At 39.0% G+C, this 275,492-nt stretch overlaps 46 protein-coding genes, 2 long non-coding RNA genes and 2 pseudogenes across 61 annotated transcripts in view; 29 read left to right on the top strand and 21 right to left on the bottom strand.

The window, feature by feature from the left end:
• Positions 1-5,058: 5,058 nt before the first annotated feature.
• LOC126783095 (protein BIG GRAIN 1-like B) lies at positions 5,059-6,411 on the bottom strand. Its single transcript, XM_050508494.1, has one exon. It carries the CDS (start codon positions 6,409-6,411, stop codon positions 5,095-5,097), a length of 1,317 nt encoding a protein of 438 aa, XP_050364451.1. The 3' UTR covers positions 5,059-5,094.
• Positions 6,412-11,786: 5,375 nt separating this feature from the next.
• LOC126783097 (omega-amidase, chloroplastic) lies at positions 11,787-15,418 on the bottom strand. 3 transcript variants are annotated; one of them, XM_050508496.1, is made up of 10 exons: positions 15,120-15,418; positions 14,938-15,054; positions 14,594-14,818; positions 14,043-14,136; positions 13,841-13,915; positions 13,399-13,477; positions 13,288-13,303; positions 12,504-12,584; positions 12,215-12,297; positions 11,787-12,090 (listed from the first exon to the last, which is right to left on the bottom strand). In XM_050508496.1, exons 1-10 carry the CDS (start codon positions 15,411-15,413, stop codon positions 12,012-12,014), a joined length of 1,143 nt encoding a protein of 380 aa, XP_050364453.1. In that variant the 5' UTR covers positions 15,414-15,418; the 3' UTR covers positions 11,787-12,011. The 3 variants fall into 3 exon arrangements, 2 of the variants coding, with proteins under 2 accessions (XP_050364453.1, XP_050364454.1); XR_007670836.1 differs by lacking the exon at positions 13,399-13,477; XM_050508497.1 differs by lacking the exons at positions 11,787-12,090; positions 12,215-12,297; positions 12,504-12,584 and adding an exon at positions 12,607-13,238 and having other exon boundaries at positions 13,273-13,303.
• A 749-nt stretch (positions 15,419-16,167) lies between these two features.
• On the top strand, positions 16,168-17,952 carry LOC126783088 (pentatricopeptide repeat-containing protein At1g05670, mitochondrial-like). The gene has a single exon (XM_050508485.1). It carries the CDS (start codon positions 16,168-16,170, stop codon positions 17,839-17,841), a length of 1,674 nt encoding a protein of 557 aa, XP_050364442.1. The 3' UTR covers positions 17,842-17,952.
• Positions 17,953-19,617: 1,665 nt separating this feature from the next.
• LOC126783106 (uncharacterized) lies at positions 19,618-21,800 on the bottom strand. Its single transcript, XR_007670837.1, has 3 exons — positions 21,198-21,800; positions 20,397-20,491; positions 19,618-19,808 (listed from the first exon to the last, which is right to left on the bottom strand). It is a non-coding gene; the product is annotated as an uncharacterized LOC126783106 (long non-coding RNA).
• Positions 21,801-23,073: 1,273 nt separating this feature from the next.
• On the top strand, positions 23,074-25,758 carry LOC126783101 (PHD finger protein ALFIN-LIKE 4). The gene is made up of 5 exons (XM_050508501.1): positions 23,074-23,266; positions 23,357-23,389; positions 24,314-24,542; positions 24,769-24,901; positions 25,197-25,758. Exons 1-5 carry the CDS (start codon positions 23,170-23,172, stop codon positions 25,464-25,466), a joined length of 762 nt encoding a protein of 253 aa, XP_050364458.1. The 5' UTR covers positions 23,074-23,169; the 3' UTR covers positions 25,467-25,758.
• Positions 25,759-26,705: 947 nt separating this feature from the next.
• Positions 26,706-28,592, bottom strand: LOC126783098 (uncharacterized). The gene has a single exon (XM_050508498.1). The coding sequence runs from the start codon at positions 28,075-28,077 to the stop codon at positions 27,037-27,039; it is 1,041 nt and encodes a 346-aa protein (XP_050364455.1). The 5' UTR covers positions 28,078-28,592; the 3' UTR covers positions 26,706-27,036.
• A 1,786-nt stretch (positions 28,593-30,378) lies between these two features.
• LOC126783105 (ankyrin repeat-containing protein BDA1-like) lies at positions 30,379-32,769 on the top strand (annotated as a pseudogene).
• Positions 32,770-41,087: 8,318 nt separating this feature from the next.
• Positions 41,088-43,419, top strand: LOC126783094 (ankyrin repeat-containing protein BDA1-like). The gene is made up of 2 exons (XM_050508493.1): positions 41,088-41,698; positions 42,310-43,419. The coding sequence occupies exons 1-2, from the start codon at positions 41,135-41,137 to the stop codon at positions 43,159-43,161; spliced, it is 1,416 nt and encodes a 471-aa protein (XP_050364450.1). The 5' UTR covers positions 41,088-41,134; the 3' UTR covers positions 43,162-43,419.
• Positions 43,420-43,614: 195 nt separating this feature from the next.
• On the top strand, positions 43,615-44,887 carry LOC126784246 (17.1 kDa class II heat shock protein-like). Its single transcript, XM_050509725.1, has one exon. The coding sequence runs from the start codon at positions 44,345-44,347 to the stop codon at positions 44,885-44,887; it is 543 nt and encodes a 180-aa protein (XP_050365682.1). The 5' UTR covers positions 43,615-44,344.
• A 776-nt stretch (positions 44,888-45,663) lies between these two features.
• LOC126783104 (17.1 kDa class II heat shock protein-like) lies at positions 45,664-46,433 on the top strand. The gene has a single exon (XM_050508505.1). The coding sequence runs from the start codon at positions 45,757-45,759 to the stop codon at positions 46,228-46,230; it is 474 nt and encodes a 157-aa protein (XP_050364462.1). The 5' UTR covers positions 45,664-45,756; the 3' UTR covers positions 46,231-46,433.
• A 79-nt stretch (positions 46,434-46,512) lies between these two features.
• Positions 46,513-49,764, bottom strand: LOC126783093 (25S rRNA (cytosine-C(5))-methyltransferase NSUN5). The gene is made up of 11 exons (XM_050508492.1): positions 49,498-49,764; positions 49,355-49,413; positions 49,209-49,259; positions 48,902-49,037; positions 48,635-48,720; positions 48,212-48,310; positions 48,015-48,068; positions 47,762-47,906; positions 47,506-47,567; positions 46,979-47,312; positions 46,513-46,885 (listed from the first exon to the last, which is right to left on the bottom strand). Exons 1-11 carry the CDS (start codon positions 49,724-49,726, stop codon positions 46,656-46,658), a joined length of 1,485 nt encoding a protein of 494 aa, XP_050364449.1. The 5' UTR covers positions 49,727-49,764; the 3' UTR covers positions 46,513-46,655.
• Positions 49,765-59,245: 9,481 nt separating this feature from the next.
• On the top strand, positions 59,246-60,186 carry LOC126783103 (probable WRKY transcription factor 50). Its single transcript, XM_050508504.1, has 3 exons — positions 59,246-59,522; positions 59,610-59,751; positions 59,833-60,186. Exons 1-3 carry the CDS (start codon positions 59,252-59,254, stop codon positions 59,951-59,953), a joined length of 534 nt encoding a protein of 177 aa, XP_050364461.1. The 5' UTR covers positions 59,246-59,251; the 3' UTR covers positions 59,954-60,186.
• Positions 60,187-60,399: 213 nt separating this feature from the next.
• On the bottom strand, positions 60,400-64,246 carry LOC126783087 (protein PLASTID MOVEMENT IMPAIRED 1-RELATED 1). Its single transcript, XM_050508484.1, has 2 exons — positions 61,709-64,246; positions 60,400-61,618 (listed from the first exon to the last, which is right to left on the bottom strand). The coding sequence occupies exons 1-2, from the start codon at positions 63,982-63,984 to the stop codon at positions 60,505-60,507; spliced, it is 3,390 nt and encodes a 1,129-aa protein (XP_050364441.1). The 5' UTR covers positions 63,985-64,246; the 3' UTR covers positions 60,400-60,504.
• Positions 64,247-66,578: 2,332 nt separating this feature from the next.
• LOC126784247 ((S)-coclaurine N-methyltransferase-like) lies at positions 66,579-67,335 on the top strand. Its single transcript, XM_050509726.1, has 3 exons — positions 66,579-66,852; positions 66,936-67,044; positions 67,140-67,335. Exons 1-3 carry the CDS (start codon positions 66,666-66,668, stop codon positions 67,333-67,335), a joined length of 492 nt encoding a protein of 163 aa, XP_050365683.1. The 5' UTR covers positions 66,579-66,665.
• Positions 67,330-69,659, top strand: LOC126783102 (aminopeptidase M1-like). The gene is made up of 7 exons (XM_050508502.1): positions 67,330-67,401; positions 68,056-68,233; positions 68,345-68,459; positions 68,540-68,607; positions 68,706-68,780; positions 69,069-69,146; positions 69,262-69,659. Exons 2-7 carry the CDS (start codon positions 68,102-68,104, stop codon positions 69,445-69,447), a joined length of 654 nt encoding a protein of 217 aa, XP_050364459.1. The 5' UTR covers positions 67,330-67,401; positions 68,056-68,101; the 3' UTR covers positions 69,448-69,659.
• Positions 69,660-71,436: 1,777 nt separating this feature from the next.
• On the bottom strand, positions 71,437-75,378 carry LOC126783089 (protein phosphatase 2C 53-like). 3 transcript variants are annotated; one of them, XM_050508487.1, is made up of 6 exons: positions 75,224-75,377; positions 74,765-75,156; positions 73,409-74,677; positions 72,978-73,292; positions 72,762-72,867; positions 71,437-72,121 (listed from the first exon to the last, which is right to left on the bottom strand). In XM_050508487.1, exons 3-6 carry the CDS (start codon positions 74,291-74,293, stop codon positions 71,787-71,789), a joined length of 1,641 nt encoding a protein of 546 aa, XP_050364444.1. In that variant the 5' UTR covers positions 74,294-74,677; positions 74,765-75,156; positions 75,224-75,377; the 3' UTR covers positions 71,437-71,786. The 3 variants fall into 3 exon arrangements, with proteins under 3 accessions (XP_050364444.1, XP_050364445.1, XP_050364443.1); XM_050508488.1 differs by having other exon boundaries at positions 75,076-75,378; XM_050508486.1 differs by having other exon boundaries at positions 74,765-75,378.
• A 1,749-nt stretch (positions 75,379-77,127) lies between these two features.
• On the bottom strand, positions 77,128-82,596 carry LOC126783092 (uncharacterized). Its single transcript, XM_050508490.1, has 12 exons — positions 82,376-82,596; positions 81,134-81,308; positions 80,915-80,998; positions 80,566-80,807; positions 80,234-80,477; positions 80,055-80,134; positions 79,887-79,971; positions 78,860-78,982; positions 78,661-78,774; positions 78,440-78,487; positions 77,818-77,902; positions 77,128-77,699 (listed from the first exon to the last, which is right to left on the bottom strand). Exons 1-12 carry the CDS (start codon positions 82,513-82,515, stop codon positions 77,608-77,610), a joined length of 1,512 nt encoding a protein of 503 aa, XP_050364447.1. The 5' UTR covers positions 82,516-82,596; the 3' UTR covers positions 77,128-77,607.
• Positions 82,597-85,115: 2,519 nt separating this feature from the next.
• Positions 85,116-87,406, top strand: LOC126783100 (RNA-binding protein 2-like). Of its 2 annotated transcripts, XM_050508500.1 has the most exons (8): positions 85,116-85,253; positions 85,440-85,561; positions 85,693-85,836; positions 85,929-86,226; positions 86,382-86,443; positions 86,704-86,785; positions 87,052-87,188; positions 87,292-87,406. In XM_050508500.1, the coding sequence occupies exons 1-7, from the start codon at positions 85,211-85,213 to the stop codon at positions 87,147-87,149; spliced, it is 849 nt and encodes a 282-aa protein (XP_050364457.1). In that variant the 5' UTR covers positions 85,116-85,210; the 3' UTR covers positions 87,150-87,188; positions 87,292-87,406. The 2 variants fall into 2 exon arrangements, with proteins under 2 accessions (XP_050364457.1, XP_050364456.1); XM_050508499.1 differs by having other exon boundaries at positions 87,052-87,395.
• Positions 87,407-88,443: 1,037 nt separating this feature from the next.
• Positions 88,444-90,259, bottom strand: LOC126783091 (protein ALP1-like). Its single transcript, XM_050508489.1, has one exon. The coding sequence runs from the start codon at positions 90,218-90,220 to the stop codon at positions 88,694-88,696; it is 1,527 nt and encodes a 508-aa protein (XP_050364446.1). The 5' UTR covers positions 90,221-90,259; the 3' UTR covers positions 88,444-88,693.
• Positions 90,260-91,380: 1,121 nt separating this feature from the next.
• Positions 91,381-95,482, bottom strand: LOC126782945 (peptidyl-prolyl cis-trans isomerase CYP57). The gene is made up of 10 exons (XM_050508303.1): positions 95,174-95,482; positions 94,903-95,081; positions 94,701-94,802; positions 94,512-94,618; positions 94,233-94,374; positions 93,657-93,882; positions 93,508-93,547; positions 93,127-93,319; positions 92,431-92,571; positions 91,381-92,215 (listed from the first exon to the last, which is right to left on the bottom strand). The coding sequence occupies exons 1-10, from the start codon at positions 95,391-95,393 to the stop codon at positions 92,081-92,083; spliced, it is 1,485 nt and encodes a 494-aa protein (XP_050364260.1). The 5' UTR covers positions 95,394-95,482; the 3' UTR covers positions 91,381-92,080.
• A 905-nt stretch (positions 95,483-96,387) lies between these two features.
• Positions 96,388-99,809, top strand: LOC126784248 (U-box domain-containing protein 51). The gene is made up of 8 exons (XM_050509728.1): positions 96,388-96,547; positions 96,636-96,712; positions 96,963-97,084; positions 97,181-97,658; positions 97,737-97,838; positions 98,191-98,619; positions 98,876-99,655; positions 99,765-99,809. The coding sequence occupies exons 1-8, from the start codon at positions 96,388-96,390 to the stop codon at positions 99,807-99,809; spliced, it is 2,193 nt and encodes a 730-aa protein (XP_050365685.1).
• Positions 99,810-103,585: 3,776 nt separating this feature from the next.
• LOC126782942 (conserved oligomeric Golgi complex subunit 8) lies at positions 103,586-107,413 on the top strand. The gene is made up of 12 exons (XM_050508298.1): positions 103,586-103,903; positions 104,018-104,170; positions 104,253-104,401; positions 104,748-104,825; positions 104,952-105,045; positions 105,137-105,211; positions 105,322-105,618; positions 105,940-106,007; positions 106,098-106,152; positions 106,281-106,419; positions 106,641-106,825; positions 106,906-107,413. The coding sequence occupies exons 1-12, from the start codon at positions 103,775-103,777 to the stop codon at positions 107,251-107,253; spliced, it is 1,770 nt and encodes a 589-aa protein (XP_050364255.1). The 5' UTR covers positions 103,586-103,774; the 3' UTR covers positions 107,254-107,413.
• Positions 107,414-107,558: 145 nt separating this feature from the next.
• LOC126782943 (uncharacterized) lies at positions 107,559-111,169 on the top strand. 2 transcript variants are annotated; one of them, XM_050508300.1, is made up of 13 exons: positions 107,559-107,745; positions 107,887-108,004; positions 108,088-108,149; positions 108,295-108,345; positions 108,445-108,471; positions 108,568-108,672; positions 108,835-108,942; positions 109,087-109,158; positions 109,362-109,412; positions 109,541-109,603; positions 109,686-109,810; positions 109,916-110,135; positions 110,226-111,169. In XM_050508300.1, the coding sequence occupies exons 2-13, from the start codon at positions 107,902-107,904 to the stop codon at positions 110,925-110,927; spliced, it is 1,689 nt and encodes a 562-aa protein (XP_050364257.1). In that variant the 5' UTR covers positions 107,559-107,745; positions 107,887-107,901; the 3' UTR covers positions 110,928-111,169. The 2 variants fall into 2 exon arrangements, with proteins under 2 accessions (XP_050364257.1, XP_050364256.1); XM_050508299.1 differs by having other exon boundaries at positions 107,890-108,004.
• Positions 111,170-128,887: 17,718 nt separating this feature from the next.
• Positions 128,888-131,865, top strand: LOC126782609 (eukaryotic initiation factor 4A-2). The gene is made up of 5 exons (XM_050507886.1): positions 128,888-129,062; positions 129,490-129,559; positions 129,693-129,799; positions 130,228-130,658; positions 130,924-131,865. The coding sequence occupies exons 2-5, from the start codon at positions 129,492-129,494 to the stop codon at positions 131,557-131,559; spliced, it is 1,242 nt and encodes a 413-aa protein (XP_050363843.1). The 5' UTR covers positions 128,888-129,062; positions 129,490-129,491; the 3' UTR covers positions 131,560-131,865.
• A 452-nt stretch (positions 131,866-132,317) lies between these two features.
• LOC126785481 (uncharacterized) lies at positions 132,318-132,991 on the top strand. Its single transcript, XM_050511184.1, has one exon. It carries the CDS (start codon positions 132,404-132,406, stop codon positions 132,764-132,766), a length of 363 nt encoding a protein of 120 aa, XP_050367141.1. The 5' UTR covers positions 132,318-132,403; the 3' UTR covers positions 132,767-132,991.
• A 134-nt stretch (positions 132,992-133,125) lies between these two features.
• LOC126785480 (uncharacterized) lies at positions 133,126-136,623 on the top strand. Of its 2 annotated transcripts, none has more exons than XM_050511183.1 (6): positions 133,126-134,160; positions 134,231-134,361; positions 135,050-135,263; positions 135,351-135,494; positions 135,603-135,862; positions 135,988-136,623. In XM_050511183.1, the coding sequence occupies exons 3-6, from the start codon at positions 135,126-135,128 to the stop codon at positions 136,004-136,006; spliced, it is 561 nt and encodes a 186-aa protein (XP_050367140.1). In that variant the 5' UTR covers positions 133,126-134,160; positions 134,231-134,361; positions 135,050-135,125; the 3' UTR covers positions 136,007-136,623. The 2 variants fall into 2 exon arrangements, with proteins under 2 accessions (XP_050367140.1, XP_050367139.1); XM_050511182.1 differs by having other exon boundaries at positions 134,241-134,361.
• Positions 136,624-136,872: 249 nt separating this feature from the next.
• LOC126785477 (uncharacterized) lies at positions 136,873-138,490 on the top strand. Of its 3 annotated transcripts, XM_050511178.1 has the most exons (6): positions 136,873-137,034; positions 137,118-137,300; positions 137,391-137,555; positions 137,673-138,010; positions 138,113-138,237; positions 138,411-138,490. In XM_050511178.1, exons 1-4 carry the CDS (start codon positions 136,930-136,932, stop codon positions 137,952-137,954), a joined length of 735 nt encoding a protein of 244 aa, XP_050367135.1. In that variant the 5' UTR covers positions 136,873-136,929; the 3' UTR covers positions 137,955-138,010; positions 138,113-138,237; positions 138,411-138,490. The 3 variants fall into 3 exon arrangements, with proteins under 3 accessions (XP_050367135.1, XP_050367134.1, XP_050367136.1); XM_050511177.1 differs by having other exon boundaries at positions 138,113-138,427; XM_050511179.1 differs by lacking the exon at positions 137,118-137,300 and having other exon boundaries at positions 138,113-138,427.
• Positions 138,491-139,212: 722 nt separating this feature from the next.
• Positions 139,213-142,665, top strand: LOC126785476 (probable magnesium transporter NIPA9). The gene is made up of 9 exons (XM_050511176.1): positions 139,213-139,466; positions 139,695-139,793; positions 140,111-140,240; positions 140,431-140,519; positions 140,662-140,718; positions 140,805-140,863; positions 141,325-141,445; positions 141,586-141,734; positions 142,218-142,665. Exons 1-9 carry the CDS (start codon positions 139,356-139,358, stop codon positions 142,420-142,422), a joined length of 1,020 nt encoding a protein of 339 aa, XP_050367133.1. The 5' UTR covers positions 139,213-139,355; the 3' UTR covers positions 142,423-142,665.
• A 1,482-nt stretch (positions 142,666-144,147) lies between these two features.
• LOC126785479 (cytokinin riboside 5'-monophosphate phosphoribohydrolase LOG8) lies at positions 144,148-146,429 on the bottom strand. The gene is made up of 7 exons (XM_050511180.1): positions 146,132-146,429; positions 145,511-145,608; positions 145,393-145,423; positions 144,980-145,079; positions 144,792-144,862; positions 144,567-144,710; positions 144,148-144,445 (listed from the first exon to the last, which is right to left on the bottom strand). Exons 1-7 carry the CDS (start codon positions 146,234-146,236, stop codon positions 144,368-144,370), a joined length of 627 nt encoding a protein of 208 aa, XP_050367137.1. The 5' UTR covers positions 146,237-146,429; the 3' UTR covers positions 144,148-144,367.
• A 9,413-nt stretch (positions 146,430-155,842) lies between these two features.
• On the top strand, positions 155,843-158,701 carry LOC126782718 (mitochondrial carrier protein CoAc1). The gene is made up of 7 exons (XM_050508013.1): positions 155,843-156,637; positions 156,781-156,863; positions 156,972-157,179; positions 157,373-157,502; positions 157,753-157,937; positions 158,145-158,267; positions 158,491-158,701. The coding sequence occupies exons 1-7, from the start codon at positions 156,440-156,442 to the stop codon at positions 158,590-158,592; spliced, it is 1,029 nt and encodes a 342-aa protein (XP_050363970.1). The 5' UTR covers positions 155,843-156,439; the 3' UTR covers positions 158,593-158,701.
• Positions 158,702-162,187: 3,486 nt separating this feature from the next.
• Positions 162,188-165,127, top strand: LOC126784249 (IQ domain-containing protein IQM1-like). The gene is made up of 9 exons (XM_050509729.1): positions 162,188-162,220; positions 162,395-162,840; positions 162,921-163,035; positions 163,133-163,198; positions 163,508-163,554; positions 163,655-163,742; positions 163,839-164,069; positions 164,174-164,275; positions 164,368-165,127. Exons 2-9 carry the CDS (start codon positions 162,440-162,442, stop codon positions 164,815-164,817), a joined length of 1,500 nt encoding a protein of 499 aa, XP_050365686.1. The 5' UTR covers positions 162,188-162,220; positions 162,395-162,439; the 3' UTR covers positions 164,818-165,127.
• A 1,756-nt stretch (positions 165,128-166,883) lies between these two features.
• LOC126782151 (protein IQ-DOMAIN 6) lies at positions 166,884-169,197 on the top strand. Its single transcript, XM_050507328.1, has 5 exons — positions 166,884-167,161; positions 167,250-167,495; positions 167,749-167,976; positions 168,101-168,214; positions 168,322-169,197. The coding sequence occupies exons 1-5, from the start codon at positions 167,096-167,098 to the stop codon at positions 169,015-169,017; spliced, it is 1,350 nt and encodes a 449-aa protein (XP_050363285.1). The 5' UTR covers positions 166,884-167,095; the 3' UTR covers positions 169,018-169,197.
• A 128-nt stretch (positions 169,198-169,325) lies between these two features.
• Positions 169,326-171,574, bottom strand: LOC126782150 (cytochrome P450 711A1). The gene is made up of 5 exons (XM_050507327.1): positions 171,272-171,574; positions 170,894-171,046; positions 170,007-170,781; positions 169,827-169,922; positions 169,326-169,737 (listed from the first exon to the last, which is right to left on the bottom strand). Exons 1-5 carry the CDS (start codon positions 171,493-171,495, stop codon positions 169,399-169,401), a joined length of 1,587 nt encoding a protein of 528 aa, XP_050363284.1. The 5' UTR covers positions 171,496-171,574; the 3' UTR covers positions 169,326-169,398.
• Positions 171,575-178,563: 6,989 nt separating this feature from the next.
• Positions 178,564-180,870, bottom strand: LOC126782873 (heat shock factor protein HSF30). Its single transcript, XM_050508211.1, has 3 exons — positions 180,374-180,870; positions 179,096-180,009; positions 178,564-179,015 (listed from the first exon to the last, which is right to left on the bottom strand). The coding sequence occupies exons 1-2, from the start codon at positions 180,671-180,673 to the stop codon at positions 179,197-179,199; spliced, it is 1,113 nt and encodes a 370-aa protein (XP_050364168.1). The 5' UTR covers positions 180,674-180,870; the 3' UTR covers positions 178,564-179,015; positions 179,096-179,196.
• A 6,877-nt stretch (positions 180,871-187,747) lies between these two features.
• Positions 187,748-188,754, top strand: LOC126784831 (uncharacterized). The gene is made up of 3 exons (XR_007670990.1): positions 187,748-187,813; positions 187,911-188,003; positions 188,103-188,754. It is a non-coding gene; the product is annotated as an uncharacterized LOC126784831 (long non-coding RNA).
• An 8,758-nt stretch (positions 188,755-197,512) lies between these two features.
• On the top strand, positions 197,513-198,171 carry LOC126784425 (glutaredoxin-C6-like). Its single transcript, XM_050509888.1, has one exon. It carries the CDS (start codon positions 197,604-197,606, stop codon positions 198,030-198,032), a length of 429 nt encoding a protein of 142 aa, XP_050365845.1. The 5' UTR covers positions 197,513-197,603; the 3' UTR covers positions 198,033-198,171.
• An 11,933-nt stretch (positions 198,172-210,104) lies between these two features.
• Positions 210,105-213,323, bottom strand: LOC126783485 (probable ADP,ATP carrier protein At5g56450). Its single transcript, XM_050508962.1, has 2 exons — positions 212,581-213,323; positions 210,105-210,987 (listed from the first exon to the last, which is right to left on the bottom strand). Exons 1-2 carry the CDS (start codon positions 212,911-212,913, stop codon positions 210,349-210,351), a joined length of 972 nt encoding a protein of 323 aa, XP_050364919.1. The 5' UTR covers positions 212,914-213,323; the 3' UTR covers positions 210,105-210,348.
• A 3,958-nt stretch (positions 213,324-217,281) lies between these two features.
• On the top strand, positions 217,282-220,359 carry LOC126785212 (protein indeterminate-domain 7-like). 2 transcript variants are annotated; one of them, XM_050510832.1, is made up of 4 exons: positions 217,282-217,486; positions 217,863-218,015; positions 218,113-218,509; positions 219,085-220,359. In XM_050510832.1, exons 1-4 carry the CDS (start codon positions 217,465-217,467, stop codon positions 220,100-220,102), a joined length of 1,590 nt encoding a protein of 529 aa, XP_050366789.1. In that variant the 5' UTR covers positions 217,282-217,464; the 3' UTR covers positions 220,103-220,359. The 2 variants fall into 2 exon arrangements, with proteins under 2 accessions (XP_050366789.1, XP_050366790.1); XM_050510833.1 differs by having other exon boundaries at positions 217,872-218,015.
• Positions 220,360-225,325: 4,966 nt separating this feature from the next.
• LOC126785214 (ATP-dependent zinc metalloprotease FTSH 4, mitochondrial-like) lies at positions 225,326-232,737 on the top strand. Of its 2 annotated transcripts, XM_050510836.1 has the most exons (13): positions 225,326-225,569; positions 226,224-226,314; positions 226,455-226,718; positions 227,030-227,266; positions 227,353-227,477; positions 227,842-228,318; positions 228,737-229,535; positions 230,705-230,823; positions 231,045-231,127; positions 231,371-231,492; positions 231,624-231,788; positions 231,997-232,090; positions 232,217-232,709. In XM_050510836.1, the coding sequence occupies exons 1-13, from the start codon at positions 225,543-225,545 to the stop codon at positions 232,467-232,469; spliced, it is 2,856 nt and encodes a 951-aa protein (XP_050366793.1). In that variant the 5' UTR covers positions 225,326-225,542; the 3' UTR covers positions 232,470-232,709. The 2 variants fall into 2 exon arrangements, with proteins under 2 accessions (XP_050366793.1, XP_050366792.1); XM_050510835.1 differs by lacking the exons at positions 225,326-225,569; positions 226,224-226,314; positions 226,455-226,718; ... (2 more) ...; positions 227,842-228,318; positions 228,737-229,535 and adding an exon at positions 230,283-230,428 and having other exon boundaries at positions 232,217-232,737.
• Positions 232,729-235,061, bottom strand: LOC126785213 (UDP-sulfoquinovose synthase, chloroplastic). The gene is made up of 3 exons (XM_050510834.1): positions 234,948-235,061; positions 233,491-234,573; positions 232,729-233,387 (listed from the first exon to the last, which is right to left on the bottom strand). Exons 2-3 carry the CDS (start codon positions 234,535-234,537, stop codon positions 232,986-232,988), a joined length of 1,449 nt encoding a protein of 482 aa, XP_050366791.1. The 5' UTR covers positions 234,538-234,573; positions 234,948-235,061; the 3' UTR covers positions 232,729-232,985.
• A 1,506-nt stretch (positions 235,062-236,567) lies between these two features.
• On the top strand, positions 236,568-238,445 carry LOC126783206 (acyl-lipid (9-3)-desaturase-like). Its single transcript, XM_050508624.1, has one exon. The coding sequence runs from the start codon at positions 236,764-236,766 to the stop codon at positions 238,114-238,116; it is 1,353 nt and encodes a 450-aa protein (XP_050364581.1). The 5' UTR covers positions 236,568-236,763; the 3' UTR covers positions 238,117-238,445.
• A 495-nt stretch (positions 238,446-238,940) lies between these two features.
• Positions 238,941-239,589, bottom strand: LOC126784908 (LOB domain-containing protein 22-like). Its single transcript, XM_050510455.1, has 2 exons — positions 239,167-239,589; positions 238,941-239,064 (listed from the first exon to the last, which is right to left on the bottom strand). Exons 1-2 carry the CDS (start codon positions 239,574-239,576, stop codon positions 239,019-239,021), a joined length of 456 nt encoding a protein of 151 aa, XP_050366412.1. The 5' UTR covers positions 239,577-239,589; the 3' UTR covers positions 238,941-239,018.
• Positions 239,590-240,926: 1,337 nt separating this feature from the next.
• On the bottom strand, positions 240,927-242,638 carry LOC126784461 (glutenin, high molecular weight subunit PW212-like). The gene is made up of 2 exons (XM_050509922.1): positions 241,582-242,638; positions 240,927-241,481 (listed from the first exon to the last, which is right to left on the bottom strand). The coding sequence occupies exons 1-2, from the start codon at positions 242,542-242,544 to the stop codon at positions 241,479-241,481; spliced, it is 966 nt and encodes a 321-aa protein (XP_050365879.1). The 5' UTR covers positions 242,545-242,638; the 3' UTR covers positions 240,927-241,478.
• A 1,827-nt stretch (positions 242,639-244,465) lies between these two features.
• On the bottom strand, positions 244,466-246,690 carry LOC126783598 (probable leucine-rich repeat receptor-like protein kinase At1g68400). Its single transcript, XM_050509097.1, has one exon. It carries the CDS (start codon positions 246,688-246,690, stop codon positions 244,675-244,677), a length of 2,016 nt encoding a protein of 671 aa, XP_050365054.1. The 3' UTR covers positions 244,466-244,674.
• Positions 246,691-249,173: 2,483 nt separating this feature from the next.
• On the bottom strand, positions 249,174-250,290 carry LOC126783559 (NDR1/HIN1-like protein 13). Its single transcript, XM_050509043.1, has one exon. The coding sequence runs from the start codon at positions 250,160-250,162 to the stop codon at positions 249,344-249,346; it is 819 nt and encodes a 272-aa protein (XP_050365000.1). The 5' UTR covers positions 250,163-250,290; the 3' UTR covers positions 249,174-249,343.
• Positions 250,291-252,857: 2,567 nt separating this feature from the next.
• Positions 252,858-255,404, bottom strand: LOC126783708 (uncharacterized). Of its 2 annotated transcripts, none has more exons than XM_050509224.1 (7): positions 255,161-255,404; positions 254,986-255,085; positions 254,792-254,912; positions 254,326-254,447; positions 254,096-254,217; positions 253,389-253,521; positions 252,858-253,217 (listed from the first exon to the last, which is right to left on the bottom strand). In XM_050509224.1, the coding sequence occupies exons 1-7, from the start codon at positions 255,321-255,323 to the stop codon at positions 253,190-253,192; spliced, it is 789 nt and encodes a 262-aa protein (XP_050365181.1). In that variant the 5' UTR covers positions 255,324-255,404; the 3' UTR covers positions 252,858-253,189. The 2 variants fall into 2 exon arrangements, with proteins under 2 accessions (XP_050365181.1, XP_050365180.1); XM_050509223.1 differs by having other exon boundaries at positions 253,389-253,548.
• Positions 255,405-258,219: 2,815 nt separating this feature from the next.
• On the bottom strand, positions 258,220-259,438 carry LOC126783404 (pathogen-associated molecular patterns-induced protein A70). Its single transcript, XM_050508867.1, has one exon. It carries the CDS (start codon positions 259,365-259,367, stop codon positions 258,441-258,443), a length of 927 nt encoding a protein of 308 aa, XP_050364824.1. The 5' UTR covers positions 259,368-259,438; the 3' UTR covers positions 258,220-258,440.
• Positions 259,439-261,159: 1,721 nt separating this feature from the next.
• On the top strand, positions 261,160-262,775 carry LOC126784250 (F-box protein SKIP19-like; annotated as a pseudogene).
• Positions 262,776-271,525: 8,750 nt separating this feature from the next.
• Positions 271,526-273,884, top strand: LOC126782428 (zinc transporter 4, chloroplastic-like). The gene is made up of 4 exons (XM_050507670.1): positions 271,526-271,688; positions 271,776-271,824; positions 271,954-272,669; positions 273,179-273,884. Exons 1-4 carry the CDS (start codon positions 271,674-271,676, stop codon positions 273,632-273,634), a joined length of 1,236 nt encoding a protein of 411 aa, XP_050363627.1. The 5' UTR covers positions 271,526-271,673; the 3' UTR covers positions 273,635-273,884.
• An 839-nt stretch (positions 273,885-274,723) lies between these two features.
• LOC126783465 (probable beta-1,3-galactosyltransferase 12) overlaps positions 274,724-275,492 on the top strand; it is a 3,004-nt gene continuing 2,235 nt past the window's right edge. For both annotated transcript variants that reach the window (XR_007670874.1, XM_050508939.1), the window contains exons 1-2: positions 274,724-275,171; positions 275,451-275,492. The exon at positions 275,451-275,492 is cut by the window's right edge and continues 111 nt beyond it. Coding sequence is in view for 1 of the 2 variants with exons in the window: in XM_050508939.1 (XP_050364896.1) it covers positions 274,759-275,171; positions 275,451-275,492 (455 nt within the window). In the remaining variant the exon portion in view is untranslated. The remainder of the gene's footprint in view (positions 275,172-275,450) is intronic.

Below are 275,492 nucleotides of genomic sequence, written 5' to 3' on the forward strand. Positions count from 1 at the left end.
TACGTTAGGTGTGGTCAAAATCACAATAACATGCGTATGAAACAAAAGAAAAGGTTAATTGAAGAACAGAAAAGAGAGATGGGATCAGGTCCATGCTCGTGAGAACTAAATCCCAAAGAAAGGTCTAACTAGCTTTTCGAAATTCCGATTCTAATTGTGAATTTTGAAGGAGATTTACATATGTTTGTGAAATTTGAACCCGTAACTTGAATGATACTAGTTAAATTTCAAAACATATCAACTTATGGCGATAACTGTGTTCAATTAATCTTTATTACGGTTAAACTGATCATCACAGCATTCATTTCTTATACGCCGGTTAGGAAAAAACAAACAAGGGAAAAGAAGAAGAAGAAGAAGATAGTCACAGAATGCATGGGTTAGAGTCTAACTACGTACTGGACGACATCACTTGATCAAGTTTAAAGTATTAGAAGACTTAACACAGAGAACTGAGAGAAGCTATATATATAGAAAACCAACGCGCTTGATATTCATATATCAGTATAACTCAGGTTAGAATGACTTCCCATGTTCAAAAGACTCATAAAACATCATAAATGTGGAGTACGTGCTGGATGCAACTAAAAATGGTCCTGAGATATTTAGACCTCTCACACTCACAGCTCACTTTTGTAGAAGAAAGGAAATGCTGCTAATCAATTCCCCTCGGGATCGGATCGACAATCAGACACTGAGCTGCTGCTTTGGGACTTCGTCTCTTTACTCTTCTCGATCACTTTCTTTTCATAGACCAACACTATCCGACTAAAAGTGGAAGCAAACCCTAGCCTAGCTCGATCCCTGTGGACTGTGAGACTCTCTGAGTGAGTGGACCATTCAACTCTTATTGAGCTCACCTTCAGGGAGCAACAGCAGCATCTGTGCTCAACCTGACCCTCCTCGATCGACTTTTGCTCGACCACTTTTCCACACGGTTTCTTAAGCAAATACTTATTCGCATATAATTTGAATAATGCATGCAAAATATAACTGGGTTGGTGTATAGATAATTACAACAATTATGGAAATATATAAAGATCTGTGAATGATGAATCTGGTATGAAGAACTTCTATTATTAAACCAGGTTCTCACATGCATTTTGGTGGGTGATCTTGCTGTTTTCCCTAGCTAACAACAAGCAGTATAAATTGTCTTTGTTAAGGAATTGGTTGGGGTTTTGTTTTTTATGATAGAAGCCCTTGGTTTGCATAGACTTGAATCGAAGAAGAACTAAGTCAAATGAGTTTTCTTGAGGCTAGGGGCACAGTAAATCTGTGATGAAGAACATGGAAGGTGTAGCTAAATCCGATCCCCTACTTTCATTATTCAATAATCACTACTTCAATGACCTCAACAGGTTATGTTACGTCCGTTGGAGTCTGGCATTTACAATGAAGAAAGCCGATACAGTAATTTAATTATAACAGGCAATATTTCAACATATGACAATGCACCCAGAAGAGTTAAATTCTTTCTCTGTAGCCTGTAGGAGAAGAAATATGAATGCATGTATTGGAACTTCCATGAATGCTTTTGCCTGGTTAGTGATTACTGACCTAGCTAGCTTTGTTAGGACATGGAAAGAATTAAAGCAGAAAAAATGGGCAACTGGGTTGAAGCTAGCCATGAAGGGAAAATAATTGATATGATTAGGAACTGGTACACACAACCCTACAAGCCTGGGACACATTAGGAGGGATGGTCCTGGAAACATTTTCAGGCTAATGAATTTCAGCTATATCTAACCTAGGTTGTGCCTTTTCTCAATTCAATTCTATCAATTTTCCTTCTACCATACACAAACATTATTCTTCTCATCACTGCAGGCAACTTAATTCCCTCACCCACTACTCTATAGAATCTAGCTATCTGCCTATCATAAATTGATTAAGCAAACTAAAATAAAAGGGAAATTATTCTAATGAACTCAGACTTAACTTTGATTAGCTTGGCGGATCCATGATTGAAATGTCACCTGGGCTAATTTTAAGGGTGGACATAGGATTTTATGAAGTGAACTACAACTTTGGCCAAAGGCCAAAAAAAAAAAATTTCAAGTTTACAACATAGAGTGTATGAAGTTCATATAATTAAAGGTCAATTAAACTTAAATATTCCTACAATTCCCTAATTCCCTATAATCTTAAGTTCTTAACTAACAAACAAACATAAATAGGCAGATACTCAATCTCTCATTCGACCATTCTCTAACATACCACCAAATTTCCAATAATTCTAAATCGATAGTTTAACTAACACACTCATATACCTACACTAATTCCTTACAATCTTAACAAACTCAAATAAGCAAATAAAATACTCAATCTCTAATCATAATCTTATTCATCCATTTGTAAGACAGTAACAAGACTAATATACTAACACCCAATTTCATATAATCATATTCTAAATTTCCAATAAGATCTGTTTAACCAACAAAGTAAAAAAAACCCATATACCCACTAAATTTCAGTATCTAATCATTTAATAATCAGTATATAATTATTTTAATCAGTATCCGATTCAATTTTAAAAAAAAACTTAGAGGAGAATTGGAAAATAACTAAACATGTCGTTCTACAGTAGAACGGTAGAAGTGTAGATGAGAGCAGAGAGAACTTCGGGCGGTCAGTCCTTCGGCAACGCGGCGTCAGGGAGTGGTGGTGACGGGCTTCAATGATTTAAAAGAAAAGTAGTCGAGTAGAGGGAATAGCTGAAGAACAGAAGAAAGACGTATAAGAGAGAGTGAGAGAGACTTCGTCCGATCGATTGGTTTATTTCTTTTTTTTAATAGAATCGTGGTGGTGACGGGTTTCAATGATTTAAAATAAAAGTAGTCGAGTAGAGGGAAGAGTTGAAGAACATAAGAAATACGTCTGTGAGAGACTTCGTACAATCGATTGGTTTAATTTTTTTTAATAGAGGGTTAGATTTTTTTTCTGGACTAAAATCTCACTTGGGCTGGATCCGCCCCTGCTTGTTAATCTTATTTTGGCCTTTTAATTTTGATAAATTGCAAGCCCTTGTTGGACTCATATATATCCACAGTTTAATTACACAAATATCTCAACTGCTGAAAAATATTAACGATTCGACTAATCCAATCGTCTAACCGCCAGACTCAAAATCTTCTTCCCTCGAAAATTAAGAAAGCTTATAGTAGTTGATAAACTGGTGTTGTTGAATAAATTACAGACAACAGCCGCGCGCCTAAATCAAATAATTGAGTTGAGTTTGGGGCTTGTTTTTTAGTTGTTAATTAACTATATATAAGTGATGCTTATTTTGACTAGAGATAGAAAGAGATTCTTCTTTGTAAGTGGACCTCAATCTCACCCATTTATTTGCATTTTCAGAATGAGAATTTGAGACCAATATGCAGCTTCTATCTGCATGCTCGTCACGTACTAATTGAAATCTTAATATTTATAATTGGCTAGGTCATGACTTATTAGGTCTACTAAGTAACAATGAATAGCCCACTATCTTGCATGCTCTTAGGGATTTGATTCCAATCTCGATGCTCTAATTTTGTTTAAGTTCGATCGTGTTCTTATTTCTTGATTTAGTTGCTTCTGCAATCATCATGCAAGATTCGTTTCTAGCTAGTAATCACAACTTCACCCATCTTTTCATTCTTAATGCATTATACAATTTAGTTTCGTTTAGTTACACATCAAGTTTCTACGGCTCCGCAACAAAAGTGGCGTTGAGCTTGGGAGAACTTTTGTTCGTGAATGTAGAATAACATGCACCCCTAGCTAGGAAGCATTTCAAATATACAATAAACATATACAGGCATATAAATTAGAATACTAGGCATAAACTTTCCTGTATGTTAAGCTGCACAAGTTCGATTTCAGATGATCTCCTCATATTCATCATATGTTAGAATACTACAAGAATTATTTCGTTACTGAACTAGCATGTTATACGTATATCGTATTATTTTTTATTAATATTTGATTTCTCTCTTTTATTTTCGGTCCCGAGACTCACATTTCTAGTTCATTCTTGAATGACTTCCGTTTTGGTAGATGGAGATTTTTTTTGACACCCTCTTAAGCCAATTTTTAGCACCTTCGTATTATCAACAAAGGTTTCCCCACAGACCTTTGGCTGTGGGACTACTCCTCTGCCGGGACCCCGTCTGGCTGAAGGGGCATTGCAATCCTCCCCCAGCCACCTTCGCGGATATAGTAGCATCAATGTTCCCCGGCATTCGAACTGTTTGTCATGCCAGAAGATACCCAAGATAGAGGCCCCACTAATTCCAATACACCACTTGCCGGTGGTTTTTTTGGTAGATGGAGAATAAAAGCTCAAAAAGAATGGATGCTTGATATGGAAAGAAGGAATCTCATGAAGCTAGACTAAAACCCAAGACCAAAGCATACCATACCACTATCTATACAAGTGTATTTGTATGTCTATATGTTTTCTTGGTTGTTGGGATGGGAACGGGGATATGCCCAGGAGGGCCAAAATGTCAATACGAAATTACAAAATCCCCAATTCCCATTCCAGAGAAAGAAAGAACACAACAGTAAAGAAAAGAAACGAAAGCCAAATGCTTTATCGGAACTTCACTTTCTCTATTCCCATGGGCGAAGATCTGCCTTTGCCTTTGCCATCACACACATCCCCTCCTCTCCATTTCATTGTTTCATTGCTTGCTTGCCATTACGATCTCGAATCTTTCCCTCTTTCATTTCCCTTCTCTCCTTTTCTTTCTCTTCATCTTCCTTTTTCCCGTTCCTATCAAACATCTCAGTCTTTGATCATGATCAACAATCAAAACGCATCCCCATTCAGAAAGAAAAGAAGATCAAACTCTCTGTTGAACACACTTTATACTTTCACCCCTTTTTTCACATCCCAAAATGACACTATCTTACTACGAGAAGAATAACAGCTCAATGATTTTCTGCACCATCCAAAGCTAGAATTCAAAATGGGGGACACAAGAACTTCTAAACTCCGTTAATCAAAGAGAAAACTCAAAGCTAAACAAACAGCATTGTTATGTACTTTTTATATGTTGCAACTTGTAAACGAAAAGAACTACAATATTATTGATCCTTAAGCAACTAAAAAATTGCACGATTCGTACGATTGAAAAGAGTTGTTTCGTACACCGGAAGCTCTTCCAGATACCTTTCTTTTCCGACCACCGCTAGGTGATCGAGCTCGAAAAGATCCGAACTTGAACAACTAGCAGCGTCATCGTCCATATCATCGTCATGATTGTCGTAATCTCTGTTGAACAAAGACTCATTCTTAACTTGGTTCCGGCGGTGGTCTTTTAAGAACTCCCTGGCTGCGTCTTCGGCTTGCCTGCTTTTCTCCAACACTCGAAGCTTGACGATCTCCTCCTCTGTTTTGATCGTCTGAGCTCGACCGATTTTCCATGCCGTCGGCACAGTTACAGGCATAGGATGTGCGTCTTGTTCTTCGTACCCGCATTTTTTGCCACAGGGTTGGCAATCTTTGCCGACTACAACGCTTACCGGGTAGAATTGGACCGATTTCTTAACCCCATTGCGCAATCTTTCTCTTGTGTTGGGTGAGTTTTTGCTCAGACATGACCTTGAAAATGAAGATGCTGAAGAACACGTCGAGCCCTGCAATGAATATATTCTCCTCTCTGTGTCTTCGTACCCGGAAAGTGATGATGTCGTCTTGCTCTTCTTGACTTGCCCTGTCGTGAAAAGAGAATTGAGGAAACTCGCAACGCGACCCCCCGGTGAGATTGGCTGCTTCACCTTCTTTAGATTGTCGTAAACCTTCAATGCTCTTGATTTAGACTTGATCGTAGTCCGATCTGAGTCACGACTGTGACGATAATCATCAACAATGTATATATCTCTCTGTTGGCGAGACCGAGCACTCTGCTTCTTATCTGTTTTCTTCTCCTCTGTTTTCGCCGGCCGAGTCTGGACGCTGGTCCGAATCGGCTTCGGCCACAGAGAAGGAACAAAACAAGAAGACCTCGGCGGGGGCCGAGAACCATACATGGACTCAGCGTCGGACGACGAAAATCCACCGGAACTCGACTCTGAAGAGCATGAATTGGAACTGAAAAACACACCATCATCATGATCCCTCTCCAATTTCCTGCTCCTCCTCCCCATTTCACATCGACTCTGCCTCCGCTTCTCCTCCTCCTTCTCAGCCGCCTTCTTCTCAATCCACTTCTCAATCAAACAAGCCCTCCGAAGCGCCGCCATCTCCTCCTCTAAAGCAGTATCTCTCCCGCTCTTGCTGTTTCTCTCTGGCAATGCCACCGTCTTCGTCTCGCCGTAAAACCTCACGTCTCCGCTTCTCCTCTCGCCCTCGTCGATTGAGCGGTAGATTTTATCCAGAAGACTAGAAGAGAAAGAAGACGGGTGCTCCCGACTAGCCATTGCTCTCTTTGCAAAATGAGTGACAGAACAAGCAACAAGAGAAGGGTTCGAAAGCTGCAGAGTGAGACAACAAGGAAACGAGTTCTGGGTGTGAAAGGGAGAAAGCAATCGATGGTTTTGTCTAGTGCAAGCAGAGATGGAGAAAGAAAGAGAGCAATTGAGAGCAGAATAGGCACGCCTTCTTCAAGTTGGAGAGATGAAGAAGAATGGGAACAGGGGGACTGTGGCTTTATAATATCACATTCTCACGCGCGCGTGCATGGCGTACTCTCTCCCTCCTCCCAAATCGGAGCCAATGCCAGTTTGGCAGTCACTGACGTGGCGTGGACTGCGCTTTCTCAATGCCGAGAATGTCCTTGAGTCGACGAGTAAATTACGCTCTATCCTTCCGTTATAAAATTTTGAAGCCTCGAGGGAACAAGCCAACAAGGGCAGCGTTACGGTACGGTCAAGAGTAATATTGGCGGGTCACAGCGTTTCGATTTTATTTTTATTTTGAAAATGGTTTAATTCAAAGAAACAATTAGGTCTTAGTGTTTAATTCAAAGGAAAATGGGGTGATTGAAATTTTTGATTGCTGTGATTAAGTTTGGTGGTTGAATGTGATTCAAAATTGAAGCTAATCATTAATGAGGTTTAATTTGGAAATTGGAATACTCCTAGGAGGTATCAATTAAGATTGGTTAGTTTGAAAGCAAAAATTTTAATTTTAATTTCTTTTATAGTGATGGGTATAGTAGGATCGGTGGCATAATAAAAAAAGACATTGTAGTCGGACGTGGAAGGTGAGTTACATTTAGGTTTAAAGTTTTTTTTTTTAAGGATAAATGGCTTGAGGTTTAAAGTTCATATATCGAGTTGGCACGGCGCGCCATGATTGATAATGGTTAATTAGCTAATAAGAGACTGAACATCTTAGCCTGTAAATGTAAATTCTTCTAGTTTTGTTTGTTTTTGTTTTTGGTAGTTTTGTTAATGGTTAATTAAGCTAATAAGTGTAAATGTATTGTACACTTCTGTTCAATTGGTAGGTGCATATTTTGACGATTTGAGGACGATCTTTTCTAAAACAAAAATCAAAAGATTATAGAATAGTTGTCAAAAACAATAAAAAGAAAACAATCAGAAGATTACCTTGGATACCCTGATGCCCGGTTTATGGACTGGCCCCTCCGCTTCGGTATGCAACAGTGTATCATCATGGAGTATTGTGAGGTTTTCATCCGCTGAGTTTGCCTTCGGACCCCACATAAGAATTGTCTTGAAACTGAAAAAAAAAATGCACTAATAAAAAACACTGGACGCAATAAAATTTTAATACGAAACCAAGAGAATATTAGAGAGTTATTCATTGAATCGTTGTAAGGAGAGTGAGACCTAATGAATCAATCACCTAAGTGCATGAAATCTGCTCCGTGTTTGTAATATTTTATTATGATTTTTCAATTATTTTTAAATTTTCTAAATCTGAAGTTCTAATACAAGAGAAGGAAATGGTATATAAAAACTAAAAAGCGAAATCATGTGAAATTGGGTTTTACCTTGGTTGGTTGTTTGGGTTTTTCCTATGGTAGATACTGGTTGAATTTATAATTAGGCATGGATTTAAACATCGCTAGTCGCTACCCTATTCTATCAAATATCATCAGTTAGGATGTTCGAAGGTTATACTATTGGACTATAGATCTCAAAGATATAACTCCATATGAATTTAAGGGCTATTCTAATGTCAAAAGAAAAGGAGAGCATCGATCAATGTTACGATGTTAGGATTATCATACATAGTTTCATATATACTATGAAAGTAGTTGACAAAACAAACAAAACCCCATTAAGTATACCGAAAGGGGTGGCTTAGAGTTGCATCAAGATCATCCAAACAAGAAACCCCACCAATGGCTTGAATTAGATATGGGAAGGCAAAGGATCTGCCCCCATAATCGTAGCCAATATCACATGTTGCTCCGATTTTGGTTGCCTCATGTTCATCCATTTCATGACATGAGTTATGATTCTTACAGCAAGAATGGCCCTTTATGCACACCAAAGCGTTCGATAAAAGGAGATGACAAAGAAAGTTCTTCGATTTGGTCCCTTATTAGGGTTTCAAACCAAATCCCAGCCATTTGGGTTCTTTGGGTTAAAATATGATATACATAGCAAGGTGGCTTGCACCAACAATTAGATAATGATATTGCGTACTTTCACAATCAAATGGTAATGTATGTTGAGGCCTCGAGGCCCTTAGTTGAGAGTGATTATATATTAAGTAGGGTATGAGTTAAGGACATTGGTCTAAGTTTTGGCCAGACCCTTGTATCTAGATTGGAAAATGCAACCTCAACTTGAACCTTTTAACCCTACAAAACGGCCCACAGCTTTGATTCTTTGTTCGATCTTATTGCCTCCTAATTTCCAAGCTTCTTCTTTGGTTAGAGAGTGTAAGACATGTATCACTTGCAATACTAATGTTGATCAGTGATTACACTAGCTCGACTGTATGAATGGTCATATGAAACATCATGGATCCCTAATGTTGATCATATATAGATTCTCACTTTCAAAGAAATTGAGAATGCATAATATCTTTTTTAGAGTAACCGGTTTTAATTTCACAAGATGAGGTTCTTACCAAACACCACTGATCACCATAAGTATCCATGTAATGTAACGTCCGCCTCAATTACAACTTAACATATTTTCGGTTGACCAATCCTAATAGCAGTTTTGTGCATCTTCGTAATGAATCTGAATCCTCTCCTTAACCAAAAATTTACCTTATCTTGCTGACCTCTCCGTGATGGGGACACGTGTTCAACCTTTCATCCAATGCTCACAATTTCTCCACTTCTGATTTCTTTCTTTCTTCTCATCAATGTTCTTAATCCATCTTCACTGTGATGCGAAATGGGTGACCCTCGCATTAGAGGTAGTGTGCTAACAGTAAGGTGTTTGATTTCAATTTAGTCTATAAGCTTGCATTTAACCGGAAAGTGATCTCGTCTACTAGCATAGCTTTCGTCCGGCCACCTGACTTTCTTTTTTCCTTTGTTCTTGGGACTCTTTATGTCTATTCCTTATGGGTTTAGTTGAGAGCTATCAGAGTCTCAGCATGTATTTCTGATTTCTTGTTGTATGTTTTGGGAAGAGCACCCATTAAAAATTTCCCATTTGATTTAGTTGATGAACTAGTGAGGTTTTGGGAGATTTCATGGGATGGGTCTGTTTGGAGTTGTGTCAAATGGGCTCTGGGGTTACAGGAATTTGGGATTTGGGTGAAGAGGTTGAATTCAATGGAGTGAAACTTAGATGAAAGGTTGAACACATGTCGCCATCTCGGAGAGGTCAGTGAGGTAAGATGAAATTTTGGATCAGGAGAGAATCCAGCTCCCTCGGTAATCTACTCTTTTTTGGACATTTCAGTCATGACTACCCAAGGGTTTGGACAACACTGATGAACTGTGATACTCTGGTGTTGTGTACCCTTTGTTACGTAAAATTACTGCAGTAGGCAATTATAGACGGTCAGATATGCGTAACTCGTGAGGACCTGACTACTAATCTGAGACGCGACCCCATAAATTCTCTCTCTCACTCACTCACGCTATCGTCTTCACACGTGCGAATACTGCTACACTCCTACATGTTTCACACTTTGAGTAGGCCATCGCGCGAGTCTGGAGTCCCTGTCCTCGCTGTCCCCGACTAGGGCTGTCCCTAAATCCCTTATGTACCTATCATTTTCACCGTGTATGTGAAAAATAATTCGGGTAGTTTTACACTTGGCTGCTTTAGGTGAAATGAGTGAAAATCCCAGATCGCCTCAGGCTTTAGATTTCACCTTTTGTCTGGTGCAGGGTGGAGCATTCTATGCTTGTTCTACAAGTTGCAGTTGCAGTGAAAACATTATTGAAATTGGGGACCCAGAAAACATACAGATTGAGGGCGTGTCCCACGTGAGAAAGCATGGGCACACTCACACTTGATCATGGTTTTATGATACCTCGTCTTTGTATGGTAGCCTGAAGCCATGAGCATGTGTTGTGTACCCCTTGATCTTGCCAATTGTACAAGACCATCATTGCGTCGTACGGTCTCATCTATGGAACCAACTGGTCGTTACCAAAATTCTATGATATTTTGGAGTACATTGTTTGCGATTTTCAATCATCATGTATAACAAACACTACATTGTTAATACGCTCAAGTTCTATTTCTATGGTTCGGTAAATCACATGTTTTGAAATATTATAAAAGATCATAAGTGTTCGTATTCGTGTTCGTGTTTATACTTTATACTACTATATGCGGAAACGTATCGTCTATACAATAATAGACCGTTAGTAAAGGATGAGAATATAAGGTAATAAAGGAAGGAATATATATATATATATAACCTATGATGATGTTGATTAATAAGCGGAAAGGATCCCAAAGAAGATTGAAGATTTGTGAGATGCAAGTAACGTTTAAAACCTGAAGAACTAAGATCAAACACAACTCTTTTTCTCTGAACTTTAGTAATGTGCTAGTAGTGCTTATGTAAAAGAATCCCTTTGATTTTTTTTTGTATTTTCAGCTAGCATGTAGTGGAATTAGCACACACTTTTGTGTGGTGAATGAGGAGTTTAATAAAATGCACAGTGGGTGTGGGTGTGAGATTTATGGTGGAAAGTGCTGCTGCATACCATACAACAGCGTATAGCAGAATTCTCCGAATTTATCAAGCTCACTATACATGCAGTAATTTTGGTGAAAGAGATGGGCCTTGGGGATCCCGAAGAAGAGAGGAAGGCCAACCGAGAAACTTTGCTCCGTTCCCAGCAAAGCAGCAGGAGCAGTGTACTTTGCTTTCTTGTCTTCGTTCATAGCCGCTACAGCTTCGTCATCTACACTTGATTAGCTCACATAGCAGCGGTTCAGAGTATTGACGTGCACTTATACTGTAATCGGCGAAACTCAAGAACTAAAATCGGCGAATCATTTTCAATTTGCGGTATTTTTCTTGAGATTTCAGTCTGCCTACTACTAATATTGAAGGTATTGATGATTTGGTGACTGGGGGCATTACTATCTGAAGGTCTACTAGATTAACTGGGGGTTTTGTACATGCTGTACCCACGTGCCCTTTGTATGACTCCTGGGGTCTCCAGCTTCAGGCGGACTTGATTTCATTTTGGGCCAGCTAATTATAGGTATGAATGATGAACTTTGAATTTCATTTTGTCCATCCCAATTTAATAGTAGGGCCCAATACTGCTGAAGAGGCCCTACTTCGTACTTAGCCTTCTGGATGTCTCGACCTGGACATTCCGTGAGCTCCCCAGTGGAGTTTGCCCCAAAAACCCCACCTTCCCAGGAAACAGGGAAGAACATCTGCTGAAGCCTTCGATATCAGAATAAATATAGACATCAATATAAGAAATATAGTGACATCTAAAACCTCCAATATCCGAAGTATTCCATGTCAAATGGTTCATTATTTCCATGTCAAATGGTTTATTATTTCCACTACTTGATAGTTGATACAATGATACATCCACAACCATTTCACACTAGCCTTCACTTTGTGTATAACAAAGTCTTCAACAAGACGACAATCATTGAGAATTCAACCTCTGGACATCTACCAACTGGTATAGATCACCTCGTCGCTGCTTCAGTAATGGGAGATTTGTCCTGAATAATGGAAATAACCTTATGTTAGGTTTGTATAAACATTGGATAAGAATACGTTCTCAACATATCTTGAAGCATTCTTGAATTACAAAGACAACATGCCCTAGGTTGGAAACCACATTACCTTCTAAGCTCAAGGAGTGAATAATCAATCTCAGCTATGATTATTGCTTCCTCATGTTCTGTAGTTGCTAGCACTTCTCCAAACTGCAAATTTAGAACTGTGGGTCAGACTCTATGGGCAAAATTGTTCTTGCAAAGGCTCAGCAAGTATTACAATGATGGCATTTCTTTATCATTAAGTCTACAAGTGCCATTAGCAAAGCCATTAACTTGCTAACCAATGGTTGTAGTAATAATAAAACTTGACAGTGAATTGCTCAAGGTAATAATAAGGGGATTGATAAACATACTGGTCCGACAAGGGTGGAGTGACCCCATGCCACATAACCAGCTCCGGCATCTCGAGCAGGTGAACAAGTTGCAACATATAGCTGTCAAACAACCATAAAAAATAACATCAATGGACAAAATGGTGAAGTTTTGATGTGGAGGAAAGCCCAACTCGTGATTGATCTAAATTCAACTTAAGGAGGTGCATACACATTTTCTATTTGGTTTACAGCTTACAGCATTCTTTGAACATTAGTTTACTATTTAGATAACGCTAACCCCCAGATCAATTGAAATGTAAAAGGACATTTCTGTTTCACTGTTACGAAACATGTATCACTCACTGCATGGAACTTTGCATTCTCCTTTTAGAATCACTATGACATAATTTAAATTAATAAATTATCTTAATCAGTTTTTAATAGAAATTTGTAGCAGCAACAAAGACAAAAGAATAAAATTTTAGGCGTTCTCCAAAAAGATAAGGACCCCACAAAAAATGCAACTAATAGTACTTGAAAAACTTCTTTGTACAAATCACATAAGCTTGAAATAATGTTTATTATTTTGATCAATTAACTTCACATCAAAAACAGCATTCACCAGCCTAGTAGGACATGTGATGGTGAAGGTGCATTTCTGTCTGTGGACAACCAAGGTAATACTGTAATAACACTGCATTGACATGCTACGGTCCTAGTCATGTAGTAGATTATAACATTTTCTTTTGTCATGGAATGAGCTTCAAGTTATATACAGATATAAATCAGGATACAAATCTCATAGAGGACATGGATAAAGTACCTGGTTATCTGTAGCCCTGCACAAGAGAGAGAAGGCTGATCAGAAATAATGACTATAATGAATTATAAACAGGTTAAAAGTAATCATTAAAATGACTCCAAAAATAGCAACCTAGCTCTCTGACACAATTCCCAATGCAATGTTCCAGTGGTCATGTTAAAAGCCCCAGGATAGCATATCAAGTGAGCACCTGATGTCAACTATTCAATAATATTAGCTTTCGGTATATTTATGCTATGTACATTCCTTCACTCATAAAAAGAAAACTCAAAACGTTTTCAAAGCCTCATCCTATGATAAACAAGTGCAAAGATAATCCATGAGTAAAACTGCCAACAACTGATCTGCAGAGTTTCATGGATTTTGGCGCTATAAGATGGTAAAGTCATAAAGTTATATATATAACCAGGAACTATTGATTCTGATTACAGGGGAAAAGTTTGTAATTTAGTTTTAGTACTCTCGCAAGTTGCAACTTAATACGGCTGAGGCCACGTGGAATGACCAGACAACATGGAAGCTTAACGGAAATAAAAATTGAGAGAAGGCTGACCTCTTGCTCCATAGATCATGGCTAGTTCCTGGAACCTAAGGTCATGACAAATGCCTATGCCGATACGTCCAACTTCTGCATTAAGCAATTCATGGTTACTATCCCCAATCAGGAATTCCAATAACTCAAATAAGAAAAGAGAGGTCGATCATCATAAACAACATAGCTGGGGCAGTGGATATGTGAAGAACGAACATCATACCTGTGTCCACAATGGTAGGAGTTTGCCCTGCTGTAAGAATCTTTGATTCAATAAAGGTAATCTCCCCAGGAATATCAATATTAAAGAGGTGTATCTGTGAACATCTAGATGCCCATGAGCTTGTTATGAATCAGTAAAAAAAAAAATTCTATGGCAAAAAATTTACTTTGAAAGGTCAGCATTATAAGTTCCAAACACTATGTCCTCTAAGTCTCTAACCCTGAGTCATTAGTAAGGCGAATGGAGAGACCTATTCGTCAATCAAATCACTGAAGGCTATTTGTAGGGGAGGCCTCATCCCAAGTTAACAGTGTCTAAATTATTACTTGTCCTCCTCACTGAGCTAAAAGCCTAAAACCAATCTCGAAGTGCCATGATTAAGAAGGTGAGAGAACTGAGAGGATTCAATTGCGGTTAGGAGAAGGTAAAGACTACTCGCGGTCTAGCACCCAGTTACAAAACTATATTCTAACAGTCCTTGGGTGTCTGACTTAGGCACATGACATCAATATATACCGGAGCACATACTGTCAATGAGCTTAGAGCCTTACCTTCCTATGTTTAGCTTTCAGCTTCCCATCAGTACCAAACACACAACAAGTATTGTACAGCTGATCACCAGACCTCTCCGTTATCGACCCACCAACAATGGTGATCTTCAAACGCCGAGCAACTTCAGAAAGCATTGCTGTGGAAGGCGATGCATCACCGCCAGCATCAATGTCCTCAGCAAACACCGGGAAGCTGTCATTCGAATACGGCCCGTTCCATATTTCCTTTGCATTACAAAGAACAGAAAAACCAAACACAAGGTCAACTCAATGTTACTACTACATATCTAAACTCTTAACACATTCTAACACATAGTGCTTATTATATACTCCAACAAGCTTACAGGAAGGAGAACGAGCTGAGCGCCCTTTGCGGCGGCCTGCTCGATGGCCTTGCGAGCATGAGCAATGTTCCTCCCCTTATCCGCCGTCACCGACAACTGGCACATCCCGATCTTGAACTACAATTCACACAATAAAGCACCCAAATTCATATCAATCTCAACTTCCAACCGGGCAATATTACCTTGTTGACGGGAGGAGCGGGTAAGGGGAGGGCAGGTGGGACCCTGGATTCTTCGGGCTTATAGGAGGAGGCCATTATTGACGAGAAATCGGCGGGCTGGGACTTGCGGTGATCACGGCGGAGAGGGGAGGAGTTGGTGGTGGTGGCGAGGGACTTGGAGGGTAATAGGGAAATGATGGGGGGTGAGATGGGGAGGGACTTTGGGAGAGGCCAAATGGAGCGAGAGAAAGGAGAAGGAGAAGAATGAGGGCTTAGATTCCTGGAGGTGATCAGGGTGGATAGTGCTGCTTTCATTTCTGTGTGGATTTGTTTCTACTTCAGTTATTTGAGTTTTTCTTCTTTCCTTTAATTCACCTTCTTTTAACTAAGCCGACCCTACCGAATTATGGACTAATTTCAGAGTTTCTTTTTACCCTTCTTTTTAACTTCTTAACAAAAGAATCTCATAATTCATATAATTAAAAGAAATGTATTAATCGAGTATGCATGACAATTTAAAATTACATGATCATGTAGCGAGTGGTTGAGTATGTAACATTACCAACTGTTCTAATGTGTTACAAGAGAGTGTGTCAATAATATTATTTCTATTTCACTTTTATATTTACTGGTGCAATATGTCATACGCCACTCTCTACATCATTTTATTTTGACGGAATTCTACATGTTTTATAGATGTAATTTTTGTGCAAACATATATTTATAGCTGTAAAATTTGGGCAGACGCAATTTCTTGTGAAGATCACATTCTTCCTAATGATCGACCATTTTCTTCTAAAAAATTATTGGCTGACTAATGATAGAGCTAATTTACATAAACTTGAGTGAGTTATCCAGAGATTTTTCTCTTTAAAACCTGTCACCAACTGTGTTATTTACTGATTTCACATTCACCTGTAAAATTTTACCGTACAATGCCAATCAAATACGCATGCGCAACTATGCAAATAGCTGAGTCCAGTCGGAACCTTAGAACTTATCACGCATATGCACCGTCTTTTTCTTCTTCTTCTTCTTCTTCTTCATGCAGAGGTGTATTCGACAATCCATGGCTGCGCCAGCTAGAGCCCTACACTCATTTCACTCCTCCACCAATCACTCTCCAGTGCCCTTCATAACCTCTCTCCTCCAAACCCTAAACCCACAAACACCCAACCCCTCAAACCTCATCACATCCTCCTCCCCTCTCAACCAATTCTCACCTCACCTAAACCCATCCCTTGTTCTCCAGGTCCTCCAAAACCAAACCAACCCCCACCACGCCCTCTTCTTCTTCAAATGGGCCTCCAACCCAAACCCCAATCCCAACAACTACTCCCACTCCTTCAACTGCTACTGCGCCATCACCGACCTCCTCCTCCGCCACTCCCTCTTCTCCTCCGCCGCGTCTCTCCTCCAAGACTCCAACAAGTTCATCACAGCTCACGGCCGCCGCGGCGGTCTGAGGGCCGCCATCGATTGGTTCCACAAGGCCAAAGTGGTTGAGAATGGGAGGTGCTTGTTTTCTTACAATGCCATTCTGGGTGTGTTGGTTAGGGCTAACAAGATTGGTTTAGCTGAGTCTATATATGATCAGATTGTCAAGGAAGGTCTGGTGAATCCGGATGCGTCGACTTATACCACAATGATTAGAGGGTTTTGCAAAGTGGGTGAAATTTGGAATGCACAGAACGTGTTCGACGAAATGACTTGCGAGCCGAATTTGATTACTTACAATACTATGATTTATGGGTATTGCAAGAAGGGGGAGGTTGATAGTGCGAGGAGAATTTTGAGTCAGATGAGGGAGGGGAAGGTTTGCTTGCCTGATACAGTAACTTACACGACTTTGATCGATGGGTATAGTAAGAAAGGTGAATTGTGCGAGGCGATGAAGTGTTTGGATGAGATGGTGAGACAGGGTTGTGAGCCTAATGTGCTCACTTACAATGCCGAGATTCATGGTTTTTGTTTGAGTGGGGATGTTAACGAGGCGAAGGGGATGATGACAAGGATGAGGTTGAACGGTGTGAAGGACGATATAGCAACGCATACGAGTATATTGAAGGGGCTTTGCATTGCAGGGAAGGGTGATGAAGCTGATGAGCATCTTAAGGAGATGGCCAGACTTGGGATGAAGCTGGATGTGAAAGCATATGGTATTGCTTTCAACGAGTATTGTAAGAGGAAAGAATCGGATAGAGCAATTTCACTATTAAAGGAAATGAGGATGAGAGGCTTGAAGCCAAGTGTTTCGAGCTTTAATGCAGTGCTGAGTGTTCTTGTTGAAATTGGGGAGCTTGAAAGAGCCATTAATCTTGTCAAGCAAATGCCACAAATGGGTTGCTCTCCCAATTTCTTTTCTTACAACTCAGTGATTTGTAGTCTTTGTAATGTGAGAGGTAGGCTGCCGGAAGTTGAAGAGCTTCTCCATGACATGCTTATAAACGGTCATGCTCTTGATGTCACTCTCTATAGTTGCTTGATCAAAGCTTATTGTGAGGATGGTGATTTGCGAAGCGCAATTCAGGTTTTTTGTGACGCACTTGATCAGAGGTACATTATTAGTTTGGAGAGCTTTTCAGCTTTCGTCAAAGAGTTATGCGCCAAGGGGAAGGCTGTCGAGGTTGAGAAGATGTTCAAGGATATGCGTAAAAGATGCAGAATTGTTCATATAGATAGTTACAGAAGGGTGTTGGATGATCATTTATGTCTATCTGGGAAAAGAATGGAGGGTACATGATATAACCAAAACTCGCACGAAGTGCTTAGGATCACTTGACAGAGTCACTCTTTTTAAGAGTTTAAGTTCAACTTACTTCAAGGTTCATAATTATATGTTTTGAGATCCTTGACTACAATGCACATATTTGTAAGAAAGAAGAAAACGGATGATTATAATATCCATCTGAACAACGAACCAAGGCGTTGGGGGCAATGAGATCTTTTTCTAAATCATCTAGCCCGCTTAGGCCAATATGTGGGGTTGTGGCATCTCTTGGTCTTTCGTCGGAAATATGTTTGGAAGGTGGAAACTGACATTTGACAACGGATATGCTCCGTGTCTCGACTGTCCCCCAGAATATATGTGAGCCACCCCGAGGGACCAGGACGATACTGCATTACTGCTTCAATGGTGGTTAAGTTTTTTAAAAATAATCAGTTTCAGTTTGCACTTCGATGGTTTACCTATATGTTGGAAATATTATCCAGAGCAGCTGGGTTTCAAAGTTTGTATGTCTTTCAATTCTTGACTAGATCGTTATTTGATTTTGCTTTGTCTGCGAATAACTAGTACATAAGTTAGATATATCAAACTAACTTTAGCGTGCTCATTGACTTATGACTAGTTTGATATTGATGCGGCTTAAAAAAAAACATGTTTTTATTGTACTGTAAACAAAAATTAACTTTGAATTAAAACATATTTATGTTTGATCAATATTACTTTTGTAGTGTTGTCGATAAATAAATTTTTTAGTAAATTCTAAACAAAATTGATGTAGATATGGTCAACGACAAAAATAACATGATTATGTTTTAACATATCAAGAGTAATTATAGATAATGGTGTTATTTGATAATTTACAGAAAAATATTAACATTTATTAAGTTTTGAGTAAAATGAGCTTCTAAAAGCTAATATGAGTGACCTATAAATTATATAAAAAAACTGATTTTTCTGAAGTTACCAAACACTATGAATTTTAATAATTGACCTAAAAACTAATTTTTTTTTAAAGTACAAATGTACCAAACTAGACCTTAGATTCGAGATTTATGTGTTGATTATCTTGTGATAATTATGTGCTTAGAACTTGCACAAATATAACTAGGGCTTGTTAACGGGCTGGGCCTTAGTATATTTAAATAAGTAACGGGCCGGGTATTTCACAAATATGAAGATCCAAGCTCGTCCACCTAAAGTGAGCTTTGCGGGCTTGTATTAGAAAAAAAAATATTATTATTTAAAGGTTTGGAATAATAAAAAATTATTATAAGTTTCATTTATATAGTCGCTTCATAATGCGATAGTTTTATTATAAACCTAATATAAAGGTTATGGTACATTAGTAGACACTTCGGCGATCGACAACTCCAGTTCGAAATATTGTCGATTAATACCAGTAAATGTGATCAATATATATATATATATATATATATATATATATATATATATATATTTAGGGATCCTGTAAAAATTTCGTCAGTTTTGAATATGATTTGACCGTCTCTACCTATGATCAACAAAAAAAGTCATTTTGACATATTAAAACTCCATTTACCGTGTCACATCTCGAAATTAGAACATGACAATATATTGAGATTTAAAAGGAGTTTAGCAAACAAACAGAGTGATTAGGTTTCGCTCAGACATTCACTAACGTGAACAAGTGAATAAATTTTTTTTGACAAGACAAACATGTTCACGAAAAATAAATGATAATACTTTACATTTCCACGAAAATAAATAACTTTATACAACAAGAATGGGAAAGTTGCATTAATGCCACCGGCCCAAATTAAACAAGTAGACAACCCAATTTTTGTACAAAATGAAGGTAGCTACAAACAAGAAATCAACCTCGGAAAACTTCACTCGAAAACATTGTTAATAAACATAGGAATGAAATGCATGAAAGAGAATACGCTTGTTAACTCTGAAATGAGACTCCTAGCTCCGGAATAACAATTGGACCTGCAAGACAACTATCGTAGGGGTGAGCGTCGTCCTCGCTTGCCCAGTAGGGGTCAGCCCGCCCATGAGGTTTGAAAACCAAAATCAGGTAAGGATAAGTTTTATAAAACATTGAGGATAGGTTTTTGGCCAGAGAAAACCATATTCGAAATATAATGCAAGTTTAGGAATATCATGCTAAAATAGTTTGTGGAGCTCCAAAGGTAGGGTAAGGCAAATTCAACTTCAAGCAATGCTCGACCGATCCTAGCGACTAAATAGTCGAGGCCAACTACACGTCTGTTATAATAACAGAGTAGCGAGAGTGTCCATTTAAACGGAATACCCTCAATAGTATAGAATAAAATAGATCCAATAATAAATAGGACATTGCCCCTCCGGAGGTTCACGGTCATCGACACCGTATGATTGCCTAGAATGCTAGGCTCCCGTCACTCTCAGGTCAACACACGCGAGGATTCACTACTTACCATATCTCCAAATGGTGCATAGTCTCGGGTTTTCGCAACATTTAATGCATTATAATTCATTTCTACCGAGAACTAGACTATGAAATTTATTTGGCCCAAAATACAACATAGGAGGGTTAGCTCCCCTACCTGGAATGACGTGCAGAATCCCAGCCGATATCCAAATCCAATATATAGCTCTTGATGCCGCTCCAAGTCTCCAAAAGATCCTCCTAACATCAATTCTAAGTTCATGCGGTATAAAAGAGTCAACATCAAAGTCGAATATCGAAAATAAGTTGACTCAATTATTTTCCTAGTTTGACTAGGAAAGTCAAACATTTGATTTTCCGTGGACCAAGTATTTCCTGGTTTGACCATGAATTGACTGATTCTCGAAAAATCCAAGAATAATCCAATTTTCAATAGTCGATCGATACTAAGCATATTTTATGGTTATATAAGATACTCAGCATCATATCGACGACTTATTTATTATACCGACTTATCTAAGTTAAATAGTTCTCAATTCTCGAACCGGGCGAGAATCGGAACTAACATTAGTCGTAACTAAAAATTAAGTTTATTCGTCGCCTTGTTGAAATTATAATTTCACTAAGTTACTTTGGTTAAAAAATAAAACCGTTAAAATCATTTAGTAAATAGTAAAAAAGTATCTTAGGATAAAACCGTGAAACAGTAAAAGTAAATAGTAAACAATAACTTTTTGCCAGGGCAATTTTGATCATTTCACATCACAGTAAAATAGTAAAAGTAAAACAGTAAAAACAGGGGAATTCACCCCATACTTCTCCGATCGTGTTTCCGGCTGCAAAAATCATATTCTATCACTCCTAATTCGGCATACATCGACATACTATACTACCAACTCCACAACAACAATATAAGCAGTCGTTTCCAAACAAAGAAGCTATGGATTGGATTTACTACCTCACGAATTGAAAAACATAAGCCGAGGCTGCTGCTCCTTTTCCGATCCCAAACCGAGCTGCTGCTCCTCCACTCTTTATAGCTACGGCTCCAGGGATCGTCCCAAGTAAACAAAGTAACCCAGAAAAGAAGAGAAAGAGGTAATAGACCTCGGCAGATGCAAGAGAGAGGTAAGAAAAATTGGGATTAGGCTCGAAAGAAAAGCCAAGAATTGAAAGAAAATACAAACTAGGAGTGGAAAGGAAGAACTGGTCTTATCGAATTAGAACTAAGTTGTCATCATAGAGTCTTGGTTTCGCCGAGAAGGAGGAAGCTCGATGGTGGAGCACGACGGCAGTGAAGAACCAGTAAAGGAGAAAGGGGATTAGCTTCAAATCGACGAAACCAATGATATAAATGGATTGGGTTTACAAAATAATGGCATGGCTTACCAAAATTAGGGCTGAGAGCTTCGCTGGAAAATCACCCAATGCATCTCACTGTCTTTGATTCGATTTCACGAAATACGAAGGTGAAGGGGCGATCGAGGTACATGGTTATGAAGGGGGAGAAGCGGCTGTCAAGATGGTGGTAGTGCATGCGCCAGTCTCGCCGGAATGACGGCAATCAATTAAGGGGAAGGTTTTTGCGGTGCAGTCTCGGTCTCGGTGAAGAAGGAAGAATAGAAGGAGAAAAGAAATGAGGGAAAAGGAGGACGCGAGGAGAAGAGAAAGAAAAAGAACTTGGGCCCGGGTCTTGGGCTCGAGTCAAGTTGGAGACTTGGGCTTTGTCAAAAGCCTAAAAATAAATACCCAAAACTGAACAAAAAAAATACTTTAAAACTAAATACAACTTTTAGAAAATCGTAAAAACAAAACCGAATGTTGGAAAAATATTCTGAAGACATTTCCGAGCTCGTGACGACGTGTAGCTTAATAATGACGTATTAAACCACGTTTTTGACATTTAACTTAAATGTCGATTAATTTGTCCTAATGTGTCGGTAATTCGAGATTAAAAATCTCGGGTCTTACAAACCGGAGTTTTGCCAAATGAGTTTCCTCGGTGCGACCGGATTCGATCGGTGACAAAAATTAGATTTATTTCATATATGCAAACGACTTTCAACGTTCGCATCCTGGTAATGCGTCATCCCTTAGGGCATATTTGTGGTGTTTTTGGTAAACTGGAAATTCTAACGGTCAAACAATGATCGAATTAGATGAAGTTTTAACAGGGCCCATAAATACTAGTACCGATAACATCAGCTGGTATCGATTAATCATGAGAAGTTTACTTCATATACTTCATATAATTGATTTATAATGCTATAATTTTATTTTTAATCTAGTATAAAGTTATAATATTAAATTTTAAATTTAGTATTATTAACGTATATAATATTTTATGTATAATTATTACCAAAAAGACATATAATTGATATATGTATAATATGTTATTTGTATGTATAATATTTTATTTCTTGGTGGCCTTTTATGGACCGGCCTTGCGGGCTTTTGGTGGGTCGGACCTAGTTTCACACCTCTAAACTAAGCCCGGCCCTCTACCCACGAAAACGGGGTTTGGCGGGATTTCTCACGGGTTTAGAGCATGCGGACTTGTGGACCTCCACATGCTTTTCGGATTCGCGGACTAAATGATTGAGGGCTATATAACATTGTTTGAGACGAGCCTAATCAGCCACGTCCAATTTGCGATTAACAGCGTGGCAAGATCTTAGGACTTTCCCTCGATTGGGCCGAATCACATCACACACGACACAGAGGTTACACTCGGACTCGTCTCCCTCTTATAAAATCCAGTTAATAAGTCCATTTCTTCCCGATTTAAATCCGCACCCATCTCTCTGTGTCTCCCACACACACACACACTCTCTCTCTCTCTCTCCCAAACTCTGAGAGGTCAAATATTTCTCACTTTTCCCTCCTCTTTTTCTCAGTCTCCGAACTCTTCGTTCAATCGGTCAATCGCCATGGACGCTGGCCCGCCGTACAATCCCCGGACGGTTGAGGAGGTCTTCAGAGACTTCAAAGGCCGCAGGGCCGGCTTGATTAAAGCTCTCACTACCGGTTAATTTCTCCCCAAATTTTACTGCTCTGTTTTTGTAAATTCTGGAAATTTCAGGTTGAATTAACCTTGCTTATTTACCGTGGTTGCAGAGGTGAACTTGTTTTTCCAGCAGTGCGATCCTGGTTAGCCTCTTTCTTTTTTCTGCGCTGTTTCGTTTTATTTCAGTCACTTCGGTTATGTAATTGATTCTGGTTATGTTTTTGTTAAATTCTGGTGTATATGAAACACGTGTAAGATTGATATAATTGTTAATAATCAATTTAATTTTACTAATGCGGTTTCTTTATAGTTGCAATTTTCGTAATCTGCATTACCAAAGAAAATAGAGTTCATGAATTGTTAGCATCAGATTTTTCATCTATGTTAAATGTTTGAAGCCGCAAGGTTTAAAGTTCTGCTCTTTTATACTTGTAGACAGTTGCATTCTACCAAATATGGATGTTTAGAGATAAAGGGGGTAGGTGGAATTATGACTAGTGGCATTTTAGTGCTTTTGCACTTTAATTTCGGGTTTCAGCAGAGTTTAGGTTTGTGTTTGGCTATAGCTTCTATATGTAAGACGAAGAGAGTTATGGTTTGCTACAAGCCATCTCCTTTTGGACTTCCTTGGATATCATGCACATTTTTGCCGCTTCATTTGAACAATACTTTTATATAGCTTAGCAGTTATGCACTTTAAATAAATAATTGTTGAATGTCTAGCGTAAATTTTCTACCGCGTTTACATTACCATAGTGATGGTGTTTTTCCAAAATCAAACTTTGTTGTATCGTGGTCTCTTGGAGATGTGGATGTGAAGTTGTATTCAATTCTATGTATTCCGTTTGAGTTTCAGTATATCTTTGTTAAAATCTAGCTTTCTAGAACAAATTGGTTACTGTTTTGGCGTTTGCTATTTATTTTTCTTAATTAGGAACTTGGAGATCATTTGCATATTTAGTGATGTCATAAAGGTTAATCCAAAATGTGTTTCTTTTTTATACGTCATGATTGTTTACCAATGTATTAAGAGCAATTAATGACAGCTTAAGCATCTTCTATAACAGAGAAGGAGAATCTTTGCCTCTATGGATTGCCAACCGAGCAGTGGAAAGTTACATTGCCTGCAGAGGAGGTTCCTCCGGAGATTCCAGAGCCGGCACTTGGTATCAACTTTGCCAGGGATGGGATGCAAGAAAAGGACTGGTTATCCTTGGTTGCTGTCCACAGTGATGCATGGTTACTTGGAGTGGCCTTTTACTTTGGTGCTAGGTTTCAATTTGAAAAGACTGATAGGTATGCATATTTGTACAGTATGATCAGTCTGTGAATATCATCAGGATAACCATTATACTTGGTTGTTAGTGAAGTTATTGTTTCACTCTTAGATAGGCAGTGTACCATCAGTATAGAATGTGACCTTTCCTTTGATTTCCTTACTGAATTTTCTTGTATGTTTTTCTAGTTTCTTCCTGCTTCTCTTTGATATTTGGTTTCTCAAGTGTTGGTTTCTGCTTTGCAGGAAACGCCTCTTTAATATGATAAATGAGCTTCCAACTATATTCGAGATTGTTACAGGGACAGCCAAGAAACAAGTAAAGGAGAAGTCAACAAATTCAAATCATGGCAGCAACAAACCTAAATCAAATTCTAAGGTCTGAAGAAGTTAGTTTTCTGGTTTTTTAATCTCATAATGAAAATCAAGTTACGAGTATTTTGGTGTTGGCATGGCTAAATTATGGAAGCTAATTCAAATTTATCAGTTCTGTTATGACGTGGGATTAGTACAATGCATCACTCGTACATGTGGAAACTGTGCATTACTGTTACATGTTATCAATGCAATAAGTAACCTTGACTGCGTAGAATTCTATGGTGGTTATAATATCTTTGGTTCTAAACTACCTGAACACGTCCTAACTAAATTACATATTGGGTTGGCAAATGCAGAGAGGTTCTGAGTCTCAGGGGAAGTATGCAAAGGTTATGCAAGCAAGGGAAGACTATGAGGATGGCTCAGAAGATGAAGATGAGGATGAGCATGGAGAGACACTATGCGGTGCCTGTGGAGAGAACTATGCATCCGATGAATTTTGGATTTGCTGCGATGTCTGTGAGAAGTGGTTCCACGGCAAATGTGTGAAGATCACCCCAGCAAGGGCCGAGCATATCAAGCAGTATAAATGTCCCTCTTGCAGCAACAAGAGATCCCGGCCTTGATGATTGTGAATGTGGCAAATTTCTGTGCTCCCATGGGCGAGCACTAATTGTCTAGTAGGTCAGGCTTCCATATCTCTTCATCTCATTCCTGCAGTTCAGGGAACTTATGTAGGATAATATCTAGGTTTCCAGTGTTCTTTTTAAATTTATCACGTTAGGATATTTATCTTCGAGTTGAAAATCATTTCCCCTCTGGACATTGTGGGACTTCTTGTCCTTCTGCTTGGAACTGATTGTAGGATTTGTAGCTGAGACTAAGTACTGTTTTTAAATGAATTGGTTCAATTTATCAATTTCATCACCATCTTCTTTCTCATGTGCAATGTTGGGTTTGATTTTGAGACGGTATATGAATCCTTATTAGAATGTTAGGTCAAATATAATGTAGACAACGAGCTCTTTTTTTCTATGCTGCTCATGCTGGGTTTTGATTTGGCTTTACTAAGTTTAGAATTCTCAAAAGGGTGAATCTATGTCTTCTATACTTGATATGGTACTTCTACCCTGGACCATATTTAGATTTGAGGAAACTTAGGTGAATTACAGATCCACAGCTGTGATGCTTCTGCCATTAAATCTATTCCAAGTTCTGATCCACTGGTGGTCCTTTAACTCTGCATTTTTCTGGTCAGACAGAAACTATGGATAAGGCTACTTGATTAGAGGGTCATGGCACACGTGAGACCAACTGTTTGGTATGCACGATAGACGGCTCTAAATGTCCATAGAACTTGATTACAAGGGCAACCTTCTGATGGTCCATAGATATTTGCACCGCCTATAGATTTTGTTGCTAAAATGGCCCCTGGTTTTGGTCTTTTGGACATGTTGCCATTTCTGTTTCGGGGTATGCAGAAGATGATGATGCCCTTTCGGTTACATTATATTAACAAAGGCCTTCCATGCCCATATGCCCTTTGTCTCTTTGTCATCACCAATTTCTAATTCCGAGTGAGAATCAAAAACTGGTGCATCCAATGAAATATATTAACCAGAATCGTGATTCCTAATGTTATTTATTATTATGAAACGTGAGGGAGGAGAGGAAGTTGTTGGATTGGAAATTATTTGTGTTAAACCATTGCTTTCCAACCCACCGGATTCCACTACTCAAAGTTGTGCAGAAAAAATCAAACTATTTTAATTTCTGGATAATGGGCATCCCACATTGGAAATGTAGTGATTGAAGTCTCACATCAATAAGATTCCTTAAAAACAAGAAGACAAGGAGACTTAATATCCTACGGAAAGTATGAAATCCATAGTATTTCTATCACTAAGCTTTAGCACTTTTCCAGCTGAGCTGACTACAAGAACCCAAATGCTTCAGACGATGAGCTATTTGGAAAATTTACCCAAAACCAGAAACTACTAGGACAACAGATACACGAGAGAGTAGGATGCAAGAGACATATAATTAGAGGCAAAAGGGGAAACTCTAAGGAGTGGTACACTACAAAATTTACATATCTTGAGAGGATAACTATAGCTAAGCAGGCCAATATTGCCAGGAAGAACGATTTGATCAGATAAGAAAAACCACTGCATTGTATGTATCCAAACTGACTTCTCAGCTCCCTTGGTTCTTAGTCGACATCCGTTTGAGAAATTCATAGGTAGTGACCATTGTTGTAGCAGACATAGCCATTGAAGCCCACCTTGGTCCTAGTCCTCTGTAACAAGCACCAAACCCTCCTTCCCTAACCAAATTTCTTACAGTCTGCGTTACTGTTAATGGTCTTCTCTGACCATTTTCTTCTCCATCCAAAACTTGTAGCCTTGTCTTGATGGTATCCAAAGGCATTGTAATCAAAGCTGAAACACCACTAGCCATGGCTGCACTTAACCCCTGAACTGCCAACATTGACTTGCAATCAGGCTTAAGATTAGGCGACCCATTCTCATCTTTCTTGCACATGTAGCAACCAAAACCACCCCATAGGAGTCTGTGTGCCACAGAGTAAGAAGCCCACCAAACCGCATTAGACGGTGCATAAGTTAATATCGAAATCCCAAATCCCCTATACAATCCTCTGAACCCATCTGCGCCTACAATTTTCCTAAACGCATCGAAACCATTCCTATACTGATATGAACACGAGCCCCCACCGGGGACACTGCTATTGTTGCTGTAGCTGCAACCCTGAACCATTAGTCTCTGGCTCACAACATCAATCGGGGTCCAAACCAACTGCGCCGCCATGGCGGAGCTCAACCCTGCAGCAGCATTAGCTATAGCCATTGCAGTAGTATCCGAAAACCCCAATTGCACAGTCACAGTCCCAACATTGCTCTTGGTAACCTCAAGAGCTGTCATGTAGAGAGCTCGTGCCGGAATTGTACCCATCAATGAGGTCCCAAAACCTCTGTAAAATCCTCTGGGCCCTTCGTGGCGCATGATGGAATACGACATCTTGAAGCTAGAGACTTGAGGAAAGGAGACCTGCTGCCGAGTCTTTAAGACCACAATTGGGTACAGAGCAGCTGAAACACCAGAAAACAAAGCAGCACCCAGAAAGAAAAACTTGGACTTATCAAGCATATGCCAATCTATATCTGCCGGGATATGAATCTCCGAAGGCGAATCATCCTCGGCTGTGCTTAAGCTCATCTTAGCCACTTTGAAAAATCAACTAAACAACCAAAAACCCCCAACTCAAAAATTTGTACAACTCCAAACTAATCTGAACTCAAACTTAAACTGAGGGGCATAGTTTGAACCCAACTATCTGATACAAAAGCTAAGCAAAGCTAGGAAATGAAGTAAAAATGTGATCTTGGAGCTTGTTTCTGAATCCAAAAAAGATGAAAAAGATTAGAGCTTTTTAGTGTGAAAAGCTTAGTAATTTGGAAGTGGGGTTTTCTGGGTATTGGGTTTTTTTCTCTTGCGCAACCAGATTGGGGAGGTACGGACGTGGATCAACATAAATGGGTCGAACATTTCTGGAAGTAAAAACACCAATGAATACTGTTCCTTCTTACCAGGAGAAGACCACCAGGGCTCATCGTGTTCCTTCTAGACCTTCATCAATCGACGGTGGAGATTTGATCCAATCCCAGCAAGGGAAAAAAAAACCTAGAGAGACCGAAGCTGAGAGGAAGAGAGAGGATCACAGAAAGCGAAGTGGATTAGTGAGAGAGAGAGAAGAGAGACAAGATTTATGGAATTTAGAGAGGGTTTTGCGGATCGATGAAGTGGACACGTGTCGGTTATTATCTCGACATTTCTAGATAATCGGTAATAACTTTCCCCTTCTCTGTTTTGAGCAATTTACCTGATTAGAGTTTCCATTTTTGTTTGACTGTTTGGTCTTCATTAAATCTACTATTTAATTGGGTATCTACTAGTGCTAATTCATTGAAAATGTTTACTTACTTGTAGTGGAAAAATAACTAAGTGACAAACACAACGATATGAGATCAGATTTGCCTAACAGTGACTATATAATCCTGATTTGATGAATTTGCATTAATTGTTATAATGATTTTTTATCTGAATTTGTTATAATGATATGTAAGTTTAGAGTTTTTTTTTTTGAGAAATAGTTCTTAAAAGGAGCTTGAACTGTTGTGATAGTGTGGTATATATGTCTTGGTACTGAAATGGTTTGTAATACTGCCTCTGCCTTAATGAATGTTTACAATCAAAATTGACCTATTATGTAATTGAAAGAGATCAACTTTGGCTTTTATTCTTTCACTATCATTTACTCATAAACTAGGACACCTACATTCCTAACATACTGAATTATTAATTTGACAAATACCTAACTTAGTTTTGAACATCATACAACTGATTTTGACCTTCTTTATTTTTGGTTCAGAGATTTTGACCTTTAACGTACAATGTGCGCGCTTGCCATTCATTTGTACAAATCAAATATCTCTTCTTTCTTTTTTTGGATACATCAAATATCTTTTTCTTTTTTTTATATACATCAATTCAATACAACAAACCTTCAACTATTCAGGCAGCTCGTTCCTTTATTGGGCCAAATCCCATCATAATGCAGCCCGAAGCTACAATGAAACCAACAGGGCTGTTGATTTTAACTGACAACCCAATAACTATTGAGCATCTAACAGTAGTATTTCTAGTTTGAAGTAATGAAATAGATCTTTTGATTGAAAAAAATATAGTAGTAACCTACGTATTAGAGTGTTGAATTAAGTATTGTAATGTAACCTACCTATCACTCTGTGTAATCGTGTCATTCTTATGTTCGTGTAAAAATGAGGTTGAATCTTGCCATCATTTTGTCAATAGTGGTACGAATTCAGATGATTACAATATCTATCTTAAATATGATAAACACGGTTATGGCGGATTGGAGTACAGTATTTCTGTAACTAAAATAAGCTGCTAATTACGAACCAATGTAATCTACTGATCTTCACGGCTGGACCATAAACTCCAACACGAAAACCAGATCTCCATGATCAAAGCATTTCCACGGCCAAAGGCAGACACTGTTTCGGTTATAACTACCAGTCTTGACTTGGACAAATCAGAAATAGAGCCGGATGACTGAAACTGATGGCGAGGTTCATGGCTTTTGTCACTGATCGATAGAAAAAACCAAAATGTCAAGTCTTTACCCTGGAATTTCATATTTTAGATGCGTATATCTATTCTTATTCTTAAGATGTGCACTAGATTGATTGCGTCATTAATTTGAGTGTTAGACTTTCGTTCATTACCGAGTGATATACTATAAATGCGACTTGAAATGGTCATCTCACCAGATAGTCCCCTCCTAAGTATTACACAGATTTAAGAATACTTAACACAATAAATTTTATCGCCCTCTTCAAAGAAATTGTCAGCAAGAAACAGTTGGCTCATCAGGAAGCTGCTTATAAACAAAGTACGTACGTAAATCCTAACAGACACATACGTACAGTAATCACTATGGAGGGCATGGGAGACTTGCTTTATGAGGCAGCACAAGAAGGCAATCTAGCAACCCTAACAGATTTGCTCAATCAAGATAGACTGGCCCTCGACAGGTTTGTCGTCAATAGTTTCTCCGAGACTCCTCTGCACCTAGTGCTGCTAGGGCAACTGCGGATGAGGGAGGGACTGTATTCCATTTATGTGTGAAACATAATCAGCTGGAGACTATTAAGACTATGCTGGAGATCATGGATGATTACGATCAATTTCTGAATGCTAAGGATGATTATGGAATCACCATCTTGCATTTGGCAGTTGCTGACAAACAGATTGAGGTATGTAACCATGGATTGGATTGTTGTAAAGTCAACCTATTGACAAGCAAGTTAATTGCTTCTATTAGTCCTACACACACACACACATATATATATATATATATATACTCACACAAAAAAAAAAACAGAAAAGTAGCTGTTTAATTAGGCTGCACCAGGCCACCAGCACGCGCACACACATATATATATATACTCAGACAAAAAAAAAACAGAAAAGTAGCTGTTTAATTAGGCTGCACCAGGCCACCAGCTGTCTCCAGTATATAGTAGTTGTTAAAGGTTTGGATCAAAGACACAATTATACACAGGTTTTTTACAATTCTTGTGAGTTTTTGATGTTAAAACTTAAAACATCCAATGTCTCATGTCTGGAACATCACTTTTCACTTTCATATGTTAACTAATTTGTTGGATAATTAATTACGTATTATACAATATATATATATATATTGGGATTATTTGTAAGCTAGTGAGACGTACTCTAAATAACTTGACTATATATGTCCTTCATCAGCTGCAATATCTACATACATGTGAAGTTTTATCTAATTGACTGTAAATTTATAGTATATATACCTCTTATTTCCCTATCTAGTAGTAAAGTAGTAAAACCACCTACGTACGTAAATATGGTCGATATGCATGTTGGAGAGGAGAGATCCCACATCTAAGAAGTGACAAAGAAAATAAAGCTTATAAGTGGGTGGATAATAACCAATTGTACCGAGGCCTTTTGTGATTAAAACCCAACACCTGTGAAGTGGCTAAGTTGGGACAATATCGGTACAGTTGGTCCACGGGCCACGCTTGTCGCTGTTTAACATGGTATCAGAGCGGGTCCCTCTCCAGTCGCGCCTCCAATCTGTCGTGGGCCCGAGTTGGGTGCCACTTTGTCATGGGCCCAAGATGGGTGTCATTATCATGTCATCGGAGAGTTTCCGATTGGATGGTCACCAAGTGTCGTTGGTTACTGGACCTTGGTTTATTTCGTCCCAGTACGTGGGATGTTAATATGTCACGTGCAAACTTAAAAATTAGTTGCACGTGAGGGGGCGTGTTGGAGAGGAGAGATCCCACATCTAAGAAGTGACAAAGAAAATAAAGCTTATAAGTGGGTGGATAATAACCAATTGTACCGAGGCCTTTTGTGATTAAAACCCAACACCTGTGAGGTGGCTAAGTTGGGACAATATCGGTACAGTTGGTCCACGGGCCACGCTTGTCGCTGTTTAACAATGCATGCTTGGTAGACTAAACATGCATGGATTTCCAACTTGCAGACTGTAAGGCTTTTGCTTATGAATTATAGTGCGGAGGTGAATGCCGTAAATGCAAACGGCTTCACAGCACTGGACGTTCTCGCACAGAGTGGTAGAGATGTGAGAGATTTTGATATTTCAGAGTGCCTACGAGGAGCTGGAGCATTAAGAACTGGTCTAGATAGAAGCACCAACAATAACCACATCATGATGAACTTGCTCTCATCACACAGAACTACTGAATATACAGGCGCTAATAATTATAAACACAACATCAGTAAGCCGGGGCCAGTGGACTGGATTCCAAAGAGGAGAGACACATTGATGGTTGTGGCATCACTGATCGCAACCATGGCGTTTCAATCTGGTCTCAACCCTCCCGGTGGGCTTTGGCAAGACGACTCGTCGAGCCACGATGCAGGACAAGCAATTATGGCTTTCAAGTACCCTAATGAATACCGGTGTTACCTCTCTGCCAACACTATTGGGTTCATTGCCTCCCTAAGCATCATCTTGCTTCTGATCACAGGGTTTCCTTTCCAGCGCAGGTTCTTCATGTGGCTTTTAACTGGCATTATGAATTTGGCGATCACATCCATGGCTTTTACTTACGCCGAATCGATATTCATTTTCACGCCAAAAGAACAGAAAAGCAGTGTAAACAAAGTGATCAAGTATGGTATATTTGCGTGGTCCTTCGTCATGTTCCTTCTGTTGTTGCTGCATACCCTACGTCTCTGGGAAATTTTGATTGACAAGTTAATGCCGAAAAGAAGAGAGTACGTCCTGCCATCACAGATAGTTTGCCCTAAATAATAACCACACCATCAGTGATATGATCAAAGCTATGTGCCTATGTATATATAATACTTACGTTTATGTGTAATATTTGGTCTCGATTTCTTATCTGTATTGTTCCAATTTTATCAGATGTCCCGATGAGACGAGTTTCACTTTGTTCTTCATAAGTCCGCACTTGCTTCATATACGTTCTTTGTGTGTCTATGCAAACCTGACTACCTCCTCGATCAGCTTCCATATAGCCTTGGCCATTTAGGAACCAAATGCATTCAAATATTTGCTTTTCTTGGTTCATTGGTTTATTGACTTTATTACATATTGTGCTTGACTCCTCAGGGAGCAACACGTACGTAGAGTTTCTAGATGAGTAAGGTCTGGTCCAATTTGAACGCGGAGGAGGGTGCCTATCAAAAACTTAAAAAAACTTGTTATCGCCAATTTTTTGGGAGAATTCTGCTATACGCTGCTGCATATTATGCATCAGTACTTTCATCCACAAATCATCATCCCACACCCACTGTGCATTTTATCAAACCCTTCCTTCATCACACACAAGTGTGTGTATAATATACCCTGCTGCACAGCAAACAAACCCAATCTTTGGCACCTTAACGTGTTAACAACTTAACGATAACCAAAATATAATTAAAGAGATGGTCCGGGAGAATTATTATTATACTCTTGTGAGTGTCTTAGTCTAATAGGTTTCCTGTTAGGAGATAGTTAGCATCTCCGTAGTAGATTAGGACTCTGAATCCTACGGGATTGTGGTTTTGTAATGCCTATATATAAGCCCCCATATCATTCAATAATATACAATTTTTCATCATGCATCATGTTATCACACACTTTACCCTAAAACCGTGAACTTTTAGAGCCCTAGAAATTTTTTTTCACCGCCGGCCGCCTTCGTCTCCGGCTTTCTTCGCTCAAGAGAAGCTACTCCCGTCTTCTACAAACCTTCAAAGGTAAATTTTTCATAAACGTTCATGCTTTTGAACGTATATATATATATATATATATTATATCGGGCGCTATTAGCCTTATTCTTGTCTTTATTCCGACATTTCTTATAACGCCGATGAGACTATAGAGGGATGGGTTTTCCCTCTTGGTTGATGTTGTCTGTGTGACGGTTCTGGGGGAGTCACAATTGTTTTGAAAGGAAAGCTAATCGATTTTCGTGTGGTCGCCTGAGTGCACCGCTATTTTGGGTGTGATCGTGAGTACCGCCGTTTGTATCGATTTTACTTGTGACCATATACGTCACCCCTTCTAATTCCTATTATACTTGAATCTAATCGATTCCGTATTCGTTTTTGTAGATGTCATCGCCATCTCGACCGGAATTTGACCTTCTTGATCTAGAAGGAAATGAATACCACCGCTGGGTTTCAGACATGGAGCTCGCTTTCGAGAGCCAAGGGATCAAAGGCATGTTTGCCGACCCTCCTGCTTATTTCCCACCCATGGCCAAGACTCAAACTCTCATCTTCATGAGACGTCACATCCATGTAACTCTCAAGAGGTAATACTAGAACGTAAAAGATCCTAAAGAATTATGAGACAAACTACGCTTGCGGTACAACAACGTTCATGATAAGCTTCTCCCTGAATTGACTATTAGATAGGATTATATCCGTCTATTGGACTATAAGAGAGTTGATGACTTTAATCAGGATATGCTATGTCTGCAATCCGATCTTGGCACCGTTGGTGTCATCAATACCAACCTAGATTTTCTCAATAAGACATTGGACACGTTTCCAATTAACTATGAGGTTCAAGCTCATACATACCGCACTCATGTAGAGGAATGGAAAATCCGGTCTTTCGCTAAGAAGGAGAGACATTATGAGATTCTTCTCAATAACAACAATAGACATGTTGACACTAAAAAGATTTCTACGCCACAGTCTAACTATGGGAAAGCTCATAAGCAAAAGAATCAATCAAAGAACGCTCCATATCAGCACCAAAACAACAACTCTCGTGGTGGGAGGCAATAAGGCCAGTCTCGGCCTAAGTCCAATACTTAGACTCGTGATGGTGGCGGTGGCGCACCCTCCGGGGGAGGCCGTCCCCGTCCCAAACCTCAAGGAGGTCGTGCGCCTCCTCATGCCTCCACCTCCGGTAATGGCAAGTCTACATGCTTCAAATGTGGCTCATTTAAGCACTTTAATCGCGATTGTCGCGCTAGCAAAGATATGATCAAGGCATACTCCGCCTACAAGAAGTTTCTACAACCCGAATCGAATCATGTGGATGAGGACCCTGAGATCGAGACTCATCACATCTCCATGAAGCCAGAGCCCCTTGCTCTAAGGCTAAGCCTCCGGCCGCTACTATGGATACTCCCGACTTTGATTAGTCGTTTTAGCTTCTTCAGCTTTATGAATTTAAGTATTGTTATGGTCGACCGCCATTGTTATTTTCAATGACTTTATAATAGTCTTTTGATTTTGGAATTAGAAGTTCATGTGTGATGTATTAAAGATTGGCATTCAATAAAATTTCTCATTTTCTTGCTTACAAGACATCTCTTTGAAAATTTTATTTACCTTACACTTAGCATGATGATCAACGTGTGCAACTCACGTGGTTTTTAAATTGGATGTTTTTTGGTAACATGGGACTCCAATAGCACTACATTGTGAATTTGGAACTTCAAAATTGGAAAACGGACCTCGGAACGTTGAAAACGACGTCGTTTGCCCTTGGCCGTACCCGGTTACTGTTCCGACGTATTGGCCGTCTTCCGGCCACTTTCTGGCGTTTCCGGCACCGCCATCCGGTTTTCTGTCAGCGTCCTATGTCAGACCTAAAGCTCCGGCCGTCGCCGGCCAGTTTTTTGGCAATCGGCGCCGCCGGTTTCCGGCCAGTTTTCCGATGATTTTTTCGTCGTTTCTCGTCATTTTTCCGGCATATTTCCAGCAGTTTTTGCTACCACGTTTTCCTTGTCCAAATTTCACCCGGTTTTGAGTCATTTTGACATGATTTTCCAGTTCGTTTTTCCGGTTTTCTCCAAGTCCATTATATGCACTCACCGACATTCTTTGTGTGCGTTTCCACACCATTTTTTGATGGTTTTTACCACCCTCGTTTACTGTTTTGTATTTCACTGCTTCAATACCATGTTTTCCAACTCTTTAGTTGAAGAATGTAGTACTATTGCCATGTGATACATTCGATGACATCGCACTTTGTTCTGATTCCCTTTCTTACAATATTCTATGGTATATTATATAGAATTGTTCCCGTGTCGCTGACTCTCTTAATTATCATTTTATAGATGTCCAACGCCGAAATCGAATGTCTAGCTGATTGCAGAACCACCCACACTATCCTACGACACATGCAGTTGTTCACGGATCTAGTGTTCTCGACTTCTTCGATGACTACAATGACTGGCTCGAAATCCATCATTCAAGGAAGAGGCACCGCTTCTTTCATGTTTCCTAATGGTACGACTCTCAACGTCGTAGACGCGCATAAAGAGCCGAAGTCTCCCCACACCTTGCTAAGTTTTAAGGACATACGTGCCAATGGTTTTCACCTCGATACTTATGTTGAGAATGAAGATGAATATCTTTGTGTTTCCTCTAAGAAAGCAGGCCAGCGTCGCATCTTAGAGAAGATGAAGAGTCTCGGGAATGGTTTGTATCTTACATCCATTCGAATCTTTGAATCATATGCGGTTGAACGCAACTTTTGTGATTCGGACTCTTATATGCTTTGGCATGCCCGTCTCGGGCATCCTGGACGTGATGTGATGATTAGAATTCTTAAAAATTCACATGGTCATCCATTTTTCAAGTCCCGGAAGCGATTGGAGGATCACCTCACATGTGCACCGCACGGTGTGGCCGAGCCTGCCTCTCTCGGCAGCTCCACAGCTTTTATGCCATTCGTGGCGGCATCCCCTCCTTCACAGGAGCCTGTGATGCCTCCTGTGATTTCTAATGCCTCCATGGCGATTTCTGATGCCCATCGCTCGTTTTGCAAAGCTTGTTCTCTTGTTAAATTTCAAGGAAGTCATTCTTTTGCTAAGGCTTCGACCGAGAACATTCCATTCTTACAACGTATCCAAGGTGACATTTGTGGACCTATTCAACCAGAATGCAGACCTTTTCTATATTTTATGGTATTAGTTGATGCATCGACACGTTGGTTACACGTCGCTTTGCTATCCACAAGGAATGCTGCATTTACTAAGTTATTAGCTGAGATCATCAAACTTCGGGCTCACCACCCCGACTATCCTATCAAATCCATTCGTTTGGATAATGCCGGAGAATTCACCTCCAAAACTTTTGATGATTACTGCATGTCTATTGGGATCAAAGTTGAACATCTTGTTCCTCATGTTCATTCACAGAACGGTCTAGCAGAGGCTACCATCAAGCGTATTCAGCTTGTTGCTCGGGAAATGGTTATGGGTACTAACCTGCCAGTCTCTGCGTGGGGATATGCAATGTTGCATGCAACGACACTTATTCGTTTCAGACCCGTGGCTAACCAAACGTTAGTGCGTACCAGATGGTAATTGGTTACGAACCCAATATTTCACACTTACGCATTTTTGGTTGTTCCGTCTATGTGCCCATTACGTCTCTACTGGGTAGTAAGATGGGTCCTCAAAGACCATTAGGTATCTATGTTGGCTATAATTCCTCAACGATTTTCCGCTACTTAGAACCAACCACCGGAGATCTCTTTACTGCAAGATTTGTAGATTGTCACTTTGATGATACATGCTTCCCGTCGTTAGGGGGAGATGTGAATGTTATCATTCCAAATGAACGTTAGGAATTGACGTGGTGTGTCCCCACTATGTCTCATTATGATCCCCGCATTGCTGAAAGTGAGTTAGAAGTGCAACGCATTATCGACCTCCAAAAAGTCGCGGATTTAATGCCCAACGGTTTGTAGATATTGCTAAAGTGACGAGATCGAACATACCCGCTGCAAATGTACCGGCACAGTTAGATGTCCCGAAATACGGACGTGGAAGACAAGCTCTTGGACCTAACAACGTTGGCACCGCCCCTGACAGTGGGACGGAAGCCGGCGGCGGCACCACCGTACGCCGTGGTGTTGCCGGCGCCCCTTGTGGCGACGATGTCGAGATGGCTCGGCAAGGAGCAGCTTCGGCCTTGGCTCCTCAAAGGAAAAGGGGGAGACCGATAAACTCTAGGGATTCAAAGCCTAGAAAAAACCGAATGACCAAGGCACAACGTGTCATCAACGATGAATCACTATCGTATAAAAGTTGTCTCTGATTACAGCTATGTCCATGAATCAACTCAAGTGTTACTGTGGGATGCTATGAAACCTTGTTTGATGCCAGAGAACAACAAAATCTCGGTGAACTACACAAGTGAGCAATCGGTCCGAAACCGAGCCACTACATGCATTGATGACATTTTTGCTTATTCCGTCGCACATGAGATCATATCTGAAGACGACGTTGAACCTCGCTCTGTAGCGGAATGCGAACGCAGATCAGATTAGCCGAAGTGGAAGGATGCAATCCAGGCAGAACTTGACTCATTAGCGAAGAGAGAAGTCTTCGGAAAGGTTGAATTGACTCCAAGAGATGTCAAACCAGTTGGATATAAATGGGTCTTCGTTCGTAAACGTAATGAGATGAACAAGATTGTGCGTTATAAGGCAAGACTCATGGTGCAAGGATTCTCACAACGACCTGGTATTGACTATGAAGAGACTTATTCTCCTGTTATGGACATCATTACCTTCCGCTACCTAATTAGTCTGGTAGTGTCCGAAAGACTAAACATGCAGCGTATGGATGTGGTCACAGCTTATCTCTATGTGGATCTTGACGCAGATATATACATGAAAGCTCCAGAGTGACTACCTTTACCTCCATCAAATACCTCCAAACCACAGAGTACGCATGCGGTCAGATTACATCGTTCGTTGTACGAGTTGAAGCAATCCGGAAGAATATGGTACAATCGGTTGCATCGATACTTGGTGAGAAGGGGATATAAGAATGATGAACTATGCCCGTGCGTGTTCATACGAAAGACAAAATCCAGATTCGTTATCGTTGCGGTCTACGTTGATGACATGAATATAATTGGTACTCTTGATGAGATTGAAGAGACCATGTCTTATTTGAAGTCGGAATTTGAGATGAAAGACCAAGGGAGGACGAAATTATGTCTCGGCCTTGAGCTTGTGCATAGGGCCAACGACATCTTAGTCCATCAGTCGAATTACACGCAGAAAATGCTTCGACGTTTCAATATGGATCTATGTAGTCCATTGTCTACTCTCATGGTCGTCCAAAGTCTAGATATCAAGAAGGATCCATTCCGTCAAGAATGATCAATTCCGTCCTAAAGAGGATGATGAAGAAGTTCTTGGTCCTGAAGTTCCATACCTTAGTGCGATTGGGGCACTATTGTATCTTGCTCAATATACTAGACCGAACATATCTTTCACAGTGAACTTATTAGCTAGATTTAGCAACGCGCCTACACTACGTCATTGGAATGGAATCAAGCATTTGTTTTGGTACTTGAAAGGTTCCCTTGACATGGGATTGTTCTACCCCTATTGCATAGAGAACACTGACACGTTATCTCCCCACACCACCGCCGTCGCCGACCCCGACCTTGCCGCATCAACGCTGTCGGCCGCCATGGCATGGAGACCGTGCACGGTGCCACGAGCAGCAACCGGTCCCGTGCAGCTCATTCCCCTGATACAAAGACTCCAAACAACTTGTTAGTTGGTTATGCCGACGCAGGGTACCTCTCTGACCCTCATAAGGCTTGTTCTCAAACCGGTTATGTGTTTACCATTGGGAATACGACGATATCTTGGAGATCCACGAAGTAAACTCTTGTTGCTACTTCCTCGAATCACCCGGAGATCATCGCTCTTCATGAAGCAGTTAAAGAATGTGTTTGGCTACGATCACTCGTTCGTCATATTCGTGATTCTTGTGGATTAGTCTCTACAACTGATCAACCTAAGTGCATTTATGAAGATAATGTTGCTTGCATAGAGCAGACAAAGTTAGGTTTCATCAAGGGAGACAACACTAAGTATATTTCGCCCAAGTTCTTCTACAACGTTCAACAATAGAAGTTCTTGAACGTACAGATCAATCAAGTGAGTTCAGAATCCAATGTTGCGGATTTGTTCACCAAGTCTTTGCCTAAATCTACTTTTGTGAAACATGTGAAGAGCATCGGCATGCGTCGTTTATCAGAACTTTAGAGTTTGGTAGACTTTAGGGGGAGTCTACATCACATGTTAATATCTTTTAAGTAGTTGGTGCATTGTGCTCCTTTTCCCTTCGATCAAGTTTTTGTTTTACTCAAGAGGTTTTTGTTTTACTTGACAAGGTTTTTACCGAGGTAACGTTGTGCGCCATGCAACCTAGGCATGCGACACAAGGGGGAGTGTTCTGAGAGAATTACTATTTTACCCTTGTGTGTGTCTTAGCCTAATAGGTTTCCTGTTAGGAGATAGATTAATATCTCCGTAGTAGATTATGACTTGGAATCCTACGAGATTGTAGTTTTGTAATGCCTATATATATATGCCTCCATATCATTCAATAATATATAATGTTTCATCGTGCATCAAGAGATTATTAGTTGGATTGTACAAAATTTTGTTTATTACCCATGTCTTCTGATTTTTTTTTGTTAAAATAATAGGATATTTTAGTCCAATCCATCTTTAAGAAAAATTATTATATGTATTCAGTACACAGTCTACATGGCGTACCCCTTTAATGTTATCGATATATTTTTTATTGTATTTATTTCTGATTATTTAGTTATATTTAAATAATATTTTTAAATTTTACCGCGTTAATGTTTATTACACCATGAAGTAATATAATTAATTGAGTACATCATATAACAGTATTACGTGGTGTTACGAGTACACAGAATAACTACTTAATCTTTAATTCCTGGTTTTGTCTTTGAACTTATGCAACTTGTAATATAAGGAGTCTAAAACGCAAAAAGTTCTACAATAATCAAGATGGTGTCCGGGAGAATCAATCTTGATCGCCGTAGCCAAAACATAAATCCTTTTCCAATTTAAAAACTGTGATTCGTTGTGTACATCTTAGTTGTATCGAAGGATTGAATCATCTAGTAATCTGAATTTCTTAGTAGTAGAGTAATTAGTAACTACCATCAAGAATATCTACCTTCTAACACTGACGACGTCAGTTCCTTCTTCACTGTACAAGCGACAACATCCAGAATATCTCTCTTTCCACGCATCCGGCCCCCAAACAAAAATGAAGCCAATGAACTTATTAGACGACCAAAACGAAAAAAAGAAGAAGAACAGAGACAGAAGTCTCAGAACTCCATGGAAGAAGAGCTTCACCAAGCAGCCCTCAAAGGCTCCGTACCAGCTCTCCTCCATCTCCTCAAACAACACCCTCACATCCTCCAAGACACCTCATCTCTCTCCGACACCCCCTTACACATCGCCGCCATTCTCGGCCACTCCGCCTTCGCCGCCGAGTTACTCGCTCGCTGCCCCGAACTCGCCTCCCGGCTCAACCCCCGTGGCTCCTCCCCGCTCCACCTGGCCTCAGCAAAAGGGTGTTTGGAGATAGTCAAAAGTATTGTCCGGGTCAACGCTGATCTGAGCTTGGTGTGGGATCGTGATGGGTCGAGTCCTCTGCATCTTGGGGTGATCAAGGGCCGGGTCGGGGTGGTGGCTGAGCTGGCCCGGGTTAGACCGGAGGCGGCTCGGGTGTTGACTCAGGGAGGGGAGAGTGGGTACCACTTGTGTGTGAAGCATCATAGGTTTGAGGTGTTGAAGGTTTTGGTGGGGTGTGTTGGGAAAGATGATGACTTTGTGAATTATAGGGATGGGGATGGTAACACTGTTCTGCATGTGGCTGTGGCCAAGAAACAATTGGAGGTATGTGTGTTCTTAATTTATGTTTGCAAAGTTTTATGTCGTGTAAGAGAATGGGAGTTGATGTAAAATTGTTAAGAGTTTTGGATGTTTCAGCTTAAACTGGTTTAGGCTAGGAATGAAACAAAGGTTTGGCCTTTCAGGTGTTGATTGCTAACTGCTAAGAAAGTTGAAGCCTTACATTTGTGGATTGATTGGTTGTTAGCTAAAGCTTTAGTTCAGTTCAGTTCAGTTCATGAATCCATTTCACCATTTGATGTAAATTTGGGTGTTGAAGATAAAAGTTGAAAACCTTTTTATACTGACAAAATGACAAGGCAGTAGAAACAAGACATAGCCTCTGCCCTGCTCTTATACACATTGTATAAACCAGACATTGTTATTAGCTATCAAAATAACTGGTTTTGCGTCACTCATTTTGAATATACTAATGTTATATTCTTGAATGCGCTACCATTTTTCATAGAGTTTTCTCGTCTTTGTGCTTCTCTGGTTATGATTGTTGGCATGAACATTATGTTCCTTTTTCGACTGGTAAGAAAGGGATATGATATTCGAGAGCTATACTATTTTAGTATGTTTGTCTAATGAACAATGTGTGAAACTAATTGCAGGTGGTAAATTACGTGCTGGATAATACAAAGATTGAAGTAAATGCCCAAAATTCAAATGGTTTCACTGCATTGGATGTCTTATCGCATAGTACTAGAGATTTACGAGACTTGGAAATCAAAGAATCCCTTCAATTCGCTGGAGCCCCAAAAATCATGAAGAAGACACCGACTGCTATGTTTGATCAAGATCAAGATACAGTGCAAGTTTCCTCCACATCGCAGCCACTGATGTCAAAGAGGAAGAGTTTAAGGCAACTAGTATTTAAGCCAAAGCAGAAAGAAGTTGATTGGTTGGGTAGGAAACGAAGTTCATTAATGGTTGTGGCATCACTGATTGCTACAGTGGCTTTTCAGTCTGCAATAAACCCACCAGGCGGTGTTTGGCAGTCAGACTATCTTGAAGACAGCAATGGCAACCCTGTGGATAATCCACACCATGCAGGCCAGTCAGTGATGGCTGATACACAACCAAAGCTGTATGGACTTTTCATGATTTCCAATACACTTGCTTTCCTTTCATCACTGAGCATAATTCTACTACTTGTGAGTGGACTGCCTATGAAACGGCGTAGATGGTTGTGGGTTCAGATGGTGATCATGTGGCTTGCAATCACAGCGCTAACTGCTACATATTTTATCGGACTGATATTTATGACACCAGGACAGCAGAGGGGGGGCTATCTGTATCATGTGACCCAAGTCTCTGTGCTTGTATGGCTGGCACTGATGGGGCTCGTGTTTATCGGTAATGTTCTCCGAGCAATAGTATGGCTACTAAGAAAGTTTGGATGCATGAAGCAGAAACCTGAAGATGATACGCTTTATGAAGAATATGACATTGATGACCTTTAACCACAGAGATAAAGCTACGATGCCTGAGTCTAGAAATGCTGGTTGTTGTGTTTCAATGCAGGTATCATCTCCAAATTCGGGCATCCTATTCTCATTTTCCCCGAGAAAAATCAGTTTTGGAAGATGTTGAAGGCATTTGAAAGGCGTCTATTGCAATTGTTTTTCTTGAACATAGTTGCTTTTAGTGTGTTTATATACATCCCTCTTGGAAATCATGTGTGAGAATCTTATAGCAGCTGGGTCGCTGCGAACTCTGAAGTTTTGAGTGTGTAAAGTTTGTTCATAGCGCATTTGGCAGGGAAGATCGAGTGGAAATTGGTATTGAACGTATACTTGCTCTACAAATAAGTTTTTTGTCCCCATTCACATTGAAATGATTGAATGTTATCGGGTGCTGTTCACAGTTTTGGTATCTTAATATCTCAGAGGCAATGGCTGAATGTGGCCACAGTTTCGTTACATGCAGCAGTCATATCATCTGCGTTTGATCGGATATTCACATTCGCCGGTACAACTGTGAAAGAGACTTCATTGGTCAAGTTGAAGTTCAGTGTTTAACCTTCCATCAGTATTGTCTTCGTCACCATTCTGATGAGGATAGCCTGATAGGACCCAAAATCGAAGGAAGAGAGCCGCAGCCATGTGTGGTGTCCAATCTCCCAGTGCACAACCACGTAGCAATCAACAAGTACAAAATTCACCGAACACTTAAACGTTTCGGCTGAGCTTAAATATTAATTAACCTCAGTACCTCACAGCTTCTGCCACAGTAACCGACCGACCGATCTCTCTTTCTCTCAAGTTTAATCTTCTTCAAGCTTGTCACGATTTTATTACGTATACTTAGAATTTGGAATGCTCCTGCGACTTATAGTTGCTTGTGTGTCGTTCTAAGAATAGCGACAGCAGTCGAAATACGAGCTAAGCTGCTAGCATGCGTCACCCGAGTTCCTCTGTTACAAATGTTGAGCATGCAGATAACACAAAGTAAAGCTTGTCGATGCAAGCACCAACATCTCTTCAAATTTATCCACTCACATCCACTGAAACCCTATATAAACCATCTCATCACAACTCACGTCCAAAACGTCAGGGTTAGAAACCAAATAGCAAAATCAGAGCTCATCCATAATCCTTCACACATTTCAGCCACGTTTTAGCTTTGTTAGCTAGTTTGTAAAACATGGACCTGATGACCCCCCTGAGGAATATGGGCGTCGACACCAACCTGATGGACGCCCTCCACGACCTTTTGGACATCTCCGACGAGAACAACCAGTCTAGCCACCAGGCGCCGTCTCGCCAATACTTCCGGGAAGCCAAGGCCATGTCAACTACTCCAGCGGACGCGAAGGAGACTCCGAATGCCTTCATCTTTGTGATCGACGTTCCGGGGCTGAAGCCGGACCAGATCAAAGTTCAGCTGGAAGATGAAAACGTCTTGGTGGTGAGTGGCGAGAGGAAGAGGGAGAAGGAGAGGGACCAGGGAGTGAAGTACCTGAGGATGGAGAGGAGGCTCGGCAAGTATCTCAAGAAGTTTGTGCTGCCGGAAAATGCTGAAACAGACAAGATCAGTGCCGAGTGTCAGGATGGGGTCTTGACTGTGGTGGTGGATAAAAAACCGCCACCGGAGCCGAAGAAGCGCAAGACAATTGAGGTGAGGGTTGTCAGCACCCAAGAAGGTCAAGGTGGCCAGTTGGGCCAAGAAGGTCAAAGTGCAGATTAAGGAGGTCTAGGTGGTTTCCAAGGCGGCGAGGGCGGCGGACAGAAACCGTAAGGCCAGCAGGGCAATAGCCCCTAGATTACATTTTGCAAGGAAGGTCTGCGGGTTTTGCACTGTTCGTAACATCGTATGCCTTGGTTGTATCTCGGTCATTTTGCGTTCATTTTTGGCTTTTTGGTTTCAAGTCTATCCTTTCCTATCCATATAAGGAATAAGAAAGAAACATGTAAAAAAGCTAGGTCGATCTCTAGTCTTAGTCCTGTGTTTCGCTGTATAAACATCCTTCATATACTTTAGTATGAATCTAGCCTTATATGCAAGTGTGTAATCTTATTTGTAAGTAACTTGTGAAAAGAAGCCATGTATCCTTATTAGTTATTTGTAACCTTCGTGTGTACATTGAAGTGTCACCAAGAAATGATCCGATAGTGTTTGCTTAATATGAATCCCTGAAAACAATATATTGGCGGTGGTTGGTGGCTGGTGGCGGAGGTAGGGCTTTTAGCTTCCACCTACAGGCCAAGTTGGTGATTTCTTGTCATGAGCCCAAATCAAATGTATTGGGCCGTTCATCTTCTAACCCGGTCCAGTTACTCTATTCTCCAACTTCCCGTAGCTTCTCGACGGTAATGGAAGATTGGAACTTTGGAAGAAGTAAAGACGAAACTACTAGAACATCCTCTTTCCTCCTTCCACGTGTATCCAGAACTTTCCATAAGCCCCTATACCGCCATGAACACCACCGCACTCCACCCTATAAAACCCCACAGCCACTGCTCCCACTCATCAACACAGAAAATTCAAAATCCCAAAGCACCCAAATCTAGAAGAAGCTTTCGAAATCAAACATTCCCGCATCCACCAAGAGAAGAATGGACTTCAGAATCATGGGTCTGGACGCTCCGATCATCACTGCCCTGCAGCACCTGGCGGAACTCCCGGAGGAGACCGAGAAGTCGACATTCAATGCTCCGACCAGGACATACGTCCGTGACGCCAAGGCCATGGCTTCCACTCCGGCAGACGTGAAGGAGTACCCGAATTCCTATGTGTTCGTGATCGACATGCCGGGGCTCAAGTCGGGGGACATCAAGGTGCAGGTGGAGGATGACAATGTGCTTCTGATCAGCGGCGAGAGGAAGAGGGAGGATGAGAAGGAGGGGGCCAAGTATGTGAGGATGGAGAGGAGGGTTGGTAAGTTTATGAGGAAGTTTGTGCTGCCTGAGAATGCTAATGTCGAGGCCATTTCTGCTGTTTGCCAAGATGGGGTTCTGACTGTCACTGTGGAGAAGCTGCCCCCGCCTCAGCCGAAGAAGCCCAAGACCATCGAGGTCAAGATTGCCTAGGATTGTGCGCGCCATGTCAATGTGGGTTGCTTTCTGAATAATTACAGTGATGTTGGTATGAAGTGTTTGGTGCTGGTCTGTTTCTCGATATCGATTTTAGTTCTGGTGTTTTAGGTTTGTGGCTTTGTTGCTACCGTTTTCCAATCGGATATGTGTTTATGTATGGTTTTATCTATGAAGCAATGAATTAGCAGTTTCATCATCTTTTCTCCTTCTCTTAGTGTAATCCTATGAACAATTTACCACAATGAGTAACACAGAATAAGACGAGCATAGCATAAACTGGCTATGATTTGCAATCTACTTAAACAACAATTTCACATTTCCTTGTTAAATTGAAGTGGACAGTACAAGTGTTTAGAATGGAAGAGAAAACTGGTGCTGAATGAAATTAAACAAGAAATTAGAGAACAAGGTTTCTGTTTTCATCCGCAACAACTACAAGTTGGCCTATTCAACATTGCATGCGACCAAATTTTAAACAAATTGGTAGTGGGTGGTACAACAATTCTCTTCCTCGCGTGCTGTTTTCTGTGAGTGTTCTTTGCATATGTCAAATCAGGTTCCTCTGATTGATAAGATCCTTTTCTCACAAACAAAGCAATGAAGAAGCCTTCTTTGTCCTGCACGGGATCAGTTCGAAGCAAGCGTTCAGCTGCAAGGCAACAAATGCAGAAAGATTGAGAATTTGGACATCTGATTGATTTCATGGGAATTGAGAATGTGAAGCTTAAGAAGCAGTGCTTACCACCCTTGAAAACTGGAAGACCACGGCGGTGCCATTTGGGAAAGGCTGTTTCAAGTTCAAAACCATAAGACTCGGCAAGAGGTAGAACTGAATTGACTACATCTTCATTTTCAATTTGGTTGACAGAGCATGTGCTGTAAACAATTCTTTCTACTTCTGGAAAAGATAAGGCATGAACCAGAGCCTTTTTCTGAAAAGCCGCAAGCTTGTTCAGTCTTTCAGTCTCTGTGAAGTCAGCAGAGTGATCGGGAGCAGAGGAAGGAAGCAAATGATCTAATCTTGCTGAAGCTGTCCCGGAACCAGAGCAGGAAGGATCCAAAAGAATAGCGCGAACCTGCAACAATGAATGTATAGGTGAGTATCCCAATATCACAAGATCTCGCATCAAAAGCCTGTAAGTGAACAAGATTTCATGGTAGTTGCAACAAGCAATAATATTATCCCACAGATTGATCAAAACCATATGTACTAGAAGCCATGCAGATCTGAACTAAAACTCGTGTAAAAACAGACAACATATGTCTCACCTTGGAATATGCAGGATCCTCAGGGTTCAACTGTAAGAAATCTCCATGCAGAACCTTTATATCTATATTCCAGGTTAAGTCAAGTGTCTACTCAATTTTTCGTACGAAGGTGATAATAGAAGAGTATAAAAAGGACCATAAGATAGTCTGACATATGAATTCGGAATAATCTGAAAGCCTACCCTCAATGACTACTATTTCAAAAAGCAATACGAGAATGAGCAGGTAATAAATGACAAGAAGGTTTGACGGATACTAGAAGCACCCGAGAGTCTGACGGTCTCTTTTAATCTTTTAACCCTCTCTTCATTGAGCTCACATGCTATTATTTTTCCTTCACTTCCCATAAGAGCTGCTAGGTGGACAGTTTTGTTTCCTGGAGCTGAGCATGCATCAAGAACCTGCAAGAAGATACTAGTGTCAAATTCTGCAACCAAAACATAGAACAGAAACAACAATGTCAGGCAACAGGTAAGCCACAAACATAGTGAGGTAGATAGTCAACCCACCTCCCACCCTGGTTTTGGAGCAAGCGCTGCTGCAACCATAGAGCTTGCCTTTCCCTGTGACAAAATGATCAAAATAAGCTCAACTATATCAAAGATATTCGTAGACTTTTGTAGCAGTAAAGACAAAAATATTCAACATCAAAACCACAGAGATGAACAACAGCCATGATGAAATGAAGAACACTAAATATTCTTACTTGCATGAAGACACTGCCGTTGACAATTAGAGGATGGTCATGCAAGTCACTACCAGGTGGAAGAATCAACAAGTTTGAAACCAGATCATCCTTTTGAACCTATGTAACAAAGAAAATGAGAAAGAACATGATGCAAGAAAGGTTAAAAGTTTAACACATGAGATTGAATACAACACATTAATTTATCATCAGTTGGCAATGATTGACAGGATACTTCACTAGTTAAGGTCAAGCATGTCTACTTCAGCAGAATAACAAAGAAAAGTTAAAGTAGGCAACATATTAGAATTTGGGAGATAAGTCTGAAGTTGAAAGAGATGCTTGAAAGCTCATTGTTTTTTGCCTCTCCACCACAACATTTCTTTATGTACTCTAGAAAATTACATTCAAGCAAAAGGTTCAAACAAAAAAGTTAAGAAATACCTTGTATTGTTTCTGTAACTCAAGCAAGGCCGTATCGACATCGATTTTCAGAGTATTAACACGAACATACCGAGGTTTTGAAATCTCTGCAACAATAATTAGCAACAGGATCAAAATCACCAATCAACTCATATCCTAAAAGTTAAAACTTCAAACATGGTAAACCAATAAGTCTTGACAACTGGAAATTCCTAAATTTAACTAATTCATTCCACTCTAGCAGATTTATAAGTGAAAAGCACGATAAACAAGAACATGAACACCAACCAGGTGTCTGATCAAGAGCTATCAACTCTTCAACGCTCTTCACTTTTTTCTTCACTAAAAGGCGATCTAGAGCTGCCTGCAGAGCCCCTTTCCGTAGCAAGAGAAATCTCTCCGCATCACCAGTTGATGAAGTCACCTATAAAATTCATAGTTCATTTACTAACATAAGAGAAAAAAAAAAGAAAAAAAAAAGAAAGCTGCAGTGGCAAGCAAATATGAAGAAAATTAAACATTATCAACTTCTATGAACTCTCATGAATTGAACTTTAAAAGCAAATCAAGCTCAAGCTTAGCAGCATTCAATTACCTGACCAAAAAGAATATCATAGGTGACAATGTACACCAACTCATCTTGCTTCTGCAGAACCACAACTAAAATGCTGAGTAAATTTACCACTTTTAGCTAAAATAAACATCAACGGGATTGTGAATATGAATGAAACAGAACAGTACCCTCCACTTGCTATTGAGAACATCTGCAGCCTTCAACACCTGTTTGATTATCTTAAGATCTGAAAACAAATTACAATCACTTTTCTTCGCAGCAAAAACTAAATACAAAATTTCATATGAACTTGTTTCCTCTTTTAACTTACGCTTTAGGGTTTCGCAGACCACAGCAAAAGTTCCCTTCTTGTTTCTCACCGAGGGACTGTAAACTAGCGACTTGATAGAGCCCACGGAGCGGCGCCGCGAGTCGCCTTGCAGAACTTGCTTCAAAACCTTCGCCGCCTCTCTCCTGGCGAACAGCGCCGACCTCTCCATGTTTATACGGCGCCGTGTTTCCGTCGACGGCGGCGTCGCGGCTACTCTCGTGCGCGCCATCCAAGTCGCAGGAGGTGCCGAGGTTGTTTAAGGCTGCTTTTTAAACTACGTCGTTTTAGGTTTTAAATAAAACGCTGCGTTTTAATGCGCCTAAACCCTAGAGAGAGAGAGAGAGAGAGAGAGAGAGAGAGAGAGAGAAGAATAGGGCCAACTGTGAAGGAGGGCCGAGAAGAAGAGGCTGAGATGAAACGGGGGAGGAGGTCCGGCGGCGGAGGACGGCGGAGCTCGTCGGTCTTCGATTGGAGGAAGTTCCGCGCTCGTCTCGAGGCCTCGATCGAGTTGGACCACCGCTCCTTCGTCGACGAAATCGTGGACCATCTCCGCGGCGGTTACGACGACTACGCGCGGTTCAAGCGTACAGATTTCTGATAGAGTTTTTAATTTCTCTTCTTGGTATCTGCTTATCTAGAACTATCTGTCTAGAAATATCTATGACATATTTCCCTATGTTATTAATTAGGTTGTGGTAATCTATGAGTCATAATCTAGAATGTGTATCTAGTCCATATAAGAATGACCATTTACTGTAATCTATTCTCAGGTAATGAACTATTCAGCTTATTAAGCTTTGGAGGCCAGATACCCTCAAAGTGATCCCTACCTTTCTTCCCTCATATTACCCTTCTGCCCTATTAATCTTCCAACTGATAGAACTTGGTTCCATCAAGTTGGTATCAGAGCACCGACCTGGTGTATGCCCCTGACGCGAAAACAGAAAGAGCAGTTAGGCATATTTGATTTGAAGAGCTATTCAATGGCTCCAAATCAGTCCTCTGTCAATGAGAGCCAATTGGAATCAAGGATCGAGGCAAGGCTTGCTGCCCAATTTGATCAGAAGTTCGACCAGCTCAAGGCGTTCCTCCAAGAATCTATTACCCAAGCTTTTGATAGAAACCGACATGATTGAAGCTCGGGTTCCATGGCAAACAACACCAACTCAAATCAGGGAGAGCAGCGGTTTCATGGTGGAAATATGGGTCATCCACATATGAAGGTGGATTTCCCTCGGTGGGAAGGAGGAGACCCTACAGGTTGGATTTCTAGAGTTGAGAAGTATTTTCGATTCCATCGAACTCCAGATGCCATAAAGGTTGAGATAGCTTCAATTAATCTTGATGGTGAGGCCATTCAATGGTACGACTGGTTTGAATCAAGTCATGGAGTCCCTACTTGGAACGAGTTCGTCGAAGGGTTGCTTGCAAGGTTTGGACCGTCAGAGTATGAGAATGTGGACGGTGAGCTCACAAAGCTTCAACAAACAACAACCGTGGTGGAATTTCAGAGTCGATTTGAACGGTTGTCTAATAGAGCTCGTGACTGGACTGAACGCCAATTGGTGGGGACTTTCATTGAAGGACTTCGACCAGACATTCGGCGAGAGGTAAAGGCACATAAACCCTGAACTATGTCTGCTGCAATTTCTTTTGCTCAAATGCAGGAAGAGAGGCTCAATGAAGAGAATCGTCGACAGTACAAGAGTTTCCATAAGTCTAACCCTGAATATGGGGATACTTGAGTCCGAAATCCGCCAAAAAAGTTTATTGAACAAGAGTTAAAGGAGAGGACAGCCAAGGGCATATGTTGGTACTGTGATGAAAAGTGGAAGCGAGGCCATCAGTGCAAACAAAAGCGTATCCTGATGATTGAACCAGCAAGAACGGTTGAAGAAGATGAAGACTCAGAGGAGGAATGTGATGCTCAAGCAGTAAGAGACGCCAATACAGATGACGATGATCAAAGTCCCATTGATGTTCATGCCTTGGCTGGTTATGCAAATCCGCAGACCTTGCGTATTGAAGGATATATAAAGAAGCAGCTGGTGACTATACTCATTGACACAGGTAGCACTGACAATTTCCTTGACGCAAAGTTGGCTAAGCGTTTAGCATGTTCAGTAAATGAGTGCAAACCGTTCAAAGTCAAGGTTGCTGATGGACGACCGGTGGTTGGAACTGGAAAATGCCCAAATCTGGAGATCACTATGCAAGGTCAGAAAATTGCTGCTCCTTTCCTATTGTTACCATTAGATGGATATGATGTGGTCCTTGGTGTACGGTGGTTGCGGACACTTGATGATATAGTCATGAATTTTGCTAAACTTTACATGAAATTCACCCTCAATGGGAAAAAGTATTTTATTCAAGGAAAAGATGCATGTGAGGTGTCAATGGTTAGCTCTCCCCAAATGGAACGCCTTCTCGAGAAAGAGCCTGAAGTATTTTTAGCTCAGTTACGGAGCATGAGTACGCAGTCTGCAGAAACTCAATCATGGAGCATGAGTCCTCAGAACGCAGAAACTCATTCCCCCGAGTTGGAGGACCTTTTGTCAGAATTCTCAATTGTATTTGAAGCACCTAAAGGACTCCCTCCCAAGCGCACACATGATCATCGAATACCTCTGTTACCAGGGAGCAAACCTACTAATGTCGGACCATACCGCTATCCGTACATCCAGAAAACTGAAATTGAGAAGATAGTGCAGGAAATGTTGGAGGCAGGAATCGTTCGCCCGAGTGTTAGCCCGTACTCTAGTCCAGTGTTATTGGTTCGCAAAAAGGATCAGTCTTGGAGATTATGTGTGGACTACCGTGCGCTAAATAAAATTACAGTGAAAGATAAATATCTCATTCCGGTGGTGGAAGAGTTGCTGGACGAACTTGGGGGAGCTCAATACTTCTCCAAACTAGATCTTCGAGCCAGATACCATCAGATTCGGGTACATGAAGATGACATAGCAAAAACTGCATTTATGACTCATGACGGCCACTATGAGTTCCTAGTAATGCCGTTTGGTCTCACGAATGCCCCGTCCACTTTTCAGAGCCTGATGAATGATATTTTCAGGCAACATCTTCGTAAGTTCATTTTAGTATTCTTTGATGATATCCTAGTCTATAGTTCTTCATGGAATGATCATTTAAATCATCTTCGTACTGTTTTTACCCTTCTCCGTAAGCATTCCTTGTTTGTAAAGAAATCCAAATGCAGCTTTGGGTCATCGGAGGTGGAGTATCTTGGTCATATAGTATCCAAAGAAGGTGTAGCAGCGGACCCGTCAAAAATAAAAGTCATGGTGGATTGGCCGACTCCGAAGACAGTCCGTGCACTAAGGGGATTCCTTGGATTGACTGGTTATTATTGAAAATTTGTCAAAGACTACGGAAAGATCTGTGCTCCTTTAACTGTGTTGTTAAAGAAGGATTCATTCAAATGGAATTTGGAAGCTGAGAATGCCTTTGTTAAATTGAAGGCAGCAATGACTACAGTTCCAATACTTGCCTTACCAGACTTTCGTAAAGTCTTTGTGTTGGAATGTGACGCCTCCGGTGTTGGAATCGATGCTGTCCTAATGTAAGAAGGTCGTCCATTGGCTTTTACTAGCAAAGCTCTTTCTCCATTACACCAGCAAATGTCCGTTTACGACAAGGAAATGATGGCAATAGTGTATGCTGTTACCAAGTGGCGGACTTACCTTATGGGAAGACATTTTAAGATCAAAACTGACCATAAAAGCATCAAGTACATTTTGGAGCAAAGAGTTTCTTCAATGGAACAACAACGTTGGGTATCAAAGATGATGGGATATGATTATGAAATCATTTACAAGAAAGGAGTGGAGAATGTGGTAGCAGATGCTTTATCACGATTACCGGAGCAAGCTGAACTTTTGGCAATCTCATCTCCTATTTTTACTGGAATTGATGACATTCGAAGGGAATGGAGGGAAGACAATGAAGTCCAAAAGTTGATTCATAAGATACAAGAGGATCCAACTGCTGTTCGTCACTATACATGGGATGAGACTGACCTTAGACGCAAGGGTCGCATTGTTCTAGTGGCTCACTCAGTTCAAATACCATCAATACTCCATGAATTTCACGCTTCACCAGCTGCAGGACATTCTGGTTACCTTCGAACATACAAACGACTCTCCCGCGCCTTTTACTGGAAAGGGATGCGCAAAGAAATAAAAAAGTTTGTCGAAGAATGCGACTTATGCCAGAGAAACAAGGGCGAAACGATGGTTAGTCCGGGTCTTTTACAACCACTACCAATTCCAGAGCATGTGTGGACAAACATTTCAATGGATTTTGTGGAAGGATTACCCTATCTCAAGGAAAGGATGTCATCTATGTGGTAGTTGATCGCCTCACCAAGTATGCACACTTCTGTCCTTTATCTCATCCATATACAGCTGTTGTTGTTGCCCAATTATTTGTTGATAATGTTTTCAAGCTACATGGAATGCCTCAGTCCATAGTCAGTGATCGAGATCCGGTGTTCACTAGTACATTTTGGAAAGAGCTTTTTCGTTTGCAGGGTACACAACTGAAAATGAGTACTTCTTACCACCCTCAAACGGATGGACAAACCGAAGTGGTTAATAGGTGCTTAGAGAATTATTTGAGGTGCTTTACTGGTGAGCGGCCGAAGGATTGGGTCAAGTGGCTTCCTTGGGCTGAATGGTGGTACAATACAACATTTCACTCATCCATCAAGAAAACACCATTTGAAGCTTTGTACGGTCGTCCTCCTCCACTAATTACTTCATATGTTCAGGGAAGTTCAAGTGTTCATCAAGTGGATTGTGACCTAAGGGATAGAGACAGAATGTTGGAGCTCTTAAAGCATAATTTGGTTGATGCACAGGCTAGAATGAAACAGCAGGCTGGCAAACATCGCAGTGAACGTCAATTTGATGTCGGTGATTGGGTGTTTCTACGACTCCAGCCCTATAAGCAAACCTCAGTTTCAGTTCGTGCCTCCAAGAAGCTATCTCCTCGCTTTTATGGCCCTTACGAAGTCCTTGCACGCATTGGTCTAGTAGCTTACAAGCTTGACTTGCCTGAGGGGACTAAAATACACCCTGTCTTTCATGTTTCTTGTCTTAAAAAGAAGCTGGGTGCTCAAGTTTTTGCCCAAAGTCAGCTCCCGGATGTTTCTCTTTCTGGAGAGTTCAAGTTTGAACCAGAAACAATCCTAGAACGAAGGCTTGTTAAGCGTAATAATTGAGCTGATGTGGATCTTCTCATCAAGTGGGCAAATTTACCGATTGAGGATGCTACATGAGAGCCTTATGATTCAATCAAGGAGAAGTTTCCAGACTTCATTCCAACTCAACCTTGAGGACAAGGTTTATTTCCAGAGGAGATGAATGATAGAGTTTTTAATTTCTCTTTTTGGTATCTGCTTATCTAGAATTATGTGTCTAGAAATATCTATGGCATATTTCCCTATGTTATTAATTAGGTTGGGATAATATATGAGTCATAATCTGGAATGTGTATCTACTCCATATAAGAATATAAGAATGACCATTTACTGTAATCTATTCTCAAGTAATGAACTATTCAACTTATTAAGGTTTGGAGGCCAGATCCCTCGAAGTGATCCTTTCCTTTCTTCCCTCATATTACCCTTCTGCCCTATTAATCTTCCAACTGATAGAACTTGGTTCCATCAATTTCAGACGATCCGTGGTGGAAGCCCTACCCGGACTACGAGCGCCGCTACCGTCGCAAGAAGACGAGGACGAGGAGAATGAGCTCGCCGGTAGTAAGCGGCGGAAGCGCGCGAGGAATGAAGAGGAGGAAGGGAGGTTGCAGCAGATAGAGGGTGCGCACATTCGGAAAATCCAGCAGCGTAACGGTCACGCTCCGTCATCCTCATCGTCGTCGTCGTCGGCGGCGGCGTCTGAAGAAGAAGATGATGAGGAGTCTACGTCGGAGGACGCAGTATACGGCGAGGAGTTGGAGGCTAAGTTTGATTTAATGAAATCGATGCTGCGGGAATCGTATGCCGATCCGAAAAGCGGCGGAAAATCCAAACCGGCGGCGGAGCAGCCGAAGGAGAAGAATGTGGAAATGGATCGGGAGAAGGTTGAACTAATGGCGCCGAGGACGGAGAAGACTGCATCGAATAAGTCGGAGAGTGAGGCCAAGAGCTCTGTTGTTTCTAGAGGTGTTGAGGTGAAGAGGAATGCGGGCCCCAAGTTTAGTGACTTGGTGGAATGCAGGGAGTGCTGGAGGAGGTGGTCGATGAGGTTATTAGGCCGCTTCGCCAGTCGTGGCTCGGTGTTGGGCCAATGTCTGGGATTCTGTTGTGTGGACCTCCCGGATGTGGGAAGACCACATTGGCTCGTGCCATTGCCAATGAGACTGGTATTCCCTTCTATCAGATTTCGGCCACTGAAGTCATCTCAGGTGTTTCAGGTAGTGCTTAGTTATACTTAGTAGTGAATGGTGTTATCAAGCTGGTTATAATGTCTTACATTTTCGATTATTGGGAACTTTAGTTAGAGATTGTATTTACTGTTTTATTGTGGGGAAAAACAAGTTAGTACTAGTGCAAAATAAATGGTGTCAATGCTTGGAGATTTGAATTGGGAAAATCATGAAGGTTTTTCATTTAACTGATCCCCCTGCTAGGAAACTGAAACTGTATTATATCTCATACCTAAAAGTATTTAAATACCAGAGCTAGCTTGGATTAGGCACTGCCTTCTGTTTAGTTCACATCACCTTGAAGAAGGAAGGAAAGAGAAAAGGTTGTGTACTTAATGCTGTTTGACACTCTCAGGTTGTATGTGAAAACAACACTTGGCTAATTTCTTCATTAGGTTCAGTGACAAGTGTTGAAACTTATAAAATAAACAGGGAATTATTACCCTGACTTTGTATTCTTAATATTGAAATCAATGCACATAGTCTGCTGGAAATATTAAACTTCTTGTTGTTATATGACATTCTTCAGGAAGCAGTTAAAGTGGTTCAACCTTCGTCAAAAAGAGAAGGATTCTCGACAATTCCTAATGTAAAATGGGAAAACGTTGGTGGGCTAGATCTTTTGAGGAAAGAATTCGGCCTTTGTATAGTTAGGCGTATCAAACATCCTGAAAACTATGAGGTAGTTATTGTCTATAATTTTCATTTTATTTTTATCTTTGTGGTATGTTTGTTTAATGTATTTTCATAGAGACTGGCTGTTTTCATATTTTTTATCATTAAAAGAGAAGGTTTGGGTCTTGGAATGCTGACCTGAAGCAATTAATATAATCATAAGACTACAAGATACATATGGTCATGCCTATGTTCTTTTTATTGTTGCTTATTTGTTATGATCTGACACTGACTTGTTTTTTTTTTCCAGAAACTTGGAATAAATTCAGAAACAGGTTTCTTGCTCTATGGGCCTCCCGGATGTGGAAAAACACTAATAGCAAAGGCTGTTGCTAATGAAGCAGGAGCCAATTTCATTTATATAAAGGTCAGTCCTTTGGTGTATCATATTGTTTTATTCTTTAATTTTGGTGACGAGAAATTCGAGTTCTGTTGCATATTTTGTGATATTCAAATTTAACTTCTGTGGTGTTTCCAAAACATCAGGGCCCTGAACTTCTGAATAAATATGTTGGAGAAAGTGCATTGGCAGTGCGGACATTATTTACTCGTGCAAGGACATGCTCACCATGCATACTTTTCTTTGATGAGGTTTGTTATCCTCGCTTCCTGAGTTTTGAATAGTTTATTATATCCATATATGACTGCTTATAGGGATTACTGTGGTAAAGTTGAATTGATCTTATGTGTAGTAGATTGGTTATGTTGCCGTCCCATATTTATATTCTTATTATTTGTATCTGAGCACAAGTTTTCCAATGGACTACTGTGAGTTTCTAGTTTTTTAATATCCCCCTCCAATTTTGACAAGGTGGATGCTTTGACAACAAGGCGGGGTAAAGAAGGGGTTGGGTTGTTGAGCGGTTAGTAAACCAGGTAAAACAATCTGCAAAGACAATCTTGAACCAATTCTATCGCATCCATACATGCACATACTTGTATATCATACATTTTTGGATGATGAACTGACTGCTACATTTGCAGTTACTTATAGAGTTAAGTGGTGAAGACCAGCGGCGGGGTGTATTTGTAGTTGGTGCCACTAATAGGTTAAATTCATTGCTTCTTCTTTACGTCTTATGATGTTAATGATTTCTATGCAATTTCTAAGAGTTGTTTTATGTGGCAGACCTGATGTTATGGACCGTGCCTTTTTTAAGGGTATATGAATTGATTTTGTCTCTGTGCATTGCAGTTATTTCTTTTCTTTCTCCTGCCATAAGATTATTTACAGTCCATTTTCCATTGCTTGTTTGCTGCAGCAATTGCTATACTATGAGAGATTTGGAGAGAGCTTAAGGCTCCAAGAAGTGGAACATGACACGCCTGTATCCCTCATAGAAGAGCGTGCTCTGGATGTCAATAGGGTAAAACCAAAAGGCAGAAGTGCTGCCAGAGGAAAGTAAATTTTGATCTGGATCCCGAAGAATTTTTGTTTACAATCTTATAGTTATATTGGTTTAGCCCCTCAAAAAGTACGGTTTACTTCAAGTTGATGGTTGAAGTTTTGGTCGTAGGAATAGTTTTACTGTCAATTCTATACAAACCGTGGTAGGTTTTCTTCATGGAAGTGATTTTTGTTATGTACATGAATCATGCAGCCATCTGCTTTCTGGAAGTAAAAGGGAGTGATTTTTGACAGTTGCCTAATCGTCCTGAAAATTAGAATGCTGCTAATATTTTGTTGTCTATAATAGGATAATTTTATGTTAAATACAGTTGATGTTGCCAAAGTATTGGTCCGCTACCAAACTTTGATATTGACTCGGTGGAGATTCCGAAACTGAAAACGGCCGGTCTGGTAGTAACTTCTTATTCAATTTCCTTGTGGACCCTTTAGCATTGGCACTGGAAGTTACTTGCAAATTTCCTTGTTGATTATTTTGCATTGTGGAAGGATGGCTCTGTTTCAAATCCCAGTTTCGTGTACTTTGAACACAGTTGGCACAGTGGCTATATCTTGGACCATTGAGAAGTGAAACATCAACACTATGATTTATGTATGTAAAAAAAAGAAGATTTATATATGTCCTCCAAATTCCTTTGACAAGAATCTTGAGGAGGTGAAATAAATTAAACCTTTACAAGTTTACAATATACAACATTTTCTAATCCAGTTTGTCGGTTAAACAACTTCTTCCACTCGTAACTTGTGTGCACTCGAGTCCGTATGGATTGTGAACACGCTTATTCAACGTGAGACTAGAGGTCCAATTCTTGTTAAAGCATCGAGAAACATGAATGAATGAAAGAAATGAAGTGTTCTAGGGGACATTATTCAATCAGATTAATTGGAACCAAATTTTGTGAGATAGAAGTCATAGAAGTCATATAACCAAAGGGAGCTCATTGGTTCTCTGCATATATGAAGCTTTGGCATTGCTCAGTCACCATCACAATTGACTACAATTCTTGCTATTCTATTCCAAATGTGAAGGGGTTGGTCTAAGCACGAGACATGGAGACCTCAAGTTATAAAGTCGTTCTCAAGTTTTAAACTTTATGAAGTCTTTCTACCAAGTCATCCTCTACTTACTATATATCTATCAATACTATGTGTCATTGCTACTCAGAACTAACATTGAAGCTTCCTTTTATTGCTTAGGAAGGTGATGAAGAAGCCAACATGGAGGTGATAGATTATATATCCGTACCCATCAACGTTTTGATTAAAGATTTCAGTGCCCAAATGTCGAATAACAACTTCAACAGATCAGTGCAGACACCTGAGAATGAGTTCTCCAGTCAACCGGATTTCGAGGAGTACTTGATGTTGAGTGACTGGTTTGGTGAAGATCATAACTATGTAGCTCAAGGGTCTACTCCGAATTCAGTTAACCAAGTAAATGATGATGACTCTGGTGGAAGTAGCAGCCAACCTGGAGGATCTAATACCAGTAAGAACATAAACTTCAATATATTTACATTTTGTTACTATATCTAGTCCCTATCTCATGCATAAGACATTTGTTCTGTTGAAATAGATGACAGTGGAAGCATGCTGGAGAGGCGTGAAGTTAAAGAAAGAGTGGCCTTCAAAATGAAATCAGAGGTTGAGATTTTGGATGATGGGTTCAAATGGAGGAAGTATGGAAAAAAAATGGTGAAAAACAGCCCAAATCCAAGGTATACATGCAGTTTGATAGAGCAAATATAGATGTTTTAAACATATATACATGTGATCTGACAGTACCATGTTGATGGCAGGAATTACTACAAGTGTTCATGTGACGGCTGCCCGGTGAAAAAGAGAGTTGAGAGAGATAAAGAAGACCCAGCCTTTGTAATTACGACTTATGAGGGCACTCATAACCATCGGAGCGCCTGAATTCACGAACAATATCCAGGTTTTGGTGAAGAAGGAAGAGGAAGATAGATAGCTGCTGCTGGTGCTACTGATGTTGGAACTAATATAGCTCCCTTGTGACCCTTGTTAGGTGCAATCTATGAAGTTGGTAAATGAATAAAAGTTTCTGTCAGTAGAAGTTTTTCCAAATTTGCTACACAAACTAATGCAGCAGATTGCATTAAAGCTCAGCAGAGTGTACTAGTTTAGAGCACTTGCATGAACAGTCAACTCAAAAGGTCGAGCCATTGTAGGGCTTTTAACGTCGCTTGCAAATTATAATTTTATGACAAGAAAATGAAAATGATGGTCTTTGTTCAACAGGTGCTTAGGTTCAAATTAAAGCACGTCGATCAGTTTTGTATGGTGTAACACAAAAGATGATGTAATCAAAAAGGGAAAACTACCTGTAAGGCAAAGTCTGCCACATGGTCAAATAGCTCGTCTGAATATATAATGCATCATATATATACTCTATTAACAAAAATTAATGCATTATATGCATCATATGTACTAGGAAAAAAACAGGCGATCTACATGTTCAGGATGGCTTCACTAGCAAATATGACATCAGGGTTTCGAATATGGGGAGCAATCAAGTTTTTCCGGGCAGCTCTCATGTCCTGAACATTAGAAGTAGAGGAGATGCTCCAGAGACTATCTCTATGCTGCAGCTTGGCTGAAACCAGTGGTGATGATCTTACGATGGCTTTTGAATCCAAAAGTGGAAAACCATTTGTCTTACCCAAACCAGCAGCAAGCAACCATCGGGAACCCGATTGCAGTTGTATTGTGGTACCCCAAAGCTGCTCGTTGCCAGACTTGGTGTCCACTCCTGCAAGATGGACATCAATAATTTTAAACTGCGGATTGCCTTCTTCATCTCCTTCATATCTCTCTGTTTCCTTGCCATTAATCTCCTCTGTTGAGAGGGTACCATCATGCTCCTTTTCCCTGTTATCATTTAACACCATGGTAGAAATCTTTCGAAATGAATGGGTTGAAACTCTCTGCACTTGGATTAAAGCAAGCATTGGCAGACCAACTGGCTCATAATTTCGAAAGGGATCTCTAAGCTGCACCATGAGAGCAATTGTGACATTATCCCCTAAGAATCCACATTTCCCAACAGATAAATCACTGCAGCTCCAGTCTTCTATCAAACTTCCACCAACCATATCTATGTACGTGGCATCATGAGCAGCAAGGATTTTCAATAATTGCTCTCTGCTTTGATTTTTATCAGCAATGATTTTAGCATCTAGCCTCAACCACTCTTCCAATGATATAGACAGATCCATCAATTCATCAATGTCATCATCAAAATCATTTAAAACCGAAATTTGCAACCCTCCTCCAATTCCTGACCTGAGAGTTTCACCGTGATTTGGATGTGAGGATGTAATCCAACCAACAGACCGAGGATATATACTTGATGGTGCCTCTGAATCTAACATGTGAGACTGTATTCTTAAACCTTCCAATGCGAGGGCTTCAATCTTGTTGAAAGCCAACGGAACAAGACATTCCAGAGATGCACAGTCTGATCCCATCTCACCATCTACTAGTTTTGATCTCAGGTCATTACAGTTCCAACTAGATAAAAACCCTTCATCCTTGCTCTCACTATACAAAATCTGCTCAAGCCTGAAACAAACATAAGATGTAAACTCACAAATAGATGATGCACTAATATATCAAATACTTAAAAAGTCAAAAAAAATTTGGCTCACAAACCTTTCAGGGACCACTGCAGTTGGTGCTGCCTCCTGTGCTACTTGATGTATTGTCTTGCCAGTTATATTTTCCAAAGGCATTAGCTTATTTACCTGCATGTGCAACTTATCAATTCCAACCAGTGCCAAATGCTGCAATATCTCCACCACATCATAACCCATTTTTGCCGGTATTACAACTGGATTAGAGACTTGAATGACCAAGGTCCCGCAATTTTTAGAATGTCTCAATAGTGAAGGATTCATAGACCGCAGAAGGCCTCCACCTCTCATCCGAACATAAGGACCAAAGCCTACTTCTAGTGCTGGTAACAGTGGTTCTTCAAGGGGTAGATCAATTGGACTACCAAAACCAGCATCAATTGGACTGCCAAATCCACCAGAAAGAATACAGGGTGAGTTTTGAAAGTCATTTTCATCTAATCCCCATTCTTGCATCAATGCTTCAGTCTCCAACCCTTCAAGAATCTTGGCCTTTCTTCTCTTCAACAACTCACTTTCTCTCTGGTTCTCCTCTTCAGCAGCTTGAATGATCATAGACAAGTCAAAATTTCCTTTATAATCTTCATAGAAAGATATTGGTGAAACAGAGGATCCAACTTCTGGCTGCTCTTCATTCCAATCAAGATTTAAAAATAGATCTCCACAACTCATTGCCTCCTTTTCGAACTCTCTCAAAAGAAGTTCTCTAGGAGACTCTGGTTCACTATCAGAACTCATGCAACCATCCATCTCCAGCATGCTTAAGAACTCATTTGATACAGATTCCGTAACATCATCCAAGCTAAGTGATTTTCCACCTATTTTACTTGCCATGTAAGTTGACTTACGCTCCATATGGCCCAACTCCTCAAGACACTCTTCTGGAGCAAATAAATGATTCAACTCTGGTGATTCTGAAACTAACTGCACATGAGAAGCCGACTCCACCTCATTCATGTTTGATCCTTCGGTGCAAATGCTATCTTCTTCATGTTTCATGTCATTCACCATAAAGTCATCCACAAAATCACCACAGACATCCTTTGGAACAATCATAGTCTTCTCATCAAGGTCGATATCACAATCCTTGATGACATCATCCACATAGATATTTTCATTCTCAGTTGCAGATTCATCATTAGCACCACCAGAAACTAGATCAGAGTTCAACTTTTCCTTCTCAGGTATTTCTGTCCCAACTTCAACAATGGTAAATTCAACTTCATCATCCTCGTACTCTTTGATTTCCTTAGCAGATACACTGTCCAAACCTGGCTGGGGTTTGAGTGGGACCACATCTTCAGAATCCGACTCCATTACTCTACACAACTTCCCCTCATCAAGTCTCTGACATAAGAAACTTATCGATTTGGAAAGCTCCAATCCACTCATAACTTCCTGACGATCCTTTAAATCAAAAGTCTCAGATGAAAACCGAGGCCTGTGGTTCACATTACTAGGCACACTACCAACTCTTCGAAGCATCTGAGAACCAGTATCCAAGCTAGCTGACCTTTTTGGCACAGTACCTATAACCTGAGGAACATTAGGATTACCACTCAAATTAGCAACCTTATCCTGCGTCACCAGAAACCCCAAACTAACATTTAAGACACCGCCTTTCGCCTTGCCTGAAAGGTTAAAGCTAGTCGACCATTTACCAGAACTCTTCTCCCCTTCCAACTCCTCAAATGTAAGCGGCAACACCCTCGTAAGATCAACCCAATGCTTCCCAAAATCAAGCCCCGGCGCCCCATTCACCGAAATGTAGATCAAACAAAGCCTCTCCTCGTACTTAACCGAATGATTCGGGCCATTCCTACTGCCATACACATTACACCTATGCATCAAAGTCTTGTCAAACTCCGCCACGCCCTCCTCGACCCTCGAAGAGCTCGTCTGAAGCACCTCATCTTTCCTCTTCCAGTGCACACAGACACTCAGATCGTTGAAACTCAGAGGCAAGCCCTCAAGTGAATGAACATGAAGATAAAAACAACATGTGAATTTCCTGTTCCCAATGTGGCTCAAAGCCTTCAAGGGATTCTTCCAGTTCCAACCTGATGATGTCTTCTTGTCCTTGCGCGACAAATCTTCCCTAAGAAATGATGGGTTCGGGTTCGAAAATCGGGTGTTATTATCAGCTGATTTGGATGGTGAAGAATCATAAGGAGGCAAAAGAGACTTGGGAGGGGCTTTGTGCAAGTAAAGGGCTTTGCTTATTTCCTCAATGTCGCGCAACAGTTGACCTGAACTGTTGCTGTTGCTGTTCTTAGACTCGGTTGTCTGCATCATCACCCTCTTTTATGTTTTACATCAAAATCAATCAAACAGTAGCTATTCTCTGGTCATCTCAAACACTCTATCGGACCATAAAATCAAAGATAGAAAATAACAAAAACAACCCAAATCAGCATTCTTTCTTGCCTAATCAAACAAACAAAAAATAATGAATTATGTTGTAAAGAAAATCACCATGGTTTAGAATACTGACCTGACTGAGGTGAGAACTGTTCTTCCCCCTGAGCAGATGGATAAGCAGCTACGGCGAGTCGTTTGGTTGGTTTAAAGGTTGCCTCGGGAATCGTGAGGAAAAAATTCCGGCAAGTTTCACGTGAAGAAAGTATAAAAGATTTGTCTGGTTCGTTGGACAGTGTGGTAGTTGAGTCGTCACGAGAGAGAGACTGTGCCCGGGTTACAATCGTCATTGTACCTCTGACTGAATTGGGTCGGGGTTGAATGAGTCGGGCTTGGCCCAAACCAGGAAGGAATTAGTCTTTCTTTCTTTTTTTTGAGAAAAAGAAAGTAGTCATTATTATATGTTTCACAACAGTCGCTCTCAACTCAACATTATTATTTTTCTCGAATAAAAAACTCAACGTTATTATCTATACTATTATAATCAAAATATAATTTATTAACTAAAACGAAAATGCATAATCACTCTTGCATCGCATGTTATTGTAAAATGAACATGTTATAACACTTAATTTAAAAAAACATTTTGTTTTCACACACAACGTGTGTGGACTGATGCTAGTTCTTATTATGTAAAATGAAAATGAAACGGTAGAAGTGCACCTATGGGGTGTGCGTTGTGGAAACATGTTAGATATATCGATATTTATTCTTCTTATGTCACAGTATCCACACTTCATTTTTCTTTCTTTGATAACATAAGTTTTCTCTTTATCAACTCGAATTTCATATTTTCCTAAGAATTATGACCAAAGAGGGAAAAAAAAGGAGATGTAGGTTATTTTATATATAGTATGATTTTTGACCCGTTCAGTTGAGTCTCCAGATCGAAGAGGAAGAAACTTTGGGATGTGCATAAAGGTGACAAGTGAGCTGAAAAGTTTGAGTCCGGCCCGTTAAAAAGTGGCTCGGCACGATCTGAGTCAGTTATTATAATAGGTCGGACTGGGCCTATAAATTTTAGCCCGTGGGTCTGGCTTGAGCCTGTTTTGGGCCGAAAACAATAAATTCATGAGTCGACCTGTTAAACATATATTTTTATATTATTTATATAAATATTTAAATAATTATAATAATGAATATTGAATATTAGACATTTTAAAATATAAACTTTTGATTATTTCATTATTTTAATTACATTATGTCACAAATATCATCAAAGTAGTGATAAAGTTATAGTAATTTGACACATGTAACGTTTTAGAAATAAGAGTGTCTTGTAATATTTTATGTATTTTACTATTATAACTAGTTATATAGAACAAATAATTTTATTATACAATTTTTTTGTATGTTAATTGTATATTATAATGCTAATGGGCCAGGCCGGGCCGGCCCACTTCTTGACCTGATACGACATAAGCTTGGGCCGTGATCCGGACCGGGCTAAATATTTAAGCAAATAAACTGGGCCGAGTACGACATGTGCATGACTTTAGCTCGGATCAGCCCGACTCGGCCCGTTTTCCACTTCTAGACGTGCAGATTATTACTTTCTCAATCGACCTAGGCATGACTACAACTTCGAGATGACATTAACGACATCAATGATTGTAGTTGTGCTTGCGAGTACTAGTGGATAGATTGAAGAAATGGGCACAAAAACTGCGTTTGGCAATAATTTATGAATATGAGGTAACAAAGATATAAAAAGGGTAAAACTAGAATATAGAAATTTGATTGTCAAGTGAATTGCGAAGATGATGACACGTAAAATTCAACACAGTTAATAATCGGGACCGAATATCGGTAATACAAAGTCCTTTTTTCTTAATTGCTTAAAAATTATGACCGGATAGTAGAAATATTTATAAGAAAAATAAAACATTTGATTCACGTGTCTCTAGATGGAAGGCCTTGATTTAGACAACACTTTTATTTCAGCCGAAAAATTTGAGACGCATGAGAATATAAATAACACGTTGGGAATTAGGACTTAGTCTATGAGTTTATAAGGGTTTGAGTCACTTCATCTATTGTCAAATTGGTTTTGTATGTGAACCTCAAATCACTTTATCATGGTATCAAAGCCAAGTTACCCACGTCCACGTGTGAAGTCGAAATGGCCACACGGACTCCACGTCATCTAAAATATTGTCCACGTATATGGCTTGAAAATTCACCACACGTGTGGGGGCATGTTGAGAATATAAATCTCACATTGGAAATTTGGATCTAGCTTATGAGTTTATAAGAGTTTGAACCACTCCATCCATTACTAATTAATTTTGAATGTAAAACACATATTACTTTATGATCGTCATCTCAATAGTGAATTTCATTATGAGTTTCACATCCTCTGTTTGCTTAACGAGTGCACTGTCGTGGCATCATCTGGGCGGTAAGATCACCATTTTTTAACTAGACGAATGTAATATAGAACATGGTCCAAAGATCCGAGGAACCAGAGCCAAAGACAAAAGAGTCCCACTACTTGCCGCTGTCACTTTATCTACTAGCAGAGAAACCACGAGGAACACAGCGGCAGTAGAGCAACAATGGATCGAGTGATGCAGGCGCCCTACGACGCTACCGTCCGGTTTGCTCTAGCTTCACTGGAGCGGAATCTCCTACCGGACGCCATTATAAGGCGCTTCACGCGCTTGCTCTTAGCCAGTCGCCTGCGCTCCGGCTACCAGCCTTCCTCTGAGCTCCAGCTCTCCGAACTACTCCACTTCGTTAACTGTAAGTACATCTCAAACCTTGCTCACCACGTTGAACAAAACTGCAAGTGAAAGTCTTACTGTTAGTGACTTCATTACTTTCAGCCCTGAAGGAGATGCCGATAGCTATCAAGACTGATGATGCTAAAGCTCAACACTATGAAGTTCCCACTTCTTTCTTCAAGTTGGTGCTCGGGAAACATCTCAAATATAGGTTATTCCACATTTTCATATGGATTAGCGGTTTATAGTTTCGATGATTTTGTGAGCTGATTTGGTTTTGGTGTGGACTACTGGGACATGGTGAAGTTGTTGTTACTTCACTGATAAGTCGAGCAGCTTGGAGGATGCTGAGAAGGCAATGTTGGAGATGTACTGTGAAAGGTCGCAGATTAAAGATGGCTACAGTGTTCTTGATGTTGGGTGTGGATGGGGAACACTATCTCTGTACATTGCTGAGAAGTATAAGAGCTGCAGGGTTACTGGGATCTGCAATTGCTGCTGATGCTGTACCCGAGCTAGTGGATCTCCTTAATCAGTTCTTCATTGGCCTTCTCCAGTACCCTGCAGAGTAAGTTGGTTATTTCATGTACAGCTATAGTACCTAATACGATATGAAATAGAGATTTTATAACAATTAGATTGCTATGTCCACTGCTGTTTTAACCGATATGAGTTGGTTTCATATCATATCTAAATATCAACAGATAATAAGAGTCATCTGCAAATTTGCTAAATTGCCTTTGTAGAGAAAGAAGATCATGGGATATATAGATGAATAAAGTGATGCTGCATAGGAGTTTAAGGTCCAACACAAATGATTTAGTGTTAAAAATTGAAAACCTGTTGAAATATGGTGATGTATGAAGAAGGTGGTGTAAGTGTCACACTGAGGAAATGGAGCACCATAGGCGCTTCATAATTGAATTTTTTCCTTCTTTTATACTGAGTTACAGACATGCTGACCTTTACCACGAAATATAAAATCTTATATTTTAGAATTTCTATGATTGCTAGCAAAGTGTATATGCATTATGTGAGTAGAGACCTGTTGAAGTCATAGGCATGTGGAAAAACATCAATTACTGCTTTAGGTATGATCATCTGATGTAAACGCTTAGGGAGGGAGAGTATGTTTGACAGTCCCAAACTATGTGTCCAGTTTTAATTCATCTTTCGTTATTTGGTTAATTGTTTTATTATCTATACTCAACTACATCTACAGGAAGCTTGGTTGGCAACCAAAACCGGGTGAGAGCCATTTGGATGCAATGTTGAGAGGAGAACTTTTGACTGCCCTTGCTTTATTTGGACATGATCTGACAATGGATGAAGCAATCAGACGGTTTAATGCCTTCTTAGATGACAGAAATACACCACTCCTTCCTCCTGACATAAGAAGGGTTGGTGTTTATACCCAACAAAGAAGCCATTGTTTTTTCTTTATATGTAAATATCAATTAAACATACGTGTTTAGCACTCTACTAATATCTGTTATGTACTATTGTTGCAGGCAGCATATGTGGCTGTAATGCAACGAGTAACCAAATCTAACCGATCGGGTTTTGAATCTCTGCTTAAAGTTTACAGAGAGACAGATCTAAGCCAGGAGAAGACCCGCATTTTAGGTAATAATAATCAATTTATCTATCATATTAAAATTTGAGGCTTTTAGCTTATGCAGTAACATATCTTTCTGTCCCTGTAGGTTCGTTAGCATCATGTCCAGATTTGGACATAATACTGGAAGTTCTCAACTTTTTGTTGACTTCAGAGGTATTCTATATATTTGTTAATTGGAGTTTGAAAATATACAAGTAAGAAATAGAGTATGTAATAGGTCGATGGTACTGACATTGAATGCACATTTATAGGTCCGTAGTCAGGATGCTGTCTTTGGACTAGCTGTTGGTAGTAAAGGACGAGAAACAGCTTGGACGTGGCTGAAGGTAATTTCCAAGGATATTGTACAAGAGGGGGTATAGGAGAATTATAAGTTATAGCAATTATCTAATTAGAAACAAAATATGGGGATGGGAGCTTTCATATTTTGCACGATTAGTTTACATGAAAATGTGTCATCTTCTATGGAAACTAATTTCACCATTAGTTGGGCAGCTGTATTAGTCTGATTGTGGTGTTCAGCACAGAAATTATTTCAAACTGCAGAATTGCTTACCTGTAAATATAACTCTCTTAATGATTTCATTTTGCTCTCTGGATGATGGAACTTACAGAATAATTGGGAGCACATCTCGAAGACCTGGGGTTCTGGATTTCTGATTACTCGGTTTGTCAGTGCAACTGTGTCGCATGTATGTTCTCTGTCTCTCGAAAATAGATGTTGTCTTGAGAGTTTTTCCCGCCGAGAAATTAGAAGCCATTTTTCTAATGCCTTTTCCTTTGCCGGTTACCTTATTCTTCTGGCAGTTTGCGTCTTTAGACAAGGTAAAGGAAGTAGAGGAGTTCTTCAAAGCGCATCCCAACCCCGCCATAACTAGAACCCTGAAGCAGAGCATTGAGCGGGTAAAGATCAACGCCAAGTGGGCTGAGAGCATCCTGGGTGAGAAGAACCTTTCTGATGCAGTGACAGAGTTGGCATACAGGAAATACTAGATTGCTCGTTGGACTCCAAGAATGAAGTCTCCCTTGTCATGTAATTCCAATACTAATAAAAGGACAGAAGCAAATTGATAATATTGTATTCATGAATTTTCAATCCAACCCCTGATTCACTACATAAATTTCCCGCCAAAGATCTGATCTGATCAATGGCTCCTCTTTTTCTTTTTTAATTCTTTTTTGCTGAATTGAGTGTAGCGCAGGACAATTTCACGAACTTTGAAAACCTCCATATATTAAGATACTGGTGCAGCAAAACGTAGTCTTCACTCTTTACATACATCAACACTAAGAGAACTACTCTCCATCTCTACATGCTCGGCTTATCAAGTGGTTCCCAAGCCAATGGCGAATGGATTGTGCCAATAACATTATGCTGTGGCTCATATGATGTACGCAAGAGCTTCCTACTCAAAACTAAGTCTGAAACACTTGACATAAAGGAATTTCTGGGTTGTTCAATAGCAGAAACTGGAAGTGGAAGCATATGCACTAAAAATAGTACAGTATGCAGTTGGATAAAAATCAATGTGGATCAATCTGGTTTTTACAGGGTGAAGTATGATGAGAAACTTGCAGCTACTCTAAGAAATGCTATACAGAACAAACACTTGTCCGCAACGGACAGATTTGGAACTCATTTTTACTGTTTACATACACATACTTATCTCCTTACTAAGAAAAGTTTTGGTACTGATCAACTATGTACTTTAATAGGCATCCTGGATGACTCATATGCCCTTTCTATGGCTCGTCAGCTGCCTTTTGCTTCGCTGCTTACCTTATTGGCTGCTTATAAAGAGGAACTTGACTATACCATCCTGTCAAATTTTATTTCTGTAAGGATAACCTCCCTATCGTGTTTGTTTATTTTACTGTGACCTTAGTGTAATGCTGGGACTCACTTTTTAGAGATTAGTCGTGAGCTTGCAAGAATTGCAGCTGATGCAGTACCCGAGCTACTTGATCTTATCAATCACTTCTTTATTGGCCTTCTTCAGTCCTCTGCAGGGTAAGTTCTTTTTCAACCACTTCTGAAGTACCTACAACAATCTTTCTAATGGAAGGTGTATGGCAAACTTGCCAGATTAGGTTTTGGGTTGGAGATTCTCTCTAGTGTGGAATTAGCGTTAATGGCCGACTACATTGTCTCTTCATGTTGACCTCTTAACGAATCTGAAATGATATAACACAGAGGCATTGACAACCTAGAAGTGTAAAGCCAATTCATTTCTTCATTGGGTTGCCGGAGTTCTTGCGTTTCTCTTTACAGATATTTATTCTGACTTAAGATAGATTTTGGTATATTTGCATCATAATAGGATGCAAAAAGTATGCCGTACACTATCTCTGTATCTTTGTTAATGAGCACTGTATAGTCTACCTAACGTGAACAAACATCTATCACACATGACACATGAGCCATGGCATTGCTGCGTACCAAGGTACATATACTTAAAACTTAAAAGACTGTCGGATAACCAATGTCATTGGGCAAGAAAAAATGTTTTGACTCACCTTTATCCAGACTTCTATTTTTTGTTTTTTTTTCTTTATTAAACCTTAATGAGTTTTTTTTAATCCATTTGCAGAAAGCTTGGTTGGCAGCCCAAACCAGGTGAGAGCCCATCCTAACTCTGCCATGACTAGAACCTTGAAGCAGAGCATTGAGCGAGTGCAAATTAACGCCAAGTGGGTTCAGAGTGTTCAGGGCGAGAAAGAACTTGCCAACATTTTGACAGAGTTGGTTTCAAGGCATTCCAGCAACTGGCTTTGATCTATTCGTTTCAAGGAAGAATTTGGAAGGATTTTACACCTGAAAGTCAGAAAAATGTAAGATGCCAATCTTAGTCTCTTATATGATCGGATGAACAGGAATGCTTTTTTCTTTTCCATATAGATAGTTTCATTGTTATTCATCTTTCGAATTTTTCCTATGAAGGGATCAAATGGAGAGCATAGCATAAAAGCTTGACACCGGTAGGAGCATGATAGCAAGCATTACACTGAAAATAATGAAGTATCTACCTCACTGAGCTGATTAACTCGGAGGCAATAATGAATACAATTTGCCCAGAATGTTAAAAGATTCATACTGCCACCATGTCCTATCCCTACTACATGCTGCTAAGATTTACAAAGACAGAACTGGGCACAGTTTATCAAGCAGTTTTAAACCAAAGATTCTAAAATTGCAGACGTTCTATGTGATACATACAGACTGCAGTTCTCAATAAGCAATGAAGCCCAGGCGAAAAACAAATGGGCAACAATATATCAGATATCATACAGCTAAAGGTGACTGATCCAGAACGAGGGATGAAGCAACAACATCATGTTTTGCTTTTAAACTTCCTCTGAGCCTTCAAATCTATCACAATCACCGTGATGTTGTCCTTACTTCCTTTTTGAAGGGCACGGCTGGAAAGGAACTCCGCCGCTGCTTGAGCAGCAGGATCAATTCCTTCACCTCTTTCCAATGGAAGTGTAACACCATTCTTCTTGTGCCATAAGAGTATTCGTCTCCGAGCGAGGTCACACACTTCTTCATTCGACATAACATCCCATAAACCATCACTGGCTAAAATAAGGCATTCGTCATCTTTGGTTCGAGGGATAAACATTACTTCTGGATCTGGAATGATCCACGGTTTTAAATATCTATCGCCTGCAACCCAAAACCAAGGTTGAAATTGTTATATGCTAGCTGCTGAAATTAGCATGCACTGGTTCTACGTATCTAGTAAGAATATATGTCTGTCTTAAGGACAATAGTTCGGACCAAACTTCTATATTTGACTTATGTACTAGGTTCAATAACTTTTATACTAGATATATGATTTTTTGTCAGAAAAGGCACCATGAAAAAGGCAGCCATTTCACAAATACAAACCCTACTCTTCATTGAGTCTACTCATGAAACTAACTACCCTGGACCAACACACGTTCGAATTATTGACATATACTAGAATCAAACATCCAAGTTTCTTGACCAAGTTTTATGCATATTCCGTAGTACATAACTTCAGTGTTTTGCTTTTTTTTTTGCCTAATATTATACAACCCAAAGTCTAAATTTGGCACCAATATAATAATAGAAATAGCCTTTGTGTGTCTCAAACAGAGAATCCACATGGAATTTAACCATTGATGATTAACTCGGATGAGATACATCAGCAATGAAAGTCACTATACACTAGGGAACATTCTCTCAAAATGACTTACAGAGTACGTACCTTGGTGAAATTCAATTAAAAACCATCTAGAGAGAATTAATTTAGAGGGAAAAATTAAGTTTAATTACATACCTATTGACCTAGACATAGCAAGAACACCAAACACACGATGCCCATTCCATTGTATGACCTTGCCTCCAGCTGCCTCAATTCTTGCATATTCATCTTCTCGATTTGGCTAAAATCGGTTGCCATAATCAGTTATTGACAACAAAATTCAACACAGATTAGTTTCAATAATCAGTCATAAAATATAAGGTATAAGACTTCAAATATAGAATTTCTTACTTTATGATCTACTGACAATGCCATAGGTTCTTTCCCACGACACAGAACTGCTCTTGAATCACCAGAGTTTGCCACTATGATATGAGACGAACAAATAAGGGAAACAACAGCAGTGGAACCAACTGTTTCCGGGGCAATAGGATCAAGACCATCCTTCCCTCCAACTTCGGCATCAACCTTAAGAAAACAATTGGTAAAAGCCTTATTCCACAACTCTTGGCAATTATCTTTGATACTTGTGTGATCTAGGCCCTGGGCAGCTTCTATCTCCTCAGCCAAAGCCAAATGCATACGATCACGACAATAATTTGCCACCTGAACAAAGTGAAAGACAATTTCATGAAGCAGGGTTACAGGTGAAAAGAGATCACATACAGGAAATGAAGTAGAAATTATTGCATAACGATAGCATCAAATATAAGTAACCAAACCTGAGAGCCTCCATGACCATCATAGACTCCAAAGAAATGAACAGTCTGATTTATACACTTGCTCATGCCATCCAGTACTCGGTCACCGATCAGCATTTGAATTGGAATCTTCAAAAACTGAGGCACTGATGCTAATGCATCTTCCATCTCTGGTCTTCTACCACACAAGGATGTAAACCCCCAAAGTGGAACATATTCTACCTCAAAAACACTCCGGCTTACTGTTTCTTTGACTCCTACTTCCACAGGCAATTGAACAACATCAGACGCCTTTGGATCAGACCCATGACCAATTTCTTCCTCATGGCTCACCGACAAAGAAAGTGGATCTTTAGTCTCAATTTTCGAATCACCAGCATCCCCCACCTTAGCAACATCATTTAAACAACTGTTCCTGTCAATGTCTAAAGAACTCAATGATACTCCTTCAGAGGTTGTCTCATACACCAGGAAGTCTTCTAAACACAAGCTACTTGACTCACTCGCCACTGAGAACGAACAAGAGCTATCAAGTACCCGATCACCTTCCAATGAAAGGCAATCATCTTCCTCACTTTCCCCAGCTATCAAATTACCAGAAGAAGCCCGATCACCTTCATCTTGAGTTATCATATCTAACGACAGATCTCCTCCTCCCTCTTCCTCTTCTGCAGCTGATACTGCAACAACACTAACTTCATTCCCTGAATGACTACAATTACAATCCTCTTGTCCAGCTGCAACCGCCTCAGTGGAACTTTTGGTGACAGAATCAGATAGCAATCCAGTAGTGTCTGTCATTAGCTTAAGACTGGTAACATTCATGTGGGTAGCTATAGTAGGGTTATCACAGACTGAGTTACCTACTCTAAATGGTACCGCGACCGCCGGTGACATCTCCTCCATCAAAATTCTTATCTGGGCAGTACAACAAGTTACCCTTCAAACCCTCTAACATCAACTGACCAGTCATTTCTCGATAAACTTATGACTTTCCTTTCTTAGTAAGAATGATTTAGGAATCTGAACAGTGGGTTTTAGCAAACTAATTTCCATGCTCTTGACACTCAAAACAAAGGCTAAAAGTGGGTGCCAATTCAGGAGATGTGAATGTATGGATGAGCTAAAAGGTGGTGAAAATGAAATGGGTAGTCAGATCTGGTCAACAACAATGGATCCAAGCTTCCATTCCAAGAAACTTAACCCCCCCCTAATTATACAAAAAGGACATGCAAATGTGTGGTCTTATCAACTTCTTCTCTGGACTCTTCTTCTATCTACTTCCATCAACTACAGCAAGAAAGAAGCAAACTTTTATAAATGCTAAAACAAAAACAAAAAACAAAAAACAAAAGGCAGAGTGAATTAGAAACCAACCCCTTATCTAAACAGACCAGAAAGACAGAGCAAAAGGGGGGTCATGAGAAAGAAACCCAAGAAAGGCAAAGCCCAGGAATCACAGGAAAACCCATGAAAGGAAGCACCTTTTTTATTACACACAAATAAACTTGACTTGCCTGGATCTGAGGCAAGCTATCTCAGCCTCTTGTAATTGAAAGCGCACTACTCATTCACCCTTTCTTTCTTTCTCTCCTCGAATAATTATGATGACAATAATTAAGCAAAGGGAAGAAAGATGGTAAAAAAAGAAGAATCACTACCTAATTTGTCAACTGTGCAAGTCTTACCTTCCCTCCTTTTTCCTCTCTCTCTCTCTCTCTGTTTCTCTCTGTCTCATTTTCCAAGTCCAAAGACTTTAACTTTAGCAACTGAAATCCATGGGGAGAGGATCAAAAGATCAAGAAACAAGAAGATGAAAGAGGATGCTTTACTTACCAATATAAAAGGAATATCATCAGCTCAAATGTGGGGAGTCTTTGTTTCTTTTTTATAAACACATACAGCTGACCTGGGGTTGAGACTTGCAAACGCAATAAGGGGAGTGGAGATGGAAATATACCAATAACCAAAGTGGAAATAAAAACAGAGAAAAATAAGACAAGGGAAGAGGGCGAGGGAGAGAGAGAGAGTAGTGTAGTTGAGGAGTGAGAAATAGATGACACGTGTCAAATCTAGAAGGGCATTAAAGCATCTCCACCCATCCCATGTTGCCTGCCTGCCCTTTTCATTCTCTAATCCAAATTTTGTATCCAATTCTTTTGCAAAATACTTGGATATGTATAAATATGAAAAGATACAATAAATATACGTTGAGATGCTGTGATGTGTTGACATGAAACCTCACAAATTTAAAGTACGGAACAAGGACTAAAATATCGGCTATCAAAGAAGTTTCGATAGTCTGAAAAAGAGATATTTTCGATGGAAATATTGATAATATTCGATATTAATAAAACTTTCAAAAAGAATTATGGAAACTTGTAGATACTTTTGTGAGGTAATATATACAGCACCCTAGCACGGGTGGTTGAGGAGTGGTGACGTTTTCATAGCAACCCGGGTTCGACTCCCCTTGGTTGTGAATTTTATTTTGTCCAATTTATTAAATTTTGGGACCACGTGGAGAGAAACTATCGATGATTTCGTGAGAATTTTGTTAATATCGCGAAATATCAAGGGTTCCTCATGAAATAGTGGTGATATCACGAATTAGAATCCTCTCTGAAAGTGATATTTTCATTTTTTCAGTCCTTAGTACGGATTAATTCTTAAGCGATTTTAATTTTGTACATATACATAATTATAAAATTTAGAAAAAACATATCTAACTAATCACTGTGGCTGCTGACCAGTCACCACAATTGATCAAGTCTAATACCTCTATGTTACAACTGGTCCAAGTGGGGTTTTCTTGCATAATAGAGAACTAGCCTAATACTTGTCAGATGTGTTGAGATTATAGTCTGACAGTTCTCTTCAATTATAGAAATTGTGGGTGAACAACCGTAAAAAAAATGCTTTATTTTTGGGTTTATTCTTTGTCAAGTACATTGTTATCTCTCATAAGAATATACCTACATATAGTGGTGATTAATAAATTTTGGACAAATTAGGCAATTCAAAATTTTAACTTTTTGACTTCTCTTCTGGCTTTATTAATATAAGATATGGCACGAGATTGACTGGAATTACTTATAATTCTCTAACTTTCTTCTTTACGGAAAAAAGATGTGTTAATTGTTGTAATAACTTCTACTTGTCTCCATTTTAGAAAAAAGAAAAGTATCCTTAAATATCAGTTGGTTGGGATCTTGTAAGTGTTTTTTCTTTTTCTTAATGAAGCGGGGTGTTGATTTATTGAAGATAGTAAATGTTACATAAACATAACTAACCTAGAAGGGATATGACAAGATTAAGCCATAGGTAGGAAACACTAAATAGCCAAAAACGAAATTGAAACAATGTCATAGGCAATCTAACATGCAACAAATATGGAATGAAAAGTTGAAAACAAAGAAACTCAATGTTGTGGTAGGAACCAACACAGAATCAAATAATTTTTCTGATCTAAGAGTTACACTTACCCCATATTATGACACTCCTGGGAGTACTATTCGACACAAATAGTTCCAAACACCAACCTCTTGAATCAAGACCCTAAAGCCTTGAACCCAGGCCCAAAAGTACAAGCCCAACCGGACGTACTATGGTACATTGGTACCTAACCAGGGCTGCAGGCTCACTTATAATTTCACCCTTTCTCTTAACACGTGACAAAGTCACAAAACACATTCTAAAAGATTTAACAAAAAAAAAAAAAAAGAGTGCAGACTCCCCAATAATAAATTGAGGCATGACATTTTTACAGCTATTCCATTCATAGCTAATTCATGTTACCATTACAATGATACAATCTTACACAACACAACAGAGAAAAGTTATCTCTAAAATCGCTACTGAGTTTCTTGGTATTTGGTAATTCGCTATGAATTATGCTTGGACGGACCAGAAACTGCCACTAGAGATGGCAAAGTTATAACACTGCCAACCTGGGCAGCCAGGACACCAGTTCCAGAGTTCATAGACTACATTCTAAGTTCTAATTCACAAAAACGAAAACCTTACCTGAGTTTCACTTCCCCTTTTCGGGGTTTTTATGAAACTCTTCAGTAACTACTGTACACTTCCAATGAGGGCAGTATGCAAGCTGCAAGGCAGCTAATTCACAAAATATGCAGAGTTTAAAAAGTCTGAACTCGAATCAGAGCATATGTGTGATATCAGCGTCAGCTTGCCACTTTCTCCTCCAGCATTTGATGTCATGGTAACATAGGATCACCAGATGATGCAAGCATCTGTACCTCTGATTCTCGGGCTGCCCGTTCAGTAGTGAATTCTACACGAGCATCAGCTGCAGAAATCAACAAAAAATCAATTGACTGAGATTCATAATAGAAGACACTGGTGAATACTTATCAAACACGTGAGAAAAGTACATTCAACTCATCATGGGAGTAACAATTGCTTACCAAAAGCTTGCCGAAGCCCTTTTACAGCATCAAAGTTCTTGTATGTATAGCCAACAAAGTTTAGATCCTTGGGAGTCAATTGCAGCTGCGTGAAATGATAAGCTGATAAGGTCTAAGCATCAATATGCTCCTAAACCATATACAAGATAACCTTATTTATATATATATACAAACAAAGATAAATATCGGTTTTTCCGTTTCTTTTTGGACTTTCTTCAGACTTTGGTTTGTATAATAAGCGTGTTTTTGCATAGTTCATTAGCTTTGCTTAGATTTAGCTTGTATGATAGGTGGCCTGTCACATCTTGTATTTGGTCCTTGTGGCCGTGCATGGCATTGTCGCCAAATGAAGTCAATTCATTCCCCTCAAAATAAAATAAAAAAAAGATAAATATCGGTTTTAGATGGCAGTGATCTGAACTCTAATGTCCCTGACTTCAACTGGACAACACAACTCTGAAAAAGATTATGTATAGACACATATAGTTACAGCTAGATGCTTTCTTTTCATATGTACAGTTCTTCATGTTCACTGGTGTCAAGTTAGTAAAGCAACCTAGTACATGAAAACTTTATAACTATACCAGCTATTTACAGCATCTATATATACATATATACAAACCTTCCGTGAGGGTCCTGAACCAGTTCTTGCTGATGCTGGAGGATCCAACTAATCACACATGAAAAAGACGAGATAAGGAAATATATCAGATCATCAAATTTGACACTAAATTCCAGATATAACATATATGAAAGAGTATCATTAGCATAAGAGTCACAGAAGAAATATTGATGATGCAGCAGAGCAAAGAAACAAGCAAATAAGAAACGCTAATACAATACCTCATCAAACTTCATAAAGTTTTGGGTATCAAGCTCCCCATTAACTTCTGGTTTGAATGCTGCCTCCATTTCATAGAGTTTGTCCCACACGATGTCCTTAAACCATGGATGAGACTGACACAACAGAGTTATACAAATGTAAGGCACAACACGTTGTTGCAAGATCCTAATAATATAGTATTCAATATGAGAGCCTCACTTTGATTTGATGTGCACCAAGTCTATGGTCAACATCACACAACAACCTGCAAATGAGATCCTTGGCTTCAAGTGTCAGTCTTGCATCTTCTGGAAACTTTAAGTGGTTTCTCCAATGAACAATCTGACAGAAATTAAGAAATAGAGTGAGACATGTTAGTCCACTTAATATCAGACCGAAAGATGGACTATATCATAGAGTATGTAATGATTCTGGAGAACAAGTTATTTCAGCATTCAGCACACCGTTTCAAGATGTAATGACATCAAACAACAACAGGTTAATAAAACCTTATATAACCTAGGATAATGCCTTAGTTAACTAGGAAAGGAACAAATCCAAGACACTTCATATGCCATGACTTATTGTACATTACTTATATATAATTACACTTCTGTCTTGAGTTACGTTATGTATATGCTATATCAAAGTACTTTTTATTTTCAAGAGGGAAGACTTGTAGTTGAAGAATAATGGCTTCCTCAATCTACAGTTAAACAAAGCAGGTGGAGAGATTTTGATGCATTACCAACAATATCTATACTAACCAATTGATTTTAGGTGCAAAAGCACAAATCAAAAATAAAACAATGCAACAGATATAGACATGTGTGACATGTACAGATATCTAAACCATATAGATATGTGTGACATGTACAATCCAACAGTTTACAACATCTTAAACTTCTTCAGAATTTGGCCTACTCTTGACAAAATAATACTCATTACAACATCTTAAACATCTTCAGAATTTGACACTCTTGACAAAATAATATACATGATACAATTATACATCAAGACTCACCAAGATCGAAATAGTTGTACAAGAAGAGATATTCAGACATGGTTGCAAAATAGTTGGTAGGAATCATTTTGGTCAACTACAGTGTTCCATTCTCCACTAGACACAGTATGTTGGCCTTATATACATCAAACTCTAGCGAACTTAGAAAACCCATGATTATTTGCAGAACATTGGTGCTCAAAAGAGTTAAATTTATGTGAATAGTAGAATGAAGCATTTTACCTTTCTGCATGTAGTTATAGGATCATCTGAATAAAATGGAGGGTACCCAACAAGCATTTCATAAAGTATTGCTCCCAGTGACCACCTAAATGAAAAAAGTCATATCACAACAGTACTGAAAGAGAATATAAGAGTAATATGATAAGAGGAAATGAAGCATAAGCCAACCAGTCGCATTCCATCCCATATCCCTTCTTAAGTAACACCTCCGGTGCAATGTAGTCGGGTGTCCCCACAGTTGAAAATGCCTTGCAGGAAAGATTTTATAAAAAATGAATAGTGAGGGGAGAACACAAGGTCTAAGGGTGAAGGTTTACTGGGAAAAAAAGTTGAAGACACTAGCATACCAACTTCCTCCTGTTCATCTGCCAATGCTGCAGCTGTTCAAGCGGGCTTTTCCAACTATTCCTGTTATCCGCATCAGGAACACATCCATCAATATCCATCGGTTCTGCCGAATTTGCATCATCCATGGATCTATTTTCATGCAGTGCAGGTAAAGTTGTACAATCAAGAGGCTTACAGAGGCCGAAATCCGAGAGTTTCATGTGACCGTTTTTATCTAGAAGAAGGTTGTCAGGTTTAATGTCTCTGAAAATAGTGAATTATGAAGTATTGAGTAAACTGATAATGATAAGAAAAGAAAAACAAAACAAAACAATCAACAGCATGAGACCACCTGTGTATGTAGTTATGTTTCTGAATAGATTCTATTGCCAGTACACTCTGTGCGATATAAAATTTAGCCACACCTTCAGTTAATGTATCCTCCCTCATCAGCAGTGTCATCATGTCACCACCAGGAAGATATTCCATTATTAAATATAGGTACTCAGCATCCTGAAAGGAGTAGTAAAGTTTTACTATGCAATGACTGGCAACTTCTGCTAGCAAGTTTCTTTCAGCTCTGACATGTTCCACCTATGGGGCAAAAAAAGAAGAAGAGAGCATTGATAATTAGATCAATAAAACATTGGAACAAGTTCCAGCAGTAGGTTCTGTAACAAAAGTCGCATGTATGGTCTTACCTGTCCTCTGATAAGCATTTCAGATTTCTTCAACTTTTTCATGGCATATATATTGCCAGATTTTTTCTCCCGACACAACCGAACCTGGTAGTTTAAGTGTGAGTTAGGAAATTCATAGATACCACATCGCAAACATATACCAAAAGGAAAATATAACAAGCAAAGTGTCTAGAAAGGAATTTAAAAGTTTTCTGAGAATCTTATATAATCAATACTGACCTCACCAAAAGCCCCCCTACCAATGATGGTCAAAGGCTCAAAATCATCAACACATATCCTATGCCTTTTAAGTCGCATGAACTCCGTCTCTTTTCGCTCCAAATCTTTGATCAGATTGATTTGTACTTCTTTCGGCACATCTGAGGAAGCTAATTTCCTCTCCAAAACCCATCGTCTGCAGTGAAAAAAGATTGTCAAAGACCCCTTAACTTTTCTGTTTGTCTACAACACACCACAGAACTACCTTAGAAAACTCAATCAGAATACCTTGTTGTTGCATCTCTATGTGCATTTTATGGAGTACAGTGTGTTAAGGAAAATAAAACTTAGTCTGAGATGAAGTACCACAAACAGATCCAAAAAAATTATACGTGATAGGATATTGCATAAAGAATGAAGGCAAGGTATGCAATCAATATCATAAGGAAACTAACTACAGAGAAAATATGCAGCTATTCCAGATAAACGTTCAAATAGACATCATACTGCAGGAAACCTCTTTTGTAAGCATTCATAATAGAAGAGAAGGTTCTTCTTTTCTGTTCCCTAGCGTTATAGAACTTCAGTGTGCAACTCTATCAAAACCAAGTGCCGTCTTTCAGTAACCTTAAGTTTCAGGGGAACCTTCTTATTGGACTTTCGAACAGGAGCTACACTTGAGTGCAGTCTCCCAGCACGCACATCTGGGTGAGCACTTATAAAGATCTGCCTCTCTCACAGCCAATCACATCTTGTGAAAACAATGCATTTTTTGAAGCATGTCCAGAGAACCAAACCTTTAGTGGTCTAGTCCAATAGATTAGTATACATTATGCAATAAATAGTCTAATAGACACACCGCATAAATCAGACAAAACCAGACCTAAGGAATAAGAGACCAAATCAGAAGATGAAAAGCAGAGATCAGAAGCCAGATGGATCCGATTCAGTAATGCTGTGTCTCATTTTCGGCATAATTAATTGCTTACAATCTCTTACAAAACACTGATTTCTTTACCCACACTAAGATAACCACACCTTTCTCCTCAACCACAAACATCGTAAACTAGTCACACACATTTTCAGCTGCTACTGCTACATTTCCGCAGCAAACAAAATTGCATAATTGATGAACATCCAAAGCCATAAATTCGGTTCAATTCGTGTTCCGGAACATGAAGGCTTTGTGATTCGGAGCTCAAATTCCTAACCTAAACTGCATTAGTGAGCTAAAAATTAGGAGTAATTAAAGCGTTTAAATACCTTTCTTTTCGTTCTTGTATGTTCTTCCTCTGAGCTCTGTAGTGATTCTCTATGAACTGCTTGGCTGCTGCGACCCTCTCCATCGTCAAGCTCGAACCTAACACCTCCTCTTCTTCTTCCTCCTCCACTCGATCCTCCATCTTCTCTCTCTCTCTCTCTCTCTCTCTCTAGAGAGTCTCAGTTTCTCTCTCTACAGACCTCACTGAAACGAAGCTCTCTTTATTTTTTATTGCAACGACGAGAAATAACCTCAGGAAATAAACCTCGTTCCTTTTTAAGCTCTCTCTCCTCCCGCAATGGCGCGACACGTGTCGAGATCGGACTCGCAGGGTCCGCTTAGTCTGACGTGTCGGGTTTAGACTTTGTGGTGGTGATGGGTCGCGGAAAGTCTCGAAGTAGGAGATCACAGCTCGACATCATTTCTTTATCAAGGGGAATGAGTAGAGGTGAGGATCACGCGCCTGTAAGTGGGGAGTGTGACGCACTCCACGTTTTGGTGAGCCAAAGCGTCGCTGTCGTTTTTTAATGACGCTTTTAAGCGTTTCTAACACATTATGATTGGGCCGTAACCCCCACTTGCCTTTCATGGGGCGTTGTATTTACTATTTTTCCTTAGCACTTGGGGGGTAGAATTGAAAAGTTACTCATCGTATTCAAACGTATTTAGACATATGATAGGCCTGACTACTTGTCGAATATACATCAGCTTCGCTCAAAATACGCGACCAAGACAATCGAATACATAATAGAAAAAACTGTTTTTTTCTATGTTTTTCTCAATACGCTACATTAATTTTCTTCAGACGAATAAAGAATTACCATTGCAAATAATAATCATCATCTAAAATGATGACGAATCATATCGCATTTTACCAATCAACAACAATTATTCGTCTAAGTTGTACAAAGTTTTGTCATCGACGTTATCATACTAAGTCGCACACAACTATACTGCGTTGCAAGTAAAAGTGTGCAACTGTCTCTGTGTCGACCATCGTTCGTTGACGGGGTTAAGATTAAGGTACGACATAGGATTTGATTTAAAAATGGAATTTCACGTAATGGTCCAATCACAGCTAAGGCTGTGAAACGATTGGTTAAAAGAAAAGGAAATCTAGCTGTAAACGGCAACACAGTGACAAAAGCTCATTGTGATTGTGCGTTGTACCATAAATTGAAAGAGAGCTATCGGGTGCGCGACACCTCACCTGCAATTCGTAGACGTACGAATACGTGGGAAGGTATGATTTGACATGAATGACTTGCTATGCTTCAAATCTTCAGTGGTCATATGAGCTGTAAGATTCAAGTGTTTTTTGAGATCTGGTCCAAGTTCCAACATCTTATATTAATAAAGCAATAAAAAATTTGAGACGTTTACTGGTTAAATTTTTTAATAACCCAAATTGCATAAGATTTATTAAAATCTAAAATCTATTTCACTATGATCTAAAAGATGTTATTGTAATTTAAAAAATACAAAAGTAAAAAGAAAAAATAGAAGGAAATAGAGATTAAAAAAACATAACTACCCACTACTGTATTGGTTTTATTTTTTTTATCATTTTTGTTAAAAAAAAAGAACTAAATCGTGTGTCATGAGACTAGTGACAATTTAAAACAAAATTATGATTTAATTAGATGTCATTATAATTTAATTTATCAAACTTTAAAATACTATATTTATCACGAAAAAAACTCATAAATTATTTGTTTCTTCAACGAATTTGCCATGATACTAAAATGTTCACTAAGATATCTATATGGAGAGCACACCCGACCTTTTCAATTCATAATCTAAACAATATGTGTTGCAATGCATAAATTTATGACGTAGGTATACACTAAGAACAAAATTAAAAGATAAGTATATTTCTAAAATCTTGAATGCACGGCGTATATAATATACGACGCAATTTTAGTTAATGAAAATAATCTACAATCACAGTCAACCATGTATTTTATATAATTTTCTCTAATCTTATTCGTTCATACTGTATGGGAAGGTGAGCGCCCTACCGAATATACTCTGATGTTTATGAGGGTAGGTAGTTTTCCGTACTTCAACACTCCCCAATGTAAGAGTCATCATTTGGCCCGTGGGCCTAAAAACCCAAGGCCCTGACTGGCCCGATCCGGCCCGGTCAAAGACTGGTCTTATGGGTATAAGGCTGGGTAGAGGCCGAGGGTCCAAAGCCTCGGCCCGACCCAAGGCTTGGCCCATTGAAGCCCATAAAGACCAAAGCCCAGCCCAGCCCTAAAAAGCCCGATCAAAAGCTCGTCCAAAACTCATTTATGTTTAAAATTAATAATTTTATATGTATTTATTTGTTATATATGTTAAATTATTTAGTTATTTTTCTTATTTTTTGTACTATATTTAGTTAAGTAATTATCATATTTTATTTATTTATAAAAAAATATACATTACACATAAAATATAATGGACCCGACCCGACCCGAAAAAGTGTAACCCGGGCATGTGAGTAGCTCATGGGCCTCGATTTTATTAGTAAGCCGCCTGACCCGGCCTGAAAAATTGAAAAAAATCGTCAGTGCCCGGCCCGAGCCCGGTGGTCGACCCTTACGTAATCTTTGAACAAAAACAACTCCTGAGGCCCATTCTATAATAGTCGTACTAACACTCATGCCCATTCCACTAAACTGGTATAATCCGTATTGGCCCACAATTACCACCCAAACTGCGTCGTTTCAACCTAAAGTGCAGAGTCCAAAGCGAAAGAGCTTCGGTTCGGAGTTTGGGCTTGTTCAGTGTTCAAGTTGCCAAGCTTAACTGGAGCTTCACCGCCACTCTAACTCAAACCGGTGGAAGCCATGGCGGATCCCTACCATAGATACGGCGCTCCACCCGAACGAGGTTTTTCGGTTTTCCCATATCTTCAATTTCACCGCCACCAATAATCACTTTTCCCGCACAAAATCACGGTCAATTTCCTAGTCGTCTTCAGAATTCCTCTATGACATCGCTGCTGTATAATGCACAGGGTTTTCATGAACGATTTGTCTCTCGTTGAAATTTGATCAAGAATGTATATTTTACTAGGCAGTGTAGCAAAGTCCAATTTTCCTGGTTACTTATCATCCGAAGGACCATCGTTGCTGTCGAATCACAGTTTTACCCCTACCGATTTGAGGAATTATTCTTCGGATTTTCTACATAGAGATGTAAGAAGTTAAACTGCCAATTCTGGATTGATATGAGTCTGTGATTATGGATTTATATATTTGTGTAATGCTTGTAGATTTATGTGTGCAACTGTGCATGCGTGAAGAAATATGTTTTTTGATTACTGCAGAAGCCCTTGGGCTTAGGGCCGTATGGGATAGGTGATAGTGTGGGAGGTAGAGTTCGGTCTGATACTGGTGTTGGTGTAACAACAGGCACTAGTTTATATGATCCTTTGGAAAATAGTCATCGGCTTCAAAGACAGAATGTTGGAGTAAGTTACTTTGAGCCTCGTGACATCTGTTTGTGTACATTGTGCATGTATTGTATGCGTGAGAGAATTGTGTGTATTTTGTGGGTTTGCAGATAAGATCAGTGGCGCCGGGGGTTTATGGTGTAGATGCTGTGAGTGTTAGTGTTCGTGCTGGACCTGGTCTTGCTGTAACTGCAGGGGCGGGTTTTTCATCTTCTTTACGAGCTCAGCCTTTACTAAGTCAAAGACACGAGGTTGGAGCAGGCATTGGTTCGAGTATTTCAACTGACATTAGTAGAGAAAGGTCTGCGCCTTTGAGGAGTGGGGATGGTCTCCCAGTTCTAAAAGGGGAATCAAACATTTTGTTTGTAGATGGACTTCCCACTGACTGTACCAGAAGAGAAGTAGGCCGTATCCTTTTGCTTATACCATGTCTGTTTCACATGCTTGTGAATGTTTTAGGTATGCAACATTTTCAGCTTATGGTTTACAGTAAAAGTGACTGCCTGAAATATGCTGTTTCATTCCTTTCCTCATGTCATTTCAAACCTTAACTTATGATGAAGATCTTTTTCGTCCATTCATTGTCTTTCAAGAAATCAAAGTAGTTCACAAGGAGCCTAGACGTGTAAGTGCACTCATCTTCTTAACTTCATCAAGTAATCTTATCATCTAAGGTTTTTACACTGAAAGGCCATTGATCACTGACAGAGGAAAGCAACTGCTCCTGTCAGATTTACCTTTTAGTGATGCAGAGTTGAGATAAGGCTATGGTAGATAGTCTCATCTAGCAACAACATCTTGCCCTGCAAAAACTGTTGTTTGTTACCATTTATGTCTGGCTCCTGAATTGCTTCTGATTATAGTTTCCCTGTGTTTGGATAGCAGAGTGGAGATAAGGCTATGGTTTTGTGCTTCGTGGGGTTTAAGGATCCAAAATGTGCTTTGATTGCTATGGAAGTTCTACATGGTATCATCTTTGCAATTTCCCACTGTCTCTGCTTAGACTGTAAAACTATTTTGTTTCATTACATTGCGTAGCACAAGTCTGTTCAGTATTTTGATTTAGTCACTTTATATTCAGAATATCTTATGTTTAAATATTGGCAGTATACGTAGATTTTTCACATCCTGCATGGAAAAATGAGTTGATAAAGTTTTCACTAATCTCGAGCAATCTGAGGAAAAATAAAGTACGTATCAACATCTGAAATGTGGATGTATGTCTGTACGCAGGTTACAAGTTTGATGACAAAAAGCCTGATTCCCTTCCATTGAGGATTCAATTTGCACATTTCCCTTTCCGCTTACCATCTGATTCTGATCAGAAATGAAGTGGAAGCCGACACTGATGAATGAATTGCTATTTGCTGGTATGAATTCCCTTGTCTTTGTCCAAAGATGCGCAGATCTTTTCAATACTGAGTCAGTCATTTGTGTAGATCAACGATTAGAAGCTTAGAGTGATATATGTAGGTTGTGGCATGATAGATGAGCAGCTCGATACAAAGGAGGGTCCCTGAATTTGGACTCAACCCACTGACATAGAACCATTTCGTGGTTTCACTATAAGAAGATCATTTCAGGTTTCACTATAAGATTGCAAGATTTTTGATGATAGAATCAAAGATGCAATATTATTTTTTATTCATGGACTAGAAGCTTGCAAGCTCTTTTTAAACAATTTCTAAAGATGCTTAGGTATTTTGAAGATTGTTGAAAGGAGGAAAACTATGATGCACATGTACGGATACGGGGTGTGTGATACGGGGATACATGATATGTGAATTTTCAAGAAAAACATGATATGAGATACGTTTTTAATTATTAAACTAATATATACTATAATATATATATATATATATATATATATATATAATATAAACATTATTGAAACTATTGGCATAAATTTGCATGTATAACAATAATGGAAAAGAGGTTAATTAAATTGTTTGATACAAGCTTTACTAAAATAAGCAAGAAGTTAACCAAAAAAGGAATTACAAGAATAGGGTTTTATCTTTAATTGATGAAGAAAGACAAAAATGGCCCTACAATGTATCAAAAAATGTATCCTTGAAGTGTTTATTTGGTCAAACGCGTATTCGAAGTCAAATATATGTCAAAATAGGTTTGGATATGTATCCAAGGTGTATCCAGCGCGTATCTGTATCAGGTATGGATATGATATAGCATTTTAAAATTTCTGCCTGCATCATAGGAGGAAAATGAGCATTGTTCTCAACTGCACAAGAAAGAAAACTGCTGACTGACTACGATAAAATTCAAAACTAAACAGAATTTTATGTAATAAAATCTAATAAAATAAAACAATATGCTCTTGCTGATAGTTTGAGCTGGACGTCAGTGGTCATTCCTTCACATGCAGTGGTGTTTCATGCTTTAGTGATGAGCATGGAAAATGCCTGTTGACTTTAGGGAGCAGATGGCCTTGATATATTATGAATGATGAAGCTTCCTGCAGGTCTTAAATTATAGCCCTCATCCAGCTACTGCAAATCTTAAATATTCGACTGACATATTGCATAGGGGAAACGAAGAATACCCGCATGCACTAAGAGACGGTCACATTTCCAAGCACCTAAAAAACATTTCACATCTTAGAAGCAAAAGAATATCAATTTCATTCATCTCTTATCTGGTAACTGAACTGTATGGATCTTTACGTTACAATGTGTGATCTTGTTCATGTATAACTTACCCTATAAGGATTACAATCATCCAATTGTGGAAGGGAGAAGTATCTAAGTTTTACAGAGCCTCTTTACAGAAATCACAAATAAGGAGGAATGACTTCTACAACAATACAACTAATTAGTAAGCAAAAAAAGAATAGAAGTAAAATTCGAATATCTTCCTAGAGAAAAGAGGTGCCTGCAAGGCCATGATGCAAGAGATTATGAGCAATGGCATCCCTGGCCTTCAACGAGCTTTGTGATCTCAAAGGAACCTCTGGAATCATCTCATCATCCACAAGCTCAAACCTCAGCTCTGGATCGATTTCCTCGTTCCGCAGCTCGCATATATTGTGCAGCACACAGCAAGCCCCAAGAACCACAGGCAAATCCTGGAGCTTCACCTCGGTCCTCTTCTGCAGGCACAGCCACCTCCCTTTCAACCTCGCAAACGCTTCTTTCGATACATTCTGAACCTCCCCAATCTTCTCATTGAACGCATGCTGCGTCCAAGTAAGATGCTGCTGTGTATACGGCACCAGAACCCAATCCAGCAAAGGGTACCCCGAACTCCCCACAATCCACACACCCTTCAGCAAGCCATTCCCCGCCCTCTGATGCAAAGCCGACTTCTCCAGCACCTGATCATCCGGCATTGAACCAGGCCATCCTATGCACACGTCGGTGAACACCCCTTTCGGGTTCACCACACCCTGCACCGTAATAGAGTAGCTAGTCTTCTGGTTCCTTTCCGTGTGCCTCTTGTTAAAATACGCTGCCACACTGATCTTGGGAGCAATGATCGGAATATGAGTGGTATACATAGACCCTACAACATTAGGTATCCCCGAAATCGCCTCGAATTCATCCTTCACCTTCCTCAAAACCCCATCCCCCGGCCAATTCAAGTACTTAGGCATCAACACAGTCCTAATAGCCGAACAAACTTCGAGCACTAATTTATGACAAGTCGATATCCCCAGCCCAAATCGCTTCGAAACAAGCCGTAGCGGGTCGCCTGTAGCCAACCTCCATAAACAAACCGCGACCCTCTGCCTCACCGGAATCGCATTCCGGAGAGTAGTGTCCTCTTTAGCTATAGCCGAATTGAGCTCCTCGCAGATCAAATCAAACGTCGCCTTCCCCATCCGGAAAGCTTGCTTGAATTCTTCCTCCGGAAAATCCGGCTGGTTACACTCGTCCCACCAGGCCTTTGACCGGTCCTTGACCCAAAGCCTCCTGTGCTGACCCGACCCGCCGGGTTTCACGCTCTTTTCGGAGCTTCCGCCATCAACCGCCGCAGCCACAGAAGCAGCCGCCGCGTTTCTCGACTTCTTCTGCTTCACGGTCTCGGACTCCTCGACCTCGGAATAGTAGCCCTGCATATCGGAGTAGTAGTCCAGCATGGCGGCCTTAGTCTTGGTCGTCTGGTAGTTCTGCTTCTCCTCCAAAAACGACGTGTCGTCATTTGAGACCTTCTCCTCCTGCTTCTCCTGCTGTTCTCGAAGCGATAGAGTAGTGATGATCCCCTTGAGGTCCTTCATCTTTCCCTGCTTTCCCGGGGGGGCTCCGTCGCCGTCGGTCTTGCGGCGCCGTTTCTTGGTGGTATCATTGTTCATTTGGTGGTGGAGAGAGGATTGGAGGAAGGAGTAGATGGAGGAGAGGTCGGGGTGTTCTGGGTCCGGGTTGGGTGGTGGTTTGATTTTCATATAGAAGAGAGAAGAAAGAGGAAAGAGAGAGAAAGGTCTTTGGCATTGAATACTGTAAATCCTTTATATGGGGTTTGTGTGTGTACACGGTGTGAACACGAAGATTGACAATTTAGGGGAAAAGGGAGGTAGGGATTTAGAATTTGTATTCATCACTACTTGTTGGGATTAGAATAATATAATACAACAGTGTTATATTAACCATCTAATCTAATGATTAACTAAAATCTAATGATGTATGCAAATGAAATGAGAAGAAAATCATTATAGGTTAAGAGAGTATTTTCTTTCTTAACAAGAAATTAGTATCGACGAATGAATTTGATTGAAATGTGTTCAAGATGGAAGGGGTGAATAACGTGCCACACAGGGGGTTGACTCGGTTATCTATTTACAGGTGTGAACGCGTGAAGCAAAACAAGACGACGCAAAAGGGTTCCAGGTGTGAACGCGTTATATAAATGGCGGTGGTAGGTACATAGGTGTTCGACGGTGACTCGCTTTGTAATTTCATCATCATCATCATTATCAGAAAATTGAAGAAGTAAAGGATTTGGATTGCTGGGCAAGTTTCGAATGTTACTTTCTATACAAGGAGACGGAACTTCAACCCCTTTTGACGATTTCGGTGGAAAATGTCGGCCCTTTAGTGGCCCAGCATGATATTGTGGGGCCCCCGGATCTTTGGATCCTCTTGATAGGCTTAGCAGGTTCTCTGAAAATCTCGATAAAGAATGGAGGATTTTAATAGGGTTTTGAATCTGGGGAACCTTGTAGAGAATCATGGGGGCACAGTTGGCTACAGCCACCCATATATAACGTAGGATGTGGTAGCAAATTGAACAATACACACTACTACTAGGTTCTACTTTTGACCTCCTGCGTGAGAATGACACAATTGAACAAAAATGAAGGCAAGGAATTCAAAACTGATTTAATCAATCGCAGCTGCGGTGTAAGAGTCGACATGTTGTGTATTCTTAGAGAAATTATCTCGTAAAGATATCTGAAAGCGAATTCGTCAAGTTTAGAAGAGCAGCTCTGCATCAAGCGCCAAAGGTGTAAACTATAACTTGTATCCAACAATTGTTCGGTAGAAGTTAATGTGAACTCAAGATCATAATGAGGAAATGATGCGTTGTAAGTTTCGTTGGCTCATCAATTTCATAAGTCGATAATCAAATCAAATACGCGGAAAATCAACAGCTAGCACTACCATTTGCCTGGTATTTGGAACGAGCATAACAAAACGAAAAAGGCAAGTTTTGAGAAAGAAAGCAGTTTGGTTGAGGCAATATTGGACATGGTCAATGGAAGCAGGCATGGAACTTGCCCAAAGTGCTGGTTGCTGGATACATTGGATTTTCCATGCCGCCGAGGCAACAAAGTGCGGTCGGTCGAGCTCCATTACAAACCCACCTGGACTAACCAAGTCTACACGTTATGTCCAGAAGCTTTGAAAGTTGAAACGGTAAAACCCTGCACTGCAGTTAATTTCCAAACAAATAGACCACATAGAAGAAGAACTGGACTTTGCTTCAAGTAAAACTACGCATCAAGATTGTCTATTCTAATATTCTGCAGAAGAGACTAGTCAGTCAGTCAGAGAAGGTTGGAAGGAGCACAAGCCACATTCTTCGTCAATACAGCTGGTGAAATGATGAGCCTGTGCAATATGAGAGTGGTGAAACTGCTGACGAACAATGCGCCTCAATTCCACTTGTTTCATGGAACTAAAAGTGTGGCTAACTGAGCACAATTTCAGCAGGCACATGACATACTAAGGAAATCGGCATGCAACTCTCATGATTCCATAAACTTTCAGATATATTTCTACAAACCGAGTATGGCAGAGGGAGGTCAAGTGAGAGATTTCCCAGCCCAGTCTCGCTCTCTTCGTTTTTGCTTTGCTTGCATCCGGTTGAACTTTTCTTTCCCCTTCTCCAAAAGAGGGTCATGCACAACATAATCATTTACGTCCTCAGTGCGAGTCATCTGCATAATGATTTACAAGAAAACGTAAGCCACAAAAGAGTAGAAAGCTAGGACACAACAAGGTCATGTCATTTATTTAAAAATAAACCCGATATTCATTATTTTTCAGTATCCCTTTGGAACTTGTAAGAACCCTTAAAGCAGTCACACAAGTAAGGAACATAATCTATTCTACTGCAATTTCACATTAGCAACTATGACATGGAGAAGCTCACCTTTCCAGTTTCAGGAGCAAATTTTAACTGAGATTTTTGCCAATCAGATAAATCTTCACCATCGCCACCTCCAGATTCATTTTCTGGGGCTGTGGCCTTCACAATCAGGGTCTTCTTAAACTTCTCGAGTCTGGCTATTGTCTACAATCCAGAGAAATAGTCTCATTAGTAGCTACATTACACAATGATGTGGTAAGAGAAACATAGACAAATATGATAATGAGATGGACATTATTTATATGCACACAAAGAATTAGAGTTCCATATTTCACACAAAACAGAATTCTAAACACATTCTGTCACTCCGCTTTCCACTTGGCTGTTTCTATATCATCTAAAGATGCAAGGGTTTCAATGAACAGTATAAAAATAGTTCATATGCTTTTCGAAGAAATTGAAGTAAGACGATAATATACTGCTCTTCTACCTCTAGTAACCTCTAGATTATGCCTTAGTTTCGCTGGTAATTCAGACTCATCCTTCAAAGATTTCTTACATGCATTATTCCCAATCTGCTTAGTCCTTTGATGAACAGTCATAGGTTATTCACATTTCACCCTTCAATGACATCCACTGCTAACATATATATTATTATATGTAATATACTAAAACGATTTTTTATCCAGCAGAGGACAAGAAAGTAAACAGATAATTCACAGAAACGATACAAATAAGAGCCAATAAGACATAACATACCTCTTCTTCTCGTCCTTGGTTCCTACGCTTCTTCTGTTTCTGCAACTGTCTCCCTCTTTCAGCCTCATTCAACAGCTGTAAGTCTGCATCAGCATTGGCTATGCGGTTGGCTTTGGCCTCAGATCCAATCCCTTTTTTCTTCAAGGACAGCTTCTCTACTTTTGGTTGGTCATCATCACTTTCAGCCTTCGACCTGACAAGAAGAAAATGAAGACATTAGTTTGAAAATACTCCAATATGTATCAGTCTGTAATCTTTTATAGAAACATCCCCTCGACCCGGTAAACTTCCCTTTCTTTCCCATTTATATCACTGAGGAAACTATTGAAGCCATAAATTCTTAGACAAGTGGACACACTTGAGAAACAAATAATTTTTTACCTTGTTGCAGCTACTTCTCGCTGCTTCAAGTTAGAGCTCCCTGCATATGCACAAATGGACACAAATTACTGAGGCAATGCAAAACAGGCATCATTTTAGGGAGGTAGCAAATCCAAGACATATTCTATATAGGGTAGAAAAATGGTTACCATTTAGCAACTTTGGCTTTGGTGGGTGATCACCCAATTCCTTCCGTTTCCTGAGTATTTGATGACGCATTCGTGCATCAAAGTTGGATTCATTATCATCATCGTCATCATTATCACTGTAACTAAGAGAGTTATAAAATTGTGATTCGGAATTTTTCAAGGGGTCTTCTTTCTTTGATTGTAGAGCTTCCCTGACAGATAACTGGACCTGCCTTGTCTTGGGATCCTGCATCAAAAAAAGAAAAGTCACAAAGTAAATCCTACTGATGATCAATTGCTTATTCTATGATGTTATGAAACCAGATATTATAGAAATGAATTTTTAGGCACCAGTAAGTCATGATATATAAAACAAAAAGGTTTCATGAGCATGAAAAGATCAGAAAACAAAATTTCAGATACCACAAAACACTTCATAAATACATAAAAGGTTTTTATTTTTTAATGAAAATACATTCACAAGATCTTCACAATTGACAATTACATGATTATTTTAGACATCGCCCATGGACTTACAAACTAGTAAACTCTCAACACTTGATATCAACAGAATCAGAAGAAATATCATGTACTTACCACTTCGCTTATTGGAACTTCTTCCTTCAAAAGACGAGGATCATCCAAAACATCATGACTGCTCTTTATTTTTGTCTTTAGAGCTGCCAATTCTCTCTCCTCCTCTTCAGCTTCTTCTCCAAAGGACAGCAAGTTCAGCTTTCTGCATTGTCAGACAAAGCCACAGATGACATAAGCTACAAGCAGTAAAGCATCTTCGGAACCATCTATTGTCGCAAAATAGCATTTTCTGTACAAACAGATATGTTTGAGTTACAATCTGCACACAAAGAAGCTTACTTTACAGCTTTCTTCTTCGGCTCCTTGTTGTCAGCATCATCTGCCGGTTGGACCAACGAACGTGAAGGCGCCCTCGGGACAATATCATCAAATGGATTCCACAGTACCTAAAACACAGACAACGAGACAAAACTCCCAAATTAGAAATATGCAAAGCTCAAAAGTTACTTAAGAAACACATGTAGCTACCTCTACTGATAATATCCTCGGCGGTGGGTCCAGTGGCCGGTCCTCCTTATCGGTTTCGATCTCACTCAACCTCACCAAATTGTATATCGAATCCCCAGTCACCTGGAACACAAATGCATCACTTCGTAAGTAGTAACAAACTCCACATTGCTACATTGCTTCAATCCAGCTAAAACGAAACTAACAAAGTCATCATTTTCACCTTTCCGAAAATCGTGTGCTTCTTGTCAAGCCAATCACACCGGTCCAAGTTCATGAAGAACTGACTCCCATTCGAATTAGGCTTATTGGCATTGGCGCAAGCAACTAAGCCTCTGTGCTTGAATCTAAGCCGAGAGTGAAACTCGTCGGCGAACAGACCGCCGTAGATACTCTCGCCACCTAATCACACAGCTCCAGAACTTCAAAACCCTAAAATTGAAGCAAATCCGAATTATTACTACGAATGCGTTAAAAGGAAGAGGAATTTTTACCTTCACCGGTGCCGGTGGGGTCGCCGCCCTGGACGAGGAAGCCTTTGATGATGCGGTGGAAGATGGTGTTGTCGTAGTAGCCTTCGAGGCAGAGCTGGACGAAGTTCCGGGTGGCCTTGGGGGCTTCTTTGGGCCAGAGCTCGATGTCGAGAGGGCCGTGGGTCGTTTGCAGCACCACCTTGCCCCTCGTCGGTGGTTCTAGCACGTAAATTGACGACATCGCGACGGAGCTTTTTGCCGGAGATTCGAGTCCGGTGAGGAGAAGATCGCTATCGGAGTATCGGGTTGGGGAAGAAAGAGCCTGGGAATTGGATTGAATAGAGAGCACGACGTCGTTTTTAGTTTAAGGTCCCGCGCTGGTAGACTGGGCTTTTTTAATTACAATGGTTTTTTTTTCTTTACTGTTTCGATTATTACTGTTTTTCATTTTCTATTGTGGATTTATGATTATATGATTTGTTTCTTAAATTCTTCACTTCTCTTCCGCATTACTAGATATAGGAAGCGTGAATGATTACACGTTGTCAATGAAGTTGGTCGAATAGCCTAGTATGTGAAATCTAAATATGTAATATTCGAGTCCTAACTCCCACTAGTTTGTGAGCAACAAGCTAGCAGGATTTTTCTATGATATCTTTTGTGGATGTTGATCCAAATACTGACTAAATTGATACTTGAAGAAATTTCATTAAATCGGTTAAGATATTGAGAAAACTGAGAATACCCAATATGCGTTGGTAAATACACTCAATGTCTCAAGTATTTACACTTACTAGATTCACATTGATTGAGATTAAGACTAAAACAGTGCATGATGTCAATTGAAATATTTTATATATATGTTTAATTCGATAAATTTTTCTCGAAGCAATTGTGCATAAAATGCAATTAGTTTGTTTACTTTGGTCATGGCCGGGTCAAAAAATCAAAAAAAGCTAAATGGAAGCCAACGGAGGAGGTGGCATGCTAAAATGTAGCCAGTAACGTCCATTTTTGCAAACTTAGAGAGCAACAATGGCGATCCCCTCCCTTCCACTTTTGCTAACGGAAACTAACCTTCTCCTCCTTCTCGCGTACCCATCCAACTTTTCTACACTCTCGCCAGATTCACATTCGGTGCGGCGGCAGTGGTTGTAGCAGCGGAAGCTCACAGCTACCGGTCCGCCATTGCTGAAACCCGCTAACCAGTAACCCTACGTCGTTCCCTTCTTCACATGGCCACCACGTATGACAACAGCACGCCAATCAACGCCACGGCGGTCGCCGTCGACAAGGACAATAAGAACAGCAACACCGCTGTCCGGTGGGCCATTGATCATCTTGTTATCTCCAACCCTTACATCATTCTGATTCATGTCAAGCAAAAAAGTCATAGTAGGTATCATAGTTTCTTCATAACCATGTGTATACAAATGGCAAGGCCAGCAATCCTAAATTTTTTGTTCTTGAATTCTTTTTGCAGATTATGATGGTGATGGAGGTGAGAGTGATCATCACAATGTGTTCCTTCCTTTCCGTGGATACTGTGCACGCAAAGGGGTATGTAATTTGTTACTTGTAGTTCTCTAAATCAGTAAACTTTTATGAAAAAAAAAACAATGTTTATACGTACGTCACGTTAAGATATATAGAAATATGGATGGATATAACATATTGGCTGATTTATAAAAAGGGTTTATGTAAGATTTTGAGGTTTCACTCCCTATAGTATCTAAATTGAAGCTAGTAAATAATGTAAAAGCATCACAGAAATGATTGACTACAAGATGGAATTGTATTTAAATTTCAGATTCAGGTGAAAGAGGTTATTCTTGAAGAACCTGATGTGGCTAAAGCAATATTGGATTATATCACCTCCAACTACATTAACAACATTGTAGTTGGTGCATCAACAAGGAATGCTCTTACAAGGTTTTCATTTCCCTCTCGATCAAAATAAGTACCTTATTTGAGAAGTAACCTGAAGTTGCATGTATCACTAACTAAACGATCTGGTGCTGATGACAGGAGGCTCAAAGGTTTGGATGTTCCCAGCAGCTTGTCAAAAGCTGTGCCGGAGTTTTGTTCCGTATATGTGGTTCACAAAGGGAAGATGCTCTCAGTGCGGACTGCTAGGAGGCCTGTGGTTAATACTGTCACTCCACCAAAACAACCACCTGTGCAGGTATTCCCTACTCAGTCACCAACTGAACAAAGTGTGGGCGAAAATGTTGCTAAAACTCCAACAAGGGAAAGAACAAGGACTGGTCAAGAGAAATTGGCTGCAACACGCGAGAGGACGAGGAGTGCTCCAATGAATCTGTCACTAGATAATATTGACATTCAAAATGAAACAGGATCAAGGTCTTCAATAAGTAGCGCCCGCAATTCCACTGCCGAAGAATATGAATTTTCTGTTCCAATACATTCATTTGGATCAGTGGATATCTCTAGCCAAAACTTAGATTTCTCTAGTTCTCCTAGGGACTCATCCAGACAATCTGCAGTAAGTGCACAGTATAAAAGTGTAATTTTAGCCTCTATATATGAAGCTATTGTCCAACTGTTATCTGCTTCATTACAGAGGGAGATTGAAGCTGAAATGAAAAGATTGAAGCAGGAATTGAAACAAACAATGGACATGTACAGCTCTGCATGCAAAGAAGCTATCTCGGCCAAAAATAAGGTGCATATGTTATACACTCAATTATACGGTTATACCTCATATCACATCTTTTACTATGATGAAGAATGTTGGCAGCTATCTTCGTCAGTAACTCTTTTCATTGCTATCCACCGAATCAAAGTATGATCCTTGTTGTCTATAGTTTTCACTTGAGAGTAGTCACATATTTTAAACTCGGTTATAGTTTATAAAAAGATTGTCGTTAGGGATATCATAGAGAGCAATCCATGTTCATTTGCTTGCTATGCTTTGTAAAGCGGATTACAAGGGAAGTTGTAGCAGTAAAGATGACATATTTTATGATGCACTGAGTATCAAGAAGATACTAAAGCTATCTTTTGAATACTTGTAGGCCAAAGAGCTTGATCAGTGGAAGCAGGAGGAGGCTCGTAAGTTTCACGAAGCCAGGCTTGCTGAAGAGAACGCTCTTGCCATTGTAGAGATGGAGAAGGCCAAGAGCAAAGCTGCCATTGAAGCAGCTGAGACAGCTCAGAGGCTGGCTGAGAAGGAAGCTCAGAGAAGAATACAAGCAGAGATGAAGGCAAAGAGAGAGGCAGAAGAGAAGAATCGCGCATTGTCAGCTTTGGCACATAATGATGTTCGATACAGAAAGTATACCATAGAAGAGATTGAACAAGCCACAGACAACTTTGCAGATTCAATGAAAATTGGTGAAGGAGGATATGGACCTGTGTACAAAGGGAAACTTGACCACACGCCAGTTGCCATCAAGGTCTTAAGGCCTGATGCTGCTCAAGGGAGGAAGCAATTCCAACAGGAGGTACGGTATTGGATACAACTTTGCTCAATTTCCATAACCAGACTAATTAAGATGATGACAGATAGTTGTGGCTCAAATTTAGACCAAAAAGCAAAGAATTGCTTTCATAGAGATATAGGAACCCTCAATTAAAATCTTAGAACAACATGCCAAATAGGTCCATATGTATGACAGATTTTCCGAGTTATAGTATGATTTTGTGAACCTATTTTTGTGACAGATAATTCTGATGAACACTTTGTGTCCTGACCTGCAGGTTGAGGTCCTGAGCTGCATTAGGTATCCTAATATGGTACTCCTACTTGGTGCCTGCCCTGAGTACGGATGCCTTGTGTATGAATACATGGACAATGGAAGCTTAGAAGACCGGCTACTTAGAAGAGGTAACACCCCACCAATTTCATGGAGGAAAAGGTTCAAAATAGCTGCAGAGATTTCAACAGCACTGCTGTTTCTTCACCAAGCAAAGCCAGAACCTCTTGTGCACCGAGACCTTAAGCCCGCCAACATCCTCTTAGACCGTAACTATGTGAGCAAAATTAGTGATGTTGGCCTAGCACGGTTAGTTCCAGCATCAGTTGCTGATGAGGTCACACAATGTCACATGACTTCAGCTGCAGGCACATTTTGTTACATAGATCCCGAGTACCAGCAAACAGGCATGTTAACAACAAAGTCAGATATATACTCTTTGGGTATAGTACTACTCCAGATTATCACAGCCAAGCCTGCTATGGGTCTTTCACACCATGTCAGGAGGTCCATTGAGAAAGGAACATTTGCAGATATGCTTGATCCCACAGTGCTAGACTGGCCTGTTCAAGAGGCTCTAGACTTTGCTAATTTGGCTTTGAAGTGCACAGAGCTAAGAAAGAGGGATAGGCCAGATCTTGGTAAAGTTATAGTGCCAGAACTTAACCGCTTAAGAGATTTTGGTAAAAGTAAGGTTGATGGACTTACTGGTAATATGTATAGCAGAAGTGCTTATAGTGATCATGCACCCAATTCACTAACTTACATTACAAGTAGTAGTGAGGTTAGTAACTAAATCATGCTTATTTTAATTTGTCTCCACTTGTGGCCAAATGGTCTTTATTCTCTTCAAAACTAGTGCTATGGTCTCAACTTCATTCTTGAATATGCAGGAACCAACAAGAATGAGTACTGGCTCCGACAGAAGTAAGAGATAGTCGCGACCGCAATTAAGAGCAGTGAAGTTATCATCCAATGCCACACAGAGTTAAAAGCTGCTTACAGGTAAAGAAGCTGAAGAACTATATGTAGTTGAAAAAAAAAAGGCAGTTAGGGATATCACTTACGGGTTACTTACTCCAACAAGAAAAATGTATATTTCAGGCTTATTTCACTAATTGATTTACACTGCTCTTTAGTGGTTGAAAGATTTTGCCTTGTAGTCTTGTAACTCTTGTCCATGGTGTGCCTCAGTACCTGAACTCCCGTCTTCTTTTTTTGTCCAATGAGCTTGCTTCCCATCTGCAGTTTGAAGCTCAATGAGATTTTGTGATAACTAAAAATGAAAGTTGCATGCAAGAATCTAATACTTTACTGAACAATGAAGGCCTAATTATTGTCATAAGACTTTGATACTCAGGTCACTAAACTCGATTTGAAAATTCACTTTGTGGGATATCCTAATTGAATTAGGAAGTCCACCAAGCGAAGGAAAGTATAAACAAGCAGCATAAAGTGAAAAACTGTAAGGTAAGAATATTGATCCACACAAAGGTTGATTATGTTTGCAGAAATGCATCACAGAAAGATTAGATTGTGAAAGACGCTTTGATTGTTATTCCTTCTCATCTTCTATTTGAATTCAGGAGTTGGCTTTTTACTTATTTAATTGGTAAATTAGTTTAACAAAATGGTTAGTATAGTACTCCTTTACACCAACATACCATTCATCACAAGAGAAGAATCAGAATAAGCTTTCCAAAGAGCCAGACACACACTTGTATAAAACCCATCTGGACCATATAACTTGGTTTATAGTTTTCAAGGTTATGCCTCATAAGTCAGATGGGCAATTCCAAGGTATTTATTATAGAAAAATGGGTTCCTTGGGGTTTCAAGGCAGGGATTATAGGACTAATGATGCTTGCTAGATTTGTATATGGTGAACAAATGCATGATCCAGAGACTGGTTTTCTGTGTATTAGTGAATGTACTACATGTCCAGTCATATGTTCACCACCTCCTGCTCAAGTAGAGTCACATCCACCACCACCACCACCTCCATCATCCCCACCACCAGTCCACCAGTCCTCGCCACCGCCTCAAATCTATTACTTCTCCCCGCCACACTCACCGCCATCATCACCACCAAAAGCATCACAATCATCTCCATCATCTTCTTCATGGGCCCCTCCCCCACCGCGTTTTAAGTACTTTTACGACATGCCTCCTTCTGGTCCAGTGATGCCAACAACAGCAGGACTACTGCACAACAATTCCTTTCCCTACTATTACTTCTACGCATCAGGGGCTTCTTCTGTTTCTGCTCATGCCTTGTTTTTCGTTATCCTCTTGGTTCAGCTTGTGTTTTCTTTTTGGTGATGGAGAATTTTTGAAGGTGTTACTTTAGTAGGGAGGTGTTCTATGCTAAGATATGCGGTTGCATTTTATATATGTTCTACACCAAGTTTGTACTACTCTGTTTATAAACACCAAGTTTAATTTGCTAGTTCAAATACCAATCTGGTGTTTGTTGTTCTTCATTTCTTTGGAACTGTTCTCTTCTGTGTATATTTTGACTGAAGATCAAATGACTAATTTACTATACTTTTCCATCATCAATATAAAACCACCAGGAAGTTTAAATGGCAGCTTATGCCTTCGGAAATGCTTCTTTGTATCAAGTTATGCAACCAGATCATACATATAATTCTGAGTTCAAACAACTGAAGTTGCCACCCATCCCTATAGACATTCACGAGTGTCACAGTATAACATGTCCAATTCACATACATTCTTCAAATTGAAAGGGCAAGTGCCAAACTGTCCAGCATCCGCAATATAATTTTACTATCGAGGTTTTTGCCGGCTTAAATTATCATTGGATTAACAAAAATGACGTTTCATATAATATCTTATTGTCGTCTACAATTTGATGACTTTTCTTTAGTATGCGGATATAATACCGTCAAATTAAATTAAAATAATTCTCAAGATTAAATTATGCGTTAAAAGTATAAAATAAATAAAGGGTAAATTATAAAATGGTACAATTTCTCATCATAAATTATAAAAATATCCTCACTTATTTCTCAATTATAAAAATGTCATCTCAATTGACTACAAATTAGAAAATAAGTCAACAAACTTGGAACAAAATTAGAAAGTAGTCACTTTTAGAATATTTTACGGACAATTTTGTCATTTCTTACACTATTCTTCTTCATTTTTTCTTCTTTTTCCTTCTTATTGTAATTCCGGCTATAACTTTACCGTATGACGATGGATTTGAGCGTGGTTGGTACCTTGGAAAGATCGTTCTCCCATATTTCATTTGATACTATACTTACTCTGAACCGATCACCGTACATGGCACAGCAACCCTCGCAAGGGGGCTACAGCTGTTCATGGTGGTGCTCCAAGCAATTCCGATGAAACCATAGCTCAAGACTTATTAATTCTTGTTATTTTCATTATTTTGAGCATACTCATACCAATATTTTTTTCATTTTAACATAATTTCTCTCGACATGTCACACTCGCTATCACATCTGCCATCACACTACCTGTCACACTCGTTATCACATCCGTTATCACACTAACTGTTACACCCAACCTATTACACCCCATGTCGCACTAATTGTCACAACTCTTGTCACACCAGTTGTCATACCCCATGTCATACTACTTATTATACAAACTGTCACACTCCCTGTCACAATCATTGTCACACTACCTATCACACCCGTTGCACACTACCTATCACACTGTCACACCTCCTGTCACACCCTCTGTCACACTACCTATCACACTGTTTTATGTGACTATGTTGTGATAAGAAGAAGAATAAGAAGAAGAATGACTAGAAGTAACGAATCTTTGTCTATTGTTATGGGATCTTGAACTTCTCAACTTATATGATCCAACTACTGACATTAATGTGATGTCACACCCTAACCACACTACATGTCACAACACAAAGTTAGTGTGATTAATAGTGTGACGGGTAGTGTGATAAGATTTGTGAAGGGTTACTGGGTTAGAATTTTGGATTTCTGATGGGCACCCAAGAACTGCTACGAGCACCCATCATCACATCTTTTCTGATCTAGGCATTTTCCATAATCATCTTCTCCAGATCTAGGAATCTTTTTTCGACGAGTTGCATCTACAACAACACCAGCCTCAATCTTCTTCAATTAGGATCTTGATTCTTTTCAAATCCGCAACCACCACCACCTCTCCTCCTATTCAGCCCCTCGTTTCCAACCAAACTGAAAACCAGCCCCTCCTTCTTCAGCCTCTAACATCATCCTTGTGTCCCAGTGTCCCAATGTCGTCCCCGCGTCCCAGCGTTGTCCCCGCGTTCCCGCACACGTGACGTCGTCCTCACACTTCTGACCTTGGCATGTCCCCTCCGACATCGTCCCCGTGCCTCCGACCATGGCCTGTCCCGTGCTTCCAACATCGACAACGCAACCTTTTTTGTGGAAAAAAAAATCAACACAATTCAGATCTAGTTTTGGAAAAAAGAGGATAAAATAATATGTTAATGACATTTTGTAAATTTCATAATATTTAAGGACAACGCTTTAAGGGTTTTTTTAAAATGACTTTTTAGAAATTTCGAATATTGTTAGATTTTTTTATAATTACATGTATCAAATGTAATATTTTTATAAAAAAACAAAAACAAAAATAAAATACAGACGCATTAAAAGGTAGGCCCAGCCACAGTCCAGCCTCTGGCCCAATAAACTCTCAATTTACAGTTGATCCAGATCCGAATCGCGGCAACGACTCAACAACAGAAACACAGACAGCCTTGAGCAACTGAATCAAAGAAGAAGAAAAAGCTCAGCTATTAGATCTGCAAACTCTGCATTTTCCCTCCGATTTCATCACCCCAAAACCCTAAGCCGAAGGTTCCGATCCCAACCTCCACCGGAATTCGGAGCTCCAGATGATGGAGTCCGAAAATGCCGCGGCGGAGGACTCGTCCACCGTCGCCAGCCTCCTCCCTCTCGCCTCCGGCGCCCAGCAGCCTTACGTCTCCGAGCTCCTCTCCTTCACACTCGATCGCCTCCACAAGGTTTGCTTCCCTTCTCTCCCTCCCTCTCTCTCTCTCTCTCTCTCTCTCTCTCTCATTGCTCGCTTTTACTGAATTGAAGTTGTAGTCATCTTCGTCCCGGGTCGGGTTTTGCAGGAACCGGAGCTTCTTCGGGTCGACGCGGAGCGGATACAGCGGCAAATGCAAGAGGTGGCGGTGGGGAACTACCGAGCCTTCATCGCCGCTTCGGACGCGTTGCTGGTGATTCGAGACGAAGTGTCCTCCATTGATAAGCACCTGGAGTCTCTGGTAGTGGTTCTAAACCAGCTCTCTGGTTTTGTTTGGGTTTTCAGGTTTTGAATTTTGTGATGGATTTTCCGTTGTGGCTTAGATAGGGGAGATTCCGAAGCTGACGAGTGGATGCAGTGAGTTTGTTGAATCAGCGGAGGAGATTTTGGAGAAGAGGAAGATGAACCAGATATTGTTTGCCAATCATAGTACATTGCTCGACTTACTTGAAATCCCACAGCTTATGGATACGTATGTGCTTCACCGCAACTCAATTTACATAGGCATTGTAGGTGTGAATGAGTTGGATTTACTAGGCTGAACTGAAAAGTTCTTGATGCATGTCGTGAAATTGTATTGGTACTTTGTTATGGCTTAGAAATTTTTTTTTTGTTCTCATTATAGTGAGTTGGCTTTTGGTTTTCCTGACGGTGAAGTTTGTGATTATTATTAGTGAATTGATTTGAGCTGAAGCAAAGTGTTCCATTTCTGATAGTAGTGCGGTTATTAAGTTCAAATGTTGTGTTTTAAAAGCAACTGATTGCAGAGGACTATGGTTTTTTTTTTTTTTGCCTTATCCATTTCCCTATCTATGCAGATGTGTGAGGAATGGAAATTATGATGAAGCTCTGGACTTGGAAACGTTTGTTTGCAAGCTTTCAACTATGCACCCCAAGTGAGTCATGCCCCTTATCTTCTATCAACTTATAGTATTTTGTACTCTTTATTTTATTTAAAAGGCCATGACCTGAGCTATCTTTCTTCTTTTGGCCTTTTGAATTCCCTTTTTTTTTTCTTTAAGGTTGCCTGTTATACAAGCTCTAGCTGCAGAAGTCAGGCAGACCACTCAATCTCTTCTTTCTCAGCTTCTTCAAAAACTACGGTCAAACATTCAGGTATTGTGTAATTATGATGTATTACTAACCATGTAATATGGTTTTTCTATCAATGAATTGGAGATTTCCTAATAATCTTTGTGTTTTGCAGTTACCTGAGTGTCTCCGCATTATTGGATATCTACGTAGAATAGGGGCATTTAGTGAGTATGAAATGCGTTTGCAGGTAAAGCATTAGAATGTCTTGTATTGTTTACATTTTTGTTGCATGTGACACATAAAGCTTGAAATGAGCATCTGGGTGCTTTTATCTGACGTGACTTTTCTTTGTTTTAGTTCTTGAGATGTCGGCAGGCATGGCTTACTGGAATTCTTGAGGATTTGGACCAGAGAAATGCTTATGACTACCTGAAGGGGATGATTAACTTTCAGAGACAGCATCTATTTGATGTTGTCAATCAATACAGAGCGATATTTTCTGATGATACATCAGGCAATGAAGAAAATCATGATGGTGGTCTTCTGTTCAGTTGGTCTATGCATCAAATTACCTCACTCCTTAAGACTTTGAAAATTGTGCTTCCAAAAATAACTGAAGGAGGTTCACTATCAAATATTTTGGATCAATCCATGGTGAGTGTCTTCCGTTATATTTTACCATTTTGAAATGTAAAACAATTAAAGGAAATACATACTAGGATGCAGTAGGTTACTAACGGTCCATGATTTGCAAAGGTATTGTCACCCAATCAACTTCTTCTAATTACATATTTTATATCAACCAAAACTTGCAATTCGGATTCTTTATGCTTTTAATGTGTAGCATGAGGACAATATGAGGCATGGCAATTGCATGAATAACTTGTTTATGTGCTGCAAAATAGGAATATAAATTGCTTGAAATTAGCTCTTGCTCTCTTTATTCTGACCTTTTTACTTATTTTCTTGCAACAGTATTGTGCCATGGGGCTTGGTTGGGTTGGGCTAGATTTTCGGGGGCTGCTACCTTCACTTTTTGAGGAGTAAAGATCTTCAACCCTTTTTTCTTAATGACTATTTATCTTAAATATGTATGTTACATATCCTGAATATTGAAATTGGTGGCTTTTCAGGGCAGTTCTCAACTTGTTCGCAAAAAATATGAGTACAGCAGTTGAAAATTTTCAGGTGAATGTTGATGATTTGAAATTGCATTACGCTGCGACTTTCAGTTTGCCTCAAGCAACATGTTGCCTTTTTTTACTTTTCGGAGTTCTTGATAATGAATTTGACTTGACTTTTTTGCTTTCATCTAGTTGGTCTTGGATTCACATCGATGGGTCCCACTACCGGCTGTTGGTTTTCCGGCAAACAGTGTTAATGATGAAAATCAGGATGATGTTACTCCGCCATCTTATCTTATGGAACACCCACCCCTTGCTGTTTTTATTAATGGTAAGTGATGTATAAGTTTTCTGAAGCTAGATGATTTATGAAACCGAGGGTTTGCCTTTTTCTAATTTTGATTCGCCTACATCAACTTGACTGCTTTTCAGTTATTTCGGGTGTAATACTAACTAAATTAACTGTTATGCTTTGGGCAATTAGGAAAGTAAACACAAGCTAACCGTTCTTCTTTCGGGCATTTATGTACATATCTCCTCTTTCTGTTTTAGGTGTCTCTGCAGCGATGAATGACCTCCGCCCCTGTGCCCCCATAAGTTTGAAGCACATGCTTGCTCAAGAGTTAATCAAGGGATTACAGACTGTTGCTGACTCCTTACTGAGATACAATACTACTAGAATACTGAAAGATAATGAGTCTGGACTTTTCCTATCACTTTGCCGGGCATTCATTGAGGTACAATATTTACTAACTTGACCTCATGTAACATAGGCATGTGTAAAACATTAACAGGTTTTGTATCAACCCTTTTACAGATTACATATCCTCATTGTTCAAATTGCTTTGGCCGCTGCTACCCTGGTGGAGCTGCTTTAGTAATGGATGCGAAGAGTTTGTATGATGGGATTGGCCGCCTATTGACAGTCTCTACATCCCGAGGGCTTCCCAAACCTGTTGATGATGAAAACAAAGATAAAAATGAAAAGAGCGGCACTGAGAATGGTGACATGCCTTTGGTTGAAAACGGTGTCACACCTGTCGAAGAAACTAATGAGACCAATGCCGATGAAAGGGAAGAGCATGTCAAGAAAATAGATGAAAGGGAACCGAAAAGTGCAACTCTACAAACACAGGAAAGGAAGGAAATACCAAGCGATGCATGAAGCATCTTTTTATGCAATAGAAAACTTTGTAGCATCCCGTTTTATTTTATAGGTGAGAACATTTTACTTTTCCTTTTGAATTCTCGATGGGGTGTAATTTATTCGCGTGTAATTATTTATTCAACAGATTGTATCCAAACTTTGAGCTACAGCCTACAGAATAGAGAACAGGATTGATTGTAGAACAAACAGCAGCAATCAATAATACGTATATACTGATTCTGTGTAACATCCTCTGTAAGGGTAAAGTTTTCACTGGTCTAGATGGTGATTCTGGCCTGGGTTTCTTGCTGAAGAAAGAAAGAAAAAAACGAGGCCCTTAAACTTAACAAAATTGGAAAAGGTCCGGAGAATTTAACGGTATTACCGAATCCCAAAACGGTGCGTATTAAGGTAGTGATAAAACCCCAAATCTGAAGAGACGGAACTAAAACCCTAAAGCGCTCTCGAAAGTCAGATCTCTGTGCCAGTCTGCTGCTTCAAGTTCAAGAGGTAAGAAATCAGACCCAAATGAAAAAAAATCCAATTAGTTGTATTGTTAATTCTATGGCAGCATGACTTTATCAAATCAATATGTTTGATATAATTTTCCAGTTCAAATTGATGTCTGATTGTGAATTATCTGTATTCCAGTAGAGTTGGGAGCCTATGGCTTTCAGTATGAAAGAAGCTTCAGCAGGACAACAAGTACAACCTGCCCCAAGATTGCAGATTTACTCCACCTCAGACACAGTCTCTCCCTTCTGGAGAGGTTTGTCTCTTTCTCTCTTGCTTTTCATCCATCTTTTTCAGTTTTGTGTTTAATTTTCTTCTGCTTCCCATATTGTTTTGCAGACAAGTATGAAAGAGAGGCTAAGAAGTACTGGGATGTCTTTTATAAGCGACATCAAGATAGGGTCTGTCCTTTTTGCTGTCACAATTGCTTACTGTCTTGAAAGATAGACCAACTTCAAATTGGTCTTCTGTTTTATACATTGCTTACTTGCTCATAGTCCAATCTACACTATTAACTGATTCTGTAACTACGTATTCTTTGATCAGTTTTTTAAAGATCGGCACTACTTGGATAAGGAATGGGGCCAATACTTCTCTGTGAGTGAAGAACAAAGTTGGTTGTATAGATGGATACAATTTTGCTATTTTTGTTCACCCAACAATTTTGTGTTTCTAATGGTTATTTGCAACTACCAGGGAGCTGGGCAGAAAGTCATTCTAGAGGTAAAGTATTAATTTTGGTTTATGTAAGGGGGTGATGTACATGTTCCGATCAGGATGTCATATATTGGATCATGGATTATTGTTTTTGATAAGCAGGTCGGCTGTGGAGCTGGAAACACCATCTTTCCACTGGTTGCGACATATAATGACATTTTTGTCCATGCTTGTGATTTTTCACCAAATGCTGTTAACTTGGTTAAGGTAATGATCCTTCTACACCTTGCTGCTGATTCCATCCATGGGAAAGGATATTTGATTACATATGTTTGACTGTTTGACCAGTAAAATGCAAGTGCATAATAATTATTCAGTTTATGTAGGTTTTGAATAACCATAACAATGTTGTATTCTATTATTTTGCAGAAACATAAAGACTTCACAGAGTGTCGAGTTAATGCATTCGTTTGTGATTTGACCATTGACGATCTGACTAAACAGATATCTCCATTTTCAGTAGATATTGTAACCATGGTAAATGAACCGAAGATATAGAACATCAATTTTTTCGATGTGCTTGAATGATATATAATATTAAATAATTACTTATTAAGCAGCTCTTTTGGTTTAATTGGATTTATAACCATTATTTAGTAAAGTTGCTGACTGGTTAAGCAGATCTTTGTGTTATCTGCAGTATCTCCTGAGAAGATGTCTCTGGTAGTGCAGAATATAAGAAAAATTCTCAAGGTAAGTGGTAGTGCTACATCCATCAGACCATCACTTATATGTTTACTTAAGAATATTTTAGTCGTGTATTGGTTTAGTTTCTGCATATCTTATCGTTTGAACTTTGAAGTATAATTGTAATTCAAGTAGTTCTTTTGATAGAACAATTTTATGCCTTTTCGGTATGATGAAGGTTTTGCTCATTCTTTCTTTCTCTTCCTCAGCCAGGTGGTCGTGTTCTGTTTCGCGATTATGCTACTGGTGACCTTGCTCAGGTTGATGTCCAAAAGCTTCTTTCCTATTTGGTTCATTAAGCGTTTTGTTGATCTTGATCTTAATCCACAAATTCAGCATATTGCTGTCAAGATTCTGATACTTTGATGCCTTGCTATCCAATTGACAGGAAAGATTGAACTGCAAGGACCAAAAGATTAGTGAAAACTTTTATGCCAGAGGGGATGGCACTGTAAGTTTTTACCACATATGCATGCACAAAGTTACTTTATCTCAATTCAAAAAATTGATTTTGATCCCGTATTATTTTTCAGAGGGCTTTCTACTTCTCTAATGAGTTCTTGACAAGCTTATTTAAAGAAAATGGTTTTGATGTTGAGGAACTTAATTTGTGCTGCAAACAAGTTGAGAACCGGTCGCGGGAGTTGGTGATGAATAGGTAAACATTCTTACGTCAGTAGATTGTTTTCTCTACGTAGATGTTGGTTGTCTCCTTGGACTATAATCTCTTCTCTGGAGATTTAATTCATGTTGTTGATTTCAGGCGGTGGGTTCAAGCTGTATTCTGCCTTTTAGATAACTCCAATACCAACCCAGAAGCTCCATTCAGGATAGACTATCCTGGTCAAGAGAAAATGGAGCTGGAGCTGGATGTTGACGATAGCATCTTGAGTAGTACTGTCAATGATTTGGACGTTGACATGTCCGATGGTGTGGCAGCAGACATGTTTGGTCTTCCAACTAACACTGATAGTGATAATGAAGTAAAGTTTTCTTGTCTCGCTGAATAACCTTGAAATATTTGTAGTGTATATGAGGAATTCTCATCTTTTTTACAATCATTTCTCTTTTAGCTAATTGAGCTCAAGCTGGGAGGTTGGACTCTCAAAATCAAAGTCCTATCTAAAGAGAACCAACACACCTGCAAATCGACTGGTTTAATGTTATGGGAATCTGCTCGGTTTATGGCTCCTATTTTAGAAAGAAATCCAACTATTGTTGCTGGGAAACGGGTGTTGGAGTTGGGTTCTGGTTGCGCAGGCATTTGCTCTATGATTGCTGCCAGACCTGCGGAATTTGTGTTTGCCACTGATGGAGACACAAAAGCACTTGACCTTCTCACGGAAAATGTCATGTCCAATCTTAGACCTCCAATTTCAGACAAGTTTACCACAAGAATATTAGAATGGGGAAATAAAGACCATATAGAAGCCATCAAGCGAATTAACAGCGGAGGATTTGATATCATATTAGGTACAGATGTCACTTACATACCTGATGCTATTTTGCCTTTGTTTCAAACTGCAAAGGAGTTGATTTCATCTACTAACAAGGATCATCAAGCAGCCCTGATCCTTTGTCATATTTTTCGACGGGTAGATGAACCTTCCATACTTTCAGCAGCTTCTCAATTTGGTTTTAAGCTAGTCGATAAGTGGCCTGCAGAAATTTCTATTAATGCATCACAGAGCATCATCAATTCTTGGTTCCCTGAAAATGGCTCAGAAGATGTATCAAGGGGGCCGTTACATATTTTGTACTTCCACAAGGAGTAAGTCGATCTGGGATCCATTTTATTTCATTCTTTCTTCTGTTAAGACAGAAGTACATCAAGAAAAAAGGTTCACTATCGCCCATATAATGTCTGTAGTCCTTGTTGTACCATCAACTTATAGTCATTTTAATTTGCTTGATTGTAAAGATTCGAAATTGGATCTTCCCCCGAATTTATCAAGTTCGGTGAGTAATTTAATCTTGTTGTACTATCAACGTACTATCAGCATGTATCTACTTGAAGTTTAGTTCATCCATTCATGTGTATAACTTTCAACCCAGGTCACCAGAAAATAGAATATATAATCAACATAATGTACCAACTTTTCATAGAAGTGGTACCTATTGCTCATGAGAGTAGAATCATCAGTTGAATTCTTACAGCTAGAGGAGAATTTGGACCTGGTGGAGGAAATACTGGCATGGTGTCCACGAAAGAAACCGCAGGTGCTTGCTTACGATTAAATTTAGTTATAAGCAATGACTATCCACTATAAAAATCCATTAGGGTTCTCTATATATACGAGTATCATTAGGATTAGGAGCAATATATACACAACGACTGAATGACTTAGAGTCGATAAGAAAATTGGGGGCCTAGTTTTACAAGTGGTCCTCGACTCCTCGTTCAGCCAGAAAACTACGTATCAGGAAAAAATCCCTGCTATACCGTCCCAAAGACAATGACCATGCCCATGGGCTGTGCCAATTGTGCAACAGCACAAAGCACAAGGCCTCAAATTTGTGAGGACCTCAAAAATTGTTTTTAATCTTACTTATAGTTAGGAAAGAGCCATTAATTATAAAGTTAGTTGATGGTTCAAATGAGTCAGGCTTTCATCTTCTAAATGTGGTGAGCTGGGTTTGAACCACATTACTAACATTTTTTCACTTGAAATTTTTTTTTATCATTTTTTCTCGCGAATTCAACCCATAAAACACTCAAAAATATATTTTCTACCGAAAAACCTCTCTTATGCTATTTCCCTCTTCTGTTATTCCATATCCACAAAAGAAAAAGAAAAAACATAATCTATCGAAATCAATTCAACCATTGCAATCTATTCAACATCAAGGATTCAAAAGGTAATCTAAAATCCTTACTTATTAGATCTATTTCTTTTGTTAGTTTTTACTTTTTAGATTCATAGATGTTCTATTGGTCTTTTCATCTAGTTCAATTCTATGAATATGTGGTTCTCTGATTTCTCTATCATTCTTGAAACCTTACTTGCGATCAACCATGACACAAGAAAGATTAAATACTTTGGCTTTGATTTCAATTGAACATGAGTTTTTAGAAAATATTGATTATGAGAGTTTGATAGATGACTTTGCATCTAAGAGTGCTAGAAGATTAGTGTTCCAAAAGTAGTAGTATTGCATTAATGAGATTATCATGTTCTCTTGGTAAAAGTCTGGTTTTAGTTAGTGTTTTTTTGTAATTACTTTTATTACTCATAAATATCAAGGCAATCAGACAGACATCATGGCTTATGTTTTTGCATTTGTATTTGTTGTAGCTAGATTTGAGATCTGAAACTTAGATTTCTCTTAAAGTCATGTAAACATATATTATATACTTATGTTTGGTAAACAGAGAATATGAAAATACTCATTTTGTTAGAAATTTTGGTGTAGTGTTTTTTTTTGTCTATTAGAAATAGGAAGACCTCAGTACGTAAGTTGCTAACTTATAATTAGTATGAAAAATCAACTATTTAAACCAACCAATAACGTTGGTATACCAACTAATTGGTACGGTTGGTAATAGGCTTCTACCAATATGTTTATGGCCCAAACATTTAAAGGCTCAATCCAAATAAGTAATAACAAATAACAACATAAATACAAAATTGTATACAACTTCAACCAAATTACCGAGTACAAAGTCATAAATTAAAATGTCAAAGTCCAAAAATTATAAATTTAACAAAAATCTACGGTTAAGATTTATTTTTCACTAAATATACGGCTGAAATATTTATGGATATATATATATATAGTTTTTAAGAATATATATTGTTTTGCATGAGTTGTTGTAATTGCAATGATAGCCTAGTGATAGTTGGCTTCAACTTGCATGGAAGAAAACCAAGTTTGACTCACCATGGATGCATATATTGAGGTTTTTTTCATAAAACTTTCATTTCGGTTAGTATGACATACCATAATACACAAAAAACTTGTACTATGGTACGGTATATTGTACTGTGTACCATGTACTAATTTGGTGGTATACAATATATTTAGTACAGTTGGTATATGAATTAGTTAGAATAAAATTGTGTACCATTACCACCCCTAATTTGGATGGTTTAAAGCAGTTGCAGAGGTTAACCATCTTCAAAACTAGGCCCATTAACACTTTCAGAGCCTCAGTAAAGATCCCTGTAGCAAACTTTTTCTTGATCATATATGTTACCTAGATCGATCCTCAAGTGCCTAACTTATCTTCTCTTTACTGGAAAGCATCATAAGTATGCAATGGAAAGATTAATAATCAATCTGGTTGGAGTTGAAAACTTTAAATCTTCGTACTCGGCATAAACCCGGAAAAACAGAACAGATTAAACAAGAATAATAATGGATTCTTCTAGCCATCAGGAACTCAGGATACACTCATACACATGAGAAATTACTAAAATTCCTAACTGAGCATTTGGATCAGGAGATCGAGATCTGATGGAGTTATGATCTTCGTGACATTACACAAGTTTTTATTGTTTATATTACCAAAACAAGAAGTATGAATCAGAGTTCTCACTAAATTTTCTGGTCTCTACATCCTGGATTGTTTTTCCATATGTATATCTTTAAAGGCTTTTACAACTTCCAATCTAGCGTCTCTTAGCACGAAATATCAACAAGGCCCTTCAGCATCCAGCAGCCTGTATCGTCACTAGCCAACATCAATCTCTGATCATCCGCGAATGAATTAAGCCAGAAATCTGCATGTCATACTTAATTCGCATAATTAGCACAAAAGGAAACCTAAATTTAACTGTGTAACTGAAAAAAAAAACTTAAATTTGATTCTCTCTGCATACGATTTCTATACCACGAAAGCCATAGAAATAACGAAAAACCCTAACCCTAATTTCTAATCAGGAATCGACAGAGTTTTGGACCACTGGGTTATAAATCTCACTGACGACGACAGGAATCTTTGAATCAAAGGTGTTCACATCATTCATACATACAGAAACAGAATAATCAAACACAATTGATTCTGAAACGGAAAACAGAGAGAGAGAGAGATGGGGTGACAGAGAGAGAGTGAGCACGCAAAGCTTCAAGCATGAAACACAGCATGCAAGAAAACACCTTGTGTGCTCACTCTCTTCTGTCACCTCCTTTACCCGTAATCGAAACCGCCTTCTGGTGAAATATTGCATCAGATCGAGGGAGGCTGCTGGCTGCCGAAACCCTAAAATATAAGTTTTTCCCCCAAACCCAAAACCAGGCTAGCTACTGTTGTATGAAAGTGGAACACTGCTTTGCTGAGTTTGCTCTTAGCTTTCGATGTGGGAAAACATGAGGAGGGGGTGGGGCTTTATATAGGAGGAGAAAGAGAGGCGCATCACGTATGGAATCAGTGTGGGTTTATCTTCAATTGGGCATTCTGTATTATTTTAATACCATTTTACACAAAGAGATCAAAAGAAAACAAGAGCCCTCCTTTATCTCTTTATCTCTTCAAGCGGCCCATACGTATTCAAACCCCAACCACATACATTTATTCATTCATGTTGCTCCCACCGATCGATGAATCTCTTGTTCTTTTTAAATCTAAAACCTTCCAATCCTTGGTCGACCTCCTTTATTTTGATACCAGTCCCTCCTCTGAAACCCTATCTCTCCATCCTTCCTTGGCCTGGTCCATGTTGATGATAGAATTAAATATATGAGATTCTGGAGGGATGTGTTTTTTCTGTGGCATTCACGTACAGAGAGCTTAATTGCATTGTGGTTTTGGTTAAGGACTTGTGCAGTGCTTCTTTCCATTTGATTCTTTTCATAGTGTCTCTTTTGTGAAATAACAAATGCAATGCCTATTACACACAATATACATGTAAGGAAACATCAGAATGCAGCTAGCGTTGGAGTCTCGTTTTTGCAAATTGTAGTCACTGAGACATCAATGTTTGAGTTTCTCAATGCATCAGAAGTTAACGTTCATTTCTTGACATGAATTTGAAAATGAACAAGAAATCATCAAGGACTCAAGGTTTTTGTTGCTACTCACAATAAATGACGGGAAGCATTTGACAGATGATAAAACAAGTGATTCCTCAAGGGTTGGAGGCCTCTAACTAGGGTTTCAATTCCCCCATATTTTCTCTAATATGAAAATCTTCTTTTTTGAATTATAAACTTGTGGAAAATGGGAAAATAAGGAGCTCGAGTACTGTTTTTTTGGTTAACCCTAAGCTCGAGTACTGTTTTAATATATGGGAACAACGAAGATGTTACACTAATTAGGAGCTATAGTACCGTTTTTTTTGATATATTGTTGAGCTAGGGTACTGTTTATCTTTAGAAACAGATGTATTCAGTCAACTTATTAGAGATGTTATAATAGTAAGCTGACTTGTAGGCGAACCGGTTAATGTAATCATACTAGCTAGTAAGCTAAATTGAAAACGTACGAGACATTGTTTTGACCAGGGTCGGCCTGTGTCTAAGGAGGATAAGGCATAAAATATTTTGAGACTTTTTAGATGCTTAAAAAATCCTAAACAAAAAAAATCATTTATTACATATTAATAGTTCACAAGTTTAAATTTCAACAAATTACTATTATTTTATGATGTCTTACATACTCTAGAAAAAACTTGAGAATAAATGATTGTTGGTAACTTGTTAGACTTATATAGAAACACACTAATTTATAAAAAAAATTCGACTTTATTTTATTTTAATCTCATGTTTGTTTAGTGAGTAATGCTAACTTTTCATTACTTTAAAATAGTAATTAGTCAATTTAACTCTCATTATCTTTCCTTTTTTTCTTGAATTGAGGCCCCCTTAACATGTAGGGCCCTAGGCTTGAGCCTTCTTACTCTTGCCCCAAGGGCGGCACTGGTTTTGACTTACAAGTGAGATTCACTTCATGTTTGAGTATTTCAGTTTCGGAAACTTGATCGGTGAAGTTATAATTAGCCTTTAAAATTTTCAATATGAGATTGCAAAGAAAGTTAAAAAATTAATTAATATTTACCATTGTGTTTTCTTAGTTATATTAATTGTTACGATGTTTTTGAATTTAACTCGATTCGTGTTCTTCTCTTACGTATTGCAGGATGTATGGCTTGTTCCCATTAAAATATATCATGAAATCTATTTTTTTTTTTTATAAATGTCGTACAAAGATTGAATCATGAGGTATTTAGTTTTATACCCATTTTTTATACCCATTTCGATACATTCTTTTAAAACAAATTCATCTATTATTTAATTATAATATTTACTCAATTATTGTCAAATAAGATACTAGATTGTCTTTCATTTTAACAAAAATTACATATTTTCACTCTTTAATTTTGATTAGTAAACTTTTGTATTAAATTATGTTTACCTTAATTATAGATTGCATGTGATTTTGCAAGTTTCCTTTTAACTTATCATTATTACTAACATATTATATTCAAATTAAGGTAAATAATAAATGTAAAACTTATATTTTGGTGATTTAAGATTTCTATCTTGATGGTAATGTGAAACTTAATTTTTTTTTAAAGTTTCATTCATCTCTTTACAACCTAAATTAAAGATACATAGGAATTTAAGTAGAGGGGACAAATGGGTTGAAAAGCCCGAGCCCAGCCCGTTAAAAGTCGGTTCAGCCTGTTAATTACATAATTTTATATTATTTATATAAATACTTAAACAATTATCATTATTAGACTAAAATATTATAACTTTTAAATTAAAATCTCTTGATTATTTCATTATTTTAACTACAATATTTCAAAAATATTATCAAAATAGTAAATAAAAGGTCATTGTTTTGACATACGTAATGTTTGAGAAATAAGATTATGAAATATGTTGTAGTATTTTATTTATTTTACTATTCTAAATAGTTATATCAAACAAATATTATAACTACATAATAGTTTTTATTTTAATTGTGTCTATGCTAATAGGCCGGACCGGCCCGCTTCTTGGCCCGGCTCATGCATGACATAGGCTTTGGCCATGGGCTAGGCCGAGTCTGGCACGATAAATAAATGGGCCGGTTCAAGCACTACATGAGCACAGTTTTGGCCCGCTTAAAATTGGCCGAACCGGTTCGACCCGTTTGCCACCTCTACGTTTAGGTGTCTAACCTAGTTAATAAGTATCTCTTTGATCACAACTTAAGAATGAGAAGCATCTATTTAAAAGGTTCACTTAGAATTGTTAATATACATATATCTGATTCTCGTATATAAAAATCTACCTTTTATTGAGGAACACATTTATAAGGGAAGTTTAATATACCTTTTTATTATATAATATGGTGTACATGTATACCTATGATTTTTTTCCAGACAATTGTATAATACCTCTTACAATGGATTAATGTGACAATATACTTAACAAGAAAAAAAAATAAACAAGAAGAATATGTGTATCTCATGATAAGAAACACTTACTGAACCTAGATCTTTTGATACCTTATATACCTTCATATGAATTTCTCATATAATCTTCATATAACTAGTTCCTATTACTTGAAAAAATAAGAACTGTGTAAAATTTTACAAAATGGAATTGATAGAAGAAGAACAAGAAGTTGCAAAACTAAATTTTGTGATGAATATATATACACATTGATGTTAGTAATATGAATTAAATACAATAAAATAATTATTGATGGAATTGATTTGTTTCACATTCAAAATGTGTCAAAACCTAAGATTAGGAAACTTATTTAATATAGCTTTTTATATGTTAGAATGACAGATAAATTATTATATATACCCGCCAGATACGTACCTCTTAATATTATTAGTCAATTTTTTACTCTAATTATTTCTAATTGGTTCTTATATGTAAATAAATTTTTGTCATTTTCACCACGTGCATGTTAATTATACCATGACGTAATATGATTGGCTGGGTATACCACATGACAGTGTCACGTGATGTGGCGGGTACACATAATAATTACTCATAATGACATATTAGACTCGTACATAAATGAGAAATAATAATAATAAACGATTTTAGGTATATAATGAACGAGAAAATTAGTGTGAGTTTAGATTCAAAGAGTTGCTCCTTTATTGAGTTTAACTTTCATTTTCTCTTAAATCATTTGAATGGGTTGCATTCTGTGCTATTCTACTAAATGTCGACATTTATGAGTACTACTATTTCATGAAATGTAAGTCTGTAACCAACACAGTTGACAGGTATTATATGTCTATATCAAAGATTAGATCGTATCGCACAACTCACATATAGAAGATTGCGGGTTTGAGTAGTGCATCTGATCGATCATCTAAAGTATGACGGAATACGGATTAGAGGGTGGCCAAATTGAAAAGGAGAAGCTATATATATTTTCCTCTTTCTTGCTGTCACTGAAATCAAATGCAGATCAGCATGACAACATCCATCTTCTAGAGTTAGAATATATGAAAGGGTACAGATGCCTTGAATATCCAGGACAGAAACAAACGTGTCCTAATCACACTTGATTATGTTAATTGAGTCCCAAATGGCCAAATCACGCATAAACGTCTAAGCAAAGTTTTTTGTTTTTTTAGACTGAATGAACTAAGCAAAGCTTAATTAAGATATATTGCAATTGGCAGGCGCGCAGACGCTATACTCTGGAAAAAGAAAAAGGATAAAGCTATCACCCTTTTGTTTTCAAATCTCAACCAATTGAACCAATGAGAGAGCAACAGAGCCACATTTGATCATAATAATAGACATAAACCGGCGCCAAAAAAGAACTAATACGGCGCTAAAGAAGTTTAAAGTATATATGCTTTTGATTAATCAATTCATTATAAAGAAAAAGAATCGATGATATTCTTCTTTGTTTAATGGTTTGTGGGAACGACATGCATGACTTATATTCGTAATTAGTATACTAAGTAAGATTAGATTTCATACTTTGCATACGTATACAATGTATAAACCTAGTCAAAAGCGTAAATGCGATCCTAATAGGATAATTAGTCAGCTAAGTGCATGTATAAAACCCTTAAAACGTCATCAGTTAGCAAAGTTAAGTAAGATTCGATCGTAAGTCTAGCCTCTTATCAAATCAAAGAACAAGATCTTCAAACCACGCCGAGTCGCCGACCACATGGCTTGATGTTGTAATAGCATATGTTAGAGATCATTATTGAGCAAAATATATAGATATTACGCTAAGCTATATATGCATATATATCATTATGATCATGATGTCAAGTCATGAAGCGGAGATCTATGTCTCGTCAGTTGGCAAGTAATGAGTACCAACTACCAATTACCGAATGACTATTGACGATACCTGGTGGTGGGGATAAGAAAAATATACCCATTATGGAAGTGGGTACTCTTCGATCAGTGGCCTAGGACTTTCCCTTTTTGGAGTGGGAAGTGAGGGAGGTGCTTACATACATGTTCCTTATGCTCAATTTATCAACGACCGATTGTAACTTTCTTAATTTTGGTTATAGAATTATAATTCAGAATCACTACATCACCAATTAAGTAATTAAGTGATCGATCAATGATTTCCAAAATGTAGATCGAGTTGGGGTTCGTCTACTGTACAGCTGTTGTATGCCATACATCAGGATCCGACGGTGGATCCAATTGTGGTGTGAATGTGTGGTAGATGCAACTGTTGTACGTGCACCTTAAAATTTTCCATCGAGTTGGCGTACTACAAATGTAGAGTTTATTTTTAAGACACTACAAATGTAGAGTTAACTACATAAATTAATCTATATCTATTTAGTGATCAAGCATGTAATGTACAAAGAACACCATTAATTTGACTTATTCGTGTTACACATACTGACACACGTATGTCTTGCTTCTTACATTTCTTTGGATTTATTGCTAATTGTTAAAAAAATTATAATAAGTATTAATTTGATGATTATAAAAGAGTGTTAAGTTTAGGGTTTATGCGTGTGAACCACACTTATCTCAATGGAATGTAAAATATGATTGTAAAAGATGATAGCGAATCAATCTCGTGGACTTGTGCTATTGTACGTACTGTCTCAGATTTTTTTAATCAGAAACGAAATCTAAATCTTGTGAACTTGCACATCGATCTGTTGGAAAATAAATATAATAATACGGCAGTGTACGTAGCTAGCTAGACATGGGGAAGGCATCACTTAATTTGAATAATTTGCATCGGCAATCATGATTGATAAGCACGCATCTTCTCTGCTGCAATGGTCCAGGGAGATGACCACGGATTAAACTTTTTCCGCGTAACCTGGTGACCCAACCCTAATCTCTAAGGCTCTTAACTCTCTAATCCCGGCCTGATGCCAAGCGAAGAGTTACACCAACTAGCCAAGCCTTGGAAACTTGCAAGTCGGAAAGCGTTTAGATCTTCTCGATCTTCACCTGCAGTACTGCACGCCCACTTTCGGCAAAACCCTAGCTGCCTATTGTCGTCCTGGTCCTCTCTCTCTCTCTCTCTCTCTCTCCTGGTGTTCTGGGGTTGGCTACTTGCTTGGCTCTGGCCACCAGGGGCCAGGCATCCCTAAATCAAGTTCCTTCTGGGCAACTAATTAAACTAGGGTTTTCTGGATTACTGATGGCTTTATATAAAGTAAAGAGGGTCCAAAATTTCAATATAATAGTATCGATTTCATTGTAGGGTTAGGGTTTCAAGAGAATCTGAATGGTCCATTGGTACGTGTCAAGGGGCCGGGTGGAGTGGTTAGGGTGGTTTTTCAACCAACGGATGCCAACCTTTTGGCATGGTGTTTCAAGAATTTAAACATCAAGTCTCTCTTTCCCTTTGTCTTTGTGGTTGTCAATTTTGATCGACGTCGGCCCTTTATTCTCGTCCGACCATTTCTCATCCATCAAGAGTATTATTGGTCGTATTAGCATCTGAAAAGTAGCCACTGATCATTTTTGGATTCAACTTACAGTAAACGTATCCGAGAGATCTGACTTCCTTGAAGGCATTCAAATCATACGTACGTACAGGCACATATACTCAGTCATTAAGTATTTCAGTCTTTTCTTCACCAATACCTTGATCAATCGAATTCAGTAGAGTTACACCTGAGTAATCTACATTGTATCCAGAGAAATTAATTGATTGTTCTAACTCGAACATAGTACATTACTCATTTTGATTCGTAATAACTTAGTAAGAGTATCGGATAAGTTGTTTTTGCAATCGATTTGCAAATACTATTCAGACATTGATCGATATATGTATAGGGGTGGAGATATATATATATATATATATATATATATATATATATATATATATATTATTGTTCTGAAGAAAGCCGGAGCAAGTAACAAAAGCTCAATCTTGTAATCACCGTTACTCGATCACTAGATGACCTAGCTAGCTAGGGTTGCCGTTGAGCTAGCTTGATAAATTAAGCCTGATAATATTCAAGGAAAACATGTGAATCGGAGCTAGTCGGCATGTGCTTGATAACAGGCACGCGTGTTTTGCCTGGCCTGCAGCTTATAGCCAGCTTTACCTGCAGTAGTATCAATATGGCTGCATGACCAACCTAGCATTGGTCGACTATGGAGGCCGAAGCAGCAGGCCGGAATACGTTTTCCCCTTAAAATTTGCACTACGCGTACAGGTATATATTGATTTGATCGTGACTCTGGTCTGACCTTTCCAAGAACAATAATCAATAAGAACACTAGCTGGCTAATTACAATTCCATATTTCAGATCGATATAACAATCTTAAGTAGAATGACTAATATGTTTAGATGAAGAATTAATGTGGAACTATGTCTGATATGATGTCTCCACTCTTTCACTTCGTCAAAGTACAATTGAAAAAACCGATCGATCAGCTAGATATTCATGGGATATATATCAAGCGTGTGAGTAACAAATATCATCATAACAAACATACATATACAAGAAAAGGCTATACTGCCTACGTTTATGCATGTTTTCTTTTTTCTGTAAGTTTTTCAAGGAAAATGGAGAGAATTCTATTATGCATTTAGCGCCAAACGACCGAAGCAACGACTGATCAAACGTGCGTGAGATAGACTCTTGTATGTGTAGCTCCAAATAGCACTAATTTAACATAAATCATATACTTAAATGCTACAGTAAAAAAGTGGACAAACTCCTATTATACTACGAAAAACCTCAAATCTACACATCAAATAGGTAGACACTATGAAAACCTAGATGTACCAAACTAGATAAAATATGAAAACCTGTACACCTGAAGATACATGTATTGGCCTCTATTTAGTTGATGAAGAACCAAAAGAGTTGAGATCAATTCATTGGAGAATAAAGTGGAGATCATATATGAAAAAGAGTTGATTAAGGAAGTTTCCTAATTGGACTAGGAACAATTCATTGGAGAATAAAGTGGAGATCGGATCTGAAAAAGCGGTGATTAAGGAAGTTTCCTAATTGGACTAGTGTCACACCTCTATTTTTGGTATAAACAAAAATTTGAGGTGTAATTCATACTCTATATATGGAATGAATTTCCACAACATAATATGAAAAAAAGTTGGATAAAGGAAACTCAAATAACACAAATTGAAGGTAAACACGTTATTATTCAAAGTTCAAACACATTACAAGGATAGACTCATCAAAGTCTAATTTTATTCTAGGAAACTAAAAAACAAGCAAAACTTCACACAACAAAACACTCTTGAATAATAACTTCAAACAACTTGTTACTCACTTGTAAATTATTATAAAGGGGTGAGCATATAAAGCTAAATAAGAGACAAACCTCTTCAAATTAATTTTAGTCATGACCAACATATTGATGCAACTTTTTCTACTTCACATACTTCATATATTATAAAACAATAGGTCTACATGTCTCATCCCATGTATTTCACCACTAGGGTGACTTAGAATTTTCTTTTACTTGAACTATTCCCTCATCATTCCCATAAATTCATTTTGCTAGTCATTTTGCCCATTCCCCTTTCATCAATCCTGAATTACCTTTCACATATCATATACTACTTGTCCATTATCTTGGGCATACATGGGATACGGTATCTGTTGAGGTTATGGACTCAACTACACAAAAGTTTGATCTTAACTTCTCTACTTAAGTGCCTTAACCATAACACCATCCCTTTCTACAATTCATTACGTAGTAATATCAGTAGCACACATAATCAAATCAACAAAAGGATCAGAAACCAGCAGCAAAAGCAACCAACTCAGACAAGAAAACCAAACAACATATATATACAATCATAGAGGATCCCTAATGTCCTCCTACCTTTGTTGATTTCCACCTCAGGTCTCAAGTTCATAATAAAAGGGTAAAACCATAGAATCAATGTCATATGATTAAAGGATTACATTGATATAAAGTTTAACAAACAAGTACAACCTTTGTTTCCCCAAAAGTTGGTTTTTAAACAACATAAAACCAATATTTTAGTTTTCTTACCTTAATACAAACACACATAAACGTGTACCAAACTAATAGGATTTTGACCTCACGTTGTTTTAAACACTTGTATCTAACACTCTAACAAAACTCCAAGACTTGGAATCACTTTAAAACAATGTTTGTATAATAAATTATGAATTTTCAAAGTTTAACTACAGTTTCAGGAATTTGTGACGAGTCTTTGTACATGAAACTTGTTTGGCTAAAAACGAATTATTTAGACTGGGAAAACCATGTAGGTGTCTTCATAACAATTAAACTAGACATCCTAAAGAAAATTCCATAGTTGGAAACACCTATAAACGAATTTTTTATAATTAGTTATGGAATTTCGAATTCCATGTACAAAATTAGTCTTCACATGTTCTAAATGAATAAATTTCTGGAGATCTAACAAAAAACTTGACCAACATAGAATTTATAAAACCAAAACCAATTCTAACTTTACAAAATCCATTCAATCTATCATCTAAATAAAGATATCAAATTCTAATTGTAGAAAACTAAGAACATCAAAATCTCAACTTAGCTCAACAATTATAGAACAAATACAGTACCTATTCTCTTCCAATGCTCTCTATCTGGGTTAAACCTTTGAGAATCATATCTTAAAAATGTAGAAACACACCCCTATTTATAGTACTTGAAAATGGATAGAACTTGGAGCTTAAGAAATGAATAAATGAAACTTATCTGACTTGTTCACCTGAAACCTTAGCCATTTAGGTTCTAGACCTGCCACCTTCATACTTTTAGGGTTCCAGTTCTGCATAATAGCTTTGAGGAGTCATCTTCTGGAAAGCTTGCTCTCCACCCAGTTGACACCTCATGCTTCTCCAAGTTTTTGGATAGAAATTGGTGACTTAATCAAGGTATGTGGCTAGGTTTTGGATGAAGGAGAATCTGAAAAGAAAGAAAATGGGAAGAACATGATGAACAAATGAGACAAAGTTTTGATTTTGTGAAGAGAATGTCGGGTTTTGATCGTTGTCACTGTAATCATCTTCTTTCCTACTTGTTTTTGGCTAAATTGGGTTTGGGTCAGATCATGAGTTTTGGACCAAAATTTGGGCTTTTCTTCTATTAATACCCAAAGCATAGAAACAACCTAAGACTTAAAAAACAAATTCAGCAAAATACATACTTATATATATATATATATATAACAAAACAAAATAAGTTTGTATATACTGTATATATATATATATATATTTTTTTTTTCTAGTTGTTACAACTAGGAAACACTTATATGTCTATCATAAAGTCATTATGTCAAGTTGATTTTATAAGGATATAATAGATTATATTTGGAAGCATATTTTCAAATATATGTTTATGTTAAAGGGTGATAGAGATTAATATAAAAAATAGATTTTGGTTAATGGATATAGTTCATATGTATATGGGTTTTTCCTTTTCTATATAGAATGTATTAGGAATGGTCTTAGGTTGAATTCCTATTAGTTATAGGGTTGAGGGGTTACTGTCGTGGGGTATATAGTATATATATAGGTAGTGTTTTGCCTTGGAGAGGAGATACGGATAGAGAGGGAAAAAAAAAATTCAAGAGAAGAATTTTTACAAGAAATAAGAGCTTAGTGCATAGTCAATTTTAGTGATGACAACGAAGACTTTAGTGACAACATCGACAATCTGAGTGAAGTCGACATGTGTGCGCCTACAACGATCTTAATAAGGTTGTTTCATACTTGATTGTAACTATTAAGTAAGAAATATTTTATTTTTTTTGAATAATATTATTATTGATTAAGGTGTAATCTTTGTAATATCGTTTATTCAATAGAAAAGTAAAATTCTTCTACATATTCCGCTGCTATTACTGGTTGTTGTTTTATCTTGTATTTTCAACACATATACGATTATAGAACAAAGCAATAATTTATACGAGTTTGACGCCTAAGACCTTTATGGTATACTGTGTACATGTTCTAGGCGCGCTACAACATGTCACCCATAAAAACTAAAGACCAAAATTTCTCCTCCTCTCTCATAAGGGAGACATGACCGATGGACAAAAAACTACGACATGGTACTACAAAAGGCTCTGTGTAAATTGGAGAAACGTAGGGTTTCAAAAAACAAAATTGGTTTCCGTCCGGCAGCGCGTCCATTGACATGGCCATCAGATGGGAGTTTTTTCGTGGGTTAGCTAGGCACCCAGAATCAATGGTTGTGGGTGGGGATCGATAGAGGATCGCTGCTTGGGTTTTGGCCGGTGTTTTGCTGTTGTTTTCTCAGTTGCAGAGGCCATGGCTCGGTGGCGATGACATGGTGCATCTTCTGATTTGACGGCTTAGGTCTTGGCTAAGGGTGGAGCTAGCGGTGTAGCGGTGTATCGAGGTGGGGGAGCGAAGGCGTTTGGCGGTGGTATGGATTGTCCTCAATCGAGGCGATCCTCCGATGACTTTGCTGGATTGAATATGAAGGATGGTAAGCTGCATCTAGGCTATGCATTTGGGTGGTCTTTCGGTGGTGGCGGCGTGTGTTACCGTCGTGGTGATGGTGTTGTGATCAAATGGTGGCGACTTGCTAACTTTCTCTTTGGTTATCGTCATGTGGAGATCTGTTGGAGGTGGGCATGCGCTCGTTGGGCATGGGTTTGGGTCAATTAGTTTTTTTTAATGTGGGTTTGGGCCTGTTGGCTAGGTCTGTTTTGTTGTTCTATTTTGTAGGTCTTATCGTCTTTCCTCTTTGAGCGAGGGTTTAGGGTGTCGATAAGTCGGGTTTGATTGTGTTGTTGAATGCACATGTTTATGGTGCATGTCATCTCCATGGACTATCTCAATGCCGGTTCATTCTGGGTGTCAATTTAAAGGGAGGTTGTCTATGTAAATATGCTGAAGGTTTTGGTATGTGATGTTATTTGAGTGATTCTCTTCTTGAAATTGACGGCGAGTACGTATGGACTACTTTTGAAATCAATTTTATTGGTTTGAGATTAGACCTTTTTGGCTCATGTCTATTGTCTTTTGTGATAGTCCTTTAACTAGCGGTTTTTGCAAGAATGATCGTGTGGAATATAGTTTCACCACCGAGTATTTATCTTGGTTGTAATCTTGTTTTGCTGCTATATATATAGTTTCTTTTTCTAAAAAAAAACTACGACAGAGTTTTGAAGCCTCTATATTCATTTGAACACTTGTCGAACTAGAGACTCATCACACATATACCGACCATATACCACATAACATGCTAGGATTCAGCATAAAACAACACTCGAAACTATGATCACCACAAAACTTCATCCGTCGTCGCCTGCTGTCCAACATTGACATAATCACCCGAACAAAGTTGTTGTCATATTGCATAAGGAATGCAAAATTGGTGTTCACCCCAACATCGTCTCGTGCCGACTAGGGTGGAACTTCTTCTTCGCCTTAGTTGAAAGCCCAAAATGTTCCAAATTGTGTGTGCCAAATTTCATATATTGTCATACTTTTTTCAGTCTCGTCGAACATAACCCAAAGGTTGGTGGAGAACCGTAAGGCGTCACCGTCTCCCTGCTACCACAACTCTAGATTTCGTACTTTAAAGTTATAAAATAAGTTCTAAAAAATAGTAATAATATTAGTATTTAAAGTGGTAGTGTATATGAGTGCTTAAAGAAGCAATCTTTCTTAACTGTCACATGACTGCGTAAGTAATACATTGACACTTTCTAGATTTCACACTCATACAGTTACAGTATTACAATATGTATATCTAACATCAATTCAAACAAGATATGCTCCAATTAATTTCTTCCATTTTAGGCTTTAAAACACAATAAAAAAAACACTTTTTATCCATTTCAGCCCAATCTAGTAGTATGAACGTCATAAGTTGGCCCATAAACACTTTACATGGTAGGCTGACTAGGCTCTTTAGCACCAGCCCAGTAAAGGAACAATGGAGCAATTTATGTCACTTTTGTGTAACGTAAGAGCCTTTTGCATCGCATTGAGCTCAAAAACTAAGTTATAGTACAATGACACTATGACAGCTTGAAAGACATAACTATATCAATGGATCGTGGGATACAAAAACATCGCTTGCCAAGCAACTCATTTCCCACGATGGACCAACATCATTCGTGGAAGAACTATTACTGAAAAAAATGAAATTATGCGAAAACACGAGCAACAATAACTGACGAGATTTTTCTAAACTAATCAGTAAAAAAACTTTAAAACGAGACTTCTATGTTTATCAAATGATATTATATATAGATTCTCAATTATATATCATGTAGAGTCTTTATAAATCGAAATTAGAACAAGAAACCTCATTGAATTGCATAAGTAAAACACAACTTATATTTCTTTTTATAACAAACTACTGAAAAATATCAGACAATAATTTAGTTTACAAATAACTCACTACTTAACTTGATAGAGCAAATAAAGACAAACATTTACAAATAAGGACTAAATGATGGCAAGTTGCCACATGTTATAAAATAATTTACTTTTTTACATCTCTTTGACCCATAGTGTTTGCTATAATTAATGAAAAAGTTATTTGCTACTGTCGATTATAAAAACTAACTGCTATTGTGGACTAAAAACTAACTGCTATTGTCGAATTAAAAACCAGCTGCTACCATCGACTTGGAAGACACATGCTACTGTCGACTTGGAATGTACATGCTACTGTTAACTATAAATCTAACTGTTACGGTCGACTTGGAATGTATCTGCTACTGTTAAGTATAAATCTAACTGTTATTGTCGACTTGGAATGTATTTGCTACTGTCAACTATAAATTTAACTGCTATTGTCGACTGAGAAACTTATTGTTATTGTGGTTTTTGGTGAGTAAAATTCGAAATTTTAAAATTTCTCAAATATATGCAATATGGTACTTAAATGAAAGCCCATGACATAAGGAACTTCTTTATATATTGGCTCACCTCCAAATTGGCGGTGGTTTGGGCGGAAAACTTAAATTTACCAGAAAAAAAACTAAAAAATGAAGATAGAGAAATTTGTTAGATTTATAAGTGACATTTGATAATTTTTTCACGAAAACAAGAATATTTTAGATATTTTTACATTAATTAATTAATATGTTTTGTTTTACCTATTCTTTAGGCTTGAGTTTATATCCTAATTTGTATAAAAAAATATGAAAAATAAGATTTTAGTTAATTTATATGTGGTATTGTTTCACTAAGTAATTTTCTATTATTTGGGTGGACACAAACACCGATATCAAAACGACGTCGTAGGACCCCGAATCAGAGATTAAACAAGGGACAAAACCGCAAGGGCAAAAAGGGAAGCACATAAAAATTGGTATCGCTGAGATATAAACCTAATCCTCACAAGCCTCAGTTTCCTCTCTCTCTCTCTCTTAAGTCTTATTGCTGCTGCTCAACTCCTCCAACCAAATCACACGGAGATCCGAGGAGTTTGGGGAACAGAAAACCCTAACTCTTACTCACTCGCCGACTCTCTCATTTCTCCGAGCTCTCTCTCTCTCTCTCCCTCTCTACTCCGATTTCAGGTTCCCCCTCCTCTTCTCTCTCCGATCTCGTTTCAATCTCTTCAAATCTCTCTTAACTCCTCCTTGATTATTTAGCATCTGCTGCCTTTGTTATTGATTTTAATTGATAGATCGATTGTTTTTGGATTAGTTGTGCAACTTTTGAGCCTTGATTCGATTGACTAGGCTATGGTGACGAATCTAGATGTGTTATTGAGTATAATCTGTTAGATGATTGTGTGATTGTCTTGTGGATTTGGGTAGAGGATCTGCAAAGGCGAAGGTTTGATTAGTTAAAATATTAGCGATGGGATTAGTTTGGTAAATTATCGATGAAAGTTTCAGTTTTCGGGTTATTGATGCTGGTGTGTGTGTGTGTGTGTGGTGTGTGTCCTTTGAATTGAGTTTTAACGATTTATCGCGTTGTTTTGTTGTCGATTTCTGTTAGTTATGGCTGGCGCTGCACCGGAAGGATCTCAGTTTGATGCTCGTCAATATGATGCCAAAATGAGCGAGCTGTAAGTGTCGTCTTTTCCAATCCATTCGTCTCGTCGTTGTTGAATTGTGTCTGTGAGTTGGCAATTTGCGTATGGTGTGCTTTATTGTTGTGTTGTGAATGATGGAGATTGTTCTTGTTTTGTGTGGACGCAGACTTGGATCTGATGGACAAGATTTCTTCACCTCGTATGATGAGGTTCATGACAGTTTTGATGCTATGGGTCTGCAGGAGAACCTTCTTAGGGGTATCTATGCATATGGTAAGTCTCAATGATGCTACAATTTCTGTTCGTTTGCTTTGCAAAATGATGCCTAACGCTTGTTGCATAAATTGCTTTAGGATGAGAATTTACCTGCCATTATCAGTTGTAGTTCAGATTTATATCAATTGATCATAATGGGATTTTCACCACACTTTTTTTGGGTTGCCTTTTCATTTTTTCTAAATAAGAAGTTAACGTTAGTGTAGTTTCCAAGGCAGGAACTTGTAAGTTATTTACACTGTTAAATAAATATGGTGAGCTACAAATGGAATTTTTTTTCTGTTTTCTGTTAAAATTATGGACATTGTCGTCCTCTGTTTTATGTTCCTAGGGTCAGGGCTTTCTATTTGATTTTGTTTTACAATGAGTCTTAATTATCTATTCTTCCTTATTTAGAAACTGATGTGCCAATTTAACTGTCTTAGGTTTTGAAAAGCCCTCTGCAATTCAGCAAAGGGGAATTGTTCCCTTCTGCAAGGGACTTGATGTGATCCAACAGGCACAGTCTGGAACTGGAAAAACTGCCACTTTCTGCTCTGGAATTCTGCAGCAGCTTGATTATGCCAACCTCGAATGTCAGGCATTAGTTCTTGCACCTACCCGAGAACTTGCTCAACAGATTGAGAAGGTTATGCGGGCTCTCGGTGACTACCTAGGTGTCAAGGTTCATGCTTGTGTTGGTGGGACCAGTGTCCGTGAAGATCAACGTGTTCTCTCCAGTGGAGTACACGTTGTTGTTGGTACACCTGGTCGAGTGTTTGACATGTTGCGGAGACAGTCCCTCCGTCCAGATTCCATTAAGATGTTTGTGTTAGATGAAGCTGATGAAATGCTCTCAAGAGGTTTCAAGGATCAGGTACTTTGTTTTACGTGTTCTTTGTTAGATACTGATATTTCTTGCCTAAAGAATGAGCTTGTGATGCTGTTTTGGTATCACCCTTCGTTTGACTTGATAAATCCAGGAAAGACATTTAATCATGTTAGCTCAATTTTTTTATCAAGAGATTTTTGTGATTGTACTTGAGATCTTTCAGTCACCAATGCTTATGTCTCTGCGGTTTACTATAGATGCTTTTTTGATATTGTGGTTTACTGTACTGACTATCTGTTCATGTTTTCAGATCTATGACATTTTCCAGCTGCTACCACCCAAAATTCAGGTGGGTGTATTTTCTGCCACAATGCCACCGGAAGCTCTTGATATCACCAGGAAGTTTATGAACAAACCTGTGAGGATTTTGGTGAAGCGTGATGAGCTCACTCTTGAGGGTATTAAGCAGTTCCATGTCAATGTTGACAAGGAGGAGTGGAAGCTTGAGACGCTTTGCGATCTTTATGAGACCTTGGCAATCACCCAGAGTGTCATCTTTGTGAACACCAGGCGCAAAGTCGATTGGCTGACAGACAAGATGCGCAGCCGTGATCACACAGTATCTGCCACCCACGGTGACATGGAGCAAAACACTAGGGACATCATCATGAGAGAGTTTAGGTCTGGTTCTTCTCGTGTGCTTATAACAACTGATCTACTGGCCCGTGGTATCGATGTCCAGCAGGTCTCTCTTGTCATTAACTATGACCTTCCAACACAGCCTGAAAACTACCTCCATCGTATTGGTCGTAGTGGTAGGTTTGGGAGGAAGGGTGTGGCCATCAACTTTGTGACCAAGGATGACGAAAGGATGTTGTTCGACATTCAGAAGTTCTACAATGTTGTAATTGAGGAGCTGCCGGCTAATGTTGCTGATCTTCTGTAAGCAAGGTTTTGGGTTTGTGTGGTAATTGGCTTTGTATTTGGAAAGCCATATTTATTTTCCTGCTTGTAGGTGTAAGGGCTGTTATTTAGCATGGATTACTTGAAAATGGAATATGGGTCCTGTTCACTTGAGACGGGATCGCATCCCCATTTCAGGTGTGGATGAACCACTTAAAAATTTTGTTTAGTATTTGGAACGAGTTTGCTTCATTAACTTATTTTGGATTTGCCCTTGTTCTAAGACTTGGTTATCAGGTAATATTATGTAGAAATTTTTCGTTTGTTTGAACATCGGATGTTGTTTATCCTTTCGGTGATAAACTGTTTCTTGAGCTAGATTGTGACAGCTTTCTTCTGTGTCTTTCTCATTTGCACTTATCAACATTGTTCAATCGAGTAAGATAGCTATTAACCTATTATGTACCTTTCAGCATTGTCCAACGGGGTAAGTTGTATTGTAGAGAAGAATATGTCCTCAATACAGTCAAAACCTGTATTTTTTTTCGTTCCCAGAAGGCGTTCAAATTTGACAAGAAAACGTGAAACTTGTATATATTTGAAATGGTTTTGCCGAGTACAGACACTCTGAGGGCTCAAGGTTTACTCCATTTCTTGGTGAATGGTGAGATATTATGTGTAGAGAAATATAGAAAACAAGATTTCGTAGACAAAATCATTGCCCGCAATACACGCCACCGGAGTCATCTGTATTATAAAGTCAGCCTTTACCGCCTTATAAAAAATGACCAAGAAACGAAATCCACAAGCCAGAGGGAAACACATTTCTTTGGGGTCCATTTCCAGTGGTGCTTATTCTCTTCTTCTTGTTCTGGGAAAGTCCTTCAATGGAAGACTATAACAGATCAAAGTCCTATGCTGGCAGTGGGACTATGCAGATGGTCAACTACTATGGTCCCCCAAGAGCAGCTCCCAGTTCTTATGAGCTCAGGAGTTACAGTACCTCCTATGCTCAGGCCCAGATGGGGAATTATAACTACAACAACAGGGATTTGAAGAAGGGGAAGACTGCTTCTGTGTCTAGGTCAAAGTCGTCTTCTTGGGCTCTGGCTGATCCTGAGTTGCAGAGGAAGAAGAGGGTTGCTAGCTACAAGATGTATTCTGTTGAGGGAAAGATGAAGGGTTCCTTCAGGAAAAGCTTCAGGTGGCTTAAGGTTAAGTACAGCCAGTTCTTTTATGGGCTATCCTGATTTGGTTGTGGGTGATCTTTTAGCTCTTGTTCTAGTTTTATCTTCAAGTCCTGAAAGACAGTGCTGTATTTTGGTTTTTTAATGAGCTGTTTGAGTCACTGAGATAATGTTATAGTTGTGAACTTGTGATGATAAAGATCATAAATTGAGTTAGTGCAAATGGATTGAAATGTAAGTTGTGTGAGCTGTTGGTACTATATCATTATATTGCCTCTTTTTCTCTCAGGTTTTTAATGAAGTTATGTACTTGTATCATAGTTCCATATATGCTGGTTTACTCAAACTTACAAGTTTTGAGTTTTGCTGATAATGGCTTGTTTGCAAGTATTGCGCAATTGGCAACCAAACACTTTTAAGTTATGAGGTTTGATTTTGTTTCTGTATTACCGATCAAACATGGTTTGAGGTTATCTGTACCATTTTGAGCTTGATTTTACTATTTTCTTTCATGGTTTAGCCTTTTACCAGAACCTGAAACTACAGATGCAATAGCGTTTCCCTGGAGTGTACTTGTAGTCTTGTGCTATGAGGAGGTGTGTGGGAGTCAGGAAATTTTACACGTCTTTAATGGATCGGTTTCCGGCCCTCTATAGATTGAGATCAGTTTTAAACCAGTAGTTAGCTTACCAATGCTTGAAGAGGAGAGACAGGGCAGATTTAAATTTGGCTGGAAGGGTCTATGTTGAATCTTCTCTCTAACTCCCTATGCTATATTATAATTCATTACCATAAAATTTCTGGCAAGCCATGTGCTTAGTGATTGTCTCAATGCATTGCATTACTGATTACTAGCTTCTTGTCTTTGTATTTGAGCCAACTAATATTCCTTTTCTTACATATCTGGTTTGAAACAACGGTGCTATTATCGCACTCTAAATTCCATCCTCTATTACTGAGGTTGTCAAGAACCTTGATGTGGAACAGGCTTAAATGCTTTAAGATGAAGAACAATAATTAGAACCTTAGGCGACATTCTTACCACCAATTATAATGAGATAATCAACAGATCAACTCATTTAGAGTGAAACTAAAAGCTGTATTACTATAGGCGTATTGGTTTTGAATGTCAAACGCTAAAAGGCATAATGATAAACTAAAGTCAGATCATATTAATCATATAAAAAGAAGGAACTATGGAATCCCGGTCCAATTTAAAGTTTTCAGTGTCTCACGATTCTGACTAATTAGTGAATATGAATTGTTTGACACGGTCTTTTTTTCAGATTGATGATTGGAGTTGACCTAATATTTGCTTGGAATGCAAGTGTTTTTTGGGCTTAAATATACAGAGGCTTATACTGGTATGCATTGGACAGAGCTGTCTCAAATTCCGAGTCAAAGTGCTTCAATCTCTTGTTGTGCTGCCTGATTGCCTGAATATCTGAGCAGTAGAGGTAAAAGTTATGGACTGTTTTTTGACATTTTACTGGCTTCTCATGTATTATTACATATCGTTAATGTTAGTGTGTCACAGGAAAAACACTATGGAGAAATTGCAAGCTGATGTGGAAACCAGAATTGAACAGGCTCAGAAGCTGACTGCAAAGGTAGATGAAGAAAGACTCCAGCTTACTGAAACAATAGACAAACAGATGGTATGCAGAAGTAAAATTTGTTAAACAGCGACAAGCGTGGCCCGTGGACCAACTGTACCGATATTGTCCCAACTTAACCATCTCACAGGTGTTGGGTTTTAATTACAAAAGGCCTCGGTACAATTGGTTATTATTCACCCACTTATAAGCTTTATTTTCTTTGTCACTTCTTAGATGTGGGATCTCTCATCTCCAACACGCCCCCTCACGTGCAACTTAATTTTTAGGTCTGCACGTGACAGATTAACATCCCACATACTGGGATGAAAGAAACTAAGGTCTAGTAACCAACGACACTTAGTGACCATCCAATCGGAAATCCTCCGATGGCATGACAAAGTGGCACCCAATTCGGGCCCACGAAAGATTGGAGGCGCGACTGGAGAGGGACTCGCTCTGATACCATGTTAAACAGCGACAAGCGTGGCCCGTGGACCAACTGTACCGATATTGTCCCAACTTAACTACCTCACAGGTGTTGGGTTTTAATCACAAAAGGCCTCGGCACAATTGGTTATTATTCACCCACTTATAAGCTTTATTTTCTTTGTCACTTCTTAGATGTGGGATCTCTTATCTCCAACAAAATTATCTACAAATTTTAATCAATTAATTTATGTTCTAGCTGCTCGCTAGCCAGTGTCAACTTTCAATAATCACAATCATCACATTGAAATTTCTTGTTCAGTTTGAGCAGCAGTGTATAGCATGTAAGTTGAGATATCTTAACAGCCAGAAAGAGGGTGTCAGATTCCGTCTAATACATGAAAGAAAGAAAACACTACTCAAAACGGATCTGCTGCAGGCTGCAGCAACTTCTGGACAAGCTTCGATTTTCAGACAATGCTTACAAAAAGAAAACAATTAAGTCTTGCTTGTCAGCACATGAGATGAATAAACATGTAAGTATCACATATTATATAATCTTGTACTGCATGTACATAACTACCTTTGCATTTATCTATATGCTTACGAATAAATGGACGCAGAAATTGTATTTCCCGATGGTACATGGAAGTAAAAGTTTCACCAAGGAAAAGCAGCTTTTAAAAGAGATCAGAGCGAGTCAGCAGGAGGATAGTTTTGATTCATTTTGGACTCGACTGGAAGAACGTCTTATTGATTCTGAAAATGTAAGATTATGCAGTAACATATTAGTTAGAGTTAGTACTGATCAATTACCACGTATAATTCTTTTTTCTTATTCTTTGCATTTGATCTTTGCAAAACTCTTGAAACAGACTTGGTACTGGCATCATCTGAAGCAGACCTGGTGGTTACATCAGCAGGTGTCATTGTTGATCCTTGAGAGAGATTTGGTTGAAGACCGTGAAGGAAACATCAAAGAACTTGAAAGAAGGATAGAAAAATTGGATATTGTACTGCAAAAGCATGGAGATGAAACCATTACTAATAATACTGCAAAGGCTAATTTTTTCACTGTTAGTAGAAAAGCTTGGACTTCTTTGGGAGCAAAGAAACCTTACAGGAATAAATCAAGGTAAATTACCTAATATAAGTTTTAAACTCATCAGATAAAATTCAGTATTTGAAATTAATCTTTTTCTGGTTTCTTAACATATATTCTAACTTTCTGCTGGTGTTTTAATCTTTTAATAATTTCAGCATGCTGATGATGAAATAAATGAACTAAGGAGAAGACATTTGGCTATGGGGACACAAATTAGACAGGCTGAGAGAGAACTGCTGACCCTGAACAGGGATACCGAATCGTTGAGGGAGAAGTTGCCAGAGATAAATCAGAGGAGAACGGAAGCACGCCTATGCCTTTCCAAACTCCGAAAAACACAAGCAAAATCGAGAAGAGATTGGCAAGAAGCTGTCACTAATGAGCTACTTGAGAAAAATGATATAACATATCATTGTGCAGAGCCATACAACATTGTAGAGTAACTCTTGGGGATGGGGAACTCAAACTTGGGGTACATGTATATATGAGAAGAGTATCATGCACTAATCCAATGTAGTTGGTATCATGTTTTTCTCCAGTGTACAATAAAATTCGTTGAGGATATGCACTGATATTATGTGATAAATACAGTGAGTGCTCACCATGCATATGTAGGTCTCAACAAAACAAAACTGTGGTGCCAACACTCCGTTTCGAGTTGATGCTATATGTGGGGTTTTAAGTTGCTGTATCAAAATGATCAACCAATTACTAGTCTAAGAATTCATTCAACACTATTTTTAATAGCTACTGGGTTGATCATTTACCAATATATATAAAAAGTGTAGATTCCATTATTTATTTATTTATAGATGAAAAATTATACAGATTGAATTGACTTCCGCAACAGTGTTGCGTGGGGTGCAAGAGAATTCTTGGCTTAAATACATAGAAAGTCTTATACTGCTGTATGCAATAGGCATCTGCAGACGTCCTATCAAATAGTTCAGATAATTAATGTACTGTTTTATCGTAGTGATCTCATTGCTTATCGTTTTAGTCTTCCTTTATATATATGCTATGTTGAGGAAAGAACTAAATCTAGAATTTAATTACTGCAACCCATATTAGATTGTGGTAGGCAACAAAGACAACATATGGAGGAAGCCGGATTAAAACCCAGAATTGAAGAGGCTGTGAAGCTGGTTGCAAAACTGGGTCAGGATAAGCTTTTGTTCACTGAAACATTGATGCAAAGGAAGGTATGTTTTTATTTTTACTACATGTTTAAAGATACTAGCTAGTGATCACTTCAATGATATCAACTTAACATTCATGTCAATAGTTTGATAGAGGCAGTTTACTATCTCTGAATAGTTATAAAGAGAAATTGGTACATTCTATGATTCAAGAAAGGAAGAAAATAGATCTACTGGAACTACTCATACATAAGCTTCGTTTCACAGACGATGTTTACCAAAAGAAACCAATTAAGGCATCCCTGTCAGCTCAAGAGATGAGGAAACATGTAAGAATCACTTCTTGTATATATAATCATAAATAATTAAATATACATATAAAATGTATGCTTGTCATAATCACGGATCGGTGGAAGCAGAATTTGCATTTCCGGATGGCTCATGGAAGCAAGAGTTTGGCTACAGAAAAGCGGCTTCTGAAAGAGATCAAAGGGAGCCAGAAGCAGGAGGAGGAGGAGGAGGAAGAGAGTTTTGCTTTATTTTGTACTCAATGCGAAGCAGATCTTGCATATGTTACTGAAAATGTAAGATTGAAATTTAAATAATTTAATTTAATTTTAAGTTTTTTTTAACGAATTTTCAATTGTAAGTTTATATGCTTCATGAGCTTATTCTTTGAATTTTTGGTTTATTTTTTACAGTTGAAAGGGACTACAGACTATACAAAGCACAGTAGGTACCCCAATTGGTGGTGGTATATTGCTCGTCATGAAATGAAATGGTGGTTGCAACACCAGATGCCATTTCTGATCAGCAAGGAAAATATCACAGACCGCGGGGGAGAAATCAGAGATCTTGAATGCAGAATAGAAAGATGTGAAGTTGTACTGCTAAAGAAAGCAGATAAAGAAGAAACTGCTAATAATATAACTACAAATGCTAGTTCTACTCTTGTGCTGATAACAGAACTGCAACTTCTGTGAAGGGACAGATCTGGACTTCTTTGACATCCAAAAAAAAATTACAGGAACAAATTAAGGTAATCCACCATAAGTACATTATAATTTGTAGCATAATAGTTCTGGTTTCTACTTTTCAGGTATGTAACTCATTTTATGTGGTACAATTGATTTTATTGCAGCTTGCTGGTAAGAATATAGAGGAATCAAGGAAAACTCAATTGGCTCTTGGTCTCGGACCACAAATCAGTCAAGTTCAGAGAGAACTGGTGGCTCTTGAAAAGTGTAGCCATTTAACCAAATACTGGTATCATTTCCACACAATTCACAATTGTGAAATAATGCAAAGTTGTCATAGGTGGTTCAAGTGTCAAATCAGTCACTTGCCTTTTGATTTGTAGGTAGTTAGTACTAGTAAACCGATGAATCAAAGTTATGCTAGTTATTGCACTATTAAGGATTCTCTTTATATGAATGCAGGTGGAGATATGCATGTCTTGTTAGTTGGTCAGTTCTTGTCAGATCTGATATCTCAAGAGCAATAACTAGCATAAAGAGCCAGATGTTCCTTCATTGACACAAAAAATACAAAATGGATACACATAAAAATTAAACAGTGATGATAAGAAGTTGCTGTAATTAACTAACTACTGCCTACTAGGAACCAATTCTATAGTTTAGTTCTTTCAAATCTTATGTCCTCTTTGGCAGATATGCAGACCTCAAATCTAGTACTGCTTTATCTAACAAGTATTTGGCCATTTATGTTACAGAAAATGTACTGGCTTTCCATTTTTTAGCTTTGTGGTTGAGGCCTTTGCCTTCTTCCCGAGCTAACGGGGTTCGAAAGCTGGTATGGAGGTGGTGGAGGTTGTGGAGGAGGTGGCGACTGGCTGTGGATCTTGTTTGATCCCCAAAACCAATGTTAGAGAAAATGTCCATTTAGTTTCCCTAATGCTGTAAAACCGCAAAAGAACAAATGAACAAAGAATATGTCTTGTTAACAAAAATGAAGTTGTTGCTTACAAAACTAAAAACATGAAAGTGTTTCTTACCGGAACCGGCGTCTATACGAAATAGCCAACACATCACAACTCACCGACGCAAAAAGTTGATGTTTTGATGATACATCACGATCAATCTCCCCCTCTCGCTCTAGAGTATCATCTTTATTAGTAGCGTTTGGCTAATTGCCAGACCTGTTTTGCTGTTAACATCCCCATTACACACACACACACACACACACACATATATATATATATATATATATATATATATATCTTCTTTTTCAACGTAAACCCAAAAACCAAAAACAGGAAGCGTAAGACATCAGAATTCCAAAGCTCACAGACACCCAAAGTCAGTGTCTTTCTTCCTCTTCCTTATTGCCCTGTAATCAAAGATTTGATTTTTATTGAAAAACCGATGTGGGAGTCCATCTTTCTGACGTTGGCGGCGACTGCCGGAAACAACATCGGCAAAATCCTTCAGAAGAAGGGCACCGTCATTCTTCCGCCTCTCTCTTTGAAGCTCAAGGCACTCTTTCTCTTGCACCCTTCTTGTCCCTTTCTTCATTGCATGTGTTTATGATTGGTGCATTCTTTCACTTTGATGAATGTGTGTTTCAAATCTCGATGATCAAGATTGGATTTTGGGTTTATGGAATTGGATTAAGGATGAGTTGTCAATTGGGTTTCTGATTTTGTTGCAAGCGAATGTTGGTGTTGCATGTTGAAGATTTAATTGGGTGTGTGGTTGTTGTAGGTGATAAGGGCATATGCGTTGAACAAAGCTTGGTTGATTGGTTTTCTGATGGATATCTTTGGAGCCTTGCTCATGTTGAGAGCATTGTCTCTTGCTCCTGTAAGTGTTTCAGTTTTGAAGCTCCATTTGTTTTGTATTTGTTATTTACATTTTCCTGAACATTCTGTTTGTGCATTGATTCATATTCTTGGTCTAGTTGAGAGTTATAATATATGCTTAAGTAACTTTTGAGTTAATGCATGTAAGAAAGAGCCCGAATTTGAACTTGTATCGTCAATCTTCTGAGTGGCTTTGGGTTAGAATCTGGTCGAATCAAGCTGAGACCCCCAAATTTGAACCCGTATTTTGAACTTGTATTTGGTGTTTGATCCTGTCTGGTTTTTTGTGTGCTGAGAATCTTGATGGTGTACTTACAGGTATCTGTCATCCAACCGGTTTCTGGGTGTGGACTTGCTATCCTTTCGGTATTTTCCCATTTTTATCTGAAAGAAATCATGAATGCTGTTGACTGGATGGGGATTACCTTAGCTGGCATTGGCACTATAGGTAATGTAAGTTTTACATGGTTTTCTTTGTTCAGAATGTTGATCACAAAATCTTGCCCATTTCTGGTACTCAACTGTTAGGTATTTTTAAATGGAAGTTAGATCGCGAAGAAACATTACTGTGTGAGCGTTTCATTTGTGTATTTTATTCAAAGTACTTTTTAAATTTGTGTAAGATTTCATATTCGCAGGAGTTGGTGCTGGAGGTGAGGAGCAAAAGGCTTCTGATATATCTATATTCCATCTACCATGGCTGGCAATTGTGGTCGCCATCTTGTTTGTAGGTACCTTACCCCATGGATCATCTGATACTTGTAGGATTTATTTTTCACTGCAACAAGTATATAAATTTTAATACTGCTGGATCCAATTACAGTATACTTTACCTGATGATTCTAAACCTGCAAGATTCTTTAAAATAGGTACTCCTTAATGGTTGGCTACGAATCTACAGACGTCAAAGAAACAAACAGGAATTGGTAAGTTGATTTCTGCATTTTTCAGCTATTTACAGTGTTTGTTTATGGTTTTGTTCACCCTTCACTGACATCTGTTTGTTCTACAGATGGAATATGAAGTTGTTGAAGAAATTATATATGGCTTGGAATCTGGCATTTTGTTTGGGTATGAGTCCCTCCTGCACTATATTTGTCTGTTATATTGTTCTTTGTCAGATAAAGGTTCACTTCTCACAATTCAATATAGGAAGGGAAGTAAAACATCTTATGCTTCTGTCTGAGCACTAAGATGAGATGTAAAGCCCATGTCAACACGATCATAGGACTTTGTTTAGCTTGTCAGATGTGCATGCTAGTACATCTCATTTCATGGTATCATTTATATGAGAAGAGGACTCATGCATGGAAGCACTGGATGTGACAACAAAGTTTTAGCCTCGTAGATTTGTTAGTGGCAAGTTGGAGTAGTTTATCTAAAATCATAGCTTCACATACTAAAAATATGTTTTCTCCTGCCTAAACCTAGTACTTTTTGGATTTTGAGAGATTTATCACAGGATACAGAGAACATGTAGTATGAAACTCATGATCAAATCATACATTTAATTGCTACATGTCTAAATGCAGAATGGCATCTGTAATATCAAAGATGGGCTTTGTGTTCTTGGAGCAGGGTTTCCCCAGCATACTAGTTCCAATATGCTTGATAATCAGCATATGTTGTAGCGGTACAGGGTTTTATTACCAGGTTTGTAGAATACCTGACTAGACTGAGAGTTTCATCTCCATATGTACACGAGAAAATGCATCTGTTGTTTCTTGTTATAATGCTCAATATTTTATTTTTGTCATTACAAGTTATTGTTGTTGATGAGTTATTTTGAACAGACTTGGGGTTTAAAGCATGGGAGGGCAATTGTGGTCTCTACATGTGCTGCTGTGGCATCAATTGTTACTGGTGTTCTTGCTGGTATGCTTGCTTTGGGTGAAAGATTGCCTTCGGCGCCCACAGCTCGTCTTACACTGCTGCTTGGATGGTAAACTGAGACACTAATTTGTAGATTGTACATTGTTTTTAATATTAATAACTTCTGAAGTTAATTACTGTTAGGCCTAAGGATGTTCTTGGACCTTAAAGCTTATTTAATTCCATACTAAACCTTTATTTGCCATTTTTTGGCCCACTTAATGAACATTGTGATCATTCATTTTTTTTTAGGGGCATTTGTTAACATTCTAGTTTCTGGAAACTTTGAGTGTTTTTTTTCTTCCACTTTGATGCAAAGTGGTTAAAATTTATCCAATCTTATTGGATGTTATAGGGTAACGAGTATATGGTCCAAAGTCCTCATATCAGATCATTATAGTTTCGTCATGCATCCATTTCGTGTAATTTATTATTCACTTTCTTATTATGAACAGGCTATATTACATGGTTTGAAGTTCTGAAATGAGAATATGAGTTTTGATTTAGGAAATACTATTAAGATTGTTGATCCTATACTATTTCTTTTTTTCAGGGCATTTATTATTGTGGGGGTGATCTTACTTGTGAGCTCAACTCGGCTGGTGCCTTACCTTCCTCGGTCTGTACGACATGTTGATAAGAGCTTCAACTTAAGAAAATCTGGCTCTACCCGTGGTAGGGATTCCAACCCTAGCACTACTATCCAGGCATCAACTCTGCATCATTTGATGCCTGCGTCTGCTAAAGAGAAGGCTTGATCTGATGACAGCAGGATGATTCTTGTATATGCATACAATTTCTTACATTGATAGAGGCGAATGTAACTTGAAGCAGATCATTTTGGTTGACCAAAGCTGGTGTATAGTAGATAGGGTTTGCTAACTGTTTTAACTTTTAAAGGCATGAATTTTTTGACATCATTCCCTTCCTGGAAAAAATTCCACAGTACATTGTGTGAAACATAATTCAGTCTGAAACTGTTTTAAATCTTTGCTCTTACATATGATGATCTCTCCTCTTTATGTTTTGCAATGGATTGATTGGATTCTCATTAAAGTTTCAGTAACGAAAATGAGGAGTCATATGACTCATTATTTTCACACAGCCAAAGCAGGAACAAAAATGTCTCATCTCTGAATAATGAGAATACTCATCCTAACCTAACTGCCCATCATCTTTACGAATTGAAAGTGTGCAGATGAAAGATGGCTTTCTGTTTGTAGAAACAGAGTCCCCACCTCATTTTCATGCTTCTCTTTAAACATTGTTCACCTATGTTTGCCTTCTCTACGATACAGGTTAATCTGCTTAAGGTTCTCCTACTCCATCATTCAGCCTTTGACGTTTCTTTGCTGCAGGAAAGGTAACAAAAGTATAGGAAGCAGAATGGTTTCAAGGACAATGATATCAATAACATGGTCTTCAAGAATTTAGTGATGGAAAATTGATGGAGGGATCTCTAAAGACACAAGTGAATAGTTTAGATGCCTCTGCATGACTGCATTCACTTCATGGGATGCTAGCCTCTCCCAACCCACTACAAAGAATTAACCTCGACTTTTGAGCTTAGCCTCAACACCTTGAGGTCCATCACTGTTCTTGAGCAACCACTAAATCCTACTGAGAGACCCAATTTGCAAAATTCTAAAGCAACCAGGATGGGGCAGCTCCTGCTCCTTCTAGTGTATATCACAATCAGTAGGCAACCTTCTGAGAAATACATGTGGGTTGTAGTTTGGTTCCTCAATGCCCCCAGCCAATAATTTGAACAGGTGTTTGTTATGGTACTGTGCCTTTCACTCTTAAAGCAAGTTACAAAAACAGTGCCAGTATCCAACTGCTTTCCTATCTTGCTTGCCAAAAGCTGTTTTGTCTTGAAATTATTGACTTGCAGATCACAGAAGCGAAAACTGTTCAGGACTTCAAACCCCACCCATTGTCGGTGAACTGTGGTCAGTTAGTTTGCTAGCCTAACACCTTAGATGAACTCAACCATATCAAGTCTCTTTGCTTTACCCAGAAGTGGGTAGAAATTAGCATCACGAATATGCTCTCCATGGATGCCTCAGATTTTCTTTTGTGGATAAGAGGTTAATTCATAGGATAAGGAAAACTAGTCGGAAAAAAAAAAGATGATCCTGAAAAGAAGAACAATGGAAGGTTTAGAACAAGGACAGAGAAATATCAGCATTACTATTCCACTCTTCAGCTGAACTTTTAGGCATTGCAATGCTTCCAAACTCATTTAAGAAAATATCAGGACTCAAGACACTAGTTGCTTCAAAAAATATCTCTACTTTGTGAAGAAAATTTAGAATATCGTTCAGAAACCTTTCAGAACAATGGTGGTTGTGATTTAGGAGTTGCTCTATATGCTATCATTTTTGGGATGCCTACGATTTTCAGCCATGTTGTCTACAACTCGTCTATATCAACAAAGTAACAACCAGATAGTGTTTTAGTTGACCTTAAATCAAAGCAATCAAGGCTGAATGAATTTACTTGAAATCAAATAACAAGGAATCATAGAGTACACTGAAATGAAAGGTCTCGTCCCCATATAAATAGATTCTTCTGCACTACTCGAGGTCTCGAGCATTGATGAATCAAATCAGGAATCAATTTTGGCAAAGAACCTACACCAATAACTATTTCACCTTGGGTCCTCATGGCTCGAAGCTTCAGAGTTCATGGCTCGACGCTTCAGAGTTCAGAACTAGCTAGTTGCGCCCTTTTCCAGCTTTCATGAGAAGCAATAACTTGATGGGAAGGAGTGTATTGCTGCCAAAGTAAACATTTTGGAGTTGGTTAACGCTTTGCATTAATGTCCGTAAAAGATTATTAACTGAAAAAGTTAACCTTTTCATGAACAGGATGCGAGGCAGTTAGTTTAGTACTATACCTCCATCTTGACCATAAGTTCTTTAGCGGTTGTAGCAGAGACAACTATATCCCGAGCACCCGGCTTGATGAATCCTTCTTGAACCCCATTGTCAAAAAGTGAAAGCAAGGAGTTATAGTACCCATCTGCATTTAGCAAACCAACCTGTGTGGAGTGTAAAATCAAGTTACAAATCCCACTAATATGAAGCTGATCATATCCAATGTCAGTAATAAAAATTAGTACCGGCTTCTTATGAATCCCAAGTTGGGCCCATGTTATCATCTCCAATGTCTCTTCCATCGTTCCATATCCTCCTAAAACAAACAGCAATGATACAGTAAGTATTGAATTCCCACATGGTTAAAATTTTTACCTGGCTACAGTATACTTTCAGTAATGTCTGTGGATACAATTATGTTTTATGTAATTACCAGGAAGAGCAATAAAGGCATCAGATTCCTCAGCCATAAGAGCTTTCCGCTCATGCATGTCTTTAACTATTCTTACTTCTCCAACAGTTTCACCAGATATCTGTCAATTGTCCATAGAAGTCTGTTAATACTCAACTCAACTAATCTATGATAGTACACTGTACACCTTTAACTAGTACTTGAAATGGCAATTTTCTCCCCAAACCCTTAAGCTACTCTGATCTTTTATAAATTTGTGACAAAATCACTCAGGACATGACATCAAGCATGTTTAGGGATGTTAAAATCATTTGATATGTTTACTCTTTAAAGGTCTGCTTCTTTAGTGATTGTAGCTGAACAAGAATCTAGATATTTGAAACAGGAAAAGAAGCATAAAATCAAGCAAGAACAAATTAATCTAGAGCCATTACCTCTCGAGGCACGAGAGCCTTTGGAATGACCCTGCATGTAAAGAGAACACATATTATGTGAACCGATAATCATCACTCGGAGACAATAACAGACTAAATGTTTTATACACAATAGTACCCAAGAACATGGCATCCTCCATCAAACACTGTCTGGGATACTAATCCCATCAAACCGACATTCCCTCCACCATAAACCAAATCTATCTTCCTTTTCACCTGTAATAGATACCAACAAAGTGGATAAGTAACTACTGCATCATCATTTTTTTAATGCTAATTAAGCATAAAAGACAAAACCGCATGATATTCATGTTAATTGCATTGAACACTGATTTCTTGCCGTTCCATGAATATGCATGCAGTAATTTACTGTCAAAAGGAAGTCAGTGATCATGAACCCATATCACATCTGAAGAATAGTTGCAAACTTGCAATGGCTAGTTACCAAACAGAACAAACCCGGTTCAAGACATCAACACATTGCAGAACCACAAGTCCACAACTTTAAATTTTGCATAAAAATCACCAAGAAGAGCGTAGCAATCAAAACCAACACAACCCCATAACATCGTCCAAAATACCAAAACTCCCAGAAAAGAACACATCTTTATGAATATGAAAAATGGAAACTTCATTATCAGTAAGAAGTTACATATTTGAACCATATACCGGTACCTGACAACAAAGAAAGCACAAGAACATAACAATTCAAAAGGTTTAAGAAGCCAAACAGACAAACCAGTTCATTGCCCAATTCAAGAGCAGCATCGCTGAAGACTTGTTTGTGGCCAGAGTTGCTTCCACAAAACACACAAATCTTCTTGAACTTGCTACTCTCTTCCATTCACGCTCGCAACTTATGTAACTCTTTGAGGTCAATCCCAAACTCTCTCTCAAGGCTAATTGTTTATCTTATGTAATATGCAGATTCTATCTTTACTTTAACAGCTAAATCCCAAAGCTTTTTCGCAGAATCAGAGAAAGGGGGAGAGAAGAGGGAAGAGTTAGAGATGTTTCTTTAAAAGGCCAACTGGGTCGATCTCCAAAACGAAAGGGTGATCGATTTTTATATCCATAGAGTGAAGCAGGGTAAGCCCACATGAGCCATTCGGACGGATTCTTTTGTCGGCTATATCAGATTATATAATTAAAAAAGAGTTCATCTTCTCATTTTTAATTGAAAAATGAAAACAATATAATCTCTTTGTTTCTCTCTTCCCAAATCAAACTTTCCCCAAGTTATAGAAAATTGGAATATGACAGATTAGTATAGGACTTAGCACTGTAGGCTTATGGGGAAGTTTTCTGCCACCATTTGGCCTTTTGACTTGAGATGCACAAATAATAATAATATTATTATTTTATAAAAAAACGTTTATCTATAGGATGATAATATTTTTTTAAAAGTATAAGACAATGATTGAATGCAAAATATAATTCATTGTCTTAGCTATTCCATAACTAATCTACTCACGAAATAATAAAGACGACATAGAGATAGCTCACAAGAGAAGTACTAAAAAACATCATCCGTCAACTAAAGCGCTACCTTCAAATCCTACAAATCACTAATCCGCGTAAAGACTTTCGTTATCGACCCCAACATTTAGAGTCTAATACACCTCCCAAACCTACTACATTCAGGAAACTTCAATGCCATAGGAAACATGTACCGCTGAAGCTAGTCACCCTTACCGCCACCGCTTTTTCAGCATTGCATATAGTAGCATGGTCCTTCTTTCTTAAGTGAGAGGAGGTTGTGAGGTTTATTATGTACGATAGCGTTTTTTCCTACCGTTGTTTTGTTGATCAATAAAATTGTTTGAATCTTGATGACATGTATTTACACAGATACCCCATGGAGTTGAAATGTTGTACCTTTTTTTTTTAATCACGGCGAGGACATGTCCTTTTGCGGCGCTTGCCTCGCGGCCCCCAATACTCATAGGTACTCATGTGTGCGAGCGGAGGACAGTCCACAACCAAAGCTGCAGAGTACCCCACAGCCGAAGCTAATACATTCGGTGTGAGACTAATCCATGCAGGGGCCCATGTGAAATGGTTCCAACCCGGTATTACACCCGGGCGCCATGCCCACAGTAATGTCCTCAATGACCCAACGAAAGCCGAGCTCTTCACTTTCAAGGCCCATCAGAAACGCTGATGTGTGTAGTATCATTGCCAATAATCGAATCCGTAACCAATGTCACGTTTATGTTGTACTTTTTTTTTTTCTCGAATATTGATAGAAGAGTTGACATGCATGTACGCCCGTGACACCAACTTTTCTATCAATTTTCAGGTTCCATGTCCGCAGCGACCTGATCGTACTGGTGCTACAGATGTAGCAGCTTCGTTACGATTTTGACCAGCGACTCACCGGTAGTGTGTCCGGACTGCGGCCAACAACGGTGGAATTTTTTGATTGTGGAGTTGGGTCGCGATGGTGGTGACCGACCGCAGACGGATTTAAATGGAATCGAACGACCGGCGGGGGAGTAATTGCCGACGATCGGAGTCAACGAGTGGCACTGCGCCGGCCGTGTGCATGGAAGCTTTTGGATTGGGAGACGAAGTTCGCGAGACGCCTTGCAAGTACATATACCACTCCCATTGCCTCTTGCATTGGCTTCCGTACCATAATTCGTGTCCGCTTTGCCGGTACCAGCTACCGACGGACCCTCCGGCGGTGGTAGATTCTCCGGCGGCCACAACGGGGGAGCTTCTGGTTGTTTACTCTACTGTCCCGGAGATGAACGGCGGGAGAGGAAGACACCAGCTACCGACGGACTCTCCAGGGGTGGGGAGGTTCACCAGTGGCCGGGATAGGGAGCTTCTGGTTGTTTACACCGTCACGGAGATGGATGGCGAGAGAGGAATATACAGCGGTCGAGTGAGGCGGTTCCTAAGCGGCTTATTTTCTTGTTTCAACTGAACACTTTTAATATTATTCGGGGAAAAAATTGAATTCCACCTCTCGTTTACAGCACATGAATCTAACAGATCGGTGCACATGAAATATTGTAGTTTCTTCAACCTTGAGCATCCATGGAATTCGAAGCTCGAAAATATCGATCAATGCAGATCGAACAGCAGCCGCAGCCAGGTAACTTTAGCTTGTTATCCAAGTTAGGACTAGTCAAGTTTCATGAACTGATCGAATCAGAATAAGATATCCTGATATCATCCATTCATAAAAACAGTTCCGGAGACAATTATAGCGTGAATTCGACCATGTTTCATTGTTTCTACTTCTTGAACTTTCGAGTAAAAGAAGAACCCTAATCTTGAGCTATATATGTAGTTTTTTTAATCGATCTAACACACTTAATATTATGTCAAATTACTCAAATAGTCATATTGCTTGCTGCTGCTATGTATTTTGGCGAGAGCAATATTTGACAATGTTTTTATTTAGTGTTTTTAGTTTTTACCTGATTGATTAATTAGGTTTTTTCAGTCTTCCGCCCAGAAGCAAGAATCAAACTAGCCTAGCTGCTGGCTCAAATAAGAATGGCTAACACTAATATTCTTGATCGTTGTGCCTTATATATGGTGTTTAATTAATATGATGATCGAAGAAGTCCCATATGTCGGTACCATGATTTTTTTATATTAGGATTAGAATAGCATAACTACCTCAACGACCAACCCTAAGTTGGACTGGCCGCAGCTGTTTCTTTCCTTTCATTTCCTAAACTCCAGCATTCTGTTTCGGACAATGCTACGAATGACTTCATTAATTTCCAAAATACAATTGCCTGGTTCTCTCTAATTGCTTTGAGGAAAACAAGCATCAGAACCAACATTGTAGAAGAGAAGCAAACTAGGAACCCTTTCTGAATTCGAACCTCGGTCAAGGAATCCAAGAACCAAGGGGGTCTAAAACAACAGTAGTGAATTTGTAGGGATTCGACTTCCCCAATGATGCTTTAATTTTGATGTTTGAATACTCATGGGAAGAAGCTTTCCCACGGATGAAAATGACTTGCTAATTCATCCGGTGCTCTCATTGTCACTCTTTGCTGCTGGGATGGCCGCAGCCACCTTTGCTATGATCACAGCTCTTTGTAGTTTTAGACGAAAGACGCAGCGTCATGTTGATGAAGATAATCTACAATCTCCAGCCACATTAAAGACGAAAGAGGAATCACTACCACCGGGTGTAATTGATGTCATAACAACAGAAGAACCAACAGCAACAGCAACAACAACAATGTTGAACGAGACAGCAGCACCTCAAGAACCCGAAACAGTAGATAAGGAACATGAAAAGGAAGATGGAGCAGATTTAATAGGCAAAGAACTCCCACTTCCTCCAGGAATGAAGACGTCAGGGATAGGAGCTCAGGCAGTTAATTCTTGGAATGCAAGCAATGCTACTACGACAACGCCTCAGATGAAGAAATCGGCTTCTGAGAGACGATTGCTATCGAGTTTGAGCCTCAAGCTACCCAGAAGTTTGTCAATGGCGAAAAGAGGAGATAAAAGCAAGGAGGAGTCTGGTAACAAACGAAAGAATAAGGGGAGAAAGTTGTCAATGTCGTCAGTGACGACGTCAATGACGAAACAGGAAGAATCGATTTGGATGAAGACTATTATATTAGGGGAGAAATGTAAAGTGCCAGATGAAGAAGACAGCAGTCACAGCACCATGATATACGATTCCAAGGGAAGAAAAATCCCGGCGTACCACCCGAAAAGTAGGCAAAACTCCTTCAGTGATCAGAGCGCACTTCCTAACCAGATTAGTAGGCCAAACTCCTTCATTGATCTAAGTGCAATACCAGATCAAAGATTTAGCAATGCCACAAAAGATGGAAATCATCATGAAATGATCAGTGAGGATCAAGAAGAACTAATGTCCTTGTCTCAACTTTGAGCTAGTTTAAATTCAACTGTTGTGCGTGTTTTGTCTTGGAGTACTATTTGGTGTTCGTGTTAACATCGATTGTTTCTGTGGCATGACAGACTTTTTCTTCGTCCCCCGCATCAGCAGATAATTAGTTAATTAACTAGTTTATGATAAATTTCTAGGTTTTGTTTAATTTCATGACAATTTTGTTAACTTACCCAATAAATTATTTGCTCAGTGACCTCAATCTTGCTCGCTCGCATTTAGTCTAACTTATATGGTGACGAATAATATGCTAGCTAGGCAGATATGAACTTATTTTTCTTCACCATGTCATACCATTGGATTTGTTCATATTACAGTCGAGTATAATCGAGTACTATTGATATTGAAAACGGGAACAAAAATAATTACTTGACAATATTTATTAAAAGAGTTGATACAGAACGTGACCTTATTTTCAAATATATCATTATTAATTTCATCCCTGATACTAGCTGTACAGATGGAAAACAGCTCGATCAATTCTGATGTCTGAAAAGTGGACAATATATTCAACCTTATCATCATATACATCTGGTTCTTGCTATCCAACGATCCATTTAAATGATTTAATCGTGTACCTACCTTAAAGTCTAAACCTGGTAGTAGAAATATGAATCTAGAAATTTAGATTTGTAAGGTAAACATGATCGATGTGATGTTTTGAGGATATCATATGCTTGAATTATTGGTATATATTCGGGGGTTTTTTGTTCTAATTAATTAATTGTATTCAAAATCCTATCATATTCGTAATAGAGAGAAGGCAAGCAGTAAAATCAGTCGATATTTCACTTCACTTCGGGAAACAATTAATCAATTTAATCTAGAGTTCAAGACATATTTCAAGTTCAAGCAATATAATATATATATAGAGCTTCTTGGCTGCGGACGTCCGCACAGTGCAGATTTGGCGATTCCGGCCACCGGCGACGCGCAACGACTAGCACAACCGCACTCCTCTCCTCTTGGTGCTCCTGTCTCTGCCGCCCAGAGTTGCAGCGCCGGCGTGGGCCGGCCGGAATCTCGAAATTTCAATTCCTGGGCACCGTGTGGAGATTTCGGCCGGCCCAGTCGGCGTTGCAGTTCCGGCCGGCACATACAGGAGCTCCAGGAAGAGGGGAGTGCGGTTGTACTAGTCGGCGCCGTTATTGCGTGTCACCGGTAGCCGAAATCGTCGAATCCGTACCGTACGGACGGTATATATATATTATTTGTGTAATAACCCTAAATTTCAAACAATTTTAAGTTTGATTTGAATTCTATAAAATTTGGAATTTTAATATGAATGAATGTGATTGGTCGCGATGTTATAAAACGAGCGACGGATACGTTCTCGGAACGTTTAATTTGAAAAACGTTACGTTTCCGCAACGTATATATCGACTTTTATTCCGTCGATCGGTTGCGAAAACTTCCTTCACGAAAGTTGTAGAGCTCGTCAATACGAGTTCGAGAGTATGTGACGCGTTCTAATCGGACGACGTATGTAAAAGTTATTAACGACGGAAATTAGTTTCCGATTTTGGGAGGGGGTATAAAAGGAAATGTTTTAGAGCTAGGGTTTCCATAATTGGAAACCCTTTCATTCCTCACTCACTCCGCCGCTCTCACCTCTCTCCCTCGGTTCTCTCTCTTCCTTGGTTCTCTCTCTCTCCCCGACCTCCTCTCCCTCTCGACCCCGAGCCATCTCCCATCTCCCATCTTCAATCTCCCTCTCCCTCTCGACCCGAACTCTCTATTTCTCTCGCACCTCTTCCCCGATCCCACGCGAAAGATCGAAGCTCGGGGGCCTCAACGCAGTGCTCCCCCATCGTCGACGAGCTCGGGCAAGCTCGCCACCACCCCTCCTCACCCTGGAACCCCCGCGCCAAAGGATTGAGCCTCGAGTCGCCGTACCTCCACTGCTGCTCGACCTCCTCCACCGGCACCTCAAGTCGATTCAAGGTTCAAGGTAAGGATAGATGATTTTGATGTTGTGCGTGTGCTTGTCTGTTGATTTGAGGGTGATTGGGAGATTAGGGATTCGATTTGGAGAGATTGGGGAAGAAATCGGCAGTGAAAGAGGGTGGGAGATACCGCCGCCTAAAGGCGGCGCGTGAGGAGGCTAGGGATAGCCTAGGGGTAGGCGGAGGCCGTAGGAAGATAGAGGAGGAGGAGGGGGAGAGTTTAAGCACGGCGGTGGCATCACACGCGCCTTGGTTGGCGTCGGCGCGTGGGACCCACGCGCCGCCGTGTGCGGCGGTGTGCTCAGTTTTGACAGAAGGGTATTTTGGTAATTTACTTAAATGTAAATGTAAATTTTATTTACGACGGTAAATGTAATTAAATTTTACCTTCGGTAAATGTAAATATAAATTACTTTCAGTAAATGTAAAAAGTAATTTGTAAAAGGGTAATTTAGTAAATTTTATTTACTGAGATTGTATTTACTTTTAAACAGTACGTATACGTACAGAAATACGTATATACTATTTATACGTACAGAAATACATATATACTATTTATACGTACAGAAATACGTACTTAATATTTATACGTACAGAAATACGTATTAATGGTATATTTGTACAGTAACTGTGAATAGTAACAGTGAACATTAACCCTGAACAGTACTTCGTAAAACCGAAAATTTGCTGAACAGTAACCGATTATTACTGTTTTGGCATTTAAAGGTTTACGAAACGATTCTAAATTATTTTCTTATCTTTTCAAGGTAATCGTTAAATCGAGAAAAGGATTTATCATCGGGAATTGTGAAATTACGCTCAAGTTAATAAGGTGAGTAAAATCTCACTGAATTACGAATCTACCCTCGTGGTGATTCAACATTTTTTGCAAGTGTGTTTATCAAATGAATTACAACATGTATATAATTTAGTGGACTACATATATACAGTATAATGGTAATAAGTACATATATATATATATAGTTCATTAAATTACGTACTGTTATTAATTCATTAAAAATAGTCATTTCGGTGACGGAAAATTGTGCATGAGTATGTGATTTAAATGGTACAATATGATGTGAGAATATTGTACGTAATTTTTCATGTGTTTATGAAATATGACATGTATAGGATATAGTGGACTATGTATATATTGTATAAATGGTAAATAAATACGAATATATATAGTTTGCTATATAATATACTGTTATGATTTTTATTGTGGTGATATCGTGAAAGTTTTAAAACGTACAATATGATGAGTGATTATTGTACATGATTTTATCACGGAGAATGTTAAAAATTGTGATTTGTCTTCGGACGTGATGTGTGGTACAATATGATGTGAGATTATTGTACATGTTCGGCAAGTCGGAACCTAGCATTTGGCCGGGCGAAGGTTACGATACAGTTAGAGCTCTAGTCTGTCTGCCTTAGTACTGCATGTGAGGTAACGGGTGGTTATCTGCTCATGGGTACTCAGTTTATTTTGGATGTTGGGTAGCGGGTGGCTATCCAATATCAGCGGTGTATTACGAGAGGGGTAACAGATGTGTACCAGCGTTCTTGGTACCCGTATTATAAATGCATTGGGTAACCAGAAGGGTTACTTAATTTTCTCATGAGCGCTTCATTTCATTTTTCTTCGGGACAAACAGATGGGCTGTCCATTGACTCATGAGGGCATTTATATTTGTTGTTTTGTGATATTTCGTATATTTTGATATGCGAATTATATTTTGATTTTTTACTCATACGAGCTATAAGCTTACCGGGTTTGTGTTTACAATCCCGGTGCACCAATTCGATGGTGTAGGGGATAATTCCGCAGGTGCTGATTAGTGGAGGTTGAGTGACGACTACAGAGGCTTGAAGTCGTTCGCATCCTACAGTGGTGAGGTTTTAGCGTGATTTGTGTGCGAGATTGTGTAATTTTATTTTTGGGAGTTGTGAGTGATTTGTGAGGATTATTACATTTCTATTTTATGTATGGATTATAAATTTGGGTTGTAATAATTGGTTGTCTGAGTTGTATTGAGAACTCAGAATTGATCCGCTGATACATTAATGATTTCGATTTATTTGAGATTATTTTGTGTTTAACGACTTTAGAATTTGGAGTTTTTAAGCTCGAAATTTTGGGGCCGTTTACAGTTGGTATCAGAGCCTAAGTGCGTATTTGGCGATTATCAATATCATCCGGGAGCGATGATCCGACTGCAGGCGGACACCCATCACATGCTCCTCGGTATTGATATGTCGTTGGGTACGCGAGAGTGTTTTAGGAGCCATACCTAATGGTTTGGTCCTCCGAGAAGTATTGTGATGATACTTCGATGATTCATCTTATCCTGAAATTTCATGTTAATACCTATTGAATCTGTTTTAGTTGAATTCGAGATTTCACAAGTATTGACTAAGTGTTTCGTTGTTTGAAGGTGATGAACGCTGTTAAGGGCCGAGGACGGGCGAGAGGCCGAGGTCGAGGTAGGACCACAGGCCGAGTCCGCAACGTGGAGAACCTTTATGAGGAGGCTGCTCCACAGGAAGAGCAGGTAGGCCGAGGTTGAGGTAGGACCACAGGTCGAGTCCGCAACGTGGAGAACCTTTATGAGGAGGCTGCTCCACAGGAGGAGCAGGTTGAGCCAGCTCCTGCGGTTAGAGATGACGGTCGAGTGTTGAAGCTGATCAAGGATATTAGTGCACTGTCAGCTCCGACCTTTCATGGGGGACTAGATCATATGGTAGCTGACCATTGGATCGAGGATATGGAGACTTAATTTGAGATGATAGAGTGCACAGAGATTGAGAAGAGAAAGATAGCTACATTTTTTCTCAAGGGTGATGCTCTAGATACACTTAATGATTTCGATTTATTTGAGATTATTTTGTGTTTAACGACTTTAAAATTTGGAGTTTTTAAGCTCGAAATTTTGGGACCGTTACAATTTGAGAATTTATATATATATATATATATATATATATTGTGGGGGACTGGGGAGCAAGATGGTAAAATGATTCTTACACAAGGTGATTCTTCTGTTTCCCTAGCAGTAAACAAACAAGTACTACTGTTGCATCATTTCCACTTTGAGAGATCCATGTTACGTGAACCATAATACATGCAAAACAAGTAATAATATTCCATTATAAGGGTTTATAAATTAATACCATTCATTAATTAAGAACCATTCGTATCGACATGGTACCACATAGAGAGACCATATCGAATATGCAAGAGTCAATTTTATTCCTAATGCAACTTTGGTTTCGTTAGGTAATTAAATACCAGAAGCTTCCTAACAATTTTATCACGTTGAACAATAGAACTGAATTTTGTTGAGTCCACATATCCAAATATGACGGAGACTTCAAACTAGCCGGGAATGAAAGCCTGTCGGAGTTTAGGTTACCGGCCACTGTCACCCTGTGAACATTTTCCTAATAACTTCTCTGCATTGCCACCGGAGTCAATATTATACGCTCCGTACTTATTGACGAAAATGCAATATTGACCCAACAAAAAAACATATTTTAGAAATTAAGAAATAAATACAGGATCCTTGAAATTCGAGATTCCTAGAAGCGCGTTGGACGGATAGAAAGAGAGAGAGAGAAGGATCCGGCCGAGGAATCCTCCTCCTCTTTTACCTTAAAATCCCTCTACTCCATCAATTTCTTGTTCCTTTCCTTTTTACGTATTCAATTCCTCTTTGCCCTTCTCCCCCATTTTCCATTACACACCAATTCCGGGGGCAACTGGGCATTGAGGAATTGAATTCACGACATAGATTCATCAGATTGGTGTTTCAGTTCGAGGGTTTCAAGTTTAGTTTCATTTAAAATCATATAGCTTTTGTTGGTTGAGTCAAGGTTGTCTGATTGTTGTGATCGAATTGTTGGAGGGAGGCTTTGCTGATTAATTGATTTGAGTTTGGTGGGGTTGGTTTGGTTGGCTGTATATGTTTGGATGTATCTAGTTATCACCGAAGAGGAAGATCGGCACTCGTTTCTGGGTGTTCTCAAGCCATTTGACCTGAAACTTAACCTCAATCCTTTTCTTTTTTCTTCTTCTTGGAGAGTTAGATGGGATAAGGAGTTCAAATTTCAGGGAGGATAATACGTAGAACCAATCTGTCGAATTTTCAAGGGCATTTGGGCTGTTTGTTTGTTGTGGCAAAGTTCGAGTCTTTTTGAGATGGGATCATCTGCGCAAAGATCATCAACCTTGACCACGAATATGGCGGATTTGGTTGATGCTTCAGCGAATCGGCCTCAAGTCTCCTTGATTGATAGCATGCCTGTCTATGCTAGGGAGCTCATTGCGGGTGGGGCAGCTGGTGGATTTGCCAAGACTGCTATTGCCCCACTTGAAAGGACCAAGATACTCTTGCAGGTAAAAGTCTCCGTTGCGTTTTCACATGAGTTTGTTTCTTGGTTTTGGAAATTTGAGTGATTCTACTTGGTACATTGCTCTTATAATATGTGCATTTTTGCTTCTCTAATGTGTGTCTTTGTGTATTTGCACGGATTCTATAGACAAGAGCAGAGTTTCGTTCTCTAAGTGTAGGTCAATCTTTGAACAAGGTACTAAAGAATGAAGGTTTTCTAGGATTCTACAAGTAAGTCGGGACATGGAGAATCATTTTTTCTATTGTTCTCTTTGTGTAATGTTAGGTGAACATACTCCATTTTAAATGACTAATCTTTAATCGTTTGGTGTCGTTCAGAGGAAATGGAGCTAGCGTAGTTCGAATTGTTCCATATGCAGCCTTACATTACATGGCATATGAGCGGTATAGGTGTTGGATTTTGAATAATTATTCTGCTTTAGGATCAGGACCTCTTATTGATCTTTTAGCTGGTTCAGCAGCTGGTGGAACGGCAGTTTTATGCACTTACCCTTTGGACCTGGCTCGCACGAAACTTGCTTATCAGGTCATTATCCTTTTGAACATATTTAATCAGAAGTTGTCTTTCTTGCATAGTTAAAACTTGGACTGCAGATTGAAAAAGTTTAGCACACACGGTGGAATAACTTGTGCTTAGTAAGGAACTGTACTTCTAAGTTCATGATCAATTGGTTCGTTTCTAATCTTTTGTATATACCTCGTTGATTGTTGCTTTACAGGTTAATACCAGAGGAAAAATTAATTGTGGTATGAAAGGTGTTCAAACTCAAATCTCTTATAAGGGCATAGGAGATGTGCTGTCTACTGTCTACAAGGAGGGAGGTCTGCGTGGACTCTATCGTGGTGTAGGTACGTATGCAATGGCATGTATGAGGGCCTATGATATGTAGTATACCGTTTTTCACCACAATACTTGTGTGCATGAATGAACTGTTATCTCGATTGTATAAAAGTAACAATAGCAATTTCTATGGATCCTCATTTTAATTTTTGTATCCAAGTTTGATTCAGCTGTCAAAATCTGCCATTTTGAAGTGTTTTTATGTCTTATATGATGGACAAAACTAATACTGGGTTGAACATGTATTGGCTGTGTCAGGCCCCACGCTCACCGGAATCCTCCCTTACGCTGGTTTAAAGTTCTACATATATGAGAAACTTAAAAGCCATGTTCCTGAGGAGTATGAAAAGTCTATTGGGATGCGTCTTTCCTGCGGAGCTTTGGCTGGCTTGGTCGGGCAAACCTTCACATACCCATTGGATGTTGTTAGAAGGCAAATGCAGGTATCGCTGTCATTTCTTATAATCTTGGTGAGGTTAAATCTCTTTTAAGTCTCTCTTCATTTATTGGCAGCATTGTATGGCACTAAAAATCTGATGCAACTAGAGCTATGAGGTTTAGGGTTTCAAAGGAACGGAGTACACAAATGTAGTGGTGGAGTTTGGAGGAAATTATCATTTGATTTCTAACATTAGTTTGGGATATAACAGGTTGAGAATCTGCAGCCTTCAGGTGGTGTAAGGTACAAAAACACAATGCATGGGCTTAAATATATTATCCGCAATCAAGGATGGCAAAAGTTGTTTGCAGGCCTGAGCATTAACTATATTAAGGTGATTGCTTATTATATCAAATGGTTGTACTTTGACTGGATTGCAGTTTTGCATGTTATTCGTAGGATGTGTATTATCTGAAACATCAACAATTTAACATCAGTTGGGCCAATTAGATAGAGAATAGTGATCTTTGTGGTTCTCATGATAACTATGCTAACTTGGTGGTATTTCTACTTGCTTGCCTTGCCTAACAAAAAGAGTTGTTATAATGTGTGTGCAGATTGTCCCTTCTGTTGCAATTGGTTTCACAGCATATGATGCGATGAAAGTTTGGCTCCACATTACGCCCCAACAGAAGTCCCAACGAATAACTGCTGCATAATCATAGACTCAGAATCTGTAACATATAAACTTCAAATATGGCATCAAGCCATCAATTGAGCTAATCAAATGTTCCGTCTCTCAATTACAAGAGATTATTGATTTTACGCCATTGTTATGCCAAATAATTTTCTATATGTGGTTTCCTTGGGAGTGATTTCACTATCACTAGCAACCATCTGAGTATCAAGATACGATGTTTTGGACTTTTAGCAAATACCTTACCACAGGAACCGTAAAACAGAGAGGGAAGTCTTGCCCGTCACAAAAGAAGACCCCATGCATGGTCCTTCCAATTAGTCTAGGCTGAAAAGTTTTTGTGAAAAGTGATTCCTTAGTGATTATCCCATGTCTAATCATCCACTCTGAATGGCTAGCCCATGTGTCACGGGCGACTTACTACGCAGCGGAATATGACCTGTGCGGCGCCAAGGTTACTCCTAACCAAGGCTAGCCTAACTCTTCATGCATCCATGATGCCAACTTTTTTTTTTACTTGTGCGCCTCCCGTGTCATTCCGATCTTTCTCTCTTACATTCTTTGCTTGTGGTTCCACCAACGAAAGCTACTCACACATGAGTCTCACAACTTGTGACTTATCGATCGCTTCCTCGTGTCATGATACTCTCATGCCACTCGCCCAACCGATAGGCTTCCATGCCATCCGCTTACCGATCGCTTTCTCGTGTCATGGTACTCCCATGACACTCGCCCAACCGACAGACTTCCATGCCATCCCGGCTAATGCCAACCCTTTACTAATAAGCGTGCACCTTGCACCTCGTAGTAAGCGGCATGACAGTAGGCCGAGACATTGATGGTCCTCGCTTCCTTTTATCTGACTGTCCCTTGGAAGCATGCACACGTTACTTGCCTCCTGAGCATCCATCCTCATGCTCACTCGGCATATAGGCATCATTTGTCCACACTTCACCCATGGGGATAATCATATGGGCAACTCGGCCCCAGGGTGTTAACTTGTTGGGCGAGGCTCGCCTCTACGGCTTGCCTCCCACATATCATCCCGACCTTGCATTCGACTTTCCAGCATACTCTTTCATAGGCCACTTGCCCGCATATGCCCACTATAGGCTTCCTTCCTTCTAGCACGGTGTCGCCCTTCCGTGCTTGCTGGCAACTCTTTCCTTTAGGCAAGGTCGAACCCCTAACATATGCCCACGTCGCTTTACTCCGTGGTCATTGCGCACCACGGGGTTCCGACATGTATTCCTTAAGCCCACAAGTTCGCCCATGCCGCTGGCATAAGGATCGCCCAAGTATGAACCTCGCCACCTGCATGGACCCGAAATATTGGCCTGCCGGCTAATACTGTCCATGAGACATCCTGACTCATGGAAACGCATGCTGCCACTCTTTGGCGACATCCGCCCGGCTCCTGGGTTCCCCAAGGTCCCCCAGGAGTGACTCGCTTAGTGCCCCATAAGGCCGGCACTGAGGGTGGTGGAGAGTCAGACACCAGGTACCCCCCTATAGAGCATATTGGAGAAAACTAGACTTGGTGGGAGGAAACATCAAATATTCGAGGAGGGGAAACTTCCATAATTAATTCATACAAGCTCATAAAAATATGCCGTCAAGTGAATTGAACTCTTTTCGACGTCCCGGACATTTTCCGTGTTCAGACTTTTCCCAAATTCAGAGCCTAAGTGCCTCGAACCTAGAAGTTCGTCTTAATTACAAAACGGCCACCTGGACATTCCACTGAACACCCAATCAGCCCGCAATCAGCTTGCATGCTTGCCGCTTAACACCCTCTCTTCGGCATAGCGCCTAGGAAGTGTCACGATGGCACAACCATTTGTGCAGCTTGTGACACCCTCCCCCACTTATAATGTCAATGCCCTTCATTGACAGACGCATGCACTAACCTTCAGTGCAGCACGTGACACCATGCTTGAAAGATGCATAATTATTCTTGGACAGAAAATGGTCATACAGTCTTTACGCCAGTAAGATAGCTTTCGTAGTCTATACAACATTACAACCCCCATTTACATCTCATTTCTGGTAGAAAATGTCACCCTCCACCATTACTCGTAGGGATGATAATGGGCAGGGTAGGCTCATGAGATCGAAATACCATACTCATATCCAATTTCAATTATGACCTCATACCCGCCCAATCCTCGTTAAAAAGTAATGGGTATTCCCCGCCTCATACCCGCTGGGGATCCATTTCCCATACCCGCCCCAATACCTGTTAATAATATTTTGTTATATTATATATAAATTCATATGAAGTATAGAAAAAACGTAAAAATCTAAAATGAAAACTAAATATTATGATGAAATTAGTTTTGTTTTTTACATTAATTAAACTTAAACCAATACAAGTCTAGATCAAAATAAAATAGTAACTATAAAAAGTTTTTTATTTACATAAATATTAAATTAATTAATATTAAAACATATATAATATATATTTTATTCTTATTTGGTGGAGATGGAGATGTAGATCAAAATACCATCCCCACCCGTTACCCAATTTCATATTTCGAATATAGGGGATCTCCATACACGTTTCCCGGTTTTACTCATTACACAGCCTTATTAGAGTCGAATATCCGTGATTACCCTATCCGATGGATAATATTGCCATCCCTACTCACTCGAGTCATTCCTGTCTGGCCTGGCATGCAGCTTGCCAAATCACACTTGCCTTCGGGGGCGAGGTGTCATAGTCAATTTGTTACCAAGCTTTCATTGCTCATATTCAGGGGTCCAATCTGTACTGATATCATTCAAGAGTCTCTTCTTGTTAGATCTATATTCTATCCATTCCTTCGAAGATGAGCCAGTATATAAATATTAGAGTTATGGCACGAACCACTTTTGTACTAACAAGCCAAGTTGTTATCTTCAAAGAAATAGTTACTTCAGATCCACTGGGGGTTGAGCTAAGAAGTATGTTTCTTTTTCATTGTGACAACTCTACCAGTCGACTTGGCCGCAAATTTTTAATTGTGGGTTTGTTGCAAGTTGATCGACACCTCATGACCTCAACAAACGAACCAAGTTAATCAACGAAACTTATTCAAAGTAAGATGCCTCTTGACGCTTGTGCTTTGCCAATGGGGCTCATAATAAATTTATCACTCCCAACCTGCCCTTGAAGATAAAGAAATCAATGATCAGAAATTGTTGCGGATAGTGACTCCTCTATTATTGGTGTATTGACCATACATTATGCATAAACATCGAACAGCAACACGAACTGTCACAGATTCCTGGTTGTTAGAGGGATAATAGTGTTGTTTACTCTAATGCAAATGGGTGAAAGTTCTGCATGAAGTATAGGATTTCACTCATTTGAGTACCAAAATCATATATTATCTTCTTGTCCTGAACTTTCCAGTCTCTAGCGTGTACGATATGGACCATGCAGGCTAATAATTTTGCCATTGAAAACATGTGTGGGTAACTATACGAGTAGTAAGGTGCTTCTTCAGTCTTTCTCTTTAACTTCCATGATGCTACCGAATTCGATTTTTCGAACGATTGACCAGAGGTCCAGAGCCACTAGTCAACTCGTGTATGTATACATGATAAACTGCTTCACGCTTCTAAAGAAGAAGAAGAAGAAGAAGAAGAAGGGGCTTGCATTGCATGTAAGATTAAGCTGAATTGATATTCTTGAGCTAATTGCTTCATGCATATTGATATACCTCGTTCATTCTTCAGATCATAAAGCTTTAAGGGTGCTTTTTGTTTCGTTTACATATGTTGGTAATGAGTTTTAACTCCATGACACCTGAACTGAGTTTTGTGGTTTTTAATTCCAGTTGGGTTTGCTGAGCAAGTTCATCATTTGATTACTGCCAAAGCTAATGGGCCGACTAACCGGCACCGTAGAAACACTCACCGTGAAGTCCATGAGCTTAAGTACTGAAGATTCAGAACCCCATAGCAAGTCTAATGGATTAGACTATTTAAACAATTTGGAAAGGTCTCTCAGCTTCAAGAAATGGGAACCTACAGAAGAAAAACTCAAAGCAGCATCTGATACATTTGAAGAGAAACCACATTCAATTTCTTCAGTTGGTAGAAACTGTGAAAAAATGCAGATAAAGAAACCCACAATTCTGCTTCCTGAGCCAATGGTGTTGTTTTCTCCAAAACCACCAGTTAGCAGTCGCCATGCTGCAGCAACTAGGCTTCAGAAAGTATACAAGAGTTACAGGACTAGGCGCAACCTCGCAGATTGTGCTGTTGTGGTTGAGGAACTCTGGTGTGTATCATGAAAATGTGACAACTTTTTTTCATACACGTGTTAATTTGTTGCTTATATGTGAGGTGAATTTGTTGTAGGTGGAAAGCCGTAGACTTGGCAGATTTAGAACGAAATTCGGTGTCATTCTTCGACATTGAGAAACAGGAAACTGCTGTATCAAAGTGGACGAGAGCTAAAAAAAGGGCAGCTAAGGTACTTATTTAGTTTTGGTTATGTAAATGAAATTTCTGAGATGTGCAAATTAGTGGAGAAGATCAAAGTTAACAAACCAAAATGGTTGTGTTTGTAGTTAGGAAAAGGTTTGTGCAAGGATCAGAAGGCTCAGAAACTAGCCCTGCAGCATTGGCTTGAAGCTGTGAGTATATATATCTATGCACTTCTATTGCCGAGTTTTGTACAGAAAGAGTCTTCTTTGTGCTTCTTTACTTTTTAAGTTCTGTTTATACGACTTTGTTGTTTACAATTCTAATACTTTTCATTGAAAAATCGATGAAAGTAGGAGCTTATTTCATTAGAAACATAGTAATCTTATAGATCAATCCATGGATTTTAATTAAGCTGAATGACAATGTTATCACACAAGGATCATTAGGCAGTGATCCTAATACATTGCTGGAAATTGGACCATTTGGCCAACACTCTGTATAGGCTTACTGATCCGTAGACATTCTTTTTTAGTGACATTGGAATGAAAACATCTTTCTTTTACTGGTAATGAAAACATCTTCCATCATACATACAACCGTCTATGATTCCCGTATTTTTCTTTGAATTGATGTTAACCTGTCTTTCCTACACCCTGGAACTGAAGGTTGGATGTTGGTGATGGTAAAGACACAAATGTCAAGAAGTGTCCAAGGCCTGATTTCCAGCGCCAGTGCATAAAATATCTTGAACCAGTAAGAATTCACATACTAGTCACTAATCACTACGTTGATGTTTATCTGGTGCACCCTCCATGGTAATAGTTTTGACATTTTCATTTTTTTTATTAGAGAGAAAGAGAAGCATATGAAGTGATTGTAGAGGATGGGAAGCTAGTGCAGAAGCAATCAGGGTTACTTGTTAACACAGATGAAGGGTCAAAGTGGATATTTGTGCTGAGCACATCAAGGTCTTTATATGTAGGACAGAAAAAGAAGGGGTCTTTTCAGCATTCAAGTTTCCTCTCTGGAGGGGCTACTACTGCAGCTGGAAGACTAGTTTCTCATAATGGGGTTCTTGAGGTACATACACACATTATGTAATACATTTGAACTAACTTGTAATTTCTCAATACATGTAATACTTAGCTGATCAAATACCTCATCTTTCACTTCCATCTTTTCAGGCTATATGGCCATACAGTGGTCACTATCTTCCAACCGCAGACAACTTCAAGGAATTCATTAGCTTCCTCAGAGACAACAATGTAGACCTCACCAATGTCAAGGTAATTAGGCAATAAGCAAATTAAGAATGTTTTAAAAGAATTAACCAAGTTTTAGAGAGATTGAATTTTGAACATTTGTTACTGTTTTATAGATGTATGCTGTTGATGAGGACAAAGCATATCAAAATGAGGGGTGCTCTGAGCCAGAGGTGACTGGATCATCCACAAGCAAAGTGACCCTGGATGATTCTAATAGTGGTGCTGCCATAGAAGTTCCAGCAGATCATCAACAACAACTTGAGAGCAATTTGAGTAATGCAGATGATGTAGAAGAAGAAGAAGCAGCAGAAGTATTTGACATGTCAAAGCGCTTAGCTTGCAATTGGACCAGTGGCCTTGGACCACGTATTGGGTGTGTGAGAGACTATCCAGCTGACCTTCAATTCCCAGCTCTTGAGAAGGTCAATCTATCACCAAGGGTCACGCCCAGCCTCCGTGAAAGTTATTCCCCAATCCCTTCACCTAGACCAGGCTCAAAGATCAGGGTCTCACCTAGACTTTCATATATGGGCCTCCCTAGCCCAAGGGTACCTAATTTTTAATCATACTTGTTAGGCCGCGTTTGGTTCAAGAAAATAATTCACTGCAATAGTGCAACCTCTCATTTCAACACTATTAGCGTGCTCTGGTTTGATTTTCATTTCCTTGAAAATTACTTTCCGGAAACAACAGAGTCTCGGCTCTCGAGTGTGATGGGGTCATCTTGTTCCCGAACTTGTTTAGTGTTTCAGGGAGTCATAGGACGAAGGCGAACTTGTTATTCTTTTATTTATTTGTCACTCTTTAAACTAATTTGTAAACTAGGAGCTCCAATTTGTAAATATGCTCTTCTTGTGAATGGTGCAAGCACAATGTCCCCATGCATCAATCTTTTTCTTTCCTCTGGGTTTTATGCAACAAAGGCATCATGCAAATGATAGTACAACATAACACTGCTAGTCAATTAGTAGAGGGAATCCAATGAAAGGATGAGATCCTATCCAAATTCAAAGAGGTAGAGTAGTAGAAGATGATCATAAATGAAATGAAGTTATTCCAAGCCATGAAAGGAGGAATGAGGAATCCAAGGAGAAAATAGAAATAAAGAACAAGCCTTTCATTGGAAGTCCATTAATTTAAACATGGAATTGGAAGCAAGATTGGAATTTTGAAATCTTGGTGGCAAAGGACAAGAGTGTTCAACCTCGATGTCAACGCCTGACAACAACATATAAATTCAAGTTGGTGTTTGTTGAGAAATTCGAAAAGAGAGAAAAATTAAGTAAAAACACTAAACACACTTTTATCTAAATAAATGCTTCTTTACCCGAACACTGGTCAGTCTCCATTCTCTCCAGTCCGCTGTCAAATTTTGGGTGCATGATTCAAAAACAGAGCAATTATAAAATAACATCAAAACGAATAATTAGTGTTCCTTAAAATCTCAGTCTCATCTATTAGGTGTATTCTTTCGAGTCTGTGCCATGTCATGATTCTCATCATAAAACCTCGCTATTTTTGTGCGTGAATGAAATTTTCAATTACGTCAAAATGTGTTCATCACATTCAAACATTCAAGGATTAACTTGTTCATCATTTGATCACTTTGAGTGTAGCCTAGCCACTGTTAACTCCATAATCACAATCATGGTTATGTATTGATGATTTGATGTGCTAATGTAAAATCGCAAAGAGTTTTCAAACACGAAACACTTTTTATCATATTATGTAATCTGTATTTTTAACGACGGTACATTCTTATACATTGTCGTGATGTTATATGAATTTATAAATAGTTAATTCAAATTTTATAGATGAACAAGAGTAAAAAAAAAATCTATATATATTTTTCGAAAAGCTTTTATCTTTTCCATTGTGGATTAGCATGAGTACATTATGGATTGCTCTATTATGTTTCATCATTTAACAGCTCTAACCTCTCTCATAGTTCCAAAAGTAAAAAATCATTACAACTCTATTGAGATCAAAGTGGATTTAAGCAATGGATCACTCAATGAGCAACAAATTATAAGGTACCTTGCATGCAATTACACAATTCTGGTGTCTTAATTTTAAAGTGTTTGAAATGTTATCAATCTTCGACTACACTTGTGCGCAATGTTCATATTGTAACTCATTTCGATTCATAAACCACCTTCTTAAACTGTCTGGTAAAAGCATACAGGAAGAAAACAATGCATCATCAAAACAAATGTGGTAACTCAAGATCCAATCTCAAATTTTTTAACCCCGAATCAAGCAAGTGTATCCCTTCTTTAAGGGAGCGAATTTAGTTTCTTACCTACTCAGTTCAAACTTGCCCTCAATCACATGCCCAGAACTGTGAGAAGGCCGCAGCAACCAGAAATTGAAAACACAAAAGGGTGGAAGAGTGACTAGTCAGCCAATCCAATTGGATACGTTGTCGGTTTCCTTTTTAACTCTTTTCGTAGACAATAACACAGAGTCATGCCGTCGTGGCCACATTCATCATTCTTCCCCAGATAAAGTGGTGGGCAATAACACAGAGTCATGCCGTCGTAGACAATAACTCTTAAATTTTGCAGCGAACTTGGGTAAAAATAACTGCACCCACTTCCCAAAGAATCGAGCGCCAATTATACTCGGCCTCTTGTCCATTCTTGTGTGTTTTTGAATTTCAAATCTCGAACGGCTCCTCTTCTTCATCTCTCTTGTACTTCCACCACACCCCACTAATCCCACAAAACTATGCCCACGTTGGTGTCTGCTTCCTAAAACGCAGTCTCTCTTATTTCTCTTTCAGTTTCAAGCTCCAACTTCTCCAAAGTATTAAGCTTTTGTCTTCGCTTCTTCACAGAAATGGGTGCTTCAGGAAAATGGGTGAAGTCCCTCATAGGTTTCAAAAAACCCGACAAAGATGACCAAGTACAGCTCGCATCTTTGTTCTAGTTCCAACTGTTTATACCACTCACTGTGCAAGAACTTTCTCTGAATCTCTTTTTTTGTTTTGTAGGAAAAGGTGGGTGGGAAGAATAAGAAATGGAAGCTATGGAGGAATGCGTCTGGGGATTTCGGGTCTTCCTGGAAAGGATTCAAAGGGAATCACAGAGCTGCTTCTGAAGGGTCTGATTCACCGAGAAGGGCAGAAGCGTACACTACCGCTGTGGCTACAGTGGTTCGAGCTCACCCCAAAGATTTTAGAGTTGTCAGGCAAGAATGGGCTGCTATCAGAATCCAAACCGCTTTCAGAGGCTTCCTGGTAATTGAACTGTTCTGCTTTTCTTCCCATTTATGAAATCTAGAACATTAGAGAGTAGATCTAGATTGATGTCTCTGGAATAGGATTTAGACTAGTAATCTTTGTTTTCAGAAAGTAAAAATCTTTGCTGCGAAATTTATATGATCTTATTATATATTGAAAGGCAGAGTACTCTGTTCTGTTCTGTTTGTTATCAAATGGCTAATTACTCATTTGGGGTCTAAAGTTTGAAAGTTTAAAAACTGGTTTACAGGCTAGAAGGGCTTTGAAGGCTTTGAGAGGAATAGTGAGGCTTCAAGCTCTAGTTCGGGGCAGACAGGTGAGGAAGCAAGCAGCTGTAACACTGAGGTGCATGCAAGCTCTTGTTCGAGTTCAGGCGCGTGTGAGGGCTCGCCGCGTGCGAATGTCCATTGAAGGCCAAGCTGTACAGAACATGCTCAATGAGCGCCGCACCCAAGCCGATCTCTTAAAAGAAGCTGAGGTAGTTTAAACACTCGCACACTTCGCTTTCGTTTCAAATGTCAAAGAAGTGAAAGTACAAATCTTTAAGGTCATTGATGTTATTAGTTCACTTATTGATAAAGTTGTGAAATTTGAAAATGCAGGAAGGATGGTGTGACAGCAAGGGAACAATAGATGACGTAAGAGCAAAGATTCAAATGAGGCAAGAAGGGGCCTTCAAGAGGGAGAGAGCAATTGCTTACTCTCTTGCTCAGAAGGTAGTTATATAACTTATATTATTGATGAAGCCTAATAATGTTGGTACATTTTTGGTCATGTTACTGCTGTATAAGCAAAGATTGAGTTTCTACTTTTGTTATCTCAGCAATGGAGATCAACCCCAGATTCGAATTCACGCATCAATTCCTCAGTGTACTCACTCAATAAGAACAATGAATTCGACAAGAACAGCTGGGGATGGAGTTGGTTAGAACGCTGGATGTCAGCTAAGCCATGGGAGACTAGATTGATGGAAGAATCCAACGCTGACCCATCTGAGATCACACCGCCTCCAAAGAAATTTGCAGACCCTTTTGTTGGCATTGGCATACATTCGAAATCTTCAGAGCCTCCATGCTCGGTCAAAGTGAGAAGGAACAATGTCACCACTAGGATTTCTGCAAAACCACCACACCTTGCTCAAGTGACTACTCGCTCATCTTCAAGCCCAAGTTCAGAATTTCGGTATGATAATAGCCCTGGCTCTTCTTCACTTCCATCAGCAACACCGGTTTCGGGAAACACTGGATTGGCTTCAGATAAAACAGATGAGAGCAGTAACTTTAGGCCAAGTTACATGAACCTGACTGAGTCAACTATGTTAAAGCAGAAAGCAGCAAGTTATCAATCTCACAGAACTCAAAGGCAGTCCATGGATGAGTTTCAGTTTCTCAAGAGGTCTGGGGCTTTCTCTAATGGCGATTCCAAAAGTAGTGCTGGTTCTGAGCTATCATCAGTCCATTTCTCGAAGCCGCTTGGAATGCCAACCGGCTTGGATAAGAACTCCATGAAACTAAGGTGAAAGGGATACTTGATCATGTGATCAACTGCTTGTTGTTCCCTACATGTGTAAGTTAGTGTTGTTGTGCAAGAATAGTTTTTTTACCAGTAAAATATGAGTCCTTGATAATCGACCTTAGTTATGATTTGAGGTTTCAGTTGTAAAATAGTTGATTTGTTATGGAATTGCACACTGCTTGCTACTTATTTCACATGGGATTAATCTTAGGATAAGTTTGTACAATGTTTCACTCGAGGTTTCTGAAGGGAGCCGCGCGACTACTTCAGAAACAAGTTCTTGAGCATGATAGCATACAAATCAACACTTGCTTCTATTCAACATTATTGCCTCTCGTATAACATTAGAAGTTGTGGAATGTGTAATGATGACAACTGAAAAAGCTTAACGAGTCCCTGTCCGCTTAATAACTGTAAGCTTGACACCCTTTTTGAAGTTAAGAACAATGCCATACTCAAGTTCCAGAGGTGTCTCCATGTTTGGAGAGTGTCTGAACACATATTTTCGGTATAAATGTATCAATGAGAGCTTTAGTTCTTGTAGAGAAAATTTCTGACCAATGCATGCTCGAGGCCCAATTCCAAATGGTAAGAGAGCATAAGGATGCCTTTGTTTCTCTTCTTGGCCGTTCGGATCAAACCTCTCTGGCTTGAACTTCTCTGGCTCCGGGAAGTTCTTTGGATCTTTAGCCAAAACTCCGAGAGCTAACCAGACCCAAGTTCCCTGCTCCTCAAAAGAAAAGAAATCTTCTAATTAGTTTATTAAACAAGTTTCAAACCAGTAGGAAGAGGTTTTTAGTTAAGCAGCAGTACCTTTGGTAGAAGATAACCTCCTACTTCTACTTCTCTTGCCGTTTCTCTTGCAACTAATGGAGAAACCATGTAAAACCTCATTGCCTCTTTAATAACCTGCCAATTTACATAAATTAGATCAAGTAATTAGCAGCAAACAAATGAGTACTTGGTTAGCTCTTGAAGGTCCATCTGAGTTACCTGTGCAAGATAAGGGAATTTATGCTGAAGATCATGAGCTGTTGGGATCTGATCATGTGGACCAAATCCATCGATTTCGGCTAACAACTTGCTTTCGACATCCGGGTGTCCAGAAATCAAGTAGACAGCTGAAGACAAGGTAAAAGATGTGGTGGCTGAACCAGCAAGCAAATGCTCATAAGTGACTGCACTAATGTAGTCTGGAGTGAACACACTCTTTGCTACCCCTTCTGACTCCCTTGCATTCATTATGAGTGACAAGAAATTCTTTGATCCTCGCTCGCTATCTTTCATTCTCTTCATAACAATCTCATCAAGCCGGCTGGTCAATTTTTGGTTAGTCCGGTCTACTTTCCAGTCCATAGTGCCCGGAATTCTCTTCAAGATTTGCCTAAATGGCTCTTGTAAAATGGGCACTAGTAGCCCCAATATAATTGATAAGGAACCTGATAAGTCCATCTTAAGCTGAGTTGTGGAATAGATGTGTTGGTTTATGAAGTCTGAAACTTCATCATCAATCTTGTTGATTGAATCACTGATGGACTGTGGTTTTGAAAGGCCAAAATTGACACCAAAAGCAGCTTGTCCAATTACATCAGTGGCCAATCTGAGGGAGAGGTTTGAAAAGGTAAAGTCTTCATCCTGTTTGGAAGGGTGATCAAGGTTAAGAGTAGCAGTTTCAATATATGATTGCATTGTGGGAACAAGGCCGACTAGGTATGAAGGTTGATACACTGATAATATGGTGTTTCTCATAGTTGACCATCTTGTATCTCTGAATCAATATAGACTCAAAATCAGTCAAAAAAATACCAACTTGAACTGATATTCTCCACATAATTCATGAATTTAACGATACCTGGTGAATTTGATTTAAAAAAATATACCTGGTGAAAAACAGACCCTTTTGGTGAAGAGGGGAGGCTGAGATTGGAGATGGTATGCTTCTGTTTGGCATGTCTTTAAATTTCTTGATTCCAACTTCTCTACAAAGCTCAGCATCTGCTACAATTATAAGTGGCTGTCTTCCCATATGAAACCTGCCCAACATTAATCAACAGATTTACCGGATAAGTTTATAATCCATTATAACTTGGATGCTCAAATGTATAATCAAGTAATCAACACCCCAAACTCATAATCAACAGAAACAGCCATAATCTAAGAGTCACATAAGAGTGATAAGACTACTCACAATTAGTTAGTTGTGTTTGAAAGAAGAAGCTTGATGTAGCTAGTTGCTGCATACAGAAACACATACTAACCTGAAGATGGGGCCATATTTCTTGGCAAGAACTGAGAACAAATCAGGACCATGCTTGGCCAGCAAGGGAAGGTGTCCTAGGAAAGGGATAGTTCTTGGGCCAGGAACCCTTCTCACTCCCCAGTACGGTGCATACAAGTAGCCCAAAACTCCAGCCAATATTGCCAGCACTGTAAAAATGGTTGACACCACAGAAACATTGGTAATCAAAAGGTCCATCCTCATCAATATCTGAAAGCTTTCGTCTTTGGTTCTCTGAATGAGAAACAAAGAGAGGAGAGTCTACTTAATCGACAAGAACGATCGGGTTAATTTAATATATAGTTGCTGGAATAAGTTGCAGGGTCTCACTGCTCACCAGGCAACTTGAATAAGGTTACTGGGTCCTTTGTCTCTATGCAAATAATTTTATTCCTGAAACTTTTGCACCATATTGTGGTGGTTATAACATCATAAGACCTTTTTTGTCGACCATGACACCACGTTTGCTCCATGCTTTCAAAATTCAATGGTGTTTTGACTCACTTTTGAGTATAAATATTTTAAGTTCAAGATGTGAATGACTACATGTTGAGAATATACATTTCACGTGAGAAAATGAGACATAGTTTATGAATTTATAAAGATTTTGATCACTTCATTTATTGTCAATTGGTTTTAGATATGAACCTCAAATCATTTTATCATAGTATCAGAGCAAGGTTTGATACAGACTTTTTTTTTCCTCGATGCATCTTAATTTCTCGTGCAGCCTCTCCTATCATTCATCATGGCTGATGATGATGTACCACCAGTTCCTCCACCCAGAAAAATTGTTCCCTCCAGTTTTGATGTGAAATCCAAATCTCTCATCTCATATCTATTTTATACTCATCCATCTGATCACTCAGACATAGTCCTAATTACTAAAATCTTGGATGGTAACAACTATAATGGTTGGAAAAAGGATATGCTCTGAGCTTTGAATTCAAAAAACAAGTTTGGTTTTATCAATGGCACAATTCGGTCTCCTTCAAAAGAGACAGATCTATATGGCTACAATTTATGTTCTAAATATCGGATATATCGGTGATATTTAGAAAACGTTATGATATCGCTCATATCAGTTGAATATATCGGTCAACAGTCAAATATCGGTCAAACTCTAATATATCGGTCAAATTCTGATTTTTTTTTCATTTTTTTAATATTTATTTCCTCTCTTTAAAAAAATTGTATTTTTTTCTTTTTTCATATATATTTCTATTTTTTATATCATTTATATTTTTAAATATATATAATGAATTTCGAGCCTAAAAAATCATTCTTAAACACTTATTTTTGTTATTAAGTGTCGTTCGTGTACTTTAATTGTTAAAAAATTAAGTATTTATTTTCTTTAGTTTACTTAGTATCGTTTCTTTAGTTTATTTAGTACATTTGAAGTATAATTTTATAAATTTTATTGAAAATAAGCAAATCCGATAAAACCGATATATATCGACATATCCTTGATATATCCCCGATATATCGTTTTACCCCTTGACCGATACGATACCGATAAGTGATATTTAGACCATTGGCTACAATACATGGACTCGAGTCAACGACTTGGTGCAATAGTGGATCACCAACACTGTCAATAACGACATGCTGAGAGTCTCACATATTACTCGTCGGCTCATGAGGTATGGGAGGACTTATATGAACGATTTTTACAAGGTAATGCCTCTCGAATTTTTGAAATTCAGCGAGATATAGCTTGTCATAAGCAAGAGCAACAATCAATCTCGGCTTATTATACAAAACTGAAAGGTTTTTGGGACAAACTGACTTCTTATTTTAAGGCTTCACACAGCTCACAAGGAGATCAACAGAGACTACTGCAATTTCTGATGGGTTTGAACGATACTTACAATGTTATTCGCAGTTAGTTGCTTTTGATGAACCCTCTGCCTATTGTCCGTCAGGCTTATGCCGTTGTGTGCCAAGAAGAAAAGCATCGTTCTCTTAGTGTTGTTTCCAATTCAGGAGAATCCAGTGGGAGTGTTGCGATGGCTGTGAGAAGTAACAATAGATCCAACTTCAATCAAGGAAGAGGAAATAGATTTGAAAGAGCTGATCTCCAGGACTCAAGATCAAATTGTAATTTTGATCGAAATTTCTCACAGCAGGAACGGCGCCAAGGTTCAGGAAGAGGCCGCACTCAATGTGTTCATTATGGTGATTCAGGTCACTGGATTCAGACATGTTTTGAGCTGATTGACTATCCTCCATGGCATCCCAAAGCGAAGCAGCAACAGACTCAATAAACCTCAAGGGCACAAACACTGGTTATCGAGAACCTTCAGCAAACAACGTCTCCAAAGCTATCAGTGGTGATGGTGGACTATCTGTGACTCTTTCAGAAGCCCAATTTGACAAATTTATCGATGTTTTCATCAGAAAACATGTTGTTCCTGATGCTCCAGGTCCTCATGTCAATGTTGTGACCAAACCAGGTTTGTCTAAGGTTCTTTCCCGCAATTGGATCATAGATAGCGGGGCTACATATCATATCACATCATCTTCTGATTTATTATATAAAGATACTTTGGCTCGTTGTCTCCTGTTTTATTGCCTAGTGGAGATATAATTGATGTTGATGTTAAACAATCATTCCCTTTAAATTATGTATTTTATCTACATGATGTGTTATCTATTCCAAAGTTCAAAGTTGATTTGATGTCAGTTAGTCGCTTGACGAGAGAGATGAGTTGTTCAGTGACTTTTTACCCTTATTGGTATATATTGCAGGATCTAGCTACATGGAGGATGATTGATTTGAGTAAACAACGTAATGGATTGTATTATTTGACGACACTGGCGACAAAGAAGTCCATGACACAACCTTCCCATTCCACCAGAAAACATGCCTGCAACCTTACCGTTACCTCCACGGACCTCTGGCACAACCGCTTGGGCCATGTGTCCTATCCTTGTTTAGGTTTCCTTGCAAAATATTTCCTAAACTTTCCAATCTAGTCCAATAAAGCTTGTCATATATGTCATTTGGCAAAGCAGAGTCGTTTACCTTTTTGTAATAGTTCAATCTCTTCTGTAAGACCTTTTAAAATAATTCATTGTGATATTTGGGGTCGATATCAACATGCTTCTCTCTCTGGGGCTCATTATTTTCTCACAATCGTTGATGATTGTTCTCGGTTTACTTGGGTTTTCTTAATGAGTCATCAAAGTGAGGCACAAAGTTTATCAAGAACTTCTTTTCCTATGCTCTTACCCAATTTGAGTCCCGCATCAAAACCTCCCGTAGTGACAATGGAAGTGAATTTATGTCTTTGGTATTTCTTTCTTGAAAATGGAGTTGTTTTTCACCACTCATGTGTTTACACGCCTCAATCAAATGGGGTTGTGGAACGCAAACATCGTCATATACTCCAAGTGGCTCGGGCTTTGAAATTTCAAGCTCATCTTCCTCCCAAATTTTAGGGTGAATGTGTTCTTACGGCGGTCCACATCATCAATAGGCTACCTACACCACTATTTTCCCTCAAAACTCCATTTGAGTTTTTTTATTCCAAACCTCCTATTTTTTCTCACCTCCGCGTTTTTGGGTGTCTAGCTTATGCTACAAACGTTCATCGCTCACATAAATCCAATCAAAACGTGTTATTTGATCCATTTTCGTCAGGTATCCAATCGGGCAAAACGCTTTTAAGTTGTATGATTTGGCCACCAAAAAAGTTTTTACGAGTCGGGCTGTCAAGTTCATGAAACAATCTTTCCTTATGCTTCTCCAAATCTTTTGGGCCACAATCTCGGCCTAACTTCTCCTTCACAGCAATCCGACCCGGTTTCCTCTTCATCAATTCCATCTTCCTCGTGCGACGTGTTCGATCTAGAGTCTCCACAGCGTAGTTCTCCATCACCTCTGCCTCATATTACCACCTCTCCTCTAGCCGATCCCCAACCTTTTCCACAGCTCACAACATTTATGCCACCTCCTCCACCACCACCGCCATCCCTTCCCACTCCACTCTGCACATATTCTCGTCCCCCTCCACCTACGCCATCCACCTAGTCACCTCCCAATCTCAATGACGCCACCCAGCCACCTTCGCCCGAGGAATCTCCACCTCCCACCGAACCCACCCCTCCAGCCCCTCCAGTCGTTCCACTAGATTGCCAGGCCGCCTGACCTACAGTGTCAGCTCCATTCACTCTGCGTCGTCTTCCTCCTTGATGCTTGGTCCGTCTAAAGGTACTCGATATCCTTTGGCCAATTATGTGTCTTATCATCAGTGTTTGCCACAACATCAATCATTCTTGGCTCAACTCAGTAATGTTTATGTTTTACGATTTGGAGTATGTCTCATGTCGAATTGGAAAGCTATCTGTTTAAGACAAATACTGTATGGGAAGGCCGGGCGGCCCGGTCCATTTTATGCGGGCTAAAACAGTGCTCGGACCGGCCCATTTATTTATCGTGTTGGGCTCGGGCCGGCCTATTTTCTTAAACATCAAGCCCAGCCTAGCCCATGACCTATGCCTATGTCGGGCCGGGCTAAGAAGCGGGTCGACCCGGTCCATTAGCATTAAGACACAATTATAATAAAAAAAAATATTATGTAATTAGAATATTTGTTTTATATAGCTATTTAGAATAGTAAAATAAATAAAATACTATAAAATATTATATAATTTTATTTTTTTAATGTTATGTATGTCAAAACAATGACGTTTTCTTCACTACTTTGATAATATTTGTGAAATATTGTAGTTAAAATAATGAAATAATCAAGACATTTTAAATTTAAAAGTTCTAATATTCAAGTCTACAAATGATAATTGTTTAAATAGTTATATAAATAATATAAAATTATGTGTTTAACGGGCCAGCCCATGAATTTATTGTGCACGGGTCGTGCCAGGCTCAAAACAGACTTGGGTCGCGGCGGGCCCATAGGCTCAAATATCTCGGTTTGGTCCAGGCCGCTAACAGGTTCGGGCCGACTTTTAACGGGACATGCTCGGATTTTTCGGCCCATTTGCCACCTCTAAAGCTAATGATACATGGACATTAACTCCTCTTCCAACCGGGAAGGTTCATATTGGTTGTCGTTGGGTTTACAAGGTGAAACACAAAGCTGATGGCTCTATTGAAAGGTATAAAGTCCGATTGGTTGTCAAGGGCTTCACTCAATTGGAAGGTATAGATTATCAAGAAACTTTCTCTCCTACTGCCAAGATTACTACGGTTAGGTGTGTTTTGGCTTTGGTTGCAGCTCGTGGTTGGAATTTGCACCAGTTAGATGTCAACAATGTATTCCTCCACGGTGATTTGACAGAGTAAATTTATTTGTCTCCTCGGGCGACAGGGGAAGGATAATCTAGTATGTGGACTTTATAAGTCCCTTTATGATTTAAAGCAAGCTTCAAGACAGTGGTTTGAGAAATTTGCCAATGCCATACGATCAGCCTGGTATGTCCAATTTAAAGCTGATTACTCCTTGTTCACTAGAAAGCATGGGGATTCTTTTACTGCACTTCTTATTTATGTTGATGATATATTGATTACAGGGAATGATCATAATGTTATTGATTCTCTCAAGAAGTTCTTGCATAGTCAGTTTCACCTCAAGGATATTGGAAACTTAAAGTACTTCCTTGGTATTGAGGTTTCAGCTTCTAAGCGTGAGATTTTTGTTTGTCAACGAAAGTATGCTCTATAAATTATTGAAGATGTAGGTTTACTAGGAGTAGCTCCAGTTGACACACCCATAGAATAAGGTCTCAAACTGTCTACTGAAGGTGTGATACTTAAAGATCCATGGAAGTATAGGAGATTGATTGGTAGACTCATTTATTTGATGGTATCTCGTCCTGACATCACTTATGCAATACATGTCAATTCGTCCCCGTACGTGTGGCGAATTTTCAAGCTATACACGTGAATAACATATTTTGGGTGACGTGGAGTCCGTGTGGTCATTTGGGCTTCACAAGTTGACGTCGGTAACCTGCTCTGATACTATAATAAAGTGATCTGGGGTTCACATCCAACAGTCCCTATCTAGAGTGAAGCTTCACTCTGAAATTACAGAATGAAGTTCCAATTTTGGCACACTTTTCGGTCAAATTTTTTCACCATAAGCGATTCAATATTTAGGTATGATATTCAAGATCATTTATACAAAATTTCATCTAATTCGGATATCGTTAAGGTATTGAAATTAGATTAAATCAATGAATGAATTAAAACTGTTCAACGTGAACCGTTCGTGTAAATCCCAATTTTGAAAGCTCAAACCATTGTCAAATTGGATGAAATTTTGTAGATATGATCTTGAATAGCATTTTATTGAATCACTTATAGTGAAAAAATTTGACCGAAAAGTGTGCTAAAATTGGAACTTCACTCTGGATAGGGACTGTCACATCCAAAACCAATTAGCAATAGATAAAGTGGCTCAAACCCTTATAAACTCACAGATTATGTCTCATTTTTCCATGTGGAATATATACTCTCAACACTATAATCTGCCGGCCTAGCTTATCTTTGGAAAGAATATGGCACAGTACATACAGGCTATATAGCCACGAGTCTTGGTACTCGACAAGCCAAGCCTATTGATTGCGACCTGTATATAGAACAAAGGGGTTCTCAGTATTCTAATTCTTCACTTGTTTGGCTATCATTTTCTTATTTTTCACCCGTTTGTATTTTCTCCAGTAGAGATAGAAGAGAATCTATTTCTTTGTTCTGCTATGAGCAATGGTTTTGATTCCTTCCCCTTTGCGTTTGTCCTCCCATAATCGAAGTCCCAGCATATAAACTAGTCGATTAATCATGTGCCTGTCGCAAGTAAAAAAAATTACTCACATCTACTCTACAAAAAAAAAAACAATTTTCTATGTACACATACTGTTCGACGCTTCCCTACATTAGATCTGTTTATTCTTTTTCTGTTAATTGGTCTGTTTATTCTTTTTCTAATTATTTAGGTTGCTTTGGTGACCAGAGTTCAACCGTTCAGACCCAAAGAAGCTGTAATACCCAAGTGTCTTGTTGTATGCACCACTTTCTTATGAAACCTTTTGATAACAGCATCTGGTCTACATGAGAATACATAGGCTTGTATGAATGTATGATGATAATATATAGCAGAAGTAGATTCCAACGTTTATTTGCGAATAGCAAATATCCAAGCTTGTAATGTTACTGACGTTGCCAATTATAGTAGTGTAGCTATTGATGAAGAAGAGACTTACTTATTCAAGACTACAGGTAGATTATTTTATCAGGAGGGTCAACACTGGAAGTTACAGACCAGATTTGGGTACACAACATGCTCATACAATTTTCCAAATCGTGAACTCGACAACATCCACACTGGTGAAACTATATGGACTGGTTCTTATGTACTCATGCCAAGTTAACTGCTATCCACATCACTACAATATGGACGCTGCTCTTATGTACTCATACTAAGTTAGTTAACTGCTAACTACATCACTACATGAATGAACAAATGCGAATACAGGCCGCGACTCCAGTGTGAAGCTCAAAATATGAGTCCAATTAGCCCTCCTTACTCGACTCCATAGGCTTTCCTTCTCCTGCGAAGCAGCAAACAAAAATTAACCAAATCAAAACAGAACATAATAGAATAAGGAGTACCAATATATTGAAAAATCAAATGATAATTGCAAAGCTACATAAAACAGCAACAAGTATCGGCCCCATCGCAAGCCACCATTCCCTGCTGCATCAAGAATCATACATTATTTCTTATTTGCAACAAATAACACACATACTAATTAAAACAAAACCAATAGCATATACCAATTTATGATCAGCAAGGAATGGTGTATTGGTGTTGCAGGGGCCAACTATTCCGAACATAACATCTTCATCATAAGGTAATTGGTATTTGGTTATCTTCCTCAAGGATTGGGATTGATCAGATAATCCATTTGATCAACAAGGTCTTGCAAGTCCTCACCCCACTCTGTAGGATCAGCAACTAGATCCTCCACATCCACATCGATTTCAGAATCATTTCCCATCACAACCTCTTCCTCTGGATTTCCAATGAGCTGTTCACTCCACAAGTCCTCCCAAGTTGTATCATTCACAGTGCCCAGATTGCCACCACTAGTTGGTAATGAAGTCAGATTAGAGCCCTTGATATCACTGATTGATTCATTGTCCAATACAGCAGCTGAGAAAAGTGACTCAAACTCCGACTCCATGGGTGACAACTCTCCCTGATCCTGACTTCCGGGCATGTCCAGAACATACGCTGTAGGCACCTCTTGCAAATTTTCCACACTTGGGCTGGCAGCTATTCTCCGCTTTCGACCAATTTCAACACCAACCAATTCTCTCTTCTGAGCAAAGTTCTGGAGAAAAGATGGGTTCTTGAGTGCCTTAGCTAGAAAATTCATAATCTGTTGCTGTTTCCTCTCAGTTGCCTGCACCCGATCCTCCATTGCACTTGACAGTTCTCTTGAATTCAGTTGGTGTTGCCTCAATCTCACTATTTCGGTCATCAACACTTTCCTGTGCCTCTTCAGCCTTTCAAGCTCAGTCTCTAGCCCGTACTGTCCTAATTCAACACAAGCTCCTCCTCCACCTTCATGCAGACTCTGCGACACATGCCTCCTCCTCTTGATGGTCTTCAACAAATGCCTCTGCCCTCCAAGGAACCCTTCATTCGCAAACTCCCATCGATCCGGATCAACCTTCCTAAAACCCTGCATTTCAAAATTTAGTTCAGCAACCCTTGAAAAGTCATATATCATCTAATAAGCAAATGTAACAAAGAACATGGATATCAAACCCAGTAAGGCATTATATCAAACACCGTCTAAGCAATTCAATCTCTAAACCCCAAATCTACCACTAGATTAATCAATTAGTAAACCACTTAAATTTCAACACTTTCTAACAGCCCAAATTTACCACTACAGTAATCAATTAGCAAACGACTTAAAGTTTAAAACTTTCCAACAGCCCAGAAAACAAAAAGGGACTACTGTTCATTCAATTCCGAAAACCCAATAGTAGAATTCTGCAAACATTAATATGAAGAAGAAGAAAGGTGGAATTGGTACTTACATATGTATTAAGCTGGCGAATGAAGCTCGAGAAATTGTTGTGCTTGAAGTAGCGAGGAAGAAGAGTCGAGGAGAACTGATGAGAGTCCCAAACAATGAAGCTATTGCGAGCTCTGCTCCAGGAAACAATGGGGTCTGTTGAAGGGTCCTCCACCATTTCAAACGTCTTCGTAAGAAATGGCGGCGGACCCAAGTCGTGCAAGCCCTCCATCGGCCGCGGTGACAAGGTTGAAGAAGACGAAGAAGATGAACCGCCTGTGCCTGCTACAATTTCTTCTACTTTCACTGCAACTCCCGCCATGGTTTCACCTTAAAAGATATGAACTTTACGAATGGAGAGAATTTCTAGACTTGGGTATTACTTGTTTTGAAGAAATCGGACAGGTTTGGTAGCTTAATTTGAGGTTTGAGTTGGGTTTAAGAGTGTGGGTTTGTAGTGAAAGTTGAGAACTTTAGTGAGATAGTTTGTTTGTGATGTGGATGAGAAAGAGCGGAAGTGTTTTTTAAGGCGGTGGAGTCAGTTCTAGAGAGAAAAAATCTGGTGTTTTTAAGAAGTTTCTCCAATTGTCAATACCATGATGATTGAACAAATGGCAACCACCTCAATGATCTTGAACCTTCTCATCATTCTGGGCTTCTGGCTGAACAATGTGGGCTAAAAAACCTCCTTCCTTTAACAATCCACTAAACATAGCTTTCATTTTGGGCTAATTTCTAGAATACACCGGCGTAAAATAACACCACACAGAGTTTGTTAACAGAAGGACAGAAGAGCAACCCGGTGTTTTAACCATGTCATGGGTGAGGATAGTTTAAGCATCCCAGAGTTCATTGCTATATTGGAATTGATTAGTCCAGCGTCTAAATCGACCACGTCGCGACACTCCATCGACAATATCGATCTGGAATTTAAACTTGTGAAAGGGAGGAAAATTAATCGGAAAAAACTTCTGGGAGAGAAGAAGCTTGATCACTGCATGTCTGCCTGTATTTGAGAAGATGAGGTCAACAAGAAGAGACTACCAGTTTGGAAACTTTACTTACAAGGCACCAATACAGAAGAATGGCAACGATTGCAGCATAATACATGTCACATAACATGCTGGAATTAGGCACCAATTGGGATGATGGGGTAAGATCTTTGTTACTCTTTATTCATGCATTGGTGCTGGATGAATCAATATTATAGTTTAAAGCTTTAAACTTCACAAGTTATAAATGGTGATGGACGTTGCCCTTGTTGTAACAGTACAATTCGGATGAGTTTGGAGCAAAGATATTGCTGCGATGCTTCAAGTGTTGCCCTTTTGCAGAAGAAGTGATGCCCTTTCATAATTATTTGGGCTAAGGTCGAGCATTAGGGGTCTTGGTTTTTAGTATAATTTCATGAAGTACATGGATTGCATTACACATCTGTACACATCTATAGGTTTTGAATTGGTACAGGATGTAGATACCAATATACCAATATAGTTATTGGTTCTGCATACAACGAACCTGTCTAATTGAGGTTTTGCCACTGTAAGCCAAAGATATAAACAATGAATCAAAATTTATACGTCGAATTTGTAAATAGTTTAAACTATTTAGTGTGGCGTATAGTGCTAGTTCAGCACTGGGATCGGATTAGTTTAAACAAAACTCTATATATTCAGATGAAAGTAAATGAAAACTTATTACTACTACTACGATCAGTTGAGCGTACAAAGTGATTAAACATCTCCTGCATACTTCCTCTGATAAGACTATCTCACCTTAATTTTCAAGAAGAGGTCCAATCTGTTCAGGCATGTGGTCTCGTCAAAAATGGACAATTGGAACTTTTCATCTTCATAGTTAAACCACCGATTATAAATTTCATTGCATCTTTGCACTACAATTGTATTCAACATTTGTATTCAACATCTTCTTTTTCTCATTCAATAGAACTCGATCGATATAGAAGAAGAAACAAAAGAAATAGAACAAGGGAAAAATAATATATGTAATTTATTTATTTGTCCTTATCAGTTTTTTTTATATGAGTTGAAAATGTCAAACATATATGGAAAATGGAGCTTTTATCTGTACCTCCAAAAACGGCATTTGGACCTCCTCACTTAGTAGTAGAGGTGACGAACGGGCCGGGCCGGTCCGGTCCATTTTAAACGGGCCAAAATTGTGCTCGTGTCGTGTTCGAGCCGGTCCATTTATTTATCGTGTCGGGCTCGGGCCGAGCCATTTGCTTAAATATTATGCCTAACCCGGCCCACGGCCCAAGTCCATGTCGGGCCCGGGCCCGTGTTGAGCCAAGAAGTGGGTCTGCCCGGCCCATTAGCATTATATGACACAATTAAAATAAAAAATATTATATAGTTTGAATATTTGTTTTATATAACTATTTAGAGTAGTAAAATAAATAAAATACTACAACACATTTCATAATCTTATTTTTAAAACATTACATATCTCAAAATAATGACGTTTTATTCAGTATTTTGATAATATTTGTGAAATATTGTAGTTAAAATAATGAAATAATCAATATATTTTAATTTAAAAAGTATAATATTCAACTTTAATAATGATAATTGTTTAAATATTGATATATATAATATAAAATTATGTGTTTAACGGGTCGGCCCATAGATTAATCGTGTTCGAGTCGTGCTGAGCTAAAAACGGACCGTGGCGATATATTTTGGCCCATGGGCCCGGCCCATTATAATAACGGGTCGGCTGCTAACGGACTCGGACCGTGGCGGGCCAATTTTTTAATGTGCCGGGTTCGGGCATTTGGGCCCATATGCCACCTCTAACTTAGTAGGTCTCAATTTTATTTTTATAAATACCTAAAATGTTATTTAGACCTCTCAACTTTTTCGAAAATGAACATAATGAATATATCATTATTAAATATCAAATCAATCTACTATCCATTAATATCTTTCAATTTCTACTTTTATTCAATTATTATAAACAACTCAAATAGTTCTTAATCCATATTCTCAAATTAATTTTCTCTTTCATTCATAAATTCATAATTCATAATATTGTTCTTTTTTTTCATTTATTGATTTGAAACTCACCAAATAGTAAAATCAACATGAAAAATTCTAACATCTATTGAACAATTTTTTCTCTAAGGTACCAACTAAAGTTTATCAAAAATTCTATGTAGTTTTTCAATTGATACATGAAGATTAATAATGTTATTAATTACATTTTTTAACAATAAAAAATAAAAGTAATTAAATCATCTTCTTCAATTTATTATTCTTAATTGAGATTTTTATAGAAATAAACACAAATAATAGATTGACGAAAAAAGAAAAAAATATTCGCTATTTTAAAATTGGTTGGTTGATAATTCTCTCGTATTTTCATTTTTCTACTCTTATATATATTTTTAGTAATGTCACATTCATTGAAAAAAATCAAAATGAACTTAGTTAAAATTGAGGTCTAAGTGTTTTTTTAGATGTATGAATATATACTCTCTATAGAAAAATGGCGGAGACACACACAGTATTTTCAGAGGTGTAAATGTAACTCTTATTCTTGATCTAAAAAGTGAAAAAAAAAACAAAAAAAACAAAAAAAAAACTTCTTTGGCTTTGGATTTTGGGGTCTAATTCACGAACTAAATCTAAAAAATTTGAACTGATTGACGACTAGTAAAGTCCAAATATCAAAGGCGTGTAGTGCAGCGAACAAGCAGGAGAATGCGGCAGAATTGCAATGAGGTGTAGAAATGAAGGAATGACGGGTAGTTGAAAACTTGTTAAGTAGAATCCAAAAGACATGATCTAAACAAATACCAAAGAAGGCATATGATCACGTGTTATATATATAACTACTATATTTTGATCGAAGATAATGAAGGTGACATATATATGAAATTAAACTTGCAGAATTCCAAGTTCCAACTTAAAATAATGCGATCTTTTTTTTTTTTGATACCAAAATAATGCGATCTTTGATCCATGAGTGGAACGCGTGATTCAAAGCATTTGGTTCAAGTTTGGATGGTAAAAGACCAAAGAGAGTAAAGTAGAGAATCATGAGGCTGGGATTTGAGAGAAGAGACGTGTATTTGATTATATTGCATATGGGATCGATGAATTAGGAGCCGCTAATAGTGATTCTTAGCATCATAAACAATACGAAGCAACCATTACCAATCTAACTGGCGAGGAAGATGAGAGCTTAAGCTTTTGGGAACCCATCAATGGTGTCCAGTTGGCGACAACAGACTCAACACTACTCAACCCTAGCTTTTTAATTGTATGAGCGAGAAAGAAAGAGAAAGTGATCGAGGAGAGACAAAGGGATATGTCGTCATGGCTTTTCTAATAACTCACCAAGCTAAGTGAGGAAGATGCATGGTGACCTCATTCTGTTGTCCACTATTAGTATTATTACTAATCTACGTGATTTCTGGGTCCCCAACAACTTTTGTTACATCAAGTTTGCCCCAAAACCTTTTGTATACTTAACGGACTTCAGTCACTCAACCTAAGTCGGCACGCAATAAGCTAAGGTTTTCGCCTTCTTCCTTATGCATGCATGCATGCTGATATCAGTATTATACTATCAAAAGACCGAAGCTACACAAAATAGAGCAAAATAGTTTGTGTATTAAAGACAGAATCCGACGGCAAATATCATCGTGACGGCACAGTCCTAAGAGTCGTAATATAAATCATAAAATTTTCTATTCAAATCATAATTATCATTTTCATTCAAGCAAGAGAGGTTAATATCACAAGACGCAACAGAAATGAGCCAATCAACCAAAAAAGGTCAAATCATAAACCAATCAAAACTGATTTACACTATATATCAACTTGTGGGCAACGTCTGGAATGCACCGCGGCGCCGGCTACACAGCTCTTTTGTCCCATTACGTGTCAAGCTGCGATTGGCGCAGGCTGCTGAGGTCGACCTCTGGTTCTTCACGTGGGTGCCAGTTCGACAAAAATGTTTTGGCTCTGAATTTTCCGGTGTGGCTCGATCAAGCCGACCGAGGTCCATTACAGCGAGGCGAGGGTTAATTGTGTGTGGAGGTGTGTAGGGGAAGATTTACCTCACAAAATTTGAAATAGCCAAAACTCAAATTCTCAGTGAAAATAGGGCCGTCTCGTGCACTCTCCGCTTGAAGAGGTTCCACCGCCGTCGAATGGAAATCAACAAACTTTTGGGAGCCCACGAAGGCATTCAATATCAAGTGCACTCCGGATTGAAAGGTTAGGAACTTTGAATTTTCGAAATTGTACTTTGTTGTTTATCGAAGGCCCTTATTGTTAATAATTCTTGAAGCGGTGATATGGAAATTTCTTAGTTATTGCATCGTTATTGTTTGAATGGCATGTTTCAATGTTCGTCTGAAGTAGATTTAATCGAATCAGGTCGCGATGGCCGAGGAGATCAAGATCAATGTTGAAATGGTGGAAACCGCGATTTTCCGAGAAGAAGTACAACAAAAACCGCTTGATGAATGTCGATTTCGACGATGATAAGGGGGAAAAGGGACCGGAAGAGCTGAAAAACGACAGAGAGGTTGAGATTTTGGACAGCGAAGATGGAGATATTGAGGATGTTTGTCCAAATCTTAGCGACGAGTCGGACTGGTTTTCAATTATCAAAGATGAAGTGGCCAGGTAGATGATCCTGATAATCCTTTTTTGGGGAGGGATAGGTTGAAGATGAGATTCTCCAAGTGGGTTTTTTGCTGGGCTGAGTACACGCTTTGGTTTTGGAGTTTGGATCTAGAGAGGAAGCTCGAATTGAGGAGATTTCATGCAGGTAAACTGTAAGACTTCATTTTTCGATGGAAATTTGTATTTGCCACATTGGGTTTCGTTGCTTAGTGTTAGTGTGCACTGCTATCTACATTAGTTCAATTGGACATGCATGTTGGATGTTAATTTAGCTCTACAAGTTGTTTGTTCTTCTTAGTATTGATTTCATTTGAATATCTATCTTAGTCTGGGAAATGACTGGTAATTGATTCATAGTGATGCTTGGTGTTTTCAATATTCAAATGTCAGAATGGTTCAATGCTTGAGGACCATTTGTAGTAATGCTGGTGTACTTAAATGGAAATTGAGCTTTAGAAAGTTAGCAAATGCATTATGTCATTGTTTAGTGTTCTTCCATTTGATGTCACAGAGAACATAGTCAAATATATAAAGACTGGTCTTTGGTTTAAATTAGTTTTCTAGGCGTTAGATTCAAGTGGTAAATGACATAACTATAGCAAATCTGGTTAATTTAATTGCAGCTCTCAGAGATCTAGCAAAAACACAAGTACCATTGTGGTTAGATACTATAAAAGCAAATAATCAGGGTATTGACCTATGATTCTTGATCTCAGACAATCCACCGTGTGCTTTTCCTTTGTGGTTTGTGATTTATCTTTGGTGTTAAGGATTGAGATAACATATAATTATTGTTGATCTCAGTGAAAAAACAAATGGCAGACTGCATGAAAAAGAGACTAAAACAGAAGAATATGGTATGCTCTCTAGTTTCCAAAAAGATAACATGTGTAGCAAGCACTTTGTAATTGGGGAAACATGGTGGAACTGTATCTTGAGTTGTGATTAGAGTTGGAGGTTGGATTAGAGAAATGGGAAGCCATGAAGTTATGCATGCTTGAGGATTACACAGTTGTTGAGTGAATTCAGTTATTTCTTGATGTGATTGTGTTTTCACTTTGTGACTATTGTTGTTAATGATGGTATTCATGTTTATGTGTTGGATTTAGAGTTTAGTCATTTTACAAGAGAATTTATAGTACTAAGTGTGAATTGCTTGTTATTCTTAGTGTGCTCATTTCTGGTTCTTAGAGATTAGATTGAATGAGGGATGAGTGTTAATGAGTGTGTATGTTCAGACACTCTGTAGCTCTACATAACTGTTCCGCAATAATTCATCATAATGCAATAGCAACTAGCAATACATATTGGTGGTCAGCTGTCGAAAAGATGCCATATGAATTGGAGTTAAAAACTTCTATTAATGAACTAAGATACTTGTAGATCAGGCAGTAATCATTTTGCAAATATATAACTGGGAACATTTATACCAATCTACTAAAACATGTATATGTATACTAAAGTCTGAACTAGTTTGGTAATCAATGTCCAGTGTTTGGATTCTATGCACATAGCTAATATGCTATGTTTAGAACTCCCTTTTAAGAATAATTTTATGGGGATTTTGATGTTATGTATAGACCAATCTACCTAAATTTTAATGTGTATCGGTTCTCAATATCTTGGTCTAGAATCTTCCCTGGTAACTTATTTCTTCATCACTTGGTTTCAATTTATTTATTTAGTACTTGCTCTAAGTTTTTTTGTGCCTTCTACAACTTATGTAGATGGTACTGGGAAAGTGAGCTGGAAAGGAGTTGCATACTACAATCGGTTAATAAACTACTTGCTTAAAAGAGGTAAAGTAATGTTGCATGCAGAAAAGAGAAAATGCTGCTATTGCTATCAATGTGCTTCCAATATTGCTTGATTTGATTGTTATATGTGATTTTGCAGGCATTACTCCTTAGCAGATTTGTATCACTATGATCTTCCACTCGCTCTTGAACAAAAATACCTTGGATTGGGATTGTTAAGTGACCAAGTGGTGTAAGTAATTTAATACTTCAAAAAATGGTGAAGTATTTTAGATTAGTTTAATTTCACAAAACATTATAAACTGCTAACATGATGGGTTATGCGGATTAGGTGGAATTTTGCTTCAACAAGCCTAGAGTGGTGGCTGCTCTTGGCTATGACAATGGACTAAAATCCTCCAGCACGGTGCTCCAAAGCTTATGGAAATTGCACAGCTGGGAATTCTGGAACTGAGCCCTACATTGCTCCACATCATTTAATTTCGTCACACGCAGCTGCTGTTAAAATATACCGCAACAAGTTTCAAGTGAGGGAAAATGGATTCACGATTCATAAGAAAATGCATTATTGATTAGCTGATGCTGAAGTATGTGGATATTTCAGAAAACACAGAAAAGGGAAAATAGGTATTCTCTTGGATTTTAACCGGTATGAGCCACTTCCCAGATCAAAGGCTGACATGTATGCAGAGCATTTTGATGCAATTTAGACATTACAGAATTTACAATTGTATGTTGGATTGGCTTTTCAACATGTTCATTCATCCGATTGTATATATGGAGTATCTGAAAAAAATCCAAAATATTGTGGGCAATAGGCTACCAAAGTTTACGAAAGAGGAGGTTAAGACGGTGAAATGCTCAATGGATTATGTAGGCATCAACCTGTACTCAGTTTATTACATATATCTAATTGATACAGAAAAAATAAGATATGCTTTTTGAGTCGGTTCAGTTGCAATTTTATCTTGCTTTAATTGTTGTAATCTTTATTTTGTCTGTCTATATTAAATTGTTAATGTTTACACTTCAAAACTGCATTTTTCCAATAATCAAAACCAATTGAATTATCATAATCAACTAATTCATTACATCATCTCCATTGTATAAAATGCACTAAAATAAGCTAATTCATTAATATGATGCACATTTCTTCAAGAATCTATGTAGATACTCAGTCCATCAAAGATCTCTCTACCTTCAAACTTCAGTTGGCATTCTTTTAGATCAAACGTACTTTCTCTCACATGGGACAACATATCTCTTGTGCTCTTTCCTGATAGCTATAGGAGGTCTGACAGTTCACCAGTGTATTCAATCACCTGCAAAAGATAAGGATTACATACTCTTGTGGAGGAAATTAGAATGTACAATGACTATTATCATACCATGTCCCCTGCTCTATGTGGGTGCTTCGCAAATATACCAAAACCATATATTCCCGATTTTCTAAGAAAAACAAGATGTGGGGTCAGATTTCAAGCGTCAGTATCAGAGGGTTTTCTCTCAGAAATTATTTACATTAAGGAATCCAGGGCATTAGTTTGGTTCTAATATGTATTATTTAGCTAAAGCTGGTTGTGTCAAAGAACCAATTAACAACCACACTCACACCAGATGGAGTGTCTCTAAGTGAATAACGCCAATTTCAAAATGTATATGATCCACAACAATGGAGAAACTTTTTTAGGTACATCTAATGCATGTAATTGCAGCAGTAAATAACAATAAAACAAAGATAATACTGATAAAGCATAAACATACCACTACGAGCACATCCAGATGGATTAGATGGTGGATTGTAGGCTGAACATCGACGCACAGTTCGGCCAATCCAGTCGCCAACAGTCGAACGATCATTGGATGAATGCTTATGCCTCTTGCAGAAGGAAATGAAAGGAATGCATTGATCTTCTTCATCATCATCTACTGAAAGTAAATACAGTCTCTCTTCGTCCTTAAGCTTTGCATTTATAAGATAGAGAGAGAAATCAATATAAACACTCCATGATGTTTATTTGAGGTAATTAATTCAGAAAAATAAAACTAGTAATAATAACATAAAGCAAGCTACTAAAATAACATGGATATAACATGAAACCATTACATAGAACTGAGAGAATAACCACCTCAACACAAAGTCTAGCAGCTCGTGCGCAAAGTGGATGAAGTAGGATTTGAACACTACAGAAGAAATAAACACAGTGAAAATCCAAAACATTATTTCATGCAAAGAAAATTTAAAGATAAAATCAATATTTCTATGTTTAAGTAGTCCAAAATAAACATCATAAGTTTCTGAAATCATTTCTGTTTTGCATGAAACTGAACGATCCTTGAAGACTATATTTTGAGCTGTCAAAAACTGACAATGAAACAAGAAAGATAGGTTTTTCGTTAGACATGAATAGCCAATTGTATGTCATTAAGGCATTATGTCGAACACTTGATGTGCATAATGTGACCCCAACTCTAAATCCGTTCTAGTATCCTAATGAAGTACCATGCTTATCCCTTTAAATTTCCAGCGTCAACTATCAAAACAGAGCATCATCAGCTCCAAAGTCTGTAACTTGAAGCAAGATTGTATGAAGTGTAACTGGAAGTTAAAGGTGATTAAATTCTATACTTGGAAGCCTCAAGTCCCTTAAATAATATTTCATCATCAATTGCAAATACACCACCAAAACAAAAGACCTTCAAATAAGTAAAGCCCAATCAAACAAAGGAATTGGTCATTCCACATAATCAATCCATACCCAAATGCAAACAATCCAAATTGAACCAAACCCCATATAGAGGGCAATTGCAGGACTAAAGATTGAATTCCCAATACATAATTATGAAAAGTTGAATACAAAGAAGAGAGAGGTACCGAGAGGAAGCTAAAGATGTGCATGGGGAAGCCATCAAGGTTGTTTATGAGACAAGACAAAGACAAAGAAGTAGAAGACCCATACATCATCTCCGAATTCACCAGAAGTCCAGAACTTCAAACGCTGAGAGCAAAACTTACTAGAATTTCTGAATGCTACCATCCCATCATTCGCCATCTCAGCGCGATGTCGCTTTCCATTAACCCCGGTAGATGCATCTCATCGAAATTACTCCGTGTCCGAAACCATTGTTCTTAAACAAAAACAAAAATTTGAACAGATCTACATTAAGCGCCTAATAATTGACAACAACTTCCCATTACTTGAATACCTCAATATGAATGAGACCGCCGAATGCTTATGGAGACCTGGTAAAACGATTCACAAATCGATGTCTTTGATGTTTGGAGGATCAACAGAGCTTATGAACATAACCATCAAAAAACCTTTGACAGTGGTGGTGGCGCCTCTTCGACGATGAGGGGAGAGGTGGCCCTGTTCCCCCGGTTAATGATCTAGATCTGTCAATCTGACTTCAAATCTGGGCTACGAGTTGTTCTTAAACAAAAACAAAAATTTGAACAGATCTACATTAAGCGCCTAATAATTGACAACAACTTCCCATTACTTGAATACCTCAATATGAATGAGACCGCCGAATGCTTATGGAGACCTGGTAAAACGATTCACAAATCGATGTCTTTGATGTTTGGAGGATCAACAGAGCTTATGAACATAAGCATCAAAAAACCTTTGACAGTGGTGGTGGCGCCTCTTCGACGATGAGGGGAGAGGTGGCCCTGTTCCCCCGGTTAATGATCTAGATCTGTCAATCTGACTTCAAATCTGGGCTACGAGTTTCTTCTCAGAAAAAAAAAATCAGGGTTGTGAGTCTTACCCTACACACCTCCACACACTACTACACCTCGGTCAGCTTCGTTGAGCCGCGCCGGAAAAATGACCGCCGTGAGTTTTTGCCGAACTGGCGCCACGTGGAGATACAAAGGTTGACTTCAGCCGCCTGCGCCAATCGCAGCTTGCCACGTAATATGACAAAAGAGGCTGGCGCCGCGGTGCATTATAGACAACGCCCAACTTGTGTAGGAAGCATATAAGAACATGCAATAGATTCAAGGTATAATACCCTTATTACAACGAACACCGGTCATTTATTAAACCAAAACTTTTAAGTATCATGAAACTAACCTATATATTGGCAAAGTTGGAAAAGATATGACATAATCTCCTTGCTTCTTAATTAAAGCTAGGGCTAGGAGGTGTATATAGATAGATAAGCAGAACATTTGTTCTTTTTTTTTTCAACTTTTCATATATATCTGTGTAGGCTTGGAGTCCTTGCTGTTCTTGGATTATAATTCATGACTTTGTAAAAAGTATTGACCTTGCCATCCCTATTAAAAATCTAAGGTACTATTCCCTTTATGAGCACATAGTGTTTTTCTCATAGGTGTGCTGTATGCTATATATTGTAAAACACACTCCGTACCAGTAACATACCAATAGGTCCCCCTCAAAAAATAAAACATACCAATGAGGTATATAATTAGGGGTACGTGACAGTAAGAAAATCGATCACGACAGTGATAATACCAACAAGGGGACCCATGCGTGCACCAAATTGGAAGAATCCAACAGCATCAAATACAGATATCCAAGTTTTGAAAATTGATTTTATAAAATCCGAAAATTAATGGATTAATTATTAAAACACGAGCCCTACCGCAGAGAGAGACAGGCTAGGATACCCACCAGTACCACGTACCCCTTTTTTATACAAAATTCTCGTAATTTGAATAACTATTAATCAGGTGGTCCATTTAAATTCTGACGTGTGATAATTTTTATTTTACAAATTAAAAATACATTTGTGGTCATATTAGTAACTTTTTCGAAAAACATATAGTATAGGTCATTAACATATTAATTACACAATATAAGAAAAAATATTATTTATGATCATGATCATAGTAATTTTTATAATTCAATGGTAAATTATGTAAATATAATAATTAGAATATTTTTACGTAACTAAGCACTCTATTAATTACATGAATAAAGACACATGGACTATTTTGTGTAAATATGAAAAGTTATCACCTTTACAACACATGTGTCTACAAATCTGTAAAATAAGTCACGAACATGTAAATATGGTCATGATCTTGTAATTTTAACTTATAAAACATTTATTGCAAAAACGGTTATCAATTGTCATCGTATTCGTAATAACATTGTGAAAAATGTAATCATTTTAAATACCGCCACCCAAAATACACAAACTAAAAACCATATTACATGAATGAGGACACATGGACTATTTTGTGTACATATGAAAATTTATCACATTTACAACACATTTTACTTTAAATTCGTAAAATGAATCATAAAGATGTAAATATATATGTGGCTTTGTAATTACATCTTATATAACATTTATTAAAAAAACTTTCATATAATACCACCTAATTGCACAAATGAGAACTCTATTACATGAATAAGGACACATGGACTCTTTTTTATGTAACTATGAAATGTAACTATGAAAAATTTGCCACATGTACAACACATTTGTCTTCAAATTTGTAGAATGAGACATGAACATGTAAATATGTTGTGACCTTGTAATCATTACTTATATAATATTTATTACAAAAAATCTTATTAATTGTCCCTATACTTGTAATAACGTTGTTAAAAATGTAATAATTTAAAATATCACCTAATTACAAAACCCATAGCTCTATTACATGAATTAAGACACATGCCTACAATCCTACATACACAAAAAAAAAATGAAAAATTACACACTACAACAACATATTCATTGCAACATGTGTAAAATATTGGTTCCAAAACTTGTAAATATAATTTTAAGTGGTAAGTACCTGAATAAATTTAAATATTCACACCTACAAGGTAAAATAGTATCTTCATATAAGTGATTATGTTATTTAATGAAAATATTACCTGAAATAAACCTCACTTTTGATTATTTCAGAAAAGTATTAATGATGGTTAATTAGTAATAAAAAAACTCATTGATTCTTTTTTCTTTTTAGAATAAACTCTCATAATTAATTATTTAATTACATTGTGACCCGGTAAACAAGTGAGATATTTTTTTGAATATCTTTAGATATATTATCAATCTAATGACTACATATATTACAAAAACCATGGTATACGGTACCCCAGTACCCTGGAATGTTCCAGAGAGGAGCAGGAAATATTGAAATGGAAGGAAGAAACAAGCCATGAGGGTAGGGTGGTTTAATGGTTGCTGTAATTAAGCCTCATACCCTCAGGCCTCATCTGCAATGACATTACTGGCTGCAGTTTTTGCCGGTAGCTCAGAACCGGTTTTAATGTTTCTCTGGCAATCAGATTTAAGAGTTTTGCAGGCAGTACGTATTATTTCATGACGTTCATACTTATGATCAGACTGATGGATCATACCCTACACTAGTAAAACCGATTCTCTTATGCTGATGCTGAACATGGCGATGATCGTGATCAGGGTAAGGGTTTCTAGCAGGGTCGATCAGCTAGTCAGCTAGCTTTTAAGATTTGATCTCTGGTGCTGTTCTACAACCTCTATTGGATCAGAAAGCATATCTGTATTAATTATTTCTTCTGGTGCACGGTTTCTTCTGCACTGTGATGATCTGTGTATCCATGTTTGTGATCAATGAGTTCTCTTTGGTTTATAAAACAAGCTAGGGCCGTGCATGATGTAAATACATATCCTTTTGTTTATTCCTGCCAACATATATATATAATATATATATATTGCGTCATTCGCGTAATAAAGAAAGTTAGGTCAGAACTTTTTCGCCACTCGTGATAAATAATTCTTCCACAGAGATTCATTAATCCATTGCGTCACGATAAAAATAATGTATGTTTCTGCAGGTTAGATATTAAATTAATTTGAACTTCACACGTATTTAGAATGGGTGGGTCACTGGGTTGACTTTGAAAATATGAACAAATAGGATGATATTGAGCACCAAACGAGAAAAACCAGAATCAAAGTACGTTAGAAGATCTGATCGCCAACGCAATGCTCTCGTAAGTCTCATCATGAAACTTTTCCAGAATAATTAAGTACTTAGAGTTGGAATGCATCTTAAAGTTTCCTCACGTATATAGAGTTATTCATCTTTCTAGTTGATGACAATGCGTGCGTGACCTTCCATCTTAATCAAATATTTGGAATACAATATCCATGTAATTGTTGATGCGATATTAGAACTGAAATGATCACATGATGAAGAGGCTGATTCAGTGGATCAAAGTAGATGTAGTGGTGATATGCCCTTTGTGTGAAAATGGAGCAGAAACTTGTCTTCATTTGTTTAAAGACCGTCCTATTTCTAAACAAGTGACTCACAACCTTATTGGTACGTTTGCTCCTTCCTCATTTTCTAGTTTTAAGGAATGGTTACATTCTTGCATGGAGCAATTATCTACATCAGCTTTTTCTCTCGGCTCTTAGTAAAATTGTGGTTCTTTTGGAAAAGCTAGGAATGATAAGATTTGGAGTACCAAAAATTGTGATATCCCTTCTATCTTACTCGGTGCTCTATTTTGGTATGCAAATTATTTGGTAGCAAACTATCCTCACGTGAAATCCCTTAGACAAAGACATTGTTGGCAGAACCTCATGGTTGGTTAAGTGTATGTATGGATAGAGCTTTTGATAGTAATTCGCACACATGTGGTGTTGGAATTGCGGTTCTAGTAGGTTGTTTTACTTGTGGTATGGCCATCCGTTTTAAGAAAGTTTTTTCTCCCGCTCATATTGAGGCTTTGGCTGGTAAGGCAGCTTGTACTTTGATTATGGATCAAGGCTTATCTCCAGTTCGGTTTGAATCTGATTCCTTATTGTTAGTCCAAGCAATTGCCTCGATCTCTAATTCCTCTATCAATCTCATGCCGATCTATCCATATATGTTGACTTTGTTCTCTTAGTTGCATAGAAGCACTTTCACCCACTTGTATCGTGAAGGAAATGTTGTTGCCCATTCTCTTGCTCATTGGGCTTTGTGTAATAGTCTTGCAATATGTTTTTTCGTTATACTCCTTGTATGCTTCAAGAGGTTATAGCTACTGACTGTATCTAAGTTTTCTTGTTTCAATACTATTGTCGTTTATTCTAAAAAAAGAGAGTATACATAGGATTTGTATTTTTGAATCACTATTTCAGTTTGCTTCTGAATTAACTTGTCACTTCTACAATTGAATTAGTAACTGTACAACGAAGCACTTCAAGTGGTGATAACGTAATGAACAATCGGATGTATACAATATAAAGCGAAGAATTTGTGAATGATCTAGAGAATGCTTAACTCTTTAAATTTTACAATTATGGTTAAAAAAGAGGCTAAGAAAACTACTCTATTAGAATAGTATTGGCCTCAATGGTGGGTTTTAGATTCTTGTTTTGATGTTAATGTGACATTAATATACGTATTAATGATCAGTTATATGGAGGCCCTTGTTTCATACATGGGAGAAGGAAAACTCAAGTTTATAAGCCCCTGATTTTAATAGGGGCCATCTAATTCTTACGTGTGATGCAATCTCCTTCTGATAACCCATATGGCAGACACCGTACTGACCACCATCGACGGTGCTCCTTTGTCATTTCAGCCTTTTTTAGTCCATGATGGTGGGGACCACACCCCACAACATAGAAAATAAGCTCATAGCCACGTGGGTGGGTATCATTGGTTGGGATGCTTTCACCCCGAAAAGAGGCCGGGCCCCGCCGGGGAAGTCCACAATCTCCATGCCTGAAGGAAAGCAAAGGAGAGCGCCACGTGTCTGAAAGGGGAACGTCATCGTGACGAGGAAAGTCTGATATAGCTCCGATGATTATGTCATGGGAGTTGGGACCCGTATTCCACGTCAGCTGGAGCTGCTTTTTACTGCACCGGGGGAGCTTTTTGTTACGTCAAGGTTCAATCTTTACAGTTTCACGTCTAAGTCAATCTGACGTCACCCTCATTTACTCACGATGACCCCCCCTCTCTCTCTCTCTCCCTCCTCCTGTCCTCCCCATGTGACTGCACCACCAGCAAATATCCAGTATTTCCGAGCTACCGTATTGTATCGTAGGTATTACGATTTCGCACGCGCTACTTCACCTCGTGTACTCATTTACTATTTCAATAATTCATTCATAGAATCATAGGTATTCACTCTTTCACCTTTTCTTTCTCAAGTGATGAACTTATCCTTCCTGGATTAAACTCAAAACTACACCATATGCATGAAGTTGTTATGACACAATTGTTTGTTGATTTGTGTCTCTAAATAATAAGTGTGAGATACGTTTCTGGATTTAAAACAATTAGTCTGTGATCAAATCATATTGAGATGAGGTTTTACATTTATTACTATCTTAAATATATAACATTTATTACTATCCTAATAAGTGTGAATGTATATAGATGAATAAAGCTATTTTTAATGTGATGAGTTTCACTTATGAAGAACGAATCGATAATTTCGTGAAATTTTTGAAAAAAAATTGTGAGAATTAGTTGTAACTTTGATTGTGTATGAAACTTGACACGTATGAGCATATATCCGACTTACTAGGCTAGACAACTGGTATTAGCCATTTTCGTCGAGCATGGTATCATTTGTTTTTTTCTTGGATTTTATATCTGACCGTGATAGTCTGAACAGAAGAGCAGCGCGTGGGCATGGAAATGAGCCGAAAACCTTCGATATGGCAAAGGAAGTATGTAAACACAGTACTCATTGTGATGTAATCAAGCGCACCTAGCCCTCTCCTTCATTTATAAAATCTCACTCCCAACTCCCCCACACCCACACCCACACCCACTTCCATTTTCCCTTTGCCTTGCCGTTGACATCAAACACCACCCTAGCCTCACTCCAACTCTCTGGCTTTTCCGGCGATGCAGGGCCTACGTCGTTGCTCTAACGACGTCGTCCACCTGGGCCTCTCCCCCTCCCCTCCTCATCCAAAGCCTTCCTCCCTCTCCATCGACGTCGCCGAGTCCGCCGACACCCGCATCCGCCGCCTCATCTCCGAGCACCCCGTCATCATCTTCAGCCGAACTTCCTGCTGCATGTGCCACGTCATGAAGAAGCTCCTCGCTACTATTGGGGTCCACCCTACCGTCATCGAGTTGGACGACCACGAGATCGCCGCCCTCCCTTCCCCTCCTCCCTCCTCATCCGACAAAGACGACCATCCCCGGAACAACATCCCGCCCTCCGTCTTCATCGGCGGGACCTGCGTCGGCGGCCTCGAATCCCTCGTCGCCCTCCACCTCACCGGCCACCTCGTCCCCAAGCTCGTCGAAGTTGGTGCCCTCTACTAGAGGGCCTCTAGATATCATCCAGATCATCCCCATCAATTTCACCTTTAGCTGCAAGAAACTATATAGCCTATAGTTGTAATTCCTCAACCTTGAATTAATTGTTATATTTCTCTATATAATTAGTTCGCTACTTCTTCTTCATCTTCATCTTCCTTGTTAAAAACTGGAAGAAACCAGATATGGTATTGTCCTTATCGCCTGAATTCTGTTTGGTCTGTCGTATACGGGACCTATTTAATAACGTAAGTCCCACGTTGAACGACTCTGATCCAGTATCCAAACCTGGATCGGGTCACATTCACAGCTACAGGACTCCATCTCGACCCGTTGGATACATTTCCCGGCAGGTACCCGACGTACTTCCGGGAGGGTACTGTAAGAAGGAAGAAAAGGGTTTAATTTTTTTCTGGTCAAATTGATATAAATGGTTAAAACGATGAGTATATTATTGGAGGTCCCACGACCAATTATTGAGCAATCGAGGCCGTTGAATTGTAGTATATTCTCTTATTCCAAAGCAACTACTACTTTTTTTTTTTGGTCAAGAACTACTACTACTTTGTTATAGGTTCTATAGTAGTGTGACTGGCACTACTTCCAGTCCAAGAGAGTTTATAGTTTATACTCAGGATTAAACCATTCTGGATGTCGAACTCTGATCTTAGTCTAATTCTAACTCGATTGGGGGTCAAAGTTGTTATTAATTGTTTGTGATTATGGGATCGGAGAAAGAGGGACAGGTAGATTCACCTGGAAAGTATTGGAGGAGAAGACAAAGGGAGATTTGTCAGTATGCAACGAGACAGTAAACATGGGGTGTAGCATGGTGTGGATGCACCTTCAACCACCCGACAACCCATATTACCATCACTAAGAGACACCGTGATCGATAATTATACCTAATTACTCTACCTAAATGCTTGGATCGACTTTTATTATTGGCAAGTTACCATATACTTTGTTAAAATAAATCTCACAATATTATTGCTTCTCTGAAATATATGTTCTTGTTATGAAGTGAATGATTCTGGTGAAATTTGTGTCCTTCTGCATTTTGGGGTACTCAGAACATGTGGTCACACGCTCCTTCTTTCACCCATCATTTCTCAAAGCACCACAAACCACGACGACAGTCGAGGCCAGTTAGCTACCTCTGGTTTCATAGATAGTTAGATACCCCGTGGTAGGAAAAGAGCCTCCACAGAGATCTTATGCTAATTAAGGAAAGAATGATGGGATGTGAAATATGATAATCAAAGGGGGTTAAAGCCTAACTCCACATCCCAATCACATCGATCATAGGGACCCCAAAATTTCCTTTGTCTTTGGAAAAGACAGCCTACTTAGTGAGGAGTGATGAACCAGTGACGAGAGCGAAACCGTCAACAACCTCCACCACCCACCACCACCACCAGTCCACCATCCATGGCCGCCGTGGCCACCTTTAAGTTTTCTTTATTTAGCCCTCTGCAACGTGGCACCCATGCAGTGGGTCTGATTAACTCCACCGGGACCCATAATATTTACAAGCCCGACGTCAGAAGAATCTCCCCGGGTGATTTGCTATAATAGTAGGCCATTGTAGTATTTTACTTATTTATTAAAAATGCATTAATATTGTGTTCTTATGGTAAGGAAAAATAATGGAGCTATTGGGTAAGCCATAGTGATGGTTACTTAATGGTAGGGTTTTAGGTTACAATGTGTCCTAGTCTAAAGTGGCACAAGTGTTTTTAAGTACTTCACTAACTCTTCTAAGTATCTTAATTAGTTTAATAACATCTTGTTCTTTTCTAATGGAGTAGTGAAGTCATGCTTGTGCTTCTCTGTAAGAGGGGTCCCAGTCTTCATGTTTCTTATAGTCATTTTAAGATAGTAATAGTAATTTGCAGATGCATATTGATTATTTGAAGGAACCGTATGGTTTATAAAAATGAAGATAATTAGATAGCCCTCTATTACTATCTCTTTATATATTAGAGGTTTGTGAGTATACTCAAAATGACACATGCATAACATAGATAATAAATCTATTGTTAGCGTGAATGACTTTGTAAATTACGGGCGTGATTCACGGAGGAAATCAAAGAATTATTTGTTGTTAAAGAGTACTTTTGTTAGATTATAAGACATTTTATGTGTATAGAGATTTAAGGGTGATATACGATTCTTTTTGGTATCAGAGCCGTGCTATGTTTCTTCTGGGTTTTGTTTTCTGTTTTTCTTCGCAGATTTTGGTGAAAGCTCGCCTAACGAGCTCGCTGTCACCCTCCCTCGGAGCACAACCCTTCGGCGACGTCGGTGAGCCATTCGAGTCAGCCGGCAGCGACCTGCTCGCCCTCGACGTACCTATGCAAATTACTCAGCTGGAAACTCAACGACTCGGAATACCCGCTCTTCGAACTTGCCCGCCCCGACTCGCCCAACTCGCTCCCACTCAGCTCACCCGCCCAGCAGATCTCCCGACGCGCTCCTCCTCGAAGGACTACATCGACGTACCTCTGCAAATTACGTAGCCGGTCTTGAGAGGGACTGCTCCTCTCCTCCTCGACGAGCGTTGGCGACATCTTGCTCTCTCCACCGCTGCCCTTTAGTTTCCGCCACTGCTGCCGCATCGAGCTCTCCACCGCGTCATTGGAATCACCGCTGCCAAGCTCTGAATTTCGAGTCACCGAGCTCCAAATATGACCTGACACGACCCAGATTCGACCCGCCTGGCCCGACCCAAACCAGATTCGACCCAACCCGGCCCAGAATTGATAGTCTTGGTTGTAAGTGCTGGTTCACCGACAATGCACGTGCACCCAAGACAGGTTCCGCTGTATAATAATTGATTTTTAATTTGCTTTTCAATGGGTTCTGGAGATGAATATGATGTTCTAAAATTTGAAGTATCTGTCAAGAGTTCTGAAAGTAGTTCATTTGGGGGAACCAAACTCAATGAGACCAATTTCCGTAAATGGAAGCGAATTATAGCAACTCATCTTCGAGGGCATGCACAAGACGGGGCATGTAACCGGAGTAACTAAGGCTCCTAGTGCAGATGATATTATTGCCTACACTAAGTGGGACAACGATGATGGTCTTGTGATGTCAGTCTTGTGGAAAGCTATGAATGAAGAGATAGTTGATCTGGTGGAGGCATGTGACACTGCGCATGCAATATGACAGACACTTGAAGGCTTATATATTAATGACTCTGATTTCATACAGGTTCATGAGTTAATGTGCATCGCTTTGGCGATGCAACAAGATGAGCAACCAGTGGCACAATATTTCACTAAACTAAAAACTATTTGGGCTGAGATTGATGTGAAACGTCCTTACATGATCAAGAATCATGAGGATATTATTTGGTACCAGCACGAGAAGGAGCTTGAGTGAGTTCACCATTTCTTGAAAGGTCTTGATGCAAAGCATAACAATGTGAACGATGAATTTCTCCGAAAGACCGAACCCCCTAACCTAATTACAGCTTTCACATATATATGTAAGGATGAATCTCACCAGGAGAGTCTTCATCACACAAGTTGAAGTTTCCAGCCTTATTGTTCGTGCTAGATCTCCAGCACCACCCCTTTAGCAGGCCACTTCAGCTCCACTTCATCAACAAGGACCACCACCAGGCTTCGGGAATCAGCCCCGCCCTCCTTGCTCTTATTGTCATGATACTAACCATGCTCGTGCGACTAGTTGGAAGTTGTATCCACACTTTCGGAACCCGATATCTATGGTGTGGTTGGACATGATCATCATACAACAGGAGGAGAAATACCTACCGTATCCATAGCTGGTCGTGGTAAAATTGGTATGGCTTTAAATATTTCTAACTTTGTTGGTTTTGATACATGGATTATTGATTCTGGTGCGTCTGATCATATGACTTATGACAAATCTTATTTTACCGTATTGTCTCCTCCACCAGTATCCTATGTTACTAATGCTAATGGTGAGGCCTTCCCCGTATTAGGGAAAGAGTCAGTTCATATTACTCCCAAAATAGAGCTTCACAATGTGCTATATATACATGTTTTATCTCATCATTTGATATATGTCCCCGAATTGAACACTAACGCTAAGTGCTCTGTGACATTGTTTCCTATGTATGTGATATTTCAAGATCTTCTCACCGGGGAGTTAATTGATCGGGGGTATCTGAGGGGCCGGTTGTTTCATTTAGATCAGACATATGCGGGGAAGAAACCAGGGGCATAATCTCGGACCATTTTAATCTCCATTTCTGACAAGCTAACTGAAGTTTGGTTATGACATCGTCGCTTAGTGCATCCATTTTTTAGTGTTATAAAAAATCTATGCCTACTTTGTTTATTAGTGTGAATGAGTCACTTTTACGTTGTGAGACACGTGTTTTGGGCAAGAGTCATCGACCTACTTATTTCCCTTGTACTTCTAATAAACGTATTCTTCCTTTCGAATGAATTCATTCTGATGTTTGGAGACCCTCAAAAGAATCTATTATGTCAGGGATGCAGTATTATGTGTCATTTATTGATGATTGCACACGTCTTTCATGGATTGTTCTCCTCAAAACTAAAGATGAGATTTTTCCAGTTTTTCAAGCATTCTATACCACTGTCCAAACACAATATAATGTCACAGTTAGAGTTTTTTGTTCTGATAATGGGGGGGGGGAATATGTGAATCATGTCTTTTAAGAGTTCTTTAACACACACAGAATTGTTTATCAAACATCGTGTCCTTACACACCTGAGCAAAATGGAGTTTCTGAAAGGAAAAATTGTCATTTACTTGATATGGCTCGGTGTATTCTTTTTAGTGCCCATATGCCTAAGTACCTTTGGGATGATACTGTCATAACTTCGGCCCACCTCATTAATCGTCTTCCCTCTCGTGTCCTTTAGGGAAATGTTCCATATGAGGTGCTTGCATCTTATGTCTCCTTACCCTCTTTTCATAATCGTTATGCCCGTGTGCAGTTGTGTTGCTATTGTCCATCTTCCAAAACACCAGAGGTCTAAGTTGGATGTCTGGGCCGTTAAATGTGTGTTTGTTGGGTATGGAGGATATCAGAAAGGGTATCGGTGCTATCATCCACCTACCAGGAAGTACTATGTCACTATGGATGTTACTTTCTTTGAGGACATGAGCTATTTTCCCTCTTCCGATATTGCTCTTCAGGGGGAGAATTCATATTTTGAAGAGTTGTATCACTGAGAGGGGGAGATAAGTAAACCAGTAGATATGGTAACAGGTTCAATTAAGATTACCAATGTGTCAGCTACACAGGCACTACCGAATGATTCCGGTGTAGTCACTCCAGAGATTCAGGTACCAGAAGATGACAACACAACTGCCCCTCATGTCTCCCGTACTACTGTTTATACACTTGGCTAATGCTCTCATGGTACGGAAGATCACTCATTTGAAATTAATCATTCTATTGGGGCTAATACTACTGAGGCTAATAATAGACAATATGTCTTGCCAAATAGGTATACTCGGGATCAGCCAACAAAAAAATATGAACCTACCCTTCAGGCTAAAACTAAGTATCTTGTGACAAATTTTATGTCTACCAAAAGATTGTCTAAGTCATATGAATCATTTGTGAATCAAATATCTACTGTATCAGTACCTAAAAAAGTGCAGGATACATTGGGAGATCCAAAATGGAGGAAAGTAATGGAGGAAGTGATGGAAGCATTACAAAAGAACAATACTTGGGAGCTTGTATCTCCACCACATGGCAAGAAGAATGTGGGATGTCGTTGGGTGTTTACAATGAAGCATAATCAAGATGGGTCAGTGAGCCGGTATAAAGCACGCCTAGTAGCAAATAGGTTCACCCAGACATATGACATAGACTATGATGAGACATTTGGAACTGTTGCAAAGATAAACACTATTTGGGTATTGCTCTCTTGTGTTGCTAACTTGGCCACTTAGACAGTTTGATATTAGGAATGCATTCTTCCATGGAGAACTTACAGAAGAAGTGTACATGGATCTTCCGCCTGGATATGCGTCCGCTTCTCCAAGTAACTTTGTATGCATATTGAGAAAGTCTTTGTATGGTCTTAAACAGTCACCTTATGCTTGGTTTGGAAGATTCTCACAATTCATGAGGAAAATTGGCTACATACAGAGTAATTCAGACTACACATTATTTCTCAGACATCAACAAGGGAAGGTAACAGTCCTAATTATATATGTTGATGACATGGTAGTTATTGGGAATGATACTGTTGAGGTGGATAGATTACAGAAACAGCTAGCCATAGAGTTTGAGATGAAGGACCTAGGTACACTAAAATACTTCTTGGGCATTGAGGTAGCCCGGAGAAGTGATGGTATCTATCTTTGTCAGAGGAAGTACATCATTGATCTACTAACAGAGACCGGTATGTTGGATTGCACTCCCATTGATACTCCTATTGAGTAGAACCATCGGTTAGCAGAATACCATATCAAGTGCCTACTGAAAAACCTCGTTATCAGAGGCTAGTTGGACGCCTGATTTATTTATCACATACCAGACCAGATGTGGCGTATACAGTAAGTGTAGTGAGTTAGTTCATGCAAAATCCCAGTGTAGACCACATGGATGTTGTTGTAAGGATTTTAAGGTACTTGAAGTCAGCTGCAGGGAGAGGAGTAATGTTCTCTAATCACACAATAATATCCTTAAGGTTTTTGGCTTCACAAATGCATACTGTGTTGAAAATATTATAGATCGGAGATCCACATCAGGGTACTTTACCCTTATTGGGAGTAATCTTGTTACATGGAAGAGTAAGAAATAAAAAGTGGTAACTCGGTCTAGTGCTGAAGCAAAATACAAAGGTATGGCTCAAGGAGTGTGCGAATTGTTATGGCTTAGAAATTTGCTACAAGATTTGGGTATTAAGCCTAAGTGTGTTATGTAGTTGTACTGTGACAACAAGGCATCTATTGATATTTCACAAAATCATGTGCAACATGATCGTAAAAAACATGTGGAGGTTGATTCGTCACTTTATAAAGGAGAAGATAAACGCCAAGATCATTAGTTTCCTTTTATTCATACAGAACAGCAACTTGATGATATGCTCACAAAAGAAGTGTCTAAGAAGGCCTTTTATGACTTACTTAGCAAGTTGGGCATGATTGATGTGTATGCGCCAACTTGAGGGGGAGTGTTAGCATGAATGATTCCGTGAATCACGGGCGTGATTCATGGATGAAATCAAGGAATGATTTGTTGTTAAAGTGTACTTTTGTTAAATTATATAGGACATTTTCTGTGTATAGAGATTTAAGGGTGATATACGATTCTTTTTCTACTCGATCATTCTATGTATTCTACACGATAGGCCGAGTGTTAGGAGCAGCACTTGTAAGGCCACATGCAACCTTGTCCAAGGTCATGAGTCATGCCTATGGCCGGTTACTTGCGTGCTAGTGACAGTATTGTAATTTATATTTTCTGTAATTTTCTTTATTTAGTAGGCTCATGGTGGGAAGGTTTCATGTTCCCCCCTGCTAAGTCTAGTTTTGCAAAATATGCTATTATAGGGAGGGGTTCCTAGGCGGCGACGGTTGGCCTACGGAGCTAGTATAGGTAAGCACATGTACTTGCGCAGTTGCGCCTCCCTTAACGTCTTACCATCAATAAAGAGAGGAATTATTCAATTATCTGCGCCCCGTGAGATCATTCTTGTTGCATATTCAATTGTTCATGAGATTGCCCAACAACTATATAAACTGTGTTCTTGCTTGCCGCTAACACTATACTAATATCGTGTGGTTTCCATTATCCCTTGCAAGGTACTCACTTGGCTTACTTGCTACTCGTTCATCGATTAGCAAGTGCCGCACATTCCGCTTGTGCTCTACAAAAGTCGGCCCGTGACACCTGGGTTCATCTTCACTGCCATTATGGTTGTCTTGCCAATCCATCATTAGTAGCAACTTTGGCGCCACAATGCCCCTTTGTTCACCCATCATCCCTCGTAATTGACAAGGAGCATCGCCCGCATAAACTTGTTCCCTCCTCGAAAAGACACTATATACTACAACCCAGATCGAAAACCTACCTAAATTGAGCACACGAAATTCCGACAACCTAGAGTGAGATATGACCCTAACACTACCCTTCCTCCCTCCACCAGATGATATTCCACGCTCCAATTGGGTCAACCTCGGCGCTACCCACCTTCCTCAGCCTAATAACTCTCCTTCCTCAGCTTGGGCAATCAAAACTGATAGCATATCCAACACCCCAGCATCCCTCTTCAACTGGGATCACAATCAGTTTGCGAGCACACCAATTTTTCTATTACTTTACTCTACATCATTTATAAGTTAAGTGGACACTATTCGGATTCTCAACTTGGATTTGGTTAGATCTTTAAAATAATTGGATTAAATGAAGACAAATCGATGATGCAAGCAACTTATTACAATTGCCATTCTTCCTTAATCCAATGGTAATATAGAATCCAAGCAAAACCAGCAAAATTTTAAGAACATTACACCAAGTTTACTTCACTCATAATTAAGGTTTTTAAGTTTCATAAATAATATGTTAGTACATGACGTTGAAAACTCATCATAATTCCAGTATATGTCGTTAACATCTACGTTAGTTGTTGTGTCAACTAACAGATTTTGAATGGTAAAATCGTCTGTCCACTTCTATATCCACTACACAAACATCTCTCTCTCTCTCTCTCTCTCTCAGTTTTCTAGAAAGCAAAGAAAGATGGTAAGCAAGCACTAAGTCCGACCAACAAAATCGTTTACTTACTGATCAAAATCGAGAGGCAAGGAGAGCGTGCGGGTGTGCACGACCACAAAGCTCGACCTATAACCTAAACCCAGATGATTCAAGCTCTGGAGCTTGTCTTTGCTATCGTGGTGACGCGTTAGGGAGGCTAGGTTTGATTGGTTATTTGGGTATCTGGAAGCATAGGAGTTTGAGGTTTGGCTATGAATTTTTTTGAGGTGGCGATGTGAATCATGTGATTAACTATCGTTTTGCTTCATTCTCTTTAAGAAGGTTTCTGATTTGGTTTGCTTAGTTAGTATATACAGATCATTGAATTAATAGTTTGAATTTGTGTAAATTATTGGGTCCCAATTGAAGTAAAAGTTTAGAGCATAACCATCTTTGTTTTTTTTTTATATTTAGGTGCATGAATTATTGGTAAGTCGACTTTGAGTGGTGGTGGCATGCCCAGGTTGAAGGGTTTTTGAGTATTTTGGTTCAAATTGTGTGAGAGGTGGAAGAGAGACAAACCTACCCTCGGAGAAAATGCATAATGACATGAGTTTAACACCGTTATTAATAGCATGTACTAAAATTAGGTTGAGTTTCTAACCGGATATACTCATTTGTCATTTCTGAAATCTGAGATAACTTAATTATCAGTGACGTCAACTTCGTGTACTGCTTAAAATTTTGCCAAACCAAGCACGAAGTGAAGTCAAATTCTATGTGGACAATGGTGAGTGATAGGTTGATATTTGACATTATGTTCCCAATTTTATTTAAAGAAAAAGAAAAACACAAGGAATGTTATGATTGTAAATAGAAATTGTACCGAGAATCAAATGTTATCATATTATCAAATATATACAGAAAATCTATGATTAGACTTTTGGATTTGTAACCTTCTCTTAAATAGTTTTAGGACGAGTTTGGCCCTGAGGTGAGTTTTTATAATCAATTTTAGCTGAGCAGTGAAAATAATTAGCTACAGTTGGGTTATGAGAATAATCAGCGGTGAATATAAAATGTTTGGTAAATTTCAGTAGTGAGTTTTGATAATAACCAAAAAGGACATGAAGTTATAAAATTATTTTACTTGTTTCCACATAAAAATTTAATCACAAAAAAATATTTCACATCGTAACTCTTGTTTTAGTCTTAAATTTTATTTTTGTTTTCTTCAAATTGGTTAATTAAAGTTTATCTTCTTATATAGATATTCTTTAATTAAATATGTTGGGGCACGTGAAGCCACAACCCTTCATCATTTTATTGTTCTTTCCTTTACCATACCACAACTCTCTGAAACACTATTTCTCTTCCACTTCCACTTCTTCTCGCACCGCCACACCTGAATCTACCATCTACTTCCCCGACCACAAAAACAAGCCTACATCACATGCATCATCGTCTTCCTCGTTATATCCTCTTCCTATCCATGCAACCTGCAACCTAATTTTCCCCAAAATTGAAGATTGTTACAGTAGCCCTTCAAGGATGAACTCCGGCGTTCGATCGAGGCTTCGGCGAGCCTAATTTCTTTCCTTTACGTAACTAGCTTACTTCCTTAGAACCCAATTCGAGTATCCTTTCAATTTGTTAAAATCAGAACCTAACCTATATTCAATCTTTATTCCTCTTCTTTGTTTCTCATTCTCACCACCACCAACGTTCTGTATGTAGCTTACCCAATGGTCTAAATATCGGTTATCGGCATCGTATCGGTTTTGGAAAAAAAGGATATAACGAGGATATATCGAGATATATCGGATTATATCGGATTTATCGTTTTTGTTAATTTTTAATTTAAATTTAATATATTTATAAACATATATTTCAAAATATCCAAAATATACCAAATAATATTAACTACTAAGTATTAATTGAACAAAAATAGGTGCACAAAAGATAGATTAAGATATTGATTATGCATTCATGCATTATAAACTCTCTCATCATCAGAATCAAAGTCAAAATCATCTTCTCCATTATCTTCATCCTCATCTTCTGAGAGAAAATCATCTTCATAAATCATCTTCTGTCTATTTGCGTTGAAATTCCTCAAAACGACATCGCCTCCTTAAAAAAAATCACCGAAAAAAAAGTAACAAGAAAAAAAGTCACAAAAAAAAGTCAACGAAAAAAAATTATCGAAAAAAATCATCGAAAAAAAATCTCCGAAAAAAAAAATCCACGGAAAAAAAAAGTCCACCGAAAAAAAAGTCAAACGAAAAAAAATTCACCGATATATCGCATGTTGACCCGATATTTTGAGTTGACCGATATATTAAGGCGATATGGCATTTATCCTATCGGTTTCTAAATATCACCGATATATCGCCGATATATCCCGATATTTAGAACACTGAGCTTACCACCACCAACGTTCTGTATGTAGCTTATGAGATGAGGACATTATGGGTAAAGTTAAGAGATTGTGAGATTTTACAATCAGAAACTGCAATTTGCAGCTTCCAGATTATGCATTGGGACTTGTGAAATTTAATTATAATTTGCAACGAATAGGTTTGCCAAACATCTGGAGCAGCTTATTTGATAATTTAAGCAGCATAATGTCACCCATTCGGCTACCACACTTGGTCCATGTGGCGCTCCATCCCCATGGAACCAGTCTTATCCAACAGGACAATGCACTGGTTTCGCCCTGCCTTGGGCTCATCAGGGGATCGGCTTCAGACCCCTACCTGTGTGTAGGGTGGCCAACTCGTCTTTTTGACGTTAAGTCCTCGACTAGCGACAAGCTCTCCGAATTTAACCGAGTCGGCATGCCTGAACCCCTCGTAAGGAGCAGCCATATATCTCCCACACATTGAATCTTGGAGCAAATCTTACATATTCTTAATTTCTTTTAACCAGCAACGCCCACGATCGACAATCTCAAAATAGAGACGTGACAATAAGCTGCTCTAACCGCGGGGCCAAACTCGGCCTTAGTGATCTGTGACGGCAACAATGGGACACAACATATTGACAACATGAGCCGAAAGACTAAAGAGGCTAAGATTATCGACCATATATGATGAAGAACTAGGATCTTCTGTACTCTGTTAAACCTGTGTCTTGATGGGATCTTCGTCCATTGAAATGTTAAAAGATTATCAACGCACTTGGTCGTGATGGTTAAAACTGTTATGCACTAGGACAGTTTGAGTATTCTTTTAGCTTTCATTTTTAGAAAAGAAAACAGAATTGCCATGGGTTCTTTTCAGTCACGGACTAAGAAAACAAATGCGGGGGTTTCAGGGCCAATGCTGGTTTATGTTACAAAACACGATTCATTCCCTGGTTTGTTGAAGAAGCACACAGATTACTTTTCCATAAGAATTACCAATGATAGTTCCAGTATTATTGTCATGACGTAAAAATCAGCGAGTTATTGCCAGAGCCTCAAAAAGCAATGGGGCAAAAAGAATGTCACCACAGCATGTTACAAAACTACACCATCAAAACTCTGATATCCCTGCTGTAATTCCCTTTTGCTTCATCCTAGTATCTACTACTCTAATCCTTCTGTTAAGCTGAAGTGACAGGGAAGAGACCACAAGTTCTCGTGTTATAAACTCATAATCTGCCCCAATGCATGAACTTCTTGACCTCGTCGTATAAAACCAAGATGGCAGCTGCGCCAGTACTCCTAACCATGTTAGAAACTGCCCCACGATAAAATGAAACTACTCCTTCTTTCCTATATGTCTTCTTCCAGCAGTCCAGAGTACCACTGTACATCTGCTGTTCCAAGCCAGACTGCATCATCATCCTCCTCCGAACTGTATCCAGTGGATATGACAAGAACCCAGCAGAGGTCGTGACTCCCTGAGCCACAACCCATCGTTTCCACAGTGGCAACTCCAACTCATTTTTCCTCGAATTTTCTGATAAGAATTCTTTCATTGTATCAAAGCCTCCAAAATATAGTCCTCGGTGAACAACCATTCCCTGTAACGAAGCAGGAAGACCTCTGTAAATCCCTCGAATCCCATCTTTTTGGCGAATGGTAGCCAGGAAATGGTAGATTCCTCGAAACTGACGGGCTTCATTTCTTCCAATGTCAGCAGCAAGGCGGGTATGTGCAATATCCAGGGGGTATATTATAATCAATGTTGTACAACCAGCAGCAGCCCCAGCAATGAAATTTGCAGGTGCACCAGACAAAAAATGACCATCTAAGCTTCCGCTCCTTAACATGTTTCTATAAAGATCCTGGAAAAGAAATCAAATACTAAGGACCATGCAGTAGTAGAAGCATTATGTAAGTACAACACTTTAAATCATCATGCACTATAAGAACAATTCATCAATCATAATCGCAAGCAGTAACTAGAAAGGCAAGACACTCTTCAGTATCAACATCAATGCGCCAAAAATAGAATGGTATTAGGATTTTTTTGTAAATCTGTATTTGTAGATTGCTTCATATCATGTGAGCGCGTGTAAGTGTGTATATATACATATAGAATCATAGATATATACATATTAACCATGTATATGAACTGGTGACTTTTTGCTATTCTTCTGATGCTTAGTTCTGGTACTGATACTGCTTTTGCCATCATAGCTTCACTAATAACAAAAGCATAATTAAAGACAGACAAACTGAAGTTGAGACATAGGTCAAAGAAACATTCTCAATCTTCAGAAGTACTCAATAATTACCTTAGTCTTCTGTAATTTCCCGTTTTCAGGCTAATCAAGGGAAGGGGATTCTCCCACACAATAAAGAAAGTAGTCACATGGTCTAACCTAGACAAACCTCTCTTAAGGGAAGAATTTCTCCGGCTATCTCCTCTTATTTACTGCATCTAAGACAATCCCACAGTTTAACCATCCAGAGCTCATACCTCTTATTTCTCCGGCTCTCTACACACCACTTTTCGTTACTTAAGTTTCTACCATCCAGAGCTCATACCAATTATAGGCAATAACCTAGCTCATGCTGTCCTGAATCCTGCTAGTAATCTCAAAATTACAGAAACCCACCATTATCACTCTCAAACACTGCAATCCAGTGCTTTTATCAGACCTACTTAAACCATGCCTAACGTTGTATATGAACCAGGCACAACCTATAAGAGAAACCCAGAAAACCCATTATCACTCTCAAACACGGCAATCCAGCTTGCTCGTTTGCCTTTGAAAATCCCCCTTTAAACAGAGCATTGATGCTTAGTGAACCAAACCCCTTATTTACAATATGCGCAAACTCAACCAGATATCTCAAAACCTCTCAACAATTGTTCATAACTCAGTAATAGCGGGTTGTATTTCAGGGACAGATGTCTAACAGACCATGAACCAATTTATATCATTTCCATTTGCTTTCTCCGTTCACATATTCCCACCCCCCCCCCCCCCCCATAGCTAGCACACTAGATAGAAGGAATGCATCAGAAACTGTGTCAACCTTTGGAGTATAACTGTATAAGAATCAGTCCTCCAGTTCACACTCACATTTTATCCACCAAGAATTTCCCTCAGCACAATCTACTACGCTAAAAAGCAAGCAACACGAAATCCGACTCAAGTTGTCTAATGCAGGAACCGGCTACATTACAGATCAACATGACATACAAATGAGACAATGTTGCTCCCTAAGGACTCCTTTCTGTTGAAACATTGAATTAAGAGAATTTCTTAAAGTAAATTGGAAACCTGTGCATGCATTCGTATACACTTTCAACATGTTCATTCCATGAATTTAATCAAACATCACACCAATACCAAACACATCACAAGTAATTCCAAACCAAATGAAATGCACAACAAAGTACCAATCTTGACAGAAAAAAAAATTACCTTGAGGGAGAAATTGAGAGCCACAGAAGGGTAATAACGAAGAACACTGCTGCCATTGCCTCTCCACAAAGACAAGATGCCTTCTTCTCTAACAGTGCGGACAATACAATCCAACATGCCCTTGAATCTGGTCTTTCCTCCACCAAGAATGGCCATGTTGCTCTCTTGGGTCTGCAGCAACAGCTTGGCTCTCTCTATCGGAGCCACAATCGTGTGCACCACCCCACCCATCACCGCCCCGGCCATCAGATCACGGTGGAAGTTGGTCAGCCAATCCGGCGGCCGTGATTGCTTCGTCCCTGTATTCTCTGCACCACCATCATCTTTGCTCATTTCTTGTCCCTCTCCCCTCTTTTTCTTTATCTCCGTGGAAAATGGAAAACGGGAGACTGAAAGGGACCAACAACAACCCTGATATGCACAGTGGCAATTACCCAAATCCCAAACCCCAATTACAAACCTTCATTGATTTCAGCTTATATCATACAAAAATTTACAAGCTTGGTGTATAAAGATGTGTGCTTTTTCGCACTAAGAAAACGAAATATGCGCTTTACTTCCCGATGACAGAGATTTATAGACGACGGCTGAGATGAGAAGCACCCCCTGGATTGATGGATAAGTACGAACGTTGTTCTGCCACGTCTGTTTGGTCAACTTAGTTATTCTGCAATCTTCATCTTTATTTGTTTCCTAGTCCCTGCAAGTTTAATCAGTTTTGGCTTCCCGGGCGACTTTGCTGTCTCAAAGTTGCAAACTTTAGTACGTAAGCAGTTAAACTAAACGAGGTTTGGGATTGTAGTTTGGCTAATCTTCCGGTTTACTTTTCAGATGATTCTGTGACAGGGATAAGAAGGTTACATCGTTTGCTTTTACACACTAGTGTGTTCATGGCGCATTTGCGTAAAGAAGCAGAGAAGGAAATTCGAATATAAATTAGATGGTCAAAATCAACAGATAGAAAATGCAAGGGAGGCACCGCCCAGCAGAGTAACGTGTGTGGCAACTATGTTTGGTGTTTGAGATTAATTGAATCGTTATGGGCGGAGAAATGTTCAACTTTTCCGTCGAGGTGCACTGTTAGGGGACTTCATAGAATGCCTACATTGTTTCTAGTATAATCATTCTCTGAAAATTGTTTTATGTATAAGGATACAACAAAATATATTTTGTATGAGTTAGACAGCAGAAAAATATCATTGATTGAAAATTCAAAACACAAAATTTGCTGCCCGATATTATTTAGTCTAATTACACTAGTCTTTCATTTATAAATACGAGGACGTGAGTTCGACTCATAACAAACTATTTGTACTATTTAAATTACAGTAGGATGCAACTATGTCAATCTGACGACAGATGTGTGAAGTTGCTTTGAAGTATAGTGGGGGAGATGGGTTCAGTGGACCAGGTCTATAGGCCCTAACCTGTTCAAAATTGATGCACTTATTGAAGACTACGGTTTAAAGTGAGTCGCGGTCTAGATTCTAGTGGTGTTTCATTCTCTGTTGCTCAGACTGTCGATGGTGTGTTTGTGAACCAATAGTACCTGTTGTGGTGTGATGGCCGCCTTCTTTGAATTTGATCATTTGGGCTCGAGTTTCTTTGAAATGGAGATCGGCTAGGGGTGAGTTTTTATGGTTTGGCTTAATAGCCAATTTCATTCACCCTCGCGCTTTTATTTCTGTCAATTTGCTATATTTTTATAATTAGCCAATATGCTACTTAAAGTATTAATTTTACTAATTTACTACCCCATGTTTTTTAAATTAAGTATTTTGCTATCAATTTGTCATATCAAATTTTCACTTCTCCCTAATAAATGATTTAATTTGAAAATCTAAATAAAAAAATTGGTTAATCTTGAAAACCCTAGGGTAATAAATTTTACATAAAGTTAGTAAATTGAAAAAATTAATACTCAGGGTAGTAAATTGGTAAATTTTGTAAAATTAGGGTAGTAAATTGATATAAATAAAACCTAGGGTAGTAAATTGATACTAAGGTATATATCTTAGATTCCTAGGGTAGCAAATTGGCAATTATGCAAAATGGTTTAGAGTTAAGTCTATATTAAATTAAGATTTTTTTTATGTACTCGGTTGTTTTCACTTTTTTCAAGCTTGTGAGTGTGCGGAGTCTGCTGAAATAAATGTGCTTAAGTTGCCATAGAAGATATTGTTAAAGACAGATGCGTTTTATTCCTCATTGGTTAGCTCGGAATTCTATATGGCTTGTTCTCACATTTGGGTTAAGACAATTAGGCCCAACTCGACATTAGGGAGGGCTTTTGGGTGACAACGAGACAGAGAGTAAGTGCCCATGAAGCCCGTTACATATACACGACAATTAAATCCAAACTTTCCTTGTGTCGGTTTGAAACAGCTAAGCTAGACACATCATGATTGTCTCAGAAACCAGCACAGAAAAACAGAGTCTGAAACAAGAACATCATGCATCCACTGAATGACTGAATCTATCTGAATCTTTAACTCACACCTCCTTCTTTTATTTTGAGCCAACAAAGAAATGGCAGTTAATAATTTAACTGATCCACATCCTAAGTTTTGTCAAAATATTTGGATGTAACCCCTTGAGTTTCCACATGGCTATAACTATCTGTTCTTAATTATTATTTTAGTTAAATACTTATGACACCCTATATTTTATGGGTAAAAATAGTTTTGTCATTCTACTTTCAAATTTAATCTGTATATCCAACTCTTATTTTTTTAACAGTTTTGTCCATTCCGTTAGTTAACCGTTAAAAAATTCCGTTAAGCTGTTAAAATGTCTAGAATACCCCAAATTCAAATCATATTTTTTTTCTTTTTTTCTTATGCCTTGTTTATTTTCTCTTCTGGTCTTTCTTTTTGTTTTTCTTGTTTTTAAATTTCATTCATCATATGTGCTATCAAATATATATAATTGCAATCAACACAAATTATCAAATTAATTGTAAACATCTTATAATCAATTGGATAATGCCTAAAATGACATGTGCGTGTCAATACTCAAATTCAGTTAGAAACTTCTTTTATATTATGATGCTCTACAAACATATTTTGATTAATTTCTATAATGCTAAGACAAAAAAGACTTCTACTATCATATCCATACTTTGATGCAAAAATAGTTTCAAATTATTTATTTCCAACTTGATGTTAAGCAATTGTCATTAATTCTCCTCTTATTTACAATTAATTTGATAATTTGTGTTGATTACAATTATATATATTAGATAGCACATGTGATGAATTAAATTTAAAACCAAGAAAAACCAAAAGAGAAAATAAAAAAGGCATGAGAAAAGAAAGGAAAAAATCTCATTTGAATTGGGGGTATTCTAAGCATTTTAACGGCTTAACGAAATTTTTTGACGGTCAACTAACGAAATTGACTAAACTGTTAAAAAAAAGACAAAACTGTTAAAAATCAGAGTTAAAAGATATACAAGTTTAATTTGAAAGTAAAATGACAAAATTGTTAAAAAATAAGAATTAAAATATATATATAGATTAAATTTGAAAGTATAAGGACAAAACTGTTTTTACACCTAAAGTACTGGGTGTCACAAGTATTTAATCATTATTATTTCTATTCTGGCATCTTGCTAATTACTAATTACCTCCATTTTTACACTGATCGAGCTGGAAATTAATTTTCCCCCTTACTTTCCCTTATGTCAGTAAGTTAGTTCCCAAATTGGCAGATACCAAACAAATGAACGTAAACAATTTCCGTTCCTGATTCCCAAATCAGTGAATCAAACATGGCCTTTAAATTTTGACCTCAGTCGTGAAGTACGTACTATGTGAATCACCAGTTTCACTGCTATATATCACGAGTGCTCGATTATCATCGAGAGAGAGAGGGAGGGAGGGGGCCGGGGCGGGGCCTTTCTCCTCTATTTCTATCTCACTAGCAAACACACAATAAAATAAAACAACGAATACCGATGGCTGTGAGACACTCGGGACCGACTTAGCTACTGCTATATGTGTTGATTAGCCATATGTATATTCATTTCAGAGGCCAAGAAACATGTCCGAAAGCTAGCCTTTTTAGAGAATAGGTTAAGGAACAAAAATCGATCAGTACGTATATATAAGTAAACAAGTATAATATAGATGGGCTAAGAATGAGGAGGAGGAGTGTTTTTCCATAAGCATGTCTGCTGGAATATATGTTTTTTACTCGATCAATATACAACTGAGTCCTCCAATCATTCATTCATGCTTGTGTATATGGATGCACAGAGGAAAAGAGCCTTTGCCCTGTAGCTTTCTCTATCTCTTTTACCCATATCTTGTTAAAAAGGACTTAATCAACTTCTTATCATCAATCTCTCTCTGGTACTGTGTTTGAAAGCTTGCTCACTTTCTCATCACTTGGCCGGTGTTGGTTTGCGTTTGTACCACTCGTCATTTTTTCTCGTTTAATTTACTGGCGAAGGGAAAGGTAGTGATTGGTGCGTTATATGGTGATTAAGAAAGTGATTATAAAAACGAAATAGTTAGGAGGAAATTGGTGGTGAAAACAAATATAATAGTAAACAAGTAAAATGAGGAGGGGAGAGACTGGGGAAGAGACCAAAGGAAAAGACAGAAAGTGCACGTCAGAACAAGCAAGGCTGTTGGTTAGCTTAGCTAGCTGTGGTGCTGGATGGATGGGTCGACACCTCCAAGGGAATCTCCTCTTCAGTCCTCATCCACATCTATCTCTCTCTTTCTTTCTCTCTGTCTCTCTCTCTCTCTCTCTCTCCTCTTCTTCTCTCTCTCATGCAAAGCAAAGCCCACCATCTTCATCTTCTCTGATATGAGAATCCAGTCTCATGATATGATTCAAGGTTAAATTAATCTACTTGAATTTCCATTATCTTGAATGCAACCAAGTAACCAGCAAGGTTTGTGCTTTTTTTACCTTAAATTTATGAGATGCTCCCTTCCCTCTGGCTTTTCAGTTTTTGTGCGCTTTCTGTTTGATTCTTGATGATGAGTTTTAACATCAAAGAAGATGCATCATCATCAAAAGATGTAGTTTTGAAGAGCTAATAAAAGAAAAGCTCGGACAGATTTGTCTGAATTTGAATTAGGGTTTGGACTGAGATCTAAATTCTGTCGCACACAGCTAGCTACAGCTAGATGTGAAAGCTGAGATTACATTTGTTGATAGATGTTTATGAGTGCCATGCATGCTTTGGTGTGAAAATTAATGCACAGAATTGAAGTGCTTAGTTGTTCTAATTTAATGTAGGTGGAATTCATTAATTATGATGAAAGGTTTTGCAGTGGATGAAAACATGTCCAATTTGACCTGTGCATCTGGAGATTTAAGCGCTTCTGCCAATTCGAGTATCAGAAATGACTCATCATCTTCTACACATCAGCAACAACCACCGCAAAAGAAGAAGAGAAATCTTCCAGGCAACCCAGGTATGTATCATCTTCATTAGTTTAAACTTTTCCTACTTAATACAATCAGCTTTGGTTTTGGTATGTTAACTATTTCTTGAATAAATACATGTAACAGACCCAGATGCTGAAGTGATAGCCTTGTCACCCAAATCACTCATGGCTACGAATCGATTCGTATGCGAGGTCTGCAACAAGGGGTTCCAGAGAGAGCAGAACCTTCAGCTTCACCGGAGAGGCCACAATCTGCCATGGAAGCTAAAGCAAAGGACAAACAAGGAGGTGAGGAAGAAGGTGTATCTCTGCCCGGAACCGACATGTGTCCACCATGACCCGTCGAGGGCTCTTGGGGACCTCACAGGGATCAAGAAGCACTTTTCCAGAAAGCACGGTGAGAAGAAGTGGAAATGTGAGAAGTGCTCGAAACGATATGCGGTTCAATCCGATTGGAAAGCTCATTCTAAGATCTGTGGCACAAGAGAGTATCGATGTGACTGTGGAACCCTTTTCTCTAGGTAACACTCCCAATATTCGATTATAGAAGTAGAGGATGAATTTGCAGAACCAATTTAATGAACTAACATTTCTAAGACATCTACGAGGTAAAAACTGTGAGAGAGCTTGGTTCAATACTTCAATGTACATATTGCTGCAAATAACGCCAGCATTGTGATGCAAAGGCTCTACGAGAGTGTTCTAAGAGTGGAGTACCATGTCTATAAAATACTACATGTGGCATTTTCATTCACATATCATAATATGGTTAATTTCTACTCTATTTTAGGACATTTTATATTCCACTATATATAGTAATTTCACAAGTGCAATGAGAAGGAGAGGCGACGGGGTCAAAGCTTTTGAGTTGTAAAGTGTCTAATGTAAGAAGCAGGCTTTAATGGGTTACACATCTGCTGTTTTTCTTGTCCTTTTAAAAACAAAAAGAACGAAAATACAAAAAGGTACATGATCGAAGAGAGAGGGAGAGATTCTTCACTGTTAAATTATATGTGCATTTGCTGGTTTTTTGATGGTTTGCTTCTTTTGTTCTCTTGTGTTTGTTTTGATTAATCTTACTGGTAATTATATACAGGAGGGACAGTTTCATCACTCACAGAGCTTTCTGTGACGCCTTGGCACAAGAGAACAGCAACGCTGCTAGAGCCATCAACCCACTTCTCTCCTCCTCATCACTTCCCCAACTCCACGGTGGCTTCCAACCTCATCACCTATCCCATCATCACGTGAAGAGAGAAGTACAGGATCTTCAGCTACAGCTTCCACCGTGGATGGGCGGCGAAGCACCTGCCACAGGTGGTCCATCTCATCACCTCTCTAGCAATATAAACCTCTCCTCATCGTCGCCATTGTACGCCACAACTTCATTCGACCACCAGCAGTCTTTTCTGCACCAAAACCCTAACCCTAGCTCATCGGACTACCAGCCCTCGGCTTCTGCTCACATGTCAGCCACTGCTTTGCTCCAGAAGGCTTCCGAAATGGGCGCCACTGTAAGCAAGCCTTCCTCGATGTTTCTCAAACCCCATGATCAACAACGTCAAGCTTCCCATATGATGCCCGAGACGACAGCGTTTGGGTCTTTCATGGAGCAGGCTGGTGCCAACTCCGGGGGCCCAGCAGGAGCTAATAATAACTCTCTTTTGCATGACATGATGATGATGACTTCTCATATTCCGCAATCTTCTTCCGCCGCTCACGGTGGGTTCGACCAGCTTTCATCATCGTCATCCTTCGGCGATCATCATCATCAGGGCTTCAATGGATCAATGATGATGAGTAGTTTTGGCGAAAATGTTAACCCTCCGCCTCAGAAGAAACTAATTACCACGGAGTCTCAGATTCGGAGAACTGGTAGTACTACTGATGGAGGAGGAGGAGGTGGTGGCAGTGCTGGGATGAATGAAGGAATGACAAGAGACTTCTTGGGTCTGAGAGCATTTTCTTCTCAAGATGATCAAGACTTTTTCGACATGGCTGCTGCTCATGGACTGGACCAGAATGTGATGAATCCTACTTCTTCAGCTAATTACAATGGACAGCACTCACAGCAGCATAATCATCAGAACCAGACTTCTTGGCCAGGTAATTAATCAGCTAGCAGTGTAGTGATCGAAGTTAAATAGACAAATAGGGATAGGATCCATCATTTTCCGTAATTTCCTTGGCAGAGAGGGAAAGAGCAATTACAACCTAGCTTATTGTCCGAAGCGTATTCTTCGATGTGGTTAATAGACTGGTCTATTTTGAATAGTGCTTCAATTATGCACTCCTCACTTTCTTAAATTTCTCCTTTTTATGTGAAGTTGTGAACATCTTTTGTTGCTTAGTTTTGTAATCTTATTGTGTATTTAGGCTTCGTTGATCTCTCAGTTGAATTACCAACTCAAAAACCATGATGAATAATGAATTTCATGGATGCCAAATCATTCAAAGCAGAAGCCTATCCGCCCATCAACGTGAAACGTGATTTTTCTTTTGAAATGGCAACTGTGACGCTTAATGCTAGCACGCAAGTGTTTTAAGCTTGTAAAAGTTGTCAAATTGTTACGATAGATACGGCCAATCTTTTTCCATACAAGAATAAGGCATTATTCACTGGAAAAAAAATAATGCGACTCTCGAATCAAATGCAAGGAACAATGTGGAAGACAATAATTTTCCAAATCAAACGTCGTTTTCCTCACCAACGTACAATGGTGCTTGTGAGCGGATTCATATCACGTGCATACTTAGTGAGCATTATCGAAAATGGATAAGAAATTTGTTAACACGTCGGAAAATACTTTTCGAGAATAACAAGATTTTGTAGGTAATTTGAGCCCCTTTCTGGGCTTAAGCAAAAATTATTCTAATTAAATAGACAATTAGTCTACATACAAAAATTACTAGTCAAAAGAATGTGTTGACTGTTAAGGTGTGATTAAATGTACAAAGCCTGTGAACTAGTTTCTGAGATAAAGCTAAATTAGGCGCTGACAAAGATTCGTGCAAGTACAGTAACACTGTGCATGGATGTCGACATATCATATGAAGAGTCCTTATTTTTATATTTTGGAATATGATGGAATATGCATGCTGCTCTCTACATATGTATTTGAATTGCGTGAGTCTGCACACTAGAACTGCAACACCGCTCTTAAAAAAGCAGATGCCATATTGTGATGATCTCTGTTAGCTGTTATCGAGCTAAAGCTAAAGCTAGCTTTGTGTTCAATCCCGAGGAAGATGATGAAACATGAAAATATATCCCAGTAGTTGCAGTAGCCTCTTGCGTAGCTCTGGAAAAGGAATACTAGCCTATGCTATATAGTACTTCTGACCAAACGCATCAATGCCTTGTCCTTTTAAACTTCTTTGATTCAATTTCTGGGAAATGCTCATTACTTTTTGGAATTCTTGGTACGTTTGCCTAGCTTGCTGCTACTGGTGCTGGTAATCATGCAGTCGGTTAGTACTGGTATAAAGAACATTAGAGGGGGTGTTTAACCAACTACAAGCACTTATTTGAAATTTTGAAGATGTTGCTGACACTACGACTAATTAATCATATTTCCCCTTCAGGCAAGCTAGTTAATTTCTCGATTTGTTAATATTCAATCCAGAAGAGAAATGAAAATGGTTTTTGGTGATAGCTAGCTAAGCTAGTCTTTCTTTTGAGGTTTGTTCTTGGTCAGATGATCCTTCCTTGAGGTTGCTTCACTTGTCATGATTAAGGTTAGAGCTGAAGAAGATCTAGCCGAAGTTCAGCCCAGTTTCTTGTTAATTTGTGGGCCTTGCATCTTAGAATGAAGCCCATTCAACAACTTGTGCCACGGCCATGCCATATACTAGGGCCCAACTATACATACTAGAAACTGACTTACGGGTGTGGAAAAATGAGCGGTTATTATTGTGAATATGTGATTTTCTGAAAATATTTATGTTTTGACTATAAAACTCATGTTTGTTTATATGTCAATATAAGATATGAAAATGTATTTTTAGAAGTTCGTAATTTGGTAGTACTTGGGGTACTGACTTTATAGTAGTAGAGATATAGCTTGAAAATCACACATTCATACTTGCAAAAGGTACCAAATTGGACATTGTTTTTCTTGCCAAACACAACGGAACATGGCTATTTTGTATGTGGTTTGTCAGTCGGTCCAAAAGAAGTAAATCAACCATTGTTTCAAAGAATTTCCAGAGCACGACACAATATGAACGGATAAAATTATTGACTCTTATATAGATGTATAATGGTAAAATTATATAAATGGCTAAAATCGCAATGTGTAGTTGCATGTTGTGCAAATAAAATTTAAGCAATTATTAAGAGTGAAATTGAACAAATCAAACTCAATCAAGTAGAACACGCTAGTCATATATTTGTGACACAAAAATGTATCGTCTCACATATGAAAAGCACTATTTATTACATAATGTCTATCGATGAACTACTATTAGGTTATGATACTCGCACGCTGTTGCGGGTTTCACTAATTTTTTTTACAATAGTTTATTAGTTTAGGGTCTAATTGTAAGTGTATTAGATTTTTAGAACTGTTTAAGTGGAGAAAATAGCGAACAAAATGAGTTACATAAAGGGAGAGTGAGAGTGAGCAATTGAAGAAGAAGAGGAGAGAAAGAGGGAAACAAAATATTCAGTGGCAATCAAATAAATAAGTGAAAAAAGGCATAAGTTTAGCCAAGTCGAGCCGCCGCGGGTCGCACTATTTTTTGACAATAGTCTATTAGTTTAGAGTCTGATTGTAAGTTTTTTAGAACTGGGTTAAGTAGAGAGAATAGTGAAGAAAACGAAATACATAGATATATATATATATATATATATATATATATATAGAGAGAGAGAGAGAGAGAGCAATCAAAGTAGAAGAAGATGAAAGAATGAAGAAAAAAAATTATACTAAGTAGCAGTCGAGTAAATAAGCGAAAAAGTAGGACATGAGCCGAACCGATAATGTTTATAAGTCGTTGAACAGTGCATCGCCAAATTTAGGGTCTGATTGTAAGCGAATTAAAATTTTAAAAACTTAAGTGGATAGAATAACAAATAAAGCGAGATACAAAAAGAGAGATAGAGAGAGCAATCAAAAGAGAAAAATAAGAGATAATAAGATTAAAAAAATTTATATCCAGTAACAGTCGAGTAAATAGGTGAAAAAAATAATATGAACCGCACTAAGCCGAGTTGAGCCAAGTCGTTAGAGTCGGCACTATTCATAATGATTATGAACAATGGATCAACAAATGAACTACTACTAGGTACGGTACTCACGCGGTTGCGGGTTGCACTATTTCTTGACAATAGTCTATCTGTAATAACATAATTTTATGAAAAAATTACTTAGTGGGCTTTAGTTGATAGTTGTTGCAGAGTGTCTCAATGAGTTTCATAGTAAAATCATTGTATCATTAATAAACTTGCTACATTACTGTACCATAAATCTCATTAATATGAACCACAAAATTTCATTAAGCAACCGTAGTAATATCTACAAAACCACAATGGACAATGCCTGTATATAATTCAGTTAGACACCTCATGTAAAGCTCTAGAAAAAAAAATCTATAGTACGCGAAGTAGCACGGACACGGATACGATTCGATACGTAGACACGTCATATATAATTTTTTTTGGATACGGACACGTGGTGGATACGTTAATTAAATATTATTTTTAATATATATAAATTAATTTATAAATTTGAAAGTATTTAGAATTTTAGATGTATATATATGTCAAAGTGTGCATTAAAATGATGAAAACATAACTTGTTAGAATGACTAAGGACCTGATAAGTACATTGGATAACCAAGGTTCGAATCCCACCACAAGTATTCTTATTTTTATCACGAGTTTCTCTCCTTATATATATTAAACTGTGCATAAATATAACAAAAATTGAATCTGTTGGAATAGTTGTGGAGTTGTAGAGTGTATTGGATGACCAAGGTTCGAATCTCACCATAAGCACTTTCACTTTTATTATGAGTTTGTGCGTGTTCGCGTGTCCGGGCCGTGTCCAAAATCAGTTCGCGTGTCCGAGCGTGTCCGTGTCTGTGTCGGACATGCAATACGCTGCCCGTAGCACGTGTCTGTGTTTCATAGACAGTACAAAGATCCTAGATATTCAAAATTGGTATTGTCTCAGGTCAACCTCTGTAAATTGAAAGTCAAACGGCACCCTAATCCAAAAATAGGTACAATTGGTGAATTACTATCTGATGAGTATCTTGAGCTAATTGCACCATCAACATTCAAAATTTATGCCAATTAATCATGTAAAAACCTAATTGATACAATTAAATATTCTTAATATAAGCAATCTAACCGGTGATAGCATTGAAAGTGGTTTGAGGGGGAGAGAGCAATGGTCTAAATAGCTGTTATCGACATCGTATTAGTTTTGTAAAATAAGGATATAACGAGGATATATTGAGATATATCGGATTTATCGTTTTTACTAATTTTTAATTAAATTTAATATATTTATAAACATATACATCAAAATATACCAAAATAAATTGAGAAATTAAAACTTATAGAAAATAAATGTACTAAATAAACTTCATAAAAAAAATATTTGATTGTTTTGACAATTAAAATACATAAATAATATTAATTAATAAAAATAGAGGTGATCATTCATCATAAACTCTCATCATTGAATGCTATCGACTACATTTTTATTTTCTTTAAATTATTTTTTAAAAACGACGTGGTTTAAAAAAAACAAATAAAAAAACACCGATATATTGGGTCAAACCGATATATCGTAATTTGACTTGTAATTTGACTTGATTTTTCAGATTGACCAATATAATAGACCGATAAGTAACTTATCGTATCGTTTTCATAATATCAGAGATATATCTGGATATTTAGAACATTGGGAGAGAGAGATTATAACCAGATTCATAAGCAGTGGTAGTCATGTAATTAAACAAAAAAACAGGGTCTTTCCCGCATGGCCCCGTGAACAGTATATCACCAACTAATAAGCAGTAAATTAGACTTCAAACTTATTTTCGATTACTATTGTTTTCTAAGTCTATGAATTGTACAGTGAAGATTTGCAGATCCTTGGTTGTTAATTCGACCCTAGAAGATAATATCCTAGTTTTTCTTTGCAGATATAACTGAAATAACCAAATGATTTTTCTTGAACCATCCCGTCAAAAAAAAGACCAGCCGGGTAAGAAGTCCAATCTACCCTCACCTGTCAGCTCAAAATATCCTCACCCACAAGGCTAGTACAGACATTCCAGAAAGGACGCGATGAAAGTAAACAGAGACACGCGGAGGAAATCAGAAAAGCGTGCGCAAACAAGAACCTTAAGCCTCCTCTCTTCTCTGATGTTCTTGTAGTTGTGACTACAAACACCCTCGTATCTCTCTCCTCCTAGTATCTTTTACCTCGTTCCATTTCCACTCAATTGAAACGCCACCGTTTTATATTACGCATCCAAAGTTTTCAGATACAGCCAGGTTTCAGAAACAGAGGAGCTTCGAATCAAACAAGGGATATGGCCCTGAGACGCCTGCTGACTCAGGTGGGTTGAATTCCGAGTTGGGTTTCTATCAATTTCTGATTTTTATGCAACCTTTGGATCCTTTTTGCTTGTTTAGCGCCAACAGTCTGAGTCTTTATGTTGATCTAGAAACCCTAGTTATTAGATTGATCATAATATGTTTACTAGTCTAATTGGTATGTTAATTTCAGTACCCATGTTGTGTATCAAGAGTTTGCGGTATGTTTAGGGGTTTAATTTGGTTGGAGTTAGTGTGTGATTGAGTCCATGTTTGCAAATGGAGGAGCTCATTAAGAAATTGGTTGTTTTGTGGAAATTCCAATGCCTTTTGCCTGTTGCTCAATTTCTCCGCACTAGTGCTTTAAAGAAAGGCTGAATCTTTGTGCTGAGAAAGAGGTGTGTGCTCAGTCAGATTGTGAGGTTTGAATGTCTTAGAATCTCGGAGGATAGATGACCTGTACTTTGAGTTTGAGATTCAATCGTTTCCCTACAATTAGGTAGTTATGATAGAGGTGGGAGGTAACGGAATTATGCCTCTTTGGACTTTTGATTTGCTCTTTTTATTAGCTACTTTGGCACCATTTGAAATTTCCGTTCCAATTTGTTGCTCTATGTCCTTTTAAAGTTTGTGTGTGTGTGTGTGTGTGTGTTTTAATGATTCTTGTTTCACAACAGGTTTCAAGGCATCAAAAAGAGTTGGGACAGCTGAGAAAAGTTTTTGCCAGAACATATTTTCCGGTCAACAGGGTTGCAGGAGGTGCTGGAGGTAGGACAATCTCAAATTTCGTGCTCAACTCTTCTCACTTTCATGTGTATTCTCTAGTCAACAATACAACTTACTTTTTTCCCAGGCATTAAGTGGAATCTCCATTTTTGAAATCAATCATTTTCTGATAACCTCTGCAGGGAATACAATTTGTAATACTCAAGAGAGGTTTCAGTCAAGCTATGTGCGCAATTTCGCTCGCTTGGCGCATGAAGTTGATGATGCTGATGAACTTAACCATTTAAGAACACTGTCCAGGCAAAATGATCCTGAAGAAGTAATACGATTATTTGAAAGTACACCATCACTGCATTCTAACACTTCAGCACTTTCAGAATATGTGAAATCATTGGTAAAAGTTGGCAGGCTGGATGAGAACGAGTTACTGAGGACATTGCAGAAAGGTGGGTAATGGACCAGGGTGATACTTTCTTTTTTATTAATCCTCCCAAAGTTGTGGTCTTGTTTGTCTATTTTGTGTGACTTTGTTACATTTGGACAATCATTAGTAAGGTCCAGATGGTTGAAACTTTGCTTGACGATGGTTCTTTAACATTTCTGGAATAATCTAATACTCTATTTTCTGTAAATTTATGTGGAGTTTCTGGACATTTGTTGAGAAGAACAGCTGACTGAACTGTATTTCAGAAGTTCTATTGCCTGTTTATCTCATGAATTTGAGCTGGTGACTAACATTTGTTTACACATTCATTAGGTGTAGCCAACTCTGCAAGGGACGAAGAAAGCATTGGCGGTTTCTCGGTTCTTAGGAATGTTGGAAAGTCTACAAAAGATGGTGTTCTTGGAACCGCAAGTGCACCTATTCATATGGTGGCCAGAGAAGGAGGCCAATTTAAAGAGCAGCTGTGGCGGACAGTTCGCACAATTGCACTAGCCTTTCTTTTAATATCTGGTGTAGGAGCACTCATTGAAGATAGAGGAATAAGCAAAGGTCTTACCATCTCTCGGTGCTTTATATTTCTCTTATGCATCCTGGAAAGATGAAACTTGTTCTTAAATTTTTGTTCTACTTTTTAGGACTTGGACTGAATGAAGAGGTCCAACCTAGCATGGAATCTAGCACAAAGTTTAGTGATGTGAAGGGAGTTGATGAGGCTAAGTCAGAGCTAGAAGAAATTGTTCACTATCTCCGAGATCCTAAGGTAGTTACATTTAACTGCACAGCCAGTTGATATGGAATACTGACATTTTCTTGGGCATGAGCCTCCTGGTTTCTTGATTTATAGGCGATCTCATCACTTCTCATTTAACTTGAGTTGAGTTTGGGTTTGACATACAATGAATCAGTAATGGACTAGAAATTGTTTCAATTTGACGGCTCATTGACACTTCAATATGAAACTATATCATTGAACTTGAAGGGTTGGGTTCTGAAAACTAGTATATCTGAACTGGTTGAATTGAGTCCTTCCTGATTCTCTCTACCTTCTTTCCCAGCAATGTATATGTCCTTTTCTACCTACAGTCTTAATTTATTACCCCCTAACTTGGTTTCCTTCATACCAGCGTTTCACTCGTCTTGGTGGCAAGCTGCCAAAGGGTGTTTTGCTTGTTGGCCCACCTGGCACTGGCAAGACAATGTTAGCTAGAGCAATTGCTGGAGAAGCAGGGGTACCTTTCTTTTCATGCAGCGGCAGTGAATTTGAAGAGATGTTTGTTGGTGTTGGAGCTCGAAGGGTGAGGGATCTCTTTGCAGCTGCAAAGAAGCGCTCACCGTGTATAATATTTATGGATGAGATTGATGCTATAGGAGGAAGTCGCAACCCAAAGGATCAGCAGTACATGAAGATGACTTTGAATCAGTTACTTGTTGAACTTGATGGGTTTAAACAAAATGAAGGAATTATTGTTATTGCTGCCACTAATTTCCCAGAGTCATTGGACAAGGCATTGGTGAGACCTGGACGGTTTGATCGCCACATTGTTGTTCCCAATCCTGATGTTGTAGGGCGGAGGCAGATTATGGAAGTTCACATGTCAAAGGTAATCTTTTACTTGTGAAGAAGTTAAATGCATTCAATAGTGAGCTTTGTTGCGGTTGCCTCTGTCTCTTTGTTCCATGTGTTGATTTAAACTTTGAAATTGCGGTTGTCATATTTATGGAATGTAATATGGTTTCCTTATAAAAGCTAGAGGTTTGTTCAGTGTTAAACCTTACAAAAATACAAAGAAATAAAACCCTTAACATGAAGAAGTTCTTGATGTTATTTTAGTCAGTATTTAAATGCCATTAGTTAGTTTGTGACTTCTTTAATTTATGTGAGTTAGGCTCCACAAGCATAGACAGACCTCCTTCCGGTGCATATGTGCAGTCTGGTATTTTATTCTATTCAGATGATAGAGCAGGGCCAAGAACCAGAAGTCGTTGTAGTAAGTCTGATTAAAGTACCCTTTTTGGCAGGTTCTGAAGGCTGATGATGTTGATCTGATGATCATTGCTAGAGGAACTCCTGGTTTCTCTGGTGCTGATCTTGCCAACTTGATCAATGTAGCTGCTCTGAAGGCTGCCATGGATGGTGCTAAGGCAGTGAACATGGCTGATCTGGAGTATGCAAAGGACAAGATTATGATGGGAAGTGAGCGGAAGTCGGCTGTTATATCTGATGAGTCCCGAAAGCTAACAGCATTTCATGAGGGTGGCCATGCACTTGTGGCTATCCATACTGATGGTGCTCATCCAGTTCACAAGGCGACAATAGTTCCACGTGGTATGGCACTTGGCATGGTTGCCCAGTTACCCGAAAAGGATGAGACAAGTGTCTCACGGAAACAGATGCTTGCCCGGCTTGACGTTTGCATGGGAGGACGGGTTGCAGAAGAGCTCATCTTTGGCGAAAGTGAAGTAACTTCTGGGGCTTCTGATGATCTCCGGCAAGCAACTTCTCTTGCTAGAGCAATGGTTACCAAGTATGGCATGAGCAAAGAAGTGGGGCTTGTCACTCACAATTATGACGACAATGGGAAGAGCATGAGCACAGAAACTAGGTTGCTTATTGAAGAAGAAGTGAAGCGCCTTCTGGAAACAGCTTACAACAATGCGAAGAATATACTTACTACACATCACAAGGAGCTCCATGCTCTTGCTAATGCCTTACTGGAGAAAGAGACACTCACTGGAAAGCAGATCAAGGTCTTGCTTGCTAACTTGAACTCTCAGCAAAATCAACAAGCACAACAGCAAGTGGTCGCGGAAAAGAGTAGCTCACAGTCAAACCCTGTGTCTCCGCCATCAACACCCAATGCAGCTCAGTCTGCTGCCGCTGCAGCAGCAGCAGCAGCCGCCGCCGCAACTGCTGCTGCCAAATCAAAAGGCATGGCCCCTGCGTCTTAGCACGAGTGAGGTTGTTGAGTCGCAGGTATCTATTTCTGAGTATCAATGTGTATATAGTAAAATTTCTTACCAGCCTTTCTGTATGGTGTACCATAGAATGGTGCCGTTGGGGATTAATTTATGTATTGCCATAGTCAGATTGACTAGGGAGTTGTAGAAGAGTTAACTGGCGAGGGGATTAAGGCAATTGGTGGACGTCCAGTCTATTTTTGATTCTTTTTGAAAATTTTTGTTGAAGGTTCTTGTTTTACTATGAAAGAATAATGCATTTTCGATGTATGCTCAGATTTTGCTTTTTCAATTTTCCCTTGAGCACTTCAGACGACTTTAGTCGCTACAGATTACAGTGAAATGTTTGCGCTTGAGCTCAAATCTTGGTCACTCGTCAGATCTTTCGGCAGAATCAATCAAATCTCCGACCAAAATGGCCAAACTGAATAAAACCGTAAACAAAGAGAACACTGTCACTTTAATGTTTGAGACTTTGAGATGTAGATGACACTGTCATTTCGTGTTTTAATATTTGAGCTGGTGAAGCATCTGCACAGGTTCTATTTTGATGTAAAAAACGAAGCAGCAGTAAAAAAGGTAGCTAAAATTTCATCATCATCAATCGACCAGTTGATGTTTTAGTTTTTAGTGTTGGCCAGAATAATCCGAGTTGGAGTTGTCATCGGTTTAGCGCCACAAAGAGGCAAAATCTCGTAACTCCAGCCCAGCTGGGATCCATGTCTGTAACTCGGGCGAGTCGGCAACAACCTGGTACTCAAACCTACTCAGACTCTTACTTCCGTTGATTTTTTGCAATCTAATTCGTGGTCGATCGAAGCAACCCTTTCACGATACCCAATTTCAACAGCAACCTAGAATCTTTGAATTTGAGAATATCATGTATAATTTAAGCTGAATTGACTTGCCTTTTGGTTTCAAACTTTTAGAAGTGCATATTCATACTTTCTGATCGAATAGATGCAATTCTAGAGTTAAAAAATGAGTCTTTATTGCATTCATTGTATACACGAATTTTTGGATGTGCAGGGATTCAAAAGCGGAGAGTTGTCATAGAAAACAGCCATGGGGAGAAGCTTGTGGGGATACTACATGATACGGGTTCAAAGGAGCTCGTTGTGTTCTGCCATGGCTTACATTCCTCAAAGGTATAAACAGCTCTTTCTTACCATCTTGTGACATATTTGCCAACTGATCCTCGTTTTGTGCCATGAAATTATATCACTGATGATTGTTGATACTTGATACAAGTTTGTAATTTGGGGCTGTTCAGTGTTCAGTGTTTCGTCTAATTGCTATTGTTTATGCAATTATACACTGAGTTTTGTTTCAACAATGTGAGAAATTTTATTTTGGTCTCAATCTGTAGGAACACATTCCTATGGTGAACCTTGCGGCCGCATTGGAAGAGCAAGGAATAAGTGCTTTCCGCTTTGACTTTGCTGGAAATGGGTGAGCTGTTTGCAACAATTCCCTTGCTCTCTTACAATTTTTTTTGAATTCCAATTGGATTCAGGTAGTGCTTAGGAGTAATATTAACTCCAATTCATGTGATCTATAGGGATAGATCCTTGAAAAACTTATGGATTGAAGTGTCCATATAGCAGGGCATTCTGTTTCTGTTGTAAACATGAAAAAGTAGGACAGCTTCTCGCGTCATATTTATAAGGAAACTCTTTATGCTATACGTGATAGGGAAAGTGAAGGTTTATTTCAGTATGGTAACTATCGCAGAGAAGCTGATGATTTACGTGCAGTAGTTCAACACTTTCTTGGGTGTCATTATGCAATAACTGCAATCGTTGGGCACAGTAAAGGTTCGTCTATAATTTGTGCTCATACAGAAACAAATCTTCATTTTTTGAACCAAAAGAGGATGTTAAGACAGAGTTGGTAGTTTAAAAAAATCATTATTTTTGAAATCTCTAGCTTTACATGTTTCTTGCAGGAGGAAATGCAGTGATCTTGTATGGTGCAAAGTACAGGGATGTTCCATTGGTTGTAAATATTTCTGGGCGATTTAATCTGGAAAGAGGAATTGAAGGTCGCTTAGGTAAAGATTATCTACAAAGAATTAAGCAAGACGGATTTATTGATGTGAAGAACAAAAGAGGTAAGCCATCAAAATTTCTCATCTCCTTAAAAACTACAGTGGTGTTGTATCATCACTATCATGTGCCAACTGTCTGAGTCTATTTCATCCAAGACTAGTTTTGGTGGAAGTGGTTTGCATTTTAATCACTGTTGGAAGTACTTTGCATCTGAATGATTCTTTCTTCAGATTGACCATCCAGCCATGAAAGTTTATAAATTGTTCATAGGCACATTTCAGTATCGAGTAACTCAAGAGAGTTTGTTGGAGCGGCTAAGGATTGATATGCGTGCAGCCTGCCTGTCAATTGATCAAAATTCCAGGTGAGAGAAAGCAAATTATCTTCTCCTGTGTTTAGCATCCGCCGTGCCTGCGCACTGACAATGACGATGAGGCACAGATTTGAAACATGTTTGACATCATGTGATGTTAGTATCTGTGATATTCAGGGTTTTGACAGTTCATGGATCAAAGGATAAGACGGTACTTGTTGAAGATGCTTACGAGTTCAACAAGTTCATACCTAATCATAAACTATACATTGTGGAAGGAGCTGATCATGAATTCACTTCACATCAAAACGAGTTAGCTTCAATCGTGTCAAGCTTCATTAAGAAAGATTTTAACCAGCACAACTTTATGCTCAAACATTCATCAGTTGGCACAAGAGCAGCAGATGGATTTGTTAATTCACGATTGTAAGAGTGTACATCATGAAATTTAGAACTTCTCGGTACAGTTGCAGTCACCACTTGGCACAGGAGCAGCAGATGAATCATTAAATTCAATACTTTGTTCCTGTAAATGCTTGTAATATTACTCAACTCTGTATTTCAAAGTAATATCAATTACATTGGCTAGGAATAACAATAGAAACTCAGATTTTTGTTTCATTTTGATTCTGTAATTGATTTTGTTATACTTGGATTCCAAGACAGGTCACACCTTATCAATATGAAGATCGAGTAATAAATAATCTTAAATCTTACTGAAGTGAAGATGATGATTCTAATGATAATAATTCTTGCAAATCTGCAAGATTACGATTGGCCTCAGAAAATTAACTATTTCCTAGATTGCAACTGAGCAATCACTGACCGCACACAGTTTATGAGATGATAGAAGTTGCAAACTTGCTACCAACTGAGAAGATAGATAATTCAAAGATCAACAATATCCTTAACATACGTATACAGCTATATGACATCTACCCTTTAACTATGCAGCAACAGTTTTCGGCTTGGCCCCAATTTTCCTCCAAGAAACACTGGGCATAATCTGCTTTTTGTCAACACGATCCTCATATCTAACAGCAAAATTGAGTAACGAATCCAAAAGAGAGTCGGAAAGAAGGTGGGGTTTAAGTCCCAACTCAATAAGTTTTGTGTGCTTGGCATTGTAGTAATGCTCCTCTGCTTCAACTCTTGGGTTTGGCACTGATGTGGTCTGCACATCAAGTCCCAGCTTCTCCCCAGCTTTTGTAACCAGCGCAGCGAGTTCATTGACAGAAAACTGCTCAGTAAATTGATTGAAGACCCGAAACTCACCAGGCAGTGCTGGGTTTGCAATGGCAATCTCAACGCATTGGACTGTATCTCGTATGTCAAGATATCCCCTGGTCTGGCATATAAAAAATACAAGTATTAGTAAATGGCAGTATCATAGCCAACTGAGTTTGTAAATGTAGGTGGTTATAATAAAGGGACATCAAGAGAGCTTTTACCTGGCCACCTTTGCCATACACAGTAAGCGGATGACCAACAGCAGCCTGAACACAGAACCTATTTAATGCAGTTCCAAACACTCCGTCATAGTCCAACCGGTTAATTAGCTCTTCATGCATCTCAGTTTCATCTGTTCTCACACCATATACTACTCCTTGATTGAGGTCTGTGGCTCTGATCCCCCAAGCTTTGCAAGTAAAGGCTATGTTGTTTGAATCATGCACCTTACTCAAATGGTAGAAAGAGCTTGCTTGCTTGGGGTAAGGCAAAGTATCTGTCCTTCCATTATGAGTAATTGTTATGTAACCCTCCTCGATGTCAATATTTGGAGTTCCGTATTCTCCCATGGTCCCAAGCTTGACCAGATGACACTGCTCTCCAAACTCCTTTATAGCAAATAGCACATTCAGGGTTCCAATCACGTTGTTATTCTGTGTATATACTGCTCTTGAGCGATCAATCATGGAATAAGGAGCTGACCGCTGCTCCCCAAAATGAACAACAGCCTCAGGCTCAAATGACTTGAAGGCATCTGTTAAGAACTCAAAGTCACAAATATCACCAATGTAGAGTTCAATAGATTTTCCCGTGAGAGCCTTCCAACAACGGAGACGATCATGGATGGAGGAGATTGGAGTCAAGGAATCGATACCAAGCTGTTGGTCAAATAGACGACGAACAAGGCTGTCAACAATGGCAACCTCATAACCTTTCTTGGACAGGTGAAGGGCAGTGGCCCAACCACAGTAGCCATCTCCACCAATGACCATGACCCTCTTCGATTTGGTTGGCTCACCAGAACTCTGGTGCATCCCCTGACTCGGTTCATTTGGTGCTTCGCGATTTGCAGAGAGTGTGGCGGCAGGAACTGTGCAGTTACTTCTTGACCTCTCCCCTTGCAAGAGGAGCCTTGTAAATGGGGCTTTGGATGTCTGAAACGTAACAGACTTGGGAAATAAGGCCGAGTCTTGGATCAATGGCTTTGCGTAGGGTTTGCATCCAGAGGTAAATTTTACAGAATACGAAGTTGAAAGCAAATGTGCCATCTATATCTGCTTCCTCTATCTGGAATTCAAACACACCTGCAAAACAAAATCTTCAAATTCTGGCACTTACTAACATATTTACATAGTCAAAACTTCAAATCAGCAGAACCAAATCCATACCCAAAATTCTGGGAACAAGCAAGCAAAAACATGCTAAGAATATATATAATATACAAGCTCAAACATTAAAAAAAAAAAAGCAGATAAATTCACAGTTGAAATCTTTAGAGTGACAAAACCAGGTGGAACTAACAGTGAGATGATCCACATGAAATATGAGTAAATTGGCTCAATGCATCTTAAACAAAGTGTGGAGCTTTTGCTTACACAAATTCTTTCTAATAGTAAAATTATCCAAAGAATAAAAGTGAAATTTGAAGAGAAAGAGCAGTAGTGAAGTGGATTATAACCGTGTAAGATGAGCAGAGACTTGTGGAAGATGGTGTCGGATGTGTGTGAGAGAGAGAGAGAGAGAGAGAGAGAGAGAGAGAGTGAGAGTTTTGGTGTGGGATTTGGGGAGGAAGGGGTAAAGGGTGTCAATTACAATGGGAGGAGGAAGGACATTCTTTTATATCCGCTATCCAAATGGGCTCCCACACGCTCTCAAACAGTTAACCCAGCTCATAGGCCCATACGTCGATTTTCTTGGCATTGATCATTTTGCCGGAATTTTGTCCATATTCCGGCGATAAATGACCTAGGCCAGCAAAATTCGAATGGATTTTAATTGTACTCAGCTTTTGGTTAGCTGAAAAGATTACAAAATAACAAATTGATGCAACTATGCAAGTACATTAATAAAGTGTTGGTTTTCATTTTCGTGTCTATTTTGTTTAATGGTTGCAGTTTTATTACACGTTTCCAAGTTCCACCCAACAAAACAAAAAGGTGCAGCCGTGGATCAATACTCATTTTCTGGAGAAAGACATATCTTCAGCTGTAAAGATCTCCTCATAATATCATCACTATCATGTAATATGGCATATCCTTTTGTGAAACACAAAATTGAGGCATATACTTGTTTCTTTCATGGGAATCCATAATGGCATATCCCTCGCCTCTATTCAACCAAGTCTGGACTCTGATGTCTGAAGCACATGCATCAATTATTTGTTTCTTCAACGGACTCTTCTTATTACTATGGACAAGAAGATTTTTTTTTAAAAAAAGGGATTAATTTCAATTTATTATCCTGAACTTTATATCATTTATCAGGTGTCATTTTTTTTATGTTAATCACGTGTGCCCTTAAAGTTTTAAAAAATCTTCACAACTGGATAAAATTATAAATTTGAGCCTACGATCTACGTCAAGATCCAAATATGAATGAGAGAATGATGACCCATTGTTCAATTTATGACCATTTAAGGAGCAAAAACATCTTATAGATATTGATTTCATTATTTTAATAGCATACGTTTGAAGGAAAGTTAAAGATTTGTCTAAGTCTGATTGAATTTTAAAAGTATAAGGACACACATAATTGAAATAAAAGAAAATGGTCACACCTGATAAATGACTTAAAATTGAGGGTAGTAAACTGAAATTAATATATATATAAAACAAGAAGCGACAAATTTCAAATAAGTTGCCTTGGGTGTAATAAATTTTACATTGGACTGGTAAAAGATGATACATTTTGGAACTTCTCATCTCTCACTTATGAATTTTGTTCATGCCTGTATATGTTAGTTTTTGCAGACACCGTTTAGGTACGTAGCAAACGAAAGAGAATAATATATGCCGATTCCAGCTCCACCGTCGATTACCTTACTTGGCATAACATATCCAGATGAGCACATACAAATCTAATAATCCAACTTCTCACCTATGTTTCAAAAGTCAAAATCCACCCAAGTCGAAGCTCACTACCATGGTACCAAACCTCATTATTACACCAGCCAAATCTGTCAGTAACGCACACAATCTTTCCAAATGCTCTGTAAAAATGGTAAATCCATTAGAGGCAATAATGTTGAAGACGTGGGGAGCACCATTTTGGTAAGAGGAAAAAGAGAGAACCTATGCTTCAACAGTTCAACGTTATAAACAATTCTGGTGGAGGTTATTCAGTCTCATTCAGAACTGACCGATCCCTTGAACAAAGCAACAGTGTCAGACATAAACCTCAGTGACATAAATCACTATCGGAGACTAAAGTCTCTTCCTTTTCCAACCCAAGAATGAAGTACTGTTAAAGCTCGAATCTTTGCTCTCAGATATTCCATGGCAGAGTCCAACACCCGCAAGTACATTTCCTGTGAAGAACTGGCGACACACAACAAGCCAGGAGATCTATGGATCTCAATACAGGGCAAAGTCTACAACGTCTCCAACTGGGCCCAATCCCACCCCGGCGGCGAGCTCCCATTGCTCAACCTCGCCGGCCAAGACGTCACCGACGCATTCGTCGCATACCACCCCGGCTCGGCGTGGCAACATCTCGACCGGTTCTTCAATGGCTACTATCTCCAACACTACACAGTCTCTGAGGTGTCAAAGGACTACAGGAAACTCGTCAACGAGTTTTCAAACATGGGTTTGTTCGAAAACAGGGGACTTGGTGTGTATTTTCAGCTGTTCTCTGTGGCAGTGTTGTTTAGTTTGAGTGTCTGTGGTGTTCTGTTTTCTGGTCAGACGTGGGTTCATATGGTCTCGGGTGGGTTAATGGGCTTGGGTTGGATTCAGAGCGGGTGGCTTGGTCATGATTCCGGGCATTACCAGATCATCAGGAACAAAAAGGTGAACAGATTCGCTCAGATCCTCACCGGAAACTGCCTTGCCGGGATCAGCATTGCTTGGTGGAAGAGGAATCACAATGCACACCACATTGCTTGTAACAGCCTCGAGTTTGATCCAGATCTTCAGCACATGCCTTTCTTTGCGGTATCTTCGAAACTGTTCAAGTCACTTAGGTCCTTTTATTATGATAGGAAGATGAATTTCGATAAGTTTACTAGGTTCTTGGTTAGTTACCAGCACTGGACATTTTACCCTGTCATGTGTTTTGCTAGGATTAATCTTTTCGCCCAGTCATTCATGTTGTTAGGGTCTAAGAGGTTGAGGGTGCCCAATAGGGGTCAGGAGATTCTGGGGCTTGTAGTGTTTTGGATTTGGTTTCCACTGCTGGTTTCATGCTTGCCTAATTGGAGTGAGAGGGTCTTGTTTGTTGTTGCTAGCTTCTCGATCACTGGGGTTCAGCATGTTCAGTTCTGCTTGAACCATTTCTCTTCAAGTGTCTATGTTGGTACACCTGTTGGGAATGACTGGTGTGAGAAGCAGACTAATGGGTCACTTGATATAGTGTGTCCATCTTGGATGGATTGGTTTCATGGTGGGTTGCAGTTTCAAATCGAGCACCATTTGTTTCCGAGATTGCCTAGAAAGTACCTTAGGAAGATTGCTCCTCTTGTTAAGGAGCTTTGCAAGAAGCACAATCTGCCTTATACTAGTGTGTCATTCACAAAGGCCAACACATTGACAGTTGGGACTCTGCGCGCTGCGGCCCTGCAGGCTCGTGATATGACCAGCCCGGTTCCAAAGAATTTAGTTTGGGAAGCTGTACACACATATGGCTGATGAGGCCAATGTCTTTTTGAAGGTGAAGCTTTCTGAGAATTTGATGCTGCTCTGGTGTGGTTTATTATGCCCAATGACAATGATGATGTTAAAGGGGTATAATTATGATTGATAGCTGAGGGTGGTCATCTATCATTTCAACTGGAACAATAATAATCACCTCTTGGATTGCTTTGATCTTTTTAATATCTGCTATCTTGTATCAGAAGTTCATTTCTTTTATGGAGTAGTTGATGTTGTACGTCCATCTCCTCCGGGGGTGTAGAGTAATGTGTTTTGAGGATTATGCTTATTTGAATCCGATAGCTCACTCACTATCTCTTTCAGCTCTTTGGGTCTCCCTGTATTTCTAATTTTCTATTCACTATGCTGGGCTCACTCACTCACTCACTCACTCACTCACTATCTCTCTTAACACTTTGCTCATCTGTCTCCCTCGTCCTCAACAATTTTCCTGTAAGCCTTGCCTCCTATATGAGTACATCATTTATCAACACACGCTTAAACGCACATCTTTAGAATATGCATTACATATCGACTTTGTGCAACTTGTGGTTCTCATTTCCATAATATCTATGAAAAAAAAGTTTCATCATATCGGGGAAGCTATAATTCATGCAGTTCTCTATATTGCTTTATAAAAATGAATGCATATAGCGACCGCTCTAAAATCACAAAAGCTGAAATAGAAAGGAAAGTTTCAAACTTGATATTAGTTCTTCCGAAATCACCACTCAACAAGAGAGTTCCGTACTTGTTCAGTTGTTCTATTTATCTTGTACTCTATTTGATGTGCAGAAAGCAAGGTTAAATTAGATCAAAGTAAACGCGGCTGGTCTATGTATGTTTCACCATTTGCAACTGATATGACACTGCTCGCTTTCCCCTTATGTTCTTACTTCTCACCCATAATTGGTCTGAACATAATCTTCCGGCATAACTTCATCCCTGAAATGTTGAAAGAAACCAGACAAATTACTTGTACACTGAATTTCAGATGCTACTGAATCAAGCAATTACTACCATAGTATCATTGTTACTCGAACAAACCTTACACACATGTTGTTGCCCTGTTCTTGAAGAAAAAGTGCATGAAGAAATCCACCAGGAACAATACAGCCACGAAACAGAGTGAGTACATTGCGCAAGACGCGGAGCTCCTCCTCTTCCTCAGCAATCTTGAGCTGCAAGTTCCTTATAAGACCATAGCTTCCACCAACGGGGTCGGCGACTCGGATGAAGGCTTCGGCTATAAGGTGCCTCATGGCGGTGCTTCTTTTGTGAGGGGGCAAGCTCCGGAGCAACTTGATGAGGTGACTATCGCCGAACACCTTGTGGGCATTCTTGTATTGTTGGGGAATGTGTGAAGGGAAGTACGGGGCCAGTGGACAATCCTCTACACATTTTGAGCGCTTGTATCTGCAAGCCGCACAAGCCCGGTACTTCTTCATATTCGACATGAAATTCTGAGCAAAGGTGGGAAATCAGATATTGTTTGGTCTTCGATGAGAAGGAGATGAGGTCGGGGGTGGTGTTTATATAGGCTACGTGGTAAATTTATATTGGAATTTTATTTTATTTTTCTTTTCAGAAAAATCAATTTAGATTAATTGATCAAAAATTACAAACTGTGAAGATACTCGGTCTTAATTCACAAAAAAAAAAATCACTGATTAAAATTTGGAAGACAATCGGTAATTAGTCTGTAGTGATTACAGTAATTAGATAGTAAAGGAAAATAAAAAAAGGTGAAATTGAAGAAAGGCTTCACTGTGATCTTAGTACAACGTTGAACGTTTTCACTACTGACAACACAATATTTAGCTTTCTGTATGAATAGGTAAATACAAAATTGGTATGAAACTATCTGCGTGCTTCATTCATTCACAGTGTAGCAAAAGTATGGTGATCTCCTTATCTCAAGTTTCAATTTCTTGTTGCTTCATACAGCCTGAGATAGGTCATAGGTCACAGACTTGAAATACCGTTCTCAATCATAAAATATATGAATGATGAAGACAAGATACAGACAAGGCTAGGAGATACAGGCATACATCACACACCATTTGGATTGTTGCTGGTAAATCGCTGATCCGATTATGCATTCCCTTTTCATTTCATGCATCTTCATGGTATCTTAAACAAAACCAGGCATAAGAACCAAAGAAACAGGTGGGTAGAACGAAGCGTAATCAAAAGTCAAGGAGAAAATGCTCGACTGTTTAGGCAAAAGTCTTACAAATTGGCTGCAATCATTCAGAATATGCAGAGGCAAAGAAAGAAGGAATGAAAAACTTGAAAGCTAGAAACAAGGAATGGACTATGGAGATACTAAGGAACTCAGCCATAAGTGATGGAAATGACTCTGCATCAGAGGGCTATTTAATATGCGCAAGACTGATAAATCCAGGCGAATATCTGGGAATATACTCAGCACATATACAGAAAGGAGATACGGCATTCATGTTTTAAATCTACAAATATAGAAAACATCATTGTATTTAAGAGTCACAAATCCATGCCATTCAAGTTAAAATTGTTGGAGGCCAACAGAAAGGTTATGCACAAGGACTTTAGGCCAATACAACTCAACATATTGGAGCCTGGTGTGTTCATGGTATTTGATATATGCAGAAGTGTTTTCCATACTAGACATTGCCATGACAAAGATGAGATATATAGACCCTTCTCCTGGTTCTAATAGGAGAACCCCAACTCCAACATGCCCTGGCCCCAGATTAACTAACATAACAACCAATAGGCAGACACATACTAAATCAAATGACAGTAATCCAATTCAGAAATTGAAATCAACAACTCTATAGAGATCAAACAGTTTCTACATTGTATCTCTAGATAGTCACAGGCTTGATACTGGTTTTTTTACAACTCATTCACACAACATAACTGGAATTAGCAAGCATAGCCACAACTCACAAGCTTGCTATTTCTTCACAAATCAACTATATATGAGTCTAAGAAGTTGCCCGCACCATCTATACTCGTTTCTTTCTGTCTTGTGCTCTATTTCATGTGTAAAAAGCTAGCTTATATGGCAATCAAACTAACAGTGCCCAAATGAGACCTCATCTATCTATTCTTGCAACTACCAAAGAGAAATGAACTGTGAAGCTCATCTATCTATTCTTGCAACTACCAAAGAGAAATGAACTGTGAAGGCTTGCCTACTATATCACTGCACTTCTGCTCACCCGAAATTGTAACTGTACCCAAATGAGACCTCATCTATCTACTTTGCAATTACCAAAGAGAAATGAACTGTGAAGTCCTGCCTACTACGTCACTGCACTTCTGCTCACCATCGAGACTAGAGAACATCATTTTCCGGCAGAACAACTTCATCACTGAAATGTCAAACAAGAAACCACACAAATCAGGACAAATATCAAACCACACCAACAAACTATGGAGAAGAAATTACCAATTTCACATGAAAAAACTTACCTGAAATCGATTCATGTTGCCCTGTTCTTGATTGGGTTGTTGAGAAGGCTGCTGCTGATTAGTGGGTGCCTGTAAATTTCTTTGAACCATGTTGCCCCCTTGTTGATTCATCTGCCCCTGAGGAAATACTTGAGGTCCTATTACATATCCAAACTCCTGGTAGTTATCTTCGTCAACCAATCTTTGATGAATACTGGAGGCCTCACCAGATTCTTGACCAGGGTTGGCAACCCGTCCAGGATTCCGGTACTGCTCTTCTTGACCCAATCCTTGGTTAGTCCTTCGATGAAGCTGTTGAAGACTAGTGGATGCCTGACCTGGCTGACCAGATTCTTGACCCAATCTGGGTCCAGTCATTCGATGATGCTGTTGATGACTAGTGGATGCCTGACCACGTTCTTGACCCAATCTTGGTCTAGTCCTTCGATGATGCTGTTGATGACTAGTGGATGCCTGACCATGTTCTTGACCCAAGTAGCCAATCTGTCCTTGATACGGTCTCTGAGCACCAGAGCCAATCTGTTGTGGATGAGATGCTTGAACAATGTTGCCCCATGGTTGATATATCGGCCCAGGAGGAAAGATCACTGCTTCATATACTGCAAGATTCTGCCGCAAGCAGTTGATCTCTGCCGCTTGGATTTCAAGCTTACGGTCCAACCTTTGTACGTCAGTCACGCACTTCATCACATGACCAAAGCAACCTCTGACTGGGTTCACCGTGCGGAGATTGGCCTCGTTGATGAGGTTCTTCATGAAGATGTTTCTGTGGTGATAATCCAGGGGACGCAGGTTCTTGCAGATTGTACCCAACCCGAACACGTCTCTGACATTCTTGAATGCAGGCTTCATATGGTGAGGGAAATATGGGGCCAGCAAACATCCTTGGGAGCATGTAATTCGGAAGTCTTGGCAATAAGCACAACGACGGTAATTCGCGTCGGGATCATTCCCTTCGTTCATATCTGAAACGAAATCTTGGGAGTGAGAGAAGAAGAAGAAGAAGAAGAAGAAGAAAGAGGAGAGCGGCTTTGGAAGTTGAAACAGAGATGGTGGTGATTTGTGAGGGGAGGGAGGGAGGGAGAGCCAGAGAGTGTTTGTGATGATATTTATAGTCAAGCTGGTCTGGATTTCAGCTAGGGGTGGCAATGGTATAGAAAACCATTCCAACCAATTTGTATACCAACCGTACCAAATATGTTGGTATACCAAATACTTGGTACATGGTATATGATACAGTATACCGTACCAATATTAAAAATACGGTAGGTAGGTGGTATAGATTTTCCATATACCATGGTATATCGTACCTACCAACTTATATTATATTAAATTATTTAATTAAAAAAATATATATATCTTTAAATTTCAATTGTAGATTTATTGAAAAATAAATCCAAACCATATATATCTACTAACCTTAATCTAGTCTCTCTGAGTTTCTTTCTCAAGTACACCATTTTTCTCGTCTTCAATTTCTTTATTTAATTATGAATGAATCGATTCAATCGAATTCCCAAGTACAAATGCTTAGACATATCAGTAGCACCATCACTGTTTACAATATGTCAACATATATCGCATTTAATGATTTAAACCTATCATTTATTTTTTCAATTGTTTTGAGAATTCATAAGTACTTTAACAGTTTGACTATTTGGACTTTGACTTTCTATTTATGACTTTGTATTTGGTAATTTGGTTGAAGTTATATAAGACTTTGGAATTCTATTGTTATTTCACTTATTTATTATTATTTATTTGGGTTGGGCCTTAAAATTTTTGGGCCTTAAATATGTTGGTACAAGTCCATTACCAACCGTACCAACCGAGTACCAACCGTACCACTTAATTGGTATACCAACGTTATTGGTTGGTATAAATTGTGGATTTTTCATACCAAATATATATTGGTTGGTATATGGTATTGGAAAATTAAGACTGGTATACCAACCAATCCAGCCCTAATTTCAGCGACTAAAACCGGTTTGGGTGGGTAATCTTGTAAATAACGGCAGTAATGTTATTTTTTTCCAGTTAATTAACTGCAGTAATCCTTGTTACAAGATTACCCTGGTTCAAATTTCAAGCTGTTTCATGGTTTCTAATTATCCTTGTTATTTTCATGTTATTATTTGAGAATGGTTTCTTATTATTTTTTTTAACAAATTAAGGAAAGAAATGTGTGATCTTCTACGAAATGTGACAATGGAAAATTGACTCGTGAAGTATAAATTAGACTAATATTTGACCATCTATGAATGAGATGAAATTTACGACTCAAGTTTATTGGTTTTTTCTTAAGATGGTGGCACGATACTTCTAGTGATGAACGAAAATTGATATGAAAAACTTGAATACATCGATACGTACCATCACTCGAGATCTAGTCACGAGAATCACAAGTACATAGGAATTGAATTTAGAACTTCATGAAAAATTTGCATAATAGAGTATATCGTAGAAGAACAAGGACTATATCTTCATCATCACTTCTCCAATCTCCCTCGACGGCAATATCTGATTCAACCTCTAATTCAGACATCTTTATTCTAACCTTGAAGCAACCGCACACAAACCAGACCATTTAATAGAACAAGGGGCAAGTCTCATGCTTTTCAATATCTTGCTGCAGCACAACCCATGAATCCATAAGGTAAGAAGCAATGTTTATTCTGCATAGTCTTCATGATATCACAATACATTATTGCTAGTTAGGTTATCATCCACCTAGCTACCCAAGTGATATACAACTCAGATTAGCTCTCAGAAATAGATTTCAACTGATCGATCTGTGTAGAAAACATGTTATTTAAACACAGTTTGCGTCCATTTATGCTAACTGTGAATTCTTGTAGTCTAAGGCAACTTAATTGGAAAAATGGAAGCCTGTTACGTTCTATTGCAATCGGTCTCCTCTACTACAGTTTGATTTCGACTAGCATACATATCAAATGGTAGTAATACATTAAGAAACTGAAACAAATCGAGTCTCCTTATTGATGCTTCCCGCAATCAGTGGATGCTGCAACCGCTCAAAACACTAGAGATTCAGGCAAATTATGAACTCTGCTGTCATATGTGCCAATAGTATCAGGGAGTGCTTTGTGAAGCAGAAGAAGTATCATACGAAATGTCATCAAGTATAGACCTAGTCCCATCTGCTCTAACACCCTTCTTCCTAATATCCTCCATCATATTGATCACCATGTTCATCGTTGGACGATCCTTCGGCTGTGCACCCAAGCAAAGCAATCCCACCTGCAAAAGCGCCCACATTTCCTCCTCCATCTCCTTGTCACTCAAGAGCTCAAAATCAAAAACTTCCCATGTACCGCACTCTTTCTTCACCGCCGTGTTAACCCACTCCACCAAGCTCATTTCTCCTTCCTCCCCCGCCATCCTCCCCGTCAAAATCTCCATCAAAACCACCCCAAAGCTATACACATCGCACTTGCGAGTGTACTTGCTGCTGGGACTAAAGCCGCTACTCGGCGCGATCAACTCCGGGGCCTTGTAGGCATCATATGACGAAGCTTGCGCAGCCATTAGCTGTTGGAGGCCAATGTCGCCAACGCAGGCATCCCCCATATCATCTATGAATACATTGCACGAGTTGATGTGTCCATGATAGAGTTTCCCTTTGCCACTGCCATGAATGAAAGCAAGTCCTGCTGCGCAGCCCAAAGCCAGCTTCATTCTTGTACTCCAATCCAAACGTGACCTCCCCGGTCCTCTAAACCCATGCAGCAGAGAATGCAGGCTTCCATTGCCGAAAAAATCGTACACCAAAAGAAGCTCGTAGCTGGAGTTGTGGTAGGCTCTGAGGCTCGCAATGTTGGGGTGCTTCAACTCGCCGACGACTCTCAGCCACGCCTCGACTTCCTTGCCGTACACTCTCCTCTCCCTCACCCTCTTCACCACCACGGTTTCATCTCGGCCGTCCATCATGATCTTGTACGTGGCCCCCACACTCCCCTTCCCCAGGAGCTCCGCCGACGCCTTCAGCAGATCACCGACTTTACCGACACCGGGGTTGCATCCCTCCAGCACCACCATCTCCTCGCTCTCCCTGGGCCCGCTAATTGCGAGCCCACGCGGCCCATAACTGAAGCTGTGGGACCCGTCGCGCTGCAATTCGTTGGGCCCGTAGTGCCGTTTAACGTAACTGTATCCGTTAGCCGACAAATTGGATTTCCCGCCGGTAACAAAAACTTCGCCGCTGCCGCTCTTCTTCTTCTTACTCTTCCGCCACCGCAAGACGGCGCCGGCGATCATCATGAGACCGAGGGCGACGCTGACGCTGATCAGAACGACGTGATTATTCGGGTGCGGTTTGGCTTCGGGCGGTAAGACTGATGTCGACGGCGGCTTCACGGCTGTCGGATCAGGGCAATCCTGATGCAGAGGTTTGCCGCAGAGCAGCTTGTTTCCCGAAAACGACGCCGCACCGAACTTCTCCAGAAATATAGGAAGTTTTCCGGCGAGGTTGTTGTCGGAGACATTGAAATCCGTGAACGTAACAGAGGACGCCTCGGAAGGCGAGCCGCCGAAGCCGGTGAGCGAGTTGGACTCGAGCCTGAGAGTCAACAGCTTAGACAGGCGAGTTAACTCGGCGACGGGTATTTCGCCGGAGAGCTGGTTGTGGGAGAGGTCGAGTCTGCGGAGATTGCGGAGGCCGGAAATAGAGGCGGGGAAGGCGCCGGTGAAGTTGTTGTGGGAGAGGTAGATGTGCTTGAGGTGGGGCCATGAGGAGAAGTTGAGGGAGGAGGAGAGGAAGTTATGGTTGAGGCTGAGGAGGCGGAGGCGGTCGAGGGCGGTGGTGAGTGGTTGAATCGAACCGGTGAGGTTGAGATTTTCGAGGACTAGCTTGGTGACGCGGCGGGTTTTGGGGTCGCAGGTGACGCCGAGCCATGACCCGGCGCAGGGGTCGGTGGATTCGGCCCAGGAGGCGAGGGAGTTGGAGCGGTTGTTGTCCGACGAGGCTTTGAAAGCGAGCAATGCAAGGGTGTCTTGTGAGTTTGGGATTGAGAGAGAAAGAGTGAACAAGAAGGAGAGTGCGAAGTAGAAGAAGAATAAGGGAGAGAGGAGGTGATGGTTTCGCAGCATGGCTGTGCTCTCTTCTCTGGAGGAGAACTGGGGAAGAAGGGTAGAGGTGGGTTAAATATTTTTTGTTGGATTTTTACCGGCGGTGGAAAATAGCCGTTGGGGGAAAACAAACAGAGATTGTGGCCGTTTCACATTTGGTTTAACGGTAATTTGTTGGGGTGAATTCAGATTAAAGTAACTGAGCTAATTCGTTTGGTAAATAGCATAGAATCCGTTTTTACCGTTTGGGGGTGCATTGTGACAACCTAGTCATCGTTGTTTCCAATTGATTTTATGTTACGAAGAGACAGAGATCAACAATTTTACGAATAAATTCATCAGGTGATCGAGTTAAACTGTATGATGATAAAATCAAATTTGGGACAATGATACTAAAACAGGTTCATTTTTCTAGTCCAGACTGTGTCACCACTGCACTGCTTCGATCAAGTAAAAAAACACATTGTTATCATGCTCAGTTACTTTGTTATCATTTTTTTAATAGCAATTGGTTACTCAAGTGTGGTGATTTTCTATTGTTTCAATTCAGACACACTCGCGTAAAATGTTCTTGATGATATGAATAACGTAAGAGAAATTAATTTGGACCCGCCATGTCCGGATACCCGATACGGTTATAAATGATAGTGGTCTGACCCTGCCCACAATGCCCAGTTTGACATATTCTTACTGGCATGGGCCAACTCGTCGTCAACCGACAGTCCAAGAATTCACCTTTGTTAACTCGTATTTACCAGTAAAACCAACTAGTATTTTTACACGTCCCTATTTCTTAGAGCCCCATTTTCTGTTGTGTTTGTCAGTGGCGGATCAATGATTTAATAATAGGATGTGCTAAGTTTGAGCGAAGTCAAAAAAGACTTCGTAGCAGAACAATGATAATTTCAACATCGAAATGATAGTTTACGCCTATTGAAACAAGATAGAAAACTTAGATTCAAGTGAAATGACTTATCATATGTACTTTGTATTGATAGAGAAACCTATAAAAACATAGTAAATAAACCCAAAAAACTAATATGAGAAATAGATACAAATCAATCGATATATACCTGGGATTGCTTAATCAATATAATTGTGGATGATGATTTTCCCAATATAGTGATTAGAGTTTTAGAAAGACAAAGAACTGCAGAAGACAGAGAGTAGAGAGAACGGAGTCATGGTGGATGAGAAAAAGAGTCGGCTTTCAGCCTATTTTTTCTCTTTTTTTTTTCTTATACCCTAACGTGTAGAAAAATTTGAGTTTTCTTTGAAAAAATGGGGTGGGTTGTAGCAAACCCGAGCCCACCTCTGCATCCGTGGTGTTGTTCTAGATTTATTTCAACAAATGTGGATAGTTTTATATGTTTTATACCACTTACAGTCGTGCTGGAATCTACGTAACGCCGGACCGGCCTGTTATGAGAATTATGAGATACTGGTTCTCGGAAAGTGGAAGGGAAACCGGAAAAAAGAAGGGAATAAAGGGCAGAGGCAGAGCATTAAGCAATCCCACTGTGTGCGCAAAAGTCTACTTAGCGGACTTGAGACTGTACGTTCGTTTGGTCATTCATTTATTCGTTGTAAAACAAAGAACAGAAAGAGAAAAGGAGCCATAGATGGAGGGGAAAAACTCGATACAGCTTCTGACTAAAATTCCAACTGCCACTCCAAACCAGACCAACAACACACACATCCCACGTGCACGCAAATTTATCACACTATCGCCATCATCATCCTCCCCATAAACAAGTCTTCAAGATGTTCGTATTTATGATTCCGATCTTGGATTCATGACTTTTCCGACAACGTTTACCGGGACAAAGTAGGGCACACAGGCCTTTGGTGAGTAAAATCGAAAGTATAAGCGAGTAAACATGTCACAAGTGTCGCAAACGTCGCATTGGATCGCTAGAAGTGTACACAACTAATACATAACACATGTATTAATTGGCAAAGTACTGAACAGGGGCCGGGAAATGGAAGCCTCAAATTCATGTCACCAAGAACTGTGGGTGTGCATTTAGAATTCTAGTACAGGCCAGTGAGAAAGTGGACCACCAAACTCACAGGTATCAACTGAGAAGCTTCAAGTTCTGGACAATCACAGTGACCAAGTAGCCCTAATTGGTTAGAAACTTAAAGCCTGATTTCTAGAAGCATAGAACTACAGTACCAAACTCATTAAAAAGCTATTATAAAAAAAACTCATTAAAAAGCCAAATAAAAACAGCTTATATTCCTCTCTGCCCTGTTTTTACAACTTTCGTACTTCAAAAGGGAGAATTAAACAGCTCACATATTCCTCTAAAAATAAGAATGGCTTGTTTTCCTTTTTGGTCATTCTTAATTACCCTTGTGGCAATTACAGAGGGACACAATGTTAACAGAAACTAGAACAAGTAACAACAATGGATTTCTTTCATAAAAAAAAAACAACAATGGATTTCTAATTTGAACAACCCAAACCGGCGCTTAATTCTAATATCAAGTATGAATCATTGAATCAAACTCTTCGACCAATTCTTGATCTGTGATATAATAAAGTTTACAATTTCCTCCAGATAAAAAAAACCATATAAAGAAAAAAAAATCAAAGGTGCTTCAAAAAAAGCAAATGACAATGAATTAAATGATATAGAAATTAAGAGGGAGGGGAATTGAGTAATGATTAAAAGGTCCATCTCCAGATCTTGATCCGAAGATCAACCTTGCAGTGGGAGTCAGCAACATCAACCACCGACGGTGACTTACCTTTCGGTGCTACCCCCTTGATTTGCTGACACGTAACCCTAATCCCCACGTTCTTGCTCTTGAGCTTCCCCCCCACCGTCACCTTCACCTTGGTGTCCATCTGGAGCTTCATCGGCACCCCGCCCTTTCTTCTCAGATCCGATCTCAGCGACTTAGCCGACTCCACATCGAGCTCGCTCGCGGCGGTGATGATCGACCGGAACGAAGTGAAGTTCTTGGTGTCGCTGAAGAAGGCCGGGATCGAGCCGTTGCCGAGACGGACGTCGTTGTTGGCGGAGAGAGTGAGGGCGAAGGACTCGTAGGCGAAGCTGAGGTGGTTGTTCGGGTTCTTAGAGGCCAGAGTGAGGTTGAAGCGCGTAGCGAGGTGTGAGCTGGCGCCGTCGGGGCTGTCGGTGAGGTTCAGCTTCCCGATTTTGAAGGAGGTCACGGTGAACTCGGGGCGGTGAGGGCGGTAGAGAACATACAGCGCCGTGCCGGCTATGGCGGCGAGGAGAGCGAGAATCAGGAATATCAGTATCGACCAGAAGCAGCAGCAGCAGCAGAGGCTCCGGTTGCTGCGGCGGTGTCTACGGTGGTGGTACTGCGGCTGAGGCCGGTAGGGCTGTCTGAGAGGCTGTGGCTTTGTCGCTGTGGGGTTGGCCGCGGTAGTTGTAGCGGTTCCGCCGTTCATGTTGCCGCCGTTCATAGTGCCGCCGTTGATGGCGGCTTTGGATGACGGGTAGACTCTGTCCGTCATTTCAGTTATTGAAATCGGAACTGAGATTGGAATTTGGTTCGGGATTTGAAATCGGATTTGCAAATGGAATGAGTTGTTTGGGTGAGGAGGAGGAGGAGGAGAAGAAACTAGAAAGTGAATGGAAGGAGATTGAGTAGCCTAGTGATGGATTTTATTTCCAGCTCACCACCAACTGAAATTACTCCCACCCAGTTTTTAACGGAGAGGAAAATCTGTAAATGAAGGCGGTAATAAAGCTTACCCACTCCGTCTCTCTCTCTCTCTCTCTCTCCTACGTGTCAGTGAGAGAGGTGAATCCCCCGGTTCGACCCCTTGGGCCCCGCGTCCGTGATGGAGTGTTGCTTCAGTAACGTGTGGGGTCCACTATTCTTTTCTTTCTGCTATGGGGAGAAACATGCGGTTTTGGAGGGAGTTAATTATTTACTTTCGCGGTCTCGCTTTCATTATTTTCCTCTTACGGTAATCGTAGATTTGAAGATTTACAGGCTTGTCTACACTTCATAGTGAGACCTTCATAGTAATAATATTTCGAAATACAAAAGCGTCATTCGACGTATCTCGACTATAAAATTTTCACTATTGTAGTTTCAAACTATTTTCATATACAAGAATAAATGACTACAAATTGTTTAGTCATATAAAACATTGAATCTTATGTATTGTAAATTTATTTTTTCATGCTCAAGTACAACCACAAGTGTTTTATAAGTCAAATTTACAACCTCTCACTCAATTCACTTAATAAAGCGAAACTATGTCACTAGACGAAATTTTACGTGACATAATTTTATCATTGTACTTGGTAATTTGTGTTTATTTCCAGCTCCGAAGTATGGTAGAACTTTGGTTATGAAACACAGTACTAGTGGTAAGCACTAAATCTTGACCCTTTCACAGAATGACATTTTGGACGTATGTGAAAATTGAATACTGTATTTACCGGGAGACAAAGAAGCAGTACCCGTAAAAAAGAGAAGCCCACCGACGACTGTGGGATTCTAGGTAAGAGTTATCTTAAATGATGACTTTGATAGAGTAACTAGTACTGTATTATAATTCTTTTAATTGGGTAATAATTTGTTAATTAGTGTTGAGTCAGTGATTGAGTGTGTGCATTAACTTGAAGCCTAAGTCAATTATGGGGTAATTAACAATGCTGCTCTTGAGGTTGAGATAAGATCCTTTTTAGTTTAGTCCATGTGTTTAATATTTCCAAACTCTCAAGTGGTGACACTAACTGCACCAAATTCGATGGCGAAGTTTCTTAATGATTTAGCTAATAATGTTCTTATTGGTCCTAATCCGTATCATATTTGGCACTCCTAGCCTCGTAGAGCTCTACATTAATTTACTGGTTTAGGTCATCATAGATAGAAAATTCAGGTAAATTTCTTTGCTTGTTCTCAGTTCTAACTATACGATTTAGTACTTGCGCTTCAGATCCACAATTTCTCTTTCACTGGGGGAAATTAATCGGTCAAATTAAGAATGCATGAACAAACATGAAACATTTTCATGATATTTGGGTGGTATGATTGACAAAATGTGAGTGAAATTATGAACTATATACACTATCTGATGCAAAATTGACATAAAATTGACTGCATAAACTATATTGGCGGGCAAATGTAGTTTTAGAAGTCTTTGAGAAAACTTACAACGTAGTAACTCACAGTGTCAATTTGGTGTTCCAAATGTATGTATATACATGCAACTTCTTAGATTTTTGGAGAAAATTGTCTAATTAATTATTAGAAAATAAGAAATAATGGTAGGCATGAATTTGTTTCACATGGATACATGTGGTGGAGGTATATTCAGATAGATATATGATGAGTATGTAGCACAATTGTCCAAAATAACCAAAATATACATGTGAGGGGAGGAATGCCTATGCATGTTTGTCATGTGAGACCACAAGCTCGCCATATAAAGTTTTTGTGTGTATTATACGGCCCATTATAATTTCTTCATAGTCCTAATTCTAGCACCACATAATTGAGAGTTTACTCTAATTACGACATGCATTTGAATTTCCAGCTCACAAAGGTTTTGTCTAGCAACGTACATTGTTCTTAGCTAAGTGAGAAGTCTCGAGTCCAACTCATAGACACCAACCACGTATGTTGAGATAGAACTCTCAATTGAGTACAAAGACATGCCATCAGCCTCGAAATGTGTCTATCAGCGACTTCAATTTAAAAGGGAGATGCTCGCAAATGGCTGTGTGCTTCTTATGGACGTTTTGAGGGTTACCTAGAGCAAGGAGTAGCAGAGAAGCAAAGGCCCATGAAAAGCAAAGAGAACCGCCTGCTAGGACTATAGGATTTGAACCACCCTGGTTCCATAGCAATTAGTTACCAAGTCGAAGTCACTGACTCGCTGGGTTTATTTGGCAATGCTGCTTTTTAAAGTTTTTGAGCTGGGATGATGTTATGAACATCAAATATATGAGATAGATAGCTCCAGGCCTCCAACCAGTATGAGGATTCTTGTTTTCCTTCGGCATTACTACTCCTTCCCCTCTTTATGGTTCAGCAAGCGTGTCAATTACAGAAGATTGTCTTGGATTCTTAGATTATGGGTGTGGTTGGTGCTAAAATATTTATACAAATACCAGAAAGATGACTGATATTGCTCGGTAAAGAAGAACGATCAAGATTCACAGTACAGCAGGATTTCGAGCACAAATTAGATCAAAATCTTAACACCTTGATCATCAGTTAACTAATCTGTCGACTGGAGTCCAGTTACAGAAGGATCGATAATCTGAAATCGAGTGCAATAACAAATTTTCTTGTTTCAACTTTCAACTATCCTAGGCTATAGTAGTCAATGGGGTGTTGATCATTTTCGCAGCCACTGGGATGGAACAAGTGGGGACGTTCTTGACTAATCTTCACACTGAGCTATGTCAAGCAGAACCGCTCTTTAGTCTTTACTTTCAATGTCTCCCATTCATAGAAAACTTTTAAGCACCAACTAGATTAGCTGCAAAGAAAATGTGTTTGCCTTGTCTTGCCAGCTTCATGAACATTCTTTGAGGGTGCCTATTCTGTAAACAAGCCCACTCAACATGTAAGGGATCGAGATAGTTTTGAGAATGTTACCAAAATATCAGATAAACCTAGCCACATCAACTGAAAACATGACATCAGGTTGAAAAGTACTCATTTTAAACAGATCAAGATATCAATGAAATAGTAAATTGCAGAAACTAAAGTACCTTTGACACTTCCTGTTTCTGTGCACAAGCATAATACTGAGAAGAATAGGGACGCTTACTAAACATAAATGCTCCAAGGAGTGCCCACTGATAGTGTACTGATTTGCATGGTATATTTTCATGTCAGCAAAGGCTTCAAATTTTGAGAGAAGGTAAGCCCCTGCAAAGAGTTGCTATAGTCACTAGGAAATTAATTAATGTTTTTCCAACGATACGGATTATCAGTGAAACCACTATCATACTCGAGAAATGAAAAGAGTAATGCACTAAAAGCACCCTAGAACAATAAAAGAAACACCAACACTAGTGAAATTTGATTCCAATGAATGATAAACACAAGCAACCTCATGCTTCTTTTCTCATTAGTATTGGAAAACTTATGAGTTTAGGGCTTCAGGTAATATCATTTATTAAAATGCATTTATGCAAAGGAAGTAGAGTAAATAAAATAGAAACAAGATATGGGTATGTAGAATTTATTTACTAGCATGACATGACCAAAAATATGAGATTGAGCAACATCAACTATGACCAGCCATTGAAAAACCAATCGATTTCTCAGTATATACTTTCTCAGATGTAACAAACCACATTGCAAAGAAAACAAGTCCGCATAAGGGTTAGAAACACATGTTCTTAGGAGCACCAGCTAGTTAATAACTCTTATAGATTTTCTTTTAGGAGAAAACATGATGAAAAAGACCAACCTGCTGCCCAAAGCCAATATCTTGAGTGAGTATATTTGGGTGGGAATACAAATGTCATTCCTGGAATTGCTATACATGGAATCAATTGGAACATCATGTACAATCTGATATCATTACATTTCCTGCAACCAGCCAGCAAGAACCACTATTAACAGAAATAATTCATGCTACCTCCAAAATAATACTTCATCCAATATCGCATAGGAGAAAATATAAAGTTGAAAACTGACCTCTCATAAGCAGAACTAAGAAACGCAATAAATAGGAGAGCGAGTAGACAACTTAAGCCAATTCTCTCTCCCACTCTCTCCACTAAAAAGCTAGAGAAAAGCGAGGAGAATGCGATCATCATCTGCAATCCAAATTTACTTCAATTGTTGAACTAAACGAAGAGAAGCCAAAACGTGTGGGAAATGCCTAATAAGAACTCGGTTTCATTCACTGGATTACCAAACTAACTAACATAGCTCTAGTTGTTCTTCAATACAGCAGAGTGGAAATTATTGGCACACATGTATTTCCCTTTTCTGTTATGAGTTGATTGAATCAGGAACTCTTTTACTTTTATCAGTCAAAAGTTTTGAAAAATCAATGTCATTCTCTACCCTTTTCTGACAATTTCTGAAAAGGGAACAGAAGTATGGTACAAATGAACAGATAAACATTGACAGCACTGAAAGAAATTGAAATGCTAACCGGCAACGTATCCCAAGTCACCCTACTATCATCAGGCTTCAAATGATAATAAGCAGACCCAAAAGCCAGCCCTGCTATTCCTGCATAGAACAGTGCCCAGCCCCAAACTTCACCTTGCAAACTAAAACAAGACCAACCAATTACATCACTTGAAGACATTAATAGAGTAAATACACAGTGCACAATTACTGCACCTGATATTGAAGAAGCCCCCTTGGACACATAGAACAAAACCCAGAACCCCAACCACCAGGAATGGGAAATTGGTGATCACATTCAATGTGTTGGGCACTCCTGTCAAAAACCCAGTTGAGTAAATATAAAAGAAGTGTCTGAAATCAGTAACAAAGTGAAAAAAGATTGGGATACCAAGGAAATTGCGCATGTCAGCGTAGTGATGGTGATTTGGGGAGTGAGAAATTTTGGGAGTGACCAACATGAGCAAAACCCAACAGAGAAAAGCTCCTGCCCATATGCGACTTCTCTTTCCTTTAATCGAAAGCTGTCGAGTGACCTTCCAGACCATCTTCATCACTCTGTTTGGTGTAGAATTGGAAAGCAAAGGGATCTTTGTTTCCTCTTGTTCCAGTTAATATTCGATGTGGTAGGAGAGTCCGTAGGACTTTGTTTTGAAGAATATAGACGAATTACTTTGAGCTTTACACGTATATTTACATGTGAATTGTGACCTTTTTGGATTGAGGAAGCCCTTATGTCATGGGCTCGTGGGATGGCCCTGTCATGTTTAGATTAAGCACAGTCGTGTGTGCTGTAAATCAACGACGTCGTCTGGGAACAGTCAAGCCTTCCTTGAATTGAGAAGACCGTCTTCCTCGTAATTTTATCGAAAGGAATACAGATTGAGAGAGAGCATCTTCTCGAATTCATGGAGGTTTAGTCGTTGGTGCTTAATTAGCATGAACAGTTGTTAGCAATGTTTTAGCAAGTGCTGAAATTTCACGAGTTTGGTATGGACTTCGATAATGCAAAATGTAGCTCATCCTTATTGTGTCTGAATAGTTCACAAAAAAGTAATTTATGTTTGGGTTAAAATGAGACTAGATTGGCTAATATAACTTGTAGAGAGAGCCCACAACATCGTTTTGATAATGATGTCATATGGTTGTAGGATTGAGCTTACAAATGTTGTTTTGCGAATTCTACACAGAGCCTCAACCGGAAGTCTACAAATCAATCAGATTGGATTGCTTGAGCATACTCAAATAGGGTGGTGCTTAATATTGGACTCATTGTTTCACGAAATGAATCCTATGCAACAAGAATAAGACGGCAAACATGAGCACCAAGATATCAAAAGAAGCATAATGGGTTGGAAGTGTTGTTTCTTCTTTTAAGCCATTATATACCTTTTATGATTCGATTGATTTGTGTATAAGATGTATTGACCTAAAACCTTATATATCAAGGAGACCAACGTCTTAATTTCAGTATGGGGAGCTTGTTGTATAGAGTTTGTGACATAGTATGTTGAATATACATATATGGAAAACAAATGCATTTGTCATCGCATGGAAAATGTAAATGTAATTGAAATTATGGTTCAACTTGAGTTTTTGTCTTCATCAACCTATGCCACAATGCAAATTTAATTGATATTAGAATTGTTTTAGATCAAGTTTATTGTAACTTGGAAGGACGGACATTAAACACTTATAAAAAAAAACGGTGTTAAAAAAAAAAAGAGTAAAGGCATCGCCAAATGTTAAACCACCTCCAACACATTGCTTGCTTGTCCAACTACTAGAGCGTAATCTTTTGTTTCATAAGTATTAGTACTTCAATCTTGTCCCAAAATCCAATATCAAGGTTTAACAAGTACTCATATGCACGTAAAGTTCGTCCGATGCTAGTTATTGCCAACACTACTCAATTGCTTCTCATTTCAGCGCTGGTGGTAGTTTCAACTTTCAAATATATGTCGCACATCACTCGCACGGAATCATAAAGTTGATCCTCAAAGAAGTACAGTATTGATCATCTATCCCCTTTCAGCATTTACAATTTAACCTTATACAACATGAAAACATTGGTCAAGTCCCAACAGAGTCATACATAATTACTATAGTGGCCCCTAGAACCCTACTAGGACCACAACATCCATACCATATATCCAAGAGACAGTTATGGATTGAGATAAATTAAAACCTGCAATGAATCAACGTACCCAGCAATAGAACATTAAGTATATAAAAAAAAAACCAGCAACAACTATGGTACCAAAAATGTTCATTTAGTTCTTCTATGGTCCACTAGATCAAGTCATTTTGGAGCTTCACTCATATCAGTAGACTAATGTTTTATAATAGATTAGCTCATCTCTGTATCTGAGGTTTTTTTTCTTTACCTCTGATTTGTTCTTTTGTATTGCTAAGCTCAATCTTAGGAAATTGGTGCACTAAGAACCTGCTTGGTTTGTTTGTTTGTTTTGTTTTTAAGGCAGAGAGTCTGGGGCTAAGTGGCTAACGCTCAAAATCACAACCCAACTCATTGATTGAAACTAAAACTTGTGCGGGAGGACATAAAACTAAAACTCCACCGAATCGTTAAGATCATCTAAGAGAATATTCTAAATAATAGCAGGGGCTGCAGGAATCTAATCTACAAAATAGTGTGACCGAACTACATCTTACAAGGTGGGCTAGTCGATTGGGCACCATTTGCCTTCCAAAGAATATATTGGAAAGCATTGACGTACTTTCGTATATCTTCAAGAATTCTTCTGAAGTCCGAGAAACCGGCCTCGTTTGTCTGCGATGCAGTAATTAAAGACAAGTAATCACTTTCGATTTCCACAGCTGTACGACCCGAGCAATGCTGAGTAGCCTCCCATATGGACAAGCTGGTTTGTTCTTTCATCGGAATGACTTTGTAATAGCTTTTCGTAATAAGATTTTGCAGGAAGCATTTACACATTTAACTTATAATTTCTTGTTTGCTTGATACGAAGAAGCATCTCAAATTTCTTACATTTACAAAATCAAATAAGAGCGTAACACACTTCACTCGGAACATAGCCGCGCTAGATTACATTACTAGTCAAATCAAGATCTATTTGTAACAAAATTTATTCTCCGAGGCCGTGCTTAAGAAATGCCTCAAACTCATTTGGCATCCTTACCGAAGTCCATTTTGGAGGACAGAGAAGAAGCAAGCCATCGTACTTGCCGGTCGGGGTTCATTACGACTATCAAAACAAAGCCCCCACAACCTCCGTCACATACGGATAAGCTCCGCGATTGCGAAATCCTACGTGATTTGACCGAATTGCCCCACCGATCCATAAAAGATCAACCTACGTAGAATTCTAGTGGTCACCAGCTTACAAAAACTCACTCCAGCTCACCCGCCTCCTTCACGCAAGCCACATTTACCCAAACACCCCTCAAGAATGAAGTAAACAGATCACATAACAAAGGGCATATCTGAACAAACAAAACAAGAGAGCTGCAGCAGCAGAGCAACAGTAGTGAGAGAGACTAGTACGTAGAGCACAGATCTACATTACATTCAAGACCCCCTAAAATTTCATTAACCGAAATGAAATCTCCTTCTTCCCCAAAAATTAACAAGACATTAATCAAAACCCAGACAATGATAACTTCCATTTGCATCAAAACTAACAACATAATCACTTGTTGTCGCTGCCTCTACTGATCATGTCCTTGTACCTAACGACCGAGTCCAGCCTCTGCAGCTTCAGCTGCTGCTTGAACCTGTTGATGAAGTCATCGGCTTTCGCATCCACCTCCTCATCATCCTCGTCCGCCTTCGCCGCCTTCTTCTCCCTCACCGTCTCCGGCCGGCGCTTCTCCACGATGTCCTCCGCCGCGAAATGAGAAAATGCCGACTTGGTGCTCGCCGACTTCTTCATCTTCTTCGGCAGCTTCGTGGGCACCTCGCCGGGAGCCGGCAAGGTGTCCGATGTCGTCCTGGTGACGTGGTGGTCCTGCAGCTGTAGCTGGCGGTAAATCTGGTCGAGTGTCTGGTCCTCCTCTTCACCTCCTGCTTCAACTTCGAACTGGTCTTCATCATCCAGCTCCAACTCTTCGTGCTGTCCTTCTTCTTCTTCTTCTTCTTCTTTTTCAGATTCGTCTTCAGGGGAGTGCTCAAAAGTAGTGAAATGGGTCTCCGGTTCGGGCCCCGGAACTACCAAGTCTCGGGTCTGCAGGGGGCTGGGTTCTCTGGGAAATTGGAACTGGAACTTGATGGACTGGAGGCGCTGCAGCATGGAAGGAGATCTGTGGAGCTTGTGCTGTTCGACCTCATGGGTCTCGGACTCGGGGGCTCTTTCGTAATTCGTGGCGGGTTCTGGAGATCTGTAGCTGTAGAAGTTGATGGACTTAAAGCGCTGCAGAACAGAAGAAGATCTAACCAAGCCTTGGTGTTGTTGGTGCTGGTGTTGGTCCTGGTCGTGGTGCATCTGGGTGCCTAAGCTGGAGGCAATGGCGATGGTGCCAATAATGAGGTTGAGGAGGAGGAAGAGAACAGTTGGGGTTAACCAGCTGTTCATGGAGGCCCAAATTGAGGGCAGGGCGGAGACAGATTCCTCAAACATGGTGTTTTGGCTTTGGTTTACAGCGGAGGAGGAAACTGGGATAAAGGGGGGGGGGGGGGGGCTAGTATAATAGTGGGGTTTGGTTACACAGTGGCTTTCTGCGGCTGAAGAGAGAGAGGAGATGAGGAAATAGAAAGGTCTGCGATGGGTTGTCTCTCTTTTTATTTAACTGGACATTTGCATCGTCTTGTGCTGCAGAGGTAGTTTGGTATTTTCCTCTGGATCTTCTTTGTTTTTTTCTTCTCTCATGGGCTTCGAGGGAGGGCAAGTGTCAGTGAGGAATGGGTGGTGTATGAAACAGAAGGAGAGGTGGTTGTGACAAAATGGAAGGTTGTGGGTGGCTCAAAATAATGCGAGCAAAGCTGACTTCACCGGCCGACGTCGTCTTGGTGGTATTGCACTGTTACTGTTTCCCTTCCACATTGTTACTCTGCAGGAGATAAGAGTTGTCCTGAATGTCAAATAAATCGTCTCATCCGAGTTTTCTCGCATACGAAAGATAAGTGTTTGGACTCATTGTAGATGGTTTAGCGCAAGCATGCTGAGTCGCAAGTGAGACAGTTATAGCCTTATAGGCGATTCTTGATTCGAACATCAACTAGTGAAAAAATTCCTTAGAAAGATATCTTACCTAAGTAACTCCCAACCGCAAAATGGCAGCTCATTTAGTCACCGTAAGTGTATGTCTCTAAACTATTGTGAGACATTGAGGCGGATATTAGTGTGTCAAAATAGGTTTCGTCCAATTTTATAACGAAAGACACAAATAGTTAGTGGTTATTTTTTATGACCATTTTCTGATGGTATGCGGATTACACGAAGTTACGAACAAGTTAATATAATTTTGGTTATGAACTTTTGAGGAATACTATATTACTGAAGTAGCTTGCTGCTTGAGGCAGATCCTCAGAGTTTGGAAGCATGGGCAGTGGGAACTGGGAATGGCCTCAATTAAGTGAATTAACCATTAAATTAGAAATGTCAACAATACAGAATCTATTGAACATGGTAACATGGGCAGATGGGCTTCCTCTTCTTCCGATCGATTTCTTTAACAAAACCAATGCAACCTGCAACGGTGAACCGGATAAAATCCACCCCGTCAGTTTTGCCGCCAAAACTAAATAGGCCTATTACTGGATATGGGCCGTTGTCTAGACCGACCCAAATAGCTCTCACACCCACGTCTCAAAACAGTTGAAAAGACCATGGATTTTTTTTTATTAACGGCAAGGACATGTCCCTTTCGGGCCCTCCCATGCTCATAGGCACTCACATGCGCAAGCGGATGACAGTCCACAACTGGAGTTGCGGGGTATCTCCACAGCCGAAGGTAATACCTCTGCCATGAAACTAATCTCTACAGGGGCCCATGTGAAATGGTTTCAGCCCGGTATTACACTCGAGTTCCCTGGCCACAGTAATGTCATCAACGGCCCAACGAAAGCCAAGCTCTTCGCTTTCAAGGCACATCAGAAACGCTGAAGTGTGTAATGTCATCACTAACGATCGAACCCGTAACCAATGCCACATATAAGCCCTACTCAAAAAAATTGCTGTGGTCAACAACCACTACACCACATCTCGTGGTTAAAGACTATGGATCTCGTAACACACAAATTTGAAAAGTCTCTCTGTTTTCCCCCAAAAACCAGAGCGAAACCCCTGAGTTGAGAAAATGGGGGAATCCTCAAACGGAGCTGTCGGGAGAGGACAATGGCGAGACTGGACGGAGCTTCCTGAGAATGTGGCGGTGTTAATCAGCGATTGAGGTTTTGATGAATACTCAGACATGAACTGGTGCAAAATTTGGAAGAGCAACACTCGGCTGTGGCGCACCATCGACATGAGAAATGATTGCGATCTTCAAGCCATGGACTGCGATTTGGATATCATGTGCCGTCATGCCATTGATCGAAGCCGCGGTGAGCTCGTCCATCAATATCGAGCACTGTGGCACCGATCAGTTGCTTCAGTACATCACTGAAAAAAGGTAATGTTGAATATGCCCTAATTCCATTTATCAAGTTTGTATTTTTTTTGTATGATTTTAAAAGTATTGGAGAGTAAGAATAATATGCAATTGCACAAATTCAATCACACAAAGACATAAATTTGTTCACTACAGTGGAAACCAAAACAATCGGTAAAAACCACTGCGGGACTTTAACGTAGTCCACACAACCCTTTGCTATGAATGATGTTTACAGTATAACTTCTACAAGTAGAGACTCTTCTGAGATCTCTTTACTAGCCAACTTTACTAACTATAATCACATAAACTATATTCTAAAACTTATTCAGGAGACAACATCTTCTTGTTGTAGGATTGTACACATACACCTGCATAGACAAACTAATCTCAATGAGATGATTATGCAGGTAACACACAATCTAAGATTGTAATAGAAGAAATCTCCTATTTCTATGAATGAACACAGTTGACATGCATAACACACATGCACTATCACACATGTATATCTCAAGCATATAATCTAAAAGCTCACCTCAACTAGTCCATGCTAGTGTTGTATATATAGAGTCTAAGCCAAAGAGAATCAGATCTCCTTTCATGCCACGAAACATAGATCAACCCAATCAAAGATAATTAACAACACAATATAAGGTATGATATAGACATAGAACAAGTCAGATATGGTATTAACAAAATAGCTTTTTTAAAACAGCAAACGACTTAACAATTTGAAAATCAAATGTGTAAAAGTCAATTTTACCGAAACAAGTTTTTCCTGATCAGATTAGGAAATCAATATGGATTGACAAACACCTTCAAATTTTTTCTTTCTGTTAAATTAGATAGAACATGAACACGGCGCATTGATATCTTGACATCTTTCCAAAATATTGGTATATATGCATTGGAGTTTATGTTTCATTTCGATGTGTGATTATGTTGATCTATAAGTTTTTTCACTGGATTTCTGTGTAGCTCAAGAGGGTTCAGAAGCCTCCGACTGTTGTGTTGCAATAGCATAACGGATGACTGGGATGAGGGATTGGGGAAAGTGGCACAGAGACTTCCATTGTTGGAGGAACTTGACATTTCTCTATGCGCTAACATCTCACATGAAGCTATACGAGTGGTCGGGCAGTCTTGCCCTCGTTTGACATCATTCAAAGTTTCCATCTGAATAAAGAGTGGTGTAGTTTCTCGAATGATGAGCCTCATGAGTATTATTATGGAGATTAATATCAAGGTTATTGTTACCAATAGAAGTATTATTATCCAGAGAAGGGCGTACACCTTTCCCTTTTTTGAAGATTACAATCCATATATATGCAATAGCTATGGCAGGAACATTGGGTAGTTTGCGCCACCTCCAGCTTTTCGGGAATAAGTTAACAAATGAAGGCTTGAGACTCATTCTTAATTCTTGTAATTGTTGACGCTCCATGTGAGTTTATGTAAACGAACGTTCCCAATTTAAGCAGCGTATGTATAGGCATGCCACTACTTGCGTAAATGAGTTTGTTGTATGTGATTGCACTGTCTTAACTTCTAATGTCGGCGAATGTGACAAGGATAAGAACTGTAACCTCGTTTTGTCTGATATGTAGGTCGCCTAGTCTGTTCAAACATTCTTTCGTGTCTCAGTACGAGTCGTTATCGATTCTTAATCATTGCGGTGTGAGTAAGCAAAAGTTTAATAGGTAAAACTTGGTTGGGTTTGGATGCTATTCGCATGTTTGCCTCGAGGAAGACTTGAATATGGTTTGTCTGATGGGTCTTGTTTAGCAGATGTGCTGGTTTGTACGTTGAGTTGTGTTTTTCTTCTTCGTCAGGGCCTCTATTTATTTAGGCCTACCTTCTTGATGAGATTTACTTCCTTGTACGACTCATTAATGAGATAATATTTTTAACCGCAGATATTAGTTAAGTATATCAAAAATCTTTAATTAAATTTTGATACGATTACGTCGTAGGTAATTATACTAGATAATAACTTTTTTTAAGTGAAAGATATTTAAGCCACATCTATTGGCTTAGTGAAGAAGTCGTAGGCAATAGAGATTTAATTGCCCTTTTGATCAGTTGATCTTCTGGCTGTGCACATCTTCTTGGTGCAATCCTTTAATTAAGGAATACATCTTGATAGAGTTGGACGTATACATGGATACTTGGAATTCTTCTGGATGTGAATATCTTTAATTAACAATTGCTAGGATGACTTCTTGGCAAAGCCTTCTTGGTATTTTCGAGTGCCAACTGTAGTACATGCAAAGTATAACACCAAGCACAATTAAGCTAATTATCTCCTTCCAAACTTGTTCCACGTCCAGCCATTATTCCTTGATTTGCATATATCTCGATCACTTGCACAACACGTCCTTTCACTTGCACAACTGTAAGGACCCATTGCTGTGGCGCACCATTGATATGCGGAATAATCTCAATAGCTCCAACCACAGGCCTTTCTACTTGCATGACTTGTGTGAAGATGCCATTGATCGTAGCTTTGCTATCAATATTGAGAACTTTGGTACCAATTTTCTCCTTGATTATCCAACGGAGAGGTATCTCATTCTCACAAATATCAAAATTTAGATACACAATATCAATTATAATCAGTAATACTATATGTTCTAACATGATTTCCGTTTATTTATTTCCACTCATTGTTGTTATATGTTATAGAGTCTAGACTTTTAAGGGATAACAATGGATCTCCACTAAGCTTGAGCTTTCAAGAATATGAAAACAGGTGTCTGATATGAGTAGAATTTGAAAATGTATGTATGTAAGAGTGAAGAGACTAATGTCATGCTGCTCATTTACAAGAAAGATTCAATGACTGCTAATTTGAAAAGTCCTTTCTACTCAAAATGTTTTCATGACGTTTTTCAGATGTCATCCGTCCTGTCGTTGATACTGGAGTGATGGAAAATACTCATTCAATGATGTTTAGAAAACGTCATAAGAAACTTTTCATTACATTTATTAAAAGAATCTTCCACAACGTTAATCAACTGTCATGGAAACTAATCCATGATATTTTTTAAACGTCATGGGAAAGTTTTATTGACATTTTCCAAAAGTCAACAATTCTTTTCATATTAAAAAAAATTATAATTGATTTTTGAATTATATTCATAAATTAATTATTATTCATTTACAACTAAATCTCAATGGATACACAATCTAGTAAGAAATCTCAATGAATATTAACATTTAGGCAAAAAGGCCGATTTGCACCCTAAATTTGGTCATAATTGTCAATTTGCACCATGAACTTGCATTTGAGTCAATTTACCTCATAAACTTGGTAAAAATTGCCGATTTGCACCATATCCGTTAAATTTAATATTTTACATCCAATTTTAAGTTACATGTCATGCATTTGAGGGGCAATATTATCATTATATATTTATTCATATTTAATAATGAAATAAATTAATAAAATTACTTAAGATGAACACTTGTTACAAATTTTTTTTCGAAACATGTTATTGATTTATATATTTATTATTTTACTGATATAATATGTTAAACGATATTAGAAAATTATAAATAAATACATTGAAAATTAAAAATAAATGTGTATTCTGGGAGAATTACTATTCTACCATTGTGTGTGTCTTAGCCTTATTAGGTTTCATGTTAGAGATGAATTCGCATCTCTGTAATAGATTAAGACTCTGAATCCTACGGGATTGTAGTTATGTAATGCCTATATATAAGCTCTATTATCAATAATTAAATAATTACGTTTTATTCCATTACGTCGTTATTATTCTCGTTTCGTTCCTCCTCAAACAATATGTACATATATATACACAACACACTATATTTGAATGAGTGTGTATGTTGAATATATAATTCGAAGTATGGTTAAGTATGTAGAAAAAAAATGTAAATAAACAATTTGATTAAAAAATAATCCTCCTTTTAAAGAATATTTGTATTTGTTTTTAAGAAAAATATAAATAGAAAATGACAACATTACCCCTCATGTGCATGACATTTAACGCAAAATTGAATGAAAACAGTTAAATTTAACTGATAGGGTGTAAATCGGCAATTTTTACCAAGTTTAGGAGGTAAATTGACTCAAATATAAGTTTGGGGTGCAAATTGACAATTTTTGAGCAAGTTTGGTTGTATTTTGACAATTTTGCCTAACATTTATTTCCATTGTGTACATCAAAAGCGTATCGAAATGAAAATGAAAAAAAAACTATGCAAAATGCTAATAATCTCAATTCTTACCTACACATATTAAGTTGGAATTGAGAAAGAAAAATCTCAGACTTGTAGATAATTAAACTAATGTAACAAAATTAATGTGTCACATATAGTATCCAACTCAATGTCTCATAAGATAAACTAACCACTTATGGCTTCACAATGCATGTTTGCATACAATTTCTCTCCAGTTAAAATCTGCCACATTAAAATTCCAAATGAGAATACATCAACCTGCCATGAATGGTACCAGATAGAAGAAAGCAAGCGATAAAATTACTCGTTCCAGTACAAAACAATTAAAGTAAAACGTTATCAGCATAAGAAAGCAAACGAGTACAGTAACTGAAAATGTTAGACATGCCTACAAATAGTTCCATACTTGGGGAAAACATTGCAACTTTCATATGGCCCTACTAAATGGTCTCAACATCAAAGACAATTTGTCATGAATAACATACACGCTTGCAATCAAAAGTAGAAACTTCTTCATAGTTCATACATATACAAGACCACATCAAATTAAAAAAAAATAGAGATAATGATTGCAGAATAGCTGTAAGCGCTCCCATGTAAAGCAATTAAGAATCCAAACTGTTTTTTGTGTACTGATCAAAAGATAAACTCACATAAAAAAAAATCACTGCATAGAAGTGATAGAACCACAGTTGGGAGTTTTACACTGCATAACCATAACATATAGATAATATATATATATATATATATATATATATATATTAATGTAAATAGATTCTAGCTTAACAACTCGACATCAAGAGTGAGACGAGTACTAACTTGATCGAACATGTCTTTCTTTGGCATGTCGTTCTCTGACTTTTAAGAATTACACAAATCGTTTTTCAATCCCAATATTAAGCATACTAACAACTGAAAGAAACAAACGTAACCTAAATGACTCAACACTCAAACAACTAAAAACGCATTTTTATTAATCAAGCAAGTGACAAATAGGCAAGTTCAACAACTTTGGCAATTAATTAAACTTCATGGTGGAATCTCTATTTGGGTATTAACTGAAATACTGATTCAAAAAAATCATTTTCAACGTCAAATGTAACTTATGGGAGATCATTACTGTCACGACCCCGAAATTTCGAGTATGAAACTCCAATTTCGAAGTCATGAAAACTCTAAAACAATTTCAATAAATCGAAATCATTTTAATGTTACAGCGGATAATTACTGAGTTTCATTGTACAACTTAGTCAAATTGATTATTACAAACCAAATTTATAATTCGACATTATATCAAATAGAAATGTAAAAATCCTCACAAAATCTTCACATAAATCCACACAAAATCCTCACCACAAGATAGGACAAAAACAACTTAGAGTCCTCAGAGTGGTCTGTCGATTTCCGCTAATCCACACATGCGGAATTATCCCATACACCATCGAATAGGTGCACCGGGATTGTAAACACAAACCCGGTAAGCTTTGCAGCTCGTATGAGTAAAACAACAAATACAACTCGCATAAAATATATACGAAAATCCACAAAACATCAATTATAAATGCACTCATGACTCATTAGACGGCCCATCTGGTTGTCTAATAATGTGAAAATATATATGCACATGAGAAGTTGGGCAATCCCTCTGTTTACCCAAATGCATTTATAATACAGGTACTCATGAGCGCTGGTACACCTCTGTTACCCCTCATGTAATACGCCGCCGACATTGGACAACCACATGTTACCCAATATCAAAAATATGGGTACTCATAAGCCGATAACCCATTTGTTACCTCATATGCAGTACCCCGGCAGACAAACTAGAGCTCTAACTGTATCGTAACTTTCGTCCGGCCAAAGGCTAGGTTCCGACATGCCAACACGTCCGAAGACTGGTCCGAAGACAGAAAACACGTCCGAAGAAAAAACGTTTTAACAAAACTCAATGTTAAAACCATGTACAATAATCATCATATTAAATTGTACCAATCGAATCAACATGTTCAATATATATATATATATATATATATATATATATATATATCAACACCAAAATGAACTTATTCACAATGGAAATTACGACAGTATATAATATAGCAAACCATATATATGTACCTATTTACCATTTATACACATACACAATCCACTATATCAAATACATATCATAGTTCATTCTTTAACACTTAGCATATTCATGAATCTCCACAAAGGTAGATTCGTCATTGTGAGATTTTACTCACCTTATAATTCTAAGCGAAATTCCCACGATTCCAAATGTGAATCTTTTACTTGAAGTATCGATCACCTTGAAAAGATAAGAAGTGAATTTAGAATCGTTATGTAAAACCTTAAATGCCGAAACAGTAATAATATTTTACTATTCATATATTTACTATTTACGTATTATTGTACAAATACATATAAATCACGTATTCCTGTACAAGTACATATTGTTTATGTATTTCTGTACGTATGCATATTATTCAATCGTAAATACTGTCTCAGTAAATAATAATTACGATTTACCCTTCTGAAATTATTTTTACATTTATTGTACGTAATTCACATTTATAATTACCGTACGTAAAATAAATTCACATTTACTGTACGTAAATCACTTTTACATTTACCGTACGTAAAAATAAATTTTACAAAATTATTGTTTGAATTCACTGTTAACGCGCCGCCGCATATGGCGGCGCGTGGGGTACACGCGCCACATCCGGCGACCGCGCGTGGCGCTCACGCGCCACTCATTGTGGCAGCGCGTGGGGCCCACGCGCCTACTCTGACACCGGCGCGTAGCACGCCACCGCCGCCCCAAATCGTCTCATTTCTTTCCTCTCTTCTCCTCCACGGGCTCCTACCTCCTCCACGCACCCACACGCGCCGCCTAAGGTGGTAGTATCCTCCCCTCCTCCTCCTTCCCTGATCTCCTATATATCCTCCTCAAATCCATCCAAAACAACCCAAAATCACACAAAGAATAATCACAACAACCAATTTAATCGAAACCTCACCTATTCCCGGCCTTGGAAGTACCGGAGCTCGTCGGAGAGCTTGGACCGGCTGTGCTTGGTTCAAGTGAGGAGCGAATAGGCTTCACGGCGGCGAGATGGATCGCGTCTTGCTCGGAGGAGGGAGTCGAACCTGCGAGGGCGTAGGTGCCGGCGGTGAGGACCACGTCGCTCAGAGATGTGAGATCGGCGACGAATTTTCTCGGAGAGGGAGAGAGAGAGAAGAGAGAGAAGGAGAAAGGGAGGCGGGGGGGGGGGGGGGAGGAGAGAGGGGTTTCCGAAAATGGAAACCCTAATCTCAAAAACTTCATTTTTATACTCGTTTCCAAATTCGGAAACTAACTTCCGACATTAATAACTTTCACGTCCGAAGTCCGATTCGAATGTGTGACGCGTCCACGAACTCGTATTGACGAGCTCTACAACTTTCGTGAAGGACGTTTTCACAAACGAGCGACGGAGTAAAATTCGATTCTCACGTCGCGGAAACGTAACGTTTTTCTAAATAAAGTTCCGATAACGTTTCCGTTTTCGATTTACAACGTCGCAAAGCAACCAAATGTCGTTTAATGAATTTCACAAACTTTATAAAATTTAAAACAATCCAATAAATTGTTTTGAAAAAACTCGTGTCATTAGAATTACAACTACTAAATGGTTCAAGAAATATATATATACGGGGTTTTTCAGGCAAGGAGGTCCTTATCTTAGTTTAAGATACGGATTTCCATTTTTGACCAACTTTTAGATCGAGTTTTCACATCTCTACCGTCAACTATCTAGGTTATAACGTATAGATCATCTCCACCAAATTGCAGCCGATTTCATGATCGTTAAGATATCAAACTAATCAAAACCAATGGACGTATTGAATTTGCCGAACCTGAATCGTTCATATTTTGAGTTTAAAATCGAAGTTATGAGTACCTTAACGGTTATGAAATTGGCTGAAATGTTCTGGAGATGATCTATACGTTATAACCTAGATTATTGACGGTGGAGATGTAAAAACTCGATGGAAAAATTAGTTAAAAATGAAAATCCGTACTTTAATATAAGATAAAGACCTCCTTACCTGAAAAGTTCCGTGTGTGTATATATATATATATATACCAACCAAAAATAAGATATGCATATTTGGTTGATATGACATAAAGAACAGGATACTAATAACATGTCATATATATAAAGTGCGGAATGAGTACGCATAAGCCTCTCATTCTCAGCATATATATAACTTTGATGTCAAATGCCAACTTAAACTATTAAATTGTAGCCACAATGGTTTCATATATCAGAAATTACGTGGGACTTGCTTGTGATTTTATTCTAAGGGCCACTCCTTACATGCCAATGTCATAGAATATATTGTAAAATAAAGCTACATCCCTAACCAAGCTAAATAATTCAACACAAAAGCTTGCATTCAGTACCATGTTCCTGTGCAAGAAATTTCATGCTTTTGCTAAACTCTGTCGCTGACTGCGAGACAACATGATATCAATGAAGTAATTCCCACTGCAGAAACCATCATCTTCTTTAAATTATAATGTATCATCTCTAGCTACTTTGTTTCTGTTTAGACAAAAGAGACCCGAGTTAGGCCTCAAACTTGACGCAAAAAACAAATAAGTTAAGTAACTAATTTTCACATCACCACATAAAAAAACAGTATAATAGTCCATTTCTCAATGAACCCAGAATACATAGACATCACTCACTAGGAAAATGCTTAGATAGTACCTTCTAACCTAGAGATCAACCAAAATTTTCAGGGAATAAAGAATTTAAACAAATCCTATATATCTATCACAAACAAAGTAATAGACTTTTGCATCGATTACAGTTTTGAGAATCTGAGGTCATAAATCTAAAGTTAACTTAAGACTTTAGATAACAACTAAAGCATTCAAGAAAACTGAAAGTAATTGAATTTGAGAATAGGTAAAATGTTGAATTTGGTATGATGTGAGGAGCTAGGTTAGCGACTCGATGGACTTGATTCTAGTTGCCGAAGTTAATCGGACTTGTTGCTACATGCAACGCGAGGCGTACATCTGGGTAGCTCCGCTCCGATGGGAGACTTGGTTACCGACGCGAGTCGGACTTTTGCTCCATGATGAGACTTGGTTGCCAAAACTAATCAGACTTTTGCTCCGTGAGGAGACTTGATTGCCGAAGTTAATCGAACTTTGGCTCCGTGAGGAGATTTGACTATGCGATTGCGCGATAGTTTGTTTGACGTTGCGTGTGTTATTCTGCACATTCGGACCCCTTATATAGAGAACACAAATTGTTTTTTCTTGCGAATAAAGTCTTGAGAACCTCTTAGTTGATTTAGATTCACCTTCCTTAATCAACTCATATTCTATACAGCGATAGTCCCCTAAATCTATTGGTAATCTTGCTCTGTGATATATTTTCTCCAAATAACCGGTCCACGAGACTAAATAGTCTAGATGATACCGCAGTATTATTTTAGGCCCAAACAGACAGGGCACGACAAGAGTCTGGGGAGAGGGTAACAACATTAGGTGATTTCGATGAAAAGAAAAAACATTTAGACATTTTGTTGGAGGTGCTATAAAGTAAACGTTCTCCTTGTATTTTAGAATTCATTCACAAAAGAACAAGGTTAAATGTCTCTTCTAGTTTAAGAAATTTCGTATAGGCGAGATCTAATTCCTACGAATCTGGCGTATCATATCACTCTTCTCCACACACGCGCAATTGATTCCTCGCACGTCATGGTTGTTACTTTCTATTTCCCGTAACAATTCAAGAAATGTGAAGCAAATGTCGACACTGGCGCTCATTGATTTGCAAAAGGTCGAAAATGCACACACCACCCTCTCTCACGTAACTCCTCCCTCGTCAACGAAATGTCGACACTCTCTCCTAATCCCCCCCCCTTCTCCTCCATCGCTTCCTTCACATCTCATCTCTCTGTGTTCTATATGTGTCTGCGTCTCTTTCCTTTCTTTCCCTATTCAATTAAACTCTCTGTCACTGTGCCCTCTTCATCAAATCAAATCGAGATTCGTGCAGTTCCAATTAACCTTGACAATTACATAAACCCCCCACTCCCTCCTCCTCCACATCCCCATGTCCTTCCTCGAGGTTCCTCACACCCTCCACCTCTCTCTGTTTGTATTCCTTCTTCTATATTATATTCTTCACCGATTAACAGCACTGGGTTTTGTACAGGATCTTTGGCTCTTCCTCGCTCCTCCAGATTTCCGACACAAACTCTCCGGTATAATTTTACATTTCATGCGCACTCTTTTTCTGTTTCATTGCCTGCAACAACTCTACGAAACGCATCGTTTTGATTTTCTTCGTTTCTGAATTCTTTTTATCTGTGTCAAACTCTCTTCTCCGAAAGAGTCGCTGTCACAGTCAATGGCCACCTCCTCCGCCTGTGACTCCGCCGCGTCCGACGCCTGCCGAGACGACGCCGCCGCGCTCAACCTCAAGTTCGTCGCCATCGCCTCCATTCTCCTCGCCGGAGTCGCCGGAATTGCGATTCCTCTGGTCGGGAAGAACCGGAGGTTCCTGCGCACGGACGGGAGCCTCTTCGTCGGAGCAAAGGCCTTCGCCGCCGGGGTTATTCTGGCGACGGGGTTCGTGCACATGCTCTCCGGCGGGTCGGACGCTCTGAACAGCCCGTGCCTGCCGGAGTTTCCCTGGTCAAAGTTCCCGTTCTCTGGATTCTTCGCCATGATGGCATCGCTTGCCACCTTACTCGTTGACTTCGTCGGCACGCAGTACTATGAGCGCAAGCAGGGCCTGGCCCGGCCCAGCGAGGCCCAAGTACGAGTGGACTCGGACGACCCGGGTCTGGAGTCGGGTCTCCATAAGGAAGGGAGCGGGTCGATGGTTTTTGGGGAGGAAGACGGCGGTGGGATGCACATTGTGGGAATGCGCGCCCACGCGGCGCACCATGGTCACAGCCACGCTCAGGATGCATGCGACGGCCACGTGGCGGTTCTGGATCCGGGTCATGATCACGGGAACGGGCACGCCCATGGGCATGGTCATTCTCACGGCTTCGGTGATGATGACGAGGATGATGGTGTTCGGCACGTCGTCGTTTCACAGGTGCTTTTTTGTTACTTTATTTTTGATCTCTTTTATTATCTACCCTAAGAATTATAAAGCATGGTCGTGTTTTTTCTGAAAAGTGAAAAGAATGTTCCTTTCTTACGTTACTTCAAGTGAGAAGTAGGTAAAATCTATACTAGATGGTTGTGATTTCGCCACGTGGCCTCTAGTGCCGTCTGATCCACGTCAGTTGGGGTCTACTTGATTGAGCACCGGTCAACTAGAGACAGAGAGTTTGTTTTGCTCTGTTGTTTGAAACAATGAGCTCAAAATTCAAGAACCAGTCTTCAACTAAGTGATTTTTAAACTAGGAAAGTTTTGATTTTACGTTTTTAACTGATTAGGTTACAAAATGTTGCAATGTACTGAAGTGTTCGACATGATAAATAGTTTGGTTAGCATTTGCGACTAGTTTCAATATATTTCAAGTGATTCTGAGGTGCCATTTGCGATGAAAATGCTAAACTTTTAGTCGATTCGTTTAAAAGTTGTGTTCTTTGGTGCAGATTTTGGAGCTTGGGATTGTATCACATTCTGTGATCATTGGGTTGTCATTAGGAGTGTCACAGAGCCCATGCACCATAAGGCCCTTAGTTGCAGCACTGTCCTTCCATCAGTTCTTTGAAGGTTTTGCACTTGGAGGCTGCATCTCACAAGCTCAATTCAGGAACCGATCAGCGGCGATAATGGCTTGTTTCTTCGCCATAACAACTCCATTAGGTATCGGCGTTGGGATTGGAATTTCTTCATCCTACAACCCAAACAGTCCAGGAGCTCTGGTCACTGAAGGCATCTTGGATTCCATGTCTGCCGGTATTCTGGTCTACATGGCCTTGGTGGATCTGATTGCTGCTGACTTTCTGAGCAAGAGGATGAGCTGTAATTTTCGGCTTCAACTTGTGTCATACTGCTTGCTATTTCTTGGAGCTGGGATGATGTCTTCACTTGCAATTTGGGCTTAGGTTGCTTCTAGCTAATGTTCTTTGTAGGGTGTATAAGCTTCTCAGTGATGCAAGTGAGAATTCTATTCTTTCGGCTCTGTTCTTCCTAATAGGGAAGTGAAGTGAGCAAGTGAGGGACTAGATGTTGTAGAATAGTAGGTATCCATCGCGTGTAGTGCAATCATCATGTATAGTATATTGTGAAATCTTCACCAAGCTCATTCATAGTTTGGTTTTGAGTATCTACAAAACTACAATACCTTGCGTACTACCTTTCAGACTGTCAAGTAGCTATGAGTTACAACTGCGCGGTACTCATGAAATCAGATGTGTGAACTCGATCTTTTAGCTCCATCATGAAGGAAATAGGTCAATTGCATGAAACTGAAAAATCAAGTCGTCCAAGAGCTAAAGCTCCTCCCTGGGAGGACAAGGAAGCCATTACTTCTCAGAATTTGTGGGAACACGGCAGAGTCCCAAAAGTGTGGGCGGCACAGTTCACTTTGCAGGAAACCCTTTCAGATACAATTATACTGACACTGGTGTTACTCATCATTAGATCTTGCGAGACATTTGTTTTTAGATATACATATGATGGATCCCTCACATTACATACGATGAGTCACTATGTTTAATTCAATCTTAGTTTTGTTACTTGTTCAAAAAGAATCACCATCACACATGATGAATTCTTGAACATTTGCTCCGACCATGACATGTTAAGTGATATTGGGTGTCAACTGTGTGACGACTTATCTTACTATTGTAATCATGCGGGTAAAACTCTCGTTTGTTCTTTAGTTTAAGAAATTGTAGGCATCCAATTGCATAATCGATTTCAATAATAGAGATTATCAAGAAAGATGCAGAAGTAGCTTGTTGTATCGTAATAATTTTTTATACCGTAACTTGGTTAGAACTTTAATGAATTTCCGCAAAATTTAATAAAAACAAAGTAAACACGGTGGTAAACAGAACGCTTGGACCAAGTGTAGCTTGAGTTGAACTATCCTTGTCTCAGAGTCTGTCACTCACTCTCTCATCTTCTCCCCTCAGTCTCCTGAATCTCCTGAGATCTAGCACACTGTGTGAAATGTCCACATAAACAGACACTCCATCTCCCTCTCACTTAATTATTCACCAAAATGCCACTCTTCTCCCACCGCCAGCCCTCCCCTCTCCCAACCACCACCACCACCACCGCCTACTCCTCCAAGCCTCTTAAACCCGCCTCCGCCTCTGCCCCCACTCGCAATCCACTCCCCATCATCGTCTTTTCCCTCATCTCCCTCCTCATCGGCCTCGCCGGAACAATCTCCGCAGTCGTCGCCATCCGCCGCTCCACACCCCTCCCCGTTTTCCGATGCGGTAAATCCGAAGATTCATTCCGAGCATTCTACTCTATCTCAAATTCACGCAAAGTCGATCACAATGCTGGTCTGATCGAACGGCCTAAGCTTCTCGGCTTCGTCGGAATTCTAACCGGGTTCGGAGGAGCTGATCGCCGCGCCGCCCTGCGCTCTACTTGGTTTCCGTCCAACCCAGATGGTCTCTTGAGGTAATGTTTTCACATTGATCAAGATAGGAAGTTGATTCATTTACATGGATCAAAATAAAAAGATAGTAAATTTGTTAGTTGCAATTTACTTCTGATTTTGGCTTTAATCAGATTGACTTAATGTGATTCTAAGCCACAGTTTGTTCCATGTAACTCTAGGGAAGATCAATAATTTGGGTTTGATGAAAATGGCTATCACTGGTGCCCTTTTGACTGGGGTAATGTTTAAAACTCCTAACAGCGAGTCTGATTCATGCTTATGCTATTGATATATTGTAGGTTGGAACATGCTACTGGTTTAGCCTTTAGGTTCGTTATTGG

Source organism: Argentina anserina, chromosome 2, assembly GCF_933775445.1.
Source record: "Argentina anserina chromosome 2, drPotAnse1.1, whole genome shotgun sequence".
NCBI classification, from domain to species: Eukaryota; Viridiplantae; Streptophyta; class Magnoliopsida; order Rosales; family Rosaceae; genus Argentina; species Argentina anserina.

Bases quoted from the DNA above. Each gene is read 5' to 3' on its own strand.
- LOC126783095 (XM_050508494.1), bottom strand. From the start codon at position 6,411: ATGGCTAGTCGGGAGCACCCGTCTTCTTTCTCTTCTAGTCTTCTGGAT.
- LOC126783097 (XM_050508496.1), bottom strand. From the start codon at position 15,413: ATGAAAGCAGCACTATCCACCCTGATCACCTCCAGGAATCTAAGCCCT. The intron at 15,055-15,119 runs GTAATATTGCCC...TGTGAATTGTAG, and splicing joins CCGCTCCTCCCGTCAACAAG to TTCAAGATCGGGATGTGCCA. The intron at 14,137-14,593 runs GTAAGGCTCTAA...AGATGTTCACAG, and splicing joins TGAAAGCTAAACATAGGAAG to ATACACCTCTTTAATATTGA.
- LOC126783088 (XM_050508485.1), top strand. From the start codon at position 16,168: ATGGCTGCGCCAGCTAGAGCCCTACACTCATTTCACTCCTCCACCAAT.
- LOC126783101 (XM_050508501.1), top strand. From the start codon at position 23,170: ATGGACGCTGGCCCGCCGTACAATCCCCGGACGGTTGAGGAGGTCTTC. The intron at 23,390-24,313 runs GTTAGCCTCTTT...CTTCTATAACAG, and splicing joins TTTCCAGCAGTGCGATCCTG to AGAAGGAGAATCTTTGCCTC. The intron at 24,543-24,768 runs GTATGCATATTT...TCTGCTTTGCAG, and splicing joins CAATTTGAAAAGACTGATAG to GAAACGCCTCTTTAATATGA.
- LOC126783098 (XM_050508498.1), bottom strand. From the start codon at position 28,077: ATGAGCTTAAGCACAGCCGAGGATGATTCGCCTTCGGAGATTCATATC.
- LOC126783094 (XM_050508493.1), top strand. From the start codon at position 41,135: ATGGAAGAAGAGCTTCACCAAGCAGCCCTCAAAGGCTCCGTACCAGCT. The intron at 41,699-42,309 runs GTATGTGTGTTC...AACTAATTGCAG, and splicing joins TGGCCAAGAAACAATTGGAG to GTGGTAAATTACGTGCTGGA.
- LOC126784246 (XM_050509725.1), top strand. From the start codon at position 44,345: ATGGACCTGATGACCCCCCTGAGGAATATGGGCGTCGACACCAACCTG.
- LOC126783104 (XM_050508505.1), top strand. From the start codon at position 45,757: ATGGACTTCAGAATCATGGGTCTGGACGCTCCGATCATCACTGCCCTG.
- LOC126783093 (XM_050508492.1), bottom strand. From the start codon at position 49,726: ATGGCGCGCACGAGAGTAGCCGCGACGCCGCCGTCGACGGAAACACGG. The intron at 47,907-48,014 runs GTGGGTTGACTA...ATCTTCTTGCAG, and splicing joins CTCCAAAACCAGGGTGGGAG to GTTCTTGATGCATGCTCAGC. The intron at 47,313-47,505 runs GTGAGACATATG...TCATTGTTGCAG, and splicing joins AGGATCCTGCATATTCCAAG to GTTCGCGCTATTCTTTTGGA.
- LOC126783103 (XM_050508504.1), top strand. From the start codon at position 59,252: ATGGAGGTGATAGATTATATATCCGTACCCATCAACGTTTTGATTAAA. The intron at 59,523-59,609 runs GTAAGAACATAA...CTGTTGAAATAG, and splicing joins ACCTGGAGGATCTAATACCA to ATGACAGTGGAAGCATGCTG. The intron at 59,752-59,832 runs GTATACATGCAG...TGTTGATGGCAG, and splicing joins AAAAACAGCCCAAATCCAAG to GAATTACTACAAGTGTTCAT.
- LOC126783087 (XM_050508484.1), bottom strand. From the start codon at position 63,984: ATGATGCAGACAACCGAGTCTAAGAACAGCAACAGCAACAGTTCAGGT. The intron at 61,619-61,708 runs GTTTGTGAGCCA...TGTTTGTTTCAG, and splicing joins ACTGCAGTGGTCCCTGAAAG to GCTTGAGCAGATTTTGTATA.
- LOC126784247 (XM_050509726.1), top strand. From the start codon at position 66,666: ATGGATCGAGTGATGCAGGCGCCCTACGACGCTACCGTCCGGTTTGCT. The intron at 66,853-66,935 runs GTAAGTACATCT...CATTACTTTCAG, and splicing joins ACTACTCCACTTCGTTAACT to CCCTGAAGGAGATGCCGATA. The intron at 67,045-67,139 runs GTTATTCCACAT...GACATGGTGAAG, and splicing joins GGGAAACATCTCAAATATAG to TTGTTGTTACTTCACTGATA.
- LOC126783102 (XM_050508502.1), top strand. From the start codon at position 68,102: ATGTTGAGAGGAGAACTTTTGACTGCCCTTGCTTTATTTGGACATGAT. The intron at 68,234-68,344 runs GTTGGTGTTTAT...CTATTGTTGCAG, and splicing joins TTCCTCCTGACATAAGAAGG to GCAGCATATGTGGCTGTAAT. The intron at 69,147-69,261 runs GTATGTTCTCTG...TTCTTCTGGCAG, and splicing joins TCAGTGCAACTGTGTCGCAT to TTTGCGTCTTTAGACAAGGT.
- LOC126783089 (XM_050508488.1), bottom strand. From the start codon at position 74,293: ATGGAGGAGATGTCACCGGCGGTCGCGGTACCATTTAGAGTAGGTAAC. The intron at 73,293-73,408 runs GTTTGGTTACTT...CACTTTGTTCAG, and splicing joins ATGGTCATGGAGGCTCTCAG to GTGGCAAATTATTGTCGTGA. The intron at 72,122-72,761 runs GTATGTAATTAA...TTTGGGTTGCAG, and splicing joins TGCTATGTCTAGGTCAATAG to GCGATAGATATTTAAAACCG.
- LOC126783092 (XM_050508490.1), bottom strand. From the start codon at position 82,515: ATGGAGGATCGAGTGGAGGAGGAAGAAGAAGAGGAGGTGTTAGGTTCG. The intron at 78,983-79,886 runs GTAAAATGCTTC...AATTTCTGTCAG, and splicing joins CTATAACTACATGCAGAAAG to ATTGTTCATTGGAGAAACCA. The intron at 77,903-78,439 runs GTTTGTATATAT...CATTTCACGCAG, and splicing joins GTTCAGGACCCTCACGGAAG to CTGCAATTGACTCCCAAGGA.
- LOC126783100 (XM_050508500.1), top strand. From the start codon at position 85,211: ATGGCGGATCCCTACCATAGATACGGCGCTCCACCCGAACGAG. The intron at 85,254-85,439 runs GTTTTTCGGTTT...ATATTTTACTAG, and splicing joins CGGCGCTCCACCCGAACGAG to GCAGTGTAGCAAAGTCCAAT. The intron at 86,227-86,381 runs GTATCCTTTTGC...CTTATGATGAAG, and splicing joins TACCAGAAGAGAAGTAGGCC to ATCTTTTTCGTCCATTCATT.
- LOC126783091 (XM_050508489.1), bottom strand. From the start codon at position 90,220: ATGAAAATCAAACCACCACCCAACCCGGACCCAGAACACCCCGACCTC.
- LOC126782945 (XM_050508303.1), bottom strand. From the start codon at position 95,393: ATGTCGTCAATTTACGTGCTAGAACCACCGACGAGGGGCAAGGTGGTG. The intron at 95,082-95,173 runs GTAAAAATTCCT...CTGTGTGATTAG, and splicing joins CCCCACCGGCACCGGTGAAG to GTGGCGAGAGTATCTACGGC. The intron at 92,572-93,126 runs GTATGTTATGTC...TCTGGATTGTAG, and splicing joins ACCAAGGACGAGAAGAAGAG to ACAATAGCCAGACTCGAGAA.
- LOC126784248 (XM_050509728.1), top strand. From the start codon at position 96,388: ATGGCCACCACGTATGACAACAGCACGCCAATCAACGCCACGGCGGTC. The intron at 97,659-97,736 runs GTAAGTGCACAG...GCTTCATTACAG, and splicing joins ACTCATCCAGACAATCTGCA to AGGGAGATTGAAGCTGAAAT. The intron at 99,656-99,764 runs GTTAGTAACTAA...TTGAATATGCAG, and splicing joins ACATTACAAGTAGTAGTGAG to GAACCAACAAGAATGAGTAC.
- LOC126782942 (XM_050508298.1), top strand. From the start codon at position 103,775: ATGATGGAGTCCGAAAATGCCGCGGCGGAGGACTCGTCCACCGTCGCC. The intron at 105,212-105,321 runs GTAAAGCATTAG...TCTTTGTTTTAG, and splicing joins AGTATGAAATGCGTTTGCAG to TTCTTGAGATGTCGGCAGGC. The intron at 105,619-105,939 runs GTGAGTGTCTTC...TTCTTGCAACAG, and splicing joins ATATTTTGGATCAATCCATG to TATTGTGCCATGGGGCTTGG.
- LOC126782943 (XM_050508300.1), top strand. From the start codon at position 107,902: ATGGCTTTCAGTATGAAAGAAGCTTCAGCAGGACAACAAGTACAACCT. The intron at 108,943-109,086 runs GTAAATGAACCG...CTGGTTAAGCAG, and splicing joins CAGTAGATATTGTAACCATG to ATCTTTGTGTTATCTGCAGT. The intron at 109,811-109,915 runs GTAAACATTCTT...TGTTGATTTCAG, and splicing joins CGGGAGTTGGTGATGAATAG to GCGGTGGGTTCAAGCTGTAT.
- LOC126782609 (XM_050507886.1), top strand. From the start codon at position 129,492: ATGGCTGGCGCTGCACCGGAAGGATCTCAGTTTGATGCTCGTCAATAT. The intron at 129,560-129,692 runs GTAAGTGTCGTC...GTGTGGACGCAG, and splicing joins GATGCCAAAATGAGCGAGCT to ACTTGGATCTGATGGACAAG. The intron at 130,659-130,923 runs GTACTTTGTTTT...TCATGTTTTCAG, and splicing joins CAAGAGGTTTCAAGGATCAG to ATCTATGACATTTTCCAGCT.
- LOC126785481 (XM_050511184.1), top strand. From the start codon at position 132,404: ATGGAAGACTATAACAGATCAAAGTCCTATGCTGGCAGTGGGACTATG.
- LOC126785480 (XM_050511183.1), top strand. From the start codon at position 135,126: ATGAAAGAAAGAAAACACTACTCAAAACGGATCTGCTGCAGGCTGCAG. The intron at 135,264-135,350 runs GTAAGTATCACA...AAATGGACGCAG, and splicing joins CACATGAGATGAATAAACAT to AAATTGTATTTCCCGATGGT. The intron at 135,495-135,602 runs GTAAGATTATGC...CTCTTGAAACAG, and splicing joins GTCTTATTGATTCTGAAAAT to ACTTGGTACTGGCATCATCT.
- LOC126785477 (XM_050511178.1), top strand. From the start codon at position 136,930: ATGGAGGAAGCCGGATTAAAACCCAGAATTGAAGAGGCTGTGAAGCTG. The intron at 137,301-137,390 runs GTAAGAATCACT...CGGTGGAAGCAG, and splicing joins CTCAAGAGATGAGGAAACAT to AATTTGCATTTCCGGATGGC. The intron at 137,556-137,672 runs GTAAGATTGAAA...TATTTTTTACAG, and splicing joins TTGCATATGTTACTGAAAAT to TTGAAAGGGACTACAGACTA.
- LOC126785476 (XM_050511176.1), top strand. From the start codon at position 139,356: ATGTGGGAGTCCATCTTTCTGACGTTGGCGGCGACTGCCGGAAACAAC. The intron at 139,794-140,110 runs GTAAGTGTTTCA...GTGTACTTACAG, and splicing joins GAGCATTGTCTCTTGCTCCT to GTATCTGTCATCCAACCGGT. The intron at 140,864-141,324 runs GTATGAGTCCCT...GTCTAAATGCAG, and splicing joins GAATCTGGCATTTTGTTTGG to AATGGCATCTGTAATATCAA.
- LOC126785479 (XM_050511180.1), bottom strand. From the start codon at position 146,236: ATGGAAGAGAGTAGCAAGTTCAAGAAGATTTGTGTGTTTTGTGGAAGC. The intron at 145,080-145,392 runs GTAATGGCTCTA...GACAATTGACAG, and splicing joins AGGCTCTCGTGCCTCGAGAG to ATATCTGGTGAAACTGTTGG. The intron at 144,446-144,566 runs GTATAGTACTAA...TTACTTTGGCAG, and splicing joins AACTTATGGTCAAGATGGAG to CAATACACTCCTTCCCATCA.
- LOC126782718 (XM_050508013.1), top strand. From the start codon at position 156,440: ATGGGATCATCTGCGCAAAGATCATCAACCTTGACCACGAATATGGCG. The intron at 157,180-157,372 runs GTCATTATCCTT...GTTGCTTTACAG, and splicing joins GCACGAAACTTGCTTATCAG to GTTAATACCAGAGGAAAAAT. The intron at 157,938-158,144 runs GTATCGCTGTCA...GGGATATAACAG, and splicing joins TTGTTAGAAGGCAAATGCAG to GTTGAGAATCTGCAGCCTTC.
- LOC126784249 (XM_050509729.1), top strand. From the start codon at position 162,440: ATGGGCCGACTAACCGGCACCGTAGAAACACTCACCGTGAAGTCCATG. The intron at 163,555-163,654 runs GTAATGAAAACA...CTGGAACTGAAG, and splicing joins AAAACATCTTTCTTTTACTG to GTTGGATGTTGGTGATGGTA. The intron at 163,743-163,838 runs GTAAGAATTCAC...TTTTTTTATTAG, and splicing joins GCATAAAATATCTTGAACCA to AGAGAAAGAGAAGCATATGA.
- LOC126782151 (XM_050507328.1), top strand. From the start codon at position 167,096: ATGGGTGCTTCAGGAAAATGGGTGAAGTCCCTCATAGGTTTCAAAAAA. The intron at 167,977-168,100 runs GTAGTTTAAACA...TTGAAAATGCAG, and splicing joins ATCTCTTAAAAGAAGCTGAG to GAAGGATGGTGTGACAGCAA. The intron at 168,215-168,321 runs GTAGTTATATAA...TTGTTATCTCAG, and splicing joins CTTACTCTCTTGCTCAGAAG to CAATGGAGATCAACCCCAGA.
- LOC126782150 (XM_050507327.1), bottom strand. From the start codon at position 171,495: ATGAGGATGGACCTTTTGATTACCAATGTTTCTGTGGTGTCAACCATT. The intron at 170,782-170,893 runs GTATATTTTTTT...ATATTGATTCAG, and splicing joins AAGGGTCTGTTTTTCACCAG to AGATACAAGATGGTCAACTA. The intron at 169,738-169,826 runs GTACTGCTGCTT...TTTGAGGAGCAG, and splicing joins GAGGTTATCTTCTACCAAAG to GGAACTTGGGTCTGGTTAGC.
- LOC126782873 (XM_050508211.1), bottom strand. From the start codon at position 180,673: ATGGCGGGAGTTGCAGTGAAAGTAGAAGAAATTGTAGCAGGCACAGGC. The intron at 180,010-180,373 runs GTAAGTACCAAT...TTTGAAATGCAG, and splicing joins TTCGCCAGCTTAATACATAT to GGTTTTAGGAAGGTTGATCC.
- LOC126784425 (XM_050509888.1), top strand. From the start codon at position 197,604: ATGCAGGGCCTACGTCGTTGCTCTAACGACGTCGTCCACCTGGGCCTC.
- LOC126783485 (XM_050508962.1), bottom strand. From the start codon at position 212,913: ATGAGCAAAGATGATGGTGGTGCAGAGAATACAGGGACGAAGCAATCA. The intron at 210,988-212,580 runs GTAATTTTTTTT...TTTCTTTTCCAG, and splicing joins CTCTCAATTTCTCCCTCAAG to GATCTTTATAGAAACATGTT.
- LOC126785212 (XM_050510832.1), top strand. From the start codon at position 217,465: ATGCAACCAAGTAACCAGCAAG. The intron at 217,487-217,862 runs GTTTGTGCTTTT...TTATGATGAAAG, and splicing joins GCAACCAAGTAACCAGCAAG to GTTTTGCAGTGGATGAAAAC. The intron at 218,510-219,084 runs GTAACACTCCCA...AATTATATACAG, and splicing joins TGTGGAACCCTTTTCTCTAG to GAGGGACAGTTTCATCACTC.
- LOC126785214 (XM_050510836.1), top strand. From the start codon at position 225,543: ATGGCCCTGAGACGCCTGCTGACTCAG. The intron at 227,267-227,352 runs GTCTTACCATCT...TCTACTTTTTAG, and splicing joins AGATAGAGGAATAAGCAAAG to GACTTGGACTGAATGAAGAG. The intron at 231,789-231,996 runs GTAAGCCATCAA...AATTGTTCATAG, and splicing joins TGATGTGAAGAACAAAAGAG to GCACATTTCAGTATCGAGTA.
- LOC126785213 (XM_050510834.1), bottom strand. From the start codon at position 234,537: ATGGCACATTTGCTTTCAACTTCGTATTCTGTAAAATTTACCTCTGGA. The intron at 233,388-233,490 runs GTAAAAGCTCTC...TTTATATGCCAG, and splicing joins TGTATGGCAAAGGTGGCCAG to ACCAGGGGATATCTTGACAT.
- LOC126783206 (XM_050508624.1), top strand. From the start codon at position 236,764: ATGGCAGAGTCCAACACCCGCAAGTACATTTCCTGTGAAGAACTGGCG.
- LOC126784908 (XM_050510455.1), bottom strand. From the start codon at position 239,576: ATGTCGAATATGAAGAAGTACCGGGCTTGTGCGGCTTGCAGATACAAG. The intron at 239,065-239,166 runs GTTTGTTCGAGT...TCAACATTTCAG, and splicing joins GGCAACAACATGTGTGTAAG to GGATGAAGTTATGCCGGAAG.
- LOC126784461 (XM_050509922.1), bottom strand. From the start codon at position 242,544: ATGAACGAAGGGAATGATCCCGACGCGAATTACCGTCGTTGTGCTTAT.
- LOC126783598 (XM_050509097.1), bottom strand. From the start codon at position 246,690: ATGCTGCGAAACCATCACCTCCTCTCTCCCTTATTCTTCTTCTACTTC.
- LOC126783559 (XM_050509043.1), bottom strand. From the start codon at position 250,162: ATGACGGACAGAGTCTACCCGTCATCCAAAGCCGCCATCAACGGCGGC.
- LOC126783708 (XM_050509223.1), bottom strand. From the start codon at position 255,323: ATGAAGATGGTCTGGAAGGTCACTCGACAGCTTTCGATTAAAGGAAAG. The intron at 255,086-255,160 runs GTATCCCAATCT...GGTTTTTGACAG, and splicing joins TGACATGCGCAATTTCCTTG to GAGTGCCCAACACATTGAAT. The intron at 254,218-254,325 runs GTCAGTTTTCAA...GGCTGGTTGCAG, and splicing joins CTTAGTTCTGCTTATGAGAG to GAAATGTAATGATATCAGAT.
- LOC126783404 (XM_050508867.1), bottom strand. From the start codon at position 259,367: ATGTTTGAGGAATCTGTCTCCGCCCTGCCCTCAATTTGGGCCTCCATG.
- LOC126782428 (XM_050507670.1), top strand. The intron at 271,825-271,953 runs GTATAATTTTAC...CTTCTCCGAAAG, and splicing joins TTTCCGACACAAACTCTCCG to AGTCGCTGTCACAGTCAATG. The intron at 272,670-273,178 runs GTGCTTTTTTGT...TCTTTGGTGCAG, and splicing joins GGCACGTCGTCGTTTCACAG to ATTTTGGAGCTTGGGATTGT.